This window comes from Lemur catta, chromosome 7, assembly GCF_020740605.2.
Source record: "Lemur catta isolate mLemCat1 chromosome 7, mLemCat1.pri, whole genome shotgun sequence".
NCBI lineage: Eukaryota > Metazoa > Chordata > Mammalia > Primates > Lemuridae > Lemur > Lemur catta.
In genome coordinates, this window is record NC_059134.1 from 35,738,086 (window position 1) to 35,983,042 (window position 244,957).

The 244,957-nt window shown below is 36.7% G+C and overlaps 1 protein-coding gene and 1 long non-coding RNA gene across 2 annotated transcripts; one reads left to right on the top strand and one right to left on the bottom strand.

Moving 5' to 3' along the window:
- The first annotated feature begins 62,830 nt into the window (after nt 1-62,830).
- Nucleotides 62,831-120,071, top strand: TRPC6 (transient receptor potential cation channel subfamily C member 6). The gene is made up of 14 exons (XM_045556927.1): nt 62,831-62,955; nt 71,064-71,147; nt 73,631-74,405; nt 85,931-86,113; nt 87,815-87,979; nt 94,560-94,776; nt 101,312-101,545; nt 103,918-104,182; nt 105,415-105,610; nt 106,363-106,566; nt 108,235-108,309; nt 116,423-116,506; nt 118,114-118,189; nt 118,725-120,071. The coding sequence occupies exons 1-14, from the start codon at nt 62,831-62,833 to the stop codon at nt 118,874-118,876; spliced, it is 2,835 nt and encodes a 944-aa protein (XP_045412883.1). The 3' UTR covers nt 118,877-120,071.
- Nucleotides 120,072-121,856: 1,785 nt separating this feature from the next.
- LOC123641105 lies at nt 121,857-199,199 on the bottom strand. Its single transcript, XR_006736221.1, has 4 exons — nt 199,131-199,199; nt 179,279-179,342; nt 127,300-127,413; nt 121,857-122,838 (listed from the first exon to the last, which is right to left on the bottom strand). It is a non-coding gene; the product is annotated as an uncharacterized LOC123641105 (long non-coding RNA).
- Between the last annotated feature and the right edge of the window lie 45,758 nt (nt 199,200-244,957).

Here is a 244,957-nt window from a genome sequence, read left to right on the forward strand (position 1 = left end):
GGCAACAGGACAGGCTTTGGCTGCTCCTAGAACGTCGTTCCTATCCCTTTAAAGGTGGGGATCACGACGCAGTGTGCGGGCAAGCGGGCGGGAGCGGGGGGCTGGAGAGTCTCGGTTGACATAGTAACTCTTGAGCTTGGTCTCTCGCTCTCCGCCCTTAGGCTTCGCTGCCACGCGCGGCCCCGCCTGTGCTCTCTCTGGCCGGGGTCCCCTCAGCCTGATGCGCTCAGGTCGAGGTCCCCTTTGCTCCCCGCCAAGTGGTGACTACTCCCCGAGTCAGCGCGGGAGCCACTCGCGGAGCCCGGACCGCCAGGCGTCGACTCCCCGTCCGTCCCCCTGGTCCCCTGGGCATCGGTCTGCCTAGGACCGCTTGGGCGGCCGACGCGGCCCCGCCGCATCAGGTCCCGCCAGGACTGCGGACGCGCCTCCAGCGGCGGCGGGGCCCCGGCCGGTCGGACGTTCCCGCCATGAGCCAGAGCCCGGCGTTCGAGCCCCGGCGGGGCGGCTCTCCCCGGGCTGCTGCCAGAGCCGGCGCGCGGCGCAACGAGAGCCAGGACTACCTGCTCATGGACTCGGAGCTGGGAGACGACGGCTGCCCGCAGCCTCAGCTACCTCCGTACGGCTACTACCCCAGCTTGTGAGTGCGGGCGGCGCGGGCGGGGCGGGCGCGGGCTGCGCCGCGGGAGGCTGTGCGCTCGCGGGACCCGCCCGGCCCCGCGGGGAGCCTGAGAGGCGAGCCGGGGCTGGGAGCCGAGGGAGCCGGGGGGGCGCGCGCGGGGCTAGGTCTGCTCCCGGTTGAGCACGCACGGATATGTTCGCCCGCGAGAGTGAGACGGGGGAGTAGCATCCCCAGGACAGGAGATCAGATGGCCGGTCAATTTCTCCAGCCCGCGGCACCCTGCGCCCCCAATAGACTCCCCGGTCACGGCACAGCAGGCGTGATCCGAACAGGGGCTGATTCAAATGTGCGCCCTCGTGACGCTTAGCCTACGTGAAAGAATGACTCGAAGTCTAGGGGTCCTTGGAGCCGCCTTGGGGCGTGCGGGAAACTCGGGAGCCCGCGTGCCGGGCGCTCCCCACGCCCTGCCTGCCTGAGCGCTGCAGGCGGAGCGCACACAGGCCCCGGGGCGCCGAACAGGGGAAGTTTGAAGGTGTGCAAGGGAGTGGATGGACCTGCACCCCCCCCCATCCTCCTCCCTGTGCTCAGGCCCTGGGGTTAAAGGAAAATAGAACCAATAGATTTGCCACCGGACATGGGGGAGACCAACCTTTTAGGGGTGCGGGCAGGGAGACTAGTGAACTGTAGAAGTGAGGGCGCCGGGGTCGAGGGTCGAAGTGGCCTTTAAGTCGTAGCCTTGACTTAGGAGAAGGTGCGGTATTTTGAAGGGAGTTGAAGAGAGGCAGGGAGTCAGCAGACAGTGGAATGCAGGAGTTTCCCTCCCTCACACCCCTGCGACCACACGTGCCGCTGGCGCATAGTATTTCTAATCCTTTGCCCCCTTACTTGATTGGGCAGCCAAGTTTCCTGACCTGTCACATCCATCCGCAAGCGGTTTCTCAAGCTTCTCAGTTTTATAAGCAGCTCCGGATGGGGGGAGGGCTCTGCCCCACGGGCTCCTGGCAGACTCGCCCGAGGGATGGGTGCGCCTTTGGGCCACTGGTCAGGGCTACCGGAGTCAGGCCTGCTGTGGTTCCCTTTCTCAGGAAGAGGTGAACCCCAGGAAAATGGTACACTAATTTTTCTCAAAGGTAAAAGAAAAAATTAGAACTGGTTCCATTCATTTATGTGCCACGCAAGTTGAAAGCATTTATAACTTATCTTTTCTTTTACTTTTTAAAAAATTAAGGTACAATTCACATACCATAAAATTCACCCACTTAAGTTGCACAAGGCAGTGCTATTTAATATATCCATAAAGTTGTGCAAACATCACTTATATCTGAGGACATTTTGATCATCAAACAAAGAAATCTTGATATTAAATTGGAAAATAGTTCTATGTCTCATAGTACTATTTGAACTTTAATGTGCATATGAATCACCTGGAGATCTTGTGAAAATGCAGATTTTGATTTAGCAGGTCTTAAGTGCAGCCCAAGATTCTACCTTTCTGACAGTATCTCAAATGATGTCGAGGTCCCTAGTCCATGAACCACACTGAAAAGGAATGTGATATATATCAGGAAAAAATAAGAATAGAAAGAAAAGTAAATCAATCCTGGATATTTCGAATGCAGCTATTTTAAAATTTGCTTTGAAGGTATATGTTTAAAACATAGATGGACTTTTTTGTTGGCTTAGACTTGAGATCTACTAAGTCTGAGGGTTATAGCTTTGGCAACATTACCTGCTGGCTAAATTAAGTGACTTAAAAAGCTATACTGCTTTTTAAAAATTAGACTGTTCCATGACCAAAATCTTTTCCATTTTATTCTATAAGCTCTGTACTGTTTTGTAAGCTGTATACTTGTTACTGTGTCTGTGGGAAAATAATTTGATTTAAAAACTTGTGGTGATATATTAGTAGTGACAGAGACTAAATAAAGTAATGATTCCAAGTTGTTCTGAAAACTTTTCCCAATGCTTTCTCCAAATGTGTCTTTACTGCCCAATTGATTTATCTGATTCTTTACATTCTCTACTATTTAGAGAATAAGTATTTTCTCCCTTAGTTCAGGAATTGTAGAGCACTCTTAATGAATAGAACTGAGCAGCAGAAAGATGAACAGAAAGACGTGTGTTCATAATGTGCACCCTCTGTGTTATGTCGGTGGTACTATAATAAATTTAAGAGTGAGCCATGCTCCAAAATTACAGTTTGGTCTTATCTGAATCTGTTGTTTCCAAATAGTTCTACAATTACTTTTTCATCTGTCCATCCATTGTTTTCTCTGACAAGATGTTTATGTTTTTCCAGTTGAATAATCAAGTAACTGAAAAATTTTAACCAATAAACAACAGTACTTCACACCTATGCTATATGAGAAAGAGCTAAAGAAAATTACTTGCTTCTGGTAGAGAGTACAAATAAGCTCTTCCATATGCTTTGGACTTGTGATTTATACAATTTCATATGTTTTCAGAGTGGGAGATATATTATTTGTGAAAGTAGCAATCACTAGTTCACTTTAGATATGGATATATTGCCATTTTCTCAAGTCATTGAGATTTTCCTTTATAAGATCCCAAATCATTGTATTTAATAAGTTGTCATTTCTGTGGGATATATTCTATGACTCTGATAGTTCATTTATGTAGAAAGATTTTAACATGTATTTATGGGGCTTTTACTTAAAAATTGTAGCAAATTATCTTGCTTAAGAACAATTACATATTATTAGGCCTTAATAGTGTGAGTAGTAACATTTTGAAATGGTGTTTAGAAGAAAATATTTCAAGTTTTCTCATTTTACAATCAATATACTCTGATTTTACAATCAATTAATATACTCTACTATGATTAATTTTTAATGGTGATTAGCAAGAAAGGTGTATCTCCTGACAAGGTCTCAGGAAGCATATCAAAGTTCCTTTATTATGTCTCTAAACCATCACTTCTGAACATGGGTAAGAATCCCAGACTTAAAAAAAAATGTTAAGGGATTCTAAAGTCTCAAGATTTGAAACACAGTCCAACTAAACTTTATTCTAGGATTAATTGATTAATTATGAATAATAAAACCATAAACTGTAAACTAAAGGACTGGCAATACAGCAGACTGAGAAAATCTGAAAAACTATGGTTACAAACACCTAGCAATATTAGATAAAATATTTAAAATGATTTTAAAACATTACCCAATTTTGCAAAAAATAAAAAGGATTACCATGTGCCAAGAACAAAGGAGTTAAAAGTCAGGGTATAGATTGTGAAGTGATACTGTGCCTGTTATGGGTCCTGTGACCAAAAAGCTTGGAATCTACTGTCCATATGAGACAGAAAGAAGGTAAGACTGTGGTTCCAGGTGAGGCAGGGAGCTGGAACTGAGACACCCCTGCGCCCAGCATAAAACCAGGACCCTTATGTTAATGAAAAGTTAGGCTAGAAAAATATGCAGCACCCTCCCCACCCCCTGCCCCTTGCGCCCTGGCACAGAGTGAGTACAAGAAATTTTATTAGTAAGAAGAAAAGAAACCTTCCCCTGAAAATTTCATTATTGGGGCCTGCATGCCATGGGAATTTTTGTTTTTGTTTTTTACACTATTTAGCTGACCAAGAAATCCTCAAGCTGAAAAATACTCCTGTGGCTCCTACAAGAGTAAAACACAAAGCTATTATGAAAGAATAGCACCAACCATCTAGGCTGCCTAGGCCTTTTATAAAAAAGCAAGTTCTGCTAAAAACATGCCCATTATAATGAATGATAAAACACACAAGGAAACAATCAACTAAGAATGAGAGCCTGCAGACAATATAATCTGTGAGTGAGAGTCACCATAAGCCATGGCTGTGTTGGATCCTTCAGAACTTGACATAATATAACAATAAGAAAGAGAATATAAAATACATGTGTATAAAGTGTTTATAATATAAAAAGATATCAAACCCTAAGAAAAGAACAGGACATTTAATACAATAAATGAATAGAACATTTATAAATGAAAATTATAATTCTCAAAATAGAAAAAAACCTCAATGGAAGGGTTAGAATGCAGATGAGACAGAACATAATTGATGATAGTACCCCAAATGCAGAGATATACAAAATGGGAAGTATAAACATTATTAAGAGAAATGGCGCTAGAAAGTAAGAGTTCCAGAAGGGGGAGAGGCAACATTTGAATAGATAATAATGATTTTCCAGAAAGGATGAATTCTCATGTTCATGAAGTATAACAGTACTAGTGCGAAACAGAAAAACCCATTTAAACGTGTCATTTAAATTACAGAACACCAAAGACAAGAGGAAATATTAAAAATTAATCAGGATACAGGGATTCAAAGGAATGAGCTTTAAAGTTCAAAATATTTACAATGGAAATGCACTCAATGTATTTTGATATATTGGCTAAATAACGTATAGCTTGTAAGAACTATGATTTTCTTTTACATAAAAGGCATTGTTTATTCACTAGTTATTAATGTAATATTTTATACAGAGTCAGTGTTCCAGTGGTGATAGGATAACTTTAAATATGAATATGTACAAAAACCTTTTAAAGGGTGGCTTACTGAATCACAGTCTTAGGAGAAACCCAAAGAGATTCTTAATTCTATCCCCTATTTCACATGATGAAAGCAAAAAATGACCTTTTGTTAATGGGTCATGTATCCTTTGCAATTTTTATTGACATCAGGAGAGTTTTGGATGACCTGAAACTCATTTATGAACCTTAGAACCCAGACTTTGAAGTCCTGATTTAAGAGTGGTAATATAATGTTAGAGACCTCAGGTAAGCAAAATCCCCTAAACAGAGCCTTCTTTTCGCCAGGCAAAATAAACTCATTCTTGAACATATTTATGTGTAAATAAAGGAATGAAAAATTCAGACTGCAGGCTAGAAAATTTTTTCTGACATTAATTGCTGATAGAACAGACTAGTCTATTAAAGAAGTTTAAGATTGAAGTTAGAGTATGAACTCAGGCCTATAAATCATATTAAATTATTATATACTTATTACGTCTCCTTCATTTTTGGTAAATATGTCTATTCAAATATCCGTTATACTTTTTTTTTTTTTGAGACAGAGTCTCACTCTTTCACCCATACTCCTAGGCTCAAGTGATCCTCTTGCCTCTGCCTCCCAAGTAGCTGGGACTACAGGCGTGAGCGAGCCACCATGTCCCCGGTCAAATATCTGTTAAACTTTTTTACACTGATTTATTTTACACTTTCCTCTTACTAGACTGTAAGTCTATGGTGGTGGGGCTGTGCTTCAGGATGGCTTTAGCTGCTGCCTGATTCTCACCGCACCTGTTGTCTGGTGCAGTGGCTCTCTGCAGACTCCAGGCAGGTCCCCAATCTGTGGCAGTGGAGAAAACCCTCTGACAACTCGGCCAGTGCACCTGCAGGGTAAGCATGGTGCTCCAGCACTCTATCCTGCTAATCTTCCCAGCTCATGCTTTGGTATTATCAAATGTATCATCCCATCACCTTTTTTCCCCCCACACTGAGAGTCCCATGCTGCTTCTCTGTGGTTTCACAATGTTCCTTCCAAGAATAGCTGTCAGTAGGCACCTGCCTCCTATTTACTCTTCTTTCCTTGGGAGTGTAGGTTCACGGGCTCCTTCTAATCCGCCATTTTTCCCTTCCTGATGTCTTCTGATGGTGGCTTCAGGGTAAACTCCCCTGCACTTAGCATACTGCCTAGCAAAGAGAAGATGACAATTAATTCATTCCTGAACAAAGACATGTTCCTCCTTCTCAGTATTTATCCTAATAAAGAATAAAGTGATGCCAGCTCTAGGTCTTCTAAGTTAGGTAGAAGAGTGAATGTTCACATAGAAAGAGATACCTGTATCTTATATCCCAACTGACTGTCACTAAGACTTATTCTTCTGGAGAATCTGTTCACTAATCACTGCTGCCACCAGCATACCACTCTTCTTTTAGCTTTCTAGCCTGAGGCTCTCCCCTTAAAAGTCCCCTGTGCACACATGAGATGAGGCTGTATCTGTACCAGGACCTGTTAAATGCTCAGGAATATCCAAAGAGAATTGACATACACCGAAAAACTCATGGCCTGTTAAATGCTAAGGGATAACAAAAGAGAATTAACACACAGAGGAAAAACTCATGGCTGGCTATAAAGTCCCTTCCAGCTCATATATGGGGTCTCCTAAGGACTGACCCTTGCCTAACCCCAAGCTTCATCCCACTGGCAGCAAGCATTCTTCCCTTCCCTCCTCAGGCCGTCCTCAGTCTAGTCCTTAATATCCTAGCCCAGATTGAGGAAAGATCCCCTCTCCCCCATTTTACCTCTGTGTAAGACCCAGCTTTCAAACTTCATTTCTTTTAAAAGAAATCTTCTTCTTTCCTGGATGTTTGACATTAGGGATGTTCACTCCTTCAAGCAAATACCCTACCACTTACCCGCAGAGGTATGACTTTATCCTTTGAACCCAAAGAGGCAGTTACATCAGAACATGACAGCCAGCAGCAGTAAAAAAGGATTTCCAAATGAAAGTCAAGGGCTCATGTCTTTACAAGACATATTTATCAAATGATAAATAAAATAAATTAAATGAAGCATGCGTGATACCATGATTTATTATATATATGTAGTGGCTTAGAATGCAGAGAGAATCCTAAAATCTATTATGTCCTTTGAAATGACATCTATAACCACAAAACCAAGACTTTGACTTTGGTTAAAGGTTTGCAGTTTGGAAGCTGCTGCCCAGGGGAAAAACCAGTGTAAAAATCACCTTTGGCTATGGCTCCCCTTCCTCTTCTAGGAATCAACATTTCCCCCAGCCACTTGGATTAATGATGGGTCTCTTAGAATTGATCACTTCGGAGGTCTATGTTCTGCATGACAGAGACCACTTATTTTGTTTCCAAACCTGCCCTGTCTTGAAGTAATCAACTCCACTGGCAAGAAATTATTATCCTGGAACAGATTTTTAGGGTGCCAACATTGTAGGGTATGGAGTGATTGCCAGATGTTCTTAAATGCTCACATTTATTCTGTGACAGAATGTTTGTTTACCTCTAGGAAGACATTGCATTTTTTTCTCTAGACAGTTATGTTCCTTGACTTATAAGAAGTAACTTCATAAGGCAATTCATCTTTGCCTCCTTAAGAGAGTAAAAATCATAAAAGGAAAACATTTTCTTGAGTCCATTCTTGCTTTCTCCCTTTTTAAAAAATGCTAAATATAATTGGATCCAGTTGGATAAAATTACCATTTGTGATTGCTCTTTGTCTAGGAATCTTCTGCTGGCTTTCAGTACATGGAGAAGTGCTCATCTATATGCCAAATTTCAATTAAACTTTGGCATCTAAAATTTGATATGCTGCTCAAGACTCTTTAAGCCATTGGAATTGATTAAATCACATTTCTTATAAAAATGTCTTTTTATAGCAGCACATAGAAATAAGTGTTACAGATACCCAAACAACATATATGATTGCGGCATAACTGCTTTCTACCTAATTCAGCTAACTCAGCCACAAGGAAGAGGAGGAATGATGTTAACTAGAATTATATACAGTTCAATATGAGTTGCTGTTTTTGTAGAGGACTAATCCAAAATATTTACATATATTTGGGGCAACTAACAATTTTTGAATACCTACTCTGTAGCAGGTTCTTTTCTAGTTGTCATACAAATGTAATTTGCTCATCAGAGCAGCCACTTGGCTGTTTTTAAAGTCCATTTTATAAATGACGATGCTAAAATTTAGAGATATTAAAAAATGTGCAGAAATTTACACAGCCTATAGGCTATTTTTCAATGGGCAAAACCCAGTACATCTCAGTGCAGGCTGGAACGTGTGGACAGAGGGCTGGCAGGCTCTTCAGAGTCCCCTACTCTCTCAGCACCACAGATAATCATGCTCGCACCAGGCACAGCTGGATACAGGTGGGTTGTGGCTTGGAAAGCACACTCGTCATTCCTTTTCCTCTCTCTTTTCATAAGTATTTGGAGAGGCACAGGTTGGCTGTGATTTACTGAACCAAGATTTCTTGTTCTGTGCTCATTATCTCCAAGTTATACTCTGGAAAAGTAGGAAGAAGACAGGAAGAAAAAGTTATGAATAGTGGTAATAAGTGTGTGTAACCCCCACTTTCTATTTGAATCTTGACCATTTTTGGAAAGTCAAGCTTTATATCCCACTTTTATCACTAACTTATTAATCGCTGAATTCATTATTTATTTATCTCCAGTTGACCTTATATGATTATATCCAGTAATAATAAAAAAAAATAGCTAGATTTGCTGGGGCCTTCTATGTGCTAGGCTTTTCCTTAAGTGCTTTGTAAGTATTAACTTCTTTAATCCTCATAACAAATCTATGAGGTATGCACTTTTATAATCCCCATTTTACTGATAAGAGAAAATACACCACAGAAAAAAGAGGTTAAGTGACTTGCCAAATGTTACACAGCTAGTAGTTGGCAGAAATAGTAAGAAAGAAAGAAAAGAAAGAGCAAAAGATTCTTTTATCACTTATCTCAATACACAGTGAAACTAGTTTTTGAAAAATTGCCAGATATTGTCACCAAAGGAAAACTATAAATGTACTGAAACTAAGTTGTCTGTAAATGATTACTTACGAATTAATTTTACTAAAGATCCACAAACTGATCATGACTCTTTAAAGATGACAAAAAACAAAGCTTTCCTTGACTCTTCATTTCTGTCATGTGGATGAAATTGCTTCTATGCTGGAATGCAAGTTGGATTAGAGAAACTGACTCAAATGACAGTGTGAAACTAGAGATTTCATTGCAGGATTTGCATAATTTTTAGAAGCATTTTACATGGTATTCATTTGAAGGTATAAATTGCCAGAAATCTATTACAGTGTGGATAGTCAAGTTAAGATTGATTGCCTATTCAAGGCATGTTTCATGTTTCAGTTACACCCACTCTGGTTTGCTGCACAAAGAGCATTTTGTCCTGACATGTAGTAGGTCAACACAAACCCCTGACACAAAACTGGGAAGAGTTTTCTTTATAGGAATTACTAACAAAGTTATCTTGAGAGTTATAATAAGAATAGGAAATGATATGATTTCTAAAGGTAGTTTAAAAATTCTTTCAGACAGTTAATTTTTTAAAAAATTAGTTCTATTAATTTATTTTTATTTTTTTAATAATCTTTTATTTCAAAATATTATAGGGGTACAAATGTTTTTGGTTACATGTATCAATTTTGTTATGCTTGAGTCAGGGTTATAAGTGTGTCCATCAACTGGATAGTGTACATTATGCCCGTTAGGTAGGTTTTCACCCATCCCCTCCTGCCCCCTCTCCTCTGCTCCATTTCCACTGAGTTTTACTTCTCTCTGTGCACCTGTGTGCTCATTGGCTAGTTCCAATTTAATAGTGAGTACATGTGGTATTTGTTTTACCATTCTTTAGATACTTCATTTAAGATAATGGTCTCCAGTTCCATCCAAATTAGGGCAAAAGGCTTTAATTCATCCTTCTTCATGGCAGAGTAGTATTCCATAATATACATATACCACATTTTGTTAATCCGCTCATGAATTGAATCGCACTTGTATTGATTCTATATCTTTGCAATTGTGAATTATGCTGCAATATACATTCAAGTGCAGGTGTCTTTTTGATAAAATGACCTCTTTTCCTTTGGTGCCGTGTACCCAAGAGCTCAGGATGGCTTTAGCTGCTGCCTGATTCTCACCGCACCTGTTGTCTGGTGCAGTGGCTCTCTGCAGACTCCAGGCAGGTCCCCAATCTGTGGCAGTGGAGAAAACCCTCTGACAACTCGGCCAGTGCACCTGCAGGGTAAGCATGGTGCTCCAGCACTCTATCCTGCTAATCTTCCCAGCTCATGCTTTGGTATTATCAAATGTATCATCCCATCACCTTTTTTCCCCCACACTGAGAGTCCCATGCTGCTTCTCTGAGGTTTCACAATGTTCCTTCCAAGAATAGCTGTCAGTAGGCACCTGCCTCCTATTTACTCTTCTTTCCTTGGGAGTGTAGATTCACGGGCTCCTTCTAATCCGCCATTTTTCCCTCCCTGATGTCTTCTGATGGTGGCTTCAGGGTGAACTCTCCCTGTGGCTGCAGCCAGAACCTGTGCCTACTCCCTCCAGTGGCCACTGGGGAAACTTTCCTCAGGTGGAGAGGAAACTTGCAACTTGCTAGGTACTGACTTCCCTCCCTGCCCTGCCCAGTGGTGTGTCCAGGGACTGGTGGTACAAACCCACTGCAGGGGTGCTTGCCCAGGCTGGGTCTCGGAATTAAACTGTTATGGAAAAAACTCATTTTTGTTATTACAATGTTAGCTTTCTTGAAATAGAATTTTGCATTGACTAGATTGCAGGGTGGCAGAGGTAACTGTAAAAAGTGGATTCTGAGACAGTGTGAAAATCCCCACACTTACCCAGGGGAAGAGTTTCTGCAGGAATCATGCTCTTGGAGGGGCATTCAGAGACAGATACTGTATTCTTTCCTGAAGGATTCATTAATTTATTTCAACAAACATTGGTGTAAGTTCCTTTGATGTGCTAGGCACCGTATTTGGCAACCGTGAACGCCATATTCCATCAAGTCTAAGCGTCTATCAATTATAACTTGCTCTGATAGTTTATGTATCTGCAAGAAATAAACACAAAAAAGTGCTATAAGTTAAACTATGTCTTAGATTTTTATTTTATACCTATTGAAACAGCGCCTTATACTTCATTAGATATAGATTTGATGCATATATAATTCTTATGCACATAACAAAAAAGAAAATATAATTTAAAAAATGTTACAGTATTACTAAAGCTCCTTCACATTTAGGGATGGACTCTCTTGAATCACTTTTTAACTCAGAATCTTCAATGCCCATGTTTTCCCACACAGTATTGTCCTCTGTGTCCCCAAAAAACATTTTCTTTAAAAAAATCCAAAGAATTAACGATAGACCAAAAGCTTTTGGTGCTAGGCAATTAAACTGACTTTGCAATTACATAGAGCTAGCCTATTTTGACTAACAGTTCCAGAACGTTGTTAAACAAATCTGATTCACTACTGGTCCTTGTGTTCCCCTCAACCTCCCCAACACCCGCATACACATACATGCACATATGTGTTTCTTAGGCTTGAAAAGAGTGCTTCACTACTATTTTCAGGATGTTTTTCAAGCGAATGTCATCTATTCTGAAGCTTTGGATGCCATTGCTCTTAATGTTTGGACATGCACTGGTGATGAAAATTGTGTCATGGTAATGATTGACATTTGACTGACAGCAATTGCAAGAAGTCTTATAAGGCATGTTCTATCTAGAGAAGTTAAAATGAGAGAAATATGGATCTAGAATTAATGAAATATGATATTCAGTATGCTAGAGTTAGGGTAAATGAAAAAGAAGAGGAGACATGAAAGATTACAAGGCAAACAGTATTCTTTTGACCTGTTAAGAATTTAAGTTTGGATTTTATTCTCTAGCTGCCTTTAAAACGCAGATAAGACTATGTGAGTTCTATGCTTTATTTACATTAGCTTAGCATATTTGATCCTCACAGCAAGCCTGTGTGGTAGGTAATATTATTTCCACTTGTAAATGCAGAAACAGAAGTTCAGAAAGGTAAAATAACTTGCCTAAGAATTAGTGGCTCTTAAGTCTGTGAGTCAGTACTGGAGCTCATATTTGACTGTTTTGTTTGTTTGCTGCTTGTGTTCACTTTTACTTTTTTATACTTCTTCCCCTCCAGTAGAATCACAGCTCCATGAGGACAAGGGTCTAGTCTGTAAACAGTGAATAGCATTTGCTAGGGACTCAGTAAAAATTTGTTGGATGAATAAATCAATGTCTGCCTTATACAAAATAATTTCAGTGTATTGGGTTTATCTCTGTAATTCTTTCCTCTATGGAAGTCACATGGTATCACCAGATTTTGCCTGTAGGATATCATGTTTTCATCTTAGCCTTTTCAGAAACATTACAATGTTGGAGTTTTATGTTCTTGCAGCTTAGGTCATTTGATAAATTCTAAGAGCGTCATGTTATATGCCTGACATCTAAAATGGTGCTTGTTAAATATTTTTCAGTAATCCTACAGACAAGAAAATATGAATATAAACAATTTCTCTTTTTTATGTCATGTTGATGGGACACCCATGGGGATTTATCTCTTTTTGTTTTTATTATGATTGCAGGAGGAAAGGTACTTGAATTTTTATTTAAGTTGAAAGGATTTGTGAAACTGAACTTCCTAAGACCAAAGCTCATTATCTCCAGAAAAATCTTAAATACTGAAATAAAACAATCCAACTTTAAATCAAGAAAGTGTGAAAAAATGGTTAAGCAAAATGGTTATACAATATTGATAATATATAATTTTGATTTGGACCAAGTTGTTCATAGGCAAAACTTACAAAGTTATTTTGTTGATTTTCATTTTAATTTCTCATCTAGAAATTAGATCCATTATTTTCAAATTGGATTATAGGGTCCCATTTACCCAAAGTAGGTTAGAAATGATCCTCATCCCCATTCTTACCTGCAAGAGTGTGAGATCCGTTCACCAGAAACTTACAATAGAAGATATTACTGAAGGAAGAGTGTTGTACTTTAAGTGATGTGAACACAGAAAAAATATTACCAAGCTCTTATCTAGACATGTACATCAGATGATGGGGATCAGAAAATATTTTAATCAATGCTTTTCCAATCCAGTTATATATCTGAATCACTTGAATAATTTTTTAAAAATAGATTCCTTAAGACTTATAAGAGTACAAATAAATCAGAATTTCTGGGGGTAGGGTCTGGCAATAAGATGATTCTAATATGTAGCCAGTTTTGAAAACCTATTATTCTAGCTATTTTAGATTCACCGTGAAAACCAGAGTTGAAAATAAACCCAGTTTCAATCAAGAAAAGTATTACCATGTATTTATTAAAGAACAAAAATGTAAGATTAAAGAACTATGTTTTCTACCAAGGACCCAGCGATCAGATATTATCAGATAAATTGGAAAATAGTGTATTTTAATTCATCAAATTCTAGTCAAATGTCTACTATCTACAGGGTGCTATTCTTGATATATTTTAGGAGCGTAAATGATAGGTCTATGCATTACACTTGATAAGATGTCAGGAGAGTAGTGTCAGAGAGTTGTTTTATGAGAAAGTATATGAGAAAAATTCCCCTTCTGGTTTGCTTCTTAAATAAAGCATGGTGTAATAATTTTATATTTAAAGGATAAAATTTGTTTGAACTTAATTTTTATCTTAATATGGTCTTTCTTCCTTATTTGGATTCTCAGTGTAATCTTTGAGTTCTGTAATTTCAGAAAGTATGGAGGGAGTATTTTTTTTTGCAATCACCCGAGATTTTATGGGGTAAAATTTTCCAAAAGGGTGAAAATTTTGCTATTAACAAAACTTATTATCATTTAACTAGGTTTCTTTTTTCTGAATATTATGAGGTTTTGAAGAGGTTTTTTTCAATTTGTTAATTATTTTCTGCTGTGCAGAAGCTTTCAGTTTGATGAAGTCCCACACGTTTACTTTTGCTTGTGCTTTGGATGTCCTATCCAAAAAATTATTGCCAAAACCAACGTCAAGGAGCTTTTCTCTTATGTTTTCTTCTGGAAAGAGGGCTTATATTTAGGTCTTTAACACATTTTGAGATAATTTTTTGTGTGTGGTGTAAGAGAAAGGTCCAATTTCATTCTTTTGCATGTAGATATCCAGTTTTTCCAATATGACTTACTGAAGAGACTGTCTTTTCCCCCATTATATCTTCTTGGTGCCCTCATCAAAACTTAGTTGACCCTATATACTTGGGTTTATTTATGGGCCCTCTATCCTGTTCCATTGGTCTATGTGTCTGTTTTTATACTAGCACTATGTTGTTTTGATTACTATAACTTTCTAATATAAATTTGAAAGCAGGTTGTGTGATGCCTCCAACTTTGGTTTTTCTTTCTCAGGATTGCTTTGCCTATTTGGGTTCTTTTGTGGTTCCATAAGAATTTTAGAATTGTGTTTCTACTTCTGTGAAAAATGCCATTGGAATTTTGATAGGAATTGTTTTGAATCTGTGTATCACTCTGGGTAGTATGGACGGTTTAACAATATTGATTATTCCAACCTGTGAACACAGAATATCTTTCCATTTATTTGTGTCTTCTTCAATTTCTTTCATATTGGAAGCTTCCTTTTTAAATTCAGGAGCAAGACAATGATGCCCACATCACTGCTTCTCTAAGCATGTCCTGGAGCTTTAACTAGCACAGCAGAGAAGTGAAAGAAATAAAAATGATAAGATTGTAAAGGAAGAAATAAAATTACCATTGATAGCATAAGGTTGTCTATATAATAAAGCTCAAAACTTTCACAGAAAAATTATTAGATATAATAAGAGAGTTAGCAAAGTGTGTGTACGATTAATAAATAAAATCAATTATACTCATGTATGTCAGCAATGAACTGTTAGAAAACACAAGACTGTTCACAGAAACGATAAAATTTAAGGTCATTGGAAATAAATCTATCAAAAATCATGCATGACTTTAATGGAATAAAATTTAAAATTATATTGAAAGACATCAAAGAGCATTCATATAATTGCAAGAATATAACATCTTCACAGATATTAAAATAATTTTAAAGATGTCAGTTTTTTTTAACAAATTGTTCTATAAATGTACCACAATTTAATCAAAATTGCAAGAGTAAGACTGGCAGGTTGATTCTAAAATTTACACAGTGAAAAGACCCAATTATAGCCAATGCTCCATTTAAGAAGAATCATCTGGGGAGACTTGTATTACCATATATCAGAATGCATCATAAGGTTGTAATTAATTACTATGCCAATGTGATGTCATTGTGATAATAGGCTGTTTGAATCAAATTTATATGAAAGAGGCAGCTGGGAAAATCAAATAGTCAATGATTGATTTTTCACTACATAGTGTTAGGACAATTTGATGTCTATATATAAAAAAGCAGAAATTGGATCTGTACCTCATATCATACACAAAAATCCATTCCAGATGAATTTTAATTTAAGAAGAAAACATCTGTCTTAATCTTCTAAAAATTTTAATGACGTTGGCGTAGAGAAGGATTCTTAAGTCACAAAAAACCCACAAAATGTAAGTTATAAAATTGATAAATTTACAACATAAAAATTAAGAAACACAGTCAAAACACACCACAAATAGAAAAGAAAGACAAGACTAGAGAATGGAAAAAGATACTGACAACATATAAAATATTGACAATTTATAAATTCCCTAAAAAACAGGCAAATACACACATAGCTTTCTCATAGTAGCAGAAACACAAATGACCAGCAATTATCCTTAGTCTTCTTAGTAATCTGGAAAATGTCAAACCAATCCCCAAAAGATATCATTTGACAACCACCAAATTGGCAAGAAGTAAATGAGCTTGATAATATCAAGTATCTATGATGATGTAGATCAATGAAACCCTATAGCCAGCTGGTGGGAGTATACACAAAAAGGGTACAACCTTATTAGAAAAAAAATTGCAAAACAGTAAATGGTGAATATGAAAATACCTTATAACCAGCAATTTCACCCCTAGGCATATACCTAAGGCAGTGATCTTGATGAGATTCAGGTTGTGTACACCCTAAAAGAACACCGAAAAAATCTATGCTGTTACAGCACACCTAAAATTTTTTTATTGTAAGTTTAAATAGTTGCAAAGGATATAATGCAGGTCTGTTGCAAAAATAACATTTGAAAATAAAAATGATCCATCACTTTTTAAATTGCACTTCATTAAAACTAAATGCTAGCAATGTAATGACAAATAAAGATTGTGTATCAAAGTGTACAATGTGATTATTTGATATACATATACATTGTGTAGTAATTACCACAATCAAATGAATTAACACATCCATCACCACCCATGTTCTATATTAGCTCTGTAGCACTTGCTCATCTTACAACTTAAACGTTTGTAGCCTTTGACCAATGTCTCTCTGTTTTCCCCACCGTACAGCCTCTGGTAACCATTGTTCTATTCTCTGCTTCTATGAATTCAATTTATTTAGATTCCACATATAAGGGAGATCATACAGTATTTGCCTTTCTGTGTCTGGCTTATTTCACTTAGCATAACATCCTCCACGTTGATCCATGTTGTCACAAATGGCAGGATTTCCTTCATTTTTATGGCCAAGTAGTATTCCGTTGTGTCTTTATACCATATTTTCATTATCCATTCATCCGTTGATGGACACTTATATTGTTTCCATATCCTAGCTATTGTGAACAATGCTGCAGTGAACATGGGAATGTAGCTGTCTCTACACAGTGCTAATTTCATTTCCTTTGGATATATACCCAAAATGGGATTGGTGAATCATATGGTCCATAAACTCTTCTCTAAGTAACATATTTTACTTAAAATCATATTTCCACGTAATTTAACCATCATAATACACATATTTTTCTTGAAAGTTTTTTATTGATAACCGTATAAGAGTTTCCTGAAACAAAAGTATAATATTAATAATATAAACTTAAATAAAGTTTAAAAGTTAAAATAAAAATTTCTCTGAGTTGAGTTTTTGCAATTAATAATTATAAAAATAATAATAGCTAATGCATAGGACTTCCTATGTGCCAGGTACCATACTAAGCACTTAACATATAATAGCTCATTTAATGCTCACAGTAATTCTAAAAGGAACTTGATATTACTACCCACACTTTACAGATAAGGAATCTGAGGCATAGGAAAATTAAGTAACTTGCTCAAGATTTCACAGCCAGTAAGTAGTGGGTTCATGATTTGGTCCTAGATATTTTGGCTCCAGAGTTCAGACTTTTTTGATCAAAACCTAACATATTTTGATCAGTAATAGGTTAATTTTTTGTTTAATAAGATTAGAAATACATCTCTTAAAAAGATGGATGGGGAGACATTTGATGCCTTGACTAAAGGAGTCTTAGTTTGTATTTAGGACAGTTTAATGTTCAAGAGCCCTCTGCACATTAGAACAAAGCTAGGAATGGGTGAAGCGAATGACTTTCTTTTGTAAAGTGAGAGAAGGAAGATTGTTATAGTGGGAGGTGGGAATAGAGAACCAGTGTGACTGCTTGACTACAAGAGTATTCTAAGGGAAATCTAATGGAAGTTTTAGGAAATAATATATATGGATATGAAGGGTTTGAAAATAGGTTCCAGTAAAGCTATATCTGTTCTGTACCTCTTGGAAAGACCTTGTGTACTCCACAGGTATGGGCTGTCCAGTTTAAAGACTATTTCCCTAGATCAGGGCTTCTCTTGGGCCCTCAGCCAGACCTACTAAATAAGAAACTTTGAGGGCAGAGTCTAGCAACCTCTGTTTTCAAAAATTCTCCAGGTGACTTTAATACATGCTAAAGTTTGTGAACCACTTCCCAAGAGAAATTCTTACCCATGTGCCCCAGGACATACAGATAGGAATGTCCCCAACAACTTTATTTATAATAGTGGACACTTATACAACTTTCGTAAGAAGAAACTGTAGGCTATCTGTAGGCCTGCCCAGATCAGAAGACAAATTAACAGCAGAGGCTATTAGAATACTAAATTTCTCTTGCATTCGATTCCTGATTGGGGTGCTTTGCAAAGGGATTTAATCTGGAAAGGTTCTGAGACTCAGGATGAAGTAATGAGTTCTTTGAATTTAGGGACTGCCCCAAATTCACAGGTACTAAATACATAACTGCTCATTCTAATCCTTGCAAGGCCCGTTGAAATTGGTTGATTTCACCTAGTTTCTTATCTTCCTCTTTGTATCACTTTCTTCAGTTACCATCTTTATTTTTAAATCTTTTGTGTTTCTTTCTCTTCCCTTTTATAACCTGGTTTATCCACTTTTAGGAGGATTAGAGGAGGAAGAGAACTCAGAATTAGGAACCACCCATACTTAAAGGAATTTTGGATTTTTAGTCTCTCGGGATGTTTATTTATCACAGGTTCACTTCACTCATCCAGGCAACCAACACCATCTTTTTGTGATAACTGTGGTGTATTTTATGCATTTGTGAGGTGTGCCCCTTATAGTTTATTAATAATGAGAATCAAAGAACCAAACTATTAAAGGAATTTACTTTTTAAAAACACTTTTATGTATATCCTTTAATATCTTTCTATTGATACATACATATACATTAATATCCATGTATAAATATATGTATAAATATATAAATTAATATGTATATCCTTTAATATCTATTTATACATAAAATATAAATATTTTAAATGAGGTCGTACTCTGCCTACTTATATTGCAATTGGTTTTCCTTCCTGTATAACACTATTATAAATTTTGGGGGATTTAAGTTTATGCCTGGAACTCTCTAATATTGCCATGGCTTGTCATATGTTTCCTGAGTAGAAGAGAGAGGAATGCGGCTTGTGCATATCCCAGCCTAAACCATCCCTATCCAGTCCAAGGGAGCTCTCTGCCTTTATATATTCACCAGAGCAGATGTAGCACAGAAGGATAAAAAGGATGAAAACCACAGTTCTTGAACGTTCTCAAGAGTGTGCATGAAAATTTAAAATAAAAAAAAAGTATGGGGGGAATCTCTAAGTAAATAAAAGAGTTGGCACGGACCTCATGTATACAACTTATAAGAGTGTTTACCCTAACCTAAAAAAAAGATTTACTTTACAAATTGCTGATGAATTTGGTATTTTATTTTTAGCCTACAGTGTATCAGAAACAACACATGAGAGAGAGGAGACAGTACTTGAGACTTCTTTCTTTTAATATTTGTGCTGCCTAAGCGAGCACAAGACTTTTTTTCATCGCTGTCAATTTGCGTAACAGCTTTATATTTTTAAAAAAGATGAATTACTCAGGTAGAATAATGTTAGTGTAGGAAGAAAAGTCCCATAAGCCTCAATTCCACTTATAGCATTGATATTTTATTGGCAACATGCTATAATGATTGACACTTATAATGGTACCTGTGAGTCATCACAAGACACTTAAATTGAGGATTGTGAACATAATTTAAGAAAAGAGAGATATATGCAATGCATTTTAGAAAGATTTAAATCCAATATAGTTAACAAAAATGTTCATGCTATAAGACATGGTATTAAGCTAGAGTATTCTTTTATGTGGATTAACTCATTGGCAACAATCAAATATCTGAAACCCTATTGTGGGATAGTTCAGTATGCTGGCTTCTACAATCTGACTTCTGCTTTCCTTCTCCAGCATCAACTCTCCTCACCCTCTTCCTGATCTTTGTACTCTAATAACAAATTATCAGTGCTCTGACTACTGTGCCTGTCCTACACTATTCCCTCTGTCTAGACTGCCTTTGACTCCTTTTTCATCAGAAACACCCCTTCAGAGAATCATTCTGTGAACTTTCCTCTGCACTCTGGGTTGCTTCTCAGAGCTCTTGAAATGTACTGGGAAGATCTGTGCCATTATTTTTATTAAACTATAGTACAGTGATTTATTTCTGTGCCTGCTGTATGGGGCTTTTGGGTATTTGAGGGCAGGGGCTATGGCTTAGTAATATACTTTTTGGTTATAAAACAGTATGTCACATACAATATCTAAAAATGTCCTACGCATGGAAGGATGGTTGCATGAATCAGTCTTGCCAACTCAAATGCCCAAGAACAAGTAATGAAAACAAGTAAGCAAGTCTGATATAAAGGCAGGGAGTGTTGGGGACGTAGGAACCTTGAGAGGATGCCTTACATAAACATGACAGTCTCCATCAGCCCTGGTCAATTGTTGCTATGAGGCATTAGAGGCCTGTGTTCCTAAATCCTCTGATTTTTTTAGGAGAAGCCAGAAATAAGGTTTTACATGTGAAATATTCTGATTTTTAAAATACTAAATGGTCCAAAAGAACAACATACCAGACCTAACTCCCAATAAGGTGCTCAAACAACTCAATAACAAGAAAACAAAGAACCCAATTAAAAAAATGGGCATGAGACCCGAGTAGACATTTCTCAAAAGAAGACATACAAATGGCCAACAGATATATATATTTAAAAAAATATTCAAATGGCTAATCATTGCAGAAATAAAAATTAAAACCACAATGAAATATCATTGCACACCTGTCAGATGGCTGTTATCAGAAAGACAAAAGATAAGTTTGGTGAGGATGTGAAGAAAAGGGAAACCTTGTACACTATTGGTGGGAATGTAAATTAGATTTAGAATAAATAATGGTCAATTTCCATGAACCTCTAATTAGAGATTGAACAAATTTTGCTCACTCATATGCCACCATAATGAAGCCTACCACTCTATTGATCTGAAGCAAAAAAATAAAGTAATCATCTTGGGATCATACAGGTTTTATTTTTATTCCTTAATTTGGGCTGACAGATGTTAGTTTTCCACAAGATGAACAGGTGTTACTTTAAAAATGAACTATCAGAAAAGATAGATTGAATTGATAGGAGATGCTTTCAAACTTATGAAGAAATAAATCTTGAAAAATCACTGTAATAAATATCCTTTCAAATTACCAACAAATTCTCTTAACTCCCTGTTAAAAAAGTTCACTTTCATTTAGAAGTATATCCATGATATGTCATGATTATTAAGGTTTATTTTGTTAAAATCTACTGTGATAACTTCATGGAAAATCACTCCTTAAGGAATAGCTGAGATAGTGTTCCTCAAAGTTTTTTTTAAATTATAAATTGACAGTTTATAATTGCATAAATTTTTGGAGTACAAAGTGATGTTATGATTTATGAATACAGTGTGGAATAATTAAATCAATCTAGTTAACATATCTATCACCTCAAATACTTCACATTTTTTTGTGATAAGAACATTTGAAATTAACAATTTTGAAATGTACATTTCAAATAATATAGTCTATCTTAATTATATTCACCACTCTATGCAATAGAACTAAAAACTCCGTATTTCTCCTAACTAATTGAGATCTTGTGCCCTTTGAATATCATCTCCCCATTCCCCCAACCCTCAGCCTCTGTAACCACCATTCTATTCTCTGCTTCTATGAGTTTGATTGTTTTAGATTCCACATGTAAGTGAGAACATGCAGTATTTGTCTTTCTGTGCCTGGCTTATTTCACTTAGCATGATGTTTTCCAGTTCTATCCATGTTGTCTTAAATGACAGAATTTTCTCCTTTTTTAAGGTTGAATAGAAACTACTACAATACTTTTCATTGTGTATAAATACCACATTTACTTCATTCATCTGTTGATGAACACAAGTTCATTTTACAACTTGGCTATTGTGAATAGTACTGCAATGAACATGGGAAGGCAGACATCTCTTTGACAAATTGATTTCAAATATTGTGGGTAAATATCCAGAAGTGGGATTTTTGGATTATATGATAGTTCTATTTTTAGTTTTTTGAGGAACCTCCATATAGTTTTGCATAATGGCTGTATTAATTTACATTCCCACCAATAGTTTACAAGGGTTCCCTTTTCTTCACATCCTCACTAATACTTATCTTTTGTCTTTCTGATAATAACCATCTGACAGGTATGAGATGATATTTCATTGTGGTTTTAATTTTTATTTCCCTAATGATTAGTCATTTGAACTTTTTTAAAAATATATATATATATCTGTTGGCCATTTGTATGTCTTCTTTTGAGAAATGTCTACTCAGGTCTCATGCCCATTTTTTTAATTGGGTTCTTTGTTTTCTTGTTATTGAGTTGCTTGAGCATCTTGTATAATATGTTGCCTTATAAAATGTATAGCTTGCAGATAATTTCTCCCAATCGGTAGGCTTTCTCTGCACACCAGTAATTGTTTCCTATTCTGTGTGGAAGCTTTTTAGTTTGCTGTAATCCCATTTGTCTATTTTTGCTTTTGTTTCCTATATATTTGGGGGTCAAATTAAAAAAAAATCATTGACTAGACCAATGTCATGTAGTTTTGCCCCTATGTTTTCTTCTAGTTGTTTTATAGTTTTTAGTCTTACATTTAAGTCTTTAATACATTTTGAGTTGATTTTTGTACATGGTGTGAGATAAGGGTGCAATTCCTTTCTTCTGCATGTGGATATCCAGTTTTCTGAATATCATTTATTGAAGATACTATTCTTTTCCCATTGCATATTCTTAGCATTTTTGTCAAAAATCAATTGACTGTACATGTGTGGGTTCATTTCTGGGCTTTCTATTCTGTTCCATTGGTTGATGTGTCTGTTTTTTTTTTTTGCCAGTACCATGCTGTTTTAATTACTGTAGCTTTGGAGTATAGTTTGAAATCAGGTAGTGTGATACCTCCAGCTTTATTCTTTTCGCTCATGTTTACCTTGCTATTTGGAGATTGTTGTGGTTCTATGTCTAATTTTAGGATTCTTTTTCTATTTCTGTGAAGGATGACATTGGAATTTTGATAGGGATTGCATTGAATCTGTAGCTTGCTTTGGGTAGTATGAATATTTTAACAATATTAATTCTTGTAATCCATGAATATGGGACTTCCCATTTATTTGTGTCTCCTTCAATTTTTTTCAATATTTTATAGTTTTAAGTGTATGAGCCTTTTACCTCCTTGGTTGAACTTATTCCTAAGTATTTTACTGTTTGTAGCTATTTTAAATGGGATTATTCTCTTGATTTTTTTTTAGATAGTTCTTTGTTAGTATATAGAAACATTACTAAGTGTTGTGTGTTGATTTTGTATCCCTCAACTTTATGTATTCCTTTATTATTTCTAACAGTTTTTTGGTGGGTTTTCTGTAGGGTTTTCTGTATATAAGATTATGTCATCTACAAATAGGGACAGTTTAACTTCTTCCTTTCCAATTTGGATATATTTTATTTCTGTCTTTTGCCTAATTGCTCTGGCAAGGACTTCCAGTACCATGTTGAATAGAAGTGACTAGAGTAGGCATCCTTGCCTTGTTCCAGATCTTAGAGCAAAGCTTTCAATTATTCACCACTGAGTATGGCATTAGCTGTGGGGTTCTCATATATGACCTTTATTACATTGAAGTACATTTCTTCTATACCTGATTTGTTGAGTTTTTATCATAATAGGATGTTGAATTTTGTCAAATGCTTTTCCTGCATCTAATGAGATGATCATATGGTTTTTGTCTTTTATTCTTTTAATGTAATGTATCACATTTTTTAATGTATGTTGAATCATCCTTGCATTGCAGGAATGAATTCCACTTGATCATGGTGGGTAATTCTTTTAATATGTTGTTGAATTTGATTTGCTAGTATTTGTTGAGGATTTTTGCATCTATGTCCATCAAGCATGTTGGTCTGTAATTTTCCTTTCTTGTAGTGTCCTTGTCTGGCTTTCATATCATAGTAATGATCACCACATAAAAAGAGTTTGGAAGTATTCCCTCCTCTTCAGTTTTTTGGAGGAATTTGAGGAGTTTGGAAAGGATTGGTATTAGTTCTTTGAGCGTCTGGTAGAATTCAGCCATGAAGCACTCGGGTCCTGGGGCTTTTCTTTGATGGGAGACTTTTACTTCTGATTATTTATTCAATCTCCTTACTCATTATTGGTCAGTTCATATTTTCTATTTCTTCATGATTCAGTCTTGGTAGGTAGGTTGTTTGTGTCTAGGAATTTATGCATTTCTTCTAGGTTATCCAATTTGTTGATGTATAATTGTTCATAGTAGTCTCTTATGATCCATTGTATTTTAGTGGTATCAGTTGTAATCTCTCCTTTTTTATTTCTGATTTTATTTATTTTAATCTATTCTCTTATTAGTTAGCCTAACTAAAAGTTTTTCAATTTTATCTTTTTAAAAAAAACTAACTCAGATTTGTTGAACTTTGCTATTTTTTAGTCTTATTTCATTTATTTTTACTCTGATCTTAATTATTTCCTTCCTTCTGCTAATCTTAGGCCTAATACTTTTTCTGTTTTCTTGAGGTGTAATGTTAGGCTGTTTGAGACCTTTCTTCTTTTTTGATGTAGGCATTTATTGCTATAAACTTTCCTCTTAGAACTGCTTTTGCTGTGTTCCATAAGTCTTGGTATATTGTGTTTCTATTTTTGTTTGTCTCAAGATGGTTTTTAATTTCCCTTTTTATTTATTTATTGACCCATTGGTTGTTCAGGAGCATGTTGTTTAATATCCATGTATTTTTGAATTTTTTAAAATTTCTCCTGTTATTAATTTCTAGTTTCATACCACTGTGGTTGGTAAAGATACTTGATATAATTTCAATATTCTTAAATTTGCTGAGGCTTGTTTTGTGCCTTTACATGTGATCTATCTTGGAGAATGTTTTGTGTGAGCTACTACTCATAGTTTTATAAATAACATTTTATTTATATAAAATTCTCAACATTTTATATCCCTCGATACAGAAAAGAAAGACTGGTTCTCATAGAAATGTGCTTCCTACTGTAAGCACAAATATTCTTTGACATCTGTTTAACATTAAAAGTTTGCATCCTATTCCATAATGTTCCCATGTTCATCTAAAAATAAAATTGTTTTTCCACCACCCCTTCTTCCAAAAGGATGAAATATGTTTATCCATAACTTTGTATGTCATTAGGTCACACCACATGCTCAGGGGTACTCATACCAGGACGGGGGAAAGCTGATGACTCACACTGATAACTATGAGCAGAAAATATCAGCTCAACCACTCACCAAACTCAGATCATGAGCAAATATACTGAGTACACAGTACCTTTCCTAGACAGGAAAAGGAAGTTAGGGGAGCCAAGAGGAAGCCTTTTAAAAAAAATACTTGAATAGAAGAAAGGTGCATTTCAGAATGGTGAAAGAGTAGGATGCCATGTGACGAAGTTGAAAGAGGATTACAGAATTTGGGATGGAGGAAATAATATGGAGCACCCATATGTTCTGTGACCAGTTGACACCAAGCCTAAAGCATCCTGCCTTTGCAGAAGAGGTGAAGAAGGCTGATATCATCAAAAAGAGAGTTAGTTGTATAATCACCTAGTGAATGTACACTTCGCAGGACAGAGAATGAACTCTGAAGCCGGCAACTCTCTTGTTCATAGTGGTGTCCCTTGGCCTAGCACAGGGTAAGGGCTCATTGACTATCAGACCACACTGTCTGAGTACTGAATATTATCTAGACAACAAGAAATAATAAACACTGACGCAACGTAGAACAACCTGAACCCATGGAGTGTAATCTCTGTGGCCTGTTCTAAGACTGAGGCATAGAGAACAAGCCAAGCTTATAGAGAAGGGAGAAGGTCAAGGGCGGGGGGTGCCCACCCCTAGCAGAGGACAGGATAGAGCAAGAAAATGGGGCCGGAATTGATTGAGGGAGAATCCAGCTCTGAAGGAAGATCAGCTGCTATCTGTCTTAACCTAGAGTTTAGAATAACTTCTATTAACTTAATAAATATTCTTAATAAAGAATTTTGTTGATTGGTTGTTTTTCATTTTCATTTTTGTTTTTCAATTTTTCCCTCAGTTGCTCAGAGATGAATCAGGAAAAAAGATATAACGAGGCTGATAACCTGCTTCTTCTCATTGCCCAGCCCTAGGCAGTCACCATCTGAAACTGGCCAGGCCACTGACGGGCACTGAAGAGCTCAGTGTCTCTCCGTGGAGCCAGGGAAACCCATCATATTCCCAATCCATATACACAGATTCATGCAGGCATTGGAAACATTAAAGACTGCAGCATAATCAGGCTATTGTGTGTTCTCTTAATAGGTTAATTTTTCATTGTTGCTCTACTTTGAAATAAGATTAGGTGCCCAGTTAATATACCAAGCATAATATAAATGCAAATGAAAGTTTAGAAAATGTATATATGCAAATCTAAAACTTTTCTTTTTTTTTTGCTCCAGCTTCTATGCAACTGGTCCCTTAATAAAAAAACAGAAGTAAAAAGGAACAATTTTTATTTTCAGTTCTTCCTGTTGAAATGACACAGTATGTACAGTATACTGTCTCATTCATCCATTCCATTGCATGTACTGGTCTGTGTGTCTGGAATGACCCCTTTGCATTTGACCACATGTTTCAAATCACCTCCCTGTGAATTCAATGTGTCTGTTTCAATAATTGTATGTGCATTGTATATACCTCTAGTAGCATTTAAGCCGTGTGTGAAAAGTGTTCACATGAAAATTTTTCCCACTGAACTATGAAAACCTGCAACAGCGTCTAGTACAGAGCAGGTAATTAAAAATAGTTCGCTTTTGCAATTTTCTCATTTTCCTTTGTATACAACCTATTGCTGGGCTCAATATCTGGAACAATGATAAATCTTAAGGACATTTTTTTTGTGGAGAGAATGATGTATAAGTGCATTTGCTCTTCTAAAAGTAACCATGGAAGCTAAACGAGATGTGAATAAAATAGAGGAGCTTTTTCATGTGTATGTGGTAGAATATATTATAATTCTTAGTGTGTGTTGTACAAAGTGTGCTGAGATCTCAGCAGGTGAGCTGGGTAAGGGGAAGAAAGCTGGAAACTATTAGGAACACTATCTAGGTAGGTCCTAAAGTATCGATCAGCAAGCAGTCTAGAGTACAATGTCCAAAGTCATAGAACTGACATTCCTTGCTTTCAGCTAACATTGGCATCCAGGGTGGGCTGATGTCACAGGTGGGCAAGGCAATAGGAGTCAAGGGCAGGGAGGTATTTGGATTTAGCCTATGATGTCATCTGAATTTTTTTTTATTCATCCAGTTTGAAATAGAATACCAGTTGTGATAAAGGTTCAGGGAAAGGATTCCAAAGCCTAGTCAGTAACAAACAAAAGCAAAGTTAAAAAAAAGTTAGGCTGGTATCAGGGTAGGCAGATATGGGATAGGTCACAGGGAAGAGTATAGCCCAGGGCATTTTGTTTCTGCAGTAAACATTAACGTTTGTTTCAGTGATAAGCTTCACTGGCTAGAATAACTGCACTGGTAAGAACTGGCTCAGTTTTTTGATCTGAAAAGAAGGGACTGACATTGCCTCTTTTTGATTGTGCTTCACCCTGCACACCCTATCTTACTTCCCGTTAATATCCTACTTTCTGCATTTCTGCAAACCCAGACTTTACGGAGGCTTCTCTTTTAACATGAGCTGAATGCTGAATACAACATATTTCTTTTCCATTACTTGAGAAAAGAACCATTTCTTGGTCTGATATTTTCACTTCATTTAGGCCACATGAAACAGAAAAATGACAATGGATAAAGTCTGACAATATTTTTCACTATTATTCATATTCATGAAACATAATTTGCACGTATATTGTTTCAGGCACTACTCAGAACCCAGAATTAGACCTGATCCTCATCCACTGGGGTAAGGTGTATACTGAATACCAATAGAAATAATATTGTAGGAATTCTAGAGGAAATATGCAGAGTTTGAGACATTCATAATCTTAATTCGAAACAATTTTTTAAAATTAGGTAATCTGATAGCTAAGACTAAATTTCTTTTAGAACTTGTTGTTGAATCATCAACAAATGTCCTACTTTTGATTTGGACAACAAATAAACAAACCTAAAAAGAGAGAATAAAAGATGTCTCAAGAGCAAAACTTGAAGTTTCTGAGTCACTTCCTTAGATTCTGTTTGTGCCAGAATGGATTGATGAAAGCTTTATGGTTTGGTACAAATACTCTGTGAACCATTTTGTTTCTTGACATATAAACAACTGAGACAGAAGGTGATAAAAATATTTAGAGCCAAGTAATTTTGGATGATTAGAAAAATCAGCCTCATGTGGCTTTGTTATTATTTTTTCAAATATAGGTCGCTGTGTTTCAAATATGGGTTATGTTCATTTCTTTGCTTCATCATCTGTCTCTCCTGTTTCTTACAGCTAGAGGTGACCTGTCACACAATGGAAAATGTGCAGTATGTGGCCCTGGCTTCACTTTGTTAAAGAAAATCATAAGCTTCTAGGTCCTGAAAATAATTTTTAAATCATAAGTAAAGTATATGATCTTATTGGTGTCAAGAACTGTGAATGGTCTGAGATTTTTACTTGCAAACTTACATGGTGACCTGTCATAGTTTCATGCTGCTGATAAAAGACACAAACCCCCTGGGTCAAAGATGAGGACAGTGTTTTATCGCAGCAATAACAGGAGCCAGTGCATTCTCATTTTTGGCTTGGTTCCCCAAACTCCAGTTTCCAACAAGGAGACACAAAAGGATGAGATGACACCTGTACTCACAGTGAGTTGTGTTACAGGAGAGGAACTCTGAGCTTAGAGAACTTAAATCTTTTGTAATGGGCAACAACCCTGACTGCCCCTAGGCTCTGGAGGGAGACACTTTACACTTGTTTTACAGACAGCTTTGAAAATACAGTTTGGATCTAAGGGCAAACATTGCCTTGTACACCAGATGGATAGAAACTGTAGCCCACCTGTGAATAATTGAACTTTAGGTATTTTTTTTTTGAGTCATTAATTGGTAGAGACAATTTATTGGAGAGGGGAAGTTGATTTAAAAGTAATAATTTTTTTTTTTTTTTTTTTTGAGACAGAGTCTCACTTTGTTGCCTGGGCTAGAGTGAGTGCCGTGGCGTCAGCCTAGCTCACAGCAACCTCAAACTCCTGGGCTTAAGCGATCCTCCTGCCTCAGCCTCCCGAGTAGCTGGGACTACAGGCATGCGCCACCATGCCCGGCTAATTTTTTCTATATATATTTTTAGTTGTCCAGATAATTTATATCTATTTTTAGTAGAGACGGGGTCACGCTCAGGCTGGTCTCGAACTCCTGACCTCGAGCGATCCACCCGCCTCGGCCTCCCAGAGGGCTAGGATTACAGGCGTGTAAAAGTAATAATTTTTAAAACTACAAAAAAATTGCAGGTTTATGACTGTATGAGGAAGTAATGAAAAGCAATTTATATTAGGTTTGAAAATGTTGAGTCAAGTTTTTTCTAAACGTTATTTCTTGGAAGAATAATTTAAATAAAATTACTTATATTTTTAAAAAAGACAAATTGTGCCAAAAAAGAAAAATAGTTTAAATGGTCAAATCCAATATATTTTTGGCTTTCTTTTGAGAAACTATTTATAAAAATAGCTTATTAATATTGTTACCCCAGGTTGGCCATCAATAGAGTTTATTCTTTAATACTTTAAAGTATTTTGTGCTTAATGAGTGTCAATTTGTGATATTTATTTAGTCCTTTTAATTCATTTAGCAGTTTCACTGACTGTATTTGCTGATTAAATGTTAAATACTCATTTCCAGGAAGTTTGAAATTGAACTATTTGTTTACAGAAGTATGTTGACTTGAAAATATGCTCTTCTATGGAGAAACTATTTTCTGATTACTAAAGTACAAAAACATTTTCTTCAAGCAAACTAGACTATAGATACTGACGATTTTGCTCTAAGTACTTATGTATTTGTAGTTATATAGATGCTCTTAACGGAAACGATTATTTACATTTGTTTAATGCAGCACCAAAATTAAGTATTTCATTTTTAAATCACATAGTTCAACTGCTTTTAAATATTACAATTTAATAAAATATAGGAATCATCTTTTATCCCACAACAATATTAGGTAAACCCAATGAACATATAATTAAGCACATATATTTTTTTTTAAATAAAAATGAAATATTAAAAAGTACTACATTTGATAAGAGCACATTTTTCCAGGTGTAACAAAGTTATATCACCTGCTATGCATGTTGTGCATATCTTTTACTTAATCTCTGTTTGTATTTTATAACGTATCACTTTACAAAGGCCTTAAGAAACATTTATATATAAAGAATAATATTGCTATTCAACTGATCTTTGTCCTTAGTTATTGGTGGTTATGACAAATATTACAGATTTGGCTGTTGAAATTAACTTTTCTTCATCCTTTTTGATGCTTAAAAACACTGCTCTGTGTATTAAGGTTTTGAAAATTATTATTAGTTGCACAAATGTTTTTATAACAGCATTAACAGAAATCAAGTTAAAATTAAGAAAAAAAGTATCAATACAACTGAACTCTAACAAATCAAATTATATTTCTATTAGTTACTTTCTGGTATCCGGCTATATATGTGCATAATTTTACATCACAGCATATATATTTTTAAATATAATATAATATCATATCCATTTTTCATATGTGCAATATGTGTTCTTCATAATAATCATGATAAAAGGCACATAAATTCTGCCAAGTCACTTTTTATTTTGAGGACTTATTATATGATTAATGATTTTCTTATTGTTGGACATACATAAGTTGATTCTAAATTTTTGTTGCCAAAAGCATCTTACCTTTTAAAAACATAGTTTAGATTTTGTTTTAGACTAAATTCCACCCAGAATTTTTGAAGCACAGAAACTTAATATAAATGTTTTCATGAGTCTTAGACTAAGTTATGAAATTTGCAAAAAGGTTGTTCCAATTCCCATGTCATTAGCAAAAAGGGAGGATATAAATTTTATTTCAGTCTTACATACTTTTGATGAAATCATTATTTATACTGCTAATTTAGTATAAGAAAAATAATACCTCATATTGTTTTTAATTTGCATTTATTTGAATACTAGTTGATGGAATATTTTTTTCAAAGTGTTGCTTTACTAATTATATTTCTTATTGTATGAATTATATTTACATGACATTTACCTATTCATCTCTTAGGGCCATATATTTCTTTCTTAATTTCAAATTTAATAACTAACACTTTGTTATCTTATCCAATATAGTGTTGTCCTCTGTGCCACTTTCTTTTTGTTATTTATTTATTTAAGGATGATTTGAATATCCTTTATTAACTGTGCACATATCTTTTGTACATTTTGCTATAGGGTTTGGGGCTTTTTAAATTTTTTATTATTTCAAAATATTAAGGGGATACAAATATTTTTCTTGCATGGATAGCTTTATAATGTTAGTCAGGGCTATTAATGTGCCCATCACCTGAATAGTATTCATTGTACACTTAGGTAAGTTTTCATTCCTGCCCACTCCCCCTACCCACCTTCTTGATTTCCAACAATTTTTACTTCTTTCTGTGCCCATGAATTAGTTCCAAATTATTAGAGAGTACATGTGGTGTTTTTGTTTCCATTCTTGAGATATTTAACTTAGGATAATGGTCTCCAGTTCCATCCGAATTGCTGCAAAAAACATCAATTCATTTCTTTTTATGGCTAACTAGTACTCCATCGTGTACACACACACTCACACACACACACACACACACACACACACACACCACATTTTGTTAATACATTCATGAACTGATGGGCACTTGGGTTAATTCCACATCTTTGCAATTGTGAATTGTGCTGCAATAAACATTCAAGTGCAGGTGTCTCTCTGATAAAATGACTTCTTTTCCTTTGGGTAGATACCCAGTAGTGGGGTTGCCAGATCAAATGGTAGGTCTACTTTTACTTCTTTGAGGAACCTCCATATTGTTTTCCATAGAGGTTGTACTACTTTACAATCCCACCAACAGTGTATAAGCATTCCTTTCTCTCTGCATCCATGCCAGCATTTGTCATTTTTGAACTTTTTAATAATAGCTATTCTGCCATGGGTAAAGTGATATCTCACTGTGGTTTTAATTTGCATTTTCCTGATGATTAGTGACATTGAGCTTTTTTTTTATATGTTTGTTGGCCATTTGTCTATCTTCTCTTGAAAAGCTTCTGTTTATTTATTTTGCCCACTTTTTAATGGGATTATTTGTTTTTATCTTGCTGATGTGAGTTCTCGGATGTGTAATTTGAAAATATTTTCTCCCATTCCGTACACTGCCTATTTGCTCTGTTGATTATTTCCTTTGCTGTGCAGAATGAAAGAAATTGCACATGACCCAAACAAATGGAAAAATATATCATGTTCATGGATCGGTAGAATCAACATTGTTAAAATGTCCATACTGCTCAACGTGATTTACAGATTCAATGCAATCCCCATCAAAATACCAACATCATATTTCACAGATCTAGAAAAAAATTATTCTACACTTCTACTCTTCTACACCATGAGTATTTTTTCCTCAATAGTATATGCATTTTGTACAATTTTGCATTGTAGCAACTATAGATTTATTCTGTTCTTTCTAATAGCTGCATTGTATTCTATTGTGTAGAAATACTTTTTAAGAAGTTTTTAACAGTCATTTCATCTCAATCTTCTTTTTATAAATAAGCATGATTGTTTATGGATGCAGCATCTCTTGCAGTGGGAAGGGTATGGGCTCTGCTAGCACACAGAATTGGTGCTAATATTAAAACAGATTAGATTCTTACCTTGGTTAAATGGCTTGTCTCATCCTTGGACAAGCTACTTAACCTCTTTAAACCTCATTTTTCTTATCTGTGATATAAATATAATATTTTCTTAGACTGTGGGGAACATTAAGTGGGATGGTGAATTTTAAATGACTGGCCTATAGTACAAGACAGGAAGGGAGAGAACATTTCAGAAAGCCTACTTTGTTGAAGTTCTCTTGCATTACGGTTGGTTTAAAAAGAATCTTATTTTAGCCCCATTACTTACATTATAATTTCATTGTATATGGCAAGACTTTTATGCTCTGAATAGCCTTAAGGAATTTTAAAGTCATAATTGGCATCTCCTAGAGACAGTTTATATGTGAGAATTATGTGTGAATATATTTGAATGTAGCATATTTATTGACATAACAGTTACATTTTGGTGTCAGAATTGTCTAGTAGTCTTATTTTAGTGTTCCTTAGTTTGCTGTGTGATTCTGAATATAGGGAATTAATGGCTAGGAGGAGAGAAGCAGCAGGCTTGGATCATATAGTACCTACTGGACCAAAGGACATATACATGTGTGTACATGTTCCATTCTGCATGCACATTTGTTAGTGTACGCATGGCCTTTGGGCAGTCTCTTAGGATACAAGTCAGAAACACTCATCGAAAGATTACCACCTGGATACCTGTTGACATAGTCTATCTTCTACATGAAGTTTCTAGTAACTCACTGCTTTCTAAATTACAGCCAGGAAAAATCTTTCATAAGACTGAGCTGTAACAGACTTTGATGGTCCCAATTGATATGCTTGGGGCATGCTTGGCACAATTGATAGGGCTAGTGCTAAACCCACAGAGGTGTAAGTTTTCCTGAGTTTGAACGAAGAAGGGTTGTGGATTTCTAAATAACCTAGTAGATTCTTGCGAAGTGTTCTTGGCAGAAGAGCCTTTGTTCCATGCCATTCATTCTGTATATGCTTTGGAGTACTTGAGATGCTTTTTAATTTCCCATATCAAAAAGAAAAATTTGCTACATTAATGTTTTTGAGGATTTTGAGAACATTGGATGTAAAAGATCTTTGTGAGTCTCCTTCTTTGTTGTCTCTCTACCTGGAACCATTGCCTTGGGATTCTGTATTGTCTATTTAGAAGCAGATTTCTCATACTCATTTAATTGGTGATTTAGTTATTTATTCCACTTTCATGTTCAGGATTGTAACCTAGGGTTTAGATCCAAGTTTCTGCCCCTGAGCCTATATTGTAATTGGAGAAGGCTGAAAAATACATAAATGAAACAAATAAAGTAATTTTAGAAAATGGTAAGTATTTATTTTAGTAAAATGAAATTGCGCAGCAGGATAATAGGACAGGATGGAGAACTACTTTTGTCAGGCTGTACAAGGAAGTCTGAGGAGAAGAGAGCTCAATGATGAGACTAAGACTACTATTAATATATGAAGATCTGGAAGGAAGATCATTTCAGGTGAAATAAAGAAACCTTGAAACAGGAGTAGGCCTGACGTATTCCAGGAACACGATTGATGACAAAGCCAGGGTTTCTGGAGTATAGGAGAAGATGAGAAGTGTGAGCTATATGTAAGCAAGCTGCTAGCTACCCATTTGATTTTTCTCCTGATCTGTCTTGGGAAACAGTTTTGTACTATTTGAGTGCAATGGGAAATTATTAAGGTCTGTCTTTTTGTTTTTATTTTACCAAAGTAAAGGCATAGTCTGATTGTATATTTTGAGAAAATATTCAGACCTCTTTGTAGGGAGCAGGAATGGATGCAGAGACCAGTTGGGAGCTATTCCTGGAGATCGAGAACAGAGGAAGGTAGCTTGAACCAATATTTTAGAAGCAGACATATGGATAAGTGATTGTATTCCAGATATGTTTTGGAAGTAGAACCACTGAAAACTTATTATATAGGCATTAGGTGTAGGTAAAAGAGAGAGATTAAAAACCACTCCAAGGTTTCTGGCCTAAGGAGGATGAAGGAGCTGTTTAATAAGTTGAAGAACACTAAGGAGCAGGAAAAAAAATGGAATATAAGAGTACCATTTTGGTCCTATCACATTTTAGATGCCTGTTAGGCATCAGGAAGTTGGATTGATAAGCCTGGTACTCAGTGATCAGCGAGAGCTGGTGATAATGATTTGGTATTTAAAGACAGATACTGGATGAGCTCTTCTAAGGAATGAGTGAAAATAGAGAAGAGAAAGGAACCAGGACAAGAGCGCCCAGACATGCTAATGTTAGTGGTCAGGCAGAGGAGGAGGTAGGAAGAGGGAATGTAAAGGATCAGCTAGTCAGGTAGAACAGGGGAATTTGGCACCTCAAAAGCCTAGAGAAAATAAGTTTTTCAAGAAGGAGGAAATATTTATTTGTGTCATTGATGCTGGGACAGCAAGTAAAATTGGAACAGATAAATTGTTGAATTTGCAAGGCAGAAGTCAATTACAGTTTTGATAAAGAGTGTTCAGTGGAGTAAGTACACAATTCTGATTAGAATAATTTGAGGAGAGTACAGGCTTGAGAAGGTGGAGACGATAGGCTTATATAACACTTTTGAAAACTTTTGCTATGGAGGCGAGTTTTTTAAACCAAACTTCTACTGCCCTCCTTGTGCCTCTTTTTCCCCACATTAACCTTCTGAAAATATAGTATAGATACCCTCTCATCTTACCTTATTGGGATCAGTAGTTAATATTTTAATTTAAAGGATTATGAAGAGTGATTTATCCAAAGCTTAATACATCATGTTAAAACATGGTAAGTTGAAATATATACTAGGATTGACTCACCAATATTTTGATATTGTGCCAAGGTTTTTCCTTTAGCATGCTGAAGACTTGCGATCAGCTGATTGGTATTTCATGTCTTTCTTCCCTCAACCACACTAAAATGCATCATCTTTGATTTACAGTATCAATGTTTTTATGCAGACTGAAGATTACTTCCTCTGAAGTAATCTGAGCATAGGGTTCTTCTTGATTTTTGTGATTTTCTGTCTTTTACAGTTGTTTCACTCAAACTTGTACAACAATAATTTTCTTAATAGACCCTCCTCATCAAGTCTTTCCAAAGCCTCCAAATTACTCTTCATAGAATTGGCAACTGTCATTTTCCATTTCTATTCCATTTATAAATATACATAACTGATTTTTGTTGGAGCTGTTGAAGCAGAAGTGCCATGTACACTAGCCACAAGTATCCAGCGTGCTAAGGGCATCAGTGAGTTTGATTTCCAAGTGGAGAACATTGGTTTTTGGAGTTAGGTAAGAGGAGATAGGTTAAGAGAGTATCTTTGTATATGGTTGTTGGATTGTACCCTTAAATAGAACTCAGATATATTAAAGAAGATAAAGATTTGAACCTCTACTAAACATCTCTGACTATGGTGTCATGTACTTAGATGTCATGTGTTTGTAAAAGAAAAGCAACATTAATTAAAAACAACTAATGCATAAGAGTAATGATAATAACTACATTTTTGTTCTCATTCTTTATTGTGAGGCACAACAAAGGAAGAGTAAATAAAATATAAATGTAAAGTTTAAATAATAATTATAAAATGAATTACATGTAACCAATGCCAAGGTCAAGAAACAACATTCTGTGAAACCCAGAGGATTCCCATGGACCTCTTTACGATCTGACTCTTGTGATGATCATTGCTTTGTTTTTCTTTATCATTTACCACTTACCTGTTTATCCTTACACAATATACTGTGTTTGAACTTTCTTTAAATGGATCATGCCATTTGTGTTCTTTTATTTCTTGCTTAATTTGCTCACTTGACAACTTTCAAGATTCATAAAATTTGAGTATCTCTCTAGTTCATTTATTTTATTACTCTACAGTATCCCATTATATAATAATATCATAATTTATTTATCCATTCTATTGATAATAGAGAATTGTGTTATATGTATATATTCCTGGCTTGGTAAAAGACTTCTTTCTTAAAAAAAGTCATGAATAGAAGTTGAAGTTTATCAAGGATTTTCCTGTAGCTGTACTTCACTTTTATGAAAATCCACTACTTCCCAAATGATGTGATAACTACTTTATATATATTATGTCTAATCTTCAGGTAGATTTTATGAATAAATATCATTTTTCCCATCTTGTAAATTAAGAAGCCAAGGCTCAGAAATGCTAAGTAGCTTGCCCAAATTTCTAGCTACTAAGAGGAAGAGCTAAGATTCAAACTCAGGTTTCTCTGGGCACTTCATTCACTCATTCATTCATTTATGCATGCATTTATTCAGTAACTTATTACTGAGGAACCTTCATGTTTCCTTGAAATCTTTGCAGTTGCTGCCTTTATCTCCTTATTACACGAGTCACTGTATAGATCCATCACTTTTCTATTCCTGTGAACTTGAGTAATTTACCTTCACTTTCTCCTCTTCTTTATTCCCTGTTCACACAATAGAATAAGTTTAACATCACAGGCAAACAAATAAATGTAGAGCCATCTGTGTAAAAACTAGATGGCACTAGGGATGTTACATGGGCAAATAGGTCAGATAAAATTGATGCCTATGTTTAGCAGCTGATAGGAAAAATTAAGTCCATCTTGCTAGAATAAGGCAAATGGAGAGATGTCTTAGCTAAAGGAAGAAAAATATGATAAAGGTCTCCATCATATGCCTAAAATTTATATTAAGTAATGGGAATAAACTCCTCATGTGTTAGCTAAAATCTAAAAAATGTATTAAGGCTGAAGCCAGATGATTGCTTTATCCAACTGTTTGGTTTTCATCAGGAGACTCCTTGATATGGTTAACGGAGTATCTGATGAGCAGTCAGGAGACCCAGGCAAACTAATAACCTCAAGAGAGCTATTTTATGGATTATAAAGCAGGCCAATGATGCCTTGTCAGTTTTAGTAGGGCTAAAAACCCAAAAACCAAAACACAAAACAAACAAAACCCAAAGAGGCCAATGAGCCTTGTAAGATAACAGTTTTGTTTATTTCAAATATTTCAAATCCATTGCTAATAAATGGATACATATACATTTGTCCCTTGATATCCATGAGGGATTGGTTCCAGGACCCCCCTGCAAGTGCTAAAATACACAGATGCTCAAGTATCTGATACAAAATGGTGTAATATTTGCATATAACCTACATGTATCCTCCTGTATACTTTAAGTCATCTCTAGATTACTTATAATACCTAATACAATATAAATGCTATATAGTTGGAATGCTGTATTGTTTTTATCTGTATTATTTTTATTGTCATATTGTTATTTTTATTATTTATTTATCCAATATTTTTGATCCACGGTTGCGAATCCATGGATGTAGAACCTGCAAATGTGGAGGGCTGACTCTTTATGATATGTATGTGTACAAAGGCTAATACAGAACTATTTCTCATTCAGAACCATACCTGTTATAGGAATTTCATACTTCAAGGGCTAGGTGATATTTAGGAATTGAACAAATTTATGATCTTCATCAATCAAATTCCTAAGATGCTATTTTGCATGGCAGGGTTTCTACACATAGTGCTACTGGTGTTCCCACTACATTCCTGGAAAAGTTCAAAAAGTACCAATTAGCTTGAAGACCACTAAGCAAACATATGTTTTCATGTATCTTGGAGTGGGATTGCTGGGTCATAGGGTACATGTAGATTTAATTTTATAAAAAATTGCCAAAGTGCTTTTCAAAGTGGTTATACCATTTTGCATTGCCAACAACAATACATGAGTTCTAGCTGTTCCACACCCTTGCCAAACTAGGCATAGTCCATCTTAATTAGTTATTTGATGATTATTTACGTTGAGCATCTTTTCATGTGTTTATCAGACATTTGCATATTTATTTTGCCCTTTTTTGGGGTTGTCTTACTGGGTTGTGTTTTTTTTATAGTCTAGGTAGAGGTTCTAATCACATATGTGGTTCTATTTCCTCTGTATAGTTTGCTTTTGCATTTTCTTGAGTTTCTCTCAAAGAACAGAAATTTTTAATTTTAGCGAAGTATATCTTATCAATTTTTAAATGGTTCGTGCTTTTTATATTCTATCTAGGGAAACTTTGTCTAAATCACAAAGATTTTCTCATGTTTTCTTCTAACGTTTTTTTCTCTTGTGTTGAAGTCTAAAGTCCATAGAATTTTAATCTAGTTTTATCTTTCATTTCCATTTTAATGCATTTATATGCATACATACATCACATTCACTACACATACTAATAGCTTATATAAATCTAGCTATAAAGACATTCAGAATTTGTTTTACTTTATTTATAGGCCTTTCCAATGGCAAAATATGTTTACTTTTTAGTAGACACTATTCTCTTTTCAGTTTTCTTTTGTGTTTTTCTAAATATTGTGGCTTTTTAGGATCTATAATAAAGGGTTTAAATTTTAGATAATGAATCACTCTTTCTAGGTAAAAAGCATAATGCAAACATCATTTGGTTTCTGAATATCATCTGGGTTTGACTGCTGACTTTATTAGTGACTGTCAGCTAATTGAAATCAGTAGTTACACAAGACAAACTTGCAAAATTACCCCAAAGAGCTAGGTTCTTTCCAGCAAGATGTGTTTTACATTTTCATTTAGGGGCACTATCTCTATCAGTGGATCTGAATAGAGTGACCACTTTACATTTTTTCAGTCATGAAGAGTTCTCACCCTATTGATGACTGATTCCAGTATTAATTTATTACCTATTCAAATGGGGTCCCAAGCAGGTGCCCAACAGCTCCTGCATTTCTATTTGATTCTGTTTCCCAGTTGATTGTATTCTTGCAATTACAATGGTCAAGAAACTATGTACCAAAGCACAACAAATAAACTAAATTATGGTTGTAATTTCAATTCTTTCAATTATTTTAAGAATCGATCTAGGGGATCCTTCTCCTCTTCCAATAGATAATGCATGAGCCAGTTTACCAATAACATTTTAGGCCTGACAATTGCTGAGCTCAATCTGAATTGTCCCAGAGTTGCTTGTTATTTCCAGATATTTCAAACTTCCAGGCATAGTATGTTTTTCAAGATAATAGAAATTATGTCAGTGGTTTCTTGTCGGAAGAGCTCTGCTGAGTTCCTCCCTCTAAACCACTTGAGAACACATTGTGATTACCAATGTTAAACGTGCATATACATTATCATGCTCTGAGCATTAGTTTTTAAGTTATTAAGAACACTAATAAGGTAATATTGTTTTTCTCTTGCACTGTGTGGCAACTGGCATCCTCCAGCCCAATTCCAAGGTGCTTTTCCATCCTTGGCAAAGTAGGCACGAGTGGAGAAACTGCCCATGGAGAATTTCCTCACCATTTCTCGTCCACTGAGCCTGCTCCTGGCCTGAGCTTTCTGTCTCAGATAGCAGTGAGAAATACAGTCATTTTAGGAAGAAACTTCTTTGTTTAAAGCATCATAACTCCTCTGCCCCACTTTGCCAAAAACCTGACATAATTAAATGATGGATAACCAGCAAGCTGAATGGTTTAAAAAATTTCTGATATGTTTTGGTCATAGAAAAATAACCAAAAGGACTGACTTATCTATCAAAGGGACAAATGACCAACAAACATATAAAAAAGTGCTCAACATCACTAATCATCAGGGAAATGCAAATTAAAACCACAATGAAATATCACCTTACCCCTGTCAGAATAGCTATTATTAAATAGTCCAAAAACAATAGATGCTGTGCAGATGCAGAGAGAAAGGAATGCTTACATACTATTGGTTGGACTGCAAATTAGTACCTCTATGGAAAAAACTATAGAGATTCCTCAAAGCAGTAAAAGTAGGCCTACTGTTCAATCCAGCAATCCTACTACTAGGTATCTACCCAAAGGAAAAAAATTCATTTTATCAAAAAGACACCTGCACTCCTATGTTTATTGCAGCACAATTCACAATAGCAAAGATGTGGAAACAACCCAAGTGCCCATCAATTCATAAGTGTATTAACAAAATGTGGTATATTTATACCATGGAGTACTATTTAGCCATCAAAAGGAATTAATGTCTTTTGCAGCAATTTGGATAGGACTGGAAACCATTATCCTAAGTTAAGTATCTCAAGAATGGAAAAACAAACAGCACATGGGCTCTATAACAATTTGGAACTAATTGATGGGCATACATGGGCACAGAGAGAAGTCAAAATCATTGGAAATCAAGAAGGGTGGAGAAGAGAGGAGTATAGGGGTAAAAAAGCCACTTAACAGGTACAATCAACACTATTTGGGTGATGGACACACTAATAGCCTTGACTTAAGCATTATAAAAGCTATCTATGTAACAAAAACATTTGTGCCCCCTTAATATTTTGAAATAAGAAAATTCCTGTAAAAAAGGGACTTATTTCTTAGGTTAGTATAACTAAAAAATCCTTTGGCCTCACAAAAGTTCCAACCAAATTTCCTTACTTGTGAACCTTAATATATTTTTCCTATTAACTCATAAAACAGGTTTGCATTTTTTCGCATCCTAATCTGTTAGACCATGGTGATGTGGAGATGCATTCCTACACATTTTACTTCCCCTGTGCAATAACCGACTTTCAAAAGATTGTTTTAAGGTTAAAAACTTTACCTATGTAAAGGGTTTTATAGTTCTACAGGTTTTTGTGTAGGTTATCTGACTTGATTCTCTCAATTCCTGTGTGCCATTATCTCTGCTTCACAGATGTGAAAATAAAGCCTTAGAAAATTGAGTAAACAAAACCACCAATGGTGGTCAGATTAACCAAAATATTTTGATTTTTAACTCAACTTTACTTAGAACGTATACTGAAAACAAATTGGATATTTCAGAAAATAAATTATTATATTTAATTTATCTGGACTCTTTAGATTAGAATTATTTTTAATACTAAATTATGTGTACACATTTCCTCTACCATCTTCACATTGATGAAATGGCTGTGACTTCTGAATTATACATTAAGTTGCCTTGGACTTCCATTTCACATTAATTACATACTACAACACAGTTAAACAAGAATGAATTTCAATATACTTCAAGCATGTGTGATGCAGACACTTAACAGTACACAGTCAAGAAAATGCATATGATACAATATTTTTAAGTGCAATGTAAAGAATACCACATCTTTCTTTTCATCCATGTCTTTAAGAATAATAAAAGTTAAAAGATATTTTAATTTACTGTAATTTGGTATACTGCTCTGAGTACCTACATTTACTTAGCTCTCAACTTGTTTCTCAGACGCTGCACTGTTTGGTTTTCTCGTCTGCTCATGCTCTGCTTGTACCCTTCCCAGCATGGCTGCAGAGCAGCTGCCCTAGGCAGTCTGCTATGTGCCTACCCCACTGGTACTGCCTTATTTCCACGGCTGATAATTGTTTCAGCATATCCTAGAAAACAGGAAGTTTTACACATATGCATAGCTCAGTGCTAAGAGAAGATAAAGAAGTTTTGAGTAACTTTTTCTGCTTCTTGTATAACTCACTCACTTCTTTGCTGTATTTTGCATAACTAGAGACTTAAAAATTATTTAGTATTTCAAATCTATACTTAATCACAGAACAAAACCAAATGATCCCATTGAAACTTCTGTGATTGACTTGGAATGGTAGTTCCTTCACCACCTGCCAGTGCTTCAACATTGATGCACCTGGATGGGCCTCACTTCATAAACACCCCAAAATCATAAAACGGATGGCCTAGGACATAATTAAATATAATATGTTTTTAAGTAACTCGCCTTACACAGAAACTTATTACTAAATTTCTTTACCAGGGAAGCTGCCATTGGGAGATTGAAATATGGCCTGTTTTAAGAATCATATTTATGAGCAATTTTTCAAGAATGTATCCAGATTAGGCTCAGGATTCTGGAAAGATGCTGACAGCAGAAGCATAGTTTTCAAAATGTCTTCAAATTCCCACATATAAACAGCCAAGGCAACTCTTTCACAAAACCAAAACCGGATGGACAAAATTGGTGGCAAGGTATTTCCAGAAACCCCCAAAGTGTAGGCTGATGAGATAAGCCAGCATAGCCACAAGGCCTGCTTGGTGTCAGTGGCTGCACTGCAGGAAGCAGAGGAAAGATCAGTGAGACATCCGAGAAACTGAGAACACGTCACCTGCACACAGCAATAGGTATTAGAAGACCCAGGCAATTTGAGAACAACAGCTAAAACTGGGAGGGTTTTGCTCACTCCAGTAGCAGAGTGTAAGAGGCTTATGGCAAATTCTAAACATGAGAGCAGTCGAACCCCTGGGTTGGAGCAGTTTAGCCCTGTAAAATCTCCAAACAGATTTTAGAGCTCCTTTCTAGGAATAGACCTCACCATGAGGAGTGCAGTCAAAATTGAGCATAAAGATGACACAGAGAAAGGGAAAAAATGATTCAAATAAAAGTGGGTGTGTTTGTTTCCAAATTACTACCGTAAAACACTGCTAAAAATTCCGTGCTAAAAATTATGTTTCATAAACGACATAAATGTATTATCTCACAGTTCTACAAGTCAGAAGTCTGAGTGGGCTTGACTGGCTCCTCTGTTCTGAGTCTCACAAAGCAGAAATAAAGGTATCAGCTGTCTGGGCTCTTGGGAGACGCTAGGACAAGTCTACTTAGACATTTATTCAGGCTCATGGCAGATCTCTGTGGCAGGTAGTTGTAGGACTGAGGTCCCCATTTCCTTGCTGTCTGTCCCAGAGTCTCAAATCTCTCTGACCTTCCATTTTTCTCCATCTCTCCTGCCTCCATCTAGAGAAAGTTCTCTGCTTTTAAGGGCTCATGTGATCACATGATTGGGTTTATATGGATAATCCAGCACAATCTCCCTGGATCTTATTTTGTGGTCTCTAACCTTCATTACCTCTGCAGAATCCCTTTTGCCGTGTAACATAACATACTTACAGGTTCCAGGGATTAGGATACAGACATCTTTGGGAGATCATTCAGCCTCCCACACTTGGGCTGGAGAAGGAGGCACAGAACCAGGAAGTCTTGGGAGGCAAAGCTGCTATACAAACATTACAGAAGAGGGAGCTCTGTGACATTAGAAAGTTACCCTGAAAAAGGGTGTCTCCTAAAAATTCAAAGAAACCAATTTCCCATAAAAACAGGCAATATAAACATATAGAAATAGCTTTTATTTCAAAAACAAGCTAAAAGACTTAAGACTGATTATACAAGAACAATATTCAACAGAATGAGAAAAATTCAGAAAGGAGGTAACAAACTGAGATATTAGAAATAAAAGAAAAAACTTCAACACGTGAGAGAATAAACACGATAGAGAGTGCTTTAAGAGAAACAGGTGAAAAGAGACAACATATTAACATATTAAAATAAAAATTAAGACAATAAAGAGGTTTAAAAAAGAATTAGAAAGGTAATACTTTGAGAATAGGCGAAGAAGATTCAACATAATGGCAATTGAGGTCTCTGGAAAAAAATTAAAAACAAAGCAAGAGGACAGAAAAAAATACTGTAAACCAAGAAAATTTTGCTAAAAATATGTATATATTTGAAACTATATATTTAGAGCACACTGAGTACCTAAGAATATCAACCCAGAATGACCAACATCAAGATATATTCTAGTAAAATTACTGCATTTAAAGAAAAAATAATTTGGCATCTAAGCAAAACCAGCAGGTGATTTATAAGGGAAAGAAAATTAGATTATCTTCAGACCGTTTTTAGACAGCAATGTTTTATGATAGCAGAAAATGGAGAAACATATTTGAGATACTCCAGGAAAGAAATATTAGCCAAGGATTTTACATTCAGCAAACTGACTTTCAGGTTTGAAGGGTATAGATTAACCATGAACAACATACAAGAACTTAGAGAAATAGTTTCCAAGATTTCTCCTGAAGAAGCTTCTAGAGAATGTGCTTCAGGCAATAAAAATGACTAAAGAAACATCAACAGAAGTCCATGTAGTTGTATTAAATATACAGTTACTTATAGAGCCTAGACTAAATGATTCTGAAAGGGAGAGAATATAGCATGTAATAGCTATATGCTCAGATAGAATATAATTTAACTACAAAAAAATACAGGGAGAAAAAAGATTAACCCATTCTCAGTAATAGTAATTACGTAGGCAATAGTAGTATCAGTATTGTTTTTATGAGACTTTATGTGTTATGTGTGTAATGTGGGATACAGTAAATGAATATATATGGGATGTTATATTATCTCGTGTGTCCTTAGGAATCAGGAGTCTTGGTGTAGATGAAAAGAGATTCAGATATAATATAAAAGAGATTAAGTGACAAATTCTGTAGTCCTGAATTTGGATTTGAATTAGAAGTATCATTTTGTTTCTTTCATTCTTTCTTTTTTTTTTTCTTATTTCAGCATAATGTGGGGGTACAAAAGTTTAGGTTACGTATATTGCCCTTTCCCCCCCACCCCCTTGAGTCAGAGCTTCAAACGTGTCCATCCCCTAGACAGTGCGCATCGCACTCATTATGTATATATGCACCCATCCCCTCCCCCACCCATATCTGCCCAACACCCGATCAATGTTTCTGAGAGAAAGTGACACTCAATGACTACATTATTTTATCCCAAAGCCCTAGAACTCAAAATGTAGATGGTGTCATATAAGCTTGGATGTTCAGTCCAAGTCCTCTTTTTCACAATTAACAGCCAACCAGTTTCCAAATCCTATCAATTCCACCTTTCAAGTGTATCTCAAATCCATCCATTCCTCTCCATCCTACTGGTGCCATCATCTCTCACCCAGAGTACTGCAGTGCTCTCCTGCCTGCTCTCCTTGAAGCTGATCTTGCCGCCCTCCGATTCATTGCTCACATTGCAAAATATCTCTATAAAATGAATCTGATTGCATCACTCCATATTTTAAACCCTTCACTGGAGTCCCAGAATCCTACAAATGGCTACAATGGCCTGAATGCCAGGGTCCCAAGCTGATGCTTCAGTCCAGAGAGGCTCCATTCTCCTTCCAGCTCTCTGACTCTCCAGGCCGACTGGATTTCTTTGGACTCTTCAAACATGTCAGGGTTTTAAGGGCCATCACACTAGTTATTTCCTCTTCCTGGAATATTGTGCTCTACACACCTATCTGGAAGCTTCCATTCCATCTAGCCCAGGAGGCTGCTTTTCCATAATTAGGCTCAGCAATCAGAAAGTTCCCTCTGTTCTTCTCCTTCCTTAATGTTTATATTCTGAGCTGGGCCCCAGTTCCCCTTTACTTCATGTATTATCTGTGCTATTTCCTACTAAAGTATCATTTCAAGATCTAACAGCAAATGTTTGGTGTGAAGTTATTTAAGCCACATTATCCTAAAACAAAAATGAATTCACCTAGAATTATGTTTTGATCATGCTGAGAAAGTTTTAAAAACCCACAAAAACAAAATGCTATAGGACAAAAGATTAATAACTCTATACATTCCTAATCTAGTTGAGCAGAAGATTAGGCTTTCTGGGGCCTGGTGCTTGTATAATTTTAGAAGCCCTTGTTAGAGTGCCTCCCAAGGCCTCAAAAGGGACCTGTGCAAGTAACAGGCTCTGACGGTTAAGTTCCTTAGCTTTAGGGGTTCAGTTGTACAGTGTTGTTGCTTATTCTCAACCTGGACTTACTTTTGCTTTAGCACCATGAGTGATTGGACTGATTTTGGTCCTTGTCCATCTGACTATGCCTGTATCTTAGGACACAGCTTGGCTCACCTCCACCCTGAAGAGCCATCTCCTGCTCAAGTTCCCCTCAGCAGCCATCTCTGCTATGGCTAAAACAGGTAGATAGGAGGTGGCCAGAATGCTTAGGACACTTCTACAGCAATCAGGACATACGGGTTTGGACTTCAGTGGAGCAGAAAAAATGGAAAGAGAAGGGAATGAATTTGACTGGTTATAGGGGATGAGAAAAGGAAAACATAATATATAATGTCAATGCTGAATAACTGTGAGTGGGAGCAATGGATGAACTTGCTGATTGAGGCCTTGCATATTTAGATTGGGTGAAAATATGGTAGGTGGTAAAATTGTATTAAATACAAAAAGCCTCAAACAATGTCTACTTCATTCATCATATTCATAAGATTTGGGAAGAGTAATTCGCAAATAATCTTCCTTCAACACAACCAAACAGATATCCCTAGAACCAAGACTGTGAGGCAAAATCGTTTTAAAATAAGTGCTCTGCATGTTGCTCACACACACTGAAACAACCTTTCATATCTAGAGAGAGTAACATTGGCCATCTACGGAGATAAAAGGCAACGCGTTCAAAGTTTAAGGTTGCAGACTCTAGGCCAGACTTCCTGGGCTCAAATCTCTGCTCTGTCACTAAGTTGTGCTAATAAAACCAAGTTACTTATACTCTTGTTCCTTGGTTTTCTCATCTGTAAAGAGGAGATACTAATAGTATATACCTTATAGAGTTCTAATGGGGATTGAGTTAATTTTTTTAGGTTTATTAATATATGATTGACAAATAAAAATTACATATATTGCAGGCATGCTACATGATGATTTGATGTATTTATACATTGCGTAATGATTATCACAAAGTAATCAACACATCCTTCACCATACATTGTTAGCTTTGTGGGTGTGTATGGGGGTTTGAGGACAATTAAGATTACTCTCTTAGTGAATTTCAAATAACCAATGCAGTATTTTTAACTGTACTTCTCTTAGCAAATTTCAAATAAACAATGCAGTATTTTTAACTGTACTTACCATGCTGTACATTATATTCCCAGAACTTATCATCTTATAACGGAAAGTTTGTACCCTTTGACCAACATCTCCAGATTTCCCTCACCCCCAGGGCCTGGCAACCACCATTCTCCTCTCTGCTTCTATGAGTTCGACTGTTTTAGATTCTGCATATAAGTGAGAACATATAGTATTTGTCTTTCTGTTTGATTCTTTTTTTATCATTTCTATTTCTTTATAAAATTTCTCATTCTGTTCATGGATTGTTTTCCTGTTTTTGTTGGATCCCAGTCGAGTGGGGCTGGAGCCAGTCACGTGGCTACTGCTGGGTCTTCAGTGGTGTCCATGGTTGGTAGGCCTGTCCCAGGGCTAGAGCATGGATCCTGCCTGACCCCTGGGCAGCCTGGACTGCCTCCAGGACCTCGGGCAGTAGGGCTGGTGCTGGTAAAAGGGTCTACTTTAGAGTCTGCAGACAGGAAGCTTTTTACCAGCTATGCATACAAGTGTGGCTTTCTCTGGGTTTCTGGGAGGGGCCCTACTGGGTCACTTTGTGAGTCCCTGGGCAAACAGGACTGGGCCCCAGACTGCAGGTAAGAGAAGTTGGAACTGAGTTACAGGGCTGCTTCAGAGTCCACAGTCGAGACTTAGGTCTGTAGACCTTCCTCTAGGGGCACAGATGGGCAAGTCTCCTGCCAGCTTCCGGGGCAAGCAGGGCTGCCCCTGCACCATAACTGAGTGGCACTGGAGCTGAATCGCAGGGCTGTTTCAGGACCTCCTGTGGAACCAACCTCGGCAAGCCTGCCTCCCAGTGTACAGATGGGTGTGACTCCCAGTGGTTCCCGGGGTGGGCAGGGCTGCTTTCAGAACCACAGGGTAGAGGGGCTGGAGCCACGTGACACAGCCTTTCCAGGGTTTGCTGTAGGACTGAGGGCAGTAAGGCTGCCTCCCAGGGCACAGAAGGGCGTGACTCCTGGCGTTCCCTGAGCAGCACAACTGCTCTCAGACCATAGCTGAGAGAGGCTCAAGCTGAGTCACAGGGCCACTTCAGCATCCACTGCTGGAACTGTGGTCAGTGGACCCGTCACCCCAGGCATGGGTGAGTGTGACTCCTCCTGGGCCTCTTGGCAGATGGTTTTGGTGGTAGACTCAACACTAAAAAGGCTTGTAGCTTATTACACAAGGGGCCAAGGTCATTTCTGGTCTGTAGTTTGTACCACAGTCGGCAAAATTGCTGCCTAAGTGTGGACCTGCCCCCTTGAAACAGCCCTCCTTGGTTTTGGGCTCCACCAGGGTTTTGTACTCCTCCTTGATCCCAAAGCTCCCACCGGGACACTTTTGTCTGTGGACGGCTGTCAAATTCTTCTTGCTGTGCAGGGATTTGCACAGGGGTTCTCCTATTCCATCATCTTGCCAACTAGGATTCAATTATGATTTATAAAATAATGTTTAGAATTGCACCTGGCATGTACACAGTAAGAAGTAGCTCATAAATTAACACATGTTTTCTAAGCTCCCTCTTGATTCTGTTATGCACTTCTGTGGAACAATCTATACTGTCCAAGCTTTAGCATTGATATACTTTGCTTTCAGATGACTCTGCATTCTGACAATTTTAAAAAAACATGTATGTTGGAGGCCCCAGTTAAAGGACAAGAGACCACTCAGTGCACACTCCTGCTTTTACCCAGGCTATTTAATTCCTTTTATGAAGCAGCAGCATCTACTCGTTCCCTGAATGGAGTGCTCCAAAGGCAAGGGCTGTCATTGCCTGGATGCTGCCCTGGTATTTAACCTAGATTTCCACTTTTTTTCTATGTCTCTCCATGCTTCCTAGTTAATAGACTGTACATGCATTATCCTATTCTCATCCTCAGGAGCATGTATCAGGCCCTTAATCCTTTCTGATCTTTCTAGGCTTTTAGTGAAGGTTGAAGCTTTTTCTAACCTTTTGATCTGTGAACGCCTGTGTCACAAAATGAAGTCTTGTGGATCTGCCAATCTGGTATTTAAAGTACATGGGAATTCCTTAGAAAATGTACTTATTATTCCTTACTTTCAAGTAATATTCATTAGTTGTTAAAAGGAGGAAGATGGTACCCGTCCATTGTTTATGCCTCCTGCTTGCTAATGCGGCTGTATACTTACAAGCTGTAATTTTCCAGGATATTTGTATTGGGAAGAATCATTAATGTTTTCGTAATTCTGATGACAATTGGCTTGTAGTATTTTTTATAAAGTATTTCCTCATATGCACTCTTAGGTCAACTTAGCCTTTTAAAAAACGTTTAAGAACTTTCCAGTCTGTCAAAATTCTGTTTGGCTCAAAGAATTTTTATTGATACAATTAATTACTTATTGCCTCATACTCCTAAACATGTTTATATTTTTCTAATATGCACAGGCTAAGAAAGCACCGCATGGCAAAGTCGGTCCTGCATCCACATAGATTTCTATGATAAGAGAGAGCTGGCTACATATAAGAGTTAGTAACAACAATGATAATAAAATAATAATAGTAGCATCTATTGAGTGTTTAATGTGTGCCAAGTGCCAAGCTAAGCAGCTCTTCATAATGTGTTACTTCATGTAATATAGAAGCCAACAGCCTTCCAAGGTAATATCTACATTTTAAATATAATTTTAAGTATCTCATAATAAGACTATCTTAATAAATAAGATCATCTCACAAAAACTACCTTACGATCCACTTTGGTTTTGCAGGTCACTCATGTATGGTAGACATCTTTCCATGTCAGTGTCTGAAGTCCTAATGATTGGAAAATAAATACTCCACTAATATGACTTTTACCTTTTCTACTATACATACTTTACAATAATAGAGACTGTATAAATTGAACATAGATTTATTTATTCATATGGATATAAATATGGCTATCAATATAGATATGCAGACAGGTATAGACAAAAATATTTTATACTCTCACATTTCAGAAAGGATGTGTGGTATCAGGAATTTTAACAAAACTAAAAAAAAAACCTAAAAGGAGCAACTAGTTGCTTCATTTACAAATGTTCTTTAGCAAATAAATAGTTTCATAAAGTTGATTAACTGACATATTTTAAATTATGTACCATTGTTTTTATAAAAGCTGCAAAATATCCATGAAAGAATTAAATCACACACGTGCACACGCACACACTCCACTTTATAAATGCCTATAGTTTCCTGTTAACCTAGTATATAGTACTGGAACTCTGTCATCAAAATGTAAATTTTGAAATCCGTGTTTTTCCTCAGCGTTCCATAAGAACAATTACTTGCCCAGTCAGATAATTATGGACATGAAATGATCAAGCAAAAGACTTTGCTTCATACATTTTTTGAGTGTCCTAGAGGTTACCATTATAATTGAATTTAGTGATTTCATGTGTTTCAAATGTGAGAGTAATTGGTGAAACATATTTAACAAAGATTTAGAGGCAGTAATTCAACAGAGCCTTGCAAAACCAAGTGCAAAACACATTTTCATTAAGGCACATATGTTGAACACTCTCCATGTACCAGAAATTGTGTTAGGGACTGGAAACAAGGCATGTCTCTTATCTGCTTGGAATACATCCAACTGTGTAGTTAAAATATGCTGTGAAAAGCACTCTGCAATGAGGGTGGTGAGGACAAAGAAAGGGAAGGCTGTTCTGATGTGTTCTCTTAGTCCCCACTGCCAATTCCTACTTTCGGCCACCATCGTGTGAATCCAGTTTTAGCCATAGTCTCTTAACTGGTCATCCTGCCTCCTGTCCCTGCTCCTCTCAACTCCACATCTGATTTAGAAGCTTTCAGTGTCTCCACATCAGGTTCAGGATAAAGTCCAAACATTGCAGCCTAACTCAAAAGTTCTTTCATGAGAGGCTGCCCCTTTCCTCTCATCTTAATCTCTAGCTACCCTGTTGCACTTGACTCTCAAGGCATGTTAAACTACCTTGAGTTCCAAGGACATGTTACACTCTCCCTCACCTTCTCCCTTTTGTTCATGCATTCCCTCTTTCTAGAATTGTCTCTTCTTCCTTACTGAAACTTACTTGGCTAATTCATATTCATCCTTTAGGTCTTAGCTCAGATCTTTTCATCTAAGTGAGAACCATGAGAGCCATCCTAGTCTGTTCCCATTCAATCCGTCCATTTCCTTTCAATCCATCACCAAATCCTGAAAAGTCTAAGAGTAGCTATCTTTGCTGCGGGCTATTTTAAATTTTTTTTCCCTACTTGTTAAAAACAAACCTGCAAGGTTGGTACTCTTGTTCTTTTTTCACAAGTGGAGAGATGAACCTAAGAGAGATCAAGTTACTTGCTCAAAATAACACACTTAATAAATTGCAAAGCTAAGATTGAAGCCAAATTCCATCTGATTCTAAAGCCAAAATGCTCTACCACACTATTTCCTTTCCAAGACAAGGCATATGCTAATGACCATTACTTGCTTATTCCAAAATAATATTACTTTGAGACATTTAACTTCACATTGTTTCTTTCTTCCATGGTTATACACAAATTGGTGGCTAATGTAATTGGCACTAGACTTTTAAACATTTTCATCTCTTCAATGGTTCCTTTAAGATTTCTACCTAAAGCAGTGGCTATTTTAAGTGAGGCAATGAGACTTGATAGTTTCATATGTATTTCTAAGGCATAGAAATTGAGAAATAACTGGAAAGTGAATTAAAACAGTATTTCTTTTTTTTTTTTTTTTTGAGACACAGTCTTGCTCTGTTGCCCGGGCTAGAGTGCCATGGTGTCAACCTAGCTCACAGTAACCTCAAACTCCTGGGCTCAAGCGATCCTCCTGCCTTCAGCCTCCCAAGTAGCTGGGACTACAGGCATGCGCCACCATGCCCGGCTAATTTTTTCTATATATATTTTTAGTTGTCCAAATCATTTCTTTCTATTTTTTAGTAGAGACGGGGGTCTTGCTCTTGCTCAGGCTGGTCTCGAACTCCTGACCTCGAGTGATCCTCCCACCTTGGCCTCTCAGAGTGCTAGGATTACAGGCATGAGCCACCGCGCCCAGCTAGTATTTCATTTTGTATCAAGGAAAAATATACTATTGAAAAAGTGTTGCAGGCACACTGTACGAAATTCATAAAATAATGACAAAAGGCAAGTGAAAAATAAAATCACATATAATTATACCACCCATAGATAACCATTGTATCGAATTTTGCTGTTTACTTTTTATAGATGAAGATTGTATGTATAACACTGTATACACACATATCATACTACCTACTATCTGCTACTCACTGTTTTGAGAAATGGGGAATATTGAAAGGAAAGAAAAAGCTTTGAAATTAAACCTCTTGCAGTGTGGTAGAATTACATTTGATGGTAGAATTACATTTGTGACTTAAATACATTTAAATTTAAGGGATTAAAGAAAACCTGACAGAGATCAAAGCCCCTGTCTCTCTATATGTTGGCAAATTCACCCGAGGGGACATGATCTACCCATAATCCCAAATTTGTAAAAGGAAGACTATTGTGAAGTTAAAAAGTGAAATGAATGAGAGGCTTTTACATTGGAGGAACACTGACTAACCAATCGGGCATAGGCACCGGGCTATCTTTGAGTAATCCTGCGTTGACTTTGCCAATGAAAAAGCCTGTTCCTTTTATAGAGATGCCTCCCAAATTAACAGCCATTATAATTTCAAGACCACCAAAGAATACAGGGGTAGAAGGAGTAACAGAGGAAAATGTTTTACTCAAATGTTGGCAGAGAAAGGGGCAGAAAATTTCACATGAACACCATATCTATTCTTAATCATTTTATGCAATAATAGAAAAATTTTAAACAACTTTGTTTTCTACGCACATGCACATGCCTTAAATGATCATTGTAAATACAGCAGAGTGTTTGAGTAGAGATTGGATACATTCTTACCCAAATGTAGAATTGCTGAAATGATTTAATCTTTTTCAATTTGTTCTATTCAATTTCAGCCAACAATAACTATCTATGAAATGAACTCCTATCTAACCTAACAGAAAATAGAGAATTTTTGCTTTTTTACTCTCCAATAGGATTGAAATTGGCTTAATCATAGAGTTATTCTCCAAAGTTTAGTGAGATCTATGTTTTATTTCTGCTTCTATTGATTTAAAATGTTTTACAAGAAAGATAAAAGAACGGAAAATTCCAGGCAGTTGAACACTAATGATACTGCTTAGCTCCATCATCTGATAAATCTCAGAAATAATACAAAACAAGAAAGGGGAAATAAAACTTCACAGAAACCATGCCCGTGGCATAACTTGAAGACAAAGAATGGCCAGATTTCAAAATAAATCTAATGAGAAAAAAGGAAAAAAGCCCACTAAATCCTAATGTAGATCTCTCATTCTCCTTCCTCCCCTCCTTCACCCTGGCCTCCTTTGGGGCAAGCAAAGGTAGACCAAGAAAAACTGCAGTGAAGAAGGAAGAAGGAAGCTAGTGGACAGCCTCAGGTTGATCTAAAACCACTGCCAGAAAGACTAAGTTGGCACTAAGTCTGAAAAATTCTAAAAAAGGTGCTTTGGTAGATCAGAACATTAAGAAGGAAAGTTCTTCTTTTTGATGATGTCCAATTTATGAAATTTCTTAATTCATGGGTCATGCTTTTGGTGTCATATCTAAAAGTGTTTTGCTATTCAAGTTGTCAAATATACAGGCATGAGTTAGTTCATAATATCCTATTATCCTTTTAACACCTGTAGACTCTGTAATGATGTTACCTCTCTTATCCTCGGTATTGGTAATTTGTGTTTTCTGTTTTTTTTTTTTGTTTCTAATCAGTTTAGTAGAGCTTTATAAATTTTATAGACTTTTCTCAAAGAACTCTATTATGATGCTGATGCTGAAGCTACACCTAATATTTCCTTACAGTCATAGATATATAATCTATATATTTATAGATTGTACATCTACATAGGTTACATATCTATATTTCTGTATATAGATATGTAAGTATAAATATATAGATGATACCTATGCATGTTTTCATCCATTCAACAGATATTTACTGAGAAACTGCTAGGAGCAGGCACTATTCTATACACTGGGAATACACTGAGGGGAAAGAAACCCATGCCTTCATGGAACCTGCCTTCTTATGAGAGAGACTGATAATAAACAAGATAAATAAGTCAAATGTACAGATGTTAGAGGTAAGATGAAAAAAAAATGAAGGAATGGAGACTTGGAATGTTAGAGGTTGGGATTTTACTTTTTAAATAGTAACCACGGAAGGCCTTAATGAGAAGCTGACTTTTAAGTAAAGTGCTGAAGAAAATAGGGATGTGCTCAGATATCAGAGGAAGAGCTTCCAGGCAGAGGGTAGAGGAGGTGAAAAAGCACTAGCATGCTTGGTACATAAGGGAACAACAAAGGGACTGGGTGGGAGGGTCAGAGTTAAGAGAATCGGTAAGGGTCAGATTGTGCTGGGCCTTGCAGGTCATAGCATCTAGATGACACAGATGCCTGAACTAAGGTGTTAACAAGATTACGTGCAGATTCTGGATATATTTTAAAGTACAGTTAAGAGTTTTGAAGTATAAGTAGGATTTCCTGATTAAATGGTTTTGGAGTATGAAAGAAAGAAAAAAGTAAAGGATGCCACCAGGATATTTTTTCCTGAGTAACTAGAAAACTGGAGTGCCACTAACTGACACAGGGAGCAAGATAGGCAAAACAGCTTTTGGAGAGAATATCGTTTTGTACAATGCTTTCCCCAAGTTCTCACTTGATTTCTGTTTACTCAGCTTAGTCTCTATCTTCAAAGCTGTTGAAAATGAAGGTAAATATTATACTTGTTTAAAATAAAGAAATAAAAGTAGTTATTGTATTAACTGGAAGGGCCCTTGGAGATTGCTTTAAAAGCAAGTTAACAGAAGACCAAAGAGGGTAAATGATACTTTTCGTTAAGTTGAACGGCTGGTAAACATCTGACTGATCCAATTGATTAGTTTCTACAGTAACATCTCATGAGCAGATATGTTCTTGGTTTATATCACTACTCTGGGCTTCAGCTAAGAGCTGAGGAATATCGACTCAAACAAAACTTCAGCCTAGGCCAATTCTGCTTTTATTTGGCCACACTCTAAGTGGGAATACATTTAACGCCAGCTGTGGGAATATCTGGGGAACAATATGTTTTTTGTTAATTTGATCTTCATCATAAGAAAATTCCTCTTAATAGGACCACAAACTAATTTCCTTTAAATAACATTTATTATAATTATGATAGCAAATTATATTTGTGATTTGATGTTGTAATAGCATCTTGGAGTAAAAGTGATTAAAGAGTTCAGGGTTATAAGTAGCTGTCTAACATTGGGCAAGTTATTAGAAAATGACTATATAATTACAAATAAGTTTTACACATTCAGTCTTCTAGAAAAACTTAAGGCAGGTACTTCAGACAAGGCTGAAAAAGAGAATTTGGAAATGCCCTTCTGGTACTTCCAGTTTGTGGGCCTGTTATTATTTAATATTACTTTGGTGGGTAAAGTAGAAGTAATGAAGAAATATATTCCATGCATGCAAACATTTAAGTAACTAATATTCACTCAGTGATTAATGGTATTAATAAAGAATCACAGAGTAGAATGCATAGAGGAAATACAAACCTTGGGTGGAGTTCTCAATTTTAAATTTAGTAGCATAGGAATATAACATAAATTGATAAAAAAATAATTTGTGTTATAAATGTAAGGGCTGAAGAAGTGCATTTTGACCACAAGAGAAAAAAAGTAAGACAAGAATAACTTCTCTGTGGAAAAGTAGAACTTTGCTTTTTGTTCATGTGACACCAAAGCATCCAGCGTGAGTCTGCTGGGTTTGCTTCATGTTATACTAAAGCAATGGTTTCACTAGTTCTACTGAGTTTGTGTTTTCCTTTTCACCTTACTTTAGGGAAGTCATATAACTTGTATAGCTTGTCACCTTGAAAATTCCATTTTAAATAGAAACACATTGACCACATCCCTGAAGGCTGAATACAGCTGCAAGTGGAAGTAGACACATCCCATCCTCTGCTCAACATAATTGGTATCTTTCCAGCTACTTGTTGGTCATACTATGTAGCTTTCACCATAATTCAGTGTTTTGGTAAATTTTTTTTTTTAAAAAGACAAAAGAGGAGATGAGACAAAATACCTTGGTGACAGCTGTATTCCTAAAGGCTATATGGAATAGTTAAGAGTGTGAGTCTTCTCTCTTTCCTAGCAGAGCGGAGAGCAGCAGACCTTGCTCTCACCCATGCAGACACTGTGGCTCTGAGGAGCCCTGTGTTTCCCAGGACTCACTTGTGGTCAGCTTCTGACTAACCCACAGGGGCCTCTGCAAACTCCTAGGGAAGCCCAAGCCAGACAACAACCCACACTCTGTTCTGCTTATCTTATTTTAGGAGCCTTCCTCCAAGAGTGTATCAGTGGCAGTATTTCCCCTCCTTGTTCTGCCGGGTTTGTGTTAAGTACGTATTTTTTGCAAGCTAATGTATGTTGTTTAGGGTATACAAAGATGCAAAAGCCATAAAAAAATAATCAGGAGAATGTTTAACAGAAAAGCCAGGTAATGGTTCCTTGTTGGGGTTCAGGGGAACATAGTAATTCAAATAGGCTCACAGAGTCTTCAAAAAAGGCGATCTAATTCTCAGGTGGGGAGGGGTAGGTAAATGGTGTTAATTTTATTATTAGTCTTAAAATTGTAGTTCTCAGCTGAGAATCACTTGAGGCCAAGAGTTCAAAACCAGCCTAGACAACATAGTGAGACCCTGTCTCTATGAAAAAAAATTATATTTTTAATTAGCAGGGGCATAGTGGTACACACTTGTAGTCCTGGCTACTCAGGAGGCTGAGGCAGGAGGATCACTTGAGCCCAGGAGTTCAAGCTTACAGTGAGCTATGATTGGGCCACTGCATTCCAGCCTGAGAGACAGAGCAAGACCCTGTCTCAAAAAAAAAAAAAAAAAAGGACATCTGCAAACCTAAGTTTACAATCTTGTTTATTGCTTTACCACTTATTATTATTAACAGTATGACTTTAACAAGGAGGTTTCTATATATCAGTTCATAATTAGTCCTAGGTATTGTAGAGAGTCCATAAATATTGGTTGTTTTTGAGAAGGAGTATTCAATTTTAGCTTTTCTCAGCTACATTTTTTTAAAAATCCAAAAAGCATAAAAGCCCAACAACACTTTTCCTTATGATACCGTGCCTGCTCAAGACTGATCTCCAAACATTTCTTCATGTATGAAGTGGAAATAACAAAGCCAACCTCACCAACTGCAGTGAAAATTAATTAAAATAACACCTATATAGTGATCGGCACATAGTAAATCTTTAGTAAATATCAGCTCCCAACCTCCCAGTTCTAGACAAATTAATATAATATAATATAATATTTATGTACATAAGAGTTTATCTAGTAGTTTTATTTATAAAGCTAGAGAATTAGGGGTAAGTATATAGTGAACTTATAACTTACTTGACACAATTAGTATACCCAAAATTAAACATCAAATTTCTTTTTTTTTTTTTATTTCAGCTCATCATGGGGATACATAAGTTCAGGTTATATACATTGTCCATGTCCATGTCCATCCCCCTGAGTCAGAGCCTCAAGCGTGTCCATTCTCCAGACAGTGCGCCTGGCACTCACCATGTAGTCATACCTCCATCCCCTCCCCCTTTCACCTCTCCGAGTCAGCACCTTCAAGCATGACCATTCCCCAGAGGGTGTGCAATGCACTCATAATGTAGGCATACACTCATCCCCTCCCTCCACCCCCCATCTCAGTCTGATATCCAATTGGTATCCTTCCCTGATGTGCATTTAGGTGATGATCAGGGAAACCAGTTTTCTGGTGAGTACATGTGATGCTTGGTTTTCCATTCTTTGGATACTTCACTTAATATAATGGGTTCCAGCTCTCTCCAGGAGAACCAAAGAGATGTCGTATCATCGTTATTTCTTATAGCTGAGTAGTACTCCATGGTATACATATACCACAGTTTACTAATCCATTCGTGGATTGATGGGCACTTGGGTTGTTTCCACATCTTTGCAATTGTGAATTGTGCTGCTATAAACATTCGGGTACAGGTGTCTTTGTTAAAGAATGACTTTTGTTCTTCTGGGTATATGCCCAATAATGGGATGGCTGGATCAAATGGTAGGTCTACTTGAATCTGTTTAAGGTATCTCCATATTGCTTTCCATAGGGGTTGCACTAGTTTGCATTCCCATCAGCAGTGTATGAGTGTTCTTGTCTCTCCGCATCCACGCCAACATGTGTTGTTTTGGGATTTTTTGATAAAGGCCATTCTCACCGGAGTTAAGTGGTATCTCATTGTGGTTTTGATTTGCATTTCCCTGATGATTAGGGATGTTGAGCATTTTTTCATACGTTTTTTAGCCATTCTCATATCTTCTTTTGAAAAATTTCTATTCATGTCATTTGCCCATTTTTTGATAGGATTGTTTAATTTTTTCTTGCTGATTTTCCTGAGTTCTAAATAGATTCTTGTTATCAGTCTTTTATCTGATGTGTAGTATGCGAAAATTTTTTCCCATTCTGTAGGCTGTCTGTTTATTTTCGTGACTGTTTCTTTGGCTGTGCAGAAGCTTTTTAATTTGATCAGGTCCCATTCATTTATTTTTGTTGTTGCTGTGATTGCCTTAGGGGTTTTCTTCATAAATTCTTTGCCTAGACCAATGTCTGTAAGAGTCTTTCCTACATTTTCTTCTAGAATTCTAATCGTTTCCCATTTAAGGTTTAAATCTGTTATCCACCGTGATTTGATTTTTGTGAGAGGTGAAATCTGTGGGTCCTGTTTCAGTCTTCTACATGTGGCTATCCAGTTTTCCCAGCACCATTTATTGAATAGGGATTCTTGTCCCCAGAGTATGTTTTTGTCTATTTTGTCAAAGATTAGATGGCTATATGAGGATGGTTTTATATTTGGGTTTTCTGTTCTGTTCCACTGGTCTGTGTCCCTGCCCTTGTGCCAATACCAGGCAGTTTTAAGAACCACAGCTTTGTAGTATAGTTTGAAGTCTGGCAAATCAATACCTCCCATTTTGTTTTTATTGCTTAAAATTGTTTTTGCTATATTTCTATATTTAATTTTTACTGAGAGTAGGTAAGTACATTTGACTTTATGACAAGTAAAAATTAATTTGAAATACTGTGGAAAAATAATAATTGTGACTATTAAGAACTTACTATTATCACATAAAAAATATGTGGCCTTCATATTAGTGAGAATAACAAAGAGTACCTACTGCATAGGGGTGTTATGAAGGTTAATCAAAAATTAAGATTTGTAGAGCACTTAGTACTATGCTAAGGCTGTTAGTGGTATTTTACAAATAAAAACACACATAATACTGTAACCCTCTCATCAAACCTGTGAAATAGGAACACGGTAATCCTCATTTTGCAGGAAGCCAGACAGTCAACAAATGACCAAGCCAGAACTTGAATCCATATCTGGTTACTTTAGCATCCGTGCTTTAACCACTGTGAATCTGGAACATTTGATGAAAAGCTACGAATTTGGGTACAAGAAGAGGGAAAAAAAAGCGTAGGTTAAAATGGTCTGACATTATGATGCTAGGAATGGTATAAAGGACAAAACTACAGATATAGATTGCTTTTGAAAGTCCTTGGGCAACATTTGCTATTTGTGATGCTTTCTAATACTTTGCCCTATGTCTTAAAGTCACCAACCCACTTAGAAGAGAAGATTATAAATTATTGGAAGACCTTAGATGTATTAAGTGAGTAGTTAAAATTGATACATTTGGTCTTGTGACACCTTTTGTATTCAGATATAAAATTCTTTTACTCCCACAGATCTGTGATCTAAAAACTGGTGTATTATGAGATTACATCTTCCTGGTAGGAGAAATCCTCAATGAGTAGTCATTTTGTGGGAAGTGAAGCAACCAACCATGGTCACATGTATGGAGTGCTCTGCCTACCTTGCCCACAGCTTCTTGAATGAAGTAGAAACACTAGAAAGAGTCCTGCCTTTTTGGTAAATACAGATATGCTTCTTTTCAAAATTTAACTCTCTGGTGGTAGAGGCAGTTTGTGTAGTATGGTTGTTATGCATTTGACTATTGATGATAAATTAAATTCTAACTTTATAATTTTTAAAAAGGGTCTTGATATGGAATAAGTAGTTTGAGAAACTCCTAAAATGATGACAAATTAGGGTGCTCCCCATTCGTTTTTCTTTTCATACTCTTCTATTTCCATTGCTTTTTTATTCATTTGTAAATCCATAAATCACTTTGCACCTGGCCCTGTGCTTGGCAAGAGAATCCAAAGATTAGTTCAGTTTTTAAAAGCATGTGGATACAAGAAGAGAAAGGGAAATATCTAGTCAAGAATGAAGATGAAAGAATGGAGCACTAAGAACAGTGGCAGCAAGGCTAAAGCACATAGTATGCTGAAGATTAAAAAATAAATATCATACTAAGGCAATAAAAATGCCCTTTTGGATGTGTTGACGTCAGAGCAAAGGAAAAAACAAGGAAGGGTCAAACTATTGCTTTGGGCACATGGTGCAAATTTAACAGACAGCATTAGGAGAGAGAGCAATTTATTGGCTATTAGTTTCCATCTTGTTTATTAAGCAGAACATCTTCAAAGTGGAAAGTATTGAATAATTATGATTAAGAAGGATTTGAAGTCCATAATAGATGAGGCATTGAATTACCTTGTGCAGAATTCGACAATCATCAATTTGATAGTAACCCTAAAATGTAGCTACTACCTCTAACTCCTCCCCCGCCCCATTTTAAAAGTTAAGAAATCTGAGGCTCAAAAAGATGCCAAGGTAGTAAATGGCAGTCGGGATTTTGAGTTCACTCTATCTTTCTTCAAAGCTTTGTTCTTCCAAGTATTTTGCAAGGCTCCCCCAAATTGGGTCAAGTCCAGATCCCTAACAATTCAGTTGTCACTACCCCTAAATTTGTCCTTAATTATTCTTAACTCAGGACCTTGAATTATATAAACTCCAAACCCTCCGAACAAACTCTCTTTGGCCAGCAACCCAGCATCTGAGTTCTGAAGCTTGAGCCTCCTAAATCAGAATCGTGAGATCTTAGGGAATTACCTAAATTTTTACCTCTCTGCCCTAAGGTAAAAGTGCTGAGTGCCAAACCTTGAGCATCAGTGGATGTTTAGCTTCTAACCCTGAGTCCTAGACCTTCAGATAAACTGAGCCAGGAACCAGAAATCCCCATGGCAGGGGGAACTCCTGCATGTTCCAGACATAGTGGACATGCTTTGGTTTTTCTCTGGACTACTGACTTATACATACATGGTTTTCTCTGCCTGGAGGGCTATTTCTTCTCTTCCCTCCTCCCTGCTAACTTTCTCTCATTCTTTAGACTCAGTGATATTTCCTCATTTCCTCATTCTAATCCCCAGAATGGATTGCAAACCGATTGCAGTTCCTTCATATAAGCACATTAATTCCCGTTTGATAACATTCATCATGCTGTAATCTTTTGTTTCATTCTCTCTTTTCTGCCATACCCTATCTTTCCCTGCTGTACCCCCTAAATACCTAGCACAGTTCCTGGAACATGTTGATGGAGATGTTCAGTAAATATTTGAACTGATGAATGAATGAAGGAATGAATGAACGAACTGTTAAGATCCTGGTGGTGGATGTGAGGTTTGATAGTAGTGTATAAAATCATAGCACATCAGGAAAGGAAGACATTCCACAATTTTGGTTTTGATAGATGAAAACTGTGTACTACATGGTCCAACCTTTTCTCTCTATATATGTGTTCTTTGTTACACATAGCAGTCTGGTATCGACTAAAACCTGGTACTGTGAACATTTGGATCTGGCACCCACGGAAGAGGTTTAGAGCATGTTCCAGATCTGCTATGGAATCTGTCTCCTTCATGCTGTTATCTCTGGGAATCTGCAGCTTCAGCTTGTGCTCATCACAACCTTTTCGAATGTTTCTATGACATCAGATTACCCTTTTTCTCACCCTCAGAATCAGAGTTGTTCATCCTAAGCATCATATGAACATCAACTTAAAATTCATATGGGTGAATTTTAGTTACAGTTTCATTTTTGAAGATAATGGACTGCGTGAACTTGAATGTGGGTGGGTTTCTTTCCTGACAGACAGTTTATAGAAGGGAAAAATAAGCTCAGAAAGGTGTGAACTGATGATGCATCAGTGACTCATAATAAAAAATACACTTACCATTTTCTCTGTGCATGTGTTTTCATCAGTACTTTCTGAAGGAGTTAATTATGGCAAAGTCAAATTCACTTACAGAGCAAGTGCTGAGTGTTGTTGGGTTAGTCCTCATGGCCCGCTCTTCACCCTTTGCACACTGTTCTCTGCCTGCGGAAAGAGCCTCAATGCGTGCCTGTGTGGACTGCCTCAGGGGGCTTTTTCCCCAGCTTCGGGCTGTGAGGGCCCTTGCAGGAGGGTGAGGTCAGGGTACCAGCTCCCCTGGCTGTCTCCTTGAGGGTCCTCTGTTACCCTCTATCAAAGGTTGGACCTCTGCCACGTGGCCCTTGCCTTACATTCATCCTGTTTAGCTTGTGCTAACTGCTCCTTCCCAATGTAGCTTCAGGCGTAAGCCCACATGGTCCTTGATGTTGTCACTGCACGGCCCCATGTTGGATTTCTCTAACTTTTGCCCACGCACTCTTAGAGTCCCATCGTTAAACTCCTCAGATTATCCAATTTAAGTGCACTGTCTTTTTCCTGCTTGGAATCCACCTTATACTGAGGTTATTTGTGGAATGGGAAAATATGCTCATGTAATACACAGGATTATGACAGTTGATAATAGAAGCAACGGCTTTAAACCTATTCCTTTGATAACTGGGATATAGTTTGCTTGTATTACATATAAACTTTTTAATATTCCCTAGAGTACTCTATCAAACTAGACCAAAATAAATGCCTGTTCCCAGAGATCTTCCGAAGAGCACTTCAAAGAAGCAAGACATGACACATGAAATAATTTAAACCACAAACTGGGTGCTAAAAAGGAACACTGACATTTCAGATATAGTTGTTTTATAAAAAGCCAAGTTTCTATAGCTGTTCCCTTGTTTACTCATGGTTTCATTCTCTTTCACAGTTAGGTGTCTAATTTATACAAACAAGATGTCAATTGGTGATACAAACAAACAAACCAAAAATATGTAACATGCACAAGACATTTTTCAGTCACACTTTTGCTGGCTCCAAACTGAAAGTGACAAACAGCTCAGGCTCTTACTATTTCACTCAGAGTACTAAGGCAGAGTGTGATGCAGTGTGACTGATCAAACAGAAAGTTAGTGTTTGATGAAATGAGAGGAGTTTGTGGGGAAAATCAAAGCTAACTGAATCAAAATGAAGAATTTCTCTCTAGAAATGTATATGGAAGTTAAAGGGATTCAGTATTGCATTGTGAAGGTGAGTGGTCATGGTCTATGTGCAATGTCAAAGATAGGCAGGGAGAGCAGGATAGGTGACAGAATATTAGTTCTGCCTTTATGAATGAGAAAATTTCCACTTCTGGATCAAGGACAAGTCACAAGGATGCCATTAAGAAACATGCCTTTCAACTTCTTTTGTTCCCTATTGATCTTGCTTGTTTATTTGAAATGAATATAAAAAATATATATACACCAGGACACATTGTAGTTCAGCCTTTGTGCTTTGTTCCTTTTTTGTTTGCAGGGTTGTACATCGTAGTGATTTGCTGTAGGGTTAATAGGGAACAAATAGGCTTTGAACTTTATTCCTTTGATAGGAGGGATTCATGTACTCTGCAATTATGTGCTGAGTGTTTGCAATGGGCCCCTCTGCTAAGAGTGATGAATTCAGTGGTGAATAAGGCAAAATAATTCTGGCTTTCATGGGACTAAGGAAAACTACCCTAATTGTTTACTGCTTCCTCAACCCCAGAGGAAGAGCCTAGTGTGGCCAGCGATTAAGTGAACAGAGTAGAAAACAGTCTCAGTGTTATAAAATTAGAATAAAACTACTTCTATCACTCATCCTCCTAAAGTGGTCTGCACACTTGCTAGTTGTGTTGACTGTTAATCTCTAAATAACCAAGTCTAATTCTTTCCATGAATAATTGTACATGTAAAAAAATGCATATTCTGGAATTTCCTCTATTTCTGCTTTCCTGGGATGAATCTACGAAGTCTCCTGTGGTGGCTCTCCACGCTGCCTGGAATAGTTACATGCCATTTACATTTTAAACACTTCTGCTTTGGTAGAATTGTGGTTTAATTAAAGTATTTATGAGGATAATTTTTTGAAGCAAAAAGTAAAAGTTAAGCTGAGTACTTAAGATGGAGCTCGGTTTGTATAGGAGCAGTTCTGCTTGATAAAAGTGCATCATATTTGAACAGGAAGTAGAAAAAATTACCTCACATGCTCTGGACTCAACCACACAGTCCATTCTACTCAGAAGCTATAATTATCTGCGTTTCTGGCATTTTCAATAGAGATGGAATAACTATCTGGGGCAAGCAGGCACTATTTTGCCAGTGAAAAGAATCAGGAAAATGAGGTATGTACAAACTTGGTTTTTGTGACTTAATTGATATTTGAATGCTATGGAGATGGTGGCTAATTAAACATTTCCTTAGAACTAGTATTTATATCTTGTGATAAAACACATTTAAAAAACATAGACATACAAATGTAGGGTACTAACATTTTAATCATGCTAAATATAGCTAAATGGATGAAGAAAACATCTTAATAAAATTTTTCTTAGATAGAAGAGCCAACTTTTCAGAAGTGTGCCCTTTAGCTGAAATGAAAATATCTCTTTGGTTGATGTAGTGCTTTGGACTGAGCTCTTCCTCTTTTTAATAGATGATTTTGCTAGGTTCCATTTACTGTTAATGTGCAATTCTACAATACAGCTTTATAAAATCCATTTGCAGAACAGATTTGTTATTTAATCTTATAACATTTAGTATCTTTCTTGAATGTTTTCAAATATTTGTTACTTAAAAAGTTGTTTTACAGGTTTTACTTTTGCATATGAACATCAGGGAGTAAGCAACACCACTTGAAACATAGAAATACACAGAATCTTTTTTGCTTCTCTAGACTACAATTAACAATATTAAATAGTAAGGCATGCATTTTGTTCTGTCAGCATGCAAGCAGCTTATACTTTATCGCACTACACATGCAAAGAGTACTGACTTCATTGTGCATGCATTTGTGATCTTCCTAAAGCAATTAAAAATGCCTCTATAAACATTCTTTATCTGGTTTTTCTGTTGACAGAGTGCTAAAAAAGATGACAATAATCCAGTCCTTTTTCTAAAAGTGTTTCTGAAATTTATGTCATTGCATATGATTAATGTTTGTGGTCACAACAACTAAGACAGGAGATGCTTCAAAACCTAAAAAAAATATTTTCTAAGGAAATATCTTTGCTGTTATTTCAAGAGGTTAGAAGTTATAGGTATGAAGTCATAGTAGTAATTTAGGAGGAAATAGAGCATATTCTTAGGATTAGTGGGTTGCCAAGATAGAAATTGACATTTTTCAAATAAATAGGCATTAAAGTCATAAATTATTATTTTCAAATTTTAGAATTAAAGATGTCACAACTCAGGCTTATTCTATCTCAATGTAACTCAGTGTAAACTTAGAAGTATTATATGAACAAATAGAACTTTGTAAATCATATTAAAAATTGAGATATAAGTAAAGTTACTAATTATAGTTTTTCTTTCTTTAAAAACACAAAAACAACTTATATCAATTATCATCACAGACCTTTCCTTTTTCATGTGTCTTCTAATTGAATAACAACTGAAAAATGATAAATTCCAAGTGTCTTTCTTTTTCATATAAGTGCATACTCCTGTGGCTGTACAAAATAATTAAATCCAAATTTAAGTGCTTTGCACATTTATAATTTCTATTGATTCTAAAAATAAACGTTTGAGATAGGCTGGAATACTTATTTATCCCATTTTAATGGAGGAAAAAGAGCAAAAAAGAGGGTTGGTTCTTGATCTTCTGGTATGTGATGCTATTTTGTGTCAATTTTATGTCTTATTTTTTTTAGTTACATGAGAACTTCTCTTGCAATTTCTCACACCCAATACTTTCATCTCATTTTTATAAATCCCTGATCCTAGTTGGTTTCTCCTTTAATTTTACATCTTTTTCAAAGCATTCTCAATATTCAGCAGATACCTCCTCTCCCCCTAATCTTTGAACTTCCCCTTGTCTACAACAGAAACTATGGAAAGTAATAAATACAGATGACAAGAGAGGAAGTGAAACACTAATGAGGTTAGTAGAAGCCAGAAAAGTGACAGAGAGAAGGGAACAGGGTTAAGAATTTCGGCAGGAAGATGATGGATGTTTGCTCATGTAACAAACCTTGATGATCTCCTGTCTCTTCTACCTCATCCATCCTGTTAACTCAGAAAGAATGCTGCTGTTCTGGAAACTCAGCTCTAACTCAAAAATTGTGTTGTGCCAAAACCAATGCTAGATTCAGGCTAGGTTTTTTTTTTAGTTGGTTTTTTTTTTTTAATTTTTAACTAATATGGGTATATAACAGTTATATATCTTTATAGGGTACATGTGATATTTTGATGCAGGCATACAATGTGAAATAATCAAATCAGGGTAATTGGGGTATCCGACACCTTAGGCATTTATGATTTCTCCGTGGTAGGGTTATTCCAAATCCACTGTTTTAGTTCTTTTAAAGTATACCCTAATTTATTGTTGATTATAGCCACTGTTTTGTGCTATCAAATATTGTTCATTCTATCTAACTATCTAACTATATTTTTGCACCAATTAACCATCAGCACTTTATTGCCTGCTCCCCACTCTACTTCCTAGCCTCTGGTAACCGTCATTCTACTACTCTCTGTCTCCATGAGACTGATTGTTTTGAATATTTAGCTCCCACATATGAGTGAGGACACGTGAGCTTTGTCTTGCTGTGCTTGGCTTATTTCAATTGACATAATGTTCTCCAGTTCCATCCATGTTGTTGCAAATGGCAGAATTTCATTCTTTCTTGTGGTTATACAATATTCCATTGTGTATATGCACCAAAATTTCTTATTCTATTCATCCACTGATGGACACTTAGGTTGATTCCAAATCTCGACTATTGTGGATAGTGCTGCAATAAATATGGGAGTGCAGATATCTTTTCTATATACTGATTTCTCCTCCTTTGGATATACTCATATACCCAGCAGTGGGATTGCTGAGTTACATGTAGTGCTATTTTTAGATTTTTGAGGAACCTCCTTGCTGTTCTCTATAGTGGTTGCACGAATTTACATTCCTACCAACGGTGTATGAGGGTTCCCCTTTCTCCACACTGCACCAACATTCCTTACTGCTTGCCTTTTAATTTTTTTTTTTAATTTCAGAATATAATGAGGATACAAATGTTTGGGTTACATAAGTTGCTTTTGTACCATTTGAGTCAAAGCTAAAAGTGTGCCCATCCCCCAGATAGTGTGCTTTGTACCTGTTAGGTGTGAATTTATCCATCCTTTCCTCCCTCCTCCGACCTGCTTGATTTCCGATGAATGTTATTTCTATATGTGCACATAAGTGTTGATCAGTTTAGTTCCAATTTAACATTGAGAACATGTGGTGTTTGTTTTTCCATTCTTGTGATACTTCACTTAGAAGAATGGTCTCCAGTTCCATCCAGGATGTTACAAGAGGTATTAGTTCACCATTTTTTATGGCTGAGTACTCTATGCTATGTATATGTGTGTGTGTTTGTGTGTATGTATGTGTGTATATGTATACATGTGTGTGTATATATATATGTATCTATTAGGTCCATATGGTCTATAGTGCAGATTAAGTCCAGAATTTGTTTGTTGATTTTCTGTCTGGATGATCTGTCCAATACTGAAAGTGGAATGTTGAGGTCTTCCCTGATTATTGTATTGGGCCTTTTCTGTCTCTTTAGCTTTGATAAAGTTTGCTTATAAATGGGTACTCTGGTGTTGGATGCATATATATTTAGGTTTATTATATTGTCTTCCTGCATTGATCTCTTTATCATTATATAATGACCTTTCTTGTCTCTTTTTACAGTTTTTGTCTTGAAATCTATTTTATCTAATAGAAGTATAGCTACTCCTGTTATCTTTTGGTTTCCATTTGCATGGAATATCTTTTTCCATCCCTTTATTTTCAGTCTATGTGTGTCTTTATGGGTGAAGCATGTTTCTCTCAGAAAACATATAGTTGGCTCTTTTTTTATTCATTTAGATACTCTCATCTTTTGATTGGAGAGAAAGTAGGGATTTAATATTGCCATGTTATTATTTTATTTCTGGTTGTTTTGTGGTCTTTTCTTTCTTTATTTTTTCCTTCCTGTCTTCCTTTGTTAAAAGTGATTTTCTCTGGTAGTGTGTTTTAATTTCTTGCTTTTTCCTTTTTGTGTATCTGTAATAGGTTTTTTGATTTGAGGTTATCATGAGGCTTGCAAAAATATTTTATAGCCAATTATTTTAAACATGTAACAACTCTGCTTACACACAAGCAAATAAACAAGAAAAGAGAAATCTAACAGAAATTCTACCCTTTAATGCCACCAACTCCACTTTTAACTTTTGTTTTCATCCATATCTTTTTATACAATCTATCTCTTCAAAAGTTATTGTAGTTATTTTTGATAGATTTGTCTTTTAATCTTACTGCTCAAGATATAAGTGGTTATATACCATAATTACAGCAACAGAGTATTCTATATTTGTGTGCTTACTACTACTGAGTTGTATACTTTCAGATGATTTCTTACTATTCATTAACATCTTTTTCTCTCAGATCAAAGAAATCCTTTTAGCATTTCTTGTAGGACAGGTCTGGTACTGATGAAATCCCTCAGCTTTTGTTTGTCTGAGAAAGTCTTTATTTCTCCTTCATGTTTGAAGCACTTTTTGCAGAATATAATATAATATTCTAAGGTTAAGGTATTTTTCGTTCAGCACTTTGAATATGTCATGCCACTCTCTCCTGGCCTATAAGGTTATCACACTGAGAAGTCTGCTGCCAGGTGTATCAGAGTTGCTTTATATTTTTTTTCTTTTTTCTTACTTCCCTTGGGACCTTTTCTTTATTCATGACCTTTGGGAGCTTTATTATTAAGTGACTTGAGGTAGTCTTGTTTGGGTTAAATCTGCTTGGTGTTCTATGACCTTCGTATACCTGAATATTGATATTATTCTCTAGGTTTGGTGTATTCTCTCTTATTATTTCTTTGAATAAATCTTCTACCCCAATCTCCCTCTATACTTCCTTTTTAAGGCCAATAACTCTGCAATTTGCCCTTTTGAGGCTATTTTCTAGATCTTGCAGGCATGCTTCATTCTTTTTTAATTATTTTTTCTTTTTTCTCTTTTGACTGTATTTTTAAATACTCTGTCTTCAAGCTCACTAATTCTTTCTTCTGCATGGTTAGTTCTGCTGTGGAGAGACTCTAATGGATTTCTCAGTTTGTTAATTGAATTTTTCACCTCCAGAATTTCTACTTGATTTTTTTTTTTATTATTTCAATCTCTTTATTAAATTTCTCTGATAGGCTTCTGAATTCCTTCTTTGCATTGTCTTGGAGTTCAGTGAGCTTCTTCAAGACAGCTATTTTGAATTCTTTGTCTGAAAGCTCACATCTCCATCACTCCAGGATTGGTAACTGGTAACTTATTTAGTTTGTTTGGTGAAGTCATGTTTTAATGGGTGTTCTTGATGCTTACAGATGTTTGTCAATGTCTGGGCATTGAAGAGTTAGGTATTTATTTTTATTTTTTTTTAGTATAGTTCTTTTATTTTACTTATTTATTTATTTATCTTTAATTCAGGATATTATGGAGGTACAAGCATTTTGGTTACATGAAATGCATTTGCCTCACTCAAGCCAGGGCCACAACTGTGTCCTTCCCCCATACAGTGCACCCATCTTCATTAGCTGAGGGTTTACCCACCCCAACCCCTCTACCCTTCACCGCCCAACCCCCCCACCTGACCGGCACCTAGTGAGTATTACTACCATGTGAGCACCTTAGTGTTGATCAATTAGTACCAGTTTGATGGCGAGTACATGAGATGTATGTTTTTCCATCCTTGTGATACCTCACTTTGAAGGATGGGCTCAATCTCTATCCAGGATAAGAGGTGCTAGGTAACCACTGTTTTTTGTAGTTGAGTAGTATTCCACGGTATACATATACCACATTGTATTAATCCACTCATGTATTGATGGGCATTTGGGTTGTTTCCACATCTTTCCAATTGTAAATTGTGCTGCTAGAAACATTCGAGTACAGATGTCTTTATTATAGAATGTCTTTTTTTCCTTTGGGTAGATGCCTAGTAGTGGGATTGCTGTATCAAATGGTATTTCTATTTTTTGCTCCTTGAGGTACCTCCAAATTACTTTCCACAGGGGTTGTACTAATTTGGACAGTCTGGACTTATTTGTATTTGTTCTTTTTTAGAAGGCTTCCCAGAAATTCAAAGGGAATTGAGTGTTATGCTCTAAGTCTTTGTTTGCTGCAGCTGTATCAGCAATGGGGGTTATCCCAAGCCTAGTATTGCTGTGACTCTTGCAGACTCTTGGTGGTACCACTTTGGTGGGCTTGGGTAAGATACGGGAGAATTCCCTGTATTACTATGCAAAATCTCTCATTCTCTTCCCTTACTCTCTGAGCTGGGCTGCTAGAGTTGGGGGAGGAGTGACATGGTCACTCCCTGTGGCCACCAGTGCCAGGTTATACCTGAAGCTATCCCAGTCTCACCCAAAGCCTGGCTACCTCTGATGTTCATTCAAAGCCCAAGGGCTCTTTAGTCAGCAGGTGTTGAATTCTGCCACACTGGGTCCTCCCAGGGCTCCCCTTCAGGGCAGCATGTGTCCTTCTGGTCCAAGGTGGGTCCAGAAACACCTTACAGGAACTAAGGGCTGGACTCAGGGCCTTCAGGAGTCTGCTTGGTACTTATTTTGCTGTGGCTAAGCTGGTACCCAAGTTGCAAAGCAAAGTCCTCTGAACTTTTCCCTTTCCTTTCCCTTTCCTTTCAATAAATAAGTGGACTAACAAAATGTGGTGTATGTATACCATGGAGTATTACTCAGGCTTAAAAAATGGTGAATTAATACCTTTTGTAACAATCTGACGGAACTGGAGACCATCCTTTTAAGTAAAGTGTCACAACAATGGAGAAACAAACACCACATATACTCACTACTAAATTGGAACTAATTGATTAGCACTAGTGTGCACATATGGTAGTAAAATTCAATGAAAATCAAGAAGGTGGGAGGGGAGAAAATGGGATGGGTAAACTCACACCTAATGTGTACAATGAACACTATCTAGGTGAGGCATGTACCTATTATACTGTACAAAAGCAATTCATGTAACCAACACATATGCATCCCCATAATATTCTGAAATTTAAAAAAAGAACAGTGACACTTTAAAAAAAGTTATGTATACATTATCTTAAGGCCCATTTTTGAAATTATTATTATCATATTGTATGTCTGGCTGTTGGTCCTCCATGTCATTTTTTAAATTTACAACATTGTCTCTTTAATAAAACCGCAATTTAGTTGGTTTTGAAGAGGCCTTGGATAGCTAAAGAAATCACTGTTGAATGACAATCTGTGAAAAATATTTGTGAATATGGCAGCATATCCTTCAAGCTCTTTGGAGAACCATAATCTGTTTGTGAGTTGCTGAAATTTTACTAACTTCTTTTCTATTACTGAGCACCATGCTGCCACAGTCGGCATTGCCTGGGGATTTGGTATCAAGATTGAAGGGTCAGTAGGGAAAGTGACTTAGAATCTCTAGACCTGGCCACATTAGAGGGAAAGATGATTTGTGGGGTCTTTGGATCCATTTATGTTCTCTTTATACTGGAAAGTTTGTGACAGTTTTTAAAGAGGGATGACCTTTTGAACATTTACAAAGAGAGGTAAACAATCCTCATTTATCATACCTTTTTCTTTTTTTTTTCAGCCTCCGCATCATTTGGCCCTTCCCCAGTTCTATAGAAACTTACCCTCTTTGGGTTTCTAGTTAATAATAATGATAAGAGTAGAACCTCCAATCTCAAAAAGACCTTAAGACATAAAGTTATGAATCAACAAGGAAAAAAAAATCCCCTTTGTAGCATTTTTATCCGAGGAAGAATCACTTTCCCTTCTTATCACAGATTGAAGGTGGCCTCTGCTTTGGCCACTGCCTTCATCATGGAACTTTTCCTTCCTAGCTGGCTCCTTGATCCAATTTTCTCAGGTTTGCAGTGAATTTTATTATGGGACAACAGAGTCCAACATTTATTGTCTCTGTTAATGAAACCTACGCACTAGCATCTAGCTGATCCCTCTGCTAAAGCTCTCTACCTGCACCTGATCTGTCTCACTCTCCCCCAAAGACACTCTCACCTGACTCCTACTCATCCTTCCATTTTCAGCATGTCATTTTCTCTCAGAAGCAGGGTTAGATGTCCCTGCTCAGTCTTATCATGATAATTAAACAGCTGATAACAAAGCAATGTGCTGATTGCCCATTTCTACCTTTAGATTATAAGATTTGTAAGAGCAGAAAAATATCTACATTTTTCCACTGTTAATTTTCCTGGGTCAAATATATTAGTCTTCCTGGGTCAATGCCTGGTCTTGGCATTGGAGGGATTCAATAAATATTTGTTAACTTGAGTGGATTTGCTCTTGTCTCTACTTGTTAAAAATAGTTGCATACTCTGTTTCATATTGGTGACTGATTAAGGATAGGGGAGTTTGTCTTTCTTGAGTCTGTATCATCTGTGGTTGAGAAACACATTAATCTCTATGTGAATGGCACAGAGAGATTATGGCAATTGCCAGAGTCCCCACCCCAAATTGGGCTGTTAAAGTCTGCAAAGTGCACAGCTTTTTTAAGCATGAAATTCTTGGAATCCATTAACAAATAAATGCATCTTCATTTTATAATATAGTAGGTCTAGAGATGATGAGACAACGTAGAATATACTTGAGGAATGCATTAGATGAACAGCAGGTCGTTTGGCACACTAATATGCTCCTAATGTGATTTGTTCACAATCTTTCTGTTTTATTGCAGCCGGGGCACTGACAACAGACTGGCCCACCGGCGGCAGACAGTTCTCCGAGAGAAGGGGAGAAGGTTAGCTAATCGAGGACCAGCATATATGTTTAATGATCGCTCTACAAGCCTATCTATTGAGGAGGAACGCTTTTTAGATGCAGCAGAATATGGCAACATCCCAGTGGTGCGGAAGATGTTAGAAGAATGCCTCTCGCTCAATGTCAACTGTGTGGATTACATGGGCCAGAATGCCCTGCAGCTGGCAGTGGCCAACGAGCATCTGGAAATTACAGAGCTTCTTCTCAAGAAAGAAAACCTCTCTCGTGTTGGGGATGCTTTGCTTCTAGCTATTAGTAAAGGTTATGTTCGGATTGTGGAAGCAATTCTCAGTCACCCAGCTTTTGCTGAAGGCAAGAGGTTAGCAACCAGCCCTAGCCAGTCTGAACTCCAGCAAGATGATTTTTATGCCTATGATGAAGATGGGACACGGTTCTCCCACGATGTGACTCCAATCATTCTGGCTGCCCACTGCCAGGAATATGAAATTGTGCACACCCTCCTACGGAAGGGTGCTAGGATTGAACGGCCTCATGATTATTTCTGCAAGTGCAACGAATGCAACCAGAAACAGAAACATGACTCCTTTAGCCACTCCAGATCTAGGATTAATGCCTATAAAGGACTGGCAAGTCCAGCTTACTTGTCATTGTCTAGTGAAGATCCAGTCATGACGGCTTTAGAACTTAGCAATGAGCTGGCAGTGCTGGCCAATATTGAGAAAGAGTTCAAGGTAGGTTGTTAACAATAGGTTCTTCACCCTCCACAAGTCAGAGTTAAGGTGCATTTTAAGCCTCCATGACATGCTTGGCACTGTGCTAGTTACTGTGGACAATTTTATATGTAAATATAGGTAATTTTATATGTTTATTCAAGAAGCTCTTTATTATAATCATCGTGGTAAAAGTTGTGATCGCTACTATTTAGTGATGATCTACTACCTACCACACATTTTGCATTTATTATACCTAATCCTTATCAAAACCTTGGAAAGATATTATTAGTTCCTGTTTAGATGGAGAAATGGAGGCATAGAAGGGTTAAGTAAGGGCAAAGATCAACAACTGGGAAATGACAGACCCAGAATCCAGGTGTGCTGCATTCTAAAACCAATGTTTTTGCTCCTATAAAATACTGTCTCTGTGTTCAGAGCACAGTGGTAGATGCTACCGGTCAGAAAGAGGAATAAGTTTAAGGAAGTCACCAGTGACTTAAGAGACAGATGCATACATGAATAAATATGATACAAAGCAAAATGAAACCATTAGGTAGATTTTAAACAATGTGCTGTAGAAGTTCAGAGATTAAAGTTAGGATTAAAGAAAGTTATATGCAAAGTGGCATTTCGGTTGTACATGGCAGAACAAATAGAATTTTGGAAGACAGGGAATGAGGGAAAAGGTATTTTAGGCCAAGGTAACAGCAAAAGCAAAAGCTTGTAGATATGAAAGAAGCAGGCACTTAGAACTTTGAACAGTCAGTCAGTCCCTTAGTACTTTGAACAGTCAGTCAGTCCCTTAGTACTTTGAACAGTCAGTCAGTCCCTTAGTAAAAAGTATCTGGAGAGATAAATGGTGTCAGGTACTGCCATTGTTCATGTGGTCTGTGCTGCATTCGGAGAGGATGACAGCTGGGATTTCTAGCCCAAGATCATGCCCACACACACCTCTAAACACCCTCCACTGATTGTCTAACCTATCTATATGGTGTTGATCATGTTCTACTCTGCATCATTATTTATGATGTGCTTTACTCGTTTACTAAACTATATGTGGGTTGGAATCAGGTCTGATGCATCAAGTACAGTGTTTTACAAAAACGAATATTGACTTTATTTTCTCTATCCTATATATTGTGAGAAAGCTTGTCTCTGTACTCCACACCTTGGGAGATTGCAGCCCAGTCTCTCCTGGACAGCTTCTTAGTGCCACTGTCACTGGAAAAGTGGTGTTCCACTGGAGTGTGGGATGTCATGTGCCCGTCTAGCCTCAGGTCCTATCTATCCAGGGAGGGAGAAGGCAAATGGCTGCTGAAACACTCAGTGTGTGCGTGGCTCCCAGTGCAAAGGAAGGTGCTTTTCCCCCAGTTACCTGGCAGCTAAGACTGTAGGACAAGCAAATAATCCTTTCCAACCCTTTCAGAGTGTCACCTACTTTTCACTTGACTCCTAGGATCTGGTGCTTCAAAGAACTTTGCCAAGTTCAAATTAAAGCAGTTTCTTTGAACTCTGATTCATATTAATTATTTTTTTTCACTCTATATCTAATTTTCAGTAATTTCACTGCTTAAGTGTCAACATTTCTGTTTCCTTATTGTATCCTTATTTGAACACTTTCTTTACACCACTGAAGACTATTACATTCATTTGTTCACTTGCCTACATCTTTTGAGCCCCTGTTTTGCACCAAATATTGTACTGGGGATAGCTGAGGATAGAGATGGAGACATAGTGCAAAGCACAAAGACAGTTCAGTGAGTAATCTTGCCCTGGATTTGTTTATAATCTCATGGGAGAGAAAAAGCCTGTGTGTGGTAATTACCATATTAGACATGGCCTCATGGTGCGAGGTGTGGGCTAGTGGCATAAAGGTGAGAAGAATCACATCTACCCAGGATGTGAGCACTTCCTTGTCCCTAGATGCATTGCAAAATGTAGAGGTCCCCATAGAATCATGAAGATTTAGGGATCTGGACTTTTATTCTTTTATTTGTTCATCACACATTTCCTTCTGCTCATCTAGGTGTGAGGTAAACGGATCAGTCACCTGCCCTCCATTCGTGCTTTCTCTGTTTGTTAGTTCCACTGTCATTAGCAGTTACTTAGATGCTCTAAACAAGCATACCCTTTTGTTAATGCCCTGCCTCTGTGCAGGTTTGAAGGCAAAGAAAAGATAAATTTCTCTGAAAACATAAATCTCTTTAGTAGTATATTATTCTTAGTGTCTTTTTGAAATCACTTTGAAAACTTAAATTAGTTTACTGTTAAAAGAAGGTAGTGGTTTTAAAAATATTTTTAACAGTCTACCCTACCACTTGACAACCAGTTTTTCTAATTAGACATTTGACTCAACATTATTGCACAAAGAGAAAGGGAAGTTCCTGGCACTTTTTACAAAACCTTTTACCAACACAAAACAGTGACAATAACAAAAATTGTTCCTTGCCAGATATCATGCATTAAAACAAATATTCTATTCTCTGAGACTAATTTGGGTAGCCAAGGAAAGAACAGCCTTAGATGAGGGCAGGCCACTGTCGCCTTGGTGTGTAAACCCTCAGGGAAACCACATTCCCTACCACCCAGGGCTACTGTGACACTAAGTCTGTTCCCAGCATCCCAGCCTCAGTTTACAACAGGTGGCACCTGGCAGGGCTAGAGAAGCTAATGTCTCTGAGATGAGCTTTCCTGCTACATGTGCTACTTCTACCCTTCAAAAATAACATCCTGTTTCTTATTTTTAAATAATATATAGCCATGTTAGAAAATAATAATCTAAAAATGAATAAAATTTTAAAAATCATTCCTAATGTTGCCACCAAGAAATACACACTAATAAGGGGTAAATATGCTGACACATATCCTGCCAGTCTTTTTTTTTTTTTTTTAATATAGTCAAGCCCCTTAGAGTCTCAGGAAGCAAAGATCACAGAGGCTGGACAACCCAGGCCTGGGCTACCTCAGAGACCTGGGGGATTGTGTTGGCCACAGGGAATCCTCCCTGCTCATGGTCTTCAAATTATTTTGCTTCTTTTTCACCTGAAAGATATTTGAAAAATTCTGTGCTTGTTTACACATTTTAAAATTGACAGCTCATTTTTTTCTTTTGTAAGTTAAGTATTTTAAGGGATATAATTTCTGCATGGTGTACATATTGCCATTTAAAAATAGAACTCTTAAATTACTTCTTCAGATATATCCAGGGGACTCTAAATGCTATAATGATTTGATGCCCACCTTCACCTGTTTTAAAATAAGTGAACAACCTCTTCTTTAACGTTCAGAATAGCTGCATCTTTCCTGTTTCTCCTTGTGCTTATACTTCCAGTCCAATTTCCTCCACAAATGTGATTCTTAATGTAATAACTTTTTGTTGTGAAGTCTCTTAAACTCAACTATATACACATTAACATATATATCATATATATAGATAAAACATATAACACGTATATATGAAATTAGAATTTGTTTTATTTACTGTGATCATAAGGCTCTAGATATTAGAAATATTCTGGAAAAGTTACCATTATATCTATTATTGGTACATTTGATCAAATCCACATAAATTGAACCCAGTTGTTCAAAATAACAAATATATACACATTTTGAAAAACAAATTTTAACTATATGACACAATTCTTATTGGTAATGCATTTTTAGTGGGATTACTCATGTTCACATTTTTGCTATATTTAATGAAAAAAATGTGTATTTTTTTGTATATAATTATATACACACCACACACATATATAGCTAAAAACTACTTGCTATGGCAGCCAGCATGTTATTTTAGTCTTTGTTAATAGGATATATAAATTATTAAAGATTTTATAGAATAAAATTAGAAGAGAGTTGATTATAGTTGGGAAAAATATTTCTTGAGATGATTTCATAATTTTCTTACTGAATTACAAATGCTGAATCTGAAAGAAATCACATAAATTTTTATCCATGAGTTTTGGCCAAGGTCCTGTGAAAATTTGAGTCCTAGAAACCATTCCAAGTCACATTTAAAAGAATCATCCTCACTAACCTTTTCTGCCTTGCCCGTTTGAGATGCTTTTTATTCAAGATAATAATATATCTGAAAGATGAGTATTAAGAATAATTTAAAAGAATCATTTATATTTAAATACATGAAAATGCAAATGTTTTGTATTTAATATTCCCTACTGGTGCCTTCTTTTCTCTGCTTTTACCGGACTCTCACTCGGAAGTGTGCATTCTTTGACAATAATTGGCAAATGAAGAGGTGAGTGCAGGTCCTTGCCTCTTCCTCGGCATTGAGCATTACTTGCTTGTACCTGTCGTGTGTGAGGTAGCTGTGAGTTCTTTCTATGAGCTGGTATTTTTCCCTTTCATAGGAAGACCCTCAAATCATTTATTGGTTCTAGTTTCTGAGGCTGAATTCCTTCCCAGTTCTAATTTGATTTGCCATGATCTTTCACTCATCAGCCTTTAAGGCTGGTTTTATTTTCCTTTCATATTCTTATGAAAGTGTTCTCCCATTTTCCTCCATGAATGATCCTTTGCTATTTCCAGAAACACCCTCCTAATCAACTGGGGCATAGAGAACAATCCCTCACATGCATCACATGCTCTGTTACTTTTCAGACATCAAATTGCATGTCCAGTATGGACAATTCTCAGTCTCTGGGAGGAAGGCATTCCATTGTGTTACCATCAGGACAATGAAAGGACTCTCTCGCTATACAGATTTATCAGGTACTCCAGTTTTGAATTCCAGAACTGGAGTCTTTTGTCACACAAACATGACTTTGAGCTTCATATTCCAGAGCATCTTACTCAGTCTCTCCAACTCTGTTCACCCTCCTTCTTAGTCACTATCTCTGTTCCTGTTGGATTTCTAGCTGAATACCCATCATACCAAATTATCCTGAGTGGAAACCATACACTCTTTCCAGGATTGCTTGTTGGGAAACTTGGTTGTGTTCTCAGACAAAAAAATGCCTAGGAATTGTTTCTATAATTAGTCTGCCTTTGATTTGAGATTTCATCTTTAGCTTTTATATTTACCCTCTGGGTACCATTCTTCTGATGACAAACAGCTGGATTCATTGCAATTCTCTTCTACCTGCCTGGGAACTTCTATCTGCTTACTTGGGAATGTTTTTCTCTAAAAATCAATCAGGATCCTGAAATCAGCTTTGCCACTCTGTAGGCCAAAAGAGAGATTTCATGTAAGTTGTCTAATGACAATTGATATGATATTTCAGGTCTTTCCCTATCCTTGGCTGATGGTAGGGAGGTCAGGCAAGAAAGGTATAAAATCATGACTTTGTTACCTGGTATATTGTTTGCCTTCTATTTTTCGGTGACATTCTTTAGTCTGAATTGCTATTGACTCATGCCAAATAATCAATTTCACCCTTAGTTTCCGCCTCCAAAAAATCTGTGCTATAGAAGGACTGATAAATGTTTTTGAATAAAAAAAAAAAGAGGTGAAGTACATTAAAAATGATCCTGTTTCTCTCACCACACTGCACCATACGTCGGCATTCAGAACATCCCAACATGAGCCAGTGTTGCATTTCTATCACTAAGCTTCATCTTCAACAGAAATTGAATTAAGGTGGGGAAATACAGGAAGCCCCTCGGGGTTTATAGTACCTGGGCTAGTTGTTAAAGGGGAATTTCTCTATCGTTTGGTACATGAGTGGGTGAAAGTGGGAAATTATTTTGTAAAAGAACAAAAGATCTATTTTCAAGGAAATCAGTTTTAGGAAAGCTGAGGATCTGGAAATTGATTCCTTTAAAATAATCAGTGTTCTACAGCCCTTGGAGCATCTGTGTTTGAAGACACCTAATCTATTTTATGACAGTCAGAGACTGAAAACTTTCATTAAGATAAATAAGCTCCAATGGATAGCTTTTCTAAGCTCCTTCCAAATTCTCCCCTTCTATAATAATCCACAGTCCATTAACAAGAGAGGCCACAAGCATTGCTAGTTTCTCAGCCAATTTTAGCCCATGACTTGAATCTTCTAAGCCAAATAAATTGCCTTATTACTTATGTCACCAGGTCTGTAGCTGGCTCCAAGAAGAGGTGACACACCAGACCATAGCAGAGAAATCTAACAATTAGGTGGAGACACAGGAAAAAGAATAAAACCAATAGGCCTTGGGGGTTTGCAGGTCTTTAAAGGGAATAGGGAAAAACATATTCAAAAGTTTTTAACCCATTTAAATTCAATTTTTATATCAAATCTTTATCAATAGTTTTAGGCTTTGGTAGCATGAGTCCTTAGTCACCTTAAGCTTAAAAATTGGATTAAGAATAATTTTGGCAACAAATACAAATGAGTAAATAAATAGAAAACCCAGAACTTAACTGGCGTTGATACTAAAGAAAGACAGCAAAACTCCTGGCTTCTCTCCTTGACTCAAGTCTAAGCTCACATAAGGAATAACAAACTGAAAAAAACAAGAAAATCAATAGCAGGAATGGTTTTGCCAGCAAATGCATTCCTCTGAAGCCCTAATTTCCTTTTAGTATCTCAGTTTGTACCTATGACTTATGTCTCTAAACCCTTTTTTGAACCTGTTTACATTTTAGTTTGTAATAACCTACAATGTTTCCTTTTATTCCCCCTAAAATCACCTCTTTTATATAGCTGGGATTGTCCTCTTTGTCATTCTGGATAGACAGCTTTTCTGGAGCTTTTCCAGCTCCTTTATGGTTTCCTAGAGGTCTGTGCGCAGATGTGCACATGGCCCTCCAGATGCCTCTGCTGCTGACTTTGAGAAAGAGGAAGAAGGGTAGAGAAACTTCTGCTGTATCTGTTTTTAAACTGTTGCTATGTTCTGGTGTATAGTGTTCAAAAATGTCTGGCATTGTTCGAAAGATAAATATCCTCCAAGAAACTGGCTGTGTTAAAAAGTAGTTTTTGTTAGCAGAAAGGTCGTGTGACAGTATCAAACCTTAACAGGATGACAAAGGGTATCACTTAGCTGTGATACCTGCAAAGTAGCCTGCAAGGCAGAATCACAGCTCCAGAAGTGCAGGGCTTGTGCCTGATCAAAGAGAAAGGAGGAAATGTACCTTTGTTGAGCTTTATGAATTGTTCTAAGTTATTTACACTCTAACTTTATGATATGGTAGCATTTAAGTTCTCCATAATTAGGAGAAATTAGGAGAAGGCCAGAAAATGAAGTCAACTTTCCAGGATGGTACACTTATTAAGTGGCAGAGCAGGAATTCAGATCCAGGTATGTTTTGTACCCAGCCATGTTCCTTTTTTTACATCAGTCAACAGAATTTTCTGATTACCTACTATGTGCTTCACACAATTCTAGGCTTGGAGGAAACAAAGATGGATAGTATATAATCCTTGTCTTGAAGGATATTTGAGTCTATTAAGAGAGACGGATACCCAAACAAATGCAGTCAAGTGGTATGGAAGAGTGTGTGTGTGTGTGTGTGTGTGTGTGTGTGTGTGTGTGTGTATGTGTGTTTCCCTTTGACTTTCCTATTGCAGTTTGAAATATATGGGCAGAGAAAATCTCTTTCTGGAATAATTTTAGGTCTATGACAAGTAAATTGTTAGGAAGGGAAGTTAAGTGCCACAATCTGCTTTATGAGAGACCCTAGTCCCTGAAACTACCTGTTTACCTTCACCACTGCTCTCCAAGCTTCATAGCTTCAATGGGACCTGAAAATTCCTACATAAAGGGGAGAATAAAAGCTGGTTACCAAACTCCACATTAAGTTAAATAAGCAGCCTCTGCTGATGGTGCAAATTAACAGAAAAAGGCAGTAGCATCTGACATAGCGAAGAAAATGTTTTTCTTCAATTATTGTTTTGAAACTTTATTCCATTTCTGTCCACTTTTTCTGTAAAATAGTGTCTGGTTAATTTTTATGGTCTTCACAACCCACATAGTAAGTGTTCTATAAATGGTTGCCAATCGTCACCACGTCAGCTGTGACAGAACTCAACAATCAGTGTGCCATTTAGAGACATTTATCCTGAATAGCAAGAAAGGCTCAGAGTTACTCTTGGTTCCAAGAAGCAAGGCTGGCCAATTCATCACTATATAGATAATAATATGTACTTATCTCACTCTTCATGTACATAATCTCACTTTATGAACTCCCGTTTTAGTAAGACTGTGGTATTTATCACAACACTGGTACATAGAGTATTTGGTGAAATGCATGAATGAATAATTGCTTTGTTTTCCATATGTTTTTAGGTGATATCCTGGGACCCCAACATGCCTTTATATTTGTTAGCATAGCTGTGTGATGAGGGGCTGAACAGACCTGGACGTTGCTTGTGAAACAATGAAAACTACAATAATAATTAACGTTGACTAGTACTATCCTGTGCCAAGAACTTGGCATTCATTATCTTGTATAATCCTCACAGGAAGTAGGTACTAATATTATCCCCATGTTACACATGAGAATTTTAAGGCCTTAAGGGATTACATTATTTGTCCATAGTCACATAGCTAGTCAGTGGCTGAGCCTAGTTTCAAACCCAGGTCTGCCCTCTCCAAAGCCCACAGTTGATTACTGAGGATCAAGGCATGTATTTTTCCCCACCCTCTTAATTTCTATGAAGTAGACTTCATTCTTTATGTAGAAAGGAGAGCTGGAGATTAAAATCACAAATCATAACATCTCCTCTACTATGCAAAAGTCAATTCAGATGGCCCCTTGAGAAGATAATTTTAACAGGAATGTTTTTATTTTTTAAAATAGTCTCTAAACTCTGTTCTATTAGCCTATTCTCAGTCATCTCTTTTCAACTGGAAGGTTAGTAGGTGAGCACCCATTTCTAATTTATTAATGTATGGTACAGGTGTGTGACCCAAAGACTTGACTCTGAATTAAATCAACCCGTCAGCTTCATTTTTCTTCTCAAGGAACCAACATTATATAAGTGGTATGGAAGTGTGTGTGTGTGTGTGTGTGTGTGTGTGTGTGTGTGTGTGTATGTTCTGGCTGATGGACTATTACCAATATTTTATTTTAAGTGAGTTGATATATCAATTGCTTAAAATATGAATTAATATTAATGTCAGTAACTTAAAATATGAATACATTTGTAAATGGATTTTCAAGTTTTAAAAAGTGTATTTCTAAAAGCAGTCTTATTCTTTCTCTCCCTCTTTTCTAAAATAGGTGTGTTAGCTTGAGAATATTCCTTAGAAATTAGCAGCAAATTAGAAAAAATGTTTAGGTTAAAGGACTAAATACCACAAAGCTCTTGCACTTTACTTTTTCAGTCCCTGTGGTTTCTACTGTTACCCCAATATTGAAAAATCGTACTTTCTCTTTAAATATCTGATTTCACCCGAGCTTGCTTAGAATTCTAGAGAGCACGGATTTTGACTCTTACTTTGCTGCCTTTAAATGGACTAATAATATATACTTCTATAATTGAGCTCTACATACAAGAGAAGCCAGGAGCATTAATTTTGTCATAGCTCCATGGTATTTTGTGAATGTCAAGAGATGGACTGTTTTCAGTTTTTGCCTTTGATGATATAAAATAGAATAGTTATACTTTATCAAATGCTTGCTAACTGCCCAGCACTGTGCTAAGGACTTGCTATGCATGATCTCTTCAACACTTATTTAAACTCACTAAGCCTCAGTTTTCTCATCTGTAAAATAAGAGTAAATAACAGCACCTACCTCATGGAGTGGTTCTAACTTAATCTAAGGTCCCATGGCAAGTAAGTTGAAGAGTGGGGATTTGGTTACAGGTGTATCTAGGTCTAGATGTACATGGACAACAGATCTCAAGGTTTGTCCCCATGACCCTAATTGACTATTTTAGGAAAGGGGCAAAGCTGCTTCTTTGTAACCCTATTTATACTATCTAACCAGATACCTGGTTAGAAATAGTTTGAGCTGTTCTCAGCTAAGACACAATTTGCTTTCTCAATTTGATTTTATAGAATCTCTTTGGACCTGAAGCAAAGTGTAGCCTGTTTAGCTTACTAAACTGTATTGAAGTTCACTTTTGGCATGATTTACAGAGAGGAGCTCAAGTAGGTGCTTTAAACGTAACATATCCAGTATAGAGCTGTGCTCCATATAGACTACCCCAACGTATTGCCTTATTAACTGACATCCAGAACCACACACATTTTTCCAGCATCTTCCTCTCTTGATGCATCCAAGGGGATCTTTTCATTCTACAACATACAGATAGTTTTAGGAAGGGGAGACAACTAAGTTTGAATCTGCAAAACTGGGTTTAAGAACAAACTCTGCCATTGAAACTGTGTGACTTCAGGGAACCTTAGTTTTTTCATGTGCAAAATGAGAAATAATATTTACCCTACTTGCCACCCAGTTGTTTCAAAAATAAAAGTAAAAAAACGTTCTAGATTAGGCACAATGGCTTATGCCTGTAATCCCAGCATTTTGGGAGGCCAAATGTAGAGGCCAAGGTGGAAGGGTCTCTTGAGGCCAGGAGTTTGAGACCAGCCTGAGCAACATAGTGGGACCTCCTCTCTTAATAAGGTCAGGTGTGGTGATATGAGCCTGTAGTCCCAGCCACTCAGCAGGGTGAGACAGGAGGATCACTTGAGCCCAGAAGTTTGAGGTTATAGTGAGCTATGATTGTGGCACTACACTCTAGCCTGGGCAACACTGTCTCAAAAAAAAAAAAAAAAAAAGAAGACAGAGAAAAAAGATTATTGTTAAGATTAAATGTGATAATGTCATGCTCCTGCAATACAATAAAAAAAGCTCTGGCTAGTAGGTTTTCTAGATTAGCATGTGGTTATAGGTGGCCTTCATGTAAGAGGGAGAAAGTATTAGAAAGACCTGAATGAAGATGTCAACAGATGCTGTATGGAAGAATGACATGAGTTTATGGTGATCTGAATGTGACCTGCACTCTCTAATGTTCCCTATGAAACTACAATAACAGAAACATTTTCATTATAATTTCTTTTCTCTAAAAAGAAGAATCTCAATTTGCAGATTCTATATCTGGATTTCATTTTTTCACCCTGTGCTTGGCATATAAATTTCCTCGATAACGATGTGTCAAATAGGTAATCTACGTGTGCTTGCTTTCCTTTGGAACCTTTCTAAACGTTCTACGTTTCTCAAGTTTACCAACACAGTTTACAAGGCCTTCCAAAGATCTATTAAATGTACGTTACGTGGCCAGCTGATAAAGTTGTGACCACAAAGAATACGATGTACACAAAGTGCTATGATCATGCTATGGAAACAGTTGGTTATTTTATATTTCTCCTGAATCAACAGGTAAGTTTGGCACAGTGTACTCTCTTTTAAAATCTTTGATTATATTTTAGGCAAATTTCCTTTTTGTAGGGTATGAAAAAAATCTTTGTGGTGCTAAAATATTTTAGAGGTCAGTCAGCAGACCAACAATTGAAATATGTTAAAAGAACAGTAAAATCAAAAGTAGAATTTTTCTCTTGAAGTGTACGATCCTTTAAGTCGCAGAAAATTCTGCCACCTAACTAATAAAATGTGCTACTTTTACATTATTGTGTTTATTTTGGCTCGTCTTTCCTAGAATGACTACAAAAAACTGTCAATGCAGTGCAAGGATTTTGTTGTCGGACTCCTTGACTTGTGCAGAAATACTGAAGAAGTCGAGGCCATTCTCAACGGGGATGTGGAAACGCTCCGCAGTGGTGATCACGGTCGCCCGAATCTCAGCCGTTTAAAACTTGCCATTAAATATGAAGTAAAAAAAGTAAGGTCAGGCATGAAGCCCATTTACGTTATTCCAGTTCTTATTGTTGCTAAATAAGGATAAAGGGTTGTTATTGTTAAGTTGACCTGAGTTTTTCTAATTAACAGTTGCACTAAGCAGTTTCTCTAATGAATCATAAGCGTCTATCTAGTTGTGAGGCACTTTAACCTACCCTGTTGCCAGTCTTTAAAATCTAGACTTACTTTTACAGAACTTTGCAGTGGTTGCCACTTTCCTTGACTTCACTAATGATTGAACGAAGACTATTCATTCAAATTTTACATTTGTTATACGATTGAAACGTCATTATTTAAGACTCCATTTCTTCCTTAGTACCTTTGAATTTCCTCCAGCTGTATCTTTATTTGTGGAATACAATATTTTTAGTCTCTGTCTTCATGCAGTGGCCTCCTCCACCCACTTGGCTGCTTTCTTAAGTTATATAAAATATCTTTTAAAATGTTTTTAAAGGTAGATTTTCTAACAAAAGTAATACATGCTCATGGTAAGTTTTCCAGCTGTATAGACATGCCCCCTCTAAATCTTTCTAATTCTTAATGGAGAGTAATTAACCACTCTTATGTATCTCTCCACAAATTTCTATCTTGGGCATCTTCACATATCAGCCAATAAATGTCCACTTCATCTTTTTAAAGGCGTCATTGTTGTATTACTATATTCATTTAAACAGTTTACTATTTAAGAATGTTTATTATATTTTTTAGATTTCTGTTGTTATAAGATTTTTTGTCTATTTTTTTGTACAGTAAACATACTTGTTTATATAGCTTGCTTATTTGCATGAGTTTTATCTGTAGACAAAAATTCATAATTGTGGAATTAATATGTCAAATTTTATTTTTAAATTTCAAAACATCTGCTAAGTTTCCTTTCAAAAAAGGTGTACCAGTTTCCACCCATAATGGGTATTATAAACTTTACCATTCCGAGTGAACATTGTGCCTTGCTTTAACTTCAAGGTTAACCATCCTTAAGACTCAAGTGTGGTTCCTTTATATAACCTTTTAATATTTTTTACCCATTTTTATCTCAGGTTGCTGCTTTTTATAGATTAAATAACTCTGTCATATGTATGGTTCATTTGTAAAAACTAAATATGTGAGAATAGAAAAATTCTGAAGAATAAAAATTGAATTTTTAAAGTTTTCTTAATTGAAAGAATTATTGGCACAAAAATAAAAGGAGGTATCAATGGAACAGAATAGGCAGTCTAAACACAGACCCATATACAAATGGGAATTTAGTGTGAAATAAATGTGGCATTTTTAGATCAGTATAGGAAAGGAAGCATTTTTTTAAAAAGTATTTAGCCAGTTGGGCTAGTAAGATATTTACCTCACTTCTTTGAGAGGAAAAAAATATAAATAATCATAAAAGCCCTCATGTAAAACATTGATGAATCTTGTTATAATATTAAATTTCAAAAAGTTTTCTATACTTTCAAAGAAAGCCATAAAGGAAAAGTTTGATAAACTGTAATCTTCAAATTTATATAGTACATATTAGAACCTCTTGCCATCTTGCTTGATGCCTGTTAATTAGATGTTTTATGTTTGTGCTTTAATTCTAACAATATTATTTATGGGAAGTCTCAGAACTGAATATTAAAACATGTGAAAATAGTTTATACTGAACCTTTCTTTAATCAAGCTGTTAAATGTTTTGTCACTTCCCCGCTAGTTTGTAGCTCATCCAAACTGCCAACAGCAGCTTCTCTCTATATGGTATGAGAACCTCTCTGGTTTACGGCAGCAGACGATGGCGGTCAAGTTTCTTGTGGTCCTTGCCGTTGCCATTGGACTGCCCTTCCTGGCTCTTGTTTACTGGTTTGCTCCATGCAGCAAGGTATGTCTGCGAAGCCGGGAGCTCTATTACCCACTAGAATTATGTCTTATGTGGGGGAAAATTCTATTTCCAAAATGAAAATTTCAGAGAAGTATAGTTGGGTTTAAATCATCTTTATTGCTTTCAATATTACAAAACAAATATTGTTTGCTATAGGAAACACAGAAAAAAATGAAGAGAAAATTCACCTGTAATATCGCCATTATAACGTGTGAAAGAAAACTTCAGTTACTATATTAATTTCTTTTTGCTCTTTTCTCTCCATATTAAAACATCTGTGTACATACTTTTATATATTTTAATCAGGTCATAGTATCATTGAATAGATATTTCAAATGACAGATGAACACTTTTCCTCTCTCTATTTCTCCTCTGGCAAAATTTGAGATGAAAGTTTTGTTTTGTATTTATTTTAGCTAATATGACCAGATAAATCTTAAATAAAGGACAATCATGTAAATATTAATATAATGTTTGGTTCAATAAGGAATTTCTTTTAGGGACAACGTACACCAGAGCCTAACAGCAAAGGTTTTCTCCCTGCCCAGGCTTTGGTGAAAATAATACATTCAGATGGACCTAGCCTTTTCATTAGTGTGACAGAACAAGTTTGAGAAATGTCTACCTGTCATTCTGTTAACAGGCAGAAAAATTTGTGTGCTGCATTGCTAAAAAGCCTATTCTTCATGTTTTGAAGCCACATTCCTCTATCTGTTTAAGTTGTAACTCTGAGAGGCAGGCTGAAATAATGCTAATGCTAAGTGGCTACAGTATCTACAAGACCATCTATTAATGTGCTGTGTAGAAATATCAGTTGGATCACTTGCCATTCTCAGAAATGGGCATGACTCATTTTCAAACATTTGTAACGTGTGGGTGCAAACACATACACCACCATTGCCAACATATTGTCTTCTTATTACTTAGTCATATATTTGGTGTTTTAGCTGTATAAGGACATTTCACAATGACTCATGCTAGAAAGCTGGTGGAAAGCCTTTTACACAGTGGAAACTTCATAATTATTTCTAGTGATTATGATAGGTACTGCTGGAAACTGGGCATTTTCTCATGAGAGTAAAATCCATCATCATAGATTTTTTTTCCCTTAAAATATATAAGGCCAAAAGCTGATATCTCCTATAAATATAAATGAGGGACATAAAATGAAAATAGTGAGATTTACTAGAAATGACATTTATAGCAGAGATTTCATATAGAAAGTTTTATTTTTTTCCCTTTTTCATAGGAATGTCAGATTTTACTTGGAAAAACAAATCTAAATTGTCCTCACTAGAATATAAGCTACATCTATATACGTACTCTCTTTGTTCTGTTTCTACTACATTTCCTAAGTCTTCAGAGATTAAACTGAATTGAAAGGGAGGAGTTTCTGAATTATTCTTCTTATGACTCTGTGATCAGTTAAATTATAATCTTTTCCTGAACTGAATAATTTTCTTTTTCCATAACCAGCTAGTTCAGAAGCATAATGCCTTCCAGAGTGTCTGGTGCTTTGACACAGACTATTTTTGGCAGTCTTTAGAGTTACACATTTCTTAAATTTTGATTGAATTCTAATTAACCTGATTTCCTTCACTATTTCTTCTTCCCTGCCCATATTTCTTTCTGGCATCTGTTTTCCATCCTCGTTTATGAACACTGAGGCAAATAATCAAATTAAAAGGACACTGTCAAGGTATTTTTTTTCCTATATAAAATATATTTAACTGACTTATTTATCCTTTGAAGCATGATGATAAAATCTGTTTTACAGTTTCCCACTAGGAATGAACATAAACATTATTTACAGGTCACAGAATTGATTTTGTGTGTGTGTGGGGGGATTGCTCCAGCTAAATTGATGCTTTTATTTAAAATATATTTAAAATATTTTAGATTTTCCAATGTATCCATGAAAATGAAAATTAGTCCACATCAAATTGCAGGCCTAGGCACCTTGACTGAGTTCTTATTTCTGTTTAACATTGGTTTTGCTTTTCAAGTTTTCTCTCTTCCCCTTTCAGGAGTTGTTTCGTTTTGTTTTGTTTGAGACAAGGTCTCATTCTGTCGCCCTGGCTAGAATGCAGTGGCTTCATCGTAGCTCACTGCAATCTCAAACTCCTGGGTTTAAGTGATCTTCCTGCCTCAGCCTCCCAAGTAGCCAGGACTACAGGTGTGTGTCACCACACCTGGCCAATTTTTTCTATTTTTTGTAGAGTCAGGGTTTCATTCTTGCTCAGGCTAGTCTTGGACTCCTGACCTCCAGCAATCCTCCTGCCTCTGCCTACCAGAGTGCTAGGATTACAGGAGTGAGCCACTGTACCTGGCCTAGAACTTTCTTTGTTCTTTCTTGTTCTCTTTCTCCTACTGTAACCCAAATATCAACTGTTTTATGCTTATTACAATAAAAATAGGTCCTATTGTATTTCAAATCATTTTACCTTAAGCAAGTCTCAACCTTTTTCATTTCTATGTGGAGTTTTGTAGCTAGGTATTTGGTCATCAATAAATACCTGAAAAAGAATATGATATATAATATTTAAAGGCAAGTATTTCTTTCAATGCTTACCCTCAATAATTTGCAAGTTACATTAATTGTTCAATTTATTCAATTGTCTCCTCCTTTACAGTATTTTTAGAAATTTGTTTATATCCCAGATTATATAGGTGGCAAATTTTACTAACATGGATAACTCAGTTCAATTCCTAAAGTCCAGTGAGCGATGCCAGAATTCTCCTTAATTAAAAGAGAAATATGACTTTCAATATTTATAATAAAAAGCAAAGCTATCAGGCACAGTGGCTCATGCCTATAATCCCAGAACTTTGGGGAGGCTGAGGTGGGAGGATCCCTTGAGGCTAGGGGTTTGAGACCAGCCTGGGCAACATAGAGAGATCTTGTCTCTACAAAAAATTTTTTAAAAATTAGCCAGATGTAGTGGCACATGACTGTAATCCCAGCTACTCACAAGGCTGAGGCAGGAGGGACAACTGAGGCCATGACTTCAAGGCTGTGGTGAGCTATGATGACACTACTGCACTCTAGCCTAGGCAACTGAGTGAGACCTTGTCTAAAAAAACAAAACAAACAAACAAAAAGAAAAACAAAGGATATGAAGATTGAGATATGGCACTTTAGTTTCCAGTCAACTTTCTGTTTGCTTTTGGTTTGTTTGTTTGCTTGCTTTAAAAAAAACCAAAAACCTAAAATGTTATTAATCAGCAAAAATGCCTGGTTTGATTCTCTTCTCTCCTCTCCCTTTGGAATAATATAAGGAAGGAGTAATAGTCTGTAAGGGCCAGCAGCCCGGTGGAGGAGGAAAGCAAGCCAGGTCAGGGGTGAGGCACACGGATCAGACACCCTACCTCGATAACTGATCATTGCCTTTAGCTGTGTCCAGGACAGCTAAACCAAGATTCCAGATGTATCAGACTGGTGCCCCGTTCAATGTGGATAGCTTTATTTTCAACCCTATTTTAGTCCCCAACCTCACTTTTTCTTTTTGTAATTAATTAATTAATTAGGTTCTATTTTAATGTGTGCTCTATTGTATTTTTGATGTCCTTGAAGGATGCTTCTTAATCTTTCTGGAACAAGGCAATTTATACATTTTTCCATGGATTTCACTACTCATAGTCATTGTCCCCAATCCAAGTTTTCTCAAAATAGTCAAATAAATTGAGAATTTTTAAAAATTGGTTTAACTCAAGAAATCTTTGCCCAGACCAATGTCCTGGAGTGTTTCCCCAATGTTTTGCCCTAGTAGTTTCATAGTTTCAGGTCTTAGTTAAGTCTTTAGTTTTTATGCCAGTACCGTGCTGCTTTGTAAGGTTTATAATAGCTTTTTCCATGAGGAAGATATGGAATCTTATAATAAATTTTCATTTGCTTTAATATATGATTAAAATAAATCGTATTTAAAACATTACAGAATTACAATTGCATATATGGCACACTCTGGAAAAATAAATTAAAGTCACATTGATGTTCATTTATTGACTGTTCATATTTAAAATGAAAAACAACTAAAGGCAATAGGAAAAAGAAAATTTATCTATCATGTGTTTTACCTTTGCCCTCATTTGATTATTTGTGAGTTATATTTTTAAAAAATTATTTAAAAAATACTCTTTGTTTTTTTTTTTTTTTTTTTTTTTTTTTTTTTTGAGACAGAGTCTCACTTTGTTGCCCGGGCTAGAGTGAGTGCCGTGGCGTCAGCCTAGCTCACAGCAACTTCAAACTCCTGGGCTTAAGCGATCCTACTGCCTCAGCCTCCCGAGTAGCTGGGACTACAGGCATGCGCCACCATGCCTGGCTAATTTTTTTTTCTATATATATTTTAGTTGGCCAGATAATTTCTTTCTATTTTTAGTAGAGACGGGGTCTGGCTCAGGCTGGTCTCGAACTCCTGACCTCGAGCGATCCACCCACCTCGGCCTCCCAGAGGGCTAGGATTACAGGCGTGAGCCACCACGCCCGGCCTAAAAAATACTCTTTGAATCAATTTAATAAGTAATCTTATGGAAGTGTTGCTTTTTTACAGCAAATTTTTACAAAGTAACTTTGGATTGGCTCTGAAATACCAGTTGGATCTATTGCCTTAAATATATATATATATATAGAGAGAGAGAGAGAGACAGAGAGAAAGGGAGAGAGTTGGCCCTCCATACCCATAGGTTCTGCATCCCTGGATTTGACCAACCACAGGTTGAAAATATTTGAAAAAACAGTTGTGTCTGTACTGAACAGAAACAGATTTTTATTCTTGCCATTATTCTCTAAACAAGATGTTGAATGTAATAATACATGTTTGAGATGATAGATATGCCAGTTACCCTAATTTGATCCCTATGTATCAAAACATCACTATGTACCCCTGTAAATAAGTACATTTGTATGTCAGTTAAAAATATATAGTATAACAACTATTTAAATAGTATTTATTTTGTATTAGATAGTATAAGTAATCTACAGATGATTTAAAGTATACAGGAGGATATACATAGGTTGTATGTAAATACTACCCCATTTTATATCAGGGACTTGAGCATCCTTAGATTTTGGTATCTGTTTAGGGTCTTGCAAGCAATCCACTGTGGATATCTAAGAACATGAATACCTATATATACACCCAGGATACACACACACAACCCCCCCCCCCCCCCACACACACCTCCTGGCCTAAGATTCAAAATGTCAAGAGAGAGAAGAGACCAAACTGCATGATTCATTTCTGCTCTAACTTTTATGATTTTGAAAAACATATGGACACATAAAGCTTACAGGAACACAGAACATTGATTGTGTTTCTTCCATTATAGCATTTAGCTTTTCCAAGTCCTAAAAGATGCTTGCTTTCTTTAATAATTTACATATGTATGCGCTTTGGTAAGAAAGTATGAAACTGTTTTGTAACCAAATAGAAGAATTAACTCTGGAACAAGAATGTTTGTGTTCACAGTCCAGCTCTACCACTAGGAGCTGTGTGACCTTCAGCAAATTTCTTGACCTCACTTCCTCAGTTTCTTCATGCAAAATGAGCATTTTAGTAGCATCTGTTCCTTTGGATCATTGTAATGATTACATGAGTTAACAGTGCAAAGCACTTAAAACAGTACTTGGTGTATGCAAATACCAACTCAGTGTTGGTTGTATTTTATTAATTTATAAATTTTTCTGTAATAATAAACTCATTTGAAAAGGTGTTGAAAGATATAGGCCCTCTCCTAAGGAAAAAAATTAAAAACACTGCATACACATTTTGAGTTTTGTTCACCATTTCAGAGGATGTCCAGAGCCCTTGAGACACATCCTAGATCCTTTCCCTGCCTAGGCTAAGGTCTCTGCATTTCAGGCAGAAATGAATCTTATGAGGCACAATAGCTTTTATTGTCCCCATATTTCCTATGAAGAATCTGGTTTTCATATAATTTAGGAAATGTACTCATTGTCACTCAGCTAATGAGGGAATGAAACTGGAATCTGAACCTAAAATGCTGGATTTTAAATCCCGTGTCCTTCCAGGACATTGTTCCAATACACTGTGGGAACTGCCCTGCTGCTGGGAGTTCTTCATGGTACTCATGACTTTTTCCTCCATTTACAACATCACCAAGATGGCAACATCAGCTGATGCCTGAATTGCATGCATGCCAGTAAAATATACTTGAGGACAACAACCAAGGATCCATACCTGCTTGCAAAATAGACTCAATTTTATATTTTCATTGCTGCTTCCTCAATACTTGAGGCAAAATTAGTTTGCTTTCTATGAATAATGTTGATATTATGCTCTGCATTTTGTCACCAATATTATATAATATTTGAAGAACTTAAAAATCCTTTAATAGAAAAGTAAGCCTATTTGTTAGTCAAGAACATTGGTACATGTTGGTGAAGACTGAAATTTTATAACAGCATGAAAAATTATTATTCTAGCACTAATTATATAAACATTCATAATTATCTTAGAAGAACATGGGAATATGCAGATGTTTATGCTTGTGTGTATATGTGTGTGTTTTGCAAAATGTACAATACCAAGTTAATGTTTTCTTTTGGTGTGTGTTGTGGCAGATGGGGAAGATAATGCGTGGACCATTTATGAAGTTTGTAGCACACGCAGCCTCCTTCACCATTTTTCTGGGATTGCTAGTCATGAATGCAGCTGACAGATTTGAAGGCACCAAACTCCTTCCTAATGAAACCAGCACAGATAATGCAAAACAGCTGTTCAGGATGAAAACATCCTGCTTCTCGTGGATGGAGATGCTCATTATATCCTGGGTAATAGGTAAAGACTAATTTCTGTCATCATTTCTTTTTGCAGCCTTAGCAGTTGGACTGAATGACACTGATTCTTTTACACATCAGTTATACAAATGTATGCAGCGTGATATAATGCACCACACACCAAATGTGTGCTTTGTGTTCTTAAAGCACAGTTGCCTTGGGTGCATTGTCAGTGCCATAGTCTTCTCACATACCATGTGCTTTTTTGCATTTCCAAGAAAAAGCCAGGAAGAAAACCAACAGATAATATCAATGAGACCCCACCAGTAATAAAAATCTGCCATTCATATTTTGGAAGAGCTATAAAATTTCAAGCTTAAAAACAACTACATGATTTCATGTTGAGATTTAATAGGAGCTGACGCTATTAGCTGCTCTCATTTATTTAATATTTATTACGTACTAAGAATTATTCAAGGCACTTTACATATATCAAGTCATGGAATCTGTCTGTGCCTCAGTTTTCCAATATGTAACGTATGGTTACATTTTCTTATTGGATTTATGTGAGACTTAAGTAACTTGCTTTAAATCTCCCAGGTTGTAAGTGAAAGAGAAAGAATTTGATCTTAGTTACTGCACTATTTGTCTTTAGAATCAATCATACATGTGTCTTATCATTAAATATAATGCAAATGAGAAAGATATTTCAATTGTATGTTTATGAATAAATAAATTCAGTAGCTATTAAGTGTCTTTGTTAGGTAATGAGGTTACTATGGTGAATGAGATGCAGTCTTTGTGCTCAAGGAAGTTAATTAAGTCTGGGGAGCAGGTCAATAAGTAAATTGGTAATTAAAACCCAATGTGAAAAGCGCTCTAATTGAGGAAGTGTTAGGATGTTATGAACACACAAAGATTAGGCATAGAAATCTGAGTGAGGTGGGATGTGGAAGGGGCAGAGAAGGCCTCCCTGGACAGTACGCTCAGTTTGAGACTTTGAGGATAAGGGAATGTTAACTGGACTGCGTTTGGGGCGTAAGGACTCTGCAAGGCATGGAAACAGATGCAGAAGTCTAGAACTAAGACAACATGTGGAGCACGTGAGTTAGGCAGAGCTGGAGCCCAGGTGCATGTGTAGATGTGGGTGATGGGAGATAAGGGTGCTGAAATGTCCCGGGGATGATTTTCAGCAGGTGATGTGGTCAGATCACGTTGTAAAAAGGTCACAGTGGTTGTGAGACAGACGGTGGCTGGAAGTGATCCCTGTGAGGAGGATGAGGGCCAGAACTCAGGGACATGGGGAAAGGACTTGAGAGCTACTTAAAAGATACACTCCAGAGAACGTGGTGATTATTGCACATCAAAAGAGAGAGCTGTGGATTCTGCCGTGGACTACTGGGTGATGCCTGCAATTCTCTAAGAGGGAGCATACAGAAGGAAGATCATGCTCGGGACTAGGGGAATGAAAAGCTGATCGTTAAGTCTGGGTTGTGGTGGACTTTGAAGTGCCCATGGAATTTCCAGGTGGAAATGTTCACTAAGTAATAGAGAGTATTAATACAACCCCTGGGAGAAGTCTGGGCCATGGGTAAAGTTCTAGCAATCCTCAATTCCCAGACGCTACTTAAGGCATAAAAAACAGAAGAAGGCTCAAGGGATTTTCATATATTACCTTTAATAGGCCATAAGTTTGGTTCCATCCTCTCCCCCAATCCCTGCACCCTACCCAGTTACCTGTAGAAGAATCTACAGTCAGTTTTTTCTCACTTCTAGGGCAGGGGTTGTCTTCTTGGCTTCTTTACACTGGAGCCTGATGGGACGATCTACTGAAATATTAAGAAGCATTTTGCAAAATACCTTATTATTCTAAATGCATGTGAGGTAATTCAACAGCATTTGAGTTATTCAAAACTTCTGAATCACTTCATTTTCTGAATATGTTTCAAGGACAAATATGGGCAGTGGCATAACATGTGAATTGTATCACCAAATAATAAAAACTCTTAGATACAGAAGAGGACTTTGATTTTATTCTATTTCTTTTCTAATCAAGTTGAGGAGACTATAACAAATAAATGATATTTCACCTATAATATCAGATTTAAAATAAGAATAAACAATCATTTGGGCATTGCCTTTATCTTATTAGATGAAAATCCTCTCCACTATAGTTTTTTTTAATGTGTTAGTATATGAAAAGTACATAATACAGTGCTCGCACACAGGAAATATTCAATAAATTTCAGGTAATTATAATTATTATTAAAGTTTTCACTAAGATTTTTTGTGTTACCTTTATATAGGTGTTATATTTCCTGCTAAAGGCATATTAGTTCAGACATGACTCTTTTAGTGTAAGGTGAAACTTTGAAAAATTACATTTTATATAAGGAGATTACATATAAAGAATGTTCATTTTATTGTTTATCATAATTAACTACTTATACTAGTCTAATTTTATTATAAACTTTAGATATTTTTTCCCTTTTAACTTAGAAACCTAAACCAAGACTATTAAATCAGCTTTTAACTTTATAAATAACAGCATTTTTTTTGGGAACTGTTTTTCCACTAACCTTTATATTTGGCATCAGAGATTACCTTACAGTATTTATTTAAAGGGAAATTAATAGCACCACATGTACTCGCCATCAAATCAGTACTAACTGATCACCACTAAGGTGCTCATGTGGTAGTAATATTCATTGGGTGCTGGTCAGTGGGGGACGGGGTAAACTCACAACTAATGGATGCAGAGTGCACTGTGTGGGGAAGGGCACGCTTGTAGCTCTGACTTGGGCAAGGCAAAGCCATTATATGTAACCAAAATGTTTGTACCCCCATAGTATTCTGAAATAAAAAAAAAGAGAAAGGGAGGCTTTGAGGGAGGGGCTACGCTATGGTTTTAATATTTGTTCTTTCCATAACTCATGTTGAAATTTGATCCCCCGTGTTGGTGATGGGGTTGAATTGGAGGTGTTTGGCTCATGGAGGTGAATCCTTTATGAATAGATTAAGGCCCTCCCTGTGGGGTAGTGGTGAGTGAGTTCTCATTCTTAGTTCCTGCAAAAGCTGGTTATAAAAAGAGCCTGGCACCTCTCCCTTCTCTCTCTTCCTTCCTTTCTTGCCATGTGATCTCTGCACATTCCAGCTACCCTTTGCCTTCTACTCTGAGGGCTTCACAAGAAGCAGATTCTGGTGCCACACTTCTTGTACAGCCTGCAGAGCCATGAGCCAAATAAACTTCTTTTCTTTATAAGTTAAATAAAATAAAATAAAATAAAGGGAAAATAATAACTCAGAATATACAGCTGATGCTTTTATAGCATATGTTAGACTCCTACTTCAGTTTCCAACACTGGCATTTATTTTTTAAAATTATTCTTGAAAGAACGTTGTTGTACCTTCCGGAAATGTTAATAAGAAGTGGCCTTACTTAGGTTAGATGTTGAGTGTGTTATGTTGGCTTGAGGGAGAAAACTGACATTATTGGTCACAGAGAGCAAATTTATCTAATTTTTTTAGTTGACAAAAATTTGAAAGGCTAAATGGCAGAACTGATGTTCCAGGACATCTTGACGAGACACAATGGTGAGCAAAAACCAATGAGAGGACATGTAGCAGGAACACAGGGAGGGGGACGTGCTTAAAGACACTCAGGTGGAAAGATCCTCAGGGGCTCTTGTAACTTAGTGGCCAGTCTGAGCTGTGGAGGAAGCAAATGCAGTCCTGGGATGACTCTTCAACAGAAGGAGAGGACTGCAGTCAAGGCTGTGCTTACCCCGCTGATCAGACCACGTCTGCAGGATTGTGCATGGCTCTGGGTGCCACCTGCAGCCAGTTGGCAAATAGGGAGCATCCCAAGCACAGCAGCCAGAAGGGTGAGTGGCTTCTCTGTGGAACAAGCGCTTAAGGGGACTGAAATCTAGATTACCCTAGAGGGTGAGGAGTGGAGTGGATCCAAGCATTGTTGATCCCGAGGCTTGTTTATTTGAAGGGCTTCATTTTTAGAAAAAGAAGACAAAGCAAGGACCTGGAAGGAGCCTGGGCAAGTAAGGCCTCTTGAAGTTTGAGCTCATTAGCTTCATGGCAAACCTGCCTCTGCCAGAGAAGAATACGTTTAATAAGCACACATGTGGTTTGAGATTTTTGTTTTTGTTTTTTGGGTTTTTTTTTTAAGAAATTTAAAGGTGGAGGGAGCTGACTCATTTGCTACTGCTCTAGAAGGCAAAAATAGAACCAGTGGGTCCACATTGAAGGAATATTCCTAAAACTTCAACAATGGGCCGAGCAGCCATGGGCGTCAGTAAGCACCTCGTCTCCCTGATCCTGCGAAGTCCCCTGCTTGGGACACAGCCTGGACGAGAGGGAGGATTTCAAACTGTGCTTGGCAGCGCCCAGGGGTCCTCGGGAGAAATAAGACAGGAGCTCTTCCTTCTGGCAGAATAGTTCATTGTATTTGTTTTAGTTTTTAAGCTTCTGTAAGACATCATTTGTACCAAGATTTCTACTTAAAGAGAGAGGTCAGAAGATGGAGGAGAAGCGGAAGGAAAAAGCAGAGGGGAAACTGAAAACGACTAGGCTGTATGAGTCAACTGTCCCTTTAGTCCCTATGCTTGTTACTGCGACCTGTCCTCGCTGCCTGTTGAGGCTGGCAGGAACGCAGGGATTGCAAAAAGAAAGCTGCCTTTGGAGTTTTTCATTCCTACTCACAGTTTTAGTGTGTGTGAGCCCGCACAGGTGCACATACAGTATTTACCGTTAGAGATTTGATCAGCTAGCCTATATGTGAATTCAACCCTACTCCCCTCTTAACTTGAAGTAACTCAAAATAGGTAACGGAGTTGTCTGCTCTTTAAACCATGTCCTTTATGTTGTACTGATTGTTGGTTTTGAGAAAAAGCACATGATGTGCTCTTGGAGAGCAGAGACTGTGGCATTTTCTTGATCCCTACAGGGCTGTGCAGCCATTCACATAGCAGCTTCCGTCACTGGCATCTAGGACAAATGTTGTGAGAATTTTGGGCAGGTGGTTGCCAAGGGTAAGAGAAGGTTAATTTCAACTAGGGGCTATGAAAGACTTCTTGATGGAGGTAGGTTTTGATCTGTTGATGGAGTTTGGATTCAGTTTCTCCAGCGGGCTCTAGGAGGAGGTGGGATGTCAGAGAGGGGTGTCTTAAAGACAATGGGGGTAAAGTCACTTCTTTTAAATAAAGTGATATTCTTCAAATTAAAAAAGAAAACGTGCCAATCATGCAAAATTTAAAATAGTAAATTCTCAATAAATGTTAGTCATAATTTTTCCAAGTGCCGCTGTATTGTGTATTTTACATGTACTATTTTATTTGTCTCATAATAATCCTATGAAGTAGATATGAACTACTATCATCCCCATTTTACAAATTGAGTATTAGAAAGTTTAAGTAGCTTACCAGAGACTTCACAGCTAATAAGTGGAGGAACAAAGTCTCAAATTCATGACGGTCTGATTTCAAAACCAGTGCTCCCAAATACCACACTAAAAATTTGAGAGCATATGCAGTATTATTAATAATTCCACCAGAAAGAGATGATTACTATTAATATGTTTCTGTAATTTCATCTAGTCTTTTGCTATGCTGGTTTTAAACATGAAGTCATAGATTACATAACATTTTAAACTGTTTCACTTAACATTATGATGTAAAGATTTTCCAACATGTGTTAGTCCAGGTCCTCCAAGAAGTAGGCACAGAGATTAAATGTACAACAGTTTTATTAAGGGCAATGGAAATTTTATCAAGGAAAATTTCTTGTGAGAGAAAATGGAGAGAGAGCTGAGGAACGTCTCAATGGCCATCCGATTGGGATGCAAGTCAAACCCCAAGGGACAGAGAGAGAGAGAGAGAGAGAGAGAGAGAGAGAGAGAAGGAAAGTTGGGTAGAAGCATCCTAGATCCCCATGCAATCTAAGGAAAGTTTAGCAAGGCTGCCATAAAATCCTTGAGCCAGTCAGCCATCAGAGGAGTCCCATGTCTCCCAAGAAGGGGCACCCTCAGTCGCTGGCTGGGAGCAATTCAGGGGAAGCATGGCCTTAGACAAAAGTGGCAATGATTTTCAGAAGGCAGTAGCTGAGGCCCCCCATGTTCAATTACATTCCTGTAGTTGGAGGTCAGTGAGGCACATTCTCGTGGACATTACCTGGTGGTAATTGATACAATATCATAGTACATGGCTGCATAATATTTTATCTGTCCAAGTCCCATGATTATTTCTATTTCAGGGTGTTGATGTGGGTATGTTTGTGTGTTTTGGTTATTATAAAGTATCCTACAATAAACATTGTTTAAATATATTTTTTTATGTGTGGAATCAGTTGATCAACAGGGTGTTCGTTATCTAAGGCTGTCAATGAACTTTGTCAAATTGCTTTCAGGTAATGCACCAATATTGCTAGATTATGGGATTTATAGGGGTGTGGGAATTGTGGCTCGCCAGGAAGGTTGGGGCTAAATTTTAAATGTCAAGCTGAGACCTTTAAAATTTATTTTGTTTTATTGAAGAACTAAGGCTGGAATGAAATTGAATTGATATTTTAACCTCTTTCTATTGCAGGCATGATATGGGCTGAATGTAAAGAAATTTGGACTCAAGGTCCCAAGGAATACTTGTTTGAGTTGTGGAATATGCTTGATTTTGGTATGTTAGCGATCTTTGCAGCATCATTCATTGCAAGATTCATGGCATTTTGGCATGCTTCCAAAGCCCAGAGCATCATCGATGCAAATGATACTTTGAAGGACTTGACAAAAGTTACATTGGGAGACAATGTGAAATACTACAATTTGGGTGAGTTAATAGTACACAGTCAATATAAATTAATAAATATGTAGAATTTTCTTGTATAATAGATGTCAGTAGTAGTGGAGTTACTTCCCAATTTTTATAAAATTGTTGGGTAGTTTCCAACATCTGTATCTAAAGCATGGGCACCCATCTGAAGAAGCATGCTTTCTGCTTCCCCCTTTGACTTTTCTACTGGCTGGAAGCCTCTCCTGGTCACAAGAAATCATCTCCTTTTATGTCTTGGATCAATTGGCTAACTACCAAATTTCATCGAGAATGTCTTCCTTATGTCTTATACTTATTTTTTCCCTTTGTCCTATTAAAAATAGTTCACATTTGAGTGGTACATATATGCAACGGATACTATTCAGCCTTTAAAAAAAAGAAAATCCTGTCATTTTGTGAAAACATGAATGAACCTGGAAGACATTATCTTAAGTGAAATAAGCCAGGCAAAGAAAGACAAATACTGCATGATCTCACTTATATGTGGAATCTTAAAAAAGATCTTAAACTCATAGAATTAGAAAGTAATGGTGGTTGCCAGGGGCTGAGGTGGAGGCAAAATGGGGAGATCTTGGTGAAAGATAAAAGTTTCAGTGAGACAGGAAGAATAAGTTCTGGAGACTGTTGTATGACATGGTGACTATAGTTAATAATAATGTACCATATACTTGGAAATGGCTAAGGGGGTAGATTTTAAATGTTCTTACCATAAAAAAATGATAAGTATGTGAGGCAATGGATATGTTAATTAGCTTGATTTAATCATTACACAATATATACATATATCAAAACACCATGTTATATCCCATAAATATATACAATAAAAAGTTTAAATTTGAGTACCATGTCCATTTAAAACATAAACTGTTTGAAAGCAAAGGAATTGTTGAGATCTCTGAGAGGACCCCCAGTAAATAATACCACTATTTCCCCACCAGGCTCTGAACTAGTTGAGAAATAAAACAAGAAGTTAATATGGAGGTCAGATCATCACCTCTGATACTGATAAGGTGCAGGGTGGATGACATAGGTCTGAGTCTATTAGCCAGCAGGCTCAGTAATATCCCAGAACTAGGCAAACATATCCTCCAATTTCTGGACATCAATGCATCAGGGCATTCTCCCCACAAGGGGGATGGCAGCAAGTGCCCGATCAGGTGAGAGTCCTCCAGGGAGGACCAGAGGGGAATTCTCAAGAGAACGTAGGTAACACTGAGCCAAGGATGCCAAGTTCTTCATTCCAATTCAGCAATCAGATAAGTCGTTCCACCTCCCCAGGAGGAAGTGACTAAGGGATGAAAATAGGTTCAGTTATTTGCTTGAGAAAAATCCCTCCTTGTAGAAACATGGATTGGGGAAAATATATTCCCTTTGAATACTTATTTCAAACCCTCTGTTAAGAAATCAGTTAACATTCACTTGGCACCTGTATGGGTTTATCGTTTATATCACACAAGAGCCCCTTATTATTATTATGAGTAGTATTTATTGTAATGTTTAAAGATTTTTTAAAAATAGAACTTTTAAAACTCAAAGCTATTTATTTATAGATGATACTTATATTCAAAGCACTTATAAAAAATGAAACTGCTTTTATTAGTTTGTTATCCTTTCCTAATTCCGCTTCTCAACAAATAAGCAAATAAAAATTTATAATCATATTTTTCCTCTTTCTTCCACACTGTTTTCCATTTTTATTCATAATGGTTTCTTAATTGAGTTTTTAATGACCTGATGTAATAATGCATAAAAATTTATAAGTGAATAATTGCTACATTTTATGGTAAAAATAGACATATTTGAGTGACCAATAAAAATTACTTCTAATAAGTTTAAATAACTACAAGTTTTCTATAAGCCCAAAATTACATTATATTGTAATTATAGCTGAAGATTAAATAATAAGTGCTATCGTTTATTAAGTACTAGAAACTTTCTAAACACTGAACATATGTTGACTTATTGAATTTTCATAGCAGATGAGGGAGGTAGGAGTTGTATTATCTCATTTTTAAAAACAGGAAAACAAAACTAAGAGAAGTAATTTGCACAAGTTATCTCTGTTGAAATTTTATATATATGTGAATTATATATATACATATATATGAATTTTTACAGATACTGACTCTATTGTCTGAGCTCTTAGCTATTATGCTATACCTTTATGGAAACTTGCTGGCAAACCAGAGGGGTCATCTTCTTAATAAATTCAGAAGCTCAAATACAGTTGACACTTAAGAAGCCCTTTAAGATCAGAGACTTCCATTTGGGAAATGGATTGCTAATTATTTTTCTCTCTCAGAAAAAATGTTACCTAAATAAACTACTTAAAGAAACTCACCGTAACTCTTGTCTTTGCTTTTTCCTAGCCAGGATAAAGTGGGACCCCTCCGATCCTCAAATTATATCTGAAGGTCTTTATGCAATCGCTGTAGTTTTAAGTTTCTCCAGAATAGCTTATATTTTACCAGCAAATGAAAGCTTTGGACCTCTGCAGATATCTCTTGGAAGAACAGTAAAAGATATCTTCAAGTTCATGGTCATATTCATCATGGTGTTTGTGGCCTTTATGATTGGAATGTTCAACCTCTACTCCTACTACATTGGCGCAAAACAGAATGAAGCTTTCACAACGTATGTGATCTCAGATGTTCTGGTGGTAGTTATTTCCAATTAAACAAATGTTAGCTTAACAGTGTTTATGTAAGTCCATGGGATAAATAATATTTTGGTAAAGACTTCATCTCTAATTCTTCTTTCACAAAATGAGAGGATTTTAAAATGAGTTGGAAAAACTCTGAGATGTAAGACCCTTCCTAATATTAAATAATAATAAGTAACATTTTTAGAGCCAGGTTTTATGGTAAATATCTCACATGCATCCTTTCATTATCTCAATTTCACAAAAAGAGGAAACTGAAATTCATAAGAGTTAAATAATTTGCTAAATGTTCCATGGCTGTTAGTATTTGGAAAAGAGAGTATGTGACCCCTTGTTTACTGACTCTCACACCTGTTGCTCTGTACCTGTGCCCTTACGCTTACTGGGGACTCCTGGGGAACTGACTGTGAAAACAGCTGCTTTGCTAACTCCATTTCTCCCATATTATCATTGAGAAGATCTGAGTTATCAACAGTGACAAGAGTTTTGACTTATGTTCATCATGGGCGCCTGTGTTTTTTATAAAGTATGTTTGGAACAGATTACTCGAATATTAGGTCTTCAGTGTTACTATGAGGAGCATCAACTGAAGCATAACCTACTGTTTGCCATATTCTTCTAAAATGCAGTTTGTCAGGAAAATGAAACCACCTGGGTTAAGTAGATGGGCTTAGCTTTGGTCCACAGCATGCCTAAAGCATTGAGATTCCTACCTAATGTATATCAGTGGTTTGGGTTCCATTGTCTGTTTATATTGTCATTTTTGTCATTAAGACATATAATATTATTATCTATTTATTGAATGAGTAGAAGGATAGATCAGCAGGAAACCTAAAAGAACTCTAACAAATTGTATTATTTTTAAGTAATACATTTAACACTTCAATTGCCAAAGCTATGGAGTATTTAAATGTTAATATCTATGGTTATAAAGTTATGTTATAAGCATTTATTGAGTGCTCATAATGTAACAGATATTGAGCTATATGACTGGGTACTTCATATGCACAATATTACCTCATACTTTGAACAATCCTATTGTACCTAATTTACAGAAAAGAAAAATGTGTTTCAGAGAAGTAAAGATTTTCTCATGAATACCTAGTATTTGCAAAGACACTGAATCACCTCACTCTTATTATGGTACTATTGTTATTTATATATACACTTTCTTATTTCTTTTCTTTCTTATATTTTTCCCCAGAGTGGAAGAGAGTTTTAAGACACTGTTCTGGGCTATATTTGGACTTTCTGAAGTGAAATCAGTGGTCATCAACTATAATCATAAATTCATTGAAAACATTGGTTATGTTCTTTATGGAGTCTATAATGTTACAATGGTCATTGTTTTACTAAATATGTTAATTGCAATGATCAACAGTTCATTCCAGGAAATTGAGGTATAATCTCTATTCATTTTTATAGTTTGTGCCTACATGTTTTCACTGTTCTAAGGATCAACACAGTGATGAGGTTGAAAGTATGGACTGCTGTTCCTCCTTTGTTCTTTTGCCATTTTATATAGTTGTTTTATCAGCAATGTAGAAAATTTTAACTCTTTACCTCCAAACACAACATTGATAAGGTATGGTGGGGCAGTAATGCATAAGGAGTAGAAATGTTGTCTTATGTGATTTGTTATTGATTTTTAAAAAAAACCTTTAGGAATAATGTATCAGCATAAATTTATATTTTATTCAAAAATTATTGTTTATGAATACTACTATTCTCCAAGTCTTTTTTGAGTGATGTTCAAAATTCACTCTTTTTCAAGTTGAGAATGATAATGTAAATTTTTATTCCAGAAATCTTGGTCTGTGTCCCAAATTAATGAGTGATGTTACTGCAGAATAAAAAATAATTTTTCATAGTTTTTTAGAATGTAGGAAAATATGTTCATATCTTTCAGTATATTTATAAACATGTATGAGCTTTGAAATCTATAGTCCTATAAGCCTGATAAAATTATAGGTAGATTTAGGAAAGAGTGTGTGATTATAATGTTAACATTTCAAAAAAAAACTTGGAGCAGTCTTTGAGGTCTGAGAGTGTTTGTAGGCATTGTTCTTCCATCTAGCCACACAATGTTAAAAGCATCCCAGTAATTCTGTTTATGCATTTCCTTGATGAACTGTCATGTGTGTTTGTGTAGGATGATGCTGATGTGGAGTGGAAATTTGCAAGGGCCAAACTTTGGTTTTCCTACTTTGAGGAGGGGAGAACACTTCCTGTTCCCTTCAACCTGGTGCCAAGTCCAAAGTCCCTGTTTTATCTGTTACTGAAGCTTAAAAAATGGATTTCTGAGCTGTTCCAGGGTCATAAAAAAGGTTTCCAGGAGGATGCAGAAATGAACAAGGTAATTTGGCTTGACAATTTATAATTGTACTCTTAAGTGCTCTGACCATTGTAACCACTGTGCTACATCCCTTTAAAATGAAGCAGTTCAGGATGACACGTTCATCCACTCCTAAATGCAGTCACTTAACACAGCCTGGTCCTTTGGCTTGTGTCTGCTTAATATGAGCTCACTGGACATTTCATACTTAAAAGAATATTTTAAAAAAATTCATGAAATATAACTAAACTAATGTGTTATATATCTGGAGTGAATACTGAAAGGGGGAGCTATTCTGGGCCCCATTTTTGCTATTGTGGCTACATGTCCCTCATTTCACCTTCAATTTATAGAGCTAGGTAAAGCATCAGCAGCTGATTATGACTCAGGGGAACTTCACAGACTCTTAAATAAGTTCTCCATTGAAAAATTCAGAAATTAGTTACTCTCATGCAATATGGGAGACCAGGCTCAGCAGTAAGTAGTTCAAAGAAGAAATCTCTAAGGACACTAATTGAAAACAATAATCCCACAAGGCAATGCAACCTCAAGAAACCATAAAAGAGATATAGTGTTTAGATGAGGAGGCAGGATGATCACAGTATGTTCAGATGTGTTTAGAGGATACGTTGTATATAACTGGAGGCGGGAAGTGGGGGCTTACCCTGTGCAGCCATCTCTGCTGTGTGCAGAACACTCTACCCAGAGGAGCATTGAGACACTAGGTGCATCCGGAGGAGGAGGACCAGGATGGGGCATGTATGGATATAGTGTCATATGAGGGGGAAATGAAGGAGCTGGCTGTTTCTTCTGGAAAAAAAAAAGATTAAAGGGGAACAAGAATATCTTTAGAATTCCAACCTTTCATTAGAGAATACACTTGGTTTTTTGTTGCTTCAAAAATAAAAAGAGATAATGGCAAAAGTTTCAAATAGTTCAATTTTTGTTCAATGTAAGAACAAACTTGTAGCAGTAAGATCTGCCCAACAGAGTGATGGGCTGCCTTTGGAAGTAGTGAGCTTCCTATCATGGTAGGTAGTCGATAAATGCCGGATGGTTGACATTAGGAATTTATTGGAGATCTTCCTTCCTACACTGGGTGGACAACTGGTCCAAATGATTATAAAGTTTCCTTGCAATGATAAAATTCTATCTTTGAATAAAAGGGAAATGTTCTAATCATGCTCAGTTTGCCATTTGTTGCTTGAGATTTTCAAGTAAAAAATTATATGAGTTCTAGTTTCCTCAACTATAATATTAGAATAAAAATTATGTCTATATTGTGAAGATCAAATCAAATAAATACGTAGAAGTACTTTGAGAATTTGAAAGCCCTCTTTAAATGTACTTCTTATTATAGTTATTTTGTGTAGGAATTTTGGAAAAGTTTGCCATCTATGGCATTCTTCTGGATGTATAACTTGTGGAACTTAATGGAGTAGCAAATCGTTTACTTTCTTTGCTTAGTGTAATTAAGTGTGTAGTTTACAGGTCTGATTAGAACTGCACCTGAGACAATTCAGTGTCCGAATAAAATGTCCAAGCATTTGCCAAAGGGAAGGACCCAATAAGAATGTATTTCTCTCATTAGAACTTGTTGGGGAATTAGACCCAATGGTTTTTGAAATATGAAGTAAAGAGTGAAATTGGCTATGCAGCTGTACTCATTTTACTATCTATCTTTAAAAGAGAAATGAAGAAAAGAAATTTGGAATTTTAGGAAGTCATGAAGACCTTTCAAAAGTAGCACTTGACAAAAAACAGGTAAGGTAATGTTTGAAACTATAAAGTTGTGCATATGATCAGGCTTATCTTTTCAGAGAAAGGGACAAACGTTCAGAAGCAATTTCAAAAAGTAGATAAAAGACACATTAAAGAATTTAACTATTTTAATAATTCTCAAAGAATTGGTTACTGAGAGGTGGCAGTAAGCCTATGTCTGGATTAGCAGAAAGAATTGCATGCATATTTAAGACATTAAGCACATACTTATGGGTACTTATGGTGATGAAATATAAAACTAGTAATATGAAGAAGGGAAAATTAAAATAAGAGAGGAATCTGTCAGAACCAGATGGAGGATATGATTAACTTAGCTCCCTGCCGCTCAGATGGAGAGTGTGCAGGGCCAGCAGTGGCTCCTTATTGTCAGTAATCGTGAAGCAGTAGAAATAGGCACTCTAGGACTTTAATAGCTATTGTGGTTGACACAGTTAATAATGAACAATGTGCCCTAGAGATGCATCAGCTCCTTAATTAGTAGTGAAATCCTCAGTGATGAGGACATTTTCTTCCTTTCTTGCAGCATGCAAATGCTTGTTGCTAAAGGGAAATGATAAAAGGATGAATTAGGAAAAGGGTAATGTATCAGGTAGGACTTGCATTCAATTGCACATAGTAAGCTAAAACCCACATTATGGTGGTTTAAACAAGACAATTGTTTCTCCCCCCACCTTACTTAACTCCCCAGAATTAGGCAGTATGGGACTGTTGTCAGGGGTGAATCTCTGTGATTCTCCTGGATTTTTTGTCATAGTCATATGTAAGGTAACAGCTTCACCTCTAGCCATTATACCCACTTTTCTGGCATGTAGAAGGAGTAAGGGCGAAGGAAAAGTGGGGCTTGCAAGCTGAATCTGCTGCCACCCTCGAAAGCACCTCCCAGCAATTTCTGTTACCATATCTTACTGGCCAGAGCTGAGCTGCACAGCCACCCCATGGAACACAAATGCCAGGGAGAGACGCCACTTTGTTTTATTTTAAGCTGGGTTTGTTACTTCCTCCAACAACATAGGAATCCTCTTAAGGCCTATCTGATATCCAGCCTCCTAGCTTTCTTTCTAACCATTCCCGCCACAAATGTGTCAACCTTCCCCATTTCAAATCAGAACACAAAAGAGAGCTTCAGGATAAGAGAAACCCTAACCCATAGCTCTAGTAAGATTAGGAGGTTTGATGGGAACAACTTCCAAAGAACAACATCACAGGCAGGAAGGGCTGCAGTGGGAGGTGGCAGGTGGATGTAGACCCTTGAGGCCTCCCATGGTCTGGGGCTCAACCACAGCGATATGGCTGCATGGGCTGAGGGTGGACAGCTAGAAGGCAAAAATGGAAATTACCCCTGGTCTTCCAAGACGGTCAACAGAGTAGGCCATTGCAAATTGGCAGAATGTTGCTATTCAGACAAAATTTGTTTGGCTTGTTTGTGGGCTACCAGGTGAATCTAGATTGCATTTAAAAATGGTTCAGATAAGGGAAAGTTATGAAATGGGAAATAACACATATAACACAGCTACAAAATCAATTTCACTCTAGAAAGGATAGCTTGGTGGTTAGGAGGCTAGTGTAGAGCCAACAAGCCACAGCCCTTAGCCACATTTTGTCTTCAGCCTGTTTTTGTTTGGACTGAGAGTTAAAGAGTTTTTTTTTATTTTTGTTTGTTTTTTACATTTCTAAAGAGTTGTGAAAAAAATAAAGAATAAGTAACAGAGATTGTATGTGGCCCACAAAGCCTAAAATATTTATTATTTAGTTCTTTACAGAAAAAGCCTGCCAGCCCAGTCTCATGATGATGGTTGTCAGGAATAGAATACTGAGGAAACACAGAGAATTAAGTTCAAATATTTTATAAGCAACTTCTATCACTGTAATGCATGTCAGTGTGTGTTCTACTTGGAATTCTGTCTCACTAAGGCTGTTTACTCATTTGTGGAATGTAGGCAGTAATTATGCTAACACCCCAAGGTTGTTCTTAATATTAAATTAGTTAGTGCATGTAAAGTTCTTACAACAGGGTCTGGCACATAGTAGGTATGTAATAGCTGCTTATTATTTTTATTATTACTATTATTAGAGAGCAGCAAGAGTAAATATAGCCATAAAATTTAGTAATGATACTAACCCAGTGAGAACAGAGAAATTAGACCTAAAAGTCCTAGAGGAAGAAAGCCAACGGAAAATGAAAGGAATCCAGTTAAAAATTGTAAATGGTTATATCTGGAAAAAACAATTTAAAAAAATTAAATAGTGAGTGGTAGAAATAGTAACAGTAATGGGAAATAGTAATATCAGAATAAGTTTGATATCAGCATACATTAATTGCAAAACGGCAACAAAATTAGCATTTTTAGAGTATGTTTGGCAGCAACACACACACACACACACACACACACACACACGCACACACGCACACATCATCATCATCATCATCATCATCATCATCATCATCATCTCATTTCCCCACCACTTTCCAGCTATGGACTGGGGCAAATTTCATGGCCTTCTCAGGCCTGAGTTTCTTCACTTGTAGTTACTGCAGCCTCAAAGGGTCATGAAAGTAAATTAAATAAAATACCTTGCAAGGCACATGATAGGAAGTATATGTTGCTACTTATGTGTTAGTTTGTTCCTCCCTTTCTTCTTCCTTGGTGAGATCCTATTAGTCATGATATTTCAACCAATTAATCCTCCAGACCAAGAAAAGGCAAACTAACTGATGAAGGTGTAAACTTTTGCAGGACAGAGCCCCTGTCTTAGTTCAGCCCTGATCCTTAATACGTCCACATTGTTGATACTCACGAGTGTCTGTGGGAAGAATGCATGAGTGGACAGAAGGACAGAGGGATGCACAGGAAGATGAAGGGGAAAGAGAAACTGAAAGAATATGAATAGTTTGTCTCCAAAGAGTATCCAACTCAAAGGATTTTATAATTTGATAGGTCATTTTAATAAAGTCTGTCATTTATTAGTTAGATTATCTGCACATATCACATAAGAAAAGTAGAGCTAGGTGAAATGATTTAATGATTTTTTTCAAAGGCTTCCCTAGTAAGTGGATATATTCAGAAATTAATCCAACTATCATTTGGATAGTTGGTGACATACTGATTGGTCCCTGTCACTTGTGACATGTGTACCAAGTAATATATAACTGATAATAGTTTAATAGGATATAAACATTTGTAAATGATATAGTCCATCTTACAAGTTTAACTTCATCTATGTATTTTAAATACTGTGATGCTTAAAGGAAAAAGAAAGGGGCAGAGTTTCAGCGAGTATTAATAACATTATTTAGTCTTACTTATGCCCATGAGAGTTGAGTTGTAATTGACAATATAGCCCACTATGTTTTCTTACAGATAAGAGGTCAGGAAGTATTAGTCTCAAAAATAACAGTGTCCCTCTACAAAACCTAAATATGCATAATAGCCCAGATAGCTTGGGGTTCCTATATACAGACAACTGATTTCTTTTTTAAAAATTTATTTTTATTGTAGTAAAATATACATAGCATAAAATTTACCATTTTAACCATTTTTAAGTGTAAAATTCAGTGGCATTCAGTATATTGGCAGTGCAGACAACTAATTCTTAATTGAATAATCCAAGGAGATGACTCTTTCCCTTTCCACCTACTCCCATTTATGCTCTACAAAATGTCTGATACAACAGAAACTTTCTATAATTTTGCAAAGGGCATTTCAATTGACTATAAAGACACACACACACACACACACACACACACAATTGGCCCTTGGTATCCTCAGTTTCTACATCAATGGATTCAACCAAACGAGCATTGAAAATATTAGAAAAAAATAACAAAAATAACAATATAACAATAAAAATAATACAGACAGTATGATATAACAACTATTTACATTCCATTTACATATATAAAAATATTTTTTGAAACAAGGTACGCAGACCTACTCATTATCTTCAGTCACATCCTTCAACTCTAAAGGTCATTGATTTTGGTGGTTGCTAGAGTTACCTTTTCAGATATACAGTCTGAAAGGAGAGCACACATTAAAAGTCGATCTCTGCAGACACTCTTACATGTGTAAACCTGAAAATGCCAAATTACTTCTTGAATGGCTGCTTTGTTCCAGCTTCTGAACAGATCACTCTCAAGTTGTCAATTTTAGAGCAGGTTCTTATGCCCTATAAAGTAGGTCCTTTCTTCATTGGATCAAGTGAGATTTTTTTTTTAATTGGTTATGTATCCAGAAACTGTGTTCTTTATTCTTTACTTGGGGCAGAGACTATATTTTTAATCATCCGATGAAACAATCACATAAAGTAATGGTTCCAACTGTGTCAATTTCTCTAGGGCCACTTCTCCATAGTGCAAATTCCCCCTCCTCTTCTCCAGATCTATTGAGTAAAAACCTCTGGCAGTGGGGCCTGGAAATATGTATTTTAATAAGACCTGTGGAGATTTTAATGCTCATCTGGGTGTGGGAATCAGTGAATATTTCATTCCTGGAATGACTTGGTTGTGGGCTTGGGCACATCGGTAAAAAGCAATATTTGGCAAAATATCTTCAGAATAAATTGACTACAGTACTTGACTTATGATAGTTCGACTGAAGATATTTTGACTTTATGGTGGTGTGAAAATGATATGCATTCAGTGGAAGCCACACCTCAAATTTTGAATTTTGATTGAAAATTTTTATAATAGGTTGGTCCAAGTGCAGTGGTATTTACAACTAATTGATTACAACCAGTTACAGATTTCTTTGTTCCTTCTCCACTCCCACTGCTTCACTTGACCAGCCTTAAAGAAAATGTATAATAATTTTTTTATAAAATAGGCTTTGTGTTAGATGATTTTGTCCAACTGTAAGCTAAGGTAAGTATTCTAAGCATGTTTAAGGTAGGCTAGGCTAAGCTATGATGTTCGGTAGTTAGGCATATTAAATTCGCTTTCAACTTACAATATTTTCAACTTATGATGGGTTTATCAGGACATAACCCCATTGTAAGTCCAAGATCATCTGTAGGTTAAAGCTAACCATGAACTAGACCTAAAGCCACATAGTAGATATTTCTCCTTCTATACAAAAAATAACAATTATGACGATTATAGAATGCCTACGGTATGTCAAGCTACATATTCTATACACCTTGTCTCTTTAATCTTCACGTTAGCTCTAGGAGGTAGGTAATATTATTCTCCTATTCTATACCTGAGGATCCTAAGAATATAGAGGTGAAAGGACTTGCCCAAAGCCCTATTTCAGGCAAGTGACAGATCCAGAATTCAAAGCCATATCTACTTGATTCCAAAGCAAAATGTTTATAAGCACTGTACAACACAGCCTCATTTCATATCTGTATTCTCTGCTGACTGGATCTATTGCCTATGGCTTCTAAATTCACTGCTTTGTTCCTGGTTTCAGGATATTTAATGCTTGTGGGAGATGGGAGACTCCCAGAACTGTTGCTACGTCCGGCAATGTAAGAAATTTCAAAGGAACAGCTTAATTGTTCCTTTTAATGAATAACAAACAAGATATTTAGTGTTCCTTATTCTAATCCTACAATGAACCCATAATATGAAAAAGCTAATATCAAAACAATTATTAGGAAATGAAAAATAAAAAGCATAAAGAATGCAGAAAATGTGGCAGAAAATATTAAAAAAAGGATAGGCAATGGTTCATTTGTGTTGAAGAGAGTGTTTATTTACATATTAGTCCAAAACAAAGCTTGCATCCAATCCTTCCTGCTTCCAGTCAACAAGCTCCCCACTTCTGGCCCCTGTGGCATTATACTTGTTGACACGATCTATAAATACACAAATCCCTATGGTTTAGATACTATTCCTATTACAAGTTGAATTTCCTTATATATGCAAAAGTGTTACAGACATGACCTTCCAGATATGAAATTATTTTAGTAATTGTACATGGAACCAATTATATATTAGGGTTTTCTGCCACCAAGTGGCAATAATGCTTCTTTGCACCATTGGCATTTACTCTTTCATACTATTTCTCTGTATTATTCCATTTTTAACAAGTAATTGCTGAATTTCTATGATGCATTAGAAACTGACTAGAAGTTTTTTCCTGGAAAAATGTTACATTTCCATCTAAAACTTTCATACTTAGAGCAGAACTAGTCTCATGAAAATGCTCTAAATGAATTTATAGCTATTTAGTTATATACCATTTAACTATACCAGTGGTTCCCAACCAGGGGTGATTTTGCCCCCTATCTCTACCAAGGTGCATTTGATAATACCTGGCAACATTTTTAGTTGTCACGATGTTGGTTGGGGGAGCTGTTACCGGCATCTGGCGGTTACAAGCCAGGGATGCTGCTAAGCATTCTACAATGCAGAGGACACCCCTACCACCAAAGAATTATCCAGCCCAAAGTGTCAATGATGAGTTAATGAATAGATGGTAAATAAATCAAAGGCATGATCCACAAATATTTCCTTTGTCCAGACACTTTCTCTGTGCTTATGAGGCTGTCTTCACCTCCATGCTTTATCATAATGGGTTGAGTGTGAGTTTAAACCACGTCCTCACAGTTAATGATATCCTTAAAGTATAAATCATAGTTTGAAACCCAGAGTACCCATTATATTATTTAAAATGTTACATTGAAGTTTTCACGCATTTCACAAAGTCATAAATTAGTAGGGCTCAAATGATGATAGAAGTCAACTAGCCCATTCCCTTCATTGTCAGAAAAGATTATACAAAGTTTAAGCATCTTAATAATCTGCTAGCTTGTGACAGAGCCAGATGGTAATTAGTCTTCAGGTTTTCTTCAAGTGCTCTTTTTGAGCACCCAAGCTGTCTCTCTTTGATTAATTTGGTGAATTATGTAATTTTATCCTAATGATTTTTAAAACTCCATATAAGTAAAAATATGTGGACATTTTGCTGACATTTTTAGAGAAAGTGAAAGGAAAAGGGAAATAGCTACATGAAAAATGATGCTATCTAAATAATATTTTCATATTTATATATTGTATTTTATGGATCTTAACAGGCTTGCCATGTTTTTCCTATTATTATAACTCAGCTAGATCATAATTGTTTATGTTTTCTTTGAACACTCAGAGCCTAGCACAGCACCTTACATATAGAGGACCTTTAATACATACTTGTTCAATGGATGAATGTGTGCATAGTTATTTTAATTCAGCATGTGTCCATTTAAAGGATTAAAGCATGAAGTTAAGGCAAGGATTTTAATTTAGTCTCATTGAGCTTTACTTACAGCAACTTAGATGTCATTAGGAAATAAAAATCATGGTATCTTTGAAGACAGTCTTGAAGTTTCCCTTCCCCTAGAAGACAGCTGTACATCATAAACATGCAGATTTGGAGCTGCTCTGTTTCACTCAGGTTCTTCTACTTATTTTTTTGTAAAACCAGCTTTTCCCATTGGAAAATGTATTAAAAAGTTTTAAAATCATCCTCTTAGCATGTTAATATAGCATGCCATCACCTTTATTTCAGATTGCTTTAATTCTTTGTTGTTTGCCTGTTTGGGCAAATATATTATTAGAAAAGTGCTACCAAAATGGGATATTATATGGCACCTAAAATTTAAATGGATTAATTAGTGCTTTCTTGGCACCTAAACTACGTCTCACAATGAAGTCTTACCCTGGTGTTTCTTCAGAAGCCACATCAGACCCTACTGCAGGTGTGGATGTTTTACTTAATCAGGCTGGACTGTTAATCCCTCATCAATGAACTTCTGAGATCACCACTGTTATTTCCCTGACTCATTTGCCTCTTCCTCTACCACAGGTGTATCTGTGGGAAGGTTAAAGCATGACTCTCTTGACAACATGATTGACAGCCACAAAATCTAAGAAACTCCTCAGACACCTCAAATAGCCAATGAGAAACTGAATACACCCAGAGTGCCACGGATTTGTCTTGGTAGACAAAATATTAAGCAAGTAAAGTTAAATGGCACTGCATCTATAGATAAGATTATTTGTATATGTGATACTTCATTAGTTCATATATATAACTAATTAATAATCTCATCACATTATTTAAAAGAAAAATTAAATAAGAATCAATTTCTAATTCTTTTCACATTACAGCTTGGGCACAATAAACAATCAAGTATAAGAAACTCAGAAGATTTTAATTTAAATACTTTTAATAATCCTCCAAGACAATATCAGGTAAGCATGAATTTTTAAAGAAATAAGGCTAGTTATCTGTAATATTTAGAATCAAACTATGTGATTCTTTTTTCTTTTTTATTACAAAATATTATGGGGGTACAAATGTTTTTGATTACATGTATAGATTTTGTTATGCTTGAGTCAGGGTTATAAGTGTGCCCGCCACCCAGAAAGTGTTCACTGTACCTGTTCAGTAGGTTATTGCCCATCCCCTCCTCCCCACCCCTCTTGATTTCCATTGAGTTTTACTTCCCTTTATGCACATATGTGCTCATCAGTTGGCCCCAATTTAATAGTAAGAACATGTGGTTGTTTTTCCATTCTTTAGATACTTCACTTAGGATAATGGTCTCCAGTTTCATCCAAATTGTTGTAAACTATGTAATTCTTGAAAGGAAAATGAACTATTAAGATATTTTTCTCAATATCGAAGTAATGCATTAATTCAACAAATATTTATTGAATAACTACCATGTGCCAGGCATTTTCTAAGTGCTAGAAGTGCATGAGTAAACAAAATAAAGTTTTAAAATCATGGAGCTTAGAGTCTACATGTTTATTGTTAAAAGGAAAACCTTACAAAAAGCAGAAAGAAGAAAATAAAATTCACCTCAAATTCCACCACTGAAAACAAAGACTGCTTATTTTGGTTAATATTCTGCCAGATGACTATATGTATGTATATATGCATAATTTTAAATATATTTTAATAGTATTATATGCATGTATATGTAATATTATATGGGTTAATATTACTTATATGAGTAATAGTTTGTAGTCTGTGTTTTTCTCTCCACAAAATATATACTCCTTTAAATGTTAGTGAATGTATCATATTCTTTTGTATAAATGTATAAAAATTTATTATAATAATTCCCTATTGATGAACATTTAAGGGTTTATTTTTTTCTACTATTGTTAGTAGTAGTAATATGAACATTCTTGTCCATGGACCAGATTCTATCCTTAGAATAGATTCTTGAAAGCAAGGTTTTACTATCTACCATGTAACTTTGGGCTTAGGTGTAAGATTTGGTTTAGCCATATATTTATCCAGGACTTCCTGAGCACACACGGAGATTCCTGCTTTTTATGAAAAGTATATAGTAAAAGAAATGTCTGCATGATCGATGCCCAGATACTGGAGAAACTGTATTGCATTGAAACTAACATGAAGTATAAAGTCAAAACTGGCTACATTTTTTGGTGGGTCAGGGGTGGGGCACAAATGAGTAGACATTAGCTTAATTCCCCACTTCCACATGCAGTACTGCACACCTTTAACCTGCCAACTTCAAGGCTCTGTCTTGCTCTAATACTTTTCAAATAAAATACAAGCAATAGACATGAAAGATTAGATGTTTTCTCTAAACTTATTTTTGTCTCCAGAATTAACTTTTGAGTCATAGCCCAGCTGATATAAAAATTGCTTTAAAAAGAAAAACAAAATTTGGAGATATTATGCATCCCCTACCAGCTTATTGGCTTCCATAGCCATCATTTCCAAAGTGCTTACTAAAGGGAGGAAGACTCAGAAACTTATTGCAAATGAGAGATTTCTCATGAACATAAAACTGAGATGCATTTCTCCTTTCTCTGTCTAGAAAATAATGAAGAGGCTCATTAAAAGATATGTACTACAAGCCCAGATAGATAAGGAAAGTGACGAAGTGAATGAAGGTGAGTTGGACACAGGGACAAATCATCCCCGAAGCCTGAGCCAGGGGCCTTGATGTGGAGCTGAGAGGGCTGGAAGGACGGGTCTGGGGAAGTGAGCTCCAAGGGGAAGAGTAGAACAGGATCTCACCAACCATCAGTCCCACTAAATAGTGCAGAATAGGCTATTTCTCCACAGTTGGGGACAGATGTCACTTGCTAGATGAAAAGCTATTGTTTTTAGGGAGGCTTTGAGGGAGAAGGAAGTGGCTGAGAAAATTGAGGGGCTGCTGCCCCAACCCCTGAAAAACATCTTCTACGGTTCCCTTTTAACTTACCTTAGGAGGACTTGTGTTATAATTTTGCTATGATCTCTTCATTCACCAAAATACTAAACTGAGAAAACAGAAACCTGCTCCATTTGGAGGTTGCTTCCCTTCAAACGATTCAAAATACAAATGCATATGAAATTAGGACTGATTTTATCCTATCCCAGAATCACCTGTTTCTTGGCATTATGTATTAACGGTTGACTTCTTATCACTCTTGCTTTTCAAAGGGGAACTGAAGGAGATTAAGCAGGACATCTCAAGTCTCCGCTATGAACTCCTTGAAGAAAAATCTCAGAACACAGAAGATCTAGCAGAACTTATTAGAAAACTTGGGGAGAAATTATCCATGGAACCAAATCAAGAGGAAAGCAATAGATAATGCAAAGACTTCCTTAGAGATTTTTATTTATTTGTCCACTTGAAGCCATATTATTTTCTGATTTATTTTTTTAAGTGCCAATGTGCCCACCTTTTAAATGAGAAAAAAGTTAAATGATAATTTGGGTCATCCTATTACCCCGGGACCCCCAATATCTAATATTTTGGTGATTAAATTTTATTGTTCAGGCTAAAGGTTGAAGATTATGATGAAAATGATGATCAGTCGCTTGGTGCTTGTTTTGTAAACTGCTTTCTTGGGTATAACTATTGTGCTAATGTGATCACCTTGCAGTGTCTGCCTGGGAAGGGTCTCAGCTGGCAGGGGTGAACCCACATTATTTTCCACGTGGTTTTTCCCCCAGAAGGTGATTTCAGATACCTTCTTGGGTGCTCTGTGGATTCCCTCCTTGTTATTCCCAGCCCTGAAATACGGAGAATAATAATCTATGGCCACTTAAAAAATGCTGTTTAATCATCATCTATCCTACTTAGCCCCCAAAGAATATGACAGATTCTGTTCATGCAAATTGGGCTTATATGTCTCTTAAATTTTCTGACTCATCTCTTTGAGAACATTACAATTAACAATGAAAAAGTGTTTCCTCCACTGAACCCTGGAAATGTAGTCCAGTTGTGTATGTGTGAGAGTGTGTATATTTTGTATGCATGTATGTGAACGTATGTACGCACACATAAGATGCTTACCTTATTTCTTTTGTAGCTAATGGGGACATGCAAAAGCTCTTTATGCTATAATTTTTTGTTGTGACTGCAAAACTACTGTCCACATAAGAATGTTTTATTGGAGAAGTATCAAAGCCACAAGCAATGTGGTTATTTGGTCCAACTGTAGCACAATTTTGTGCCATTTTGGGGGGCATTTACAGATAAATTCCCACATCTGGCCATTGACATAAAGGGAAAAAAAGTGATGTGGGAATTTGCTAACACTTACCTGTTATTCTCAGTATGTACTATTTTCCTACCCAAATATGTAAAACAGGAATTTGCATTCGGGTACATTCATCAAGAGGTTATTGTTTTTACTTACGGATGATGTGAGGTGGTATCTTAACTGAAAGAGAAAAATGAAGGTTTATCTGTTTACCCAAGACTATTGACATTCAGAAGATTCTAGGCATTAACTTGGATATGCTTCTTTAGATTCAATAAAGGGAGGCTTCAAATGCAAATCTTTAGCTTCATTTTAAAGATGAAATGGTCACAGAAAATCTACTTAGTCCCAACTTTGGCTTAGTTGACATCAAAGAACATTTATGTAAGCAGATCAGAAACTACAGCTGAAAATGTATATTCAGTGATTTTTGTATTTGTGGGTATTACTTACGGAGAAGTTACTTAGTGATATCAAAAAAAGGTCCATTTTTCAAATGTTTTGCGACAATATTTGAATGAGCATTTGTGAAAAATCAACTTCATACCAAATACCCTATCAACAAATTAAAATAATTAACACCCACAAAGTGTGTGTGTTTTGCCAAGCAAGAGATAGGCCTGCATGCCAAGAATTGCTGTATGACAGCACATGGGCTTGACTCCAGAAGATTCTAGAAAAGATGTTCAGATTCCTCAGCATTTCTTAAGTTGGATTGACTTGACAAGATAGAAGTTTTTGGGAAATACAACAGGCAAGACTGTGGGTTTTGCTGTAAAAGGTATTACCTGCCAGGTGACTCCAATTGTTTGAAATTAATGACCTGAAGTCAGCAGACTTTCCTCAAAGTGCAACTGAATTGGCATCTCTTCTAATTTCCCTTAAATTGGAAGATGAAAAACGAAGCAAACATATTTTAAGAAAGATTTTTAAAATTCCAACAAGAGGTTAATTAAAGGCACACTGCCAAAAGATGGTCATAAGCATGATGAAAGTCTCAACACCACTGGCTTTAAATCCTATATTCATGTCATAGCTTCACCTTTTAAAATAAAGTGATTAATAAGTTGAAATGTTTTTATCTCAGTTGCTCTCTCTGTCATATTTCTTCCCTCTGAGTTGATGCTTTCTGGAGGTTCGGGCTCCAGAAGGAGGACAGAGGAGTCTTGCTGGTCATTGGGACCACACAGCTGTTCCCCGAGGATGGCGTCCTGCCCGCTCCGCAACTTTTCACAGCAGACCTGCCACCGATGAACAGAATAAAGTCCCTGTTTTTCTACATCAATGCCTGGTTTTACTTTCTGCTGCTCTCATTACTCTGAAACTGAGAAATACCACAAACTCCATAATAATTTTACTAGTCATATAAAATAAATTACCAGACTCTGCTATCTGCTTAAAACTACCAGGGATTGAAAGGAATAGAAAATGAGCATGTGAACTCCAGGTACTTGCAATGAAATGGAGTCAGGTGACTTGATATAACTATGAGAAACATTTACTGAGTGCCTACCATATGCTAGGCTCTGTGATAAATGTTTTCCATGCATTATCAAATTTAATATAACTTAACGTTTATAGTAACTGTATGAGACAAATCCTATTATTATCTTCATTTTGGAAATGAGACATTCGAGGCATGGAGAGGCCAGGTAATGTGCACATAGAGTAAGTGTCAGGGCCAGGAGCAAAACCTATGCCTGCCTCCCATTTATACTGGTGGTCTTGATCTGCCTTATGGATCAGCGTCATGGCATGCAGTTGTCTCGTGGTTGTGCAGCTTATGTTAAGTCTCTAGGTGAGGAAAAATGGGCTGTACAGGAATACCCTAACTTCCATTACATGTCAGTCCAGAGACAGACAATAGCATTAAGTGAGGAAGACTGTGAGTAAAGAGGAGCTTTGGATCCAAAAGGGTTATAGATACAGGGGAGGAGAAATATATTTTCATCACTCTTACTAGATTCATGGCTGAGGCTCCTACAACAAAAGACAGACACATTTATTTAATGTGTTATGTGACACGGGAGCCGTCAGAAATGAAGACTCAAAGAAACAGTTGAACTTACATATTTTTACGCAAAGTTTGATGAAGAATGGACAGTAGTGGAGAAATATAACCAGACAAGGGGGTGCGCTCTAATGGGAATGAACTGGAGGGAACTTAAGGCCATTCTCTTCAGCGACCTCATGTCTTCAGAGATAAGTGTGTTCCCGTCCTCCAGTAGAGGCAGGACACCTCTTGAGTGAGGGCCTTATGACCTGCTTCAGGGGAAGGTCGGAAAATCCTCCCTAGGTTTTGTGGCCTGTTTCAGAGGAGAAGGATGAGGGTGAGAGTGACCTTCCTGCTTCTGCCATTTCTCAAATTCCTTCAGCTTTTAATATTCAGTATGCCAAGTTTCCATATTTGGGAGTAGCATGTTCTGGACCCCATCGCAGTTATAAAAGACGGAGATGTATATTTAGTAGAGCCAGGAGCCGGGCATGAGCACAGGACACTGAGGGATTCTTCAGGGAGCAATAGCACGTTCAGTGGCTGGGCCGCAGTGAGGAAGATGGATTGATCAGGAGCAAACGTTTGTACTTCATTCAGGCAGCCTATCCCACCCTTCCAGGACTATTTCAGTATGCAAGAATCTTACTGCCATGTGAATAGTAAAAACAAACCAAACTGTCAGTTAAAATGGAGACACTGCATATCAGTATTTGCCGGCTGGGCAGCCTGACTGACCAGTCCCCTAAGGAAATCACTGTCAGGACCGATTACCAGCTTCAGGCCGAGGAAGAGCCCCAGAGGCAGATGATTGTTCTCCTGGTGGCACATTCAAAGGTGCCCGGCGTCTGTTCTGATTCCAACACGCCAGTATAGTCCCCCTCTTGTCTCTGAAACCTTCCTTCATCACCACGTGTCAAGCAGAATTTACAAGAGTCATGCTTGTCATCCCGGCAGCCCTGTTGAATGGTGCTGGATATGGATTTCTACGCTTTAGAGTCTCTGCCCTTTGATGCAGACAGCACAAGTTTCCAGGTTAATTAGAGGTTGTGCGGGAGTGCAGCCCAGCATCCTAAAATGGAGAAAATTGAAAATTCAGCTAACCATCTGTTATCGTACAAAACGTTGACTCATTGTCTGAGTCTACTTTTATACATGGCTAGCTAAGGTGAGAGATACACCATGAACTCTCTAAAAGGCCTGGGTAATTAAGGCAAATGTTTTTTTTTTTTTGGTAGATATGTGGACTGATTCTATGAATTTTCTCCTTTACTCTGTGTTTATAGCTACAGCTATAAAAATTTTTAAAAACATTTCCCTAGGATGGATTTGATGATAATACCTGTCAAATATATTCCATTTGAATTACAGACTTTTGTGCAACTGAGTAAATAGCTAGAGATACTGGCCAACTATAGGACAGTATTAGTGCCATTTGATGGATAGTCAATTTAACCAGTGTAAGTGGATTATAAGGGATAGTGACTCACATTTTTCAAACTCTCATGAAAATGACACATTGAAAGCTATTATATCTTATTCAATGGTAAAGGTAATTATATCTACTAAGGAGATCATACATTCATAATGACCATAATACTTCCTAAGTAAGTATAATGTTATTTGGAACATTGAAGAAAAAAACCAGAAGAAAGATTGGTGTCCTAGTCTGTTCGGGCTACTATGAAAAAATACGTAAACTTGGTAGCTTATAAAGAGGAAAAAATATTTCTCACCGTTCTGGAGTCTGGGAAGTCCAAGGTCAAGGTGCTGGCAGACTCAGTGTTTGGTGAGGGACCACTTTCTGGTTTATAGATGGTGCCCTCGCTGTGTCCTCCCATTGAAGAAGGGACAAGAGAAGACATCTGGGGCCTCTTTCACAGGGGCACTAATCCCATTCACGGCAGCTCCGATTCCATGACCTAATACTTCCTAAAAGCCCCATCTCCAAATGCCATCACATTGGGGGTTAGAATTTCAACATATGAGTGTGGGGGAGGGGATGTAAGCATTCAGACCATAGCGCTTGTTAGGTACAGAATCTAAGAATTTTTATCTTTTTTCTTTTTCTAAGGTTCACCCTGCAGGCCACAAAGCTTTTATCATTGCCCACTGATAAACTGCAGGAACAGTGTACAAAAAGTAGACAGGCATGTCCTCTGGGAAAGGCACAGAACATTATGACTTTTTTTTCTAAATCATGTGAGAAAACCTTGATGCTGACATTCAAGAAGCGAATCTTTAACTTCACTGCCCTGCATTTTTATCCCAATTATTGTCCATGAAAATAGACTCTCATACTACCATAAGAATCTTTTCAGAATAAAGAAGTTTACTTATTATCATGTCTCAGGCTCAAAGAACTATAGCGATGCTCTGCTTTTGCCTTAACCTTTTCAGTAGTCTGTGATGCGGCCGTATGACATTTACCCTCCACTCTCGGCTGGAATAATTGAAAAAGGTCAAATTTTACAAAATTTTCTTGTATTTTGAAAAATATCAACATGTCGCATTGTTGCTACTGTTTGTTAACATGTAGAATATATACATGCATATGCATAGATATGTAGTCTGCCATGATATATAATAAATAACCATGTAATACATATATACACATGTATGTATGATCAAAGGCATTTTTCAAAGCATAGCTATTTATGATTCTAGAAAAAACATTATGCTTATAAATATGGACTTTTTTTCTCATTTGTTCTTTTACTTTCTTTTATACTTTATTTCAATGATTTACTCTTTTCTAGTCTCTATGTCATCTACTTCTTCTGAGTTCTCTTCTGCCTAGTGGTTCAGAGTACAGGATCTGAAGCCAGAAAGTGTAGGCTTAAATCCCAGCACTGACAGCTATGAGCTGTGTATTCTTCACCAAGTTTCTTAACCTTTCTAGACTTCATTATCCCAATTCTACAGAAGAAACAACTAATGCCATCTCCGGCATTGAGTCGTTAGGAGCATGAAATGAATTAATTGTGCCCTATTGGTGGATCACGAAAGACACCTGGATCGTGGCTCCGAGGCAACCTGATGGGCTAGACCCGTAAGTGAATTCACAGAAAAAGCTGGCATGTGAGTAATTATTTACTTCTACTTCTTGAGCCAGAGCATAACTTTCTCATTAAACAAAAGTATGAAGTGAATGAATCAAGAGCCATTACCCTCCCAGACGGAGATGGATATCAATCCAAGTACAATTCTGAGACTAGTACTTGGCCCATAGTAAGCATTCAGTTAGTGGTAGCAATTGTAGAGAAAGAATGTGACTCTAAAATTGCTTTTCCACCCTGTCTTAAACGACCCTCTCTTAAACCTCATAAACCTAATGAAATTTAGGTTTTAACTCATGTTTCTCCAATCAATTGGTACACAGTGTCTTGAACATGATAAAAAGGATTCTGAGGCCCAGTCATAATCAGTAGGAAATAATGACACACAGACATTGAACAATGCCTGCCATTGACATGGAAAGTTGCCCCTTATGCCACATATTTGCCATTCTTTTTTTTTTTTTTTTTTTTTTTATACAGAGTCTTGCTCTGTCCCCTGGGCCTGAGTGCAGTGGCATCATCATAGCTCACTATATAACCTCAAACTCCTGGGCTCAAGCAATTCTCCTTTCTCAGCCTCCTGAGTAGCTGAGACTACAGGGATGCTCCACTATGCCCAGCTAATTTTTCTATTTTTTGTAGAGACAGGGTCTCGCTTTTGCAAAGGTTGGTCTCAAACTCCTGACCTCAAGCCATACTCCTGCCTCGGCCTCCCAGAGTGCTAGGATTACAGGCCACCTCGCCTGGCCATATTTGTCATTCTTGAAAAATATAAATCACATTTGAGGAATATATGGGAAAATTTCAAAGCACTTTTATTATTTTGGATCATAATAGTTTTGTATCATTTTATAATAGAATCATAACATTGTTTAGGGCAGGTACATATTAGATACCGCTCATAAAACTTTTATTTGAAACCTATGGTATTCATTGCAATGTTCTGGGTGCTATTTTTAGTAGAAGTGCTAGAAACAGAACACAAGTAATCTATTTATTTTACAAGTAATTTATTTATAAGCAATAGACCTAATTAATACAAGGTAGTTCCTTGTATTATTTTATTTTAATTTATTCATCCCATAGAGCTATACAACTCTTGAGAAGGTCTTTGACATCTTCAAAGTAGAAAATGAAGCCTGGACAAATTTGTGTTAGGTTTAGTTTACCTGCCACAGTTTGTAATTTCATCTTATTTCTTAGAGGACATAGCAAACCCATGTAAGAAAATCTTGACATTATCTAGTCATTGTGCGGTTCCTGATTGATATCCATCTCCGTCTGGGAGGGTAACGGCTCTTCACTCATTCACTTCATACTTTTGTTTAATAAGAAAGTTATCCTTTGGCTCACGAAGTAGAAGTAAATAATAAATTACTCACATGCCAGCTTTTTCTGTGAATTCACTTACGGGTCTAGCCCATCAGGTTGCCTTGGAGCCACGATCCAGGTGTCTTTTGTGATCCACCAATAGGGCACAATTAGCCCATGGCTTTTCCATTAGTTCATCTGACGTTGAGCCTCACTAATGAGCAGGACATCAACAGCCTATCTCAGTTTTGTCACTTTTGCCTGGTACTGTCCACTCTGGGACCTAATTACCTTTTCTCACAAATCCCCAAAACAGCTTTGACCTAGTGATGCATTTAAGCTTTTCTCTCCTAAACCATTATGGTTTAAGAGCTCAGGGAGGTTTTATACGAAAACCTTGGTGTGAGGAACAGTTAAGTCCTCTATAGCCTTGGAACTGCTATCAGTTAGGACAAATCAGAAGTCCTCCAATGTTGTTTGTGGCTGAGAAAAGCATTTTTAATGTGTCACAAGATCAGCAGTTTTGGTTTTTTTTTTAAATAAACCTTTTCCTCTAAAAAGTCTGGCCTAAAGTTATGACATTATGAGGACATAATGATTTTTTCCAGACATTCATTTATGCCTAGTGTGAGAAGCTAGACATTAATTGTAACCTATCTGCAGCTGAGTGTAAGCAATGAGATACTCTACACCATTTGCGATTTCTCCTTCTCCAGGAAGGCATCAGGCCTGTAGCCTTCTAGTATTTTACAATATTTCATGAGAATTGCAAAAATATCTATAAGAAATGCATTGTCAGAGAATTACAGTAATGCAGTACTCAATGTGTCTTGACCTGTGATTCGCAAGAGAAGTATCTAATGCCATTTTCATTCCAATGACTTTTATGCATCTCCATGCTTAGCAGAGCTCCTGGGACTTGTGGGTACTCAGCAATATGTGGTTTATTTAATCATTTCCCTTAAAATTCAGACAATAATTAAGACACAGTTTCTGTCCTCAAGGAGTTCCGACTCAAACATGCAGCCTATTTGAAATGCTGTGAGAGCCTCCGGGAGGCGCATCTAGGTATGTCTATGGGGGTGGGAGGGGGTGAGCTGGAATTTCAGATCAAGGGGGCTTCTGTTTGGAAGTATCATACATTTAGAGAAACATGCACTTACACTGAAGCTTTGTTCCTTCCATTCCTTGGGGTAATGCTGTCAGAAATATATGTTGCTTGGTGTGCTCCTTATCTTCATCCACCTGTCTTAAATAGAGTTCCCCAGAAGGAGATCCTGGAAGGAGGATTCACGTGCAAGTGATTTATGAAGAAATGCTCCCAGCAAAAACTGATAAAGAGATCAAGAAAGCAGGACAGGGAGGGAGAAAGCCAAGCAACTGTGCAATTTGGGCAAAATCCTGCCAAGGGTGATTTCAACCCGATCCTGCAGAGGCATTCTGAAGGTGTACCTCTGAGCTAGACTTTTATGCCTCTTGCCCATCCGTCATCGGCAAATGGCCAGGGATGTGAACTCCCCGGCACTTTCAGCAAAGGCTCCAGGAGCCGGAGGGCAGGCCTCGAGAGAGCAGCAGGTGCAGGCATTTAGAACCAAAAGCACACAACCCTCTCGGAGGGACACACTGAAACGGGATCTGGGAGGAACATCCACTCCATAGCCAACGTACAGTGCCACCGACAGTGTTCTTTGTAGTCACAGATGGCATCAGAATTCTACAGTGCTATTTGGTTTTCCATGGAACTTCGGAATTTTGAGAAATAGTATCTGTTTTTGAGTCTTCAGAGGAGATGGGTCGGATCCTCATGAAATTAATGAATGTCTGGGTTACCTGGGGTTAAACCAGGTGACATCTTTACCCTCTGGGGACACAGCTATTTCCAGAGGTAGCTACTCACTCCATTAAACTAAATGATATTATTCAAGAGTTACAGGGATATCCTGGACCAACATCCTTCCTCCTGCGGCAGCTAGGCCCTTCAGATTGACCACTGGTTATCATTCCTTTAAGTGGAGATATAATATGTTCTTTGAAATGCAGTTTTAATGAGGGTTATACATTAACCAATTGCTGACATTAACCTGAAAGAATTTATCTGGACCTATAAAGAATGAGACCCAGAATTAGTAACTTTAGATGAGGGTAGATCCAAGAAAGAATCCAGAATATGGGGTCATTTTTGTAGGCCACTTTGTAACCGAGAACACCGCAGTGGTGTTCCTGGCCTGAGGGGCAGCAGGAATTATTAGATAGCTATAGGGAATCTAAGGGCCGAGGGTGGCCTTAATAAATGGCAGCAAGGTGCACCAATGACTAATTTTCCCTCAGGTCACCTAGTTCACAGTACTCATGGCTCCTGTTGCCACCAAAAAAGACCTTGCACAAATCTCACAGATCCATAACCCAAGAAGTTACTTCACAGATACTTTCAGTGGTCCTGATACATACCGGGTGCTCAAAAATATTTACTAAATGAATACATTTGTTGAATGAATCCTTTGTTTGGTGCCACTAGCAACCCCAGCAGGGCTGGCAGCCGTAGCCTGGGAGGGGAAAAGTGGAACAGTCCCTAGGCACAGAAGAACTCTCAGACCACTGTAATACTTGCTGGCCAAACACGTTGACATAGATGTCTCAGTCACCCTCTCCAGGCTTAGTCAGCATTGAGACCTGCTGGAGAACATGGATCTCTAATGCTTGGGGGAGCTATCTCTGTCTGCCTACCATAGGGATCTGCTTAAAAACTGCCAGAAAGAACCTACAAACCTGGCTGGACTTGGGCTCTCTTTGTTTCTGTCATACCTGGATGCTGGCGAACCCACATGGTATTGTGTCCAGACTGAGAGGTCACACTGACATGGTTCAGAAAGGCTGGTGACAAGGTCAGCAGGGAACCAGGCAGGAGGCAGCCCCAGCTGCAGCTGCTGATGGCACGTGGCAATGCGGTTCCCAGAAACATACCTGGAGGGAAATCCCTAAGATGCCTCTTCCTACCTCCCATGTGAGCTTGGGCAAATGTAGAACCAATCTCCTCAGCTGCTTAAAAATGCCTCTTTGATGAGGTCAAGTGTTGGTTAAACAAGAAAATGTATATGAAGTAGTTGGTCTTTGAGGATCTTTGACAGAGTTGAGCATCTCTGTCAGGAAACAGGCTGCTACAATCCTTTCTACATCTGATACACTAGCTCTGCCGCAGACACCCAGCTCTATTCTGAGATGTTATTCATGCCTGTATATTAAGCGCAGGAGAAGCCTCAGGTGTTCATCTGGGCTAGTAAAGACCAGTCTGAGACACGAGCAGACCACTCTTGGGGAGATGGTATGTGGGGAGAGGGCAGATAGCAGGGTGGGGACACAGGGAGCTCTTGTCCAGAGTCAGGGCAAGGGAACTACACCCGTTCTTGTCTATAACCCTTAGTTAATTTAGATCCTGACCAAATGTCACCTCCAAATTTCCCACTGGTCTTGCCTTCCCCATATGGCTGCTCTCTCTGGTAGGGACAGAGCTTCATCCGGGGCTTTATTTTCTGACACATCTAAAGGGTCTTGGTGGTAGGGGCTCAGTCACAGGTCTGCCTGTTTCTCACAGTCAGCCGAGGGACCATCCCACATGCTAGCAGGGCTAGATCTATTGCTGAGTCTTCACCACACAGGCACTCCTAAGCCCCGCCAGGTTAGAACCTCGACCTTCACACCAGGTGTGAGCCCCTTGCGCCCCTGGAGCTTGTGGGCTCCACTGGAGACACGACGCTGAGAACAGCAAGTTCCAGATTCATTTGTTATACAACAAATATGCCCTGTGTGCCTATTGTGTGCCAGGTACTGTTCTGAGTGATAAAGACAGTCTCCTCACAGAACTGGCATTCAGGAAGGTGAAAACAAACTAGAAGGAAAAAAAGTAAAATATGTAGTGCATTAAAAGGTGTTATGAAGAAAAATGAAGAGAGGTAAGGGAATTGCAGTTTTAAACAGGGAGGTCAGGAAAGGCCTCACAAGAAAAGGTCTGAAGGAGGTAGAGGAGGGAGCTACGCAGGTATGTGACATTCTAGACTGGGCGAGCCTGAGGACAAAGACCCAGAGGCAGGAGCGTGTCTGGTGCATCTGAGGAGCAGTGAGGAGGGTTGGACTGAGGGAGGGGACAGCAGGAGGAGAAGGGATCAGACAGGGAACACAGGGGCCAGGGCACGGAGGGCCGGGAAGGCCACAGGAGGGCTGTGGCTTTCACTGTGAGTGGAACAAGAAACCACAGCAGGGTTTCAAAGGCTGAAAAAGCAACATCATTCTCCTGCTATCTGTCTGGGAGGCTGTTTCTACCCTCATTTCTGGAGCTGAGTCCTGTTTTTCCTCAACTTACATTGCTCCTGAATGGAAAGTTTGGTGTGATGCTGCCAGCATCAGAAGTGGCTGGGTTAAAGACCCGTATGGTGACATTGTCTGCAGACCTTTGCTGTGACACACCTGCTGGAGCTGACCTAGATCAGTCACACTTCTGTTCACACTGTCTCTGACCCCGGCCTCCCTTCCCCACACCCCAGCCTCGTTCCTGCTCGCTTCTAGCTGAATCTTTCTTCCCCTGCTTTCTTCCTTATTTTCCTCACAATTTCCTTGATACGGGCTCTTTTGCCCCTGGAAACTGGTGCTGACCTCAGGGTTTTCTAAATACCTACTAGAAGCTGGTGCTGACACAGTTATGAGCTGCCTGATGTTTACCTAGAAGCTTCCAGGCATGCCTCCATCATCCTGCTGATTTGTGTGAAGAAATGGCAATGAAAGCACTATAGTGCTTGCCTCAGGAAATTATAGGCCAATAGGAAAATTGATTTAAAAAAATAAATTAAAAAGTGTCTCCTTTTTTCTTCTTGAAATTAACTGACTTGAGCCAGTATTGCAGGACAAACCCAGTGTGGCTCGTGACTGAAGCAAGCCAGGGCCACTTGGAGCCGTAGCCCCCGAGTCTCTCTAGCGCCGTCCTGTGGCGCAGAGCGGGTGGTGCGCGCAGGTCTGCAGTCAGCCATCCGGGCTCCGAGGGGAGGAGCAGCCTGCCAGGTGGCCCGGAGCACTGTGACACGGAGCTGGTTCCGTGGCTTTATGAGGTCACTGGTAGGCTCTATTAATCTTGTTCATAATCATGGTGTTTCCGATGCGGCCCTGAGGACCGTCTGTAGAGCAAATGCAATTACAGCCTTGACTTGTACAAGGCCGTACCCAAGTCATTCCGTCGCATTATCTTCCCCAGCAATGAGTGTTGCTCATCTATTCTGAATTCTCTTCTATTCCCTCGTCACATAGGCTAGAACACTTGATCTTAGCCAAAAGGCCAAGAAGCGATACATGGGTTAAAACAAACACCAGCTCTTTAGAAAAACAAAAGAACAAAAAACCTTGGAGCCTGAACTCTACAACTGATCAAACATGTATACAAATGTATACAGAAAGTTCTGATAAATGTATAGCCTAAGTTTTGCTTAGTTCTTGTAAAGCATTTAACTTAATACTTTATAAAGAAAGTGAAAAGATTTGTTGATAATCAATGTGCTCCCCTAGTTATTTTCATATATATGGATCCCATCTGACTATTAACGTTGCACTTCTGATTCCCAGAGTAAGAAAAACTAGATGAGCAGTCCCCTTACAGAATGCTTATTTGATGTATACTATTTTTCTCCGGCTGTTTTTCATGTTATTTCTTTTAACGCATTTGCTTACATCATCCTCACAGCATTCCCCATATCGCAGCTTAGAGAAAAGAAGTGTTCTTGCCCAAAACCAGGATTCTAACCCTAGCTCTTTTAAGGCCAAAGCCAGTGCTTTATGAATGCAAGCATGCTAGTAACGGCGAAAGAAGAGACCTTCTCCAAAAGGAAGAGCATTGAAATAATCCTCAAACTCAGGTCAAGTTGCTCCCATCTATCAGCAGTGAAGTTAGTTAAAAGCAAATCGTCTTTCAGTTTGCCAATCAAGGATAGAAGGAAAAAGCATCTTGACATAGATCAGCCACTAGAGGGTGCCATTGCCCCTCCCTGTAGATGTGGGACGTGCACCCGAGCAGTTCACCCATCTGGCCTAAAGGAAGAGGTCCAGGTGAGAGGTGCCAAACTTCTACGGTCACAAACTACTGCATCTTCTTTCCATGAAATTTAGAAGATCAGTGAGAAAATATCCCTAAAGAAAACAGGGATCTGAGCTTTATAGATACAAATAACTTGGTATCTTTGAAACTGACTTTGAAGGACTTTTTAAAAACTCACTAGAAAAACGTTTTAAAAATGACTAAATGAGACTGAGGAAGGCAAACAATAGCCCAGGCTGTTTTCCTTGGAATAGATTTAATTCTTTGTTTGAGGAAGAGAAGATAAGCCTGTAAATAACCAGCTTTGCCCAGTTCTGCCAGAAGAGTTTAAACTGATATAAAATGATCACTACCAATCACTACCACTACCAATTCTAAATTCTCATCCAGCCTTCTTATTGGACACGCAGGCCATGCAGGGACTTCTGTCCACAGGGAGTACTTAATAATCCGTAATTGAATGAATGCCTGAGTGGGTCAGTGTAGCCTCTGCTTAAATACGCCCGGCAGTACCCAGGTGATATCCGCGTTCCCCACCTACCCCTCTGCCATGATTTTGAGCTGTCCTGCTTGTACATATCAGGAGTGAGCATGCTGAAGATCAAGCATAGGAGATGTTTAGATTGTCCTTTCTCTGCCAGTAGTAACAGATACAGCCTTACTCTCAGGGTGTGTGCTTTGAAAATACCTGATGAGTTGAATAAGTAGGAGCTGGCTCTAATTAGGGGTAATAGATGAAACGGAGCCATGGAAAACTGAGCATGGAACAGTTTAAGGGGGAGACATTAATGATAAAATCTGCTCATGTGTGTAATTGCCTCCCATCAGTAGCAGTGGCTGTCCCCTGCCTTAATTAACTTAGAAAAAGAAATAGTTAGGCCTAGAGGCCTTCCTGCAGGGAAGATGAAGGAGGCCGGGCAAGGCACAGCAAAGACACCCTAATGGGTTTTCCACATCTAGGTTGATTGACTAGTGAGAAAAGAAAGAACAGCTTGTACTATTCTGGGTAGCACGAGCACTGTAATTTGTGACAGCTATAGGTCATGTATCTATTTTTCTGTCTGACAAGGACGAGGAGCAGCTGGTAGCTGGTACAAACCTAGATTGGCTTGTTCAGGCTGTGAGCTATGGGGATAGAACCTTGGTTTTCAGTGTGAGCTATAATAGAGGTAGGGTGTGTGGTTAATGTTTTGCATGTCTGTGCAAAATTAACTGGAGTTAACAGATTTTTGGCTGCAGGTAGAAAAATGAAGCTTAATGATACTAAGAACGCTGTCCTTAATTTCCTTCTGACTTGAAAAGAAGATATGTTTTATACCTCTCTCTACTCCCATTGTAGCCACCTTCAATTCAATTAAGTCTAACAAACATCATTTGAGTTCTTACTAAATACCTGGCACTGTGCTAGGAACTGAGGAAGTTAAGATCAATGTGACCAGGCTACCTGTCCTTCCAGGATTAGGTTAATACAGAAAACAAACAAGTGATCAAATAGGGTGGTAATTGTAATAATAGATATATGCACAATACCTACAAAGGTAGTACAAATAAGGGAGTGATTCCCTCTGTTGCTGTGGAATAAGGAGAATTGTAGAAAACTCAACTCATGGAAATGAGAACACCATATTAAGGAATGCAAATGGCTTTTCAGTGCATAATCCTAATATTTCCCCCCTGCAAATTGATTTAAAAAGCATTAATGGGTGAAAGGACTATCTCACCTGCATAGATAGAGACCCTTCCCAGCACACCCTACACCCCGTGCCGAGAGCTGAACCTCCCTGCTTTGCCTGTCCTGCCTGTCTTGAAGCTGCAGCATTCCTTGTCCCCTACCAGGGCTGCCATCGGCTGTAGGGTCCGTGCCGCCAGCTACATTCACTTCATTATTGTTTTGCCTTACATTTTTTTGTGTGTGAAATTTTCATTTTATTTTTTGGTACATAAAAAGAAGATCCTGGAAAATATATTCTGTTAGAGCATTCTTGTCTTTGCAGGCCCAAAGTGCCAAGGTTTCCCTCAGGAAAAGGGCATTGTTGACGCTCCGTGTAGTTAAGCCACAAGGTGAATCCATGTGGTTAAACTGGATACTTGAGAAAGTCAAATACACAGGGTTTCCTGACATCTTCTAGCTCTTAACATAATCCTTGATTCTGTCCTGAATGTCCCCTAATCCCTTCTTAACCACACCTTTCACCAACCCTCATGTTTTGGACCCTTCCTGTTTCCTTGCTATTCTACAAACAAACAGGCCTCCTTCAGAAACACTGCCACAGTTTTCCAGGAAAAAAAAAATGACAAAAGGGAGAAAGGAAAGTGTGATGTCCCATCGCTATAGGAGTGGCAATGTGGTTCACTTTTGGGAAACTGATGCAGAATGAGCAACATAAAAATAGGAAACAAGCCTTATGTACTGAAAAAGTCTCATATTTTTGGAATCAATCCATGGCCTCAGATCCTTAGAGGAAGAAACTGAATTATAAATACTTAAATATAAATAAATATTGAAATAAATCCTCAATGGTTTGAAGAAAATTTATGGAAACTTTTTAAGAAGTTGCATGCAATGACTGGATATTCCACAGTGCGACAGCAGTTCTCTTTATGTTCCCAGACAGTCCCCAGAGGCTTGCCTCATCGAGCTAGCCCTGGAGTATTTAAACATTGGATTATATCCAACCGTCAGACTGAGCCTCAAGACTGTAAGAAAACCACCAATAAAGGAATTTCTCCCAAATCCTAGATCCTTAGTATTTCCTGTATCAGCCAAGCACTTAAATCTTTTCAACTTGATTTAGGCTGCTTTCCCTGCTTGGGTCTGTCATGCTGATCTATGTGGAGATGAACCCCTAACTCCAGAGTGTAACTGGCAAAGACGTTCACTCTAAAGCAATCCAGGTAGTGATTAGACCATAGGACATACAAGGAAGTCTCTGAAAGTATAATATATGTATCTGGCAGGGGTTTGCTTTAGCATTGGGTTTTGATGTGCAATAGGTGTGCATATAAACTACAACTTAGGAGGCCTTCAAACAGAAGGGCAGTCTGGGCTCGTGACTTACAGTGTGTCACACACACAGGATTAGTTTGTTTAGCAAAAGCTGGGAAGTTTTAGTGTTGCCAAAGGAGACATTCAGGGACATAATCCAACACCCTCCATTGCCAAATGAATTCCAACTGTGACCTGTTTTTCTCAGCTACCATGAACTTTGTTTTTTGATGGGACCCAACTGAATCTGGGGGAAATAGGAACTAAAATAATTAACTGCAACTTCACAGTCTGGGTCTGGCAATGTTTAAAGTTGAAGGCAGGGACCAGAGTTAAACACTCTTAGGTTGCCATAGAAGCATCTAGGACTTTAAAATCAAATTATTCTCAGTCTTAATGGCTCTGGCTGCAGGAAGCTCCATGCAGGGACAACAGGGACCAGTCTTATTCCAGCAGAGACTCTTTGTTAGGCAAGGGAAGGAAGCCCACACCCTTCTCACCACTTAGCCTTGAATTTTGTATGTGCCAGTCGCTGAGGTGTTACTTGTGAAAACTCACCCTGCAGACACCAGAATGGACTCCATAAATTCTGTGATAAGTAATTGTGGGAACTGTTACACACTCTGTCTCTCTCTCTCTCCTGAAGATGCACAATATTCTTAGTCATCTTAAAGACCCTGTGAAGTCTTGAAGTCACAAAATGTTTTTATTTTTTTGTGTTCCTTTACATATATATATTTTTTTAACCCAGCATTTTCTAAATTTATTTGACCATAGAAACATTTTTTTTTTTAGAACAACTATTTACATCTCAAGAAATTACTGTCCCATGATATACATTTCAGGAAAGGCATAACAAAGTAGCCGGCAAATTAACATGGCGCACAACTATGCATAGGTGAGGAGGGTTGCTGAGGAATATTTGGATAAATCCATAACAATAACAGAGGAGCCTCAGGAAAGCTGTGATGAAGGCAGCCAAAATCAACAGGGGATTCTTGATTTAAAAAGTGAGAGTGTGTTTGGTGAAAGTGAAAGTGGTGAAGTGAAAGTAATCACAGCTCAGGTGGAAGGTGATTGGTACAACATGGGCCCTCACTTCTAGATATTTCCATCAAACTCCAAGGCAGCTCTTCTTGTCAAATTACAAAATCCCTGGGTGGGGTGGATCCTGAAGCCTTATCGGAACCACACAAAGATTCATCTGGGGTGGGCAGTATGTGGGGACGGACCTAATGGCTCCCTGATGGGTCACTTACAACACTGTGAAGAAGGAAAGCAAGGGAGGGACGCAAGACAAGTTTTTGCACACAGAGAGACCACACAGGACTATGATGTGCAGGCTTCCTTTTGTTTTCATAATTACCAGTTTATGATTTGAAATAGGAGCCCTGAGGATAGAATCAGAGCCCTCTGACCTTAGAAGTCCGAACTGGAACTCACATTCTTCAACCCCTGCTGTAGTGAGTGTTATCATTCATATGCTGCTGTGGAGGGGAGTAGCCTTGGGAAATAGAATTCTAAGTCTGAGAGTATAGGAATAGTTTGGGGATAAACAACTCATTACTTGAAGTTGTTTACCAGAGATTTTGGGGAAAAAAATCCAGAAGGAAAAATTCCTCAAGGAAATCAAGTCCTCATGGAGGTTTTTACTTTTCCTGGCTTTTTTCCTCATAGGTTAATACCAGAAGGCTCCCCTGTGGTAATCTGGATCCTCCTAAAAACAAACACCAAGATGAGATGTTATGTATAAGGGCTTTACTGGGGCACGGAACTGTCTGTAAGGATAAAGGGGAGGGAAATGAAGAGAGTGGGTAGAGACAGGCATTTGTGAGGAAGAGATGGCAAGAACGGCTGGGTGGAGGAGACTCTGCTTGTGGCAAACTGCAGTGCTGTACTAAGAAGTGCCGTCCAGAACAATGACAATTGCTCCAGCCAAAGTTGCCTATTGAAGTACCTCAGCCAAAATTGCTGTTTCTCACAGGAATGAGCCTGCAATTTACTCCCACTGTGTTCAGTCACTGGCTGCTACAGCCACAGCAAGTGTGGCCCGTTCAACTTATTATCTGGTAGGTCTGATAGAACCCTGTTCATAATGGAAAATTTTGGACGGATGGTCACTTTCACCTCATAGTAAAATGTTCCATGTCAGGAGCTGTTTCTCAAAAGCTGTGTAATTAATTCTCTGCTATAGAAGCCATAGCCTTGTTCAAGAAAGCCAAGGGCCCGAATTGTGATTCTCTCACCGGGGCTTACCACAAGCTCCACACTGAATCTTTTCCCACCACTGGCTGCAATGCATGGCCCATAGAGTCATCTGGCTGGACAGCATTGCCCACTGGGCAGGGCTGCTTGCACAGTAGCCTGGACTTGCTATGGAGGTCTTTCCTGCTCTAGACCCCTATCAAAGCTGGCAGCCTTCTGTGTCACCTGGACTATGGGTCAAATCAGCACTCCTAGGGGTGGAATGTGTTGACCCCAAAAGGCTAGAGTGTGCTTCCTTCTTTGTGGTAGGAGATGCAAGATGCAGCAATCTATAGATTTTGATAGCACGCTTTTTGGCTCCTATCTATTTTGCTCCCAGAAACCATATGCTCAATTAACCATCTCCAAAACTCCCTAAAGATCAAGCCTCTTTGGCTGCCAGTTATTATGATAAGTATGGTCTTCTAGCCTCTGGAAGTTAAGAGCCACCACCTAACTGATAATACTTCAAGAATCTATCACCCCCACAGATATCAATAAGCCCAGCTCTATTGGCTCTGTGACTGCCTCCCCCACAGTCAGCCCTGGCCTGCAGAGGACAGCCACCACTAAACTTTTCAGTGATTCTGCTGCTACCATCTTCAGTGCATTGATAATGGCCTTGATAACTGGTGTGTCCTCTGGACTTTCCTGTGAGACAGAATTCTTTGCTGGATCTTCTGACCTCACATAATATATCCATGCATGCCCATGTCTCTCAGCTTCTTTATGCCCTCCTCTACTATCTTCCAGGATAACACTGGCATTGATGCTTTACTCAGACTGAGCCATCACTTTCTCCAGGCTTCTAATAGCTACCCTAGCAGTGAGTTTGCCCTATCCCTTGGGGTCCTTGCCAGAGTGTTAAATTCAGTGTCTTAAGAAAGTTCCCCAAGTCAATGGTTTCTTGCCTATCTATTCTTATGTTCCAGCAACCTTGACCAAACATCCTTAAAATCCAACACTGGTATAGCCTCATTACTTTTTGTAGTTTCTTTGGTATATAATCTCTTTCTTCCCTTATTTAGCCCAGCATATTCTAAGCTAGTTATCAGCCTGGAATCCAGGAAAAGAGGTAGGGGCAGCTCTTGAATGGGATCCTTCTTGCCTTGTTGTTGTATCTTCTAGCAAAGGGGTAGTGTTAGCTCCTACTAGGAAAGGGTACCTGACTGCTGCAAGCTCTGAGAATTGTCAGGATAGGGTAGAGGTGGGTGTGCAGAGCACCATCCTCAGGACATCCATCCAGATGCCTCTATCCCATTTTTTTAAGAATCCTAAGTTTTCTCAACCTCTTTCAACCTTCCTCAACATTTAAACATCTTTGAAGCTCCCAAAGGAAGAAGTAAAGGGGATTGAGTAAGGATCCCAGACTATAGCACAGTTCTAAGACAGTTTTATGCAAATGGAAGTTCTCAAGTAAGGCCGCCTATTAAAGGAGTCCCGTGTTTTTCAGGAATAGGCCTACACCTATTAGGCCATATCTCCACCAGGCTCATTTGTGAGCTGGAAGGAACCCATGGAAAGCATGGTTTTAGCACAAACACAGAGAGTGAACCAGAAGGACAGCAGCTGAGGCCACCAGTGAGTTATCCTCCCTGAAGCAAGAGATCTCACTGGCACATTTTCATGGCTATTATATTCTCCCTGGTACTGTGTGGCTGCCCCGAAGACCTGTCATTGAAATGACATTCTGGGGAAGTCTCTGTACAGTTTGAAGAGTTTTGCTCTATAAATGACAAACTATCCCTCTGGCTGATTCCTACCAAATACTCTCCAAATGAAAGATGGAAGAGAGCCAAGAGGCAGAGAGAGAATATAGAATAAAGTGGTGAAAGAAGAAAACAAAAACTGAAGGGTGGAGTAGTGTCTCTTTTATGTGAAAAAAAATGAAAACCCAAAAGTAAAATAGCAGCCAGAAAACGAAGAATAATAACAATAACCACACAATTCAAGAAACATGAGTGGGAGGGAAGGTTGCTTCTCTACAAGAATGAGTCCTGAACCCAAAGAGAAAGAGGAACCCTAAGAGACTGTCCTTGCTCTTCCTTGTTCCCCATTAACAGCTGCCAATTGGTTGACTCTGCCATGTAACTTCTTCAACCACTTAGCTCCCCTTCCCTAATATGTCCAACATTGGAGTTTCTTCTCCAATCACTTTTAGCAGATGATTTATTGAAAATTTAATGTGGATTTGGTGACATCACCAAAATAGCAAACTTGGAGCAATCTGGTTTCACTCTCCCCCACAGAAAAGCAAAAACAACTATCAAGTGCAAGATTATTACCCGGCATATCCTAGAACTCACAACTGAGGCTGTGATGATCTCTGAAGCCACAGAGAAGTAAAAAAAAAAAAAAAAAAAAAAAGTAGGAGAAGGTAGGGGAAATAGACCTCTCCATCTGTGATACCCCTCCCCCATGCTGTCAGATACCACATGGAAAAGTCCCTCAAGATTTACAGTTTCTACACTGGGAAACTGAGACAGAGGCAAACAGCTGACTTCTCACCATCCTGGGTTCCTTGCAGGAAAAATGTTCCTGCCTCAACCCATAGGAAGCATTACAATTGCCTGTAGGGCAAAAATTCCTCAGGTAAACTACAGCCAAAGAGTGGAGGTGAGGCTAGCAGCAGTCAGAGCACAAAACATGGTGGCTGATCTCCATTTCAGTCAAAGGAGATGCCAAATCAGAGAGGCTGTTTAGCAGCCCTATGCTGTAGGAGACATGCACCAAGAGTCCTTTGGGCATGAACCCCCAGACAGCTTTCACACACAGCCAGGTATCCACCTTGGGACCCCATCCAGGCCCATCTAGGACAGGCACTGCACAAAACTCAGAAACTTTGCAAGAGCCATGACAAACCTTGGCTTAGGGCGCCATCTAGTGCTAAAAAGGGGGCAGCAATCTTGAGCTAAGGGACCTCAACAGTCAATCTGCATAGGACCTGTAGACAAACATACTCTAGAAAGACCAAGACAAACCAAGTCATACAGAGAAGACCAAAATAAGTACCTAATACTTCAATGCAAAGACATAAACATATATTACAAGAAACAAGAATAAAGAGGGAGCCACAGCCTCAAAAAATGGACGAAACAAAGAGCCAGTGACTGACAATGTGTGATTTCTCAGATTAAGAATTTAAAATAGCAATTTTGAGGAAAATCAGTGAACTCCAGAGTAACACAGAAAAGCAATTCAGAAATGTATCAAAGGTATTAAAATAACTTGGAAAGTCAAATAGAAATCCTGGAGCTGAAAAATACAATTAATGAACTGAAAAACACAATAGAAGACCACCACATAAAATTTGATCAAGCAGAAGAAACTATCAGTGAGCCTGAAGACAGACTAGTTGAAAATACACAGTGAAAGAAGGCAAATGAATAAAAAGAAATAAAGCATATAGGTCCTATGGGACAACATCAAAAGAGTAAATGCAAATTTCATTGGAGTTCAAGAGGGACTTGAAAGTGATAAAAGAGTACAAACTTTTTCAAGGAAATAATAACAGAAAAGTTTCCAGACATGGAAAAAGATATAAATATTCAGATACAGAAAGGTCAAAGATCACCAAATAGATTCAGACCAAATATGACTACCCCAAGACATATTACAATTAAACTCTCAAATATCAAAGACAAAGAGAAGCTTCCAAATGCATCATGAGAAAAGAAGCAAATAACTTATAAAAAAAAGCCACCCAACATGCCTGGTAGTGGACTTCTCAGCAGAAACCTTATAAGCTAGGAAGGAGTGGGATGATATATTCACAGATTCAAAGTGGTGAAGGAACAAAATTGCCTCACCCCGCAAGAATACTACACTCAGCAAAGGTATCCTTCAGAAATGAAGCAGAGATAAAGACTTTCCAAGATAAACAAAAGCTGATGAAATTCATCACTACCAAACCTATCCTGTAAGAAATACTGAAGGTAGTTCTTCAAACTGAAAGAAGAGGGGTAACAGGAAAGCATCTGAAGGTATAAAATTTCTTGGTAAAAGTATACAGACAAATTCAGAATACAAAAATGTGGTAATTGTGGTGTATAAACTACTTATATCCTTAATATAAAGAATAAAAGACAAAATGATTACAACTATAACAATTTTCTAAGAAATAGGCAATATAAAAATATGTAAATTGTGACATCAAAAATTCAAAATTTTGGAGGGAATGAAGCTAAAGTGTTGAGTTTTATTTTGTTTATTTCTTTTTCTAGATGATCAAAGTTAAGTCACTATCAGGTTAGAATAACTGGTTATAACTATAATATGTTTTTTGTAAGTCTCATGGTAACCCAAAAACCTTTAACAGATACACTAAAAATAAAAAGCAGGCAATTAAAATATAGTACTGAAGAAAATCACTTAACCACAAAGGAAGATAGCAAGAGAGGAAGAAAGGAAGAAACAATACACAAAACAACAAGAAAGCAAGTGAAAAAATGGCAGTAGTAAGTTGGTATCTATTAATAATTACCTTACTCTCCGCATCCACGCCAACATGTGTTGTTTTGGGATTTTTTGATAAAGGCCATTCTCACCGGAGTTAAGTGGTATGTCATTGTGGTTTTGATTTGCAGGAACACTCATACACTGCTGGTGGGAATGCAAACTAGTGCAACCCCTATGGAAAGCAATATGGAGATACCTTAAACAGATTCAAGTAGACCTACCATTTGATCCAGCAATTCCATTATTGGGCATATACCCAGAAGAACAAAAGTCATTCTTTAACAAAGACACCTGTACCCGAAGGTTTATAGCAGCACAATTCACAATCGCAAAGATGTGGAAACAACCCAAGTGCCCATCAATCCACGAATGGATTAGTAAACTGTGGTATATGTATATGGAGTACTACTCAGCTATAAGAAATAACGATGATACGACATCTCTTTGGTTCTCCTGGAGAGAGCTGGAACCCATTATATTAAGTGAAGTATCCAAAGAATGGAAAACCAAGCATCACATGTACTCACCAGAAAACTGGTTTCCCTGATCATCACCTAAATGTACATCAGGGAAGGATACCAATTGGATATCAGACTGGGATGGGGGGTGGGGGGAGGGGATGAGTGTATGCCTACATGACGAGTGTGTTGCACACTCTCTGGGGAATGGTCATGCTTGAAGGTGCAGACCCAGGGAGGTGGGGGGGGGAGGGGATGGAGGTATGACAATATGATGAGTGCCAGGCGCACTGTCTGGAGAATGAGAACGGACGCGCCTGGGACTCTGACTCGGGGGGATGGGCGGGACATGGACAATGTATATGACCTGAACTTATGTACCCCCATGATGAGCTGAAATAAAAATAATAATAATAATAATTACCTTAAATGTAGTGGATTGAATTCTCCAAATAAAATACATAGAGTAGCTGAATGGATTAATTTTAAAAAGACCCAATTGTATGCTGCCTACAAGAGATTTACCTCACAGTTAAAGAAAAACATAGACTGAAAGTAAAGGGATTAATAAAGATATTCCATGCAAACAGAAACCAAGAGCGAACAGGAGCAGCCACACTTAGATAAATAAACTTTAAGTCAAAGATAGTTAAACAGAGACAAAAAAGTCATTATATTATGACAAAAGAATCCATATGAGAGAATATAACAATTTTAATATTTATGCACCCAAATATATAAAGGAGATATTATTAGATCTAAAGGAGAGATAGACTTCAATACAATAATCGTAGGGGACTGCACACCCACTTTCAACAATGGACAGATCGTTTAGACAGAAAATCAACAAAGAAACATTGGCTTTAAACTACATCATAGACCAAATGGACATAACAGACATTTATACAACATTCCATCCAACAGTTGCAGAATATACATTCTTCTCCTCTGCACATGGAACATTGTCCAGGAAAGATATGCTAAGCCACAAAACGAGTCTTAATGACTTTAAAAAGATAAAGATTATATCATGTATCTTTTGTGACTACAATGGTAGACAGCTAGAAATCAACAAAAAGATAAACTTCAGAAAACTTCAAATACATGGAAATTAAACAACATGCTCCTAAGTAACCAATGCATCAATAAAGAAACTAAAAGGAAAATTTAAAAATCCCTTGATACAAATAAGAATGAAAACACATCATACTAAAACCTATGGGACACAGTGAAAGCAGTTCTAAGAGGGAAGTTCATAGCAATAAACCTATACATTATTTTTAAAAACAAAGAAAGATATCTAATAAAAAACCTAACTGTGTACCTCAAGGAACTAGAAAAACAAGAACAAACTGAATCCAAAATTGGTAGAAGGAAGGAAATAATAAAACTCAGAGAAAAAAAAATAGACCCTAAAAATAATTCAAAATATCAACAAAAGAATTGTTTTTTTGAAAAGATAAGCAAAATCAACAAATCCTCAGCTAGACTAACCAAAAAGAGAGCATGCATGAGAGAGAAAGGGACCAAAATAAATAAAATCAGAAATGATATAACAAAAATACAAAGGATTATAAGAGACTATAATAAACAACTATATGCCAACAAATTTAAAAACATAGAAGAAATTAAAAAATTCCTGGATACATACAACCTAACAAGATTAAATTTTAAAGAAATAGAAAATCTAAACACCAATAACAAAATCCATTTAGGAAATAACTAATAATAATTCTTCCATCAAAAAAAAAAATGCCCAGGATGTGGTAGCTTTACTGCTGAATTCTACCAAACATTTAAAGAACTAGGACCAATTCTCCTCAAACTATTCCATAAAAGTGAAGAGGAAGGGATCCTTCCAAACTCATTTTATCATTTTGTAGTATCAGACTTACCCTCATACTAAAACCAAAACCAGACACAACAACAACAACAACAACAACAAACTAAGAGAACTATAGACCAATATCATTGATGAACATAAATGCAAAAATCCTCAACAAGATACTAGCAAACCAAATTCAAGAGCACATTAAAAAATAATCATTATGATCAAGTGAGATTCAGACTAGGGATGCAAGAATGGTTCGACATATGCAAATTAACGAATGTGATACATCACATTAACAAAAAGAAAGAAAATACTGAATGATCATTTCAATAGATGCAGAAATAGCATTTAACAAAATTGAACATTCCTTCATGACAAAAAGCTCAATAAATTAGGTATAGAAGGTACATATCTCAACACAATAGAGGCCATGCATATCAAACTCACAATTAATATACTGAACAGGGAAAAGCTAAAAGCTCTCAGGTCAAGAACAAGACAGGATGCCCACTTTTATCACTCCTATTCAACATAGTACTGGAAGTTCTAGCCAGAGCAATCTGCAAGAGAAAGAAATAAAAGGCATCCAAATTAAAAAGGAGGAAGTCAATTTGTCCCTGTTTGCAGATAACACGATCTTATATATAGAAAACACTAAAACTCCACCTAAAAGCTGTTAGGACTAAAAAACAAATACAGTAAAGTTGCCAGATACAAAATCAACATGTAAAAATCAGCAGCATTTCTATACACTAATGGCAAATTGGAAAAAGAAATCAAGAAAACTATTTATTTTAAAATGGTTACAAAAACATAAGATACCTAGGAATAAAATAAACCAAGGAGGTGAAAGACATCTACATGGAAAACTATAAAAAGTTGATGAAATAAATTGAAAAAGACACAAATAAATAAAAGGACATCATGTGTTCATGGATTGGAAGACTTAATATTGTTAAAATGGCCATACTACCCAAAGCTATCTACAGATTTAATGTAATACCTACAAAAATTCCAATGGAATTATTCACAAAAATAGAAAATAACAGTTCTAAAATTTGCATGGAAACCACAAAAGACCTCTAATAGCCAAAACAATTTTAAACAAAAAGAACAAAGATGGAGGCATCACATTACCTGACTTCAAAACATATTGCATCGCTACAGTATCCAAAAGAGTATGGTACTAGTATAAAAACAGACACATAGACAAACAAAACAGAATGAGAGTCTAGACAGAAATTCATGTGCCTATAGCCAACTGATTTTTGATAAAGGTACCAAGAACACACATAGGGGAAAGGACAGTCTCTTCAATAAATGGTGCTGGCAAAATTAGATATTCATATGCAGAAGAATGAGACTAGAATTCTACCTTTCACCATATATAAAAATCAAATCAAAATGGATTAAAGACAAATAAAACTACTAGAAGAAAAATGGTGAAACATTTTACAACATTGGGCAGGGCAAGGATTTTTTAAAACAAGACCTCAAAAGCACAGGCAACAAAATCAAAAATAGACAAATCAGATTACATCAAACTAAACAGGTTTTGCACAACAAAGGAAACAAACTATAAAGTGAAGAGACAACCTACAGAATAGGAGACATATTATACATGTGACAAGGGGTTAATATCCAGAATATACGAGGAGCTTAAACACCTCAACAGAAAAAAAATCCACAAATAATCTGATTGCAAAAGACCTTAATAGACATTTCTCAAAAGAAGACATTTAAATGGCTAACAGGTACATGAAAAAATGCATCACTAATCATCAGGGAAATGCAAATCAAAATCACAGATACCACCTCACTCCAGTTAGAATTGCTATTCTCAAAGACAGAAGAAACCAAGTGTCAGCAAGGATGTGGAGAAAAACAAACACTCATACACTGTTGTTGAATTATAATTAGTACAGTCACTATGGAAAACAATATGGAAATTCCTTAAAAATTAAAAATAGAATGGCCATATGATACAGCCAGTATCCTCCTAATCCCACTACTGGTATATATCCAAGGGAAATGAAATCAGTATGTTGAAGAGATACTGCACTTCCATGTTTATTGCTGCACTATTTACAATTACTAAGATATGGAATCAACCCACATGTCCAACAATGAATGAATTGATTTAAAATGTGGTAAATATACATAATGTAATACTATTTGGCCATAAAAAAAGAATAAAATTCTGTCATTCGTGACAACATAGATGGACCTAGAGGACATTGTGTTAAGTGAAATAAATCAGATGCAGAAAGATAAATACGGCATGGTCTAATTCATATGTGAAATTTAAAGAATGTTTTAAAAGAGTTGATCTCATAGAAGCAGAGAATACAACAGTGGTTACCAGAAACTGAGGATGGGGAGAGGTTGGTCAATGGGCACAGAATTATAATTAGATAGGAGGAATAAATTCTGGTGTTCTATTGCACAGTAGGCCAAACAATGGCTAAAAGTAAGATATTATATGTTACAAAATAGCTAGAAGAGAGGCCTTTGAACTTTCTCATCACAAGGAAATAATAAATATATAAAGTGATGGATAAACCTAATACCCTGATATGACCATTGTACAACATATGTACATATTGAAACATCAAATTGTACTCTATAAACATAAACAATTATAAAGTATCAATTAAAAAATAAAAAAAAAAAGAAAAAGAAAATTTGATGTGGATTCCTTAAATGCAGTACTCTGGACCACCAAGATGGCTGACTTAGAAGCACGAGAGCTCACCTCCTGCACAAAAAATGACCAAAACAACAAATAGTTAACTTCTGAAGGCCTCTTCCATGAGGGTTACACATTCTCTTACATTACATAAGGTCAGAAGGTGTAGCCAGTATCCTCCTAATTTCTCACTGATGTTTTCATGGTTTAATTTCATTACTGCTTAAGGCTCACATCTCTGGCTTCTCATCATCTTGCCTGTCACTAACCATTCCCACGGTTATACATTAGAACTTGATCATATCTGAAATCATTCTACTCAGAAATTTTAAATCCTGAATCTTCCTCTAAGATATCAATTGTTTTTACAACCCTCTCATAACCTTACAAGTACTACAGCTTCTCTTCATCACCATGACCAAAAGTCCCTTAACAGAAAAGACCTTCTCATCAGATTGATGGTTAAGTGTTCATGGAACATTCTATAAAAATTGACCAAAGAATAAGTTACCAAAAAAATTCAATAAATTTACCAAATTAGAAATTTTGTGTCTAAAATGCAATACAATTAGAAAATAATCCCAAAGAAAACTATACAAACAAAAAAATTCCTATAACTTTAATTTTTAAAAAGTCTAAACAACTGCTTCAAAAAAATAAACAAAATTTCAGAACATCCAAGAGACACTTAATATTGAATATACTATATAAGAAATCTGCTAAATGACTAAATCTATGAACAGAAAAAAATTCATAACTTGAATTTGAATGTCTAAATAATTTTTAATAAATTGAAAGTTTATATAATTTTTAGTAGTGTAAATTTTCAGTTCAAGAAGCCAGAAAAGAGCAGCAAAATGAATCTAAGCTGTAAGAGGAAAGGAAATAATGATAGTATGCTAGAAACTAATGAGTTACATGCCATGGAAATTATAGCTTGAAAAACAAAACCGAGCTACGAAATAGAAAAACTGTAGGATCACTAATACATGTATGATGTGCCTTAAAGATACACAAAATAAAATAGATAAGATACTAGCTAACTTAATCAAGAAAAAAAAGGAAGAATGTACAAATACCAAAAACAAATGAGCACTAAAAAATAAAGTGGAATTTATCAGAAGCTGGTAAGAGTAGTTTGCAGAATATGGAAACAAATTCAAATAGCTAAATGAGATGAATGGATTCTTAAAGAAATACAAATTATCCACCTTTTGTTATGTCATTTTGATAACTTTTTTATTCCCTGCAAGGCCATTGATCTGTTTAGTTTTTCTAAGAGTTAATTCCTTATAAAAGACCTATGTGAGCAGTAAAAGGTTTAAGCAGAGGAGTTGTTATTAAAATTGAATTTTAAGAGATCATTCCTACTCCTCATCCATGCCTTCCCTTGTTTTGTAGCCAGAGAGGATGCTGGGAGGCCAAGATACCAAAGAAGGATGTTAGTGGCTTTGGCTGGAGCAGTGACTGTGAAGTTAGAGAGATGTGCACAGATTCAAAAGGTATCGAGCAGAATCAGGGAAGAGATGTGGATTGCACACAGCAAACTGGTCATATTCGTTCCGTTGCTTGTCTCTCCCTCTTCCTTGTCTTTGTAGCCCCAGCACCCAGCATAGCATCTGTCACGTGATAGGTGTTCTGTGAACTGTTCATCAGCTCACTCAACACATATTTCCAAATGACACTAAAGAGATGTTTATTTACCTCCTAAATGTTGCTATATAGACAATAAGGGTTATAAAAATTATGTAGATGTAAAGATTGCTAAGGAAATGAGAGTTTAATAAGCAGACCATGACTCTTGATTTGCAACAAAAACAACTGTGGTGAATGCATTACTAGAGTTCTGCGAATTTACATGCTATGGAAGATGTTGGGGTGGCCATTTTCCTCAGAAAAAAGACTATTAACTCAGACTTATGACTCTATTCACAAAGACTGTAGAGAACATCTTTTAGTTTGTTCATGTTTGATAAAAGCATAAGCCCATGTGAATGAATTTGAAATGGATTCTGGGATTTTAAAAGCATACTAGAAAGTACATAATGACTAAGCACATAAAGAATCCAGTAGGCTGAGATTCTACCAGCATACCATAAATCTCAAATTGTAGTCATACTTCCTAAATGCTCAAAATGTTTTTTCTAATTTTCATAACTGAAAGCCTCTCTGACCCAGACAGAGTCACTTGACCCTCGCCTATGAGACTACCACAGCGTTTACACATTACATAAAATTGATTGGATTTTTGGTCAGCCTCCCCTCATTTGAGTTTGAACTTCCTAAGGATAGCAACCATGTCTTATTTATTTTTATGTCCTTATGGATGATATTTGGCACGTACCAATGTCAAATAAATATTGAATATATGGAGATCTGTGGTCACTGCTTCTGGGAAAAAAAAACCCTTGGATTGTCAAAAAATAGATGAGTTAAAATTGATTTGCAGTTTAAAAGTGCTTCTATTCTTTCAGTTTGATTGAGCTCCTGTTTACTGCTAGTTTGAGACTTATTTTTCATGATTTAGCCACCTGATTTAATTTTTTGCCCAGGGTTTCTCAAGCACCACTAACATCTTAGGATGAATAATTCATTGTTGTTGCTGGGAGAGCGGGGGGCTTCCCTGTGCATTATAAGATGTTTAGCAGCATCTTTGTACTCTACCCACTAGAAGCCAATAGCACCCTCCTTGTGGTGACAATAAAAATGTTTCCAGACATTGCCAAATGTACCCTGTGGAGTAAAATCACCCTAGCTTGAGAACGGCTGCTCTTGTCTGCCTAGGATTTTACAGTACATAAGAGTAAAAAAAAAAAAAAAAAAAATAGCCGGGCGCGGTGGCTCACGCCTGTAATCCTAGCTCTGGGAGGCCGAGGCGGGTGGATCGCTCGAGGTCAGGAGTTCGAGACCAGCCTGAGCAAGAGTGAGACCCCGTCTCTACTAAAAATAGAAAGAAATTATCTGGCCAACTAAAAATATATATACAAAAAAATTAGCCGGGCATGGTGGCTCATGCCTGTAGTCCCAGCTACTCGGGAGGCTGAGGCAGTAGGATCGCTTAAGCCCAGGAGTCTGAGGTTGCTGTGAGCTAGGCTGATGCCACGGCACTCACTCTAGCCCGGGCAACAAAGTGAGACTCTGTCTCAAAAAAAAAAAAAAAAAAAAAAAAAAAAGAGTAAAAAAGAAAAAAACAATATCCTTATCTAAGGCCAATTGGCATGTAACAAATTACATGACTCCAAAGTGAAAGAGCCAGAACCCAATCCCAGGTGGGGTTACAATGGGAACACAACCAACTCTAAAGGCTTGTGATAAGAATTACATATGATAAATTATGTAAGCCTCTTTGACATATTTCCTAGCACATATCAGGTCTTGGCAACACTTGTTGAATCTGAATGCTGATGCAGGATGACTTTGGAAAGATGTGTAATTTGGCAAAAACTGACAACAGGAGACATTTGGGGTTTGCTGTCAACATATTCTGCTGTACTAACATGACTTCATCAACATGTGAATAAGATTTTTTAAACTTTCTTTTTAGAAATAAAGTAAGACTGTCATGATGGTCTTCACCTTTATAACAATTTCCAAAGGACAGATTATATTATTTATATCAACACAGAACATTGTGGACAATGCAGAGTCAAAGAAAAGCTATGATGAGCTATTTTTAGCATTTGAGATCCCCTCACTTCATTTCTTTATCTTGTGTTACCATTTATAACAACTAGAATGATAGCCTTAATTATTTTTCAATTAAATTGCTCACTTTGGTCAAACATTTATTCTGGCATTGTTCTTCTAAAATTTATTTGGACATAAATAGAGCCTCACTATCAACAAAGTCAACATTTGACAAAAACCATTACATAAACCTAAACACATTACATCTTCTAGCATGCTTTACCCATCTTTAGTTTTGACTTTGACATAAAAATGGAATTAGGGAGAGGAATTAAACCTGATTCTTCATAGGGTTGTTGACAAATCACTGCAAAAGACATTACATTATTAAACAAAAGAACATTATCTTCTAAATTTTATCTATCAGAATCTATCCTTTTTTCCTGATAGCCAAGCATTTGCATTAATCAAATCTTGAACAAGGAAGAAGTGTGCAACATGACATTTTCTAGAAACCTGAATGCAAAATAATTTTGCAACCTAGATATATGGCTCAAGTAGCAGATTCTGCCCTATTTCCTGGACCAGACTGAAATGTGAAGGGTCATGATGTCCTGGAAAATAGGTCTCTGTGGCCTTGGGTGTACTTTCATTTTTCTGTGGGAGAAAGAAAGAATAAAGAACTGTTCTCCCCTCTCCTTTGAGCTGGGGCAGCTCATCCCTTGGCAAGCCTGCTGCATTCCTCCTAGTTTTAGAAGCAGCCTACACAGGGGCCTGGAAGTCTTAACACCCTTGGACTTCTCTATGAGTCTGAGAAACATTTGAGATCATATTTGAGACAGGAGCTGTACGTAGGCTAAAAGGCAGCTACCTACTCCTGCACAAGTATTATTTAAGTGTTCAGGCCTTGAAAGTTCTTGCTGTAGACTGAATGTCTGTGTCCCCTCAAAATTCTTATGTTGAAATATTAACCCAAAAGGTGACGGATAGTATTAGGAGGTAGGACCTTAGGGAGGTGATTAGGCGATGAGGGCAGAGCTTTCATGAATGGGGTTGGTGTCCTTACAACAGAGGCCCCCGAGAGCTCCCTCATCCCTTCTGCCATGTAGTGGGAGGGCACCATCTATGAACCCCAAAGTGAGCCATCACCTGACACCAAGTCTTCCAGTGCCTTGATCTTCAACTTCCCAGCTTCCAGAACTGTGAGAAATAAATTTATGGTTTTTATAAGCCACCCAGTTTATGGTATTTTGTTATAGTAGTATGAATGAACTAAGATACATCACCACCACTCCTGCCTCCCTCCCAAGTCCTCAAACTCTGTCCAACCCACCTCTCACCCTGATGCAGGTGCTTTCATAATGGCTTCCTCAGGGCTGCCTTGGGGACCTTCCACAAGCCCTGATCTTCCTAGTCCCATCACTGCTCCCTGCACTGCTGCTGATCTGGTCCTCACTATCTGCCAGCCCCATGACCATTACTTCTTCCTTCTCATGGTCACCCTTATCAAGAAGCCGAGTTTCTTTATTCTGCAAGCACAGGGACTGCAATTGCCTGTGATTCAAGATTTACTCCTTTAGAAGGGGATATTTGTAAGAATTTGAGAAGGAACTATACAGGGAGACTTGCATGCCTAAGAAATATATCTTCCTTGGCAGACAGTGAGAATCAAATACCTTAGTTTTACAGTAATCAATGTTGGAAGCTGTGTCCACATTATTCTAAGCTTAAAGGCAGAACCAAGTACCATTCTCACTCTGACATGCAGTTTTGGAGGAAAAAAGTGCTGTTCCTTGTCAGTGTGTTTGTGTTCTGCAGTAACAATAAGGTGTCTGCACAAGGCACCCTGGGAGGTGGTGAGATGCTCTTTTGCCAGCAGCTGGATCGAAGCTACTTTCTGCTGCAGGACTGTCTGCTTGCAACAGAAATGAAGTGGAAAGAATAATGAACCTAGAGACTGGTAATGATAATTAATAATCTCCATAGATAATATCTTTTTGAATCTTCACATAATCCTTTAAAATAAGTATAATGATTATTTCAACCAAAGTGTAGAGTGGTTAAGAAACTTGCCAACTGTCTGACGCTAATAAATAACGGAGGCAAGATCTGAACATAATTCTGTATGATTCCAGTGTCTGTATTCTCCACCGCCAGGCTCTTTGCTCCAGACTACCTCAGTTCATTTGAGTCCTAGTTCTGAAACTTAACTGGTACTTCATCTTGCTTGCCTTGGTTACCTCACTCATTTCCAGGGTATGATATATCCTAAGAGAGTAGGTCTTAAATGTACTTACACACACACACACACACACACACACACACACACACACAAAGTGGTAAGTGGGTGGTGAAAAATGCATTAATTTTACTGTGGTAATCATTTCACAATGTATACATATATCAAATCATCACATTATACATATAAAAATGTACAGTTTTGTTAGTTATAACTCAGTAAAGCTGGAAAAATAAATTTTAAAATTAATAAAGGGCATGACAACAGCTACTTTAGAAGATCATTGAAGAAATGAAAGAGACGTGTATGTGTAAATGAAATATTTAAATTTTAGGCTGTGTTATTGTTATGACAAGATGTGGTACATTGCTGAGCTTATGGGACCATGGAATGGCTTCCAAAAGGTACTTTTAACAACTAAATTAAAAAGATTATGCCTCCGATCCACGAGCATGGTATGGTTTTCCACCTATTTACATGCTCTGCGATTTCCTTTCTCAGTGTTTCGTAGTTCTCCCTATAGAGGTCCTTTACCTCCTTAGTTAAATATATTCCTAGGTATTTTATTTTCTTTGTTGCTATTTTGAAGGGTATTGAGTCCTTAATTTGGTTCTCCATTTGACTGTTATTGGCATATATGAATGCCTCTGATCTGTGTGTATTGATTTTGTATCCTGAGACTTTACTGAATTCATTGATCAATTCCAGGAGTCTCTTGGTTGAATCCTTGGGGTTTTCTAGATATAACATCATATCATCAGCAATACTGTCCAAAGTTACCTACAGATTCAATGCAATCCCTATTAAATTACCAACATCATTTTTCACAGATATAGAAAAAATAATTTTATGCTTTGTATGGAACCAGAGAAGACCCTGGTTAGCAAAAGCAATTTTAAGCAACAAAAACAAAATGGGAGATATTAATTTGCCAGACTTCAAACTATACTACAAAGCTGTGATTATTAAAACTGCTTGGTATTGGCACAAGGGCAGGGACACAGACCAGTGGAACAGAACAGAAAATCCAAATATAAAACCATCCTCATATAACCATCTAATCTTCGACAAAGCAGACAAAAACATACTCTGGGGAAAAGATTCCTTATTTAATAAATGGTGCTGGGAAAACTGGATAGCCACATGTAGAAGACTAAAACAGGACCCACAGCTTTCACCTCTCACAAAAATCAAATCACGGTGGATAACAGACTTAAACCTTAGGTGGGAAACTATTAGAATTCTAGAAGAAAATGTAGGAAAGACTCTTACAGACATTGGCCTAGGCAAAGAATTTATGAAGAAGACCCCTAAGGCAATCACAAGAACAACAAAAATAAATAAATGGGACCTAATTAAATTAAAAAGCTTCTGCACAGCCAAAGAAACAGTCATGAGAGTAAACAGACAACCTACAGAATGGGAAAAAAATTTCGCATACTACACATCCGATAAAGGACTGATAACAAGAATCTATTTAGAACTCAGGAAAATCAGTAAGAAAAAATTGAACAACCCTATCAAAAAGGGGCAAAGGACATGAATAGAAATTTTTCAAAAGAAGATATAAAAATGGCTAACAAACATATGAAAAAATGTTCAACATCTCTAATCATCAGGGAAATGCAAATCAAAACCACAATGAGATATCACTTAACTCCAGTGAGAATGGCCTTTATCAAAAAGTCCCAAAACAATACATGTTGGTGTGGATGCGGAGAGACAGGAACACTCATACACTGCTGGTGGGACTGTAAGCTAGTGCAACCCCTATGGAAAACAATATGGAGATACCTTAAACGATTCAAGTAGACCTACCATTCGATCCAGCAATCCCATTATTGGGCATCTACCCAGAAGAACAAAAGTCATTCTATAAAAAAGACACCTGGACCCAAATGTTTATAGCAGCACAATTCACAATTGCAAAGATGTAGAAACAACCCAAATGCCCATCAATTCATGAATGGATTAGCAAAATGTGGTATATGTATACCATGGAATATTACTCAGCTATAAGAAATAACGGTGATATGACATCTTTTTGGTTCTCCTGGAGAGAGTTGGAACCCATTCTATTAAGTGAAGTACCCCAAAAATGGAAAAATAAGCACCACATGTTCTCACCAGCAAACTGGTTTCCCTGATCATCACCTAAGTTATTTGGGAATAACATCAATTGGGTATCGTACAGAGATGGGGGCAGGGGGGAAGGGATGGGTGTATACCTACTTGATGAGTGCGATGTGCACTGTCTGGGGAATGGACACGCTTGAAGTTCTGACTGGGGGAGAATGGGGGGAGGGGATGGGTGCATACCTATGTGATGAGTGCGATGAGCACTGTCTGGGGTATGGACACGCTTGAAGCTCAGACTTGGGGGGATGAGGGGGCATGGGCAACATATATAACCTGAACTTTTGTACCCCCATAATGAGCTGAAATTAAAAAAAATAAATAAAAAAAAAAGAAAAAGAAAATTAAATGTAAAAAAAAAAAAAAAAGATTATGCCTCTATCTTGTGTCCTGATCTTTTTAGAAACTCAATTTGGGCTACATATTATTTTGTGCCAGGGAAGGGTTTCAAACAAAACGCCTTGACATGGGGTTGCCAGTCTGAATTCATAGTCGGTTTGTCACACTGATCCTCAAAGAGGAAACAACAGAGGTTGGAACAACATCTGGCATGTTTATCATGGGCAGTCATATGGAAAAACAAACTTAGAGTTTTAGTCAAGGTTTGTATTTGCAGAAATAACCAAAACTAATGCTATTTAATAGCCTTTCAGGAAATTAGGTACTAATGCTTTATGAATGCTGCAGTGATTGTGCAAAAACCACCAGGCACTGAAAATATAAAATGACCAACTCCCAAGGGAAATAAGATATAGAATAAGAGTGGTTAAGGACTGGTCCATGTAAAGATCATGTGAGTACCATCTTTATAGCCACAAAAGGATTTTCCTCCCCAAAATTTGTCCAGTGCAGTTATTACAATGTCTTAGATTCTACTATTTAGAGAGCACTTCTTTGGTCTAAGTATCAATCTCTTCCTGCTTTCCTTTTAAAAGAAAATACCTTACGGAGAGGAGCCCCAAGGTTCTGCTAGTATGTGAGTGATTTTATTCAGTTTCTCGAGTTATTTTCTGGAAAAGTGTCTTGTAAGAGAAATAGAACTTGTTTTTAAGTCAAACATACCTGACTTCATTTAAAATTTCAGCCTCCCTCCTTACTAGCTTTGTGAGTGTAAGCAACTTGCCTACGCATTCTGAATCCCAATTTGCACCTCAGTATAACCATAGAAATAGCAACCACATTGTACACCATTTCATGTAATTCTCACAACATAGTCCAGAGGCTGCATGTAGGTCTGGGTCTGCTGTATAGGGAGCACTAGATAAATCATCACCCCTCTTCCCTACACTTGTTTCCCATGATGACTCAATTTCAAGGTCAGGGGAACCGAAGAAAAAGGAAAGCAGGGAACTAGAAATGGAAATCACCTTAGGAACAGTCATGTCAGTTATACCAAAACTTAACCCAATCTTCCCCCTCCGGTTATTACTCCAGCTATTGGACGTATTCTTGGCAGTCTTTTCATGCTGGAGGAATTGCTTTAGGAGTAGTTAGTATTTTTTGAATGATGAATCACTTATTTTTGTTTAGGGTTAGGGCTTTACATTAAATATAAAGATGAATGAGGCAGAATCCCTTTCTTCAAGAAGGTAACAGTCTTGAGATAGCAATTCTTAAACTTTCATGTTTCACACAGGCTATACAAGGTTTCTTGTTCATTTATTTACTTATTTATTAATTTTTGGACATAACAAATAGGTAACATCTGCTCAAACCACATTTTTTCTTTCCATTTTTCAGAGTAAAGTCCCTCACACCACACAAAGAATTCTGGAGGCTCCACAAAGGGCTTGTGTCAATGCTAGAGAAGGGATAAGCTCCTTTCTGAGGAAAATGTTGGCTCCTCCTCTGCCACAACTACTCCCTGCCTCCCACTACCTCATGCTGCAAAGGGTGCCCTTCTGTCAAGGCAAGCCTACAAATCCTGCTCTCAACCTTCCATAGCAAAGTCCACCCTGGCCCTTTCCAGAGCTGAGTGCTACACCCCTTAGCTCCCACTAAACCCAGCAGAGATCTGGGCTGTAAGAAATTCAATCAACCAGTAGGAGCTACAGCAACAGTAGTAAACAAGACAGCCTGTCGTTTTAGGTAGCTCACATTCTTGTGTGAGAGAGAAGCCAAAGAATGAACAAGAAAACATTAGAACCTGAAGTTTATTTCCTTGAATATTTAAATGATTGGGGGTTGAGAAGGAGAATAACAGAGAAGCCATTTTGCAAATGGGACAGTCAAGGAAAATGATATTTCTGCCTAAAAAGAGCAAGTCATGCAAAAGGCTGGAGAAAGAGCAGTCTAGGCAGAGCAGTCCATGGGAAGAGTTTGATGCACTTAGTGGAAGCCCCAAGGGATGGTGGGCAGTTTGAGGGGGTAGCCTTTGGGGAAGGAGGCTGAAAGGTGGTTTAGAAATGGAAACTGAGGGAAAGAAGAATGTTCCTTATAGTCCCAACAGTAGTGATGATACTATTAATATAATGTTTTGGTGTCAGGCAACTATTCACCAGCATGGCTTAAAAAGAATATTAGAGTCTAATTTATTATAACAAGGGCATTAAGGACCATTTCTGTAAAGTTGTCAAGGAGACCAAGCTGACTCTCTCCTCTTCCTGAAGTTTTTCTTTCCTTGTGTCCATGTGCCCCGAATTCCTCCATCTATTCTGTGACTGACTATTCTCTGTTACTAGCCTAAATCTGCCATCATGGGGCAATTTTCAATAACCTACTATCATCCATCCCTCCTGGTTGCATTGCTATCGGATCTTTTTCTCCAAAAGAAAAATATGATTTTGGCTTATGTTAGTCATTGGGGGTGAGAGTGGAGAGATGGCTTATTAAAATGAATAGCACTAAGCTGTAAGTATTAATAACTAACTGAGATTCCACTTAATGTTCTAAAGACATTTACATTTTTGGAGAATAGTCAAATACCACAGAAAATAATAATTCTTCTGACGAAAGAACTCTAGAAAAGATAAGTCTACTTTGTATGTATTAAATTTAGATGGGTTCAATAAAAGATTAAGAACTACTGATGAGATTTTTAAGAACCCCTCTAAGTTTTGAAACTATTTTCTCATTTTATAGTCACCTGATTAAAATAAAACATTCCTTTTAGATAAAGAAGTTAATAAAAAAAAAAGTTAACTCAAGTTAAATACCTAACTTTCTTCTAGGAAATAACCAGGCATATTTGGTTGACAAGCATAAACTTTATTTTATAAAGGTCTTTAATATTAGAAGATGTGGGCCATTGGTTTACTACCTGTATCATCCAGTGCAAGTAATCTTTTATTCTCTGGGTCTTTTTCCTCACGAGCATAATGATGGAGTTGAACTAGTACAATTTTAGAGGTTACAGGAATGTCTAATCTATATTACTTATGAATTTTAAATGAATTTTAAAAAAATTCACTAAGTCATATAGTCTTCTTTTGACACAAAGTCATATGATAGATACCCATGTCAATCATGGCATGCTTTCTCATAGTCAGTTGAAAATGTTATTGATGTAAAATTTATGATTGTTCTACTGAAGAATACCAACTAAGAAAATAATGTTTATAAAAGAATGCAGTAAAAAGAAATCCTCCATAACATAATAATAAAATTGTTTACAAAATATTCTTGTATTTTATATTTGCTTTCCATTTGAAAGATAAAATACCTAATCAGTTTCTGCCATTTTTACAACATGAGATTCTTTATGCTACAGAGCACAGTTAAAAATACATCCAACAGGAGGGTAGACTTTATGCAGAGCCATGCACACAGTAGTGGCAGGGCTCAGAGGACAACTCTAACTTAATTTGAGGATTTTTATAGAGTTGGCTGAGTAGCATGACCCAGAAATGAAATTGAGTCAGGATTTTGACCAGATTAGATTTCTGATGACAATGAAAAAGAAGCTTGGGAGCAATCCTGAAAGGAAAAAGTTCATTCCTTAAACCTGCTAGTTTCACAGCTTTTTCCTGACAGTCTATCAATAATACCCTTTATTCTAGGCTTTTTTGTTCATGAAAATTTACCTTATTTTGATTTGTAGCTCAATTGCATCCATTCTTGAAAGATTTATCCTCTTGCCTAGCTCCTAAGTAACAGTACTTGGATCTAAGTATCTTTCTTACTCCAAAGAGTATTCTTGCTGTATATGTTTTTTGATTCTCTGCCCTAACATCCTTGCAAATTTTATAGTTTTGCCATTTTATTCTAAAAAAAATTATGTTCTATTTTCCCAGGGAAATCTCATCTATCTCTGAATGCTCAGAGTTTGAGCATCTCTTCAGCAAGTGGGACATTAATCACTATGAGATAACTCCTTAATTTCTGATATTCAGGCTGTTGATCTAAGTCGGGGCCAAAAATTAAGTTGAAAGGTAATCATTCAAGCATTTTAAGGATGTACCAAATTTTTCCTGCGTGAAGTTATTATGCTGTTTACTAAAATTTCTGTCTGTATATAAATAGTGGAATTTCCAATATCCTGTGGAAATTATACACTGAATAAAGAGATGCTCTTATGTTTAAGTTACGTATGAATTTTTTAAACAAAAAGCTCATGATCCCTACCATCTTTTCTGGGGACTAAGTCTGTTTAGATATAGCTCTGGGCACCAGGTTTAGTATGCAACAGGCCCAATGGGGCCACCACTATCAAACATGGCTCACCTCTCTCTATTTAATTACTTAACAGATGGATATTCTCACCAGTGCTGTTGTAACTATTATTTACCATGTACTGTGCTGAATGCTTTATAACATCTCATTTAATATTCACAGTAGACTCTTTGAAGTAGTTAGTATTTTCTCCATGGTGCCATTAAGGCTCAATGGGGTTACATAACCTGCCAGAGGTCACACAGTTAGTATGTGATTTTATAATAGTGGATTTCTAGTTTTACAGCTTTAGCAACGAAGGCCCAGAGAGGATAAGTGTCTATCCATGGTAAAAATGCTAAATACAGTGAACTAGGCCTGAAGTCCATGCTTTTTCTGTTCAAAAGAAATCAGCATGGATTAGTAGTTAGTTATAGGGTTGCTCCCCTTATTCCCAGTCGTAACCCCTGATTCCAAATTCTCTCTTCAACTCTATGGCCAGAATGAACTGTCAAAGATACATGTATGATTGTGTACATTCACACCTTTTACTGACTGATTTCTAAAGCAATGGTTCTCAACCCTGACTGTGCATTACAACAAAAACAATAAATGAATGAATGAAACACTAGGGAGCTTGTTAAAAATACTGGTGCTATGCCCTGTTTCATATAAAATAAATAAAAATCTTTAGAAATGGGATCTAAATTTTTTTTTCAAAGTTCCCCCATGGGACTCATATGTGGTTAGGATCAACATTTGAATCAGTCCTAAAAATAAAAGCCAAGCATTTTTACTTAAAACATAAGACTTGCCATGATCTGACCCCTCTTTCCTGTCTCACCAGTGAGCCTCCCATGTCTCTGACCCAGTCTCCCGGAGGATCAGTACTCCAGCAGGACCGATTTATTTCTGAATACGTGCATGCACCATGAGTCTGAGCCTTTGCATATATCTATCTTGTTGCCTGAAATCCTTTTCCAACCACTACCTATCCACCATCCTAGCCACTTACTGAACTCCAATTAAGCCTTTTGATTGCAGCTGAAGTGTAACATATATCAGGACATCTTTCTCGACCTCTCCTCAATAAATAGAGATTATCATTCTTTCTGCTGTCTTTCCTCATTTTTCATTTACATATCCAATGGCAATACTAAAATCATGTGCCAAAAAAGTGAAACTGTCATGTCCTAATGGATCAAAAGTTTTTTAAGGACAAAAACAGCATGTTATTTATCTTGGAGTTCTCAGCACTTAGCATGATGACTAGTACTTAGGCAACGCTTAATAAATGTTTGTTGAATTTCTTTTAATTCTTTTTCAATTTTAGAAAATCTTCTTTTAATTATTATTTTATTTTTACAAGTCTTCATCTCTTCCAGGCATTCCTCCTTTTACAAAAACCAGAGCAAGGGCATATATTTAATTTTGTAATCCACCTGTATATAATTGGAATGTTTTTCTTACCATTTATCACTTAACCTTAGCAGAAGAATGTTGTGCTAACTTACTCTCTGATAGCTCCACTAAAGCAATGGAAAAAGAACCACTCTTTCCCTTGAAAGAAAAATCAGGCTGTCGCCAGTAGAGCAATTTGATAAAAGTCCACTGTGTTCTTGTCTATCACATTTCAAGTTTGGAGCAAGGCAGAAAATCTGACAGTCATTTTGTATTTAATCAGTGCAAGAAGAAAACAAGACTGTTGGAATAATGTGCTATATCATTGAAAGTGGAAATCTGATTTGTGCTGAGTCTAAAAAGACAAGTGAATATTGCCACAGATACATTTAGATTCAAAGTGTATGTGGAAAACTAAGTGGATTTTTCATATTCTTCCAGCCTAGCTTGGGCAAGAAGACTGTGCGAAACAAGGAGAAAAGTCAGTTATACAATCCCAAATTGAAAGGACTTGTAAAGCTGTGAATCCAAAGGGAAGAAAAATTATTCAGAATGATGAAAGGATTAATGACAAGGAATGCATTACTGTGAAACAGAATTAATTATTTCTAAAGGAAGACTGAAGAATTCTTTATTACATATCCTACAACTTGGACATTGACTGAAGTATTTTTTCCCTCAGAAGAAGACATGTAGAAAGAGAAGAAAGGCCCCAGGGTAGTGACTGAAGGAGCTTTGAGAGCCAGTTCAGGCAGGAAAGGGCCACAGCCCCTGCCCAGGTGTGAGGGCCAGTTACTCACATTTAACAATTCTTGATCAGTCTTCTCATTTTAACAATATTTCCACACCTGCCTATTGAAACCACCTTAATCCTTCATTCTGGTCTCTGGGAGAGCAACCAGACCACCCCATCTAAAATAGCAGCTCCCCGTCTCACAGTCTCTTTACTGTGCTTTTTCTTCGTAGTACTTATCACAACCTGAAACTACTTTATCTATTTATTGAATTATTTATATATTGTCTTCAATCCCCACTAGAATAATGGAATATATTTAGTCTTTTTGTTTACCTCTTTTTTCATCAACTAGAATATTTCATGACTTATCACATATACTCAATCAATGCATATATGTTTATATATGTGTATGTGGACATACACATATATATGTACACACACATGTTTTTAAAGGAATGAATTACTTTGGTGAGATTTCCACTTTCATGACAATATTTTGGTGTAGTTACTAGTGAATCTAAAGCAGAAAGAAGGCAATTATTAATATATGGCAAAATACATACACACACACAGTTATGTAGTTTCCTCACAACAGATAATAAAAGCATCAACGAAAGATAAAAAACAAGTGGACTGAGAATATCAAAGAGTTGGGAAAAAGTAATCTAGAAGGGCCAAAGGGATTTGATGTCCTCAAGGTAAGTGATCAGAGGAAAGTTTCATAATATAATTCACATTGGGAAGGGAGCAGATGCTCTTTTAACCTAATAAAAGATAAAAATTATGCTGACATTGAGGACATGCACCTCATAGAAAGACCCTGAAAGGGCTGTTGGCAGAAGATTAATCCTTATGCTATAACTTTTTTCATTTTTTTTTTTTTAAATTTGGGTTTAACCAAAACTGGTAAGAGACAGTAACACAATAAACTACCATGTGGATTCAAGATTACCCTTAAACTCTCCCTTTGGTGCTTCTAGCTCGGGACCAGAAGTTTCCCTTTTCCTTGGCCAGCAGCACAAGGGTGTAATTGAACCTATGACTTATACCACCAAGCTACCAAGACATAAGAAGGGGCCAAGAAAGGGCCACAGCTCAGGAATACAGGGGCCTCCAGAGGAAGCCTATATTAATATATTAAGAAATCAGAGATTATCTGCATGAGGATACACTAGGAAGGTCTACACAGTGACAACAGGTTTTATTTGGTTCTTGGGGACAATTTAGCTTAAAATTGCTATCCACAGTCTTTTTGTTCTTGACCATGCATGGTTTAGATTTTATCACTATCCAACTGCAATAAGAACCTTGGAGTCATATCAAGGTTCTTGGCAGAAAAAGGGAGTAAATCATTTCCTAAAAGCTCACAACAGCCCTGCAATCATGGGCAAGCAAAAGATATATTTATGAAGGCAAAGTACTGGTGAAAAGAGGAACTCAAAGTTATCACCAGGTAAATGTAAGGCTAATTTCTCTTACTGTGGCTTTCATTTGGGATAGGTAAAAGGACTACAGCCCCCAAAATCTAAAGTCTGATCCCTATGGTACACTAAAAAAAAGAAGCATACTCAGCTTCCACAATTTTAATATTGAGACATAAATGTGGTCAAAAAAATATCAGTTGGCATGTCTTAAGCAGTTACATGAATAATAAAATGTAAATAAAACCATTTTTAAATTATATGCAATATTGGAAATAGAATCTGGTGGTATATTAACATATCATGATCAAGTAATGTTTTTTTCAGAATAGGAAAATTTATTAAATATTGAGACATAAACTTACGGAAGCATTTCCATAGATCTTACTCTCTAGCTATCTTACCATGTCACCTTTAGTTTCTTTACAGGTGGACCAAGCTCTCTCTCATTCCCTTATCCCTCTACCTACTGATAGCTTTTAGAGGCTGTATTGACAAGAGGTCAGTTGGGTGTAAAGGCAGAAAATTGCAAGGCAACACCATTGGCATAGAGGGTAAACAATAGAGATATGCTGAGTCAATGTGAAACACATTCTTAATAAAAGAAATTCTAAAGAAAAATGTGTCAACACAATTGTCTCAAGAGTATTAGAGAATCTAAATAATTGATAACTTTTTCAAGTTCTATAGCTCTCAAACAATTCTCTCAAAGAAAGGTTCTAGATATTTTGATCAAGATGGCATATTGAACACATAAGTTCCACCAAAATATCCATGAAGTAAGAAAATAGAAAGAAATATAAGAATAAAACTATAACAAGTGTATAAAACAAGAAAGGGTGCCACCAAGTGGAATGATGTATTAGTTAGGGTTCTCTAGAGAAACAGAACCAATTACCAATTATATATATATATAATTCATATACATATTTAACATGTATATTATCTCTTTCTTTCTCTCTCTCTTTCTCTCTCTTTATATATACATATATAAATAGACACACACACACACACACACACACACACACACACACACACACACACAGGCTTATGCAATTGATTGTGGAACTGGCAAGTCCAAAATCTGCACAGTAGACTGGCAGGTTGGAAACCTAGGGAAGAGTTAATGCTGCAGTTTGAGTTTGAAGGCAATTTGCTGGCAGGATTTCCTCTTCTGCAGTGATGTCAATCTTTTCCTATTGAGGCCATCAACTGATTGCATAAGTCCTACCCATGTTATGGAGGGTAACCTGCTTTACTGAAAGTCTATTGATTTAAATTTTATTCTCATCTAAAAAATACTTTCACAGAAACATCTAGAATAATATTTAATCAAATGTCTGGAGACTGTGGCCTAGCCAAGTTGACACATAAAATAAACCATAACAGATGATATTTGAGGAATTCCAAAAAAAAAAAAAAAGAAGAAGAAGAGGGTGGACAATTCTACTTACTGAGAAAACTGGAAATCATAGTCCAACACATACGGGGAAAAGAGTGTGCTTGGGATTTTTCCAGAATCCACTTTATTCTCCACAACACCACCAACAGATACAAAGAGCAGAAGAGAGCGATTGGGAAATTGTCAGGATTGTGAACTTGGTCTCTATATTCAGAGCAGATGGATCAGCTGGCTCCTTGCCCTCCCTGACTTGAGCTGAGCAACGAGCAGCAGCAGCCTTAGCTAACAAGTTTCAGCTCTGCCCCTGGACAGTGGGGTAGAAGGGGCAACACAGAGCCAGTAGGCAGGTTCCGACTGTCAGAGAGGTAGAGATTACACACTCCTAGAAGTCAGGGTGAGGCACATCCCACACTTTACCACAATCACATAGCCAGCACCTACCAAAGGGAAAACAGAAATCCTTACATTCGGAAATAAACTCACAATCAAAATCACCAACCATCTGAACAAGGCATGTGAGGAACTGTAAAAAGAACAATTTGACCAAAGCACAGAAGGTCAAGGGATAATGTGGCATGAGGTGGCGCTGGAGCAGTAGGAAAGTGGATTGTGCAGGGCTTTGTAAGCCAAGCGGACGTTTTAACTTCATCCTAAGGGAAACAGAAATCCATTAAAGGGTTTTCAGCTTTGATGTAATACAACAAATTAAAAACAAACATAAAACAGATAATGTGGTTGTCGGTAGAAAATAGTTTGGAGGGGCTTTCTATTTCCAGTTATAATAGACTTAGTAACCAAACTTCCCACTAAAACAATTTAAAATTCCAGATAAAATATAAAAGACATCAATCATATGGGAGGAATATATGAAATATTGACATCAAAATCCACAGGAATACAGGAACCCATGTGGATAAAAGTAACACAGAAACCACCTTTTGGCTTAAGTTCAGTTAAACATGCTGAACTCAAGCTTTGCTCTTCATGCTTTTTTTTGGTACAGGTAAAATGAGACATAGTGCAGGACCCAGAAAAGTACGGGAAAAAACCGATAGACTCTATTTTCATAAATCTTGAACCCCAGAAGGCATATCCTCAGTATGTGGGTGAATTAGAAACAAACTAATAACTTCCTAATCCCTCTCTTGCCAAGGAAAACTGCCTGTTTTGATGACAGCAGTGAGAACATGGAGAGAATGCTCCTGAGAAGTGTGACATGTGGTGATTCTCTCATGAATTTGCAGCTCAAATTCACATTGACTGGGTAAAGCAAAATACCTTATGTGGTGATTTTAATTAAAGTGGTCTCACACAGGTAGTGCCTCTAGCTGCCAGAGAAGTAAAGCAAATCTGCATGAAAGGAAATTGCCTTTATCCTAAGCTTCAAAGAATTCTCACAAATAAACCTCCAAGGAAAATGAGCAGCTTACAGTAAAAATACAATAAAAATAAATCACTAAGTGTCAAGTAAAACAAGGCTTCATGACTGAAAATAAGCAGAAACAACCACCAGTTGAAACATACCTGTAGAAAATATACAATAGTTATATTTATTATATTTAAGTATTACTTAGCTATAAGAAACAATGGTGATATAGCACCTCTTGTATTTTCCTGGATAGAGCTGGAACCCATTCTACTAAGTGAAGTATTCCAAGAATGGAAAAATAAGCACCACATGTACTCACCATCAAATTGGTTTCACTGATCATCACCTAAGAGCACACTCATCGGGTGTGGGGCAGATGGGGGGGGATGGGTGTATACATACATAACGAGTGCGATGCTCACCTTCTAGGGGATGGACATGTTTGAAGTTCTGACTCGGGGATGGGGGCAAGGGCAATTTATGTAACCTAAACTTTTGTACCCCCATAATATGCTGAAATAAAAAAAAAATAAAAAGATACTGAAAAAACAAGTCTAAATACCAGTGCAGGTTACAGAAAACCAAAATGACCTAGAAAAAAACGTTAAAGTATAAAATGGATATTCAAGAAAAAAGTATCAATAATTAATATTTAAAATAATCATAGCAGTTTTAACAACAGTGCAGATAAAATTAAAAAATTTGTGAACTGGAAAATATATCAAGAAAAGATATCTACAGTGAGAAAAAGACCCAAAATATATGGAAAATATGATAGAGAAGTTTACATAAAGGGAGGATAGAGTAAGACAATCCAATATGTGTCAATCCAGATTCCCAAAAAACAGAGGCAGAGGCAATATTTGAATGAGTAATTACTGAGAATTTTTCAAATCTAATGAAAGACACCAATTCACAAATCCCAGAAGTTCAATAATTCCCAAGCCAGATAAAAACACCCATATTTAGGCACTCATAATAAAAGTACTGAACACCAAATGTAAAGATAATATACAAAAATATAGTTTTTCAAAGGGAATAGTTAGACTGAGAATTGACCTATCTCAATAGCAACATAATGGAAGCTAAGATGTAGTAGAATAAAGTCTTCAATCTAAAATATTTTACCAGATGCAAACCGGCTTGCTGGTAAACTGGTAATTGCAAACTGGCAATTGCAAACCGGCTTGCTGAGATCCTTACTTCTTCCAAAAATAACTAGAAAGGCTGAGCAAAATACAAGACAGTAGGAAAAAAATCTGTTTGAAAATGTCACATATCTATCCTGTAGGTAGCAAAGAATGAGGGGCCAGGCACAGAGAAGTGAATTCACATTTATTGCTACTTTTCTCACTGAAGCCTTTGCAGTCTTGGAAGTTTATATTGAGGAATTGAGAAACTGAGCAGAGCTATCAGTAGTCTTTAGTACTGGGGAAAAATAGAGTTCAGGGCTAGGAATTAGGGGTCCAATAAACACCTGAGGCTGTTAGTTGGAACTCCCAAAGGCATATACTCTAGGAAGAGCAATAAATTAAAAATAAATACAAACCTCGAAGGCCAGCTTTGAAACAGTTATAATCTCTAATTAAATTGAAATTTTCTGTCCCAACCTTAACTGCCTAACAGAGCAAAGTAAGTCCTCTCCAAGGGAAGATTTTTCTTCAAAATGAAAAGGCAAATGAAAACCCTAATAAGATACCGCTACCTACCCACCAGAATATTAAAAATTAAAGAAACCAACAATTCCAAGTGTTGGAAGGATATAAAACTGTGTATACATTGTTAGTGGAAGTACAAACTGGTACAAACACTACGGAAAACTGGCAGAATTGGTTGAATTGCTGAACATGCACATACTTTATGGCTGAGCAAATTCACTCTTTGGTATATAACCAACACAAATTAATATATTTACGCTAAAGGACATGTTCAAGCATGTCATGCAGTATTATTTGTAATAGCCCCAAACAAAAACAATCCAAATGTCCATCAACCATAGAAAGGATAATTAGTACATTCATACAATGGAACATTGTAAACAATGAAAATGGCCAAACTATTGCTACATACAATATGGATGAATCTTCTCAACATAATATTGAACAAAATAAGAAATCAAAGTACATACTGTACTTATATAAAGTTTGAAAACAAGTAACACTTATCTATGGTATTAGGTGTTAGGATAGAAGTTACCACTGGAAAGAAGGGAGAAGGTCTCTAACGGCTCCAAGATGTTCCCTGTCTTGATCTGAGTAGTGGTTTCACAGGAGTGCTCAGTTTGTGATAATTCACCAAATCGAACACCCATAAATTATTAATCATCTGCATGTATGCCATATTGACATAATGTCAATAAACATTATTTTAAGAGATTATACACAGTTAAAGCATCTTCCAAAAATGAGGGCAAAGTAAAGACATTTCTAAACATAAACTGACACAGCTTTTTTACAGCAAATTCACAATAAGGGAAGTTCTAAAGGATGTACTTCACTTAGAAGGAAAGTGATACCAAATGGAATTTCTGAGGTGCAAGAAATAATAATGAAGAAATAAATTGTTAAGTACATAAATAAATGTAAACAAACACTGACTAAATAACATTAATAATATCTTGCCCAGTTTTGAAGAGAGATAAAAATAAAACACATTAAACAATATCATACAATTTTGGAATTGGTTTAAACGAAATTAAACTGTTTTGAGTTCTTGTATTATTTAGGAAGCATTTAGGATATTGATTAATTTTAGATTTTGAAAAGTTAAGATGCATGTAATAATTTTTAGCCTAGCTTCTTGTAAAGAAAAAAAGATGTATAACTTCTAAACTGGTGGAGAAATAAATAGGAGGAAAAAAATTCAATCAGTCTAAAGGAAAACTAGCAAGGAGAGTGAAATAAAACATACAAAAGGCAGAACAAATAGAAAGCAAAAAATAATATGGTATATACACACCAAAATATGTAAGTAATCACAATAAATATGAATAACTTAAATTCCCCGGTTTAAAAACAAAAAAATTGCAGGTTGAGTATTATAAAAACAAAACTTAGGTATAGGCTCTACACAAAAATATTTATAAGGATACAGAAACATTAAAAATAGAAGGATGAAAATTATATTTTAGTTAAATATTAACTAAAAGAAAACCACTGGAAAAAGATTTTTAACACACACGTGTGTGTGTGTGCGTGTGTGTGTGTGTTTATATATATATCCTTTTTCTGTGAATTTTTGCTATATAAATGTTGAGGATATGATTATTTGCCTAAGTAGCAGATTAAGCAGATAAAAATCAGTAAAGTATAGCAGTTTTGAGTAAAACAATAAATTTAATGGACATAGCATATAGAACACTGAACCACATAAGAGGATATACATTTGTTTTTCCTAGACTACACAGAACATTTACAAAAAATAGACTGCAGACTACAGAATAAAAGAAGACATATTTCAAAAAAAAAGATATCGGAGAATTTTCTCTAACATCAATAATATTAAAATGGATATAATGACAAAAGATAGCTAAATAAACTGTGTATATTTGGAAACTAAAAAACACAATGAAAATTTTGAAATATTTAAAACTCAATAAATACTACATATCAAGACTGTAGGATACAGTTAAAGCAATGGCAATAATTTTACAGCCTTAAAAGATTATATTAGAAAAGAAAAATGATGAACATTATTGAGCATCCATCATTAGAAGTTAGAAAATGGATAGGCAGGAGGAAGTAATAAAGTGAACATGGGGAGACCAGTTTAAGACTAGCGAAATGTTCAGTTAAAAGAGGCACTTTAGTGACATTAGAGATGGAGAAAAGATGACCAATTCTAAAAATAATATGAGGCAAGAAAGCACATCTTTGTGAATCAATTGATGCAAAAGAGTGAGAGAAAGGAGATTGTAAGGATTATTCCCCAATTCTGGAATTAATTCAAATTTTTTTTTACTGGGAGTTGATGAACAACTTGGACATGGGTAGAAAATAGAAGTGAAGGGAGCTCTCATTTCTTGAAAGCAAATGCAAATATCATTTCTTGAATAGCTAGCACTGCACTACTCTATATATTGGGTCTTGTTAATTCTCACAATAATCTTTCGAGTGGCATCTGTTAACATTCTCATTTGAGCTAAGGCTTCAGATCTATTAACTATCCCAGAGCCATACAGTTTGTATATGAATAAATTGAGATTTTTAACTTACATCTTGCATTTAAAGTCCATATTCTTTCCAGATTTTGTTTCAGACATGTTACATTTGAGTTGTCAGAAAAACATGTAATTAATTTAGGCAAAGTACCCATGATCTGACCACCAAACGAAAAATAGCCAAATATAGGATAAAGATGTATTTCCAACTTCATCTGCATATTACTGATGTTATATATAGGTATACTTCTTTGCCCAATAATAACTATGATGCAGGCAAAAAAGCAGGAACTTGAGAAATGTTATTCTTACAATTACAAATCCTGATTTCAATGTGTTCCACTTGCTGGTTTATGAATCACTTGTAGAATTGATTGCAACTCCATGGAAGTTGAAATAAATGAATCAAATTCAAAGCCAATGTCCTTAAAAGTCCCCAAACCAAAATATGCTGGCAATCCTTTGGCCAATAAGTTAGAGTGCTTTAGCAAACGTAACACAAGGCTGAACAGTGAGTAGTCTCTATCTACTTAACAAAATAATCTTGAAAGATAACTTTATCAGAAGAGGAAAACAGAACTTGTTTAAGGGAATTTCCTATAGATAATAACTTTACATGAATAATTGTTTTTTTTTCCCACAAATCCTTTCATGCCTGTCTAATCATACACAATAAGGAAATAAGTCAATAGAAATGCATTATTCTGCCATGTTAATTTTGGACAGCAAAATTGCTTACTATATTGTGAAGAATGTTTATCCACACATGGATGCTTCTTCCTGGTGAAACCATAAAAGTTATTAAAGTAAAAATGAAAGTTCAAAAGGACTCAGGAGGAAGATGATTTTTAAAAAGTCATTTCTAGAACAAGAAGTCAATTTTCAGAATATAGGAAAGTTAAAGACACAAAAACTTCACTTCTTACAGTCAACTCTCAAATATTCAGGGATAAACACAAAGCTATTGCTCTATTTCAGGAGAATATAATGTTTCTCCACTGAAAAACAGAAGGCATTATAGAGGTCAATTATCAGGAGGCAGAAAAAATGTTAGTCTTATTTTACAAATGAAGGTAAGTGGGAAGTACACTCTTTCATGTATGGCAACTATATTGCAGGAATTATAGGACAACATCACAAAAGAGAATGAACATTTTAAAACAATAAGTATACAAACTGTTAATATATTCTCTATGTATCATAGTATTTCTTTTTATTGTTCTTATTTCTCTCTGGGATCTATTTATACCTTAAGCAAATTTTTATACCAACAAAATGTAGTGTTTTAAATGCTGCTTCACAGATGCTATCATGATTAGCAGAAGCCCTATATTAAGCTAGGGAGAGAGGGGAGAGAAGAGTGGACCATGAGTTAGAACACTTCAGTCAAAGTTCTAGCCTTACCAATGAGGCTGACACTAATCATTGCTTACCAATAGCCATTTTCCCTGCTCTGTGCTTCGACAACCTTTGTTTTAATATATATCATACTTATGTAAATACATACTATCCTTTTATATAATAAAATGTAATTTACAGTCTGAATTCAATAGCTATGCTCATTAGTTCATTTCCTAAATATTTATTAAGCATCTGCCATAGGCCAGGTGATAAGAGTTGAAAACGATAGTGAACAAAATATATCTATCCCCTCAAGTAGCTGTGTGTTGTATTATGGATAACATTGCTTTGACCTTATATTTTTCATGTAACTTTTTATAAACAACATGGATTTTCATTTTTTGTTTCAGTTAACACTAACAATTCCTATCTTTTAATTGGAAAATTTAGGTCATTTACATTTAGTAGGGTAATTAATATATTTGGTTTTCTGTTGCTACAAGAGAATACCTGAGACTGACTAATTTATAAAGAAAAGAGGTTTATTTTGGTTCATAGTTCTAGAAACTGGAAGGTCCAAGATTGGGTGGCTGCATCTGTTCAGCTTCTGGTGAGAGCATCCTGCTATGTCATAACATGGCAGAGGAGTGGACAGGGAAGCAGGCATTTACAAAAGGGCAAAAGCACATGGGGTGGACTTACTTTATAACAATCTGCTCTCACAATAACTAATCCACTCTTGCAATAACAACATTAATACATTCATGAGGGCTGTACCCCATGACCCAAACACCTTCCACTCCTAACTGATTTTCCTGACCCCTTATAGTGCTTTGTTATTTTGTGGGGGTTGGGAATGCTTTAATGTGAGTTCATATTTTGTTGAACTTAATCTTTTGGGATCATAAGCCATTATGATGGAAGTGCTTTTTTCCAAGAGAAATTAGGTATTAGAATTTAGGGCATCCTAACGTACAACTAATTGCTTATGGCTTAGTTTCCCCATTGCATCACTAATCCTCAGGACTCTATTGTCCTTCTAGTTCACAATTTTATTCTGAGAAGGCTGGGGGCTAGAGATAAGCTTGTAGATTTCATTACTTTCTGAAAGTCAAGGAATTCAGGGAAAAAAATTCTTCTTATAATATGCAGGATCTAGTTGTATTTTAGCAGATAGGCTCTTCATGAAATTTAGCCTGTCATAATACCACTTTAAAAAGTCCTCTGTTTTTACAACTGAGGTAGTAAAAGCATGAGATTCATTTACCCAACAATAAATACATACTAAATAGATTAAATCACATATGCTCACTCATGTACATAACTAAGGTGTATGGAATTAGGCATGGAGCTTCAGTGATGTAGAATTAAAGCTGGTTTGGTAGACACCTGTACACATCCATGTAACTTCTGAGTGAGTTATTTCAATTGAGTACACAAGTACAAGTATTTTATTTAGGATAGTATCGCTACTGAAAGGGTTTTGTTTTTAAATGAGAAAATGAGAAAGTAGAAAAGAAATAGAATGAATACAAACTTTTGAATAAAAAATTATATAATTACATAGTAGTTATATATAGGATTATCACAAAAATAGATATATTTCATTTGTAGATTTTTCTTAATCCAGTAAATCATTTCCTTTCTTAAAACTCTTAAATGACACCTCACTTTTTTAAATGATAAAAATTAAACTCCTTAGCACAACATACAAGGACCCTCATTGTCTGTTTCCTCAATTACCAGGCCAGTCCTATTGCTCACCACTCCCCACTTTATAGTTTACACTCCATCCATATGGAATTACTGAATGTGGCAGACATCTACCCAAAATCCAGCCTTTTTTCTCTTCCTTACAAACAGAACCTTGAGTTTGTTATAGTGTTGAGAAGAGATCTCTTGCTCTCAGGAAATTCTGGCCTATTGCATTACCTGGAGGTGGGTATATTCCTTATAGTTCTAGCAAGAAGAAGTCTTCTAGAAAATATTCTAAAAGAGATCTCTTACTAATAAAAGAAAATTATCTATGTTTCCTTTATTTATTTTGGTTGTAGAAAGCCACGGTGCCTGGTGCCAGAGCAGCCACCTTAAATCATGAGACGATAAGATTGGAGCCCAGATCCATCAGATTCCAGCATCCACAGTTCTCACTACCTCTTTCCTCTTGAACACCGTTGAGGTCATTTGGCTAAGATTGCCATCTAAACTATGAATAAAATGAGCAGAAATGTCAAACTTAATGTGCCAAAGCTGAACTGCAGATCATCTCCATTTTCCCTCGCTCCTAAACCAGTTCTGATTCACTAACAACCTTCCCATTGCAGCTCCTGTGACTCCAGAATTTCAGTTGCTGAGGCCATAAACCTCGGAATTGTCTTGGGCTCCTCCTTTTGCTTATGTCCCACAGACAATCTGACGATGAAATCTAGTTGACTCCACCTTCAAAAACACATCCAGAAGCTTCCCACTCCTGCCCATATCTCCTGCCACTCATGTCCAAGGCACTACTACCTCTCACTTGAACTTGTGCAATAGCCTCCAAGTGTAGCACACTGAGTTCATGCCATTCTTATGCTTAAAACCTTCCAAAGGCCCTCCAAAGCTTTCTCTGTCCTTTCCACCAGTCCTCCCTGTTCCCTACATAACAGACCCTGGAAGGTTAGAAGTGAAATGACTCACCCAGAGTCACAGAGCCTATTGTAATAGGAATCTGGCTAGAATCCAATTCAATGCAACAAAACAAGGATGGCAAGGTTCAGGTTCTTGAGTCATATTTAAACATGGATAATTTATCTAATTCAATTCATAATGGAGAAGATGTGGGAAAGGACTATCTTTCCTATCCAAATGAATGTTGGTCAAAGGCAGCAATTAACACTCCTAATTCTAGGATCTTCCCTGGATATTTCTTAAATGAATGAACTATTTCTTCTCAAAGTGACCACGTGTCTAGTACAATGACTGACTTTCCGAGTGTATTCTAGGTAATGGATGCCGTCCATTAATATTCATCACAGTCAGGATTATACTACTATTCTCTACTGGGCCATGCCCAGAAAGTCATTAAGAAAATCTTCTGATGGTATATACATTTATACACAAGAAAGCCTTTATAATTATTAATATATGTATAACGAATGGTGAAAGTACTAGTTCAATAATATCTTTATATGTCTCAAACTCTCAAATACCGTCTTCACTAAGGTCTACTACTCAGCTGAAAATGTCCCCTTCCTCTCACCCTTCCTTCTATTCTTACATCTATGTGAAATAAACTCTGTTAACCTGAACTATTTCCTTAACAAAATAAACATTAATCACTCACTTTGCACTAGGCCTTGTTTAGAATGTCATTAATCTATGGTGGATGCCGAAAACGGAAGTACCCTACTTAGCCTTGAGGCTCCCTTTCCAGGGGCAGCAGGCCCTATTTATACATTTTCCCACTCTGGATTAGTGCAAATCAAGTAAATAAAGTTATAAGGCAAATGTCCATTGCCCTTTGGCATTATTCCAATCCTGCATATCAGTCTACTTGATTCTAGGGAAGAGAGTTCAGTTGACGTTTCTTGTTCTGATAGCTGATATTTTTATTAGTAACCCTCACCAACACGCTGTGTTAGTAGTAGCAAGAGATAGATGAGAATAGACCACCATAATAAATATTGTGTTATATATTTACATATTAGTAACACAAACACCCTGCATCAAAAACTGACATTCTTTCAACCAATCATATTTTTAAGGTAACATAACCAGTGCTATTTGGAGTTCAATTTTCTGAGTTAAAAGTCTCTTGAATGCTTTTTGTCATGTCATACTAGAAAGCAATATTTATAAGTCATTCCATTACTTCTCATTTTATAGATGGGTCAAAAGGAAGATCAAATCATTTTCACAAAGGCACAGAACAAACAATGCCAGCACTACACCCCATGATCCCACCATCGGCTCTAGAGACAGACAAGGCCATTGCGACATTCTGATGAACAATGCATCAGTGGAAAGAGGTAGAACCAGAGGCCCTAAAAGCTTTCCTTGCTCAAATTTCCTTGATTAGAAGTAGCATCAAAATTGCTCCCCATTTTCCACAGTGAAAAATGCTGCTCTTGAAGCAATCTTTAAAAGGTTATATTATGGGACACTTTCTGTGAAACAAACATTTCCCAAGTTGTTGTCTTCCTTCCTGACAACCACTTGCCTTCAAGAGGTTCTTTTTTATTTATTTATTTTTTGGTTAAGGGATTTGGTCCAGAAATTTGAAAATAGATAGAATATCCTTAACCAAGAGCTCCATTTATCATTTTGAAACATAGGATAGAAAACAAAATCAACAAAAATCTTTCAATAACAAGGGGATGGTGCATGGGGAGGTTATTTAAATGCAGGGCACAGTGTTTCCCTGTAGCTTGAATGAGACTTGCCATAGAGAAAAGAGCCTGAGAAGCCTGAGAAATAGACTTTAGTCATTGTTGACCCACTCTTCTCATGGTCCTTTAAAGGAGAAGAACCAAAAAAAAAAAAAAAAAAGCTATGGACTAGGATCCAAAGAGCCCAATATACACCACCAAATCTGCCACCCACTAGCTTTGGAACTTTGAGTAAGTCATTTAACCTATCTGAGCCTCACATGTGTGCTCATTGGTTAGTTACAATATAATAGCAAGTACATGTGGTGTTTGTTTTTCCATTCTTTAGATACTTCACTTAGGATAATTGTCTCCAGTTCCATCCAAATTGTTGCAATTAATTTATTCTTCTTCATGGTGGAGTGGTATTTCATACTACTCCATATACCACATTTTGTTAATCCACTCATGTATTGATGGGTACTTGGGTTGATTCCACATTTTTGCAGTTGTGAATTGTGTTGCAATAAACATTTAAGTTCAGGTGTCTTTCTGATAAAATGACTTCTTTCCCTTTGGGTAAATACCCAGTAGTGGCATTGCTGGAGCAAATGATAGGTCAACTTTTAGTTCTTTGAGGAATCTCCATACTGTTCTCTGTAGAGGCTGTACTAATTTGCAGCCCCACCAACAGTGTATAAGTGTTCCTTTCTCTCTGCATCCTTGCCAGCATCTGTTGTTTTTGGACTTTTTAATAAAAGCCATCCTGACTGGAGTAAGGTGATATCTCATTGTGGTTTTAATTTGCATTTCCGTGATGATTAGTGATGTTAAGCATTTTTCATATGTTTACAGGCCATTACTCTATCTTCTTTTGATAAGCTTCTGTTCATGTTCTTTGCCCACTTTTTAATGGAGCTGTTTGATTTTTTTCTTGCTGATTTGCTTGAGTTCTTTGTAGATTTTGGTTATTAGTCCTTTATTGTATGTATAGCTTGCAAATATTTTCTCCCATCCTGTAGGTTGTCTATTTGCTCTGCTGATTATTTCCTTAGGTGTGCAAAAGCTTTTTAATTTAATAAAGTCCCATTTATTTATTTTGTTGTTGCTGTGATTGCCATTGGGGTCTTCTTCATAAATTCTTTGCCTAGCCCAATATCTAGAAGAGTTTTTCCAACGTTTTCTTCTAGAATTCTTATGATTTCATGCCTTACATCTAAGTCTTTTATTCATCTTCAGTGAATTTTTGTAAGTGGTGTTTTATTCTTCTGTATGTGGCTATCCAATTTTCCCAGCACCATTTATTCAACAGGGATTCTTTTCCCCAGTGTATATTGTTGTCTGCTTTGTCAAAGATCAGTTGGCTGTATGTCAGTGGTTTTATATCTGGGTTCTCTGTTCTATTCCATTGGTCTATGTCTCTATCTTGGGGCCAATACCATGCTGTTTTGTTTATGATAGGCTTGTAGTATCATTTAAAGTCTGGTAATGTGATGCCTCCAGATTTGTTCTTTTTGCTTAAGGGTGCTTTGGCTATTTGGGCTCTTTTATGGTGCCATACGAAGCACAGAATTGTTTTTTCTAGATCTGTGAAATATGATATTGGTATTTTGATGGGGATTGCATTGAATCTGTAAATTGCTTTACATAGTGTAAACATTTTAACAATGTTGATTATATTGATCCATGAGCATGATATGTTTTTCCATTTATTTATGTCCTCTACAATTTCTGTTCTCAGTGTTTCATAGTTCTCTTTGTAGAGATCTTTCACTTCTTTGGTTAAATATACTCCTATGTATTTCATTTTCTTTGTAGCTATTGTGAATGGTATTGAGACTTTGGTTTGACTCTCAGCTTGACTGTTATTAGTGCATAGGAACGCTACTGATTTGTGTACATTGATATTGTAACTGGTGACTTTGCTGAATTTAGTTATCAATTCTGGGAGTCTCTTGGAGTCTTGGGGTTTTCTAGATACAAGGTCATATCATCAGCAAAAAGTGATAATTTGACCTCCTCTTTCCCTATTTGGATACCCTTTATTTCTTTCTCTTGCCTGATTGCTCTGGTTAGGACTTCCAGCACTATGTCCTCCCCAACTCATTCTATGAAGCCATTATCACCTTGATACCAAAACTAGGAAAGGACAACAAAGAAAGACAACTACAGACCAATATCCTTTATGAATATAGATACAAAAATCCTCAATAAAATAGTAGCAAACTGAATTCAACAGCACATCAAAAAATAATAATAATAATCCACCATGACCAAGTGGGCTTCATCCCAGAGATGCAAAGATGGTTTAACGTATGTAAATCAATACATGTGATTCACCACATAAACAGAAGCAAAAACAAAGACCATATGATACTCTCTATAAATGCAGAAAAAGCATTCGACAAAATTCACCACCCTTTCCTGAGAAAAATCCTAAACAAATCAGGCAGAGAGGGAACATATCTCAAGACTATAACAGTCATATATGAAAAACCCACAGCCAACATCATACAGAAGAGGGAAAAGCTGAAAGCATTCCCACTAAGAACTGGAATGAAGTGAGATATTTCTAACCAAGTCATACCACCAAAGAAACTCCCTGCTTTGTCAACACAAACTACTGCAGCATTATGACACTGCTGACTATCAGAAATGTATGGGCTTTGATATTCTGCTACTTAGGATGATCACTTTTATTTCTGGAGATAATGTAGGAAAATATCTCTAATTCAGAGAAAAGTTATTTTACGAATAATGAATATTTGCCTGACATTTCCAGATTTTGGAAAACACTTCTCTGAGATTATTATTTTCATTTTTTGAACTCTGAACCTTGTACATGGATGTTTTTATAAAGACTTAACTTTGACAATTCCATCTAGAGAAAACTACATGAAAAAGATTTGGTATCAAAAAGCTAAATTATTTCTCCCCATGGAAGAAAGTATAAAAAATGTCAGGATGAAAATTCTGCATTTCACAGCTGGTCCATGCTTGTTTAAAGACCAGTACTTCTTGACACTTTGCACCTCTACTGTTGACTGACTCATAGTTTCTTGGACTTAAAGTTTTAGGTTTCTAGATTGTAAACACATAAACAGGACAGAATGTGACTGCAATAGCCAATAATTCTTATTGTTAGTTTGAACAATTCTACACCCCCCTAAGCCTTCAAATACTGCTTACAAGAAACTGACGAAAACAGGTTGCCAATAAGGGAGCAGGAAGGAGCATGTTGCTAGTTTGAAGAATTCTGTAAGCCAGGCTGGTACAGATTGACTGGAGGTGTTTGTGTAGAGCAATAATATTAGCAAATCCACCTGAATTTTTGGAGCATTAAATCACATTCTGAGATGTCTAGATTTGGGCTGGGCATCCAAGGGTTAGTCTTGCAAGGAATGGCCATTTATTTGGCAACATTAGAACTATAAGAATTATTGCAGAAACTATTTGTTTACAATAAATAAACTTCTTTGCCTATGTCACATCAACATAGACAGGTTCAACCTTTAAATCCTATGAAAATATTACCTTTGGAGTTGATATGATTTTGACTTTTAGGACTTTGCAAATAACAGAATTCCAAAAGCAAGGAAAGTCTGAATTACAGTCTTCTGCCAGTCCATTTCTCACCTGAGCATTCTTAGAGGTGAATTCTTAGTGCACCAAGGAATTTCCTCTCTTCTATCATTTTAGCCTAAGGAAGAGCAGAAAATTGTTATCAATAATTGCACTTGGCACTGTACATTGAAAATTTACATGTATTACCTTGGTCATATCAACATCCCTGAAGTCTAGCTGAGCAGTTGCTATTATTAATATTCTCATTGAGGGGATAAGGAAATGAACTAACAATTCATGAAGGTAAAGAATAGTGAAACTAATATGGTAATTCTGGCCTTTTGTCTCTAGGACCAATGATTGTTCCACCAGCCTCTCTTGTTCTACTTATAAGATCCTGATACATATATATAATTATCTATAGAGTAACAAGCACATAGTAGTCTCTCAATATATGTTGGTAGAATGAATGAATGAGTATTAGAAGGAGGGAGGAGGAAACTTATAATATGCCTGGAGAATTGAAAGGTACATACCACAGCAAACCTTATGTAATCCTTATAGCTACCCCATGAGGCAGCTACTATTACCATCTCCATCTCACAGTAGCAAAACCATAAATTTTTGAGATGCTTAGTATGTAACTTATTGGGATATTTCTATGAGCCAGGCATTGCATAAATTGCCTTACATGATTATCCCATTTAATCTTTATAACAATCTTACCTGATAGATATTATTACAGTTTTTCCCATTTTATAGAAAACTAAGGTTTAGAGAAATTAAGCAGTTTGCCGCAGGACAGACGGAGTGCTAAGTTAGATCCAAACTCTGGGATTCTAAAGCTTTCCTCCTGCACGGGCCCAGGTCTCCTCTGATGAACAAGTCCTGGCTCACAGACCTGTGAAGGCTACAGTCAGGATTTAAATTCAGACTTGTCAACCCATTCTGTTTCTTCTAGAGCACACTGCCTACTGTAGGATTGAAGTATATTAACAATTGAACACTGCCAGAATCTTTCTTCTCATACTAAAGGTTCTACAGGAATTACGTACTCAACATAAGTAAAATAAAATTTCAAAACTGGTCTTGCAGAAATTCTCTACATAAAGAGAAACTATAGGTCCTGCTTTTCTGTAGTTGTGTTTGCTTGCTTGTTTTACTATGCTTAAAGCTTGAAGAGACTCCAAATCCCCCATTTACATCAAAGTAGCTGCTGATGTACAAGTCAGTTCATTTTGAAGTGTAGGCAAGAATCATCCACATTCTTATTTTGTAGAGAAGACTGACGAAAAAGCAAAATCCCTACATATGAGATCAGGATTTCAGGATATGTACGTAAATTATAAATTTGTCCTTTCCTATAGCAGACAAGAACATCTAAAACTTTGATACACAAACAGTGTGGTGCTGTGAAATTCTGTAGTGCAATGTTTTAGGCTTCCAGACATCTGTGCCTCCCTCTTTTTAAAAGAGAAATGGAAATATGTGCCAGTTTTCTAAATTTAGAGCAAATTTCATGTTAAGATCTTTTTGAAAATTTAATGACACTACCTGAGATAGTTGTGCCATGTTGCAAAATAAGAACTCGGAATCACTGGCTGAGTGCTACCTAAAACCCCACTTATATAATTTCAACAAGAAATGAGTCATGGGAAAATTGATCTGTGGAAGCAAAGTGCCAAAAATATCTCTCCATAAACAAGGATTATTCCATCAGCATTTAGTCAAATAGAGGAAATAGAACATATCCACAAAAACTATAATATAATTCTGCAAGTATCTATTAGAAATCTATTTTATGCCTAGCGCTATATAGGTCCTGTATTCAGGGCAAGGATGAATAATACATGGTTTCTGCCATCTTGTAATTCACAATCTAGTGAAATGAATGAAATACACATTATAAAGTAGAAAGAGTAGAATGGAGCATAAAGTTCTATATAATGTGCTGTGAGAGTATTGGGGCTAAAAGAGATCAATTTCAAGGTGGAAAATCTGGAATGGATCCTTGTAGGAGATGATATTAGAGATGTACTTCCTATTCACCTGCACAACAACAGGGAAAGTATAGGTACACATCAGTCAGGATTCCAAATGGTGGAATATTTATCTGCCTTAAACCTACTTTACCACCCTGAGGCATTTGGTACTTTTCGTTACTCTGTCTTTCCTTCTTCCCTTGGTTTCTCTCTTTTCTAGTTTTGCCTCTCTCCCTCTCCCTCTCTTTGCTCCCTCCTCTCTTTTTCTCCTCTCTCAATTTCCTCTTTCTCCTCTTACTCATAGTAATGCTTCCTACCAGCCTCCCTACAAGTTTTTCTTAATGTAGGATTCTTCTGACCTCTCATGTAGTTATCCAGTCTTCAAAAGTCAGCTCAGTCATACTCTACTCCTTCACTGCCCACAGTTTCATTTATAGACCTTTCTCTGCTACCAAAGGACTAATGTATACTTTTATCAAAATTGTTCTTCATTTGGATGTATTCCTCTTTCATTAGACTAATGGTTTTTAACCTTTTGGGGGAGCCATTTATACTTAAATCATTGAGATTCTAATAAATACTTTAGACCCACTTGCTACAAAAATGTTCCCACAATTTCAGGTAACATGCAGAACCTATGCAAGAATTTACTAAGGAACCCCATGGACTCCAGACCAAATGTCCCTGCTTAGACAGTAAGGTCCTTGAAGATAGAGACTATATTTTTTTCCCTAATTGACTTTCTTTTCCCAATATCTAACAGAATGCCTAACATAAAGTACTATAGTCTCTCAATAAATGCTTATTAAATGAGTGAAGGATAGGTCTTTGATATTTGCATATGACAGAAGGTTACAGGAAGGAAAGAGATCTTTTGAGACAGATGGAACAGCTTGATGGACTGCACATTCCATAAAAGAAGGGACTATTTAACTATATAGGCAATGTATACTTAGTTTATTTTGTAAGGGACTAAAACAATCGAGGTAAAATTTAAGGCTCAATCAATGCTTCCTATAATGATTAAAATATAAACTGTAGACCTCATTAATCAACCATCTACCTGAAAATTGGATAAAAACTAAGAATATCTAATTTTAGGCTGCTCACCCCCTGCCAACCTGCTCCCAGTGCCTACAACTGAAAGATAAGTATCCTATTCTATGTAATTAAATAATAATGGAATTGAGGATTTAGTCACATTTTTAATATCATGCATAGTGCCTTGCATCATGCTAAATTTGATTTAAGAAGTATGTCAGTTTTCATGTGGTTCACTAGTCATAAATAATTGTGTATTTGCTCTGAAAATTCATTTTTACTTTTCCAAGACAGAGAAAAATTAGATTATAATAACTGCTACAATAGTATGTGTCAAAACAATTGAATATAGAGGCATAAGAATTCAGTCCAATAAATGCAACCAAACTAGTTTTTCTTCTACTTCTAGCTTTTGTCCTAAAACTGTTCCTGTTCAGGAGTAGTAAACAATCAAATGAATCATTCCCAAAATTGAATATACATTAATGTCTCCTTTCCTTTGACATCCTAAATTCCACTTAATAATAATAATATTATTATTCAAATATATAGGTATATTTGAAGCACATTGTATTGACAGTGGTTGATAGCCAGATTTTGAGATCAGATAACTTGGGATTCAAGCCCCTACTCCACTAATTTTAGCTGTGGTATTTTGGACTAGTTATTTTACAGTAAGAAAATTGAGATTTTGAGAGTTTACGTAAAGAAGATTTAATTTTACAAAATGGCACCTCTAAGTTAATATTATTTCAATAAGTACATTCTGCACATTAAATCAGAAAGTGATTATGTAGAGTTGGATTTGTCTTGTAGGAAAAATATCCTTCGTGGTATCTAATTAGAAAACCATGAGTGTAATATCGTGGCAGCCCACATTTTAGAATTCCCAGTAATCATTTAAAATGGTATAAATTGTAAATGCACAATTTAGCGATTGCTCATTAAAGACCCTCAATAATTATTTACTGGATAAATGGAAGAATTTAAAAAGAATGAATGACAAATATATTCATGCATTGAATGTGAATAGCCTTTCCAGGGTTATTTGCACATGATCATTTAACAAATACAAAAATGTGGTACAAAAGAAAAAGTTCCCTGTTGTCATGAAAGCTATTAGAATTAGATGTGTAAAGAAAATATGGATCCATAGGTATAGAAATTACTTTGAAAGGAGATCAAATCTGCTGTGTAACAACCAATTCTTTCTAAATTTTATGTCAGTTATTTAATACTTAGAATAATTTCCAAAATTTTTTATGTTTTAAATAAGGAAAGGGAAAGTTGTTTGCTTCCATCTCAATACCTGCTTCCTTTTAGCCAAGAGATTTAGGTAAGAGAAGCCAAAAGTTTTCCTGGCTTTGGATCAGTTAAACACAGCATTTAATTCTTCACAGTGTAAACACACAGCACTGTGGAGAGGAGGTAGGCATCAGGTTGGTAGTGAAGATTGTTCCTGCCAATAGAAGGAACCGGCTCAAGACTGAATAGCAACTCTGGGCAATGGACATTCAGGCAAGAGACAAAAAGTAGGGAACATCAGTGCAAAGACAACAAGAGGTCTCTGTTTACAGCAAGGTCAGGTTGACCACTCCCTGGAGGCAGGCTTGTATTTCCTGTACATTTTGCACATTAAATCAGAAAGTAATTATGTAGAGTTGGATTTGTCTTGGACAGTTTATCATGAATTCAGAGTTAGAGCCTTGAATGCTTACTCACAGCATCACATGAATCAGAACAGTAATTTTAGGCCCAATCCCTTTGACTCATCTACTGGGCAAATCAGGAAAACACATATGCAGATCAGCTCAGTAGTCTACCTGATTTTAAATGTAATCCTTACATATTCTGAATACTGGCACACATTCACTTTTTCACAGAATGAGGAACTTATAGCCACTACATAGTATTAATAGTTTGTTGAGGGAGAAAGCTAGGCATACAAATCTAAAAATTTTGCCTTCATCTTTCCATGACACTTTTATAGATCTAGTGACTTGTCCAAAGAATACTTGGTCAAAAAACTAGTCACTAGTAAACATTAGATCAAACCCAGACAACTCTGATTTCATGGTGGTATTTTGCATCTGAGTGTAGTGGATGGATTGGATAGCCTCACCCCACCTCATAATACTGGAAGAAGTTTCCCTCTGCAAATTTAAATGAACATCTTTCCCATCTAGATCTCAGGAAGAAAAGATGTATCAGCAACCTCTAAAGTGCCACTTCAGATCCTCTAGTCCTCTCCTGTCCTTGGTCTAGATGCTTTCATAGTAACCATCTCTTTATGGGATTGGAGGCCACCTGAAAGCATCTTATCTCATACTGGCGCAGGTGCAATGTACCACTCGCTCACTGGTCCATGGGACCACACGTTATATTCACACATGCAACCTAGAAAAACAAGCGCATCAATGTCTTGTAGAACAAACATTTAACCAATGGCAACTAGGAGCTTATGGATAATTCTTTACCCTTCCCACTAATGGATTATTCTGAAAAGCATTTTATATAATTTCATAAGGGCTGTCTTCTAGGATCAAGCATTCTTATCATGGCTTTTCCCTCTTCCCTGCTTCACTGCCTGCAGTATAAGGGAGGGCATGTTACCATGAAGACTAAAGTACTTCTGTGTGCTTCATTCAGAAATCACTATCATAAAGCATAGTCAGCATAAATAAGCTGTCGCGTGTCATGAAGTCTATTAAATTTGAGAAAGCATGGTCTGATAAAGACAAAGTGATAATGAGGGGGTACCTGGAATAAAAAAGGGTAAAAACACAGACTGTTGTTGCAAGATGGCCTTACAGATAGCTTGTTCAGCTCTCACAGTTTAGAAACGAGGACAGTATAGCCAGAGAAGTTAAGTCACCTCTTTCAAGTCACACAGCCAGTTAGCAGCAAAGCCTAGTGGGATCCAAGCCCCACCCCTACCCTTTCTCCTGACTCCCGCCGCTGAGTCTCGACACTGTAATTCTCCCGATACATCACACACCAAATCCTGACCAGCGACATCAATATTCTGTCCACTTGGCAGTTTGGGCCCACAGAACAAAGCATAAGTCATTAGGCCCCCAGAGCTTGGTGAAGAATGTTCACAAAGGGCTCCAACTGGTCATTCTTGGTTCTCCCACATCTTTTTGGTTGTTAATCACTTTTTCCAGCTGCTTTGATTCCAAAAAGAGGTAGCCACAATTATTGTACATAAATATTCACTCTACCTAATAGTTACATACCCAAATGTCAATTATTTCGAATCAGTTCCCAGAGTCCAATGTCTCTAAGTAAATGAACAAATAAAATTCTGTTTCTTGAATTCAAAAGCCAGAGGACAAGACTTCAGAGCATGTAACTACAGCAGCATTTGAGCATCTGCCCAAAACAGAAGCCAGACTCCAATCCATATGGCTTTCTCCTTCTCTTTGGTTCCAATCCATGAAAGAAAAGTTTGCTCCAAAATTCTTGTCAGTTCAATTCAACAAACATCTGTTGAGGATCCACTTTATACAAAGAGCTGAGCAAATGAAAACCCAGGCATCCTTTTGAGAATATGCTCAAGTCCTTTCTAGTCTACAAAATTTTCCACAAATACCATAGATCTTTCTCCCTGAGTGCCAAAAGTGCTTAACCAAACCACATGAATTAAGAGGGAAAACTGTGTGGCATAATCAGCATTATGCTTTTATCCTTTTAAGTAGAGACCTTAAACTTTATAAGGACAGGAATTGTGTATGTGTGGATGTTTTGTTAATGACTCTAATCTCAAATGTCTAGTACAGTACACAGATCATGCATTGGGCACTTAATAAATATTTGTTCAATTAATTTGTCTTTTTCCTTTCCTGTAGGATAACCAACTTGTCTCAATTTTCTAGGGACTTTCTTGGTTTTACATAAAAGTCCTGCATCCCAGGAAACCCGAGTCCCAGGCAAACAGTAGTTTGGCCATCCTGTAGAAGTCACAAGCTAGTCAAATTGTGAAAACCATATCTTCTAAAAGTATGTACCCTGAGATTCTGCTGGGTATGCAATAAATGGTAGATATATATTTATCCTGGTTTTTCTTCCTAGACACTAACTGGAACTCTTTCAAAAGAGATTGTTTTCCCAGACTATTCCCAAAAATCCACTAATACTACCCTCACATGACTGGAATTATCTAGGAGAATATCTTTCTCTAGCAAAAACTAAATTCCACATCATTAAAATCTGACTCACAGAGATGCTCAAGTGACCAGAGATTAGGGCAGTTCAGAAGGAAGAGGAGAGCATAGTGACCCAGAAGTCCCTGTGAAGGGTCATGAAAGTCTCACAGAACATCAAAGCGAGGAGAGGCAATTTCCCTTAGTCATTAGCAAGTGACTGCATCTTGTAACCCTTCTTTGATGCAATAGAACTGGCAGTCTCATTTTTTTTTTTTTTGTCCCACATCCTGGAGGTGTGGTATTAAAAACTATAGAAGGCATTCTTCATTAGTTCAAGATTTTATATTAACTTGTTTGATCCAACTTTACTTTTATGTCTCAAGTAATGCAATGCATACATTCTAATTGTAGTAAAAACAGGCAATTATATAAACAATTTCAAGTATAATTCCTATACCCAAGTCCTTCCCTCCCCATAGGGAACTGCTGTAAATGGTTTAGTGTGTTTCATTCTTGTGGTTTTCTTGTGGAATTTATGCATATATTATATATAAACATACAACTTTTAATAAACAGAATCATTTTGCATTTGTTTATATATGTATGTCTGTGTATATATGTGAGAAATTTCCATTATTAATATAAATTTGCCTCATTTTTTATAGCTTGAAACTGTAACATCCCATGGATGTAATATAACCATTTTCCTATTGGTGCACTTGCTTCTAGGTTTTTGCTGTCACTATTAGTGCTACAAAGAACATTTGTGCATGTTTTCTTGCTGTATTAAAAGGTATGTAAATTTGAAGTTTTATATATTAAATTAATTGATTTATAATTAGCACAGCATTTTGGAGGACAATTTTGGCAGTATCTGGGAGTATCTAGTTCACCACATCCTTACCAACCCTAGATATAATTAATCTAAAAAAAATGCCAACCTGACAGGGAAAATACTTTACACTATCATTTTAATGTTACTTTCCTTAATTATTAGTTAGATAAGTGTGATTTATTAAATCAACAACTCGTTTTTGAGTTCTGACAATATGCGAGGCCTCTTCTAGGTACCAGTGATATGGAACTAAATATCCTCATTCTCCTGGAGTTTATATGTTACTCCAGGGAAAAAGACAAATAAACGCACATGTCAGGTGTTTATAGACTCTATGAGTCAAAATATGGTAGCAAACAGAAGGTCGTAACTTGGAGGCATGATAGTTACATACAATGAGTATGGAGATATCCCCGACAAGAAGACATTAAAGCAGAGACCTGAAGGAAGAGACGATGAGTCATGCAATATCTGTAGGCAATATGGTTTCAAGCAGGGGGAACAGCAACTGAAAAACAATTAGGCAAGAAACATGCTTGGCATGTTCAATTTCTTGGCCATTTGTTATTTCATCTGTGAGTTACTTGTTTATACACTTTTTCTACATTCCAAATGGCATATTACTTTTTTCTTATTAGTAAACAGAACTTAATATATTATGGAAAGTCAGAGTAGTCATTCTTCACCCTTTATTTATGTTGCAAATATTTTCTTCCAGTTTATTTTTTATAAGAATTCCATTTATTGTGTTTCTTGTATTATTCTCATGAACAAGACTTTTAAAGTTTTGTGTCTTGTGTAAGAAAGTTTTCCTGGACAAGTCACTTTGATTTTTCCTATGAAAATAGAAGCCACAGTCAGTCCAGATCAGTTACCCTCAACTGCCTTGATTCTGACTGATTCCCTAACCCTTCTGGTATTCCTGAAGAAGCTCTTGAACCTACAGCCATGTCTTAGGAAATCTGCAGGACTCAGGAATCATTGCCAGCAGCTGTCAGCTGTAGGCAATAAAGAAATAAGATTTGTATGGCTTTACTGGGGTGCAGAGATAACCCCAGTGTGGATGTATTTCTAGGCTATCCTTTGGGTGGTTCTGGAAACAGTTTAGTATAAATGGATTAGTCATAAATTCTTCCCCACTCACATGTTTCCCAGATTCCACAAAAGTATATGATGACAGGGAATACAGAGTATATTGAGAAACTGGTCCCTCAAATTTTTGGAGGAAAACCAGAAGCTTGGGTTGGAATACAAACTCTATAGCTATATTCTAGATCTGCCACATATCAGCTTTAAATAAACCCCTAGTGTACAGTTCTCGGTTCTGACTAAACGTTAGAACCATCTGTGTAGCTTTCTGAAAATGCAAATATAGAACCAAAAAATTCTAATTCACTGGATCTGGAATGAGCCCTAGAAACAGTATCACTAAAGCCTATGGGCAATTCTGGTGTTCACCCATGCATGTTTGAAAAGCCTGAATACAAAAACCAGTCCACACTGACCACTTTGCCAATTGTCTATACACATCCACCACATCTGTTCTGTTTCCAAAGCAACTTCATAGCACTTGAATGATACAAGCCATTTTCTCACCTTTTGTAAGCACTCTGAGTGGCAAATGTTGAATAAAATCAAGTGTATATGCCTTAAGTCATTCAGTTTTGTGATAATGTAACACCAAGTTTTGCCCTCCGGTGAATTAAGGGCCTCTTGCGGCAACACATTCACAGACTGCCTCATGTCTGTAAGTTTTGTGGCGTTGTTGTTGAATAGGCAGTATTTTAACTTGCTTTTGTTCTGTTCATCCTTGCTGGTTTTTTTTTTATTTTCTCAGAAGTAGAAATCATTTCTACTTTTTTTTTTCCATCATAACATCCAACAAAGTCAAGAACAATATTGGAAGCAGAATGGTGGTTTATACACATATACCATTTAACCATAGACTCCAGAAATCAGGAAACTGAATAAATCACTATTACTTTTTAAGTACTAGTTGTCTAAACAGAATAATTAGGTTCTCTATGTACTATCCATAAAAGAAGATGTCTTATTAACTAACAATCATCATAAAAAGGACATCAACTCTAAAGAAAAATAAAAGAACATCTTTATCTTGAGTAAAGTTCTAAAGTAGAAAAAGGATATCCAACTAGCGAGATTAAAAAATAAAACATAATTGGAAATTAACATATAAATAAAGTGATTTCTTTCTGCAAGATTAAATTTGAGGGGTATGATAAACATGGCAGACATGTAGAGTACATGAGTACATGTATTCAGGCAACATTCTCTATTTTTATGACTCGACAGAATCATTGTAGGAGTATGTGTTCCAACCCAGATCACAAAACAGAAAAATACTCTTCCTTGCCTTAACCTCCAGGCAACTGCAAAACCAAGTTTACGATTCTCCAAGGAATCCATAATTCACTTTGGACGAGAATCAGAGGCCAACACAAACTGCCAAGTCTTCTGAGCCACATTGAGACAGAGCAGTCCACATTTTCAGACCTCCATCTGAGAAACTCTGTTTTTCTAAAATCATCCTGAGCACAGCTGAATAATCTTCTATGTTCCCCATCACTCAGCTTTCTACTTACCTCTCCAGCCCCTTCCCTACTGCTACACACACACACACACACACACACACACACACACACACACACACACACTGCACTCCAGCAGTACTGACAAAAGCATCATAGCGTAAACTCTGGACAATGTTGTATGGTCAAAATTACTGAGACAAAGGAAGAAAGAATGGCTGAAATTATAAATTGCACAACCAAGACATAATGCTTCCAATATTGGAGCATATGCCCAACATGTGCCTTCTGTCAATCACTGGCTGTTGTAGGTACCAAAGAGCAGGCTCCTTTCTTGAAGGGTTGGGTGGGGCAATCCTCTGGTGTGGTTTATGCTACAGAGCCTTCCCCTGTGGATCAGCTGAGGCCAGATCTCACCTGAAACAACACGCTTCTCAGCTGTGTGTCCTTGTATTCCTACTTCCTTTACAGGTTCTTCCTGAGCTGAAGGGCACTCTGCGAATGAAATCACCTGCACCCCAATCCCTGTCTCAGATTCTATTTTTAAAGAACATGAACAGACAAAATGTCTAAAAAGGACTTTTAGGAATTTTGCTATGTGTTACGTGACTGACTACACTGCCAAGGTTTTTGGGTATTAATATTTTGTTTCTTTTTAACATATCACTCCATGGAAATGGACTTTTAGGGCAAAAGCAAGAAGGTCCAGATTATTTTTATTACAATGAACATCTCTGAATTCCATAAATGTACCATACCTTCTCTTTTCTTCAGATCTTCTTACATGCTGTTCCCAATGTCTATGACAATTTTCACCTTAGTTTTTATCTAAAAAACTCTAATTTATCCCCAGCTCAGATTCCTCCAAGAAGCCCTCCCAGATCCCTCCCCAGCCTGCCTTCCTAAATCCATGTTAAGTGCCTCTCTCTCTGTCTCTCATGTAGTCCCATAATGCTCTGTACATTCTCTAGCCTTGGTGGATTATAAACTCAGGAAGGATATTCAATGAGTCTATTTTGGTCATTTCTGAATTCCCAACATCTCGCAGCATACCTGACACACAATAGGGATCTAATTTTGAACTTTAAGTTAAAAATGAGTGAATGTGTGAGTGCTAACAAAATGGAAGATATTTATTATGTGATACCTAGAAAGAGCTTGAGCATGATACAGGCTTGGGGCAATTTTTCTTAACAGATGGACAACTGTCCTCTAGCCTTCCCCAAGTTGTCCTCTGCCACCTTTCCCAAATAGCGTTGGCAGGATATGCTGCTTCTTGTTGCCATTGGAAGGATCTTGAATTATGATCACTAATTTGTATGCTGCTTAACGGAATGCTGCTTATTCACCTCTTTATTTTAAAACCCTGGAACAGTGCTTGACAAACAAGATGTTCAAGAAATGGTGAACAGGTAAATGAGTTTAGTTTTCTGGAACATAGTCTAATGCCATATAAATTCTGAAGAATAAACTTCTGAACCTGACTTCCCTACCTACTTTTCTCATTGTTAATGTGTAATACCATGCTGAACTTCCTCTAGAATCAACTTATGCTCCTCTTCTATTGCCAGTCATAGCTCCACGCCTCCGTATATGCTGTTCCCTTCACCTAGAACACCTTCCCTGTATCTTCTGTACACCCAAATCCCAGCATTCACTGAAGCCTTGGTTGACTCATGAAGCTTTCCCAGACTCTTCCATCTCTTGTTGACATTCTTCTCCATTGGATTTCATAAAACTAAAAACCACAGAAATGTTGTCATCTCCTCTAGGGCAGAAGTTCTGTCTTAGACACTGGGAATACAGAGATAAATAACACAGTGCCCAGAGCATAATTGGCATTCAATAAATGTTTTGGGGGGTTTTAATAAGTCAGTACAGTGGAGTGGGAGTGAGCAAAAACTTCTTTCATCACTTCCTGCAGTCCAGAGCTAAATTTAAAATTAGAGAATAGCAGTTTTTGCCTGGGGCCATTCAGTGGCAGTTAACGTAAAGAAGTTTACAAATACACTAAATGCAGTGAGGATAATGCATTATTAACTCTAAAAGGTCAGGGTTATTTTATCCCAAGAAGGGGTGTCAACATTATATTAATTTGAAAAATATGAGTTTCTCATTTAGAATAGATGAGAACTTCAGAAGGGAAATAACTCATATTGTGGTGAAGTGTTTGATTTTGGACACTATCGTAAAAGGACAGTTGTAGCCCAGAGTTGAAGCCATCCCACTCTTTCATGCCCTTCTGCACTAGCCCACAGGACTGCCCATTCCTCCTGAAAATAGCAAGCACTGAGACCAGAACCCATCCTTCTCCGCAAAAGCATTTATATTCTGCAGTTGTCTGAAGCCATGACATGTTAGAACCCGATAGGGAAAGGAAGTAGCACATAGCATGAAAAGGAATGGTGCTCACTGGGAAAAAGGAGGGAGTGAGGAAAACTGATAAGGAAAAGATTGAAAATAAGAAATGCTGAATGTGAAGGAGAGTGTCTGGAGATGAAGGCATATCCATGTGGAACACCTTTGGAGTTCTGTGTTAGGGATCACAACTTAAACAACTTCAAGATGCAGAAAGGTGCTGGAATCTATCAAATCCAGGAAGGCTTGTGTAATCTAAAGGCAGTTAAATTTAAAAAAAAAACAACATTCTGACCACGAGTTTACAATTCATAGTCCAGGCAGTAAAGCTTGTGCTTTGTGTTAGTCAGACAAACATACTCAATCTGCCCCAAATCTTAAGCTTTTGTGTAGCTTTAAGGAAATTGCCTAAACCTCTCAGTGAATACCACTGGAGTCCAGGTAGGAAGGTGGGCAAGGCAATGCCTGGAGTGAGAATAGGTAACCTCATTACCTGCACCATTAGGGTCAGTCAACAGGTATTAATAGCAGCTTAATTTTGAATTCTGAGTGGTGAGGAAACAGCCACATATAGACAGTACCGAGAGGGAGAAACAAATATGATTTTTATCTTTACTTTCCTCTTGCCAAAGGGTGGCTTCAAATACATTTGATACCCAAAAATTGTGAGTTCAAGTCTTGACTAGGCTACACACTGTGCCTTTGGGCAAGTCATTGGACCTCTCTTAGCCTCAGTTTTTCAGCTATAATATAAATGTTTGGACTAGTGGGTTCTTCAAATTTCTTTCAACTCTAAAAGTTAATGATTTTGGAAAAACTATCATTAAGTTGTTTATAATAAGCTAAAATCGTTACTGTAACTTCTTCCAGTATTCTGTACAGCTTTTAAGGGTAGAAAGTGCACTAAATTATTTGCCCTCTTTTATTATATTCTCCTAGTGAAATATCTCTCCCCCAAGGATGCCATTGCTATGCTTGTGAGAAAAGCAGTAAAGATTTTGTCAAGGGCTTTACTACCATTCCAACATACCTATGAAATATCCTAGAATAAGCTACCCAAAAACCTTTAAGAAAAAATTGAAAATGTTTTTGTAAAGCATGATTCATTCTTAGTGGAGATACCCAATCTTATAGAGCACTTACTATGTGGCTGGAATCTTATATATGCCTTAAGAGGATTTAATCTTCACAACATCTTTACAAGACACATACTAAGAGTATGCCAATTTTATGGCTGAGGAAACTGAGGCCTAGAAAGGTTATATAACTCACCGAAAGCTGGTAAGTATAGCATTCAACCAAGTCGGCTTTACCCAATTGATCTATTCTAGAATTTTGCTGAAAAGTTTGGCATCTAGACCAGTGGTCCCCAACCTTTTTAGCACCAGGGACCATTTTCATAGAATTTTTCTACCACCTACGGAGGTGTGGGGGGAGGGGGAGGGTTTAGGGATGATTCAAGTACATTACATTTATTGTGTACTTTATTTCTATTATTACATTTTAATATATAATGAAATAATTACACAACACACCATAGGTTGGAGACCCCTGATCTAGACCACAATGTCTAGAATTCATTTTTCCCAAGTAATTGTTTAGTGTTTTCACATCTCCAGAATTCTGGCACTTCTATTTTCTGTGATACTTTAAACACTTCAACATGTGTACCTTTTTCTAAGACCTTTAAATAAGTGAATTAATCTCTTATTGGGTCTCCACTTGTGTGTGACTCTTTACTCTTTCCAATTACAAGATGCTTGTGGGAGATTAATGAAGCATAATGGAGAAGTAATTATCATTCTTCCTATTTGTCATTTGCAAACCCAGGCTTGGGTCTACCCCTCTTTATACTTCCCTATCCCCAAGCACTTTTACAAGACTTTTGCACTTTCATTAGAAATTGTACTGAGCTCTGGTTCCTCCTGGTCTTTGTTACTTTTTTTGTAGTTAGTATTTGTATTTACTTACTTGCCTCCAATTATTCAACAAATATGTTTTGAGTGTCTACCATGTACCAGCCTCTATAATAGTCTTTGAGGGAGCAAAGATGAAAACAGCACAGCCCCACAAGCTTAAAATTTAGCAGCAGGAAAAAAAAAAGTCACTTAGAAAATAGTGATGAGACTGCGATAGCTTACTTTCTATTTTACAGGGTGAATAGAAGTCCTTCTTGTCCTACCTTGAACTCTAACTTCCAAATCCATCCTAACTTTCTTTCCTTCTCCCATCAGAAGTATTGTTTGCCCTTCTCTCCTCCAAGACTCATCCTTCCACCAATGGAAAGTAATATACCAAAATGTTGAAAGGAATTAACTTTTTGAATGTCACATTATAGAAGATTTTTACTTTCTTCTGTATAGTTTTATGTACTTTAAGCTTTTTTTTTTTTTTTTTTTTTTTTTTTTTTTACAATGAGTAGAGGCCCTTTAAAAATGTCTGGAGCTTATCCTGTCTAGAGCTTGTCCTGGACTAGGTAATATGCTTTTCTTCATGCCAAATTAGATGGCAAGAAGCAATTCTGAGAGCTGCCTCTTTTGGGGGTACATATCTCTGCCCAGGGCCAAATTCATGCTAGTCAAGTTCTTCTTGCACTGAAATCACGTCACTTTGAGGATGCCTTCCAATTTTCTTAGAGTTTATTCTGCTACTTGCTGACCATTTTCCATTAGGTTATTTTCTTTCACTAGCTTATATTTGGTTTTGGGAGCACATGAATAGGTTTTTTTATAGCATGGATTATATTCATAGTATCACTGCTATTTAGTTTTTTATAGCATGGATTATATTCATAGTATCACTGCTATTTAGTTCACAACATATATTTTTCTGCTTAATTGATCTTTTTTTCTTTAGTACAGTCCTTTGAAAATTCTAAATTCTGGAGAGAGTAACCAAATGTTTCTAGAGCCAATGAAATATGAAATAACAAAATGAAATCACCGAAAATATGTAAGTTGTGCTTTGCAGCTGAGCAATGTGCCATCAGAAGTCGATTTACCCTTTCCAGACTAAATGTATTTCTTGATCTTTCTTTGCAAGTTCTGGGATTTGAAGATAGGGTTCTTGAGTCTACTGGCTTCCCTTTAGGAACTTATGTTAAGTTACCCAAAATCCCTAGGTAAGGAAGTGCACTCCTGCCCATTTCATAATCTCAATGATTATTTTATATGTGAAAAAGTAATATTTCAAAAATGTTAATTATTCCTTTAGGCTTTCATGTGCTTTTGTTTTGAAATATCTGACAATTTTCCCTTACAAGCTTCTTTATGTCATACCCTTACCATCATGTTGGCAGTCTTTTCTGGAAAAATCTTTGAAGAAGTTACACCCATATGAAAGCTAATTTTCTTATTTTAATTTTGTCATAAACCCATAAATTTACTCAGGAAAAAGAATTATAGGACATTAGAGTTAGAAAAAACTCTGTAGATCCTCTTGTTCAAACTCCTGAAGAAACTAAAGCCCAAGAAAGTAACTGATAGAATCAGAAGTAGAACTGGCTTCTTCTTAATAGCCTTATTCCTCCTCTACAGAGCACAGATCACACTTTCGCAACCTTGAGAAGCTACCCTCAGACCCATATTGATTAGAAGACTAGAGCTCATTAAATAAAAGGAAAGCTAGCTTGTCTATTTTCATTTTTAAGTCAATTTCAATTAATTTTCTAAATTGACAAAAATTAAATATATTAATCATTTACATACATGATGCTTTGAAATATGTATACATTGTAAAATGTCTAAATCAGGATAATTAATCTATTATCATTTTTTATAAATAAATTTGTGATAGACTCATATATACATACATCTACACATACACATATATATATGTACACACATTTTTTCATATTTTTCATCAGCTCTAATGCCAATAAAATGTCATCTGTCCATTAACGAGCTAGGAGGAGAAAATAAAAAGAATGCTTGAGGCAAGATTTAGGAAAAGCCAAAAGTTACTAAATGATACAGAAAAGCAGAAAGGAATAAACTGAAGAGAAGGTTATAAAGCAAGCAGACTGTGGGATGGAAGGAGGTACCATGGCTTCCAAAGTTTTTGCTACTTTCTCAGAAAATGCTATTAGTTACAATAAATTGTAAGAGAACAGCTTATCATAAAGCAGAGTTAGGTGGAATTACTTTTTCTAGACATCCATCCACTTGATGTTCCACTCCATAGTCTGGCATGGTAAAAAGAATGACTAAACTGCTCTTCAGCCAAAGCATGCCTCACAATTACATACATGTAAAGTGTGTAAGTTGAATAACACATCACTCTTCTCTGGATCTTCTTTTTTTTTTTTAATACAGCTTGGATCAGCCTGATCTGAATCTTGATTTTGGGAGAAGGCTCCTAGTTGGAGGGGTTAGCGAAGTGTGTTAGAGACTGAGGTCCCCAAAGTTCAATGTAAGGATGAAGGGAAGATCTCTTAAAATTTTGTTAAAATATGTAGAAAATCAGGACATAAGCTCCCAACAGTTCTGTCATCAAAAGACCATAAATTGATGACTAGAAATCTTCCAGTCATCACCTTGCCTCTCTCCATCCTCATTTCATCCTACAGATTTCCCTCTGAACCAATTATACAGAGGTGGCATAAATACCTTCAATACTATTATCTGTATAAAGTTGCTATGGTCTCAAAGCTCTAATTACGGATTATATCATTACATTTGTACTTAAATACCACCTTATACTTCTTTATGTCTACATTAGAGTCTAGAGAAAAAACAAGCAAGTTAAAAGTTTAATAAGGAAATGTCAAATAACTTCCAAATGTATATATTTTTCTCAGACCTTGCTTCTGAGTTTCGTTTTCCCAAAGTCAAATACTTACCCAACATTCTTGCACAAATACATCCTAGGAACTTCCACTACATTATGGCTGAAGCACAATTTATAGTTCTTCTCTACCCTGCCCCACAAACTCAAATGTGCTTCTCTGCCTACATTCCCTAACCCAGTAAATGGTTCCCTATCCATTTATTTATGATAGAGACCTCAAAAATCATCACTGACCTTTCCTTCTTCTTACCCCACATCACATCTATTTCATACTCAAGTCCTGCCCATTCAATCCCTGAAATATTTCTTGAATCCATCCAACTCTTCACATCACCTAGTGCCACCGTCTCCCTCCTAGAGTGCTGCAGTAGCCTCCTAACTGATTTTCTCAACCATTCTTGCTAGATCCCCTACCTCCCAGTCTCCCTGTTTAGACATTGGTCAGAGACATATAGGTAAAATATAAATTTGATGAAAGTATTTACTGTTTAAAACCATGCTATAAATTTCTGTTGCTGTTATGATGAAACTTGAAATATTTCACATGGATTTTCTGTCTCTTAATATATTCCCTGCTCTCATTATAAATCTCTCTGTACTTCCTTAGTTTCCACATCTATAAAATGTGGATAATAATAATACATAGCTTGTAAAATCATTGTAACGATTCAATGAATTAATACTTATAAAGCACTTACAGCTGTTCCTGGGGCAGAGTAAATGCTTACACGTTTATTAAACAAACAATTTAATAAACCTCATCTTGAGCTAGTCTTTCTTTATTTGATTTCCCCACCACATTGCCACCCTTTTCATTCCTGTATGACTTCAAGCTTGCTCTCTTCATAGCACCTCTACCCAACTTAAATTCTCTACTGAGAATTCTCATCTCATACCTCATTCTTGTAATCTCCATTCATTCTTTCTTTGGTTCCCAATTTAAAAAAGAAACTTTCATCAACACTTCCCATCCTGACAAAATTATGTCCCCCTAGTGCATATTCTTACAGCGACCTCTACTTTTTCTTTATAGAATTTATCACAATTCTAATTATCTGTGTGATTTTCTGCTTAATGCCCATGTATCTAGCCAAACTAGAAGCACCAGGATGTGGGCATTAGGATTGTACTTGTGTTGTTCATGTTCTAACCCCAGAATTAAGTACAAGGTCTAGCAAGAACTAGGGCTGGTTTCTAAAAAAAAAAAATAAAATAAAATAAAATAAAATAAAATAAAATAAAATAAAATAAAATAAAATAAAATAAAATAAAAAAGATCTAGTGTGTGGTAGGTTTCCAGTAAATATTCAGTAATGAACAAATGAATGAATGAATGAACAATGATATCCCAACTCTCTACCTGTGTACACAAGGCTGTTCCCCTTGAGTTTCACAGATACCATGAAGAAAAACTGGCAGTGTAGTCTTGTCCATTTATGAAAGATGTGTCAAAGTTGAGTTTTAGACACTCAGTTGAGTGGCTTTGTACAGTATGACTACCTGCCTAAAGATGCCTAAGCATAAATATTTCCCTTCAGGGAGTATTATTCTGTCTCAAAAGATGTAGCAAAAGTAATAAATTCCCAGTCCAGTGATAATTTTTCCTATCGTAAAGAAGGAGTTCAAATAAGGTCATTTTGCTTACAATGCTCTCTTGTTACCACTTTACAATGAGTTGAAAAACTTCCTAAAGAAGCAGACTTGTTTCACAGTCTCCAACTGACCAAGCCCCCTTTTTCAGACCTCAAAACAGCAAACAGAAAAAGTCATTCCTACAGCATCCAGCTAGGCATGTGTTAAAACTGAATTGTTGTCCTGCATATCAGTGAGAAAAGTTTACTTTCCTTTTAACTATTTTAGAGTAAAAGAACAACAACTCTGTTTCCAAGGGAACAGTGCAGTTAAATCACAATGAATGAGGGAGCTAAAACAAACATACTCCCAACCACCCTGTTGGGAGAAGAAAGCATCTATTCATTTGTGCACTTGCTTGTATGCTCTATCTAAAACATCTCAGTCTTGGATTGGGTGATTTATGAAGGGATCAGCTCAACTGTGAGCAAAGCACTCTTCTTGTAGCAAGCCAGGGATATAACCACTTTCATGGCATCAGGGTGTCTTGACATTATGAGGTAAATTACCTCCTCTTGGATACCAAGTGGTACCAGGAAAAAGTAATTTACCCTCTTCAGGTTACACATGCTCAGAGGATAAAGCACTCACCTAGATGAGCAAATTGCTTTTTCCTTATCATTATGAAATGCCATCCTGACACTGTGTTCTCTTTGCTCTGGCCCATGAGAGGGCTGGCTTTTATCATTCACTTTTGTGCTCTTCTTTCCTTTCAGTGGACAGCCGGGCAAGGAACTCAGCGACAAAATGAAGATTCTTGCTTTCACTGAAAACCAAAGGCCATGACTCAATGGAGTAATACTGGTTCTATTATTCTTCTGATTTGTATCCCTAAAACACAGACTGCATGTACCCTAAAGACAAAAGTGCATTTCCAAAAGTGAAGCAGAGCAACAAGGTGCAAACATGTTCAACTGACTGACTTGCAATGGCATTTCTTGCAACTTGTTACAATTACTTTATTAAACTCTATAGCACTAACCCTAGAGTTTAATTTGGCAATAGTTCTGCATCTAACCCTAGAGTTTAATTTGGCAATAGTTCTGCATCATCTTAGAGAAACTGAGGAGATGACCTTTTTCAGGAGATCCATGAGTTCTTTTCAGTCATGAGGGCATCACGTTATGTCCTCAAAAACTCAATTTCATAAATTATCTTTTGTGTCTTCCAAGAGTTAATGTGACTGCCCTTCTCCCAAATGACTCACTCTCTTTTTATCCACAGAGACAGGTGTGTTATGGATTTGATTGCATCAAAAATAAGCACTCAGTAAGGATAGAATGTTTACAGAATTAAAGGCAGGAGAAAATATTAGACATATATCAAGATGGGCCGGTATAAAAATACACAAGGGTGTCCTGACCCATCATGGTTTTCATGGAAGGAATTAACTTCAAAAAGACAGTGATTTTTGTGGTTTGTTTTATTTTGTTTTCTGAGAACGTTCTATATTAATTGAAAAAAAAAAGATAGATCACAAGCCTTTATTATTTTGGTAATATGACTTTGCCCCTAAGCGATATTTGTTGCTAAATAAGGCCTGAGTTTGCAGCCATGGAAAATTAACATTTAAAAGGTAACAAATTACAGCATTTAAAATGTGAAATGCTTCTAAATTATTAACCTCTTAAAGTAATCCTTTGGAGGATAAGAGGAAAATAGTGTGAAATTATGCATCTATAAGTAAATTCATGAAACAAAACACCCTCAGTGTAATCCAGAGGACTATTTACTTCCTCTTGGATCCTGCAGGTAAAGAGAAACACAAAGATAACTTTAGAAATGATCTTGTCCAGTTTTTCAACTACAGATAACACTTCTGCTCTTATTAGAGTCATGCTTAATCTGTCTAGTCCTTTCCAAACTCTATCAACACAATAATTTGGCTAATGAATTTTAGACTCCTTAAATGTAGCACATGTCATATCAGATATGGAAAGGGGAAGGCAGAGAGAAACACCTAAAGCAGAAATGAAAAACAAGGTGAACTTGAAAGTGTGTACACCCTTTCCCCCTTTGGATAGGCAATGGCCAGGAGATAATCTCCAAACTCTGGCCCACCACATGCTCTATTTCTTTCTTATTCAGTCTTCATTTCTCATCAAGAGTTAATCACACGAGTCTTTCTTGTATTTCCTTTCTGAATTCCTTTTTCCACTTCTTTTTTGATTTTAGTGTATAAAAGGAATTTTAACTCTAGTATGAGTTGCATAAACATCTTATTTTCATCTCCTTTCCCCAGTATAGCTGAGATTTTATGTATTTGTTCACTTATTCATTTATTCAATCATTTATAGAGTGAATATTATCTGTTGGAAATTATATTACACAGTGGGGTTGCACACTGAAGAAGATATAGTTGCTCTTGTTTCAATATATAAAAAGCCTACAGACAGATAATTATGCTGTGAATATACAAATTATCAAAGGGCAAAAAAGTAGAACCCTTTTCTATTTTTTTAAAGATCTTCTGAGTTGACAAAGATGAACAAGAAAAGGGGTAAGAGACTTCTGTTTCTGGCCAAGATGGACTAACAGGGACTAAATTTACCTCCTTATCTGAAACAGACAAACATTCTCAAAATATGTGAAAAACAATGGTGTCAGGCATTGAATATTAGACAATGAAGGACAGAGACTGGAAACAAATGAGGTGAGTCCTACAAATTTCTCAGCCAACCATCTTGAGATAATTTCTAGGATACAAGAAAGAAAGGGGGGAAGCTAGGCAGAGCCTGGTGGACTCTTACTAGAGTCAAGAAGATTGACCTGAGATACCAAGGTAGCTGAAATTGGCAAGACAAAGTACTAGAGAGGACAAAGCACTACACAGGACAAAGCTACACAGAGAACTCTACAGGTCTTCATAGTGTCCCGTTGAGTACTCAGCAGTTTTAATAAACTCATGCATGCCAGGAAACTACTCAAAGCAGTGGGAAAAAAAAAACCCAAAAGGTTTAGAGCCAACAGTGTTGAGCACTCACCAAGGACAGAGATAGTGCTTTTTCCCACTAGCCAGACTGAAAACCTCCTAATTCATAGGACACTGGGTAGGACACTTGAAATTTTGCCTCAGTATGGGTATAAGTAATGCTAAATAAGTCACTGTGCTGAGCCTACCTAACAAATTTTGAAAGCAAGACCAAATATGATCAACCTGTTTCCAAGTAATTTACTTGTACTCAGAGAAAAGCTCAAAAATATTTATAGCAATACAAAAATATCCAGAGCCCCGAAAGGTAAAATTCACAATGTCAGATGTTCAATTAAAGAAATAAGAAAGTACAAATCATGAAGAAAAGAAAAATCAATCAAAATAACTCATAACTTGCACAGATGTTAAAGGTAGTAGACAAAGATGTTAAATAAATACTTATGAATGTATTCCATGTGTTTAAGAAGTTAAGTAGCGACATGGAACATATAAAATTAACAAACTCAGCTTCTAGGGATGAAAACTACAATGTCTAAAATAAAAAATACACTAGATAGGAATAATGGCAGGTCAGACATTATAAAAATAGATGTATAAATTATTAAAAATTAAACAGAGAGAAAAAATAAAAAACAAAAATAGCACAGCACTGCAAGAAATGTTAAACGAAGTCCTTTAGGAAAAAGAAAAATGACACCAGACAAAAATATGGATCTATACAATTTAGAAAAATACAAAAAAGTGGCCAGTAACTAAGTATATATATATTTATTTCTTAGTATCCAAATCTCTTCAAAAGATTATTGAGTGGGACTTCTGTTTCTGGAAAAATGAAGTAAGCATTTTTTTTTCTGATTCCTCCCACTAACTACAGATAAAACCTCTGGTGATTATAAATGAAACAAACCTAAGAAGGCTCTGAAAGGTATAGAAAAGAAGGTATACTGGGACCTTAAAACCCAAGGAATGATGTGGTGGTGAGTTTCTTGGCTTTTTTTTTTTTTTTTGACTTAATATATCCCATACTAGGTGCCGAAGAAGCCAGCACCCTAGAAATGCCGCTAGGCACAGACAATAAAGGCCCTAAGAAAAGTCTACTCTCTTTAGTGAAAGGACTAGGAAAGAATCAAACTAGCAAGATGAAAAGAGCTTACTGGTGGAAGACTGAGTGCTACACCCCCTAAGATCAGGAACAAAGATGTCTGCTCTCATCACCTATTAGAATGGCTATAATTATGAAGACTGATTATACACCTACCGTATGATCCAGTCTTTCCATTTCCAAGAGGAATGAAAGCATATTTGCGTGAAAAGAATTGAACATGAATTTTCATAGCTTTATTTGTAATATCCAAACACTGGAAGCAAACCAAGTGTCCATAAACAAGTGAACAGATAAACCAATTGTGGTATATTCATAAAATAGAATACTACTTGGCAGTAAAAAGGAATGAGATGCTCAGAAAAGCAACATCATTGATGAATTTCAAGGTAATTATCATGAGTGAAGGAACAAAAGAAAAAATATATATTGTATGATTCCATTTATATAAAACTCTAAAAAATGCAAACTAATCTATAGTCACAAAAAGCAGATGGGTGGTTGCCTGGGGATGTGGGTGGGAAAGAAAGGGAGTGAGGGATTACTAAGGGGCATGAAGGAAATTTTGGGGGCGATACCTGCATTCATTATTTTCCATTGTGGTGGCTTCACAGATGTATATAAATGGCAAACTTATCAAATTCAACACTTGAAATATATGCAGTTTTTTTTGTTTTTCCCTTATTCCCCAATAAAACTGTAAAAAGAATAGGTTAAGAAATAGAAAATGAATCATGTCAGTGTCAAAAATTTCAGGGTTGGATGTTAATAGACATGGTTTTGAGTTGTAGCTCCCCTACTTAATAGCAAAGTGAGTTGGGCATGTCCCCAGATCTGTTTCCTTATTTATAAAAGTGCTAATAATACTAACTAACTCACAGGGTTGCCATTGGACTAAATGAGGTAATATATGAAAAAAGCACTTGTGAATGATAAACCATTACAAAACAAAATGCACCACACAGATAGATAAATAGATAGGTGATAGAGATAGGTGGATGGATGTATAATGTATAGTTACACTATCTGTTACTCTAGTGACATTAAACATTCTAACTCATTTCAATTGATGATCTTTGCCAAGTGATTTCACTGCTAATAACTTAACAAGAAAAAGTTATCCTTTGAGTTTGACATATTTACTGTCAACAAATCTATTTGTACAAAGTAAGTCTTAACCTTTTTGGGGTTATAAATATGGGAAAGAGCTGTGATTTCCAGAAAATCACAATTATACAGTCACACAACATTTTACATACTATTTTGGAGATTTATGAACTCTTTGTAACCCAGCCAATTTAGAGTCTTTATTATGGTGAAGTAGTGAATTCACTTTTATGTTGCCTTGGCATCCATTTTGAACATAAATTGGAATTTCTCATATAAGAAGCAGGGTTTAGGCACCCTTCACAAAGTTTTCAGTTCTCTGCCTCCCAATTCTTCAGTGTGATTGATCCAGATATCTGCCTTATACAACCACCTCCTGGTGATACCTGACCTCGACATCCTGCATGGACTGCATAGACATGCCACAGTGACCCCCTCTCGGTCACAGTGTGAATCCATGGAACTTGTGCCTACTTGATATAAACCCACCAATTAAAACTACCTTCTGGAATCCTGCTTGGGTAATACCCTAGAAAGGCTTAGCCCCCAGACACCTTGCTGTCCCTTTTTTGCTCCCAAGAGCTGCTTGGGCATGCCTGTCCCTGGGGGGGTCCTCTGTTCCTGATGTCCCTGTGGGGTTTGCTGTGTTCTTTCTTTGTGGATCTGTAATATGCTGCTTCTGTTACTTCATGTGTTTTGCTGAGTTGTCTCCTCTGTGTCTCACCTGAATGACACACCTGAACCTAACTTTCCTCCCAATTAGGGCTCTCCCAGAGAGTGGTTATCTTGCTAGGAATAACCTGAACACAGGTCAGACAAGAATCACAAAAGTATCTGCCAGTGACACGTTTTCTGTGAGAGGGTCACGGGTCAGATACTTAGCATTAGGCCATCTACCAGGATAAGGAAGTATCCTGAAAGCCACATTGTAAACACCCACCACCACCTCCCCTGGCGCCATACCAGGGCGGGGCTAGAGTTTATAGTCACTCTTATGAAAGAGACTTCAAGATCAAATTACAAGAAAATACAATAGGTAAAGACCCAAATATTAAAATGTTGCATGAGAATTATACCTAAGGACCCAACTTCCTGGCCAATAAAGAAATCTTACAACATTTCAACTAGTTGCCTCCCAGCCTCTGGATGGACACTTCCAGTGCCAGGAAATCTGGGCAGCTAATAGTCCCAAGAGTTGATAATTCTTAAGAAATGAGTGCTCTTAGAAATACTGCACTTACCATCTTGGAAGACAATTGAGCAGATTTGCTAAGCAAGCAAGCTGTGGAATCCACCTGCCTGGGTTCAAATCTTGACCTTTACCATATGAAACTTTCCTAGTTCCTAAATCACCACAGTATACTCTGAAGAACACAAAGAAAGATTATTCAGATCATCTTACATTTTGTTCTAAAAGCATTTGAAGCAGAAAGATGAAAACCAGGCACAGAATTATTATTTATTAGACACCACTGCTTTCAGATTTAAAAAAAAAAAAACAATCCTCCTGCACTCATTCACCTCCTCATTCTTCAACAGCAATGTCAAGTAGTTTTTCTTCTGCTCTGAATACTTGCAGCCAGCCCAGCCTGACACTGGGAGGAGTTGTGCTTCTACTCCTTTGAGATTTTCAAGGCATTCTTTCAAATAAAAGAATACCACATTCGTTCCCCACCAAAAAAACTGTCATGAATAAAATGTTCTCCATATTCTTAAATTTATAAATACTTAACATTTGTTTTTAATAAACAGAGGATAAAAAGGATCCCATTTTACTAGAGCATGGGCTACACCAAACTGCAATCCTGGTGCTCTACCAATGGTGACTGTGAGTTCAAAGGCACATGGGCCCATATTTGAATCTCTAGCTTGAAATGAGTAGTTTAATTTGGAGCAATTTAAACTCCTCAAATGTAGTTTGAGATTAACAACAGATGCCATGTTTTTCTGAGGATCAATTGAGAATATAACTGTCAAGTAATTGTGACAGAGGTAGTTATTGTTTATCATTACACCTGCATAGTACCTTTATGGGCGTAACAAGACCTATCAAAGACAATTGAAGTCAACTTCTTTCCAAAATGGTGTTTTTAATTTAATAACTTGAAACCAATAACATTGAGTATTTAAAGCAATTAGTTTTGAAGTGACTCTAGGTATAACTTATCATCAAAGATGTTGTAAGAAAATTATTTTCAATATTTGACTTCAATTCTAGACTAAATATCTTTTCACTTATGAAGCTATAGTAAATATTTCCTCAAAAGGTTTTAAAGGCCATCAATAGGTTGGTTTATGAAACCAGATCAACCGGTTTGTATGCAGATCTTACACTTGCTTCTCCAGCCTTTTAACTATTTGAAGAGCATCTGTGATTACAAGATGAGTACAAAGACATAACTAGTCCCATTTGAAATTTATCTGTGAGAATCAGAATCTTCCCAAGCTTTGAGACACACGAAATGCAGAAATAAATGGGTTGCTGACACTGATTTAAAATTGTAAAACTGGTATGATAATTCCCAAATCCAAATATTTGTACTCATCAAAGAAATTCTTATTTATATTGATTGACTTTATAATAAACTAACTATGATTTTGAATTATATTAAAAAATTTGACCTTGGAAAAATATAAGTATATTTAGTATTCATCTGTGGGCAAAGAAGGGATTATTTCTGAAACAAAGTTTAAAATCACTGCTCTAAGGCAGCGGTCCCCAACCTTTTTGGCACCAGGAACCAGTTTGATGGAAGACAATTTTCCCATGGATGGGGGGATGGTTTGGGGAATGATTCAAGTGTATTACATTTATGGTGCACTTTATTTCTATTATTATTACATTGTAATATATAATGAAATAATTATACAATTCACCATAATGCAGAATCTAATGCTGCCACTGATCTGACAGGAGGTGGAGCTCAGGAGGTGATGTGAGTGATGGGGAGTGGCCGTAAATACAGATGAAGCTTTACTCACTCACTTGCTGCTTACCTCCTGCTGTGTGGCCCAGTTCCTAACAGGCCATAGACCAGTACTGGTCTGTGGCCCAGGGGTGGAGAACCACAGCTCTAAGGTATAGAAATGGGCATTGTCTACCAAATGTTTCACCCCTTAAAGAATTCAACTGTTATGATCAAATGAAAATTCATACATATAAATTATAAGCCACATATAATGATATTTACAAAGTATCATTCTTTAGGAGGATTTTTCAAAACTGAGGAAATATAAAAAGAAAAACTTTAGTCTAAGAATAAAAATCAAATGATTTAGATGGATGACAGATGAGAAGCACTAATGAGAAAATAATCAGGTTTCACTAAGGAATTATTTTGTTCCAAAGAGGGGGAAAGGCAGTTCATTTACCTGGATAAACGGCAGTGAAGTAACAGACTGATGGAGGTGTGGTGAAGGGGATGGGAGGTGTTCTTACTCCAAAGCTGTAGACAGGGTCAGCAGCCTAATGTTTCACAGATAGACACTCAACTACTATTTATGCTGTTAGTGTTGATAATGATGATGACTATCTATGTGTCAATCAATAGAGTGACACTGTATCTATTATGGAAAAAAAACACCAATTATGGGCACTCACTGGGTAGTGAGATATGGGAAGAAATATCGGAGAAAAGAGAAAAGGGGAGAGGGGAAAAGAAAAGAGAAAAATTATTATCTACTGAATGTCTGCTCTTTCAGGGTTTGTCAGGCTTCTCTGCAGCAGCTGATATTATTATTTTGTACCAATGAGAAAACCAAAGTTGTGAAATGTTAAAATACATACATTCATTCCACATATATTGCATGCCAAGTATGGCTCATCATGCTTGTCTCTGAGGATATAAAGACCAAAAAAAAAAAAAATCCAAAAACAAAACATAATCCCTCTTTTCAAGGAGATTTCTGTCTAAAGTGAGACAATCATAAGTAAGTGACTTATCCAAAGTCTAATAACTAGTGGGTGGAAAGTGATCTGAATGAAGGCTTTTCTAACTGCAGAACCTGTGCTGTTCATACTATCCTACCAGGGAGAAGCAAGGAGCTGCTCCTCCATACTGTGTCCCTTCACAATGTCCAGACTGAGGGCGTGAGGGCATGGGCAGGCCCAAGAGCATATTTTTCTATATTTTCTGTGCCTGGTTTTGCAGGCCCTGCCTGGCTACCTATCAAGCTCCTAAATAAAAAAAGTAGAAATTGCTTAGAAACCTGCCATAACAAATAATTACATAGGCCAAAAATTGCAACTGGAACATATTTTTTGATACTGAATTACATGTTATTTTTGTCTCTATATTTCCCCTTTCTCTTTTCCCATATTTAAGCCTGTAATTGGCTCTGTGCTTGTTGCTTTAGGGAAAGTAACAGAGAGAAAACACAAACACCTGCAAGTTTTTATATCTCTAAAGAGCAAACACGCACTGCTGCAGTGGATATATGGACAGAATTGGGAAATGGAATATTGTTTCCCAACTCAACCCCATTTGTTGACTAGAATGAGATTCTCCTGGGCTATAAGTGGCAAGGAGAGAGAATGGAGCCTGCAGAAGATCTATCTTCCACCTGGTTTTCTAGCAGCATTACTGGGAGAAGATAAAACACCAAAAAGAAAGTCATGTGGAGCATCTGGACACACACGAAATAGGCAGCATTGTACAAGATTTCTATTCCCCAAATTCAGCACGAAAGCGAAGGAGAATGAAGTGCCTCCTGGATCAGGACAGTGAAACAGGGACCAGAGGGTTTCATGATATATACCCTTAGAGACAAATCAGTTGAGGTACACATATAGAGTTATGCTTCTGAGGTACAAAATTAGAGTTTTGTATACTCTTTGTAGTGTATCTCTACCTCCTTCAGAGAGAGAGAACAGATGACGGTGGTCAGAGGTAGGAAGAGAGCACTCCATTCCTTGTGGCTTCAGAAAGCATACCCCAGCTTCTTTCACTGGGGGAAAAAGGTATAACCTGCAGCCTCTTACCCATCCCCAATCAGGTAAAATCCTTCTAAACAACACGTGGCCTGTCCACCCTAAATAACAAAACCTTTACTTCAATAAGGGATGTCTACCAGGCCCAAATATCTAGCTAAAATAAACCTTGAAGAGGTTGGTCTCTTTCTTAACTCAGGATTCTCTAAATGTCACAGAAAGTATTGGTTGGGCCAGGCTGAATAATAAGTATGTATAGCTTACTATTTTAACTTTAGCATAACACATGTAGCAGGGCTCTAAACCTCATACTATCTCCCTGAGAACTGGTGAAAACCCTTTTCGCCTGGCATGGCTAAAGAAATAGTCTTTTTTCTTCTTGTGTCACTCCTGTTGCTGATCTTCTTCATGTTTTTCCAAGCAGGACTTCTCGTGTATTAGTTCCTTATAGTCACAGACTTACAGCTATTTCATAAAAGCCTTAGTCTTTGCATTTGTTCTGCAAGCAAGATTCATTCCTTCAACCTTAGCTGCAAAATGTCTCATGATAACTATTATTCAAGAATCTTTGCCTGTCGGAGTGAGAGGTGCCATTGCCCATGTTTGTCTCTGCTTTGAGTGGCCTGTGCTCGGGTGGTTTTCCTTATCCTGCTTCACCACTAGGCATTTTTTGTATCCCCTGCCTAGTAAGATATCTGGAATGTAGTGGACAGTTAATGCTTAAACTAATAAAATAATTAATTAAACTATATTTTACAGGTTTGAGTTATGAGCCAAGAAAAGGTAACCCAAAATTTTATGCACTCCTACTAGTTTTATGCAAATAGCCAAAACATAAATAGAATGTTTTACTGCCACTTTTGTCCCTTGAAGAATAAAAATATATAAATTTGAGTCAAAACCATGTGCCAGAAACTATCTACAAATATCCCTTTCAAGGTTACATGAAACGTATTTAAGTTATTTTTAAAAAATTTTAATAAAGAGTCATTCATGCTTGGTGGGTTAATTTGGAGTATCTAGGCAAAATAACCCATGTCACTTACCTCCTTGAGCACTACAGGTACAGGCTGAAGATGGCAAGGCTTCAAATGGAAAAAAAGATAGCATAGACTGGAAAAGTAAGGGCTGGAAACATTTAAAGTTCAGAATAATAGGAAAATATTAATAAGGTAATTAAAATTCAGAAAATATGGGACAGGGCCTTTAGCTGTGAAAAAGGCAGAGGGCACTTTCCAGGTGGAAGAAAAATAAGCAAGCCCATATTTAGAAAGTAAAGATTAGGTAAATGAAATGGTACTTAGCTGGCAACCAGGAGTCTGTTCCTTTTAATCTTTGCTCCAAATTATGTATGTCTTTCTCTACCAGTAGAAAGTAGGTGTACTAAATACATACACATATTACTCACGTATACAGTTTATTACATATACTGTATACACATGTAAACAGGGCATAGGTAAGTAAATTAAGCAACAATTTTCTACTTCTTTAATTTTCATTCTGAAAGGAGGTAAGTAAATCTACCGGGACTCTGGCAAATGACTTTGGCACCATTACTAGCCTGATAGCTAATAAAGGGCCAGAGGAATTTAATTTTTCTGTAGGAGTTCTCAGTAAGCTCAATTCCTTATTAGTAACACAAACATCGGGGCCCTCCTCTTAACGCACCTCAGCGCCGCGTAAGGGCGGACCCGGGGCCTCCAGATGGCTGACTGGGGGCGGTGCGCACTCGCCGCCTCCTCGCAGAAGAACCAAAGTCCTGAGGAGATAATCGTACTTCAAATAGATCGAAGAGAAATGCTGGAATTCAACAGGAGGTGAAGCATGGAAGGAGAGGGAAACAAGGCAGCCTGCTTGGCCAAGATTGGCTTGGGGGCCAGGAAAGGCTCCCCGATGTGGGCAAAGGATCCTGGGAGACCCCGCCCCGCCGTCCACGTGCACACCACGCACTCCCGCAATTCTAGCCGCAGGAGAGCACGTGGACCCTCACGGGCCCTGAGACTAACATAGGAAGCTGCCTAGAGACCGTGTGATGGCATTGCTCCAGTGAGGGAGCTCACACTGAGTCTCTCTCTCTCTCTCTCTCTCTCTCTCTCTCTCTCTCTCTCTCTCTCTCTCTCACACACACACACACACACACACACACACACACACGAGAATGTAAAATGTTAATATGGAAAAGGATCTTATAGATTTTTATAAAACTAAATCAACCTTATGACCTAATCCTTCGCATTTACTGCAGAGAAATAAAAATGTATGTCAAAAAAGACATATAAGAATGTCCATGACAACTTTATTAATAATAGTTGAAATGTGTAAGTAAATCAGGTGCCCATCAGGAGGAGGATGGATAAATAAACTACTGTATATTTATACAAAGGAATAATATTCTGCAATTTAAAGAGCAACAAACTATGGATGCATGCAACAGCATAGATGAATCTCAAAAACATCCACTGAGTAAAAGAAATCTTATACAAAAGAGTTCATATTAGGTGATTCCACTTATATTAAGTTCTAGAACAGGCAACCTAATCTATAATGGTTGTCTCAGGAGGTTGAGGGCAGTAATTAACTGAGAAGAGGCATGAGGAAACTTTCTGGGATAATGGTAATTTTCTATATCTAATTAGATGTTTATGTTTTACAGGCTGTATCATTTGTCACAATTCAGCTAATGTTCACTTAACATTCACATTTGCAGGTTTTGATTGTCTACAAATTTTATCTCAAAAGAAAAAAACCTGTAAACAAACGTGGAGTGTTATAAGGAAAGTCCCCTGATAGCAATTTACTTGAAATACATTTAAAAATAAGATGGACTAATGGCTGGTGAGAGGAATGAAGAGATGAATAAATATGCTAAAGGACAAATACAGTAAAATAGTGATGATAGAATTTGCATGGTGGGCACAAGTGTGTTCACTGTAAAATCTTTTTAAACTTTATATAGTAGCAAATTTCCATAGTAAAATGTTTAGAAAATACTCACACATCTATATACCTAAAATGTATGCATTTCACTGCATATTTTCCTCAAAAATTAAGAACTGTAAGAAAGTGAAACTTCATACCACTTATTTCTTGTATATTCAACTCTGTATACAACATTGGGTGCCTCTCTCCTGTCTTTGCCCTTCTCCCCTCCACCCTTCTCCTTTCCTCTTTCCTCCTCTCCTCTTCCTCCTTCCTTCCTTTTCTCCCTCTCCCTTCCATTTCTTACCACTCTTTGTCATCTTTGCCATAACACCACATCACTGTCTCTCTCCTTTACTCTCCACCTATCCATATTGTCAAGAGCTGGGGTGGGGGTGAGTGAGGGTGGGTGAAGATGTGGATACACAAATACATTTTTTAAGTTTCTTCATTGTGATGAAAACCATGGAAAATTAATAGCCATTCTTCTTAATACATGTACAGTCTGATTGTAAAACTATGAAGACATATAATTAATTTTAAACTAAAAGAACAAAGCCATCAGCTAGTCCACAGACCAAACTCTGAGTTCCACTGGTCCAGAGGGCATAAACTGTTGAGTTTTTTCTTTCTTTATTAGCTGATGTATACTCAGTGGCTAGAAGAGTGCCCAACACATTGTAAGTTCTTAATAAATATTCAGTGAACTGCATATATGTGTGTTCATATATACATGTATATATGCACACATATATATACATGTGTGTGCATTAAAAAAGAGGATGGAAACCCCCCAAATAATTTTCTTAATGATTTTACCCCAAGTCAACTCTATCATTAAGACCTAAACAATGTCAGAAAGGCTAAAATCATTCTACTCATAGCCCTGAGCAGGAGGCCAAGCCTATAATTATGGAGTCCTCTGCTTAGCTCAATGGCTCTAACCCTTCTCCCTCTACTTGGAAAGATTTGTTATGACTTTTGTGGACTCCATGCACCTTTGCCTTTATGGACCCTTCATTCATAAAAAAAAAAAAACATGTAAAACTATATAACAATTTTGGAATAAAGACAACTATACTCCAGGCTAGATTATTCATATATACTTATTTTCTTTTTGTTAGATTCTAAAAGATACTAAATTTTTTTTCATTTTCATGAGCTTCTATGGGTATCATGGGCCCTAGGCACTGTTCATTCTGTGCCTAATGGATAAATTGGCCCTGACTGTAAAGGTTGTATTGCTTTTTAATATTTTCCTTCCCCTTCTCAACTTCTCAACCATCTCAAGACATCTTTTCAGTGGTGACAATGTGTACTTTGGCTCTATACCCAGATTCTAAATCTTTTAAAAATAATTTTTCAATAGAAAATTTCCTGTTTTTGGCATGCAACCTTTTAATTTTACTCTTTGAGAGTGGAGAAGTCAGCTTGTTATACATTTATCCTCTTTCCAAGCAGAGCCTGGCTTTATCAGAGAGCTTCTATTGAATTGAGAAAGTGAGGTTGAATAAGCACTGGACTTCTGAATGGAAGTAGTGCTAATAGGCTCCTTATAATGTCACCTAATACAAATGAAAAGCCTGCTCTTTCTCCTGTAGTCCTAAGGTGGATTTAAAAATAAATATGAGTAGGAATCTTTTCTTAAATTAAAAAAAGCATATGAGGGAGTCTAGTAATTTTAGAAAATATTAACTTACATTATCTTTTTCTAGCTCTGAAACCAAAGAACATGGAAGCTGATCCTTTTTCCAGTAGTGTATACTACAAAATCATTCAGTTCAATATGTATTTTAAGAACTTGTATATACTACACAGTGTCCTAGGCACTATGGATACACAGAAGTGAGTAAAGCACTATTTCTACTTTTGAGGAACTTGCAGTCTACAAAAAGAGATAAATTTAGCAATAAATAATGTCAATAAAATGTGTTAAATTCTATGATAGAGAAATATACAGGGAATAAGTACTATGTAAGCCAAGAAGGCTTCAGGGACTATCCCCAACTGTCTTCTCATCTCTTATGAGAATTATCATACATCTACATCCACACCCATACAACTGAGGAGCATCTCTGTGGGCAGAATATGTTCCCCAAGCCACTGTCACACTTGGCCATATGACTTGCTGGGGCCAATGGAATATGAGCAGAATTGATACCGTGCCAATCCAGAACAGAAGCTTTAACGTGAGATACTTGTTTTGGTTTGGTCTCTTGCAGTTCTTTCCTTTGCCATGAAAATAGCATGGCCACGAAAATACTATAGCATGTCCTTGACAGGGACAGTCCCTTCATCCTGGTTCCTATAAGTGCACCCAGACAGAACATAACCAAGCTGAGCTGCACAAAAACTGCTCCACACACCCATGAACAGAAACAAATTCTTGTTGGTATAAACTACTGAGATTTTTTTTTTTTACTACAGCAAAGGGTGATACAAATAATACAAGTAAGCTTGGCCATACTTGTTGATCACAGATTTTCTGTATGAAAAGCCATCTTTTGTACCTTAGAAATAGAAAGTGTATTACTTGACTGGCATTGATACAATTACTAGAAAAATATAACAAAAAAACAAAACAAAATATGATGGTTTGCTATGGTTCTTTAAAAAGATCCAGAAGATCATATTACAAAAAAATATGGATAAAATCTCATTTGATAAACTTCTTGTGAATTTTGTGCACTCATACTTTTCTGATGGCATGGTAATTTTGTCTCAAGTCTTCAGGAAAGTAATTATAATAACTGGAAAAATGTTTCTATTTCAGCCTAGTAATGCCATTCCTGGAAATATAAATAATTTTCAAAAACAAGAAAAACTATCCCATCCAGAAACTTGTTTTCACAATTATGTATAATGATAGAAAATTGTAGAATTTTACACAACTCTAAAGAGTAATATGGGTATATTAGGTAAGTTACGGCAAACCGTTTTTATACAATATTATGAAATACTGAATGTCAGGTAGCAATGGGGCAAATATTTATGAAGTATTATTAATTGCAAAGAACAGACTAAGTTGGAATGCATGCTGTAATTAAAACTATGTAAAATATCTAAGCATATGGGCTAACATGACATTGGAAGAAGTCTATGATATCCCATCTCCCTAATCCAACTAATTTCAATGTTTTCTTTAATGTGTTTGAGGTGAGACTGGAAAAGACAAAAACACATATTACAGCAGAAAGGCAACATTCATACCAGCAATCCTTCTATAATCATGTTTAGTCTCTTATTGTGGAAAATTCTCTAAATTTTTGGTTGCAAATCTGCATCTAATCTTAAAAGCTGTCTTTGCTTATTCTAATAAGGAAGCTAGACTAGAACTTGTCCACTTGCTCATTACAAGTAAATTGGCTTTTTGTTTGGCGTTTGTCCCGATAGTAGTTAACTGAAATCTGAGGTAGATGCACATCAGAATTAACTGGGGATCTTTTGAAAAATACTGATTGTTGGCCTCCAATCAAACCAACTCCATCAGAATTTTGGGGGGTGGATTTGGGGCCTCAGGTAATAAAAATCTTCCCTAGATGGTTTGTACGTGTTGCCAGGCTTGGGAGCCACTTACATTCTGCTTTAATTCCTTCATATACTGGAATCGTACAAGGGCAAGAATGAGCTGTTTTGGAAAAACTAATCTTGAAAGAACACATAGAAAGAGAGCCAGCAAGAAAAATAGAAGATTACAACTTCTATCCAACTTTTATTTTCTAACATGAACAATACAATCTTCCTGTTTTTCACTTACTTTATATTATAAAAGTGTTTTTCCAAAAATTTAATGGGGTCAGATAGATAACTGGATCAAACAAACGAAGAGCACCTCTTTCAAAGTGCATCCCACCTAGCTCCCTGGAATCCAAGGGCACAGTCCAAGAATCTCACAAACAAAAATTGGTTCATGTCCACATCATGCTGAAGTCTCTAGTGGTATTCTCAGCTCTAATTCATTTAAGGTTCTATCAATAATTTGGATACGTGCAGGTGGTGTTATTTCAAATTAATAGGTGAGGGGTTGAAATAATGATTCATTGGATGTCAAAATCTGCAAAGAATATTTGTAAGCTGGAACAAAGAATAAATGTAAGGAAGTAAAATCTAATAAAGATAATTGTATCTTATACTTGAGTCCAAAAGTTTACTGGTACAGAATATGGGTGATATGATTAAACATCAACAAACATAGAAGGAAATTAGAGGTTTAGTTGATTACAAACTCAATATGAAAATGAATTGAAAGAGAGGAATAAAGGGAGCCTGGCTATCAACTGACCCCAAGATGTGGTTTCTGAAAAATAAAAATATGTATGTAAACTAATTTAATTTTAGGCTGTGTTTATACATATGTTATCTGGAATAAAGGAAGTGATCATTATACTTTACTATTTATGAACTAGTAGATACTAAATAATGGGTACTGAGTTTTTGAACAACTAGAATATATATTTTAAAATACAGAGTATCAAAATAGAAATTATGATATATTAGAAGCGATTTAAACAATTAAGAATATTTATTTTAGAAGAAGAGACTTAAGGAGGCAGAATGTTTTTCCATCAGTAAATGAATATTCATTTTTCTTGGACATAAAAAGTTTATTTTGCTTTCTATTCTCTCTCACAGTGGTAGCTATTTGTTTTTAAAATTTTTTATTTTATTTTTAATTGAAAAATAATAATTGTATATATGTATGGAGTACAATGTAGTATTGTATATTTCAAAATTGCTAAAAGAGTAGATTTTAAATGTTCCAACCACAAAGAAATAATATCAATAGGTGAGGTGATGGATATGTTAATTATTCCACAATGTATACATATATCATAACACACATTGTACTCAATCAGCACATGAATATTTTAATTATTTTAGTTAAAGAATAGGCAGTAATATGAACCATAGATGAAAATTATTTTTAAAAATGATCAAATTCATAAAAGATAAAGGCTGAGGAATTGTTCTAAATTGAAAGAGAATGAAGAGAAATGTAATATGCAATATTTTATCCTGGTTTTGATCCTGGATGATAAAGAAAAAAGACATTGTTGATTCAGGTAGCAAAATTTCAGTGGGGTCTGTGGATTAGATGGTATTGTTGCATCAATGGTTACTTCTCTTTGGATGGTTGTATGATGGCTACGTTGGAGAGTGTCCTTATTCTTGGGAAATATACACTGGAGAATTTATGGGCAATGGTACAATGGTACACCATGTCTAAATATTGTTCTCAACTTCTGAAAAAGATTAATTAAGTAGAGAGACATATGGATAGAGAGAGATCAAATGTGGTCAAATGTTAAGAATTTGGAAAATCTTGGTGAAAGACATGCAGATGTAAGTTTTATATAACCTTGACATTATTTTAACATAAATTGTGTCAAAAATTGCCCTGAGAAAGAATCAGGAAAAAATCAATGTGAGAAATTAAATTGAATTTGCCCCAGTTTGATACTTCCCCATTGCCACTGGCTGAAAGAAATTAAACCCTCTTCAGATAAAAGAATCTTCAACCGGTCTCCTCAATATTCTGAAAGATCAAGTTCAATTAATTATTACCTTATAATAAAAAACTTTAACAGATACACGAATAAATAATTCACCAGGAAAGAATCAGCAGAAATAATACAATAAATTTATTTAGAACTGCCAGGGCTTTAGATGTCAAAAATTTCAAACAAAAAACATAAAATAAGTATACTTAATGCATTTAAAGAAATAAAAGCTAGAATTCAAAAAAAATTAATAAGAAATAGTGTATTATCAAAAATAACCAAACATATTTGACAATGTACCAAGAGACCTTCTAGAAATAAAAACATAATTATTTGAATTTAACATTCAGTTGTTTGTAGGATAATTAAGAGGAAAATTAGTTAACTGGAAAATAGATCGAAAAAGGTGTTATTTGTAAGAATGAAGCCCAAACATATGAAAAGATAAAAAAATATAAAAGAGCAGTTAAGCAGTCTAAAAATTAAAATGAAGTCTAACACATATCCAATTGCAATTCCAGAAGAGATAAAAACAAAAAAATGAGGAGAGGAAATATTGAAAGAGATGATGGTTGAGAGTAAATCCACTGGTACAAAATCAAAGAACGATACATATTAATAAAACCATAACTAGACATACCAAAAGCAAATTTCAGGCAATGAAGACAAAGAGAAGATCATAAAAGTATACACGGAGATAAGACAAATCATCTAAAAGAAAAGATAATTAGGCTGCCATTCTCAATAGCAATGATTGAAACCAAAAGTAGAATAAAGTGCCGAGAAAAAATCAATATTAACCTAAAAGTGTGCAATTTACTGAACTCTGCACATATATGCTTTAAAGTACTTTAATGATGAGTATAGCAACCATATCCTTAATTTGACTCTTTTTGGAAGGCCATGTTTTAATCAGACTTTGTGCTTCAAGCTTTTCTCAATTTTGTCTTTTAATGTTTGGAATTAAGAAGCAGTTGCCTCTTCTAATTCCAGAAAAACTCGTCAATTTTTTCTGGGCATATGTCTTTCTTTTAATAACTGACCAAAGACAGACATAGCAACCAACACACACCACAAAAATTTTTTTCTGATCCCCTCTTCCATAGCAAGAAGTTTGTTAGATACAAAATATTCCTCCCAGAAAACCAAGGGCATGAATTTCACTGAATGTTTTGCCACTATGTAAAATGGACTGTCATCTTTCCAGCCTCTGCTAGCAATTTCTTCACTGTCCACACTGTGATCAATCAGCCAATGCCAATTGCTTTATATATTCCAGGTTGCAGTTAGGCATCCTACTTTGAGTCTCAATTTCTGTATAGGTCAAGATGGCCTAGGTAATGAACAACTCCCACAATCTCAGGGACTTAAAACAATGAAGGTTTATTTCTCACTCTGAAGGTTGGCTAGGGGCTCTGTTTCGCATCACAGCCACTCAAGGAGGCAGGCTGAGAAAGTTTCCACCATCTACTTCCTGTTGCAGAAGCCAAGATGAACTGCCCAGAACTCTCTTGGAGAAAGTACTTTCTGCCTGGCTGCAGGGAATACAGTCATCAGACAGCTTCCCAGCTGTCTGGAGTGAGGTACTTGCCTTAAGGGCAAAATTTAAGGGGCCACCAAAAGAAATTAGTAATCAAGATAATTCATATTTTCATGAAATGTTTTAAAAATCAAAATTAATGCCAAAAATTATGACCAACGAAGTATCAAATTTTAAATAAAAACTGGCTATCAGCTCCTTCAAGGTCAGCCTCAGTCACAGAAAGGTCCTTTGCCCAAGGTCATGTTCTTCCTGGGACAGCCAGCATTTGGTGACTGAGTGAGGCTGGGGTTTACAGGCCTGGCCATTGAATCCCAATCTATAATGTTGAATGAAAAAAAACAAGGTGCAGTAAAATATAATAAAACAGTACAATTCAAATTATTTAAAGTTAAAAAATTAATAAATCAGTAATGATAGGTATTCAAGCATATATTATTACCAACATTGTAACAAAATGTATGTAAATAACACAAAATTCAAAATAGTAATTACCTTTCAGCTTTAGAAGAATACAATTTGGAGTGGAGGCTTAAAAGATATTGATGATTTTTGAGATCTAAATTGGGTGGTGTGTTTGTTTTAGGGTTCTTTATGTCTTAAATATTTATACATATGTGTATATATGCATACACATCTTAAGATAGATAGCTAGAAGTTAGCATTATGAATGACTTCATAACTGTTATAAACATCTAAAGCATTATGTATAATATAATCCTATATGTAAGTATATTTTACATATGTAATACTAGAAAAAAAGTGCATGCACTCATAAACATACACAAAAAATTGTCCTTCTCCCTTGAGGATTTCAAGGCATCTGGCTCCTTAATTTTTTAATAAATATCATAAAATTTTTAAGCACTATTACTGTTTTTAATAATTATAAATTTAATACCATATCTCTATAATTCTATAACCTAAAGATATACCTCCATTGGTTTAGACAAAACTTGAGAAATATTTAACCAAAACTCTAAGTCCACATGGAAACTGCAAAACAGCACATTCCCTTTGGTTTCTCAGGTTTTAAGTTAGATGTCAAAATCTTAACATTGTCAAATAGTTTTTGTGCTTCAAACAGATGAGTAAAGAAAACTAAAACATCACTCATTCCTTTCTCTCCAAGTAGTCCATGTGATCTTAGCATAATAAGTTTTTGATCTCTACAGTGTATGAGGCAATTGGTAAGATGCTACATCTATTCATACTGGCTATTCATACCAGTATGACATCAAAGTCATTCTGGCTTTTTGATTCACTCACATTTATACATCTTGACCTGAACTGTGGTAAATAAAGTGGGTCTTGACAATCTGTTTAGCCCTAAATCAAACATGTGAGAGTGAATTTGAGAAGAAAACATTTCTTTGACATTTCTATTACATCAGATTCTAGCACTGCTTTTATTATACTTAAACTATGTCCAGGGTTACACAAGCAGGACGACTTTTCAAATATACCTGGAGTACAAGTTTATGTGAAAATCTCTGGGAAGGAGAGAGAGGTTGGAGTCGGCCAGGTGTCATTTTTGTAGCCAAAGCAGGTATTATGAGTGCTACTCATATGACATTGAAGCAACAGGTCAGGCTAGGCAACACTGAAACTAGTCTATTCAGAGGTCAATGTCACGATGACCCAGCCAGTACCTGTAAGCAGGTAAATGCAACAATACCATAGAAAAGCCCAACACAGAAAAAGCTCTGCAAAAGTCACAGAGTTAAGGATCCTCTGACTTTTCCTTCTGACATCTCTTTCCCACCTGGTATTGTCTCTTGACAATGCTAAGATTCTTAGTGCCACTGTGCTCTCATTCCTCTCCTCTTACCATCTAAACCTTTTTTCAGACAGTTTTCCCTTTGGAAAGAATCAGAGAAGTAAATTCATATTGTTGTATGTGACTACAGTAATGTATTGCTATTCCTAATAAAAGAATCCACCATAACTTCCATCACATCACCTAGAAACGCATCTTAGGTTTTTCAGTTATTTTCTTTTTTTCTCCAGTAGATGTTAAGCTTCCTGAAAGCAGAGACCTTGTTTGTCTCTGCTGAATCTCCAGCCAGCCTCAGATCTAACACAATGTAACTCACCCATTGCAGGCACTCAGCAATCACTCCTTGTGCCTATGAAAGTAAAGCCATTGGTCCACTGCAGAAAAGCCAGCACAAAGAGGTAGTTGTCATCCAGGAAGATAAACAATCATTGGTCCTTATCTGCACACCCCCTATACTGTGATTTCTTCTCTCCTAGCTTTTCATATCTCTTTTCTCCAGGTTTTCATGAGTCAAAGAATATCATTTCTTCTTGTCTGAACCAATAAAACAAAGCCAAAATCTTTCCAGCTCATGATGTCACTTATTTCATTATATTTGTAACTCTGATTTGATTAATTTCTTCTATGTTCCTTTACCTTATGGAATATATGAGTATAGCACAATAGGACATTTTGAGATTTAAGAATTTGTCAAGGCAAGGTAAACTCAGAAGATAGATATAAGACATTACTGAGAAGTGCTGGTAATTTTCATTATTTCTCAGAAATTTAACACTATTGTCCAAAGCTAGAACCTTTGGAACACTGAGTCTGCATTTTAACATTAAGGAATGCAAGTAATCTCTGTTGCCAAAATCTTGAAATGCTAGCTTAATTGAAATTTTACAATGTTGAGAATATGTCCCATATGATTTTTTAAAAAAATCTAGTTTCTCATTTTTCTTTTATTTGAATGCAACTTATTTTCTAAACACATTTCAGGGACATTTCCTCAATATATGTATCTTGCAGCCACCCTACTAAAGCTAAACTTCTGCCTTTAGTAAATTTTTAAGCCTTAACTAGGGGAAGACAGTCTAATCAGGCTCCTTATTTTTGACCTCTTGGAATTTGCTGATCCCTTGCTGATGTCTCAATTTGCTACTTATTCTCACTTGCTGTATTCATCTTCACACTCACAGAAACATATCCTCTCTCTTGCTCAGGAGTTGCATCCAAAATGAAGCCTCCATGGATGAATCCTTCTGATCTGCTACCTCTTCAGTAACTCCTGCAACACTTCACCTCCTGAGAATATTACCCTATACTTCTGATGTGGGTTCTATGCCTGTGATTGTTGCAGTTCACGCAACAGAAAGGAAGAACTTTGGAATCAGACAGGTGGTTGTTTCAACACCAACTCTTCTATAAGATGTTTCACACTTACACTGCTGTCCATTTTCTCCAACAGCTTGATTTTCTGTGCAATAGATAAATACAACTGCATCCTCTTTTTCTTATTGCTGATACACATAGAGGTATCTGCAGGCCTTTTTGACATTTTCAACATCTTTACACCGTGGAGCAGAGAAAAAGAAGAAATGAAACACCATGAGTAATGCTTGTAGGTTCTGGGCCTGTGTGGGGAATTGTGGAGAACCTCTGGTGGTGATTGCAGCTGCACACATGCCATTTTATTACCTTTTGTGGGTGTGCATGCCTGGGGGAATCTGGGAATCCATAGAAAAGACATATCACAGCTGAAGAGGCTGGGAGGGTCTTTTTCCCCCTTAGAGATGCTGAATAAACCATGGGTTGTACACCCTGCATTTGTACTGCAACCTGTCACATGAGGTCAGAGGTGGAATATTCCACCTGTGGTGTCATGTGGCTGCTCAAAAAGTTTCAGATTTTGGAGCATTTTAGATTTTGAATTTTGGGATGAGGGATACTCACCCTGCAGTATGATAACTTTTAAATCTATACATAGTAATTAGATGCATACAAATAAATGAGACCACCCAAGAAAGCATATGTAGAGAAAATGGAGAAGAGAACTAAGAAAGGACTCTAAGGAACAATATTGAAGAAATCAGCAGGACACATTGATCATTGACACTTCGAACACACTTGTGACCCCAGGTTCCTCCAGGGGCTATTAAAAAAATAAAATTAAAATAAAAGAAATCACCCTATTAAATTCCTTTTCTTTTTTTGTTCCCTTCCATTGGCATCTCTCAAGACTTAGTACTAGGCACCTTATTTTCCTTTCTCTTCACCAGTGAGTCCTTTATTCATTCAAGATACACTGACATAGGACCTAAACAGTCAAGGCCTTGTTGCATGCTCTAGAATTACAGTAATGAACCAGACAGGAAAGTTCCAACTTTCACAGAGCTTACAATCTCAGGGAATTACCAAGCAATTAGCCAACCAATAAACAAAATATCAAAATAACCAACAAAGAAAATATTAGATTATTTATAACTGCTGTGATGACAATAAAAAACTATGATGAAATAGCAGCCAAGTCTGAGACTACTTTAGACTATTAATTCAGGGAAGGCCTGGCCTCTCTTTAGAGGGAAATTTAAATGAGATCTGAATGACAAGAGGTCAACAGCACTGAAGAGATCCAAGGGAAGGGAGGACAATGAGTGCACAGGACATAACTGAGGAATGAGATTGGACTGGTGATGGATTGGAAAGGCTAGCGTGGCTGGAGGTAGAGTGAAAAGGAGACTCAGAAAAGATGAGGCCAGAGATCCAGTCAGGAGCCAGATCATATTGTACCTTGTAGATTAGAGTGTGAATACTATTTTAATGCAATGGAAAAGTCATTGGAAGATTTTATTATTTTCATTATTATTATTTTTATTGACAAATATTAATTGTATATATTTATGGGGTCCATCAAGACATTTTGATATATGTATACAATGTGGAATGATTAACTCAAGCTAATTAACATATCCATCACCTCACTTTCACATCAATTTTTATGGTGAAGCATTTGAAATTTACTCTCCAAGTTATTTTGACAAATATAATACATTATCATTGACTAGAGTCACCCTGCTGTGCCATAGACCTCAAAGCCTACTTTTCTTATCTGAAACTCCGTACCCTTTGATCAACAATTCCTTATTCTCTCCTTCCCTACTGCCTTTCCCTAGCCTCTGAGTTTAACTTTTTAAGATTCCACGTATAAGTGAGGATCATGCAGTATTTGTCTTTCTGTGTCTGGCTTATTTAACTTAGCATAATGTCTACCAGATTCATTCATGTTGTCACAAATGACAGGATTTCTCCTTTTTAAGGCTGAATAGTATTCAATTGTGCATACATACCACATTTGATTTATCCACTCATTTGTTGATGGATACATAAGTTGATTCCATGTCTTGGATAATGTGAATAATACTGTAATGAACATGGGAGTGCAGTTATGCATGATCCCATTTATGTGAAATAGGCAAATCCTTAGACAGAAAGTCTGTAATGGTTATCTAGGGCTGGGGCGGGAGTGCAGGAAGTAGAAATGGAAAATGACTGTTAATGTGTATAGGATTTCTTCTTGGGGAAGAAATTAGATTGTGGTGATGGTTACACAATTATGAGAATATATTAAAAACCACTCTAAATATAATCTAAATGGGTGAATGTTAAGGTATATAAAATGTATCTCAATGAAGATGTAAAAAAATAAGCACAAGTACAAAGAATGTTAATATAAGAAAAGAGCAGTTAACAAAGGAGCACATAACAAAGGACCCTAATCTAGCCTGGTGGAGGGCGGTTGAGGTGGAGAGGGCTTGTCACAGAAAACATTCCCAAGCACATAATCTGGGAAAGGAGACTTGAGGTTGAGAGGGAGTTAGTTATGCAGGTGAAAAGTTAAGAGGAAGGTGGAAGCTAAAGATTGTTTCACACTGATAGATAAGTATGTTTGAAGATCTGAGGACAAAACACAGAATGTGGCGCACGCCGCCCAGAGCAGCTAGACTGAAGTGGAGAGTGGCTGAGGAGGAGACAAAAGGTAAGCAGGGTCCAGGACATGCAGAGTCTCCTTAGCCACGTTAAGAATCTTGAATGTAGTCCCAGCAGAAAATGAGAAGTCACTGAAGCATTTTAAGCAGAAAAGTTAGATGATCAAACCTGCGCCTTAGGGAGATTCTGACTCCAAGTGGAACAGGAACGTAGATGTGCATGAATGAACAAAGGGAGATCCCTTGTGAGGTTAGCTCAGCAGTCCAGATACAGAAGGAGGTGACAGAGACAGGTTGGATGGATACAGATGGGTAGATTTCAGAAATCTTTAAAAGTAAAATCTGTCAAAATTTGTTGATGCTTACCAAGATTGTGGCTTGAGCTGTCAGGTACATATAGTGTGGAGACAGGAAAGACTGAAAAGAAGGAGGATTAAAAGGGTAGATGGAGTGAGAATTTTGTTAGGGACAGGTTGAGCTGGCCTTTCTATGTCATTCCGTACTGAAGTGTGAGAAGAGAGAAGGACCCAGGGAAAACTTCTGGGAAGTGGTTACATGCTTAAGGCGTGACCAGAGAAGGTGGAGAGGAAAAGTTGAACTGAGAAAGAATGTTCAGGAAGGAGGGAGGCATACTAGGGGAGTAGGTGTCTTAGAAATCAGAAGGAGAATTTCGAAGAGGAGGAAATGATCAAAAATGTCAAATAAAGTTGAAGTTAAGTGAGATGAAAACAAAAAGAGTATTCTTTCAATTAGCTCAGGGAGGTTGTTGCAAACTTGGGAGAGAAGTTCCCACGAAGAAGTGGGAAGTCGGTCAAATTGGAGTGGGTTGATTGAGGAGGGAGTGGGAAAGAAAGTGAACTGAAACCATGTAGGTGAGTAATCTTTCCAAGGTTTTAACTACTGGAGGTGAATGGGTGAGTTAAGAGAAGGAATTTCTTTTGTTTTGAAATAAGAGTGACTAATACATGTTTAAATGTTGATGCAAAAGACTAGTATAGAAAGAGACATTGACAGGACAGAAAATATAGTCAGTAGAGCAGGTTCTTTGAGAGGGCAGAAATACATGTAAATAAAAGGAAATTAAAGAAATAGGTCTTAGATAAGAAAAATCGATATTACCTCCTTCCTTCCTGTTAAAATGGAAGTGAAGAGAGTCTATGTGAAGTCTGAATAGACTTGATGCTGTTAAATGGAGGGACTTCCTGAATGAAAGTTCCTCTTCTGTCCACAAGGTAGAAGATGCAGTCTTCTCAGAAAGTGAGAAATATTGGTGAGGAGTGTTGAAGATCTGAGGAAAACAAAAAATATTTGAAATACCAAGTTTGAAAATGAAAGAATTAGGAAACTTGAATAAACTGCTTGGCAGCGTGAGGGCCTAGACAGAACTGAGGTGTTTGTCTGATGCTGCAACATTGTCTGCCTGCTGGGGTGATTTTCCCCAGCAATGTGCAGCTGCCCACATGCTCGCATGGAGGTGGACAGTGGCTTCATCAGAGGTTGTGATTTTGCCACATGGATATGTTAGAAGAACAACAAGGTGAGTAAGTGATAATTAATGTGTGAGGAATCTGAGTTAGGGGGGAAAGTAGGAACAGGAAGGGGCTGATGGATAGAAAATAGAATGATCACAGGAATGAAGGCCCCTTTCAATTCAAAGAGAAGGCATACTGTGAAGAGGTGAGAGTGGAATATTTGAATGAATGATCTCAACTGTAGGGGGGCAGAGTTGATTTTTGGCTTGTAAAAAAGAGAGAATCAAAGATGTCTCAGTCCATTCAGGATGCTGTAATAGAACACCATATACTGGGGAGCTTATAAACAACAGAAATTTATTTTTCACAGTTCTGGAAGCTGGAAGTCCAAGATCAAGATGCCAACAGATTTGGTGTCTGGTGAGGACCTGCTGCGTGGTTCATAGTTGACTGTCTTCTTGCTGAGTCCTCACATGGCAGAAGGGCAAGGGAGCTTTCTGGGGTCTCTTTTATAAGAGGCACTAATCCCATTCATGAGATTCAATCCTCATGATCTAATCACCTCCCAAAGGCCATATCTCCTAATACCAGCATGTTGAGGATTAGGTTTCATCATAAAAACTTTGAGGAGGATATGAACATTCAGTCTATAGCAAAAGGTTGTTGTTTCATTCATGATTTTGACATAAATAAACATAAATTTAAATAAAACTATACGCAGGGCAGGTGTGATGGCTCACGCCTGTAATCTCACACTTCGGGATATCAAGGCAGGAGGATTGCTTGAGGCCAGGAGTTAGAGACCAGCCTGGGCAACCCCATTTCAACTGGAAAAAAAAAAATAGCCAAGTGTGGTGGTGCATACCTATGCACCAGTAATTCAATTCACTTGAGCCCAGGAATTCAAAGTTGCAGCTATAATCATACCACCACACTCCAGCCTGGGCAACAGAGCAAGACCCTGTCTCTAAAATAAATAAATAAATAAATACATAAATAAAACTATATTCAGATACCATTTTCACCTGAGACTGGCAGAGATTAAAATGTTTGATACTATTATGTTGGAAACAATGTGGAGAAAAAGACGTTCTTATATATGTGTTCCTAGTAATAGCTTAGATTGATAAAATCTCTCTGAAAGGCAATTTCACAATATTAATCAAAATAACAAATATGCATACTCTTTGATGCAGTAGTTCTACAGTTCCACAGAAATTTTACCTACATATAAGTTTGCATAAGTAAAAATTGTCGGGTGTACAAAATTATTTATTGACATAGTTTGTATAAGCAAAAGGCTGGAATCAATCTTATACTATATAAACAAATAGTTAAATAATGATCTATTCATATTATGGAATTATGAGAATTCATAAAAAATAATGAAAGGATGCTCTTTTATGTTAATATGGAACAAACTCTAACACAATTACCATTAAATGAAGCAGAAGAGTGTGTATAATATGATTGTATAAAAGGAGGAAAAGAAGAAAATGTGTATATTACACATATATAAAACTGAAAATACATAAAATAATATGTTTAATGATACTCAAGAAAACATTATTTACCTTTGGAAAGGAATTAGGTGGCCAGGAAACAATGGTAGAAAATGTATCACTGTTATCTTTTTTTATACATTTTGAATTTAGAATCATATCATCATCATCATTATCATCATCATCATCATCATCATCATCATCATCGAATTTCTAATTCAATTAATTGGCTAACTAATTAATATACATACTTAATTATGTATTTTATACATGTAAACCATTGGTGAACTTTAGCTCAGAATTTGTTTCTATAAACTCCTGTATGTGTGTATATTAAACAAAAGACATCAAACAAAAAATCAAACAATATTTTTAAAAGTATAAAGTAATTGCACAAGTAAAGAAAGACATATGAGTTACAACAAATATAAGTGGGTTAGTCTTCTTCACAATTAATAAAAATGATAATGATAATAACATACTATATATTGATTTTCAAACATTGTGATTAACATATTTAAATATACTATTTTGTTTAATCCTCAAAGAAACCTAAGAAGAAAATAATTTTGTTATACTTATTTATCAGATGAGGAAAATAAGAGTGAAGTGGGCTAGTTAATTTGTACAAGGACACATAGCTAAACAAAAGACTCTGTCTGCCTCCCAAATCAGCAGAAGTTGATTATGATATTATGTATAAAAATTATAAACCTCTTAAAGGAAAATACAACCACATTGAGTTAAAGAATAATATATACCATATACTCACAACTGCACACACAAAATCACAAATATATTAAAATAAAATAACTTGTAAAGATATATATTAGATAAATATAAACAATCAATATAAGAAATGATTGGCTATTGTAGGCAGTCTATTTAATATTTTTTTGAAAATAGGAAATAAGGAAAAAAGAAAAAAGGAGGAAGTAGAGGAAAGGAGAAAAGAAGGGAAGAAGCAAGGGAGGGAAGAAAAAGAAGGATTAATAAAAGAGAAATAGTACTTTAACTGCTGATAAATGTAAGCTGGGTAATTTGGATCAATCATCTCACTGAAGACAGATGAACAAAAAAATAATGAGTTGACGTTAAAAGCATCAAAAATCTAACAATATAATGAAGAATGGTTTTGCCCTGATCCGAGGTCAAAGGAGGAAGCCCAATTCTTTAAGCCACTTTTGTTGAGAGAGTATTTACAAATCCAGAAGAAAAGAGTTTTGACATATTTGTAGGGAAGAAGTACAAAAGCTAAAGCTAGCCCAAGGTGGGAAGCCTACAGCTAGACTTTCAAAGGGCTACATCTTCAGAGTTAGGGTGAACTGAAAGTAAAATAGCTTTCACGTAGACTTGTGCCCTGGATACATATCACCTGAATGGCCCAGAAAACCTCAAGGCTTGAACTTGGATTAAGGTGGCCCCAAACCAGTAGAGCCCAGAACCTACTAGAAGTAAGTGATATGAATACATAGTATAACATACATATCAGTATATATATATCATTATATACTATGCCATATATATTATGGTGTGATATATATTCCTGCATTTTTTAATATATTTATTTTAAAAGTAAATATATAATTATGTATTATATAACTAAGCACATAAGAAATAAGAACCAGGAAAAATAAGAGATAATTAAAATAAACCTACAAAGACTTCAGATAGGGGAATTATCATAATCTATATCTTATATTTAAAATAACTAAGCTTACTATGTTTAACATTAGAGAAACATGCTCAGAAATATCTGCAAGAAGACAGAGGAAAAAAAACTTCTAAAAACAAATTGATCAAGAGGCAATAAAATGAAAAATAAGAACTCACATTAAAACAAAGCCCCACAAATGAAGTTTAAAACACTCTATTCTATTTAGATTAAAGAGAAAATCAACATATTAAATTAAAAACTAATAAATTATGAAATATTGGTTTAAAATGCCATCTGGCTAGCATCTCTTAGTATAGCTTTTTCAAACTTTTCCAAAATATAGTTTTGAAGACCCAGAAAAAGACACAATACAAAAGTTTGACCAATGCACAAGCTATTCAATTGATGGAACTAGAGAATAACCTACTCAGGCTTCCCTTCACTTATTTATCTAGGTGTTGCTACATAAATGGATACAATTTTTTAAAAAATATATTAAGAAAATATTTTGTGTCTTCAAAAGTGCCTCTTGATCCAGATATCCAACAAGAGAAACATATATATTTATTTTTTTTCTTCCCTACAATCCTCTAATTTTGTTTGCAGCAGCAATTTGTCTAGTTAAGATTGTCCCTTTGTGGAGTCTTGTAATTAGGACTGGCCTTGTGACCTCATTCTTGACAAAAGCAGGGATTAAATATGTAAGACTTCCAGGAAAATTTTTTCAAAGTGGCAGATTCTCATGGCCTATGTTTTTACCCATTGCATTTGCCCTTTCTTGTTCTTCTTGCTTGTCTGAAGATATGGCTACCATCTTGTGACCATAAGGACCAAAACCTCATGGTAGGCATAGTGGAACAGGAAGAGAGAAGGAGCCCAAGTCCTACTGGCATCATCGTACCCTCATAACAGCACCAACTGCCTATTTTGTGCCCTTTTTGTTGATGAAAAACAAATAAGCAAAAACACTTGGCTATGTGTTTAAAACCACTGTTGGTTGTTTCCTGATATTTAAAGGTAAACTCTTTTGTAACTGAGGGTCTGCAACTCACAGAAAACTGAAGGCTGCTTTTTGAGTGGATGGAGAATCTCTTTTCCTCCACACTACTGCTGCTTCGACATCTATTACTCTCAGAATGCATTTAAATCCCTCAGCCTACATTCAAAGGTCTCTATAATTGAACACTTGTTTTTCCTGTTCAGTCATTTGGCTGCATAGTGCTTACAGTTAATCCATCATGTTTTTGCCACAAGAACTTCATCATAGGTTCTCCAAAGCCAAAGACATTCCTGACCCCCAGTCTTTGTTCTTGTGCCTGTAAGATTTCCCAAACTGTTCTGTTCACATTGATTATTCCCTTCCGTGAACTTTCTTTGCACTTACTAGCTATACCACTTTGTCAGTTAATGATATAACCTTTTATAATGGTGTTTACTTCATTTGCATATGTCCTGTATTTTCAACCAGACTAAATATTTCTAGATACACCTCCTTCTTCTTGTATAGTGCAATAGATAAGACATGTCTAACATTACTGGATAAATGAATTAAAAAATCTGTTCACATTCTTGATTATAGTGATAATGATGCAAGTTTCTTTTTGGAAGTCTTAACCTCTGTGTCTTGCATCTTGCCCATCTTGACTTACTCCAAAAGAATATGAGGTAAAATGTGATAATACATCCTGGTGAGTCACCTAGGCAACCCAATAATGACATCCTTCAAAATATTGGATACCTGTTGTTTCTCATCCTCTCAAGAAACATCTTATAAAAAATACAGAAAGAGACATTGCTGTGTGGCATCATTCCTTGTTTTCATCTATGTGAATTTTGTAATTCTAAAACTGTCCTAGAAATTTTAGGATATTAAAAATATTTTTTTTTTTTTTTTTGAGACAGAGTGTCACTTTGTTGCCTGGGCTAGAGTGAGTGCCGTGGCATCAGCCTCGCTCACAGCAACCTCAGACTCCTGGGCTTAAGCGATCCTCCTGCCTCAGCCTTCCAAGTAGCTGGGACTACAGGCATGTGCCACCATGCCCGGCTAATTTTTTCTATATATATTTTTAGTTGTCCAGATAGTTTTTTTTTTATTTCTATTTTTAGTAGAGACGGGGTCTCGCTCAGGCTGGTCTCGAACTCCTGACCTCGAGCGATCCACCCACCTCGGCCTCCCAGAGGGCTAGGATTACAGGCGTGAGCCACCGCGCCCGGCCTAAAAATATTTTTAAATTGGTTATAGTTTGCACACTAAAGTGCAATGAAATAATTTGCTGGATTTTCCAAGTAAAGAGAAAAATCATTGTAATACCTATTTCAATTTTAGATTCTTCAAACAGTATAAAATTATGTTCATTTATTTATGGCAACTAACATTTGTTAGGCAATGACATTTATAACGTGCTTTCACATCTATTTCCTCATTCATACCTCTCAACAAGGTGAGATAGCAATTGCCCTTATTTATACATGAAGAAACTCAGAAGTTAAGTGATTTACGGCAAGTGCCCAAACTGGGAACCGTTCCCAGGTCTTACAATTCCATATCTAAAATACATTTCGTTATTCCCTTTAGGCTTCAAAGGAAGAGCTTCCACTGATGTTAAATTTAAGATCAGGAATAATAACGTTCTACATGTTTCAGGTCCTTAGCTAATCTAATTCCTTTTTGCTTTTTTTGTAAAAGAGGAAGACATTACTCTCTGGCATCGTATTTAAATAGCATAAGCTCTGGAGGCAGAATACCTGGGTTTGAGCCTCATAGATATAGGATACCAGGAAATCTCCTTAACCTCTCTGTGCCTCAAATTCCTAATCTATGAAATTGATGCAATAATAGCACTTATCTGATGGGATTGATGTGAATTGTAAACTGTTCATCACGATAATATTTAGTCATCTTTCAAACTGTAACTTGTTACTATTTTCTTGAATATGACTACCCCTTGTATTTTTTGGTTTTCCATTTAAATTATTGTTATATGAAGTCTTTATTTTTTATTTGTTTATATTCATGGGTTACAAGTGCAATTTTGCTACTTTGATGTATTGCATTATGGTGAAGTCAGAGCCTTCAGTGCATCCATCACTGGAGCAATGTACATTATACTCACCCAACAACTTCTCATTATTTCCCCCTCCCACCTTCCATCCCTCCATTGTCGATCATTCCATGCTCTGCTTCAATGTGTACACATTTTTTAGCTCCCACTTATAAGTGAGAAGATGCAATATTTTTCTTTCTGTGTCTGAATTGCATCACTTAAGAAAATGGTCTCCAGTTCCAACTATGTTGCTGCAAAAGACATGATTTCATTCTTTTTCATTGCTCAATAGTATTCCATTGTGCATGTATACTACATTTTCTTTAGTACCCTGCTGATGGACACTGAGGTTGATTCTATATCTTTTCTATTGTGAATATCACTGCAATAAACATGAATGCAGGAATCTTTTCTATGTATATTGATTTCTTTTCATTTGGGTAGATACCCAGTAATGAGATTGCTGGATCATATAGTATTAATTGTTCTATTTTTATTTCTTTGAGAAATCTCCATACTGTTTTCCATAGAGGCTGCATCAATTTACATTCCTACCAACAATGTATAAGAGCTCTCTTTTCTCTGCATCATCACCAACATCTGTTATTTTTTTTCTTATTAATAATAGCCATTCTGATTGGTATAAGATGATATCTCATTGTTGTTTGAATTTGCATTTCTCTGATGATTAATGATGTTGAACATTTTTTCATATGTGTGTTGGTCACTTGTTTATCTTCTTTTAAAATAAGTCTATTCATGTCCTTAGCCCACATTTTAATAAGGTTATTTTTTGTTGTGGTGTTTGAGTTGTTTGGGTTTCTTTTTAATTCTAGATATTAGTCCCTAGGTAGATGTATAGTTTGAAAACATTTTCTCCCATTACACAAGTTGTTTATTCACTCTTTTAATTATTTCTTTTATGTGTAGAAGCCTTGTAGTTTAATTAAGTCCCTTTTGTCTATTCTTGCTTTTGTTGCCTGTGTTTTTAAGGTCTTAGTCATGAATTCTTTGCCTAGACCAATGTCCAGAAGGGTTTGCCCTAAATTTTCTTCTGGTATTTTTATAGTTTCAAGTCTTACATTCAAGTCTTTAATCCATCTTGAGATGATTTTTATATATGGTGAGAGATAGGGGTCCAGTTTCATTCTTCTGCGTATGGCAATGCAATTTTCCCAGCACCATTTATTGAAAAGAGTGTATTTATCCAGGGTATGTTCTTGTCAACTTTGTCAAAGATCAATTGGCTGTAAGTATGAGGCTTTATTTCTGGTTCTCTATTCTGTTCCATTGATTTATGTGTCTATTTTTATACTAGTACCATGCTGTTTTGGTTAATATAAATTTGTAGTATAATTTGAAGTCAGGCAATGTGATTCCTCCAGCTTTGTTTTTTTTATTTCTTCAAGATTGCTTTGGCTATTTGGGTTCGTTTTTGGTTCCATATGAATTTTAGAATTGTTTTTTCTAATTCTGTGAAAAATGGTAATGTTGGTATTTTGATAGGGTTTACCTTGGACCTGTAGATTGCTTTGAGCAGTATGGTCATTTTAACGATATCAACTCTTCTGATCCATGAGTATGGGATATTTTTCTGTGTGTTGGTGTCATCTACAATTTCTTTCATAAATGTTTTGTAGTTTTCCTTGTACATATCTTTCAACTCATTGATTAAATACATTCCTAGGTTTTATTTTATTTTATTTTATTTATCTATGGTAAATGGGATTGCCTTGTTGATTTGGTTCCCTACTAGATTATTACTGGTGTATAGAAATGCTACTTGATTTCTGCATGTTGATTTTGTATCCTCAAACTTTACTGAATTCATTTAATATATCTAAGACTATAGTCTCTGATGATCATTTGTATTTCTGTGGTATCAGTTGTAATATTTCCTTTTTTCATTTCTTGGTTAATCTACCTAGTGGTTTATCAATTTTGTTTATTTTTTTGCACAACCAACTTTTTTGCTGTTGATCCTTTGTATTGTTTTTTTTTTTTCTTTCCCTGTTTGGTCTCTGCTTCATTTAGTTCTGCTCTCACCTTTGATATTTCTTTTCTTCTACTAATTTTGGGTTTAGTTTGTTCTTTTTGTTGTTCCTTGAGGTGTGATGTTATGTTGATAATTTGTGACATTTCTACTTTCTTGATGCAGGCATTTAATGCTATAAACTTCCCTCTTAGCACTGCTTTGGTGTTTTCCAGAGGTTTTGGTATGTTGTGTTTTCATTTTCATTCATTTCAAAAATTTTTAAATTTCTGTCTTGATTTCTTCATTGACCCAGTGATCACTCAGGAGTATGTTCTTTAATTTCCATTTATATAGTTTCTGAATTTTCTCTTGGTATTGATGGCTAGGTTTATTCTACTATGGTCTGAGAAGAAAACTGATATGATTTTGATGTTTTTCTTTTTTAATTTGTTAGGACTTGTTTTATGGCCTAATATATGGTCTATCTTGGAGAATGTCCCATGTGCTGATGAAATGAATGTATATTCTGTAGTTGATGAGTATAATGTTCTGTAAATGTCTGTTAAGATCATTTGGTCAAAAGTCCACTTTAAGTACAGTGTTTCTTTCTTGACTTTCTGTCTCCATTATCTATCTAGTTATGTAAGTGTGGTATAGAAGTTCACCACCATTTTATTGTTGTCCATCTCGTTCTTTAGGTCTAGTATTATTTGTTTTGTGACTCTAAGTGCTCCAATGTTGGTTGCATATATATTTAGGATTGTTATATCCTCTTACTAAATTGATCCCTTTATCATTATATAAAGACTTTCCTTAACTCTGTTTTACTGTTTTATCTGTTATACATATAGCTACTTCTGATCACTATTGGTTTTTGTTTGTGTGGAATATCTTTTTCCATCCCTCTACTTTCAGACTACATGTGTCTTTACAGGTAAGGTGAGTTTCTTGTAAGTAGCGTACAGTTGGATCATATTTTTTTTATCTATTCTTCCAATCTATATCTCATAAGTGTAGCATTAATCCATTTATGTTCAAGGTTAATATTAATATGTGTGGCTTTATTCCTGTCATATTGTTAGTTGCTTTCTAGAGTTTTGTAAATTCTGTGTTTCTTTTTCTATTTGTCTTTGTGATTTAATGAAATTCCTTTTTTTAATTTCAAAGTATTAAGGGTTACAGATAGTTTTGGGATTTGGGTTGCATTAATCACTTTTATAATGCTTGAGTCATGGTTGTAAGAGTACTCATCACCCAGATATTGTTCATTGTACCCATTAGGTAGTTTTTGCCTAACCCCTCCTCCCCTCTCCCACCTGCTTGATTTCCATTGAGTTTTACTTCCCTCTACATACTTGTGTGCTCATCAATTAGTTCCTATATAGTAGTCAGTACACGTGGTGTCTGTTTTTCCATTCTTTAGATACTTCACTTAGGATAATTGTCTCCAATTTCATCCAAATTGTTGCAAAAGGCCTTAATTCATTGTTCTTCATGGTGAAATAGTATTCCATAATATACATATACCACATTTGGTTAATCCACTGATGAATTGATTGGCACTTGGATTGATTTCATATTTTTGCAATTGTGAATTGTGCTGCAATAAATATTCATGTGCAGGTGTCTTTTTGATAAAATGTTTTCTTTTCCTTTGGGTAAATACCCAGAAGTGGAATTGCTGCATCAAATTGTAGGTCTACTTTTAGTTCTTTGAGGAATCCATACTGTTTTCCATTGGCAGTTCCACCAACAGTGTATAAGTGTTCCTATCACTCCATCCATATCTACTGTGACAGTCCTTGGGATCTTGTTCATAAATTCTTTATCTAGGCCAATATCTAGAAGACTTCTTCCCACATTTTTTTTCTAGTAGTTGTATGGTTTCCTGCTTTACATTTAAGTCCTTTATCCATCTTGAATTAATTTCAGTAAGTGGTTAGAGATATGGTCATGTTTCATTTCTTCTGCCTGTGGCTATCCAATTTTCCCAGCATCATTTATTGAATAGGGATTCTTTTCCCAAGTGTATGTTGTTGACTCCTTTGTCAAAAATCAGTTGGCTGTATGTGGATGGTTTTATATCTGATGGGTTTTTGTTGTGTTTCATTGGTCTATGTCTCTATTGTAGTGCCAGTTCCATCTTGATTTAGTTACTATAGCCTTGTAGTATAGTTTGAAGTCTGGTAATGTGATGCCTCCCAATTTGCTCCTTTTGCCTAAGATTCCTTTGGCTATTCAGGCTCTTTTCTGGTTCTACATGAAGCATAGAATTATTTTTTCTAGATATGTGAAATATGGTGGTGGTGTTTTGATGGAGACTGCACCTTTTATTTCAATTTTTAAAAACCTCTTTGAGCATTTCCTGTAGGGCTGGTCTAGTGGTGATCAATTCGGCATTGGCTTATTTGGGAAAGACTTTATTTCTCCATCACTTATGAAGTTTATTCTGGCAGACTATAAAATTCCTATTTTTTTCTTTCCACACTTTGAATATATCATCCCATCATCTTCTGGCCTATAATATTTCTGCTGAGAAGTCTGCTCTTAGTCTGATGGGGTTTCCTTTATAAGTTAGTAGACACTTTTCTATTGCTGATTTTAAAATTCTTTCTTTCATTTTGACTTTAGACATTCTGATTATGCCATTGTGAATTCCTTTCTTCGGTGTTTTTGCCCAGGGATTCCTGGGCCTCCTGTATCTGAATGTCTAACACTCTTGCTGGATGTGGGATGTTTTCATCAGTTATTTCCCTGAATAGGAACCTAAACTTTTAGATCTCTCTTTCCCCTCAGGAATACTGATCATTCCTAGGTTCAATCACTTTATGTAGTCCAAGATGTCTCAGAGGCTTTGTTCATTCTTTTTTATGCTTTTCTCCTTATTTTTGTCTGGATTATTTCAAAAGACCATCTTCAAGTTCTGAGATGTTTTCTTCTGCTTGGTTTAGTCTATCATTGATACCTTCAAGTATATTTTGTATTTCCTTCAGTGAATTTTTCAGCTCTGAAATTTCTGATTTTTTTTTAAAGATTTCTCCTTGGTAAATTTCTAATTCATATCCTGAATTGATTTTAATTTCTTTGTATCGGTTTTCAGATTTCTCTTGCAGCTCAGTGAGTGTCTTTAAAATCAATATTTTTTAATTCCTTATCTGGCATTTCAAGGAATTCTTTTTGATTGGGAGCTGTTGCTGTACAATTGTTGTGATCCTTTGTTGTCATATTTCCTTGCTTTTTCACATTTCCTGTGTCCTTCATTGATATCTGTGCATCTTGTATAGCAGTCACTTGCTCCAATTATTTTGAAATTGCTTTCATAGGGGAGAATGTTTTCCTGAAGATGTATATATGTTGTTGGTTCAGTAGAACACTTTGGCTTTGATTTTGAATGCCTATTGTAGTGTGATCTTTGTATGATTTCTTTAGAAGTGCATAGGATTAATGATGTCTGTGATTTCCTCAGTGGCTTAGGGTAGTTATTAGTTGAGATTGTGGTGAAGTTTTACTGGGGACTTGGACACTAGTTGAGCTAGTGTTTGGGCCCCAGTGGGGCAGTAGTGGGCTGGCTGAGTGTGCCTGATTTTAGACCCCAGAGCAGCTTACCCTCACTCAAGCAGTAGTGGGTCCTGGAGAGCCAATTCTCAGGCCTCCAGGTGGCTTTCTCAGAAGCAAGTAGGGGGAGCAGTAGGCTAAGCGTGTGTGGGGGTTCTCAGGCCCTTGTGAAGCTGGCTTGATGTGGATGGTGGCAGTAACAATGATGGAGCAGCCCATTAGGACTCAAAGTGTTTGAGTTAGTGTTTCTAGTGGCTGCAATGTGTTGGGCAGGCTAGTCCCCAGTCCCACATCTGTCCATAGTAGGGTGGTGTGTATTGCTGTAAGTGTGCTTATGAGACTTTGGTCTCCCCTCTCTCTCTTCAGCCCAGTGGAGGCTGCAGCCATGTCACTTCAAACTCAAGGCAAGGCAGAGCCCAGCATTAAACTCTCAAAATGGCACCAATTGCAGGCCTGTGATCAGAGGGGTGGGTCCCATTTCAGGCAAGCACTGTAGGCAAGAAACTGTGAAGAGTGCAGTCTGCTCAAGTCCTGTAGCAGCAGCTCATTGCAGAGCAGTGGGTGTTGTATTTCCTTGGTATGCTTAAGAAAGCCTTGTTTTCCTCTTCCTCCTTGGTCAAGCAGCAGTTGCTGCCTTGTCAACCCAAACTCACCCTGAGGGTAGGGCTCAGCCCAGCTTTAATTTTTCAAAATCAAGCATTGGGCCTGTGAACAGGGAGGGTGGGGCCCTTCCCAAATGAGTAGCATGGGCAGAAAGTTGTGGGAGTGTGGTCCACTTGTGTCTCAGTCTCACAGCAGCCTGTGGCAGGTTGGTGGATATTGTACTATGTGTGCATAGGAGAACTTGGGTGGCTGCATCTGTAGGTCTTCAGTATACAGGCTCTCAGAATGGCGCCTAGTTTACTTTGCTCTAGGTTTGGATGCCTGTGGGATTCCATGTGGGTTCCCTTTCTTTTTTATTTTTTATTTTTATTTATTTATTTATTTTAAAGATGGGCTCCCTTTCTAGAGCAACATCTCTGCAATCTCTAGGAAGCTCCTACATTAAACCTGAGGACCACAGGGTCAAAAGTTTCTACCATAGCCAAGATTATAAAACCCATTTCAGAGTGTAAAGCTCTGGGATTTTCTCTCTTACTGTTTCCCTGCATTCAGGAGCTGTACTTTGAAATTTACTTTTCCTCTATTTCTTGAGTTAGCATAGGATGAAACATAGGCTCTGGATACCTGACTTCTAATCTCTGCCCCACCACTACCTTATCGACCTTGACAAGTCATTTGGTATCTCTTAGCCTCTGTTTCTTCATTTCTAAAAGAAGATAATAACACTCACTTCACACAGGGTTGTTGTCAGTTAGAAATACAATAACTTGTATAATGTGCCTAATGTATAATAAGTGTACAACTAAGGTTAATTTGATTTCTGCTTTTATCTATTGAACTTATGCCTCCTTGAAGTACTATACTACCTCCTCCATTAAGCCATAATGCTAGTCTTGTCACAGATAAATCCTCAAATATTAATATGCTTCTTTGGGTAGGTTTGATGTCTTGCACCTCTCCTATTTCCATAAGGAAAACACGTAATGGGTAGCCCACTAGTCCAAGAAGAACAAGAGATATACAGAGTAGATCTGAGCACAACCTATAGCCTGGAACCACTTCCATCCAAGACTAGCCCAGGATAGCCAAAGCTTAGTCAACACATAAATGTGGGTATTAAGAATAAATGATTTGTTGTCTTTGGCCACTAAGTTTGGAATGGTTTTATATGAGCATTGTTGTAACAAAACTGATAGATAGATACACATTGTAATACTAAAGATAGTACACTCAACACACACTTAAATTTTATAAAATTTGACTTAAATAAATCATAAGTGCAATCATACTAGTATTAATTATGTTCCCTTAAAGCTTTTCTTTCTTCAGTTTTGGTTTTTTAATAGGAAAATGATATTAGCAATATATATGTGTATGTATATAATTTTTGGATTGTTTTTTCATGTCAGAAAATTTTGATTCAAAACCCAGCACCTCAGTGAAGCTGTTCAGCATCAATAAGTCAGTCATCCTGAAAATGGCAATAACCAACGAATGGCATTGCAGAGCACATGGAGTATGTAGTATACTTCCCTTTTAAGGTAGTTCATATAGAACAGAATGCAAATTCAATTTAAACTGCACTTTGAAGTTCTATGAAATCCTTGCAACAAAAATAATAACTACTATTTACTTACTACCTATTAATAGTATACCACATACCAAACACAATGATAGATACTTGCAACCCACTATCCTGTTCAAATTCAATTTATAAATTAGGACTGTGAAATACGTAGTATTTTCCAACAGAGTTTAAATTATTTGCTTTAGGTCACACATCTAGTACAGGTCAGAGCCATGATGCAAAACAAATATGCCTGACTCTCAAAACCATCCTCTTTCCACTATGCCACACACTGAGAAGAAAATTGAATTTACTTAGACTTAGGCAAAGGGGTGTCAAAACTAACCTCACTTATAACTTTTTGTAAATTGTACCAATTCTTTATATTTAGCTTTCATTAAACCTGAATTTAATGTATCCTCCCCCACTTCTGATTAACTATAGATTCCCTTTTCAGCAATCTCTGAGATTCTGGTGAGGTCCTCAGTTATTAAATAGAAAGTTATTGATCTTGAGCATGTCCCACATACTGTTTTGGAAACTGGGGAAATGAAAATGAGAACCCATGGGCCCTATATGCAGAGAATTTATAGTCTAATTGGGAGATAGATATACAAACAAATAATAAACTAAATAGTAATTTGAAAAATGTTGATTAAACAAGATTTATACCTATCAAATTGACAAAAAAAATAGAATGCTAAGTGTTGGAAGGGATGTGGGAACCCCAAACATGGGGGTCATGGTACTGTAGTAGAGACAATGATGAGTATTGCTTTACATATGTTTAATTTGAAATGTCTGTGTGAAGCTCAAGTGGAGATATCCAGTAGGAAATTAGATATAACAAGTTCAGAACTAGATGAGATTTTTCCAATGGAAGTATAACTCTAGGAGTTTTTCATGGCTAAATCCATGGAAGCCAAAAAACAAGGGTTTTTACACCTAGAGGAACATTCCCCTCTCCCCTTTGGGCCTCATTTTACTCTGAGCTGTGCATATTTTTAGCCCTGTACATAACAGTCAGCTCTTCTTACACAGAGACTATTTTATCAATTGTCAATCCCCATCCCATACAATATGATTTCCATAGTGGTTTCCAGACTCAGGCTCCAGTGGACCAAAAATTTTGTTTTGTAGAAAAAAAAAAATCTATAAGGTCTCTGAGCACAGGAGTTTCAAAGTCTGGGCACAAAGTCTCATGCCTGGAGTCAAAACTGAATGAGACACATTTATCATGCATTGCTACTATGCCAACCTAAAAAAGGGTATGTGGTTAAAGAGGGAGAGAGTTGGATGCAAATCTGCAAATGAGAAATTAAGTTTTGAGTCAGCTGACACAGGTTCTCATACAGTCCTTAGACTGAACAGCTTTTCCTTTCTTTGGATTATGAATTTCCCTGAGAATTTAATGAAAACTATAAATCCTTCCCTAGAGCAAAGAAGAAACACATTTCCAAGAGTCATTTCAGAATATCACGCATCCTCTAATGAACCCTATGTTAAAAATGCCTGGTAAAGATTAATTATTATTATGTGACTCATTTGTCTTTCACAATTTTTTTCCTATTTATCTAATCATGTTTTTCCATCATCTGTAAAATGGCGGCAATGGAGTTCACACAGATGGTAGGAAAAGCGATCTTTGTGCTAACATTGATTCAATTGTGCTATAGGTTCATGGCTTTACTAGTGACTGTCTCACTAAGTTTGGAATAAAAAGGAGAACTAACAGATCCTGTTCTTGTTCCTAGAAATCTATATGAAAGAGGCCTAAATTCTTTTTTCATTTTCTTGTCTTTGTGTCTGTACAATGTGTTAAACTGTTGTTTATAAAGCTATCTTCCAGACTCCATTTCAGAGGCCATGTGGCATATTAATAGTGACAAAGAAACTGAATCGTGTCTCCTGGTTGAGGACATTAAATGCCTATTGAGAAACATTATATGGTAGATTTAATTCCGTGTACTAAGTGACTACCATTCCAAATCATGATACACAAAAATATACTAAAACCTGGGTAATGAATGGTAAAAACACTCTAGATAAAAAGTGCTCTCCTCCCTCATAAAATTCTGGAAATTGGTAATAGGAAAGAATGTTTAATCCAATGAATTTATTGATTGTCAGCCTTATACTAGTATATAAAATTTGTTTTCGGTTCAGTTTTAAGTCTAAAATAATGGCTTTCCCACTTTTTTTCCTCTCCTAAAATCAGTGTATATACTTCTGACATTGATTTTTTTAAAAGAAATATCTAAAACACATTTTACTTTCATCTATCTACAAATAAAGTAACACAATGGAGTAAAAAGTACACTAGATTAAACTCAGAAAATCAGAATATCTGGGATCAAATTCCACTCTAGACAGCAGATGTGTGTCTTGGAGGTAGTTCCTATTCCTCTCTGATCTTCTAATTTGGAAACTGAGATGATATTTTTTCTGCCTTTCTGCTAAGGTTGTTGAAAAGATCCAATGAGGTAAAGAACATAAAAAAATTTTTTTTGTCAAGCTTAAGGTTGTATACATACATATTTTTTTCTCAATGTGTTAATGAAGAAACTGATGCTCACACAAGTCTTGAGTAAATACACAGCCTTGTTACAGAGCTAGGACCAAAGACCGATTCTAAATTCTCCACTCTTCCTCTGGTACACTATCTGAGCTTCTTTGGTGGAGTGATGAGTACTTGGATAAACTCTTTGAAGGGTGTGTATGCAAGGATGGAATGTGCATGTACCCCAAAAGGACCAGCTGGATTAAGATTAGATGGTTATTGAACCATGGTATAAAGACGGAGGACCTTATTAGCTATAGGGCTTTTGTTTTGCACAGCACTCTTTACCAATTTACAATCAGAGCCGGGTTTTTGACACAATAGTGGAGCTATGAAAGGGAGAAAGAAAGAGACAGAAAAACCCTAATATCTGGTTGTTAAAGAAGGAACTTTAAATGAAAACAAAAACATCAAATGGGGAATTGTATTAAGTTGTTTGCTCAGCTCTGTAGTATGTAAATTTTCTTTTCAGTCCCACGTGAAATCTTTGCTACATTCTCTCTTGTTCACGTTTCATGGAGGAAGTTTGCTTTCGGGAGGAATGCTACGAAGTCCCGAGTTCTGCATCAAGGCTGAGGCAGAACCAAACCAGAGGCTGCCCCCTGGAGGGCAGCCAGACAAGAGTTTCATGAGGATTAACAGAGAGATAGGGCTCAACACAGAGTTCCATGTATATCAGTAATCATTTTATTATTGTAACCAGCCACTTCCTGAGTCTGACAAGGAACAACTAACAGCTTAGCTTCCCAGAGAAGGAAGGAGTGGCTGTGTTATAATATATGGTCTTTCAACTCCTTACCTCGGTTACAGTATCTGTTTAGCTCTTTTAAAAAATGTGGATTTTAAAAAGGAGCACATTGAATATGTTCTGTCTCTACGATTAAGCCTTATTTTTCCTCTATGTCCTTTCTCAAACAAAATGTATCTCACCACACTTTAGAATTAACCCTTAGAGAACACCATGCTCTCTCCTCATGGCAGTTATTCATTCTAAAACACCGCAGCAGTAAGCACCTTTATTTAATAAGAAAACACCATGAATCTATAAAATCAGTTTAAAAACAATTAAACAAGCAAACAAATTAGGCATATGAAGGACTTATCTATCAAAGCTCTTGAATTTTGGGGATTTTGTTTAAAAATAAATTCAAATTCACTTTTGGTTATCTACTGCTTGATCCACAAAGTAGCCAGCTTTATCTAACATCTAGAGTTGATGCTTGCTTTTACCTCTGTATTCGTGATAACAAAAATCTTTGGCTAGATGTATTGACAGGTTCATGAGGCATCTTATACATATTTTTAAGAGGACAGTAATTGACAGAACACAATGTTCTCTTTATTATGCCTACAACCTAGAAATGAAAGTAGGTAGATTTTTGTTTTTCACAGACACTGAAACTTAGAGGGACTGAACTTACATAATAGAAGCTGTGTAGCTGAAACCTCCTGCAATGTGAGGGATAGTCCTGTACAACAAGAATTGTCCTCTCCAAACGCCAACATGCCATCACTGAGAGACACCCTTGTACTCTGCGGAGATGGTAGAGACTCACAGAAATATAGAAAGAGAATGGCAACTTCATCTTTGACTCATTTGCAAAGATTAAACTACTATGGCTATGCAATGTTGCTTCACTCTACAGGCAATGGGTTGTGAGTGATGTATCCACTCTAGTGTGTTATCCAATCTATTCAGCCATCATACCATCATAGACTTGTGATGCTGGCTCATTTATCAGGGCAACCAAATATGCCAAGACCTACATCCACCATGACCAAATTAATCAGGAACTGATGGTAATTAACTGGTTGTTTCTGAAGTGTTGATTGGGTTTCTATTTTATATTGTTAATCCAGTCAAATAAAAATATTAAGGAAATAATCACTTTATGTTACAAGATTAAAGATAGAGACTAGGTTTTAGATCTCTTGATTGTCAAGGAAAGAATACTAAATGCAAGTAGGTTGTGACAAAGATTCTTAGGTGCTATCCTCGGTCAGCAGGAAAGAGCTCTGTAATCAACTATCAGTGACCACTATGGATGTAGGAGGGGTGGGGTGTTCACACCACATATTTTCCATCTGTTATATTTAAAAGGTTCTTAAACATCTTACAGTTATGAGTTATAATTTTAATTATAATGAATCAATAAATTATGTCTATAGTACTATCAGATGTTATTTTATATTTTGCTAATACTGGCTGATGAATCCATTATTAGAGCAATTTTAATTGCTTGTTAAACATATGCCTCGACGTGAAAATAAAACTATAAAGGTATAACTAGGATCTAAAGAGAGGATATGAGAGTGAAAGAAAGCAAAAGATTTATATTCTTGATCAATTTAATTACTGTGGTTTGGGGAGTACAATGCCTCAGAAACAAAGAGTATTATTCTTAGTCTGTGATCCATGACTTTTCTTCCAGAAAAAATATCGTTGTCCACCACATACATTTTCATTGATTTTTATCTTTCCACTATTGTAGCTGGGGTTTTAAAGGTAATCACCTTTATATGTTTTAAAGACTTGTTTAAAAGTCCAGAATGAGTTGAAGATTTCTGGTTTATGGAATTATTTCTAGATCTAGAAATCTGACATTTCCTATTTTACCAGAAATACTTCTCAGATTCTTCAAAGCCTGAAATTACACTAACTTTTCTTACAATTCAAGTAAATACCTAATTAGACCCAAGA

Excerpts from the sequence above, each read along its gene's own strand:
- TRPC6 (XM_045556927.1), top strand. The coding sequence starts at position 62,831 with ATGGCCCGCTCTTCACCCTTTGCACACTGTTCTCTGCCTGCGGAAAGA. Across the intron at positions 106,567-108,234 it reads AGGATGCAGAAATGAACAAG|AGAAATGAAGAAAAGAAATT; the intron begins GTAATTTGGCTT and ends TATCTTTAAAAG. Across the intron at positions 118,190-118,724 it reads AAGTGACGAAGTGAATGAAG|GGGAACTGAAGGAGATTAAG; the intron begins GTGAGTTGGACA and ends TGCTTTTCAAAG.